Here is a 288,358-nt window from a genome sequence, read left to right on the forward strand (position 1 = left end):
TGTACTATAATCCTAGATTAATCACTTAACACTGAGACTGTAAGTGGGATTTCGTGGAATAGTTTGCGTCTATTTTCAAACATACACCAGTTCTCAGTGATGCTCTTCCATCGCTCAAAAACCCCACGTGCCCTTCTCTGTAGACATTAAATATTCCCCATTTATACTATTTGGCATGGTTCCCAAAAACCTGGGCAATATTAGTAGTGGAACAATGGCGGTGCGGCCCCACTCTTTATTGTTGCCAAATTTACTCAAGATGGTGGATCCAAGATGGCGGCCATAGATGTGGCAACATCACAGTGACATCATGGTGGGAAGTTCAAATTTTGGTGAGAAAATAGATCAGTTGGGCTACCTCCACTAACCTAAGCCCCCCTACTCTCCCCCTCCTTCCCCCTCCCCTCCCCACCCCTCCCCACCGCTACACCATCTGGAAATTTACAGGAAAAGGACTCAGTCTGTGCTGGGCTGCTGGATATGGTGGCTGTAAGTCTTTATTTTACATACACTGTTTATTTAAGCAAGTTGAATTGACATAGACAGTAGCGCCATCCAGTGTGTTCACCATGAGGTCTGAAGTCCAACTGACCTTCAAATCTCATTGCAAGGCCTGACAGAGATTTCAGAGCTGCTTGGCTGTCTGAATATGTAGCCCCTGCTCAAATTCTCCTCCGTGCACAAGCTAATAGCTGATATGTCCACTTGGAATACCATGGCCAGCTTCCCTTGAGAGACTGCGCTCTCTAGCCTGTGCTGTATCCCAAATACCACGGCCTCGCGCCCTCGGCTGTTTTCGACCCGTCAGTATACTACCGGACTATGTCTCCTGCACGGTGTTGTGGTTCGTTCTTCCACTGCTTTCTACTTGCAATTGTTTCATTGGAAGGTTTACTGAAGCTGCTGTAAGCTATTGCATAGTCACCAAGCATTTCCACGACCATTACTATATTTGCCACATTCCCTAAATTGGTGTGGGATTTGTGATATCTTAAGGGCATCCAGGTATTTTCAATTTTTAGCCTGTATGCTGCTGCCTCCATTTTAACCTACAGGTAATGGGAGTATGCTTAAAGTGACCTTTTTCTTTTGTCAGAGCAGGACGCTTTCAGAATTCAGGGGGAAAAACTTATTTGTAATTTATTCAACAAGGACATGAAGCAATGTGTTCATTATAACTAATTTTAATTAATCAACCTTAGATGCAGAAGCATTTGTTTTACATTTGTCGAAGGAGGAAATCAGTTTCAAAATGTCGGGTCTAGTTTTCAAGTAGGAATGAAGCTTATCACATGATTTTTTGATGTTATTTGTGGTAATCAAAATGACTTTCAAAATTGGGACAAATTTTGTTTTGTCACTTGTCCATATCTTGTTCAATAGAGAAAAAAAAAACCTTTCGACGGATGCGCTACTTCCAAGCAAACATAAAACGTATTCAATAATTATACGAACGTAGAGTTCAAATTGTTACAATTAATAAAATGTTCCGGGCTGTTTTGCCGTAGTTGAATGGATTTCACCGTAAAACCCATCGTTTCGTCCCCACCTGCGGAGAACATAGTCAAGGGCGACTGTAGCTACTTTGAATGTCCGATTCGTACTCTGACTCGCTACTGACCACAGCGATATTCCGCTTACGCGCAGTGACGTGCTGAAGAAGATGTGTACTGGTCTTCTACCACGGGGTGATAGCAGTAGCGGACGACGGCAGTCGACAACGGCCAACTGCGCTGGTGCATTCAAAACATGTGACGTCACGACACTGCGCGGAAGCGGAATTTTGCTGTAGTCAGTAACGAGTCATTCATAGTAGCTACGATCCCCCTTGAAAATGCCCCCCGCAGATGGGGACGAAACGTTGGGTTTTAAGGTGAAATACATTCGGCCACGGCATAACAGCGCGGAACGTTTTGTTAATGGTGATATTTCCGGCCGTGAAGGTTTATATTTTACAGTTCAGATTGTTGTCACGGAAATGTGTGAACAACTCCATTCAACGGTCTCCAGTAACAACATTTTTAGCATTCCAGCTTGATACTTTTTCATCTGTGACGTGGTTGGAAATAAGGGAAAACTCATCGAATACGTCCGTATCTTGGTTGCTGCTAAGAAATCCTTGTGTAATCAGCAAATCCTCATATTCTGTATTTCTTCCCACACAGGTACGTCTGTCAGAGTTGCCCAGTCAAACACTTCTAAGTCTGTATTGAAATGACACCACTGATCCAAGTATTCGTTGTTAGTCCTACAAAATTCTGCCGCCGCAGTTTCTACACCCAGAGGAACAGCGTCAGTATCTTATAATTTTGTTATTAGATTACGGGCGGTGTGAGGAGGAAAAAGCGAACACTCTATGCGTGCCAAGTTATCTCGAAGACATTTAATTTCCTTCGTAGATTCTACAGTAGACACTCATTGTACTTCAGTTTTTAACACCGTCTGATGTAAGTCGCTGCTTGTGCATTCAAAAAATATAACCATAATTCAGAGATAGGACTTTCGAAAAATGTTTTTAAAATATTTAGCCATTTCTCGATGCTCAGAAAATAGCCTTTTAAGGGCTCAAATATTTTTAAAATTCTTTCAAGCGCCAGCATTAGTGCGAGCCGCCTGGTTTTGCTGTAGCCCAGCAGTTTCTTATACTCTGTGTCGTTGGAATCACAGACCTCTTTGAGAGCTTCCACTCGAAAAACGAGTAAATTTTCATAATCATAGATTCGAAGTCCAATGGGAGACGGTCTGAAGCTGTTTTGATCGCGTTGTGAACTATATGGACTCCGCATCCAATTCCAAAGAGTTGTCTTCCGAGTGATAGGGTCCATTTTTCGTAAATATTATTACCCACTTCTCTATTCTTTCCTCCAAAATTGCAGTTAGTATTCTTTCCATAAAATGCCATAGTGTCCTTATTTAAATCACTGCACGGTAATACATCCTTCGGCCGGCCGGAGTGGCCGAGCGGTTAAAGGCGCTACTGTCTGGAACCGCACGACCGGTACGGTCGCAGGTTCGAATCCTGCCTCGGGCATGGATGTGTGTGATGTCCTTAGGTTAGATAGGTTTAAGTAGTTCTAAGTTCTAGGGGACTTATGACCACAGCAGTTGAGTCCCATAGTGCTCAGAGCCATTTGAATTTTGAATACATCCTTCAAATAGTCGACAACAATATCCGGTGTTTCACCAGGCTGCTCTCGAACTCATATATAACCTTAACAAGATGTGAAAGTGAAGATTTTATATATTCAAAACTGGGAATAATTTTACAGAGCCATGATTTGAAGCATCCGTTAATCAAGATATGACCTGGGCTTCACAACAATGTTCTTTCAATTCATTCATCACCAAAGGTGCCAGTACACTTACAACAATAGCCTGGGATTTTGTACGAGCACATCTAAATTTTTTCTCAAAACATATTTGAATTAAACATTTGAGCGAAAGCTGTGGTTTTCTTGAACCGTGTGATATGCCCATGCCGCTTCCGTTACATCCAAATCCATGGAAGTCGACAAATCAGTTCTTTTGAGAAAATCAAGCAGTGACGAGCTGGAAGCAGCAGTATGATCGGAAAGTCTGTGTTTTTCCGATTTTAAATGTTTCTCAATATCGCTGACACCACCATCACTAACATTAAAATCAGTACGACACTTTTTACAAATAACTTCTGATGCACCACTCCGTTGTTTTATAAACCGATATTTTTTGCAAAGTAATATTAAAGGTACACTTGCTTTTAAGCATTTTTCTTATGTTACAAAGACACAAACTCGGAAACATTGAATGAGTTGTTTGATTGTGCACTTACGCTAGAACATTCCAATACAAACTAAAACTAAACAATGTTGCCGCACGTCAAGTTCGCACTCGCGCGATGTGATTGTCGGCTGAGTTGAGCAGCAGCATCTGTCTCGCTCTCGCATTGCTCTCTCTTCGTGCCGCCCGCGCTGACACCGTCATCCACGAGTTTCGAATGTAATGAGTATAGGCGGGTAGGGGGTACGCCTGTCTGTTTGCAAAAGCGGGGCATTTTGGTCTGGCTGGGGACAACGGGACAAACAGCCTGAAAGCGGGACTGTCCCGCCCAAAGCGGGACGTATGGTCAAGTTAGGTATGCTCCGTATCATACTGCACGGTCCGCGTCTTGAAGTCTAGTGGTCAGTTCAGCATTACCTACCTATTCGGCGGAATATTTTTGATCAGATAGCATGTCCGACAATATCCAGCTCATCTGATGAGATGCCGGCCGGAGTGGGCGAGCGGTTCTAGGCGCTACAGTCTGGAACCGCGCGACGGCTACGGTCGCAGGTTCGAATCCTGCCTTGGGCATGGATGTGTGTGATGTCCTTAGGTTAGTTAGGTTTAAGTAGTTCTAAGTTCTAGGGGACTGATGACCCCAGAAGTTAGGTCCCATAGTGCTCAGAGCCATTTGAACCATCTGATGATATCACAGAACGAGAGATAATATGGAAAAGACAGTGCAAAACCAGGGAGAAAGGTCTTTGTAAAGAACAAGCAAGATGAGACCATTAAAATGGTAATGAAAAAATTACAGCTGCAGACGGTCCAAATGTACAAGAGATAAAAAGGCGAATTATGTGTGAACAGCCAATAACATGTTCATTGTCGATGTGGCAATTCGTGAACACCATGAAAAACTGTTAAATAAATGGAAAAATTTTGGAAATTTGTGGTAAGGTCTTATGGGACCAAACTGCTGAGGCCATCGGTCCCTAAGCCTATACACTACTTAATCTAACTTAAACTAACTTACGATATGGACAACACACACACTCATGCCCGAGGGAGCACTCGAACTTTGGACGGGGTGAGCCGCACGGACCGTGCAAGGCGCCTGAGACCGCGCGGCGATCCCGCGTGGCGTTAAATAATGAACAAACGACTAACTTCTGCTCTGTACGACGATGTTTCACTATACAGGGCGGTGATGATGTAGTAAACTGCAACTACGGACACAATTTTAAGGATTAAGACAAAGCTTCACAGAGAAATTCAGTTTAAAATTCAAAATGTTCATTGGGTCTCACGGAAAACCGAGGAAAGAAATCATTGCCACGAAGGGCGTGTAGTCAAGTTTGTCGCCGGCGATAAACCGGTATAAATGTACTGCAGTGTAATCAAGGATACAAAGATAGACCGAAGTTAACGCAACGCTGTAACGAACATGTAACTGTAATTGACTATGCATTTATTGATTAAGCTGGTACCGAGTAAACGTATACTAGAGAACAGTCGCGATATAGAGCAGTATTTCAATTAGATTTCAAGGATTATGTGCACATTATCAGGGTAATGTAGAACCACAACAAAGAACGTAAAAGTTATGCCTTTTACAAGGGTTGCCAAAAAAGTAATGCACTGCTTTTTTTCCCTTCCTCCAGCGCGAAACAAGGACGTGTATGCCCTGTCTTTACCAATCTTTGTCCTGGTGGCGGAACCAGTGCTTCACTGTGTGAATCACCTCCTCATCGTTCTCAAAATGTCTTCCACGAATGGCATCCTTTAATGGCCCAAACAAGTGGAAGTCCGAGGGGGCTACGTCAGGGCTGTCAGGTGTGACAGCCGTGGATGGTCTCTCCGACCGCTGCAAATCGTGGAGTTGGCCGAACCGCCTTCTGATGATCTCAACCTACTTGCTCAGCGACTGACTGTACTTCTGTCGACAGCAGATGCTCCATAGACTTTGCACAAGCGTTTGTGTATATTCCTCAATTTCTTTCTCTGCAGTGAGAAATTCAAAGACTTGCTTGTAACGTATATCACCTAAAGACGCCATTTCTAAACTGTCCTCCAGTTACGCTATCTGTCGGAAGTGACGGAAACTTGGCGCTCTCACTTCAAATAATACATACATAATATTTCACATTCGTAGCATTGTTTTCAGCCGAGAAAAAAATGCGGTGCATTACTTTCTGGGCAAACCTCGTATATGATACAACAATACACAGGAGGAAGGAGGCGCTGCACTGGAAAACATGGCTATTGAGCTGCATGTCCGTGTAGTAAGCCTACTGGTCATACGCCCACATTTTTTAACCGTTGCAGGTGTTACGTATTGATGTTACCCTTTCTTAACGCGCGTAACTGATTGGAAAGCTGAAGACAGGCGTCTATCCGTGGGGTGGGGGGTCATTTTACTAAAAGCTTTTATATTTGCACATAAGTCAATTTCCAAATTTCTCGGCTACCTTTCGGAGAATAAAGTATCATGAGAACAAAATAGTATCGAAAATGATAAGAAATTCTGGAAAATTACAAACTGTGTTTAACAGAGAATATTTTTCAGTTGCTTGTCTGGAGACTAGCCCACGTGGATGGGGCTACAGCAGATGGGGCTGACAGCAGAAAACATTTCGGAAAGGAAAAGGCGCCATCAAAGGCTGACCGTACCTGTAGTCAACAACGAACTCCACACGGTTCTTTGAGTCCATAGGTAGAACTGGGAAACCACAGAAAGTTGAGTAAAGCAAGATAGAAAGGGTAAGGCCATCTAATAAGTGAAATCCTGAGGAAATCGATTTCGAAACCAGAAAAAAATTCTGTTTAGCTGCATCACGACTTGCCTAGGAGCTCTGCGTTCCACTCCAACAAATGTATTGTTAGAGGAAGCAGCGGAAGTGTATTACGATGGAAATTAATGACAGACATATTCCTCCTGAAAAGACTGTCTGCAAGTGACCTCCCACTTATGGAGAAACTCGACAGGTTTTCTGAAGAAGAAATTAATGGGCAGGAAATAAAATTGTAATTATGTATGAGCTTCGTAGCTTTAAAGGAAATTTTACTTAATGCCTAAGGAACGCCAACACATCCTGATTCCGATTACCAGTATAATTAAATAACTTCAACAGTCGACATTTTCAACTTTTCCGCTGGCCAGTGCGACCGTAGCAGTCGCGCGGTTCCGAACTGTGCGCCTAGAACCGCTAGACCACCGCGGGCGGCCTAGTTGTTAGAGCTTATTGCTATTACAGCTCTCAAATCACATTACAGCTCTCAAGTCGACATTTTCAACTTTTCCGCTGGCCAGTGCGACCGTAGCAGTCGCGCGGTTCCGGACTGTGCGCCTAGAACCGCTAGACCACCGCGGGCGGCCAAGTTGTTAGAGCTTATTGCTATTACAGCTCTCAAATCAGTTTCATGAAACATGTACTTCTCAAATGTTCAGACTAATACTTTTCAAATGATTGATCTCCCTGTACTGAAATTTTCTGGCAATTATCCTAGAGTGATGTGGTAAGCACTGACATAAACAATTTATTACTCTTATATTAAACCATTTTATACATTATATTATTATCATTATTAGAGTTCCAGACGTCTGTGTCACATCAAAATTAGGGGTGACGGCAGATTATATTTGGGCAGGGGGAGACATTAACAAACTGTTAAATGAACGGAAACTCAAAAAGGTTTTTTCCATATATTTTCATAGGTGTTCAATATTTCCCCCTTGAGTTGCACGTCAAATGTCAATGCGGTATTCAAATTGTTCCCAGACTGCAGCGAAGCATGTCTTGAGTTACAGTTTCCACTGCTACTGTTTGCGATGTCCCAGTTCAGTCATTGTTGTTGGTAACGGAGGTACATAAACAGAGTCTTTTATAAACCCCTACAAGAAATAATCACATACAGTCAGGTCCGGTGACCCTGGAGGTCAGTAATGTAAGGCTGAATCATTTGGTCCAACCGACCCACTGTTCAATAATCCTTTGATTTAAAAATTCCCGCACTTCCAGATGCCAGTGTGGCAGGAACCATGTAAAACTCGAGAGTTTGCTCTTTTCAACAGTACGTTGTTCACATACATATCTCATATAACATAATAGCTATAATTTTTTTCCATCTGATGATTCTTTTTGGCCGCGCTGGATTAGCCGAGCAGTCTAGGGCGATGTAGTCATGGACTGTGCGGCTGGTCCTGGCGGAGGTTCGAGTCCTCCTTCGGGCATGGGTGTGTGTGTTTCTCCTTAGGATAATTTAGGTTAAGTTGTGTGTAAGCTTAGGGACTGATGACCTAGGCAGTTAAGTCCCTTAAGATTTCACACACATTTGAACATTTTTTTTTAAAATTCTTTTTGATACACCCCGTATACCAAAACCCCACAACCCAGTATCATACACAATCAGATTAAGCAGTAAAACACAAACATGTAGTTTTCAGATGCATACTTCACAGATTAAGCAGAATACTCAGACAGAAAAATGAACGACACACAGGAATTAAACTCACAAAAACAGACAGCCTTAGAGAATGTGTATGGTGGGAAAACTCACTCATAAAGTTTGTGAAATAGGTGATGGAAAACCACACCATTCACACATCACACACGTAGGACACCAACACGCATTCAATAGACAAACAGTAATCCACGCTGTCCCTTCCCCCCCCCCCCCCCCCGGGCCAAAAAAAAGAAAAATTGTTGTATTCACTTACAATAATACAATTACTACTGAGTAACCAACATATAGAGGAAACAGTGACTCTAGAAAAGATACAGAATAACCTTAATACACACGATACAGCCAGGCTCGACGATCGGGTGGAAGGGGGGGGGGGGGGGGGGCAAAATCGCTAGGGCTCAAGCCTCATGGAGGGCCCAAGTGTCTCAAGGGTTCAGATCCCTCAGGGTACCAAGTTGGCAAATATCAGACTGCTACTGTAAAATAAATTTTGTATTATTTAATAAAAAAGAGAACTTTACCCCATACCAGCATAACCAATCTAGCTCTTCCTTTCCATTTTGGTTGTTCAGTTTTGTGAGTCATACCGACCAGTTGTATGCAGTTATATTTCGTGTTTAATCTTGAATGTAATCTTGAATGTATGTAGCGCACTAAAACCACCTTCCGACGGAGTCGTAAATGCGCTTTCTTTCAATGTCGTTGGTAATCCTACCAAAACATTTCCCCAAAAAATGTACACCGCAACAGCTGCGAAACGTCACTATAATTTGGTAAGTTTGCGAACAACATTCAAAGATAAGGCACTTCTGATTCTATCACAAGGTGACTTCACACGAAAAACGAGTATACGGAAAATATTTTGGATTCAAGGATACAAAAAAACATCATAAAATATTTCCATTTCTCTACAGTCGTCTTGGAAGAATCGTCGAAGTGAAGAACTCAAATGGCATGAAAGGGTGCATTTGCTATGCACTTGCGTGTTGTAAAGAGGTTATGTTCCTCTTTTGTTGGTGTTAAGAATATCCAGCTTACATGGGTACTGTCACCTGAGTTGATGTGACATTATTTCTTGATCAAAGAGGCTTGGGCTTCAGAGGTTCAGAAACTTGGAGATACAAATAATGTAAATTTCCTCGGCTTGTTAGAACTGTTGAGTCAGTATGATCCAGCTCTTGCAAAGTACATCAGCGGGGCCAGAGACCGACAAGAAGTTGGAAAGCGTTTACAATCGCATTCGTTTACAGTCGCATTATCTGTCAAGTGATACATCATGTCACGTATGCCATCTTGGGACCGAGATAAAATGAAAAATATTATTCAGTTACTGTTGGTGCAACCCCTGATTCAAATCAAACTAAACAAACAACATTTATTCTGCGTAATATTTGCTTCAAGAAGGAAATTGATAAATATGAAATACCTATAAATAGTCTTCACGGGTTTGCCGCCGGATAGTGATCCGGCGGTAAACCCGTGAAGACTATTTACAACACATCCGCTGCGAAAGTTTGAAGAGTCACATGAAATACCTACATTGTAATAAGATAACAAGAGTGCTATAACACATTTAATTTCATCAGCACTTGTGAACGACTCAGTTCCTATCGGTAGATGCTGTGGACAAGGTTATGGTAAAGGAAAAAGTATTAGAGGGTGTTATAAACGAGCTCAGACACTTCTTCTTCAGTGAAATCCTTTTGAAAAATTTCTTTGTCTGCTTATTATAGCATTATGTGGAGTACATGCAGCTGAGAGTTGTCATGAAGCAGATACACTACTGGCCATTAAAATTGCTACACCACGAAGATGACGTGCTACAGACGCGAAATTTAACCGACAGGAAGAAGATGCTGTGATATGCAAATGATTAGCTTTTCAGAGCATTCACACAAAGTTGGCGCTGGTGGCGACACTTCCAACGTGATGACATGCGGAAAGTTTTCAACCGATTTCTCATATACAAACAGCAGTTGACCGGCGTTGCTTGGCGAAATGTTATTGTGATGCCTCGTGTAAGGAGAAGAAATGCGTACCATCACGTTTCCAACTTTGATAAAGGTCGGATTGTAGCCTATCGCGGTTGCGGTTTATCGTATTGCGACATTACTGATCGCGTTGGTCGAGATCCAATGACTGTTAGCAGAATATGGAATCGGTGGGTTCAGGAGGGTAATACGGAACGCCGTGCTGGATCCCAACGGCCTCGTATCACTAGCAGTCGAGACGACAGGCATCTTATCTGCATGACTGTAACGGATCGCGCAGCCACGTCTCGATCCCTGAGTCAACAGATGGGGTCGTTTGCCAGACAAAAACCATCTGCGCGAACAGTTCGACGACGTTTGCAGCAGCATGGACTTTCAGCTCGGAGACCATGACTGCGGTTACCCTTGACGCTGCATCACAGACAGGAGCACCTGCGATGGTGTACTCAACGACGAACCTAGGTGCACGAATGGCTAAACGTCATTTTTTCGGATGAATCCAGGTTCTGTTTGCAGCATCATGATTGTCGCATCCGTGTTTGGCGACATCGCGGTGAATGCACGTTGGAAGCGTGTATTCGTCATCGCCATACTGGCGTATCACCCGGCGTGATCGTATGGCGTTCCATTGGTTACACGTCTCGGTCACCTCTTGTTCGCATTGACGACACTTTGAACAGTGGACTTTAAGTTTCAGATGTGTTACGACCCGTGGCTCTACCCTTCATTCGATCCCTGCGAAACCCTACACTTCAGCAGGATAATGCTCGACTGCATGTTGCAGGTCCTGTACGGGCCTTTCTTTATACAGAAAATGTTCGACTGCTGCCCTGGCCAGCACATTCTCCAGATCTCTCGCCAATTGAAAACTTCTGGTCAATGGTGGCCGAGCAACTGGCTCGTCACAATACGCTAGTCACTACTCTTGATGAACTTGGTTCAAATGGCTCTGAGCACTGTGGGACTTAACTTCTAAGGTCATCAATCCCCTAGAACTTAGAACTACTTAAACCTAACTAACCTAAGGACATCATACACATCCATGCCCGAGGCAGATTGGAACCTGCGACCGTAGCGGTCGCGCGGTTCCAGACTGTAGTGCCTAGAACCGCTCGGCCACCACGGCCGGTCTTGATGAACTGTGGTATCGTGTTGAAGCTGCATGGGCAGCTGTACCTGTACACGCCATCCAAGCTTTGTTTGACTCAATGCCCAGGCGTATCAAGGCCGTTATTACGGCCAGAGGTGGTTATTCTGGGTACTGATTTCTCAGGATCTATGCACCAAAATTGCGTGAAAATGTAATCACATGTCAGTTCTAGTATAATATATTTGTCCAATGAATACCCGTTTATCACCTGCATTTCTTTTTGGTGTGACAATTTTAATGGCCAGTGGTGCACTTTTTTCGGAGTGATTGAGCTTCTTTACAACCTGTTCAGTAGAAGTCCACAATGGTGGGTAACTCTAACAGAGCACGGGAAGTTCTTTAAATTCCATGTCTGACACCCGTTGAAGTGCTAAACTCGCACTGCAATACCAATTGCAGCTCACTTGGATAAGACTGTCATTGCTACTGAAACTCTCAGTGACTAAATTTGTCAGCTGACACACTTTCTGTGAAATGGGGTGTTTTGGATTATGTGAGATCGTTTAAGTGTTTAATCATGGCATCAGTTTAGCTAAAGTTGTTGGCAGCAATTGACAACAGAAGCAAATCACTACAAGCTCGAAATACTACCTCTGATGTTGAAACAAGACACTTTGAGAACTTATTACATGCTGGCGTTGGTGACCGAGCGGCTCTAGGCGCTTCAGTCTGGAACCGCGCGACCGCTACGGTCGCAGGTTCGAATCCTGCGTCGCGCATGGATGTGTGTGATGTCCTTAGGTTATTTAGGTTTAAGTAGTTCTAAGTTATAGGGGACTGATGACCTCAGCTGTTGAGTTCCATAGTGCTCAGAGCCATTTGAGCCAAAATATCATCATGAAAGCTGGGACGCCATTCTCCCTGATCTGAAGTTGTTCCCAGTGCAATTAATATCGATCGTGAATTTCCGAAGGTGCGCACTAAGAAGAGGGAATCATTTCATTATGAAACCAAGGATGAAGTCAAAGATTTGAATTAAGAAATTTTATTCGAGGAAATGTACTTTTTCCAACTTGAAGAACCGATATGAAACAGTGAAGGTTCTAGATGAAACACTAAGGTTTTATGGAAGTACTCAAAGCTCAGGTAGCTGAGGCATGCACGTTACTTATCAAGGAATACAATAATGATGTCACAACGGATTTAGAAGAACAAATTAAATATTTGATGTGAATTCATACTTGTAACTTTGAATACGTTACTTTGGAACCATTGGAACTCTTGAATACGATACACGAGCTTAAAATTTTGAGCTTGTTTCCGATTGTATGTCTTGCTATGTGCATCTTTTACTCTCTTCCAGTGACTGCAACTGAAACATAAAGGTCATTCAGCACTCTGGCTCGTGTTAAAAGTTGTCTCAGATGAACTATATATCATCATTATCTCACAGATTTGAAAACCTAGGAAACTGAATATAAATGGCAAGGCAACTAGACTCTGATGCTGTGATCCGAACATTTCCCGAACAAAAGGCTCGAAAAGCGCCTTTGACAGTGCTCTAGGCAATTAAGTTATAATACGCTACCCATTGAACAATTCATGGCGGTTTACATGCGAGTGCGCTGATATCTATTTACTGAAGTGTGTTAGCACGCCAGGGAACGAGTGGGGACAGAACACTTCATAACGCAGCATTACTAGCACCAGACATTTCGTCAATGTACATATCATTGTAATACTTAGCCTCCTATTTTAAAGTGAAGTGAAAGAAAATTAAACCAATTTAAAAAATAAAATTAAATGGAGCTTACATACATTTGACAGTATTTCATTACTGAGTAACATCTCGTGCCGAACTTGTAAGTTTGTCAGTTGTATCAGTTTTCCCCCTTGCCGTGTAGGTCATGGCTGAGCTATCATCTAGTTTCCTAGCTGTGGTGGTTTGGGCTCCTGATAACTGTCTTCGTCACTACTTTTCAAACAAGTTTATTACTGTTCTTTCAGTCTGCTACTCTTTAAATATAATCAAAATTGCAAATATATTTATAAATATTATTTAAATTTGATGCTACCACAATCTACTCTAATTATGATTGAAAATATGTGTGGAAATCAGAAATGTGGCTTCAGAAAATGTACTAGGAATAATTACATACTGGAGATAGCAAATTTAACTCTCAATGTCTCTTCTGTAATTAGAAAGCCTGTCTTTCCCTACTTCGTAGAAAAATAATGTTACGTATTTTAATACCCGAAACCAACGAAATAAATTTCATAGAAAAAATTGTGACTAATAGTAACGACCTAACTTCAATAGTTCATTTTTTCATTGATAAAAATAACATATGAAGCAAAAGCATCTAAACTCGTGAGTTATGAGCACTGACTTTTTTTTATAGAAAACGAAGCAGTTGTAGACACTGTATTGTTGTTGTTGTTTGTTGTCTTCAGCCCAGAGACTGGTTTGATGCAACTCTCCATGCTACTCTATCCTGTGCCAGCCTCTTCATCTCCGAATAACTACTGCAACCTACATCCTTCTGAATCTGCTTAATGTATTCATCTCTTGGCCTCCCTCTACGATTTTTACCCTCCGCGCTTTTCTCTAATACTAAATTGGTGATCTCTTGATGCCTCAGAAAGTGTCCTACCAACAGATCCCTTCTTCTAGTCAAGTTGTGCCACAAATTCCTCTTCCGCTCAATTCTGTTAAGTATCTCCTCATTAGTTACATGAGCCACTCATCTAATTTTCAGCATTCTCCTGTAGCACCACATTTCGAAAGCTTCTACTCTCTTCTTGTCTAAGCTATTTATCGTCCATGTTTCACTTCCATACATGGCTACACTCCATACATATACTTTCAGGAAAGACATACTGACACTTTAATATATGTTCGACGTCAACAAATTTCTCTTCTTCAGAAACGCTTTCCTTGCCATAACCAGTCTACATATTTTATCCTCTCTACTTCGACCGTCATCAGTTATTTTGCTCTCCGAATAGCAAAACTCATCTACTACTTTAAGTGTCTCACTGTATTATACATAAGTAATGTTTTCATTCTCGTCCCCTACAACATGAGAAAATTAGGAACAATTACTCTGGTACATCTGCGTAGAAACCTGGTGCTCTGCATCGGAACACTTCGCACTATTTCTTCGAAGGCGTCGACTTTCAGTGCAATGACATGTCTCATTCTGCATAATTTTTTCGAGAGTGTACTTACTGGCTCTGTAGTATAGGATAACACTGCATTCAACAAAGTGGGGAAACAGCTACCTCAACCTTCATTCCGCCTTCTCAGAATTTTTTTTTGTATGCAAACACATTCACGTTCTTTTAACACAGAACATTCTAAATCCTTTTATTTAGTCTCTCTTTGTGGTGAAGCCTTCAGACAACAGCATCTCCCTCGCATTACTACTGCCTGAGTCTCTCTCCGACCGTCTCATTTTTCTCCCATTGATTTACGGTACATTCCACACTCTCCTCTGCCACTCATTTTGTTTTTCTTTATGTCTCTACCATACTTTGGCAGCACAAAAATTGGGGGGGGAGGGGGAAACTTATTTTTTCCCCTATACCCACGGGTTTAAAATTTCGGTCCAAATGCACGCTGTCCTATACCTACATGTTAAAGTTCGCCAGTCTGAGAGGCTCCAGACCCGCCCCCCCCCCCCCCCCCCCCCGCTCACTCCCCGCCCCAATACCTATGTATGGTGCCCACTTATCTGGTTTTCATTTCCGCTGTCTCCTCCCTCTTTTCCTCCCACTGCTTCTGTCTATATACATCTCTCTTTCTCTTTTACTTCCACTGTCTTTCACTAATAAATAATCAGTATCTCCTCTGTCTTTGGCTGCCACTGCTATTGTCTTCGTCCATCTCTCTTTCTCTTTCGCTGACACTTTCTCTCTCTCGCCATCACTGTTTCCTCTCCCCTCCCCCCCCCCCCCCCCCTCGCTCACCGGCAGTGTCTAATCTCTTCTAATCTCTTTCCAACCGTCACTGTTCCTCTGCTATTCTCTTTCAGGACAAAAAGAGCGGGTATGTCCGCATGCTAAAATTTTAGCGAGGAAGGCGGAATGAAGATCGTGGCAGCTGGTTTCTGTCAAGAGTGTTTTCCTTAGGAACATATTCGCCTCTTTGTGCTCCGACACGAGCGTTTTGCCAACGGTTCCCTTCTTTTCCCTGCTAGAGCAGCATATGCAGCTTATACAAGGGTGTTTCACTTCTAGAGGCTGTAGAGGGGACTTAATAGATCAAGTTTTACATAGGAACTCACGGCCAGAAACGTCATCCAATGACGCTACACAGCGTCAAAGTTATAGATGCCGGCGCCTGTAAATGTATCTATATAGAGGGTTGTTCCGTGATGAAGATGCAAACTTTCTTGGATGATGCAGGACAAATGTATCAATCTGAAGTGAGGGTCCCTGTAACGGAAACGTACGAGTCAAAAGTTATAAACGAAAACCGTTCTGAGACCAAAATAATGAAAAAATGTCGAGTAAGCATGTGCTCTAAAATGCAGACCTGAGGAGCTATGAGCAGTTGTTCATCTTCGCTACTGTGAAACACATCTCCTCTACTGAACGAGTGTTTATAGCTCTTAAGGTATGCATTTTAGAGCCCATGTTTATTAGGCATTTTTTCTTGTTTTGGTCCATACTCCTACCTCTGAAAGTTTCCTACCCTACAATCTGTTCAACAACAGTAGCGGTACGAGTATTCCACTGTCAGAGGCATCAGAACGTTTTTCGCTTATAATTTTTGACTCTTTCGTTTCCAGTACTGGGACCCATATCTCAAATTGACATTTATCCTTCTCCATCACGCTAAAAAGTTTGTAATATCATCATGGAATCACCCTGTATATAACTTTGACGTAGTGTAGAGTCTTTGGATGCTGGTTCAGGACATGGGTTCTTATGTAAAACTTGATCTATTAAGTCCTCTCTACAACCCCTAGAAGTGTGTAACATGAATTGTGAAACATCCTATTTAATTCGAATTCTATAGGTCACTAAAGTTTTGACAGTTTATTTATCTAGTTTGACACATTTATATACTTTGGTTCATAAGATAAACAACAAATAAGCCCGCATAATTTAAGGTTAACACGAAATCGTTTGCTTTACATTTTTGCGTTGCTCATAGATCGCTATTCGCCGGAAACGCCCGACTTACGATTTGAATCAGAAAAGAGTAAAAATCATATTAGAAGTGTTTTACTGAATTTGTAGTCTTTCCAGTCTTACAAAATTTTTTGTAGTCATTGTAAGTTCTTTTGAATTATGTGAAGACCCTTTCTAGCCCATTTTTTGTTACTGCAGTAGCACTTTTGGCATGAAGTGCCTGCCAAACAGTGACACATGCTGACTATACACATAGTTTGGTGACTTCATAACCCTTTCGATGGCCCTCGAACCCTTTCCTTGTGTCCGCAACGTCAGTTAATTCACCATTTACACCTCAGACAAAATTTTACGTCCATATTTTACATCATAAGTACCACTTTCAACCTCTGGGACTTGGTAACGGATAACAATATCGAAAAAAGTTTCGAAATTCCCCGACAAAATCATCTTAAGAACATATGGTAACATTTTCGACAATCTGTCGGGAACAGAAAGTATAGAAGTGACCATCTCCACTTTTCGTACCGAAGACTCGTGGTTTTTTGAATTTTTTCAGGAACCACCATGAAGAGATGGTGCTTTTGTAAGACTCTAAGGTCGATTCTAGACCACATCTAATGCAAACCAACCAACTGAATTGCTTAATTTGCCTAGGCTGGAGGAAATTTGTAATGTTTAAATTTTAACCCTATATTATAGGACAGCTGCAGTATGCCAGCTCTTCCGATAGGTATACAAATAGTCGGTATGCCTAGGGCTATCCAAAACAATTGATCCCTTATCTCTGTGATCAATAGAATCAGAGATATGACCTCCTGAAAAACCGCATTTTCGTCCGCTGATGTTTGGGACAAATTGGTAACGTGCACTGTCGTGCGTTATGTTTAAATCATGTCAAACCTTCTTTAAAATAACAATAAAATGTGGTTGCTATGTTTGGAAATGAGGCTCAATCGCACATCTTTCCCCGGGCTCACCCCTGGTTCTCAGCTACTCAACTACTGAAAGGCTCAACAAACCAAAAATTTATCGATTATTATGCAACTCTTTTGTGTCTGTTTTTGTAGTTCACACGTGCAGAAACTTTAAAACAAGATATTCTGATTACCAAAGAGTCCTAAAAAGCAAAAGCTTATATTCCAAATATGCCGAATTATTAATGGACCACAACCATTACCCAGCAAATAAAGATAGAGAATTCCAAGAGGTTTGTGGATTGCCCCCGAAAGATGTTGATTTATTGCATTGATATTTCGACTGATAACCAAGCCGACCACCTACAGGTGAAAAATTCAGCGGAGGAAGCCTGCCTAGTTACTATCTGAAGTATCGAGACAGGGAAGTGAATATCTTCCTTCTGAAATCGCTAAATCTTTTGAAATACTCATTAATACGAAATCTTAAAGATACACGATACATAAATAGTGACATACTTCTACAATATTTGTGACATATGCATTCTCTAAGACTGTTTGTTTTATAGAGTTTAATTCCTGGTTGTAACTGTGTTGCTACCTGAGTGTTTGCTTTAATCTTTGAAGTATGATTTTTAAATCCACCGAGAACTTGTACCAAAAATTCAGCAAAGAAGAGAGTTCCCTTGTATGTAAGGCAGTAGTGGAAGGAAACTACCTTTAAAAGAAAAAGAATCTCTATGGAAAAGCAGAATATTCAACGAAGTAAACTAAATAACTATGCAGAAAGGAAGCACAGACAGGCGAAACAGAGAATAAGGGTGGAAGAAAATACACACACACACACACACACACACACACACACACACACTCAGAGTTAGATAATTAGACAGCTAGAGCAAGAGAGAGACAGTCATACTCGTAAGTCGCTCGAAGCACAGGGTGAAACCAGTTGAACAGAGGAAGTAGCCTCATATATAGTACGAACACATACATTGTGTTATATAAAAACAGTGGTTAGTGAATTAGTGTTCAGTTGATAAATCATATGTACAATGTGTTCATGATCTTTTTTTTTTTTTAATTAACTAACAAGCAAATGAAGAGGATAACATTAATAAAACTTTGAGTTCCTACGCAGAAAATAAAATTTACACAAGACATACAGTTTGTGGTTTTCGTTAGCTTCGCCCAAATTTCAGAAGAGACATGGTACAGACGTTAGCCTGCGCAGCGCAAATGAATTACTGTAGTACCGTATGTGTCGGAAAGCAGTGGGGAATCTGGGCTGCAGGACTTTTATTCGTAACAGATTTCTCACACATTAATTGACATGATTGTACTAAAACGCAGATCTATTGACAGTAAACACTGTCGGTAAATGTAAATGCCGTGTGGCTGGGGCCTCCCGTCGGGTAGACCGACTGGTGCAAGTCTTTCGAGTTGACGCCACTTCGGCGACTTGCGCGTCAATGGGGATGAAATGATGATGATAAGGACAACACAACACCCAGTCCCTGAGCGGAGAAAATCTCCGACCCAGTCGGAAATCGAACCCGGGTCGTTAGGCATGACATTCCGCCGCGCTGACCACTCAGCTACATCTACATCTACATCTATACTCCGCGAGCCATCTTACGGTGTGTGGCGGAGGGTACTTATTGTACCACTATCTGATCCCCCCTTCCCTGTTCCATTCACGTATTGTGCGTGGGAAGAACGACTGCTTGTAAGTCTCCGTATTTGCTCTAATTTCTCGGATCTTTTCGTTGTGATCATTACGCGAGATATATGTGGGCGGTAGTAATATGTTGCCCATCTCTTCCCGGAATGTGCTCTCTCGTAATTTCGATAATAAACCTCTCCGTATTGCGTAACGCCTTTCTTGAAGTGTCCGCCACTGGAGCTTGTTCAGCATCTCCGTAACGCTCTCGCGCTGACTAAATGTCCCCATGACGAATCGCGCTGCTTTTCGCTGGATCATGTCTATCTCTTCTATTAATCCAACCTGATAAGGGTCCCATACTGATGAGCAATACTCAAGAATCGGACGAACAAGCGTTTTGTAAGCTACTTCTTTCGTCGATGAGTCACATTTTCTTAGAATTCTTCCTATGAATCTCAACCTGGCGCCTGCTTTTCCCACTATTTGTTTTATGTGATCATTCCACTTCAGATCGCTCCGGATAGTAACTCCTAAGTATTTTACGGTCGTTACCGCTTCCAATGATTTACCACCTATGCCATAATCGTACTGGAATGGATTTCTGCCCCTATGTATGCGCATTATATTACATTTATCTACGTTTAGGGAAAGCTGCCAGCTGTCGCACCATGCATTAATCCTCTGCAGGTCCTCCTGGAGTACGTACGAGTCTTCTGATGTTGCTACTTTCTTGTAGACAACCGTGTCATCTGCAAATAGCCTCACGGAGCTACCGATGTTGTCAACTAAGTCATTTATGTATATTGTAAACAATAAAGGTCCTATCACGCTTCCCTGCGGTACTCCCGAAATTACCTCTACATCTGCAGATTTTGAACCGTTAAGAATGACATGTTGTGTTCTTTCTTCTAGGAAATCCTGAATCCAATCACAAACCTGGTCCGATATTCCGTAAGCTCGTATTTTTTTCACTAAACGTAAGTGCGGAACCGTATCAAATGCCTTCCTGAAGTCCAGGAATACGGCATCAATCTGCTCGCCAGTGTCTACGGCACTGTGAATTTCTTGGGCAAATAGGGCGAGCTGAGTTTCACATGATCTCTGTTTGCGGAATCCATGTTGGTTATGATGAAGGAGATTTGTATTATCTAAGAACGTCATAATACGAGAACACAAAACATGTTCCATTATTCTACAACAGATTGATGTAAGCGAAATAGGCCTATAATTATTCGCATCTGATTTATGACCCTTCTTGAAAATGGGAACGACCTGCGCTTTCTTCCAGTCGCTAGGTACTTAACGTTCTTCCAGCGATCTACGATAAATTGCTGATAGAAAGGGGGCAAGTTCTTTAGCATAATCACTGTAGAATCTTAAGGGTATCTCGTCTGGTCCGGATGCTTTTCCGCTACTAAGTGATAGCAGTTGTTTTTCAATTCCGATATCGTTTATTTCAATATTTTCCATTTTGGCGTCCGTGCGACGGCTGAAGTCAGGGACCGTGTTACGATTTTCCGCAGTGAAACACTTTCGGAACACTGAATTCAGTATTTCTGCCTTTCTTCGGTCGTCCTCTGTTTCGGTGCCATCGTGGTCAACGAGTGACTGAATAGGGGATTTAGATCCGCTTACCGATTTTACATATGACCAAAACTTTTTAGGGTTCTTGTTTAGATTGTTTGCCAATGTTTTATGTTCGAATTGGTTGAATGCTTCTCTCATTGCTCTCTTTACGCCCTTTTTCGCTTCGTTCAGCTTTTCCTTATCAGCTATGATTCGACTACTCTTAAACCTATGATGAAGCTTTCTTTGTTTCCGTAGTACCTTTCGTACATGATTGTTATACCACGGTGGATCTTTCCCCTCGCTTTGGACCTTAGTCGGTACGAACTTATCTAAGGCGTACTGGACGATGTTTCTGAATTTTTTCCATTTTTGTTCCACATCCTCTTCCTCAGAAATGAACGTTTGATGGTGGTCACTCAGATATTCTGCGATTTGTGCCCTATCACTCTTGTTAAGCAAATATATTTTCCTTCCTTTCTTGGCATTTCTTATTACACTTGTAGTCATTGATGCAACCACTGACTTATGATCACTGATACCCTCTTCTACATTCACGGAGTCGAAAAGTTCCGGTCTATTTGTTGCTATGAGGTCTAAAACGTTAGCTTCACGAGTTGGTTCTCTAACTATCTGCTCGAAGTAATTCTCGGACAAGGCAGTCAGGATAATGTCACAAGAGTCTCTGTCCCTGGCTCCAGTTCTGATTGTGTGACTATCCCATTCTATACCTGGTAGATTGAAGTCTCCCCCTATTACAATAGTATGATCACGAAACTTCTTCACGACGTTCTGCAGGTTCTCTCTGAGGCGCTCAACTACTACGGTTGGGGAGGACGGCAGTGTCGGTTAAGCAATCATTATATAATTTGAGTTTCTTTCGTTACCAAGTTTTTCACGAGAAATTGTGACTTCTCCTTGGTATGGCGGTGGTTCCAGCGCTGTCCTGCAGTCAAGATTTACAAAACATTGCCAAGATAGAGTGCACATTCTCTTCTGTCCCTTCCTCTTCAGTCCTTATGAAGTTGCAGGAAAGGGCTGTTCAGACACGCCGGGTTGTGAATTCCTGATGCCTATTTCCACACAAAAATAAACATGGCTACAAAAACCCAATTACCACAAGAACACACGCTCCTGCTGCTGCACAGTTTCATCTCGCCTTAGAATGTGTGACATGTGACTAGTGACAACTATGCCAGCATTAGTCAGCGGGACACACGAGCTCTGAAGACAAGCAAAACATTTATTTGGGGAATCTTACGTAAACAACAATTTGCACCTTTATCAACCGCAGAAGTTGCAGTTCTTGCAGTCAGCGTACTTCCCATATCAGGTGGAGTTTGCAGATTGCTTGATACCACAGTTTTCTGCAAACACTTAGTTTCTTGAATATTTTAGTTGTTATAATCCCTACATAAACATTATGACAAATTATCCTTTCTCATAAAGATACATAGAGCATACTATAAGCATTTGCGCTGGGAGGCATCGTCCGTGAGCTGCAATGCTCTTGTTTCATGACCATGCCAAGAAAAAATAAACATAAAACTCAAAACAGCATTTTCTACCAAGGAATAAGTCTGTAAAATAAATTACCAGAAGAGATAAAAGAAATTCCAAAAATACACTTATTTAAAAAGATAGCTAAAAAGTACCTGTTATGTAATACATTTCGTACATTGAAGGATTACTTGGCTAAAACAGAGTAGGGGTTATACAAATAAATAATAATAATGATCATAAAATATCAAACATTCCACATAACACTTTCACACTATGATTTTTCCCTTCTTTTTTCCTTTTCTCGAAAAATTTACCCTCAAGCTATGCATTGCTCAATACACACCTCTTCCTCTTTCTGAGCTCAACATCTCACTCATTGTAAAGGGTTGCTGACTCAGTTTTTCAGGATAGCAAATGGGAAGTTGTGGTACAGAAAATGGCCCAGAGATCACCAGTGTGTATGTGTGTTTGTGTGTGTAGTGAGTGAAGTGCTGTGAATCAATGTGTTTATAGTGTGTCCAGTGAATGACAGTGAGATATGAGTGAACAGCGTAGTATTACATTATTCAATAAGTTATTTCTAAAGAAAAGTATTGTATACCAGGAGTAAATCTAATGATTGTCTCTAACCAGAAGTCTGTAAATGTATGTGTATACGAATTAGCTTATTTTAAATTGGTCTAAACTTGTACATACTTTGGCATGTCCTATATCCTTGTAAAAATAGATCTACGGATGAATAAAGCTACTACTACTACTATGAGACGAAATAATGTGGTGCGTGGTTTCTGTGGTGACTAAGATTGTCACGCGGCAAACCAACCAGTGAAAGTACATATCCCGTTTGAAAGCGCCTCGCGTGGCGCCGAGCGGTGTCACGTGATCGCACAGTAGCATCCACAGTGGGGCATCCACTGTGCGCACACGACCCCCAGTAGGCGACCGTGGCACGCTGTTATCGACCGCAGAGCCTGCTTTCTCGACTTTGTGCAACTGGACACGTGTAGACTCCCGTGACTGAAAGAGTTTTGGAATATAGTCTTGTGCGTCTGTAATAATACATCGCAAAGTTATTGGAAAATTTCTACGGTTTGAAGGATGACTTACTTGAATTGATCGCATACATTGTGAATGTGCATTTTTACATCAGTTTTCATTTCAGCATGTAATAATGAAAGATAACCATATATGTGTTATAAATACCAGATATGGACATTATACTCTACAAACGGCTAGAAAAACCATACGGCATTATCACTACAAATATGATCGTTTTCTTAGCAATTATCGATAGTGTTTTATCGATATCTTGCACAGAACGAGAGTAGTGATAAGAAAGAGGCATATCTTTAAGCCACAGTGTGACCAAACAGTTGAAATTATACGGTGGAACGCTAGTGAAAACAACCGGAAGGTATTCGTGTTGTGTATTAGAAGTGGTGTCGGGGGCGTGTGTTATTGTTTTTGTAGTACTACAGACGCCAAAGAAACGTCTGTCTCCCGCCGGTATTCTCGGCGGCGAAGGTATAGTATTCCTTTCAATATTTTCCGTGTGCAAACTGTTGGGCTCTGTTGTGCTTGTAGGGGAGGATAAGCAAAATTATCAGTGTAACAAACAGATATAGAAGCTTAATGGAAACACTCAATTGCAATAAGAAATACATCGCCACCGACCAAGTACACCCTGTTCGTAGCACGTATAATAGCCATGAGGGTGCGTAGGAAATACTGTGCTGCACGGTTTCGTCGTTATCTATTTAGTCCTGCGTGAAACTTCCACAGGAATTAGAAGGCCGATCTACTAATTCATAGCATTGTAGTGTGAGTAATTTTCCAATGATAGCTCCGGAAGACCACCTATGAAGTATTATGTTCTTCCACATTACTCAGAAGCATTTGCAACTTATGATTTCTCTGGGGAATATCTATCATCAGGGGTAATATTCTTGAGTAAGCAAGAAAGAAAATACCTGTAGCAGCACATTCATCTCCACTGCAAGAGTTTTTTTGCGGCGGTTAAATCATGTTCCAGGTCACGGAGCCACATTATGAATTTCAAAACTGCAAGCAAAAGCTATATAAAAAAAAGAATTGCAAAATTACGTTTTGCGGTAGCCGCCTTTAGTCGGTATGTTTAATCTGTTGTCAGCTGACGATGTCATGTGGAACATATGTAGGTTTCGGTTTCCGCCAGAGGGTGAGATCTGTCTATAATTAGTAACGTAGTTAAGTCTGCATAGAGCGCGCGAAACCGCGGATACGGAGTGGTGAAACTCTCGTGGGCTGTTTAACCAAATCCCCGCATTTGGTAGTGAAGATACTATCGTGAAAACCTGCACTGTGAAGTGCATTTAGTTAAAACTGCAAATGCATATCGCGTTTTTGCATCTATTTTTGTTGTTGGATACACCTTAACCTTGAGCTCATGCTGATAGCATAGTTGTATTTTACTACAGCAGAGCGTATTTTTGAGCCCATGTAGTGAATTGAATGTGTACTTTTGTGTAGCTTAAGGCTGCACATATCGATGAATTGTGCTTGTAACTGCCTACTGGGTGTTTGCCTTTGGTTAGTAGGAGATTACACTGAACACTGCATTGGTAATGTCAGTTTATTTATGAAGTTATTTCTTAGGTGGTACTCGGGTTTTGGATACTAGAAACCAGTATTTTGATTTTCTAACTTGACTTTCCCCGTTATGCGTACATCTGAAATCATTTGATGCTAAACTCAGTCTTATAACTGGGATTATTCTAACCAAATTCGATAGCTGTTCAGAGAAAAGTGTAAGTAAAAAGTAATAAATAATTCCTGTTGGTTAGCGTACTATAATCAACAGCACAGCAAAAAAATTGCTGGTATTGCTCATATCTAAAATGTAGAGTTGCCATAGATTTTGATTAATATATACTGCTGTGCCACTTCATTTTAGTATACTATAAAGTAGAGCGTCAGTTCTTTTTTCACACAGTAAAAGATTCCAGATGTTAGTGTGCCCCTTACTTGTAAATATTTTGACGCATTTAAATTGTGTTAGCTGTATTACACACATTTTTTCAGCATCATATAAAGGCTCGCTCTGTGAAACCATTACAATGAATTTTGGACACTAGTCCGGCCTTGCGGAATATGTGGATCTGATATTTGAGGATATATTTCAGAGACAAGATCGCATTTAAATACTAATTTTGAGTTGATGACCAGTTTAACAGTACTTTGCTTTAATCTTCGAATCTGCAGTACGACCTAGACACACATTTCATTTGTAAACAGTAGTAATGAAATACACAACTATATTGTTTCATATATACAGGTAACATACCTCATCATTTAGAAATACAGTGTGTGTGTCGTACTGCAGATCCGAAGATGACAGCGAAGTACTGTTGAAACCGGTCGGCGATTCAAAATAAATGTTTAAATGGAATCTTGTCTATTAAGTATGTCTTCAAGTACCACAATCTGCAGATCGCCTCTGATCGGAATGTCTCCAATGTAGAAGTAGGTGTATGTATTGATATTATATATCAAGCTTTTCTGTTAGCACTGTGTACAGAAGACACATTTGAAAAGCTGTGTGCTAGGTTTTTTTAATATTTTTTTTAAAAATAGATATCGTACAGATTTAGCTGTTACTCCTCTTGTGTTTTGGGCTGTGTGGAAAACAGTGTGAATTGTCTGTTGCCTAATTTTTCCCTATTTCGTGTTGTCTGCTCCTGATTTCAGTATAACGTCCTGCAGTTGTGCTGCTGATTACTGTGAAATGAAATTCATAAATTATTCATTTCACGTCTGGAACATAACAGAGAAGAGTGTAGTGTAGCGAATGCCTTGTTTACATTGTTATCAGGTTGAGAGATTAAAATTGTGCTGGTACTCGGACCCGAAACTGGAACTCTGAGTTGGGTCGTAGTGTGCGAGAAAGTATATCTCGGCAGATTTTATTTTTGTCACTGAAGGCAAATATGAGTCTCGGAATGCAATTTGTTAGAAAAGGCCCAGTTAACGTGCGTTCCACGGCATAGTAAAAGTTTTATTCCATCATCAGATCTTTTCAGTTTATGCGCGCAAGACGCATTAAAATTGTCTCAGTGTTTCTGTACCGGTGCAATTATTGTGTTTCCTAAATTACCTCATCAATTTTCAGAGACCGTAGAATGTGGTCACATTCACCGTTACGGATTCTAGGTATTCTCAAAGGAAAAAAAATCATGGAGTCTGATGTGTTTCCATGTGCAGTTAAAAACAGTAGCAATCGTCTAGCAGTATGCAAATGCTTTCCCACTGTGGGTTCACTAATATTTGCGTGTATATTATAAGTAAATGTCGCACTGAACATCTTAAGAAATCGTCATCTCTGTGCCATAGACCAAATTAGGATACTAAAACATGTTCAAGTGTAAGAGTAATCAAATTATTTAATTTTAATCCAAAACTGAAATTTCGATAAAACTGACTTTTTACAAGCTCAGATTACGTACTATGAGCTAGTTTAATCAAGTGTGCTAATATGTGTGTGGATTGTATACCCTTTGTACCCATGGAATATGGACCAAAGTGTTCGCAGCTCTGTCGGTAATACCATCCGGTTGAAGGAATTTGTTAAATATCGAGGCTCCTGCACACGCTTCAGTACTGCATATTAAAGGGTGCCCACACAATAGTTTGTAGTTGGGGGGGGGGGGGGGGGGCTTTGTGGCTGGACCTGGGGATACGGTATGTTTTTTATATTTTGGAAGACGAATGCCGACTTGTCAGTAGCCAAAGAAATGTTTGAGATCCGGCCATGTTAAACATCAATGTAATACTGATGTTTAAATCGTTTTCTTGAAATAAAAACACCTGAATGTGTTATATTTTATTTCTTTTCCTGAGAGATATGAGGGGGGGGGGGGCGCAGCCCTTGTGCGTTTTGTTCTGTTAGCATATAGGGTGACTTTTGCACAAGCATTATAAGCTATTTTCCCTTTAAAATATATTTACTAACTAAACTCTGTCTATACCACATTTTTAGTACTGCAATAGTCAGTTTCGCCGAATTAGACCACAGTAAGATCTAACGCAGAGAAGAGAGGGGGTGAGTCTGACGGTAGCTATCACCAACTACGCGTCCCGTGCGCACCAGCTGTTGCCAATGGCATAGCTACCATTGTCTGCTGCATTTTTTATCTGAAAGTGGCCTAATTAGGCTGAAACTGATAATTGTACTATAAACAGCATAATCTATGTACAGTGTTTTGTTCATCGAGTTATAAAAATAATTAATCATCGAGTCGCCTCTTGGTGACACAGTACAGTCTTTCAGTTTTTATCGTCATTTTCTACTGCCGTTTGCTTAAAATATATCGCCCATTAAATAATAGTATTAAACTCTCACGAAGAATAACTGCCCTTCTTTAATTTTAGTACTTGTTATTATCTAATTTCGAACATAAGAGCGACACGTTTTCTTAAAAATTGCGTCGTGTAACATGGTGTTATTTCTCTTTCATCTTCCTCTTGTTAACTGAATCACAGTGTGCAGAGCTTTCGATATTTTGCAGTCTAATGTTAGAATGTAGGATCGAAGTTTATTAAGGCAGTGCGTGTGAGTTTTAGTATTTAAGGCAGACATGTACTCTGTGTGAATCAAGAAGCCAGCCTGTACATGTATCGTTCGGAATTAGTCATTTAGAAGAGACGGTAAGAACTTCCCTTCACCGATTTGATTTAGATTGACCGTTAGAAAATAATACGATTGTTTGCGTGACCATCTTCCGCAGTAGCTGTTAAAATCTGTTGCTATTGGTTATCCGTCTTGACTGACTGCAGTGTAATTAAAAAGAATTATACCAGATGCGTTTTGATTTTATTTATAAAGCAACATCCGTGGTTATTCTACAAATTGGATACATACGTTTGTACATTTTTGGTTGTTTTAGGTTTAAAGCAGCGTTTTGTTTATAAAGTTGGTGTGGAAATTACTTACGGCGTTTGTTTCCATTATTCAGAACTCTCGTAATATTAAGGTGTGCTTGCTTGCCGGCCGGTGTGGCCGAGCGGTTCTAGGCGCTTCAGTCTGGAACCGCGCGACCGCTACGGTCGCAGGTTCGAATCCTGCCTCGGGCATGGATGTGTGTGATGTCCTTAGGTTAGTTAGGTTTAAGTAGTTCTAAGTTCTAGGGGACTAATGACCTCAGATGTTAAGTCCTATAGTGCTCTGAGCCATTTGAACCATTAAGACGTACTTTATATCGCTCCCAATTTAGGATTTGCTTTTTAAAGAGAGTTGATTTCGTTGTTAGCCAAATTTTATTGTCTGTACTGTCGCTAGTATACAAGAATTCCGTCGCCGAGCTAGTAAGCGCCTAGTTTCATGAACTGAGGTATCTGCCTCGAAACTAGTTTTTAGTCATTTTTTCTTCATTCCTCCTTGATTTTAGCAACAGATATACGTGATACACAAAACTGTGATGAGCGAGATCTGTTTATGAACATAACGAAGTTTGTTTTGCAATAAACACACTGAAAAAAAAACCATTCACATGGGAAAATGAGCGTTCATTATATTTCCTTTATGGAGCAATAATTATTGTTTTCCATGTTTCTACGATCATCATCATCATCATCATTCGTGCAGTCCACCATAGGTTTCATATTATAGTTGTCCCATATGTAGTTACAATAATATAGATAAAATGACTATTGATTAGCTTGAACGTTATCGTGTATCCTTATTTCCAATCTCTTTACGAAATTTTTTCGCTATTTCTTGGGATAAAGATTATGAAAATACTAAATGAGCTATTAAATATTGAAGATTTCCACAGTCATAATAAATAAGACGTTAGTATTACGTGGGAATGAAAAAAAGTATAGGCAGGGAGATTCGATCCAGAGACAGAGTTTATGAAACCAAGCACTTACTCCCTCGGTGACGGACTCCTCGAATACTAGCGCACATACAAACCATATAAGCACGCCTAAAATTTTTAAACTCGATGTTCTCGAAAACAGCTGAGAGCTGCGCCTTTCAGTTCTCACATGTTGAGGTCCTAGTCGTGCCCTACACACCCTTCCAATATGAATCAAATCGGTGAGGCGAAGTTCTTGCGGTTCCCTAGTTGGCGTAATAACTGGTAGTCAAGCTCTCAAGCGAGGAAGCACGTGGCCCACCACATGCGAGCAAGGCCGACTGAAGCGTTCCCCGTGCGGCGGGATGTGCAGTGGGGAAGCGTTGATGGTTACGGCAACACCGGATGTTGCTATGGAAACGGCCTCGGCACGCGGCCGGTGTCAGGTATAATCGTCGAGCACCCACAGCTGCCCCTCTGAGTCCCAGCTTTACTAATACTGCAGCCAAACGAGAATGTATTATTGCAAGGAAGAAACGCGCACTCGCTTCAGTCACTTGATGCAGCATAATTCATCTCATTTAATAATAACAAAACTCGTAATTACAACCAACATGTAATGTGCTCAAGCTAAATAGAAAACCTAAAATCATTTAGGGAACTTATTAGTTTATCCATGTTTGGATGATTGTGATTCCGCAACTGTCGTTCGATTAATGAAATGCAGCTTCAGATGCGGAGCGACTTTTTGTTACTTTATGGAGCTTTTTGACAGATCAAACTGACTCGCACAAGCTTTAAAGGACTCGTAAGTAAGGCAACGTCCAGTTCAAAGTTGTGCACACACAAAGTGATGGTTGAAATTAACGTCGACGAAAGGTACAGTAGCTTGTCATTGAAATTTATACTCCGCCTGCGTAGCTGGGTGGTAACGTGCTTGCGTCCCATGCACTGGGCCTGGGTTCGATTTCCGGCCGGGTTCAAATGGCTCTGAGCACTATGGGACTTAACATCTGTGGTCATCAGTCCCCTAGAACTTAGAACTACTTAAACCTAACTAACCTAAGGACATCACACACATCCATGCCCGAGGCAGGATTCGAACCTGCGACCGTAGCAGTCGCGCGGTTCCGGACTGAGCGCCTAGAACCGCGAGACTACCGCGGCCGGCCGTTACACGTGGTGAATGTTCGCAAAGTGACATAGGGAGATAAGCATTGTCAAGCAAAATTCTAAATAACAGTTAACTGATGCTAGACGTTTATGACGTGACAGCACTCGTCTTGTAAGAATATTGTATTACTCCGTGTAACTGGGGCTTTAACGGAACGGTCTGTGTATTTCTCTGTTCCCCTTTGGTGTGAACACGACGTTACTGCTGTATGTCTTTTCGGCTAATGCAGATAAACATCCTCTGTTACTCTGCAGAAGTATTCAGCTGGGAATAAAAACTTATATAACCTAATCTGTCTTTGTAAGTTGTAACAAATTTCTCAAATTCAGTCGTCAAGAGTATGGCACAAATACGTACTTAAACGATAGATGAATTTAAATGCAATATTCCCAGGTCAATTTCTGTTGTTACATTATACTTTGGTTTCGGTTACGTGGTTAACATATTTTCAAAATTCGGTAACTGGGGTGGAGAAAAAAGGAAATTACTAGTGCATTGTAATGCTGAAGGACGGTGATGTGTATCACACGTCGGAACATCCTATTTAAAGTTTACCACGTTTTTAATTATGCTTTGGACAATATTATGTACCTTCTTTAAGGGCAGTTTTCTCCACATTTTTCAAACTAATTGAAGCAAATAATGACTGGCTGGACATCAAACGTTCAAATAGTCAACAAAACCCTTTGTGCCCTAGTCACGGCAGCTACTGACAGTGACCTGAAAATAGAACAGGGAGCCGAATGTTTAGTGATGAACATGCATAAACAATCAATCTTCCTAGGTTTACGGTGCTACTGAAAGCAACGCCCAGGACAAAATATCAGGACGATACCTTGCGCAAAAAAAAAAAAAAAATAAAATAAAATAAAAAATAAAAATAAAAAAAAGATTCGAGGTGGAGTTTGCTGGAATGAAAGAAATAAAAAACAAATATATACAACCCATTAAACTGGCAAACACATCGTATCGTCCGTCGTAGTCCTAAAGTTAGTTTTGTTACTTTTCTGCGCGACATTGGCTGGAACAATGTAGCGGAGAGATCACAGAGTTCACGAGACTTGCACAATGGTGTATAATTAAGAAAGAAAGAAAGAAAGAAAGAAATACTTTCTGTAGATTGAAAAAAAGTAGTTGTATGTCGACATTAAAACAAACTATATCAGTCACACACGTACAATGTACAAAAACATCACAGAATAGCATAATGAATTTTGAACACCTAGCTTAGTGTGGGCCGGTTTGAAACTTCCTGGCAGATTTAATACTATGTCTCGGACGGAGGCTCGCACCCGGAATCTTACCTTTCGCGTTTCGGCTTAGGCACGACTCACAACCCATCCTCCCAGTTTCACATCTGTCAGTAACTCACTCGTTTTTAATCTCCATGGAAGTTTGAAAACAGCGCATACTCGGCTGCAGATAGAAACATTAATTCTGGAAACAGTCCACTCTGTTGTGGATAAACCATTTCTCCGCAATATCCTTTCTTCCAGCATTGCTAGTCCCGCAAGTTTCGCAGTGAAGCTTCAGTGAAGTTTGGGCGGTGGAAGAGCGTTTCTGGCAGAGGTGAAGCTGTGAAGGCGAGTCGTGAGTAGTGCCTGGATAGCTGTCAGAAAGAGCATTGCCCGTGAGGGCAAAGTTCCAGGTTCGAATCCCATTCCGGATCATTATTTTAATCTGCCATGAGATTTAATCACAAGACATGCTTGACATGTAGTATCATGATATGCATATGAAACCGAAAGTGTATACTTTGGTGAAAGCATTTTATAGTCAGTTACACTTGTTTTCTGCACAAACAAATTAGAACTGTTTAGCCGGAGATTAAAACACTACTTTCGCTACGTCCATGAATCCTTGCATTCTACGCCAGAGCAGTCTTGTGCATCTGGCTGTTACAATCGCATCTGTGAGTTCACAGTGATTCGAGGTGGAGTTTGCTGCCGGACGGAGTGGCCGAGCGGTTCTAGGCGCTACAGTCTGGAACTGCGCGGCCGCTACGGTCGCAGGTTCGAATCCTGCCTCGGGCATGGATGTGTGTGGTGTCCTTAGGTTAGTTAGGTTTAAGTAGTTCTAAGTTCTAGGGGACTGATGACCTTAGATGTTAAGGCCCATAGTGCTCAGAGCCATTTGAACCATTTTTTTGGAGTTTGCTGGAATGAAAGAACTAAAAAACAAATATATACAACCGATTAAACTGGCAAACACATCGTATTCGTCCGCCGTAGTCCTAAAGTTAGTTTTGTTACTTTTCTGCGCGACATTGGATGGAACAATATAGCGGAGAGATTACAGAGTTCACGAGACTTGCACAATGGTGTATGTCCTGAGGTGACAAAAATCTTGGGGTAGTGATATGCACATAATATACTGATGGCGGTAGTATTGCGCACACAAAGTATAAAAGAGCAGTGCATTGGCAGGTTGCCGGGTGATTATGGCCACACGACGGGAATTAACAGATTTAAAGCGCGGAATGCTAAATGGATGTAGACGCATGGGACACTTCATTTCAGAAATCGTTAGCGAATTTAATGTTCTGAGATCCATAGCGTCAAGAGTGTGCTGAGAATACCAGATTTCATGCATTACCTCTCACGACAGTGTAGAGTTGTCAATGGTAATACACAGGCAACACTGCCTGAAATAACCGTAGAAATCAACGTGGGACGTACCACGAACGTATCAGTTAGAACAGTGCGGTTAAATTCGGTGTGAATAGACTATGGTAGCAGACGACTGACGCGAGTGCCTTAGCTAACAGCACGCCATCGTCTACAGCGGTTCTCTTGGGCTCGTAACCATATCGGTTGGACCCTAGACAACTAGAAATCCGTGACCTGGTCAGATGAGTCCCGATTTCAGTTGGTGAGAGGTGATGGTAGGGTTCGAGTGTGGCGCAGACACCACGAAGCCATGGACCCAAATTGTCACCAAGGCACTGTGCAAGCTGGTGATGGCTGCATAATGCTGTGGACTGTGTTTACGCGGCGTGGAATGGGTCCACTGGTCCAACTAAACCGATCATTGCTTGAAAATGGTTATGTTCGGCTGCTTGGAGACCATTTGCAGCCATTCAACGATGGAATTTGTATGGGTGACAATGCGCCATGAAACAGGGCGATTGGTTTGAAGAACATTCTGGGCAATTCGAGCGAATGATTTGGCTACCAAGATCGCCCGACATGAATCGTATCGAATATTTATGGGACTTATCGAGAGGTCAGTCGTGCACAAAACCCTGCATTTTCAACACTTTCGCAATTGCGGACGGTTGTAGAGGCAACATGGCTCAATATTTCATCAGGGGACTTCCAACGAACTTGTTGAGTCCATGCCACGTTGAGTTTCTGCACTACGCCGGGCAAAAGGAGGCTTCAAATGTCCAAATGGCTCTAAGTACTATGGGACTTAACGTCTGAGGTCATCAGTCCCCTAGAACTTAGAACTACTTGAACCTAACTAACCTAAGGACATCACACACATCCATGCCCGAGGCAGGATTCGAACGTGCGACAGTAGCGGCAGCGCGATTCCGGACTGAAGCGCCTAGAACCGCTCGGTCACAGAGGTCGGCTGGCAAAAGGAGGTCCGGCACGATATTAGGCGGTATCCCATGACTTTTGTCACCTCAGTGTGAATATCTGTGGAAATACACTACCGTTATTCAGAACGGATGCATGTTCTACACTTCATTCGTTTTTTGAACTTCAAAAAACTATCAGTACCATTTTATAGACTGTTGTATTGGTACAAATCTCTTTACCAAACGTTTAATTTAATTTTAATTTTTGTCTGATGGATGGGAAAGGGTTTAACGAAGTACGGTATGCAGTTTTATGCAGTTCTCATCACCTGGTATTTAACATAACTAAACAGTACAATTCACGTACTTACAATGCACGTATTCATTTAACCTATCATTCCCAATGTATTTGTTGGGTACGTCCAGTAATTTATAGTATCATTTGCTTAACTAGATCTTAATGAATGAATCAAACCACCAGACTTGCAAAGTTATATTCCTCAGATAACGTGTCTTTTAGGCACGTTTTTCTCAGAATCACCACCACCAAACTACATAATCCTGCCATATTCATTTTTCGCTACACGTTTAGTACCTTACTCTTCCTTGGTATTTTAAACGTTGTACTAGTACCGAAAAAAAGATGCAATAGTGTATATAGCTCGTATCACTGCCATATCATTCACCGTTTGACAACGGTCATAACTCCGGAGTATTGATGTAAAGTTACTTCTCTTAGTGTCTTTTCCGTAAGCTTACTGATTTTCCAGGCCATCTCTGATACAGTTTGGTTCACTGTAAGTTCATGAGAGGAAAGTATGTTTTGACCACGGCCCCTGTTATGTCTGTACGATCACAAGGTAAACTGCCTCCCGTCTTTTATACAATAGCAAGTGGCTCATTGGGTCGGTGCCAGACTATAAATCCAGAGATTCCGCCTTCAAGCCCCAGTCAGACGAAGATTTTTTCTGTATGTATAACCTATTTCACCTGTAGCAGTGAATTAATATTGTGAAAAATGTCATGCCACACCGTATTTGAAGTACACTTTGAGCTGTAGGTAGCACTATATCAGGCAAAATAAGTAAGTTCAGAGGACAGAGGAAAGCAAGGCATACCACTTCCAACAGGACCATGCGTAGTAAAGTAATGTGATTTTCAAACCAACCTGCGTGTCAATGACAATGCTTCTATCAGCACAGTCAGTGCAACGAATCACTGAAAACACACATTGACTAAAATTTAAAGACGCTTTGTTGATTCTCATGTGAAGCGAATAAATGTCAAACAATTGCAATTTATTAACAATCGTCCACATCTGATGGAAAAGAAATGATGTGAACGTGACGATTTATGGTTGTGAATGTTGCCTAGGGAAACTGGGCTGACATGAGCGGAATGCGTTCGCTTACTTACAATGTATTGACACACAGCCATTATAAACTGGACAGTTGTGTAATGACGCCAACGCATCCTTACAGAAAAGGTGACAAGTATACTGTCAGGTGATTCCGAGGTACCAGGTACCGACCCATCATGAAACACCCATATTAGTACGTGGCGTAGCCTCCACGGGCGGAAAATCGCACGAGTCACTTCTCATTCCGTCGTTTTCCACACGTCCAGGATCGAAGACAAGTCCGGAGATCGTGCTGGCCAGGGAAGTTGTTGCACTTCTTGCAGAGCACGTTGAGTTTCACGGGCGGTGTGTGTGAGAGTATTATCCTGTTGAAAAAACACACCACTTTCCTGTTGTAACAATGGCAAAAGAACGGGGCTAGCAACATTCTGCATGTACCAAGGGTTGGTTAGCGTTCCCTCCTCCAAAAACACCAAAGGCGAATGAGAGTTGTACGTAGCTTATCGTACCCCAGACCATAAGCCTGGGTTGGGGCCAGTGTGTCTTGGACGAATGCAAACGACGAGACAGCGCTCACTAGGTCTACGTTACACGCGCAAATGACGCTCACTTGCGTGCGGGCAGAATCTGCTTTCATCGCTGAAGACCGAGGCACGCCATTGCATCTTCCAAATGATCCTCTGAAGGCACCAGTCGAGCCATGGACATCGATGCCGTGGCGTGAGCAGAAGACGGGCTAGAGGTGCGTAGTGCCACTGCTAATAACGGTACCGCAACAGTTTGTGTTGACACATCTGGGCTCACAAGCCCTCTTATCTGTGCTGCCCTTACAATACGTCGATCCTTCCGTGCTGCATCTTCGTCCAGAGCCTCATCCACAGTTATGAGAATGTTCGCGTGACGACTGATACCAGCATCATTGCGCAACTGACGCAGAACGTCCATCTTGGGTAGCAGATTTCCGAAAGGACCACCATGCCACTCGGAAGGCCACAATTTGATCCCCTTCAAACTCGCCTCGGTGGCTGTAGGAAGCACAAGTGCGGCTCCATGGCGTGGCTGCCTGCTTGCTACACGTTTGCACCACTCGGAGCCATCTGGCTATGAACATTCCCTGTTACAGGGTAGACACAGGTAGAGCTCTGGTAGCTATGCTATCTGGTGGCGGACGACGTTCAAACCATTATCAGAGCATCTGCTATCCCCCAGGTGGCATATGCCGTCATCGAATTAAAATCAACGTCTTACCAGCTGAGCTAACCTTTTTTCCGGCAATGTAGTTACACGCTTACTGTATGTGGCTGTTAACAAAGCGATTGCCAAGTTAATAAACAGGACGGCGTAGCTGTAACTTAGCCCGCACTATTTACATTATGTAGTCTACCTGTTGCTGACACACAGTCTGTCGTCCTAGAGCTAAAGGCTCCGTCTGCTGCATTCCAAAGAAATATTAGAGAGACAACTATCAAATAAGTCGCAATTGAAGGACAACTCAAGTGAAGTGTAAAGATATTGGGCTTCAGTGCGGGGTAGCTGCGGGGTCTAGGGCGTCTTGCAAGGTCTGGGCGGCTCCCTTGTCGGAGGTTCGAGTCCTCCCTCGGGCGTGGGTGTGTATGTTGTCCTTAGCGTATGTTAGTTTAAGTTAGGTTAAGTAGTGTGTAGGCTTAGGGACCGATGACCTCAGCAGTTTGGTCCCTTAACAATTCACACACATTTTTATTGGGCTTTACACTGAATTAATATCCACAGTGAGACCGGAGATGATCAGTAGACGTTAGTTAATTGTACAGGGGGCCCAAAATTCGCGCTCTCAAAGTACCGCACCGCGATTCCTTGCAAAGTAATAGTACAAAAATGTCTCTACCAAAATTCCATCCCGTGCATATTTTCGTTAGAAAAGAAAGCCATTTGGCAACACTGTAGTCAATGTACGACAAGTAGTTTTATTCAAGACTACACTGAAGTAACAAAAGACGTGGGATACCTCTTAATATCGTGACGGGCCGCCTCCTGCCTGGCGTAGTGCAGCAATGCGACGTGGCGTGGACTCAACAAGCCGTCGGAAGACCCCAGCAGAAATACTGAGCCATGCTGCCATTACAGCCATCTAAAATTGCGAAAGTGTTGCCGGTGCTCGATTTTGTGCACAAACTGACCTCCCAATTACGTCACAGGAATGTTCGGTGTGATTCATGTTTGGCGATATGGGCGGCCAAATCATTCACTAGAAATGTCCAGTGTTCTTCAAACCAATCGCGGACAATTGTGGCCCGGTGAAGTGGCGCATTTTCACCCATGAAAATTCCAACGTCGTTTGAGAACATAAAGTCCATGAATGGCTGCAAATGTTTTCCAAGTAGCCGAATATAACCATTTCCAGTCAATGACCGATTCAATGGGACTAGAGGACTCAGTCCATCCGTACCATGTAAACACAGCCCATACCGTTACGGCGCTATCACCAGCTTGCGCAGTGCATTGTTGACAATCTGAAGCCATGACTTCGTTAGGTATGCGCCACACTCGAACCCTACCATCAGCTCTTACCAACTCAAATCGGGAACGCTGCTATTCTCTGTCGTCATGTGAAGGTCGTCGGTCACTGCCTTGTCCGTAGTAAGAGGTAATGCTTGAAATTTATTTTCGGCACACTCGTGACCCTGTGGCTCTCGGAGTACTGAATTGCCTGACGATTCCCGAAATGCAATGTCCGAAGCTTCTAGTTCCAACTACCATTCCGCGTTCAAAGTCCGTTAATTCACGTCCCGTGGCCACCATAACGTCACAAAAACCTTTTCGCATGAATCACATAAGTACAAATGACAGCTTCACCAGTGCACTACCCTTTTATACCCTTTTGTGTACGCGATACTACCCCCATCTGTATATGTGGATATCGCTATCAAAATGACTCTGAGCACTATGGGACTTAACTTCTGAGGTCATCAGTCCCCTAGAACTTAGAACTACTTAAACCTAACTAACCTAAGGACATCACACACATTCATGCCCGAGGCAGGATTCGAACCTGCGACCGTAGTGGTCGCACGGTTCCAGACTGTAGCGCCTTGAACCGTTCGGCCACTCCGGCCGGGATATCGCTATCCCATGACTTTTGTCACCTCAGTGCATGTCACTGTGAAGCCCAGTTAGTACCGTGGATACAGTCGTGTGTTAGAATGCGCGAGTTCGATCGAACTTTAACTTCCGTGTCTAATTACTTTACGAATGAGTTAATGTGCTAAATATTTGACGCTAAGCGCGTAGCGAGAATAAATTTTGAAAATGTTTGAAGTTTTATTTGAAATTTGTTGGTTTGTTGGAAGTCGCTAAGTGCTCTCATTATGAAACACCGAATAAATATGATCTGGGTAATCTGCGCTCTATTTTAAGTGAAAGCTAGTTCTTCACACATCTCAGTGTTTACGACTTCATGTTTTCTAAACAACGTGTCGTAGAATGACATAATTTTGCAGGTACATTCAATGACATATTTGGATACTGACTGCAAACTGTATTACGAATAAAGTCAATAGTAAAGTAGTAATACATTTAAACTTCATGCTAGATGTTACCGTTGTATAGCATAAACAGCAAAATTGTATTAAGCGATAAACTTTTTTCGTTTTATCATTTTGTGTGTGTGAAGGGGGCGTGAGAAAAAGTTTCTAAAGTTGTGAAATTATGTGCAAGGTTGGTTGGAAGTCGCTAAGTGCTCCCATTCTCAAATAATCAATAAATGTATGAAGTCCGGGTATTTTCACGCCGTCAGTTACGATGCCTCAAGATACGCACACAGTTTCTAACAGTAATATTTGTTTTATTGTGTTAAACTTTTAACATAAGATTATACTTCTTAATGAGAAGATAATGACAGCGTTTCAAATTTTTAAATTCGGTCGGTAATGACGGAGTTTATTGAAAATCAAATTTTTGTTCCCCCTGGGAGCTTTTAGATAGGCAACGTACAGCTGGTACCGGGTTTCGGGATAGTCGCTTAGTAATGTAGATGCGTAGCCTACAACTACATATTTTTAACGCTGAACAGACCAATAATTGGTCAGATATCTCAGAAATAGTCATGAAGGGTAATAATCGGTTAAAAACAAATGACCAGACATAGCACAGAAATAACAACAAAACGTATCAATGTGCAGATGTTAAACATCCATTCTGTATTCAGTAAGTAATATTTTAAATACGCCAACGTTGACAGCATGTCTGTCACAAAACATACAAGACGTGTCCCCCCCCCTTTTTTTTTAAGGGAGTACCGTTTTGAAATAAAAGTAAAACTAGTAGACCTTAGCAATTTCACTTTTACGTGAACACATGTACCTGAATATACGAGTACTTTTCTACATAATTCCCACCAGTATTAAGGCACTTATCGTGTCATACAACCAGCTTTTGAATAACGTCCTCGTAGAAACCTGCTGCTCGATTGAGCAACAACTGCATAAAACACACTTCTTGACACTTGAGGAGACTCGTCATACAACATCGAAATCCTAAAGCGTCCGTTCTGTCTCACTTTTCATCAATTTAGTGCACGGAATCGTTACTAATGACTGAAGGTCGCCCACTTCGTTCTCCGTCATGCACATTCGTACGGCTATCTTTAAAAGCTCTCACCCATTTCCGTACCATTCCGTCTCTCGTAATGTTTTCTCCACACACTTCACTGATCTCTCAACGAATTATAGCCGCTTTCGCGCCTTTAGGACTAAGAAAAGCCGGCCGCGGTGGTCTAGCGGTTTTAGGCGCTCAGTCCGGAACCGCGCGACTGCTACGGTCGCAGGTTCGAATCCTGCCTCGGGCATAGATGTGTGTGGTGTCCTTAGGTTAGTTAGGTTTAAGTAGTTCTAAGTTCTAGGGGACCAATGACCACAGATGTTAAGTCCCATAGTGCTCAGAGCCATTTGAACCATTTGACTAAGAAAACAAATCACAGCACATACTTCACTATCGGCGGTATTCTCAATCGGAGGAGGTTTTTCATATGCAAACAAACTTAAAAACGTCGAATATTGGTGAAAATTGTGCAGAAAAGTAGATAAAAGTACAGGCTTTCATGTGAAAATAAAACTGCCAAGCAGAGTTTCCCTTTTTTATTTTTATTCCAAAACGGTACTTACTTAAAAACACGGCTCGTACATATTCTTCAGAGCAGATGCTCAAAGCGACGTCTTGCATCTCCAAACATTTTGTGACTCGCTAGATCTTGCTTCGCTGAATTCACCAGAACATTGCTGCATCCACGGTTAAAAGAGCATCATGGAAATGTACAGCCAGTTTTTCCACATTCCCTATCAGTGGAAAAGCACATGTGGACACTTCATTCATCAAAGTGGGTCGTTGACCTCTTATACTTCCTCTTTATGTATGCATACGGTGCTATGGAGATCAACTTGATTTCTTTAAACAAGTTCACGTAGCAGCGCATTCCCTGACGAAGTCAAGCCCGGTGTGTGTGTGTGTGTGTGTGTGTGTGTGTGTGTGTGTGTGTGTGTGTGCGAGAGAGCGAGTGAGAGTGAGTGAGTTACAAACACAGCTTTTATTCTGCACTATTCAATTAAACTTAGCTACCCGTGAACGGAGTAAGATTCCAATTAGTGGTAGTAGCCGAGATTTTTCCAGGTATCCATTGAGGTAGCTAGTAATAATAACAGTAGTAGACTAAAAGCTAAAAGACCTATCTGGTCGTTAAATGATGACAGTTGCATTAGTAACAGAATTTGGTAATAACCTTGTATCGGGCTGGACGCCCTACTAGTGGCAATGTGTCCTGAAGAAATTGAGTGGACACTAAAGCACTAAGCATGAGAGTCGGTACTAATCGGTAGAACCGGTGGCAGCGCTTACACTGGGAAATAGCTTCGGATGTAGTAGGGCGAACAATACCCTTACACATTGTGTCTGTGTGATTTACAGGGTAACGGCTTACGTTAAAAGGAGCAGGGATAGACCAGGAAGAAGGTGGATGGAGTCGCTTCCTTCACCTTGGGAGAGGGAATATGACTGAAGAAAAGAGAAACAGTGCTGATAGTGGACGGTGACTTAGGAGGGGCGAATTGCGTGGAAGAGAACAGAATAAACGTTGAAAGCGAAAATATGTCATTAAAACTGCAATAACGAAAAGGATTGTACGCTCATTGCTGTATTATAATAAATAAGTGCTCGTGTTTTGTGTAAGACATGCTCTATAACGATTAAGAAGCCAGATACCTTGTAACGAAGCCTAAAATAAGGAAATTTTAACAAAAAGCTACACCTGGAATTGAATTCGGGAACTCGAGAATTCTAACGCAAAACTCTGCTCGCTGCACTAACGGCGACACAGTCATGAACTACAGTACTTGTCGTTCATGTGGTTACTATATTGGCAAATTGCTTTTCTTTGACGCCCATTTTCTACCAAAAATATCCACAGGACAAAATTTTTGTACTGTTAGTAGGCAAGGAACTGCATTGTGACATCCGAGTGAGCGAAGTTTGGTTCACACAACATATCGCTTTGCGGCCAGTATGCCTAAAATATTATGCTGGAAGTTAAGAAACGACATATCCAACGCCTACGACAAAGAGTTTAGTGACTGACTGTTCAAACAAGAGACCAAAGTGAGTACATCAAGAAAATCAGCCAAGCTGTCGACACTTACAGGTAATTAAGTTTATACATGCGGCCAAGTATGTGTGTAGAGCAGAAGGGTTGTAAGGGGGCGATTCTTCTAATTATATTTCTCCGATTTTGGCCGTCTAGGGACCGCTTTAAACAACTATTTTTCAATGTACATTTCTCCTATTGCGCTCCTCTTCTTTTCTCTTCTGCCAATATGTCTTCATCCTCTCTCTGTGCTGCTCCCTTCGGTCTTCTGTCCACACTGTTCCTCCAGTTCTTCTCTTCTTCACTTCAAATCCTTCAAAATGTTGAATTTTGTCTCTCATGAAGTCTCTGTTGGTTATATCATCTTCTCCTATACCCATCTCCTCTAAGTCTGCTTTGACTTCTTTGAACCAGGTAATTTGGGTTCTGGGGTTTTTGTCAAAAAACATGAATATTTTCTTTGTCAGCCTTTCATCATTCATTCTTTTCAAATGGGCGTAAAAGCTTACTCTTCTCTTCCTCATAGTATTTCCCACTTTCTCAATTTTGTCATACACTTCTCTATTACTTCTAAGCTTCCAAGTCCCATTCTCAAACCTCGGCCCAAGTACTCTTCTAATGATCTTTCGCTCCTTTTTTGCTATAGCTTCCATTTCCTTGTTAGTGTTCATTGCTAAACATTCAGATGCATACAGACACTCTGACTTAATCACAGTGTTGTAGTGCCTTATTTTTGCGTTAATTGATACTGACTTCTTGTTGTACACATTCTTTGTTAGCTGGAATGCCATTTCCATTTTTCTTGTTCTTGTTTTATTTTCTTCTTTATCTGAAGCATTGGGCTGGATGATTTCCCCTAAATATTTGAAATTAGAAACCTTCTTTATCTGGCCATACTTTGTAATCATATTGTTCGGTGCCTCTTTTACATTGGTTAGGTACTCTGTCTTTTCAAAGGAGATTTTCAGTCCCGCTTTTTCTGCTGTTTCATTCAGAATATTGATCTGTTTGACTGCTTCTTCCAAACTTCCTGCCAGAATCGCTAAGTCATCAGCAAAAGCGAGGCAATCTACTTCTAATCCATCCTTTATTCTTCCTAATCTGATTTTTTGTATTCCCTCTTCACTCGTTTTCTTCCTCCACTCTCTAATAACTTTTTCTAACACACATTTGAATAGGGTAGGTGACAACCCATCTCCTTGTCTTAATCCTGTTCTGATTTTGAATGGTCTGGATACCTCACCACGGAACTTTACTTTTGAATAGGTATCCGTAAGTGTTTCTTTGACGATTGCGACTGTTTTCTTGTCTGCTCCAAACTCACTAAGGATGTTAACCAAGGTTGTTCTCTCAACGGAGTCGTACGCCTTCTTGAAGTCAACAAACGTGATAAAGATGTCTTTTCCTCTTAATCGTCTATATTTAATAATTAACTTCAAGTTAAAAATTTGCTCCACACAAGATCTTCCCTTCCTAAAGCCTGCTTGGTATTCACCAATTTCTTGATCAAGTTGTTTCTCCAATCTGTTTTGTAGGGCCTTAGATAGAATTTTATACGTTACCGGAAGTAAAGATATCCCTCTGTAGTTATTTGCATCGGTTTTATCCCCATTCTTGAAGATGGGGTGGATTAATGCAGTTTTCCATTCTTCCGGTATACGTTCCGTTCTCCAAATCTCATTGATTATTCCCAGTAGTTTTTCTTGAGTTGTATTATCCACTTTTCCACATTTCTGCAATTATCATGTCTTCCCCTGGTGCTTTATTGTTCTTAAGGTTTTTAATGATTTCTCTGGTTTCTATGAGGCATGGGGGTTCAGAATTATTGTTTACTGTGTTTGGGGTGTTGGCTGGTAATTTTTCAATAGGTTCCTGACAGTTGAGGAGTTGTTCAAAATATTTTGCTAATATTTCACAATTTTCTTCATTATTCATTGCCAGTTTTCCACTGGTATCTTTAAAACACAGATTTGGTGCTACATATTTTTGTAGTTTCTGTCTGAATGTGCTGTAAAAGGATCTGTTATTGTTTCTCTTAAAATCTTTATCCATTTGTGTAAGTTGGTTCTTTTCAAATAGTCTTTTTACTGATCTAATGAGTTTTGCTGTAGAAGATCTTTGCTGTTTGAACTCCAGGTAGTCCTTATCACTTTTGGTTGAGTGCTATTTCTTCCACGCCTTCACCCTTTGTTCTATTGCTTCCTCACATGTCTCATCCCACCATTCGTGTTTCTTTCTCTTTTTCATTTTTGCGACTTCTTGAGCAGCTCTTATCATTCCTTGTTTTATATCTTCCCATTTATCCGAACATATAACTATGTTTTGACAGAATTCTTCTCTTTTCTCTTTCAAGATGTTTGCGTCTATCTTTTGAGTTTTCCTGTTTTGTATTTGTTTCTTTCTTTGTGGTATGAAATTTAATTTGATTGTCGATAAGTAGTGGTCAGTTACAATGTTTGCCCCTTTCCGACCTCTCACATTCGTTATTTCTTTTTGATTATAGTGTGTGATGGCTATGTGATCTATCTGGAACTCTCCAATACTTGTGTTTGGTGATTTCCATGTTTTCTGTTTCTTATGAGGTTTTTTGAAATTTGTAGACATTAATTTTAAGTTATGACCCTTGCATAGTTCTATTAATCTTTCTCCATTTCTGTTTGTCCTTTTGTGAGCCGGTAGTTTCCTACTGTTTTTTTGTATTTTTTTTCTTGGCCTATTTGTGCATTGAAGTCCCCAAACAGTATTTTCACATTTGATGTTGGGATTTTAGAAAGTTCGTGGTCTAGAGATTCCCAATATGTATCTACTTTCTGAAGGTTTTTCTTATTGTCATTGTTGATGGGTGCGTGGCAATTAATAAGTGTATAGGTTTTATTTAGGGCGCGGAATGTGAGAAAAGACAAGCGTTCATTAGGTGACTGGAAGTCGGTTATTGAGTTTACCCAGTTAGATTTCACGATGAAGCCTGTTCCAAGGTGGGGAAGGCCTCTTCCACATGGGTTCCAGCCTTTCTTTCCTTTAAATATCCTGTATCCTTCATAATCCATTAAATCTTCATCTGTAAATCTGGTTTCCTGCAGCGCACATACTGTATTTGGATTGTATATACCTTCAAGACTTTGGTGAGCTGCTTCAGTTTTCCCGGCTTCAAGAGCGAGTTAATATTTAGGGTTCCAAAGAAATGTACGTTGTTTTTCTTCAGTTTAGAGGATTTTGAATTCCTTGAACGACATGGTGCTTCAGGCTCTCCAGAATCCTTAGGCCTGATTGCGCTGCTGTTAGCGGCGGAGGATTGGTTACCTCCTGGAGTAGTTCTATCTAGAGAAATTGACATCATGCATAGTTGTTTGAAATTCAGGGGAGAGATGGCTTTTTGGGCCATTCCGAGGTTAAAACTGGGATTGTAAGTTCCAGAGTGTGTGTTCAGCCGCTCCTAACATGGAGAACAGACGCTGTTTGTAGCAGCTCCTCTAGGAGTTTAGACGCTACATTTCGTTAGTTTTTGGTCCGCCCTGGGTATTTGATTTCCCCAGTACCACCTATATCTAGGAGGCATTCCCCTCTCCGCCACCTGGGGAGGCGCCCGATGGGAGTACTAACAACCGCACACGGGGTTCAGTTTCAGTCTCTCTGCTATTAGCGACATGATGCATAATTCATTGTATTTTATTCGACTTCATCACGTTCAGTGCGCACATCTGGAATTGTTAGACATGAGGAAGCTGTTAGTGGATTAATCACTTCTGAAGATGGCTATCAACGGCAAACTGGTATTGTGAACTTCGTCATTATTAAGCAATATTGACGTAAGAAATTATTGTATAAATATTTAAACGGTCGCATACTTCCGTTTGGCAATATATCAATTTTTAACGTCGTTTACTGCCTGTTCGGGAACTTTGTTTCCCACTATTCCTGCACGCGAGCGGTTTCACTGACTCTTGTAAACACATCATCACATAGGCAATAGGTTTCTTCCGCTGTTGTCTACCGGTCTACTTGGTCTCATGAATTTGACCTTTGCATCCAGTGTTCTTCAGTAATCTCCATGATTTTTTCCAAGCCACCAGTGGTTATTGTTGATAGCTGCGATGAACATTTTTCTTCCTTGATAGTTATGAGAAACCTTATTTGAAGCTCAAGATGTACGAATTTAGTACATGACAAAACACACTTTATTAGCAATCTCTTTTCATTCAGTGGTTTGAAAAAATGTTTTTTCTTGTCCCATGAATGGTAGAACCAGTTTAATACAGTTTTGTTACATATTTTTGAATTCTTTAGCTCCTCTGTCGTAATGCAAAATATTTGTATTATTGGAAAATGAGTTTTGACAAATATAAACAGGTCTTTTTGACTTATAATGTGATTATCACGAAGATACTGTAACCTTGTTCTTGTGGTTAAATTTTTAATAGTACCACCCCCAAAATCACATCTATTTTTGCAGTGGCTAGTGCAAAAAAATCCCGTTCTGCGGTTATCCCATGATTTCGCTTGTGAAGGCACAAATTTACAAAGTTCTTTAAGTTTTTTACATTACACGGAACTGCCATTACTGAAGGAAATGACGTGTGGTATTTGTTACCATATAAAAGAGATCGGTTTTCTACAAAAGATAGAATGTGTTTATATCATTCTGCAGTCAATCATTTATACAACGATAGCGCCTTAATGGAACCCTCAGTTTTATAGAACACAACTAAAGGATGAAGGGTAACTTGAATGTTCTGCCTGTGCAATCCTTGCGCAACATCGTGAAGCAAACATATGTAGTTAACAGCAAAATCCGCTGTAATGGTGCATGAATTATTAGACAGTGCGTGTCCTTGCTAGATTTTAAGTAGCGATTCTGAGACTTCGATATATAATGATGTTGCCACGTTTTTGAAGTTTTTGGGCGAAATACGTAGCGAATTCATCGGCTGTATTCATTAATATGCCCAGTGTAGGTTGATAACTTTGGATTCATTGTCTGAGCCGCGCGGGATTAGTCGAGCGGTCTGGGGCGCTACATTCATGGACTGTGCGGCTGGTCCTGGCGGAGGTTCGAGTCCTCCCTTGGGCATGGGTGTGTGTGTTTGTCCTTAGGATAATTTAGGTTAAGTAGTGTGTAAGCTTAGGGACTGATGACCTTAGCAGTTAAGTCCCATAAGATTTCACACACATTTGAACATTTTGATTTGATTCATTGTCTGAAAATAACATTTTCTGAAACTCCTAGGGATTGCAGCACCAGTAAAAATTTATGCAGCTCATTTCCTGCGGGTCAGAGAGAACTGCTATGCAGCATGCACTCCTCATTTTCCAGATTGCAAACAAGTTTCTGCAAACGTTCAGTGTGTCGTTCTTTTATAAGCGGCAGTCAAATGAAAATGAAACATGGAAAAAAAGGAAATAACCTGTTTGTCATTTCAAAAGTAATGGCCTTAACTGTTAATACATTTATCCCACTGTGAGACAAGATAGTCAGTGCAATCATGCAAAAATGTTTGCTGTTGCCTACGGAACCATTATTGTATACAGGTGTGCTTCACGTCTTCCTCTGAAGCATATCGACGGCCACGAATGTCTTTCTTCAGGGCTCCAAAAATATGGAAGTCGCATAGGGAGAGATCGAGACTATATGGGACGTGTACTAGGCTTTACGTACACGAGCAACAGCCGCGCGTGGTCGCAGCGAAATCGCGGCGCCAGAAGAAAGCGGGGCTGTGTTTGCTTCTTCCTTTTATAAATTCATTAAGAAATGCAACAGGACGTTTTGGACTCGCCCAATGATTAGTTCACGGCTGCTGAAAGAAGCAGTTGTGACACTGTTTATAGATTCAAGAGGAAGTGAAAGTAAATTCTTTAGTTTTCGAATGAATGCAGAGTCATTTGTTGTGTTAACAGTTAAAAAAAAGGCCGTAACGCCAGCTGTTCGTTTTTTCCAGATACACTAGGTAGTGGTGCACTCTAATTCATCTGCTAATCAATACATAATGGGCCACACAGCACTGTGTAAAGTAGACTCATGTTCATAAAAAACAGAACATCTTGAATGACTAGAGGTAGGACGTTAATATTCACAGGAAATGTACATTTGTATTTTCTGCAGAATTGATTAGCATTTGAACAATGTCCCCCGGTAGGTTCCAGATCATCATCGACATTGTGGCGCAACACCACCTATCTGCAAAATGTGGCTGCTTCTCTCGTCGTCGCTATAAACCGAACGTAATGGATCGGTGCGACTCGAGCAGACGTGCACAATGCCTCGCAGACATACTATGTGCGAACATTACCTTCAAATCAGTGAGTTTGAAAGAGGGCTCATTATTGACATGAGAGAATGTGATGCGTCCCTCCGGGAAATTACTGTTCGTGTGGGACGAAGTGTTTCGCCAGTGCAATGAGTGTGTGTAGAAAGCTTCACGGAAAGCCGTAGAACACGACGAGATGGGTCAGGTCGCACCACCTCGAAGAAAACGATTTACTGACAAACAGTCAACATGGATTTAGAAAACATCGTTATTGTGAAACACAAGTAGCTCTTTACTCGCATGAAGTGTTGAGTGCTATTAGCAACGGATTTCAGATTGATTCCTAGCTCTGGACTTCCGGAAGGCTTTGCACTGTACCACACAAGCGGCTTGTAGTGAAATTGCGTGCTTTTGGAATGTCTTCTCAATTGTGTGACTGGATTCGTGATTTCCTGTCAGGGAGGTCGCAGTTCTTAGTAATTGACGGGAAGTCATCGAGTAAAACGGAAGTTACTTCTGGCGTTTATCAAGGTAGTGTTATAGGCCCTTTGCTGTTCCTTATCTACATAAACGATTTGGGAGACAATCTGAGCAGTCTTCTTCGGTTGTTTCCAGATGACGCTCTCGTTTATTGATTAATAAAGTCATCAGAAGATCAAAACAAATGAAAAGATATCTGCGTGGTGCGAAAATTGGCAATTGACCCTAAATAACGAAAAGTGTGAGGTCATCCACATTAGTGCTAAAAGGAATCTGTTAAACTTCGGTTACACGATAAATCAATCAAATCTAAAGGCCGTAAATTCAACTGAATACCAAGGAATTACAATTACGAAAACTTAAATTGGAAGGAACACACAGAAAATGTTGTGGGGAAGGCTGACCAAAGACTGCGTTTTATTGGCAGGACAAGGAAATGTAACACATCTTCTAAGGAGACTGCTTACAGTATGCCGGCACGGTAGCTCAGCGTGTTCGGTCAGAGAGTTACGTGCTCTCTGTAATAAAAAAAAACTGAGTCAATCGACCAACAACGAACATAAATTGATGTCTTAGACGTCCGCCCCGAACGGATGCAACGAACAATAGCGAACAAAATGAGATTTAAAAAAAAAAAAAAAAAAAAAAGGAAACAGTACGCTTGTCCGTTCTCTTTTGGAATACTGCTGCGCGGTGTGGGGTCCTTACCAGATACGATTGACGGAGTACATCGAAAAAGTTCAAATAAGCGTAGCACGTTTTGTATTATCGCGAAATAGGGGAGAGTGTGTCACTGAAGTTATACAGGATTTGCGATGTACATCGTTAAAACAAAGGCGTCTTTCATTGCATCGGAGTCTTCTCACGAAATTCCAGTCACAAACTTTGACCTACATAGGGAGAAAAGATCACCATTATAAAATAAGGTAAATCAGAGCTCGTACGGAAAAATGTAGGTGTTCATTCTGTTGTGGATTGGCAGGAGAGCCAACCCGGTGTTATTAGAGGAAGCCGAAAGGCACGCGTTTTAGCTCACGCAGGCTGGCGTGAGGTCTGGAACAGGTCAAGGAAATTAGACCAGCAAAAAAGGACGTAGCTGTGGAATACTTAACTTTAATCCATAAATGGTGAACATCGCTCTTGACGGTACATGTTTTACAGCATCAATTGTAACTGGTAATGGCGCCTTGCTAGGTCGTAGCAAATGACGTAGCTGAAGGCTATGCTAACTATCGTCTCGGCAAATGAGAGCGTATTTTGTCAGTGAACCATCGCTAGCAAAGTCGGCTGTACAACTGGGGCGAGTGCTAGGAAGTCTTCCTAGACCTGCCGTGTGGCGGCGCTCGGTCTGCAATCACTGATAGTGGCGACACGCGGGTCCGACGTATACTAACGGTCCGCGGCCGAGTTAAAAGGCTACCACCTACCAAGTGTGGTGTCTGGCGGTGACACCACACATTCTTTCCGCGCACTATACGAGATTGAAATAATATAGAATTGTGCCAGGCATTTAAATGTGATTTTCAGAGTATCCATGTAGATGTAGAGATCGACACCTCATCCGAATTGCATTGCAGGACAGATGTGCGTCCTCCTCGGCTCTGGCGCAACAGCGGAACAATGTTACACATCGTACACATCAAGGGTGACAGTCCGTCGCCGTTTATTACTGCATGGGTTACGTGCACATTATCCACTTCTCCGCCTACCTTTGACGAATGTGCAGAAACCTGTCAGACGGCAACTGTGTATGGAACGGTGTCACTGGAGATAGGAATGGCATCAAATACTGTTTTCGGGCGAATCCAGGTTCAGTTTGTTTGAAAATGATAGCCGCATTTTGGTTCGCCGCTGACAGAGGGAGCGTCCTCCCATATGCTCCATTCGATACCGTGCGTATGGGCAGTGGTCGCCTTGACTTTCCGAAAAGTGTTGCCTTTGTACTGAACTTTGTCATCATTGAGTATTGTTCCGTTTTCCTCCATTTAAGCTGTCGATTTTTTTCATTGGTGCATTATATTTTTCAGTGTTTTATATCTTTATAGTTTTGCTATTTTGTTTAGTTATTGTTTTTATTTTGTTAATAGCAATGCGCAGTTCAGTTATTGGTGGGCCATTAGCCACTGGGATTATATCCTCTGCCACCAACAATGTCGTTAGATCGCAAGAAGGGGCAGACAGTTCATCGTGCGGGCAGTGAAATAGTAAGAAAGATTATAAAATCATGTAATCAAGAAGCTTGAAGCTCACACTTGTCATTACTTTCATATTTCTCAGATGAAGAATAGGGCGAAAATCGTTTGGTAAGTATCAGTTCTAGACGTTCATTATTAAAATACCACGCGAATACACGAGCGATCTTAGGCGATACCGTACACGCACAGCCCAGCCGAGAAAAATGAGTTTTCCGATTTTATTGCTGTAAAAAATACTGTATGTTAACGAAGCAAAGTTATGTCCACTCCTGGAGTTAGTATTTCAGCAGAGAATTAATTTTTCCTTTAACAAATTAAAAGCCACTTATTTCAGTTTTGCACGTTTCCTTCACTATATAATACTTATTCGATTGTGAGAAAACTCATTGGCACACACGACCGATGTTTTCTGCCAAAATTGCAACAGAATTGGCTATTTATTTTATGAGTTGTTTACTTTTTCTCATTTGAAGAAGCCTCATCCTTTTTGAGTAGCGGCTACATTTCCCCTGTTGTTAGGGACAGGTTTAATTGGGCTCTCATTTGCCACAACACGGTATAATTTGCATCAACTACCTTTCAGTAGCTTTTGCGACTGTATCCTTAAACAGTGTGTCTGATTAAAGAAGCAATTGAGACCAGAGAGGTCAATAGCTTACGTAAAACCTCATTGTGTCGGTTTACGGTAATGTAAGGGAAGAAATTTCATCTTTATTTTCGTGCTAGGAAATTCTCTTTTCGCTAGCTGCCTTAAAATATACAGCACTACATTGGAAAATTGAAATAAAAACTATAGCTTTTAATATATCGCTACCGGTAAGATATTTTTGTGTGTTAACCATTCGACAAAATACTCTCTTCCTTGCATGCTATCTTTTGCTAAATCTCGTTTCGATATGATGACCGATTTGAGAGAAATGAGGGATGCTACGAATATTTCAGTCTCGCGCGTGTGTGATCGGAAGTAAATGTGCCACATAAAATCCTTTTTCTCGAGATTGGAGGCAGATAGAGATCTCGTCCCAAGTTTAAAAACAATATATTAGCTGGATTTCGTATGCAGCAATATGTGTTGTAATATGCACCAAACGCAAGATCGTAGCGACCCCTATTTTTCATAGTAAACTTTTCGAATTTCACGCAGTGTCTTCCTTCCATGCAAATATCACAGTAAGTATGACCATTAGCGACATGACGGGCACTTACCCATGAAGCTGACGTATAAAGCTACAATTAACGTAAAAATAAACTTTTTCGCCAAGTTATTTCTGGAAAATAGTTTGAGAAAGGTTAAGAGCGCGCGCGCGCTTCGATTTTGTCAGCGCTGCGCAGTGCATCGCCAACCGGCGCAAGCTGACAATGTCTGTGCGTCCCAATATGCGCAGGACCTACACGGCGCGTGTTGAACATTAAAAGGCCGGTTCCCACTAGAGCGCGGCAGCGCGGCGTGCGGCAACGGCAGCGGCAAGCGTTTTCCGCATTGACGCGGCGGCTCGCGGAATTGGCGTTCCCACCTGGAAGCGGCAGACGCTAGCGGTAGCCAATGACGGACAGTCACTGAGGTACGGGCTGGGACCCACCGAAACGACCGGTGTGTTTGAATAACTATATCTTACACCTGCATGAAGGAAAGACGAAGCTGGGTGAAGACATACCAATTTTTCATTTTCTGTACAATGTACTCTTTCACATATTTCATTATTCATGTTTTCTCATTTCACCATAAACACATTTCGTGACTACCGTTCATGATTGTTCACTATCTCCTAACTCATTGAAACAATGTACGACAAAAGAGATTATTCAGATGGTTAAGGGGGACAAAAATTTAAAATGTGATACGGTAGCATGTACAGGAAAACAGTAAGAACACAAAGGCTTGGGGAAGGGATGAAAGTGGAAGCCACCTGATAGAATTTCGCACGGAGCATAATGTAATCATCGCCAGCACCTTGCATAAGAATCATGAAAGAATAAAATATTTTTGGAACAAAGTTTTCGAAACCAGATTTTAAATTATAAGACATTTCCTGGTGCTGCCGCAAACCTACAATAATTTATTGGTTACGAGCTGCGGTTTACAACTAAAGAGACAGTAAACGATAGCAAATTAAGGAAATGGAACTTGAATAAGTCAAGACCCACAGTTTTTCGATAACCTTAAAGTTGCCGTAATGCAACGACTGACAGAAACAGAGGAAGGAATCCGCTAGAATACGAATGAATATCTTTGAGAGAAGAAGTGGTGAATGCAGCAGAGTACGTGAACGGGAAGAAGGTACAGTAGAAATCGTTAGATAAAACGTGATATATTAAATTTGACGCGAGGGGAAAATATAAAAATGTAGCAAATAAAGTAGGCCATCGGAAATAGAAATGTCTATATATGACGTTAACAGAAAGTCCAAAATTGCAATGCGATTTTGCTCTTGGAAAACATATGGGGATGAAATATGAGAAAGAACAAAGAAAACTTTGCTCAAAGGAGAAGCAACTGTCAATAACTCATTTGGCAAAGCCAGAACTAAGAAAATGAGAGAAGGCTAGAAAGTGGAAGGAATATGTAGAGAGGAGAGGGGGAGGGGTTGTACAAACTAACATAAGCACAATGTTAGATTCCTGTGAGATGTCTGAACACGCAAGGCAATACTGATCCTACCACTTAGCTAAGTAGACACACTGAAGAACTGCAAAACTGTGTTTATAGCATTTGCATGTTTAGAGAAAGATTTTGACAATCTCAATTAAAACATTCTTTGAAACTCTGGAGATGTCATCGATAAAACACAGGGCCACAAGATTATCTACAACTTGTACAGAAACCAAACTGCATTTCTAAGACTTCAATGACTTGAAAGGGAAGCAGTAATTGAGAAGGCAGAAGTAGAGAGGATATAAAATGAAGACTGTGAATAACAACAAAAGCATTCTGAAAAAGAAAATTTGTTCACATCGAATATAAATTCTAATGACTGGGTACTATTTTACAAAGGTATTTGTGTGGAGTACGGTATTTGTGTGGAGTGCTGCCTTGTATGTAAGTGAAACGTGGGCGATGAACAGTTCTGTCAAGAAAACAATGGACGCTTTCAAAACGTGGTGATCAATAAGAATGCTGAAGATTAGATATGAGGATCGTGTAACTAAAGAAGAGGTACGGAATTAAATAGAGGAGGAAGAGGAAATTATGGCACAACTTTGACTACAAGAGGGGTAAGTTGACAGGACATATTATGAGGCGTCAAAGAGCGAGGACAAAGGGGTTGGGTGATAGTATTCTGATAATAATCATCTGTTGAAATGCTATTCTACTATTTTATCTATTAATGTAAGCAGTGAATTTACTCTTCCATGCACTCCTCCACAAAACATTTAAACCAAAACTGAAATCAGCTGAACACCAAATCTTTCAACCACTGTCTGACAACTACTGCATTCACTTTCAACTTTCTATAACTATCACTGGATAGCCACACACACATACAGATATAAGGAGAACAGAAATAAACAAACATTAGTTTTCAGCACATAATTCTTTAGGTTGGCAACATGTACATAAACAAACCAAACAGGAAGGGACATGAGGTGAACACACTGTAGTTACGACTTCAAATCAGTGTTTTCGGTAAAATATCTACAGCTAGTGACAGAAGAAAAAAAATAACATGAAAATGTGCTTATATCCATAATCTAAGTTTTATTTCAACCTTCAGCATGTGACCAGGTGAGGGGAAACGCAGATTTCCGCCAATAACTCGATTCACTGTAAGTAATCAGTTATTCACGTAAAAAAAAAATGTGAACTGTTTTATAATCTGCAAGTATCACAAATCAAAACAAAACTGAATCATTCTAGATTCCACCGAAGATGCCTTAAAGTAAAAGGCGAAACGCGTGTTGAACCAATAAAGTACACTGGATAAAGAAAAAAACGTTTGTTACTTCCAAAGGAAATAATCAATAGCTGTAGATACTTAGCAAATTACATGTTATGACATACCAGTAAATTAGTCTCGGTTTAACTTCTCATGTTATTAAAAGCCGTTTAAAAAAATTCATCTATCCCATCCGAAAAACTGTAGTTTCTTTCATATCTCGGTAGATAAACAGATTTAGGATATTTATCATGTGACGAAATACCTGACTTTTTACAAGTTATCGTTTGCGAAAAAACACGTTTCGATTTCTTGAACCGTTAACGAAATTTGCGGTTGATACAACCACATGGTTTACGACGAGCAGGACGAAGTACCGGTCGCGTCGAGAGCGACCTGCGCGCGGTCACTGCACAGCCCATCCGCCGACGTATCATTCAATATCTCGAGAACGGCGATAGCTATCGTTCTGCTCTCAGCTTTAAAAACAATTTCGATATGTTGGCCAAATTTCGTACGCAATAATGTAGTACCTAAAATGAACTGTACGCAAAGTCCACGCAATGCGTTTTTACCTCTGCACACTCATTAAAATTTCGTGTAAAGGTTTACGTAAATGCGATACAGCAAGTAACCACGACGAATAACGAAAAGAAGTTAGGTCCTTTATCGAGAGAAGATATCAGGCTGTAACATGCCCAAGAATCAAATTTTTCTACCGAATCGTTTCCTTGGAATCGGATGATAAGTATTTCATGGCTGCCGCCGCGTCCGCGCCAGCGGATCGGCGAAAGTTCGTGTGGCCCGGGGTTCCGTACCTGACGTCACGCTCAGCGCGTTCTGTGATTGGCGGCGCGCACCTGGAGCGCGGCATGCGGCAGCGGAAGCGGTTCGACATGGTCAAACCGCGACGCAGAGCCCGCCGCGCCGTGCCGCTGACGCCGTTTCCATGGCTACTACGTCGCTGACGCGCGGTTTTGACGCGCGGCAGCCCTAGTGGGAACCGGCCTATACGCGTCGCGCGTCGTGTCGCTTCACACGTGCTATACACGTCTCCGTCTGCGCGTAGTCAACTGTCAGTGGAAGTAAACGCGTTATCCCGCCGTCAGCACACCTGCCCAGTCAGCACAGTACATGCATCATGGATAGACGAAAGACATTTTTAATGGAAAATTCGTATCTTAAATATCAAATACAGAAGAAATATTGTTCACGACGAACGAGTGAAATTTTGTGTCTTTTGAAAGGCATGTTGAGGAGAGTTTCATTATTTGTATGAAGAATTGAAATGGCAACCATTGCTATTCAATGAGTATGCTTTGAATGTTACCTACGACGTTTGATTATACCGTAGACACAATGAAACCAGTTCTGAAGTTGAATTCAACCAATACAGTTCTGACAAGACTTTTTCTTTCAGAATTTCAAAAAAGACTATTTCCACAATCGTTGTAGAAGTTTATAAAGGTATGTGGACAACGTTGTTAAGAAAGCACATGCTCGGGCCAACAGAAAATGATTTAAAAAAGAAAGAAAGAAAAAGGCAGCACTATGTTTTTCGCACAGGTAGCAATTCCGTAACTCTCTTGAAAATAATGACGGGAAAAACATTTGCATTAAAAAGAAAAACTATTAATCTAGTTCCACGTATAGTTCCTACAAATCCTTCTTTTCTATTGGTTGATTAGCTGTCACTGTTGCAAATTATAAGTTTGTTGCGGTGAATGTAGGCTCTTATGGCAATGAGAACGGAGCAGATGTTTTTGGTGACTTCTTATTCCGACATGCAATAAAAATGGGTAGCTGAAGAATACGTCAAGAAGAATTTTTTTGCAGGGATACACTGTGTCCATATGTTTTCCTAAGGGATGCAGCATTTCCTCTAAAGGAATATTTAATAAGGCCATTTCCAGAAAGAACAATGAATGTAAGTGACTAAAGATGGATACAGCAACCCATTATCTTGGCCAAGGATGGTGATATAATGTACGTTTGGGTGTGCAAATTGATTTCATGATGATGTTACAAACTTTAAAGGATGATGGGGAAAGGTAAGTGTATCAATTTGAGGTAAGGGACCTTCGACCGGAAACGACCGAGTCAAAAGTTGTAAGCAGAAAATCTTTCTGAGACCTCTGGTAGTGGATCTCTTCTACTGCAGGCTCTTTGCCTTCCATATTATGGGAGGAAGTAATACGGACAATAATAAGAAAACAAAATTGTGCAGTAAACATAGGGCTCTAAAATGCGTACCGTAAGAGATGTGGACCTTGCCGTTGGTGGGGAGGCTTGCGTGCCTCAGCGATACAGATAGCCGTACCGTAGGTACAACCACAACGGAGGGGTATCTGTTGAGAGGTCAGACAAACGTGTGGTTCCTGAAGAGGGGCAGCAGCCTTGTCTGTAGTTGCAGGGCAACAGTCTGGATGATTGACTGATCTGGCCTTGTAACAATAACCAAAACGGCCTTGCTGTGCTGTTACTGCGAACGGCTGAAAGCAAGGGGAAACTACAGCCGTAATTTTTCCCGAGGGCATGCAGCTTTACTGTATGATTAAATGATGATGGCGTCCTCTTGGGTAAAATATTCCGGAGGTAAAATAGTCTCCCATTCGGATCTCCGGGCGGGGACTACTCGAGGATGTCGTTATCAGGAGAAAGAAAACTGGCGTTCTACGGATCGGAGCGTGGAACGTCAGATCCCTTAATCGGGCAGGTAGGTTAGAAAATTTAAAAAGGGAAATGGATAGGTTAAAGTTAGATATGGTGGGAATTAGTGAAGTTCGGTGGCAGGAGGAACAAGACTTCTGGTCAGGTGACTACAGGGTTATAAATACAAAATCAAATAGGGGTAATGCAGGAGTAGGTTTAATAATGAATAGGAAAATAGGAATGCGGGTAAGCTACTACAAACAGCACAGCAAACGCATTGTTGTGGCCAAGATAGATACGAAGCCGACACCTACTACAGTAGTACAAGTTTCTATGCCAACTAGCTCTGCAGATGACGAAGAAATTGAAGAAATGTATGATGAAATAAAAGAAATTCTCAGATAGTGAAGGGAGACGAAAATTTAATAGTCATGGGTGACTGGAATTCGAGTGTAGGAAAAGGGAGAGAAGGAAACGTAGTAGGTGAATATGGATTGGGGCTAAGAAATCAAAGAGGAAGCCGCCTGGTAGAATTTTGCACAGAGCGCAACATAATCATAGCTAACACTTGGTTTAAAAATCATGAAAGAAGGTTGTATACATGGAAGAACCCTGGAGATACTAAAAGGTATCAGATAGATTATATAATGGTAAGACAGAGATTTAGGAACCAGGTTTTAAATTGTAAGACATTTCCAGGGGCAGATGTGGACTCTGACCACAATCTATTGATTGTGACCTGTAGATTAAAACTGAAGAAACTGCAAAACGGTGGGAATTTAAGGAGATGGGACCTGGATAAACTGAAAGAACCAGAGGTTGTACAGAGTTTCAGGGAGAGCATAAGAGAACAATTGACAGGAATGGGGGAAAGAAATACAGTAGGGGAAGAATGGGTAGCTTTGAGGGATGAAGTAGTGAAGGCAGCAGAGGATCAAGTAGGTAAAAAGACGAGGGCTAGTAGAAATCCTTGGGTAACAGAAGAAATATTGAATTTGATTGATGAAAGGAGAAAATATAAAAATGCAGTAAATGAAGCAGGCAAAAAGGAATACAAACGTCTCAAAAATGAGATCGACAGGAAGTGCAAAATGGCTAAGCAGGGATGGCTAGAGGACAAATGTAAGGATGTAGAGGCTTATCTCACTAGGGGTAAGATAGATACTGCCTACAGGAAAATTAAAGAGACCTTTGGAGAAAAGAGAACCACTTGTATGAACATCAAGAGCTCAGATGGAAACCCAGTTCTTAGCAAAGAAGGGAAAGCAGAAAGGTGGAAGGAGTATATAGAGGGTCTATACAAGGGTGATGTACTTGAGGACAATATTATGGAAATGGGAGAGGATGTAGATGAAGATGAAATGGGAGATATGATACTGCGTGAAGAGTTTGACAGAGCACTTAAAGACCTGAGTCGGAACAAGGGCCCCGGAGTAGACAGCATTCCATTGGAACTACTGACGGCCTTGGGAGAGCCAGTCCTGTCAAAACTCTACCATCTGGTGAGCAAGATGTATGAAACAGGCGAAATACCCTCAGACTTCAAGAAGAATATAATAATTCCAATCCCAAAGAAAGCAGGTGTTGACAGATGTGAAAATTACCGAACTATCAGTTTAATAAGCCACAGCTGCAAAATACTAACACTAATTCTTTAGAGACGAATGGAGAAACTAGTAGAAGCCTACCTCGGGGAAGGTCAGTTTGGATTCCGTAGAAACACTGGAACACGTGAGGAAATACTGACCTTACGACTTATCTTAGAAGAAAGATTAAGGAAAGGCAAACCTACGTTTCTAGCATTTGTAGACATAGAGAGAGCTTTTGACAATGTTGACTGGAATACCCTCTTTCAAATTCTAAAGGTGGCAGGGGTAAAACACAGGGAGCGCGATAGGCTATTTACAATTTGTACAGAAACCATATGGCAGTTGTAAGAGTCGAGGGACATGAAAGGGAAGCAGTGGTTGGGAAGGGAGTAAGACAGGGTTGTAGCCTCTCCCCGATGTTATTCAATCTGTATATTGAGCAAGCAGTAAAGGAAACAAAAGAAAAATTCGGAGTAGGTATTAAAATCCATGGAGAAGAAATAAAAACTTTGAGGTTCACCGATGACATTGTAATTCTGTCAGAGACAGCAAAGGACTTGGAAGAGCAGTTGAATGGAATGGACAGTGTCTTGAAAGGAGGATATAAGATGAACATCAACAAAAGCAAAATGAGGATAAAGGAATGTAGTCGAATTAAGTCGGGTGATGCTGAGGGAATTAGATTAGGCAATGAGACACTTAAAGTAGTAAAGGAGTTTTGCTATTTGGGGAGCAAAATAACTGATGATGGTCGAGGATATAAAATGTAGACTGGCAATGGCAAGGAAGGCGTTTCTGAAGAAGAGAAATTTGTTAACATCGAGTATAGATTTAAGTGTCAGGAAGTCATTTCTGAAAGTATTCGTATGGAGTGTAGCCATGTATGGAAGTGAAACATGGACGATAAATAGTTTGGACAAGAAGAGAATAGAAGCTTTCGAAATGTGGTGCTACAGAAGAATGCTGAAGATTAGATGGGTAGATCACATAACTAATGAGGAAGTATTGAATAGGATTGGGGAGAAGAGAAGTTTGTGGCACAACTTGACCAGAAGAAGGGATCAGTTGGTAGGACATGTTCTGAGGCATCAAGGGATCACCAATTTAGTATTGGAGGGCAGCGTGGAGGGTAAAAATCTTAGAGGGAGACCAAGAGATGAATACACTAAGCAGATTCAGAAGGATGTAGGTTGCAGTAGTTACTGGGAGATGAAGAAGCTTGCACAGGATAGAGTAGTATGCAGAGCTGCATCAAACCGGTCTCAGGACTGAAGACCACAACAACAACAACAACAACAACAACAACAACAACAACAACAACAAGAGTTGTGGGCACAAGAGATGTGTTTCACAGTAACAAAGATGAACAAGTGCTTATACCTCTTAAAGTAAGTACTTTAGGACCCATATTTAATGGACATATGTGTCTTGTTTTGGTCCATACCGTCTCCTCCTAAAATATGGAAAGCAAAGAGCTTGCGGTAGAAGAGGTGCACTGTCAGGGTTATCAGAGCGCTTTTCGCTAATAACTTTCCACTCTATCGTTTACGGACCAGGGTCCCTTACCTCAGATTGATACATTTAACCGTCTCCACTATCCCTTGAAAGTTTGTAACATCCTCAAAGTATCGCCCCGTATAACTTTTAAAATTAGAATTTTGCATAAACCTGGTGAAACCAGTGTAGAAAATCCACTACATGTTGTGAAAGCTATAACATTATTACACATCATCACCTATTACCTAGAATCAATAAATGAGATTGAGGTTGCATTTTTCCAGGATGTATACTGAAATCCACCAAAAACAGCACGACAGTTTACAAAAGAGATATAATGCTTCATCACGAGCAGCCGCGCAATTAAGGGAAAAGTTTAAATTGTATTTTGAACAAAGTTCTATACAAATAATGTAAAATGCGATGCTTAATAAATGTGTTATATGTACTTAAGTGTAGTACCAGTTACTTTGACAACTTCGTCGCACTCACGTTACAATATTAAAAGGTTGTTATAATTTTTCTTTTCTTTTGTCTTTACTTGAAAGATACGCGCTTCCAGCTATGAGGTAGGCGAACATACTGAATTGCACTCAGTGAATCGTGGAAAGTCTTGGTCGCAATTTAATTTAGCGACATGTTTCGATGCACCGTCACCTGAACATAGCTGTGTCAAAACGAAAAGGAAGAATTATGATATGAAATGCCACAGAAAAATTACATGCACAATGATCAGCTGTTGCATCACACAGAAATGCAAGAATGAGCCACACAGCAGTGAACACACAAGGTATTGAAAACAGTTCATAAATGTACGAACTTTAATGCCAAACTGTACACGGAGACCGGTAGTGGTAAGGAGAACAACTGCCCATCACCAGATGGCGTTGGCAACTAATAAGACACACAAATTACTATCTAGAAATGTAACCAATAGGAAATCATACTCTGAACATCGATTATGTACTATACATGAATCTTCCTGGCAGATTAAAACTTTGTGCCGTCCAATCCTCGAACTCGGGACCTTGCCTTTCGCGGGCAAGTGCTCTACAGACTGAGCTACCCATGCACGACTCGCGAACCATCCTCACAGCTTTAATTTCCAGTACCTGGTCTCCTACCTTCCGGACTTCACGGCAGCTCTCCTGTGAACTTTGCAGAACTAGCACTCCTGGCAGAAAGCATATTGCGGAGACATGGCTTAGCCACAGATTGGGGGATGATTCCAGAATGAAATTTTCACTCTTCAACAGTGTGCACTTATATGAAGGCCACGAGTTGGAGTCTCGGTCCAGCACACAGTTTTAATGGCAGGAGGTTTCATTATCAGAGCACACTCTGGTGCATAGCGAAAATTTCATTATGTGCTATACAGTTCGAAAACCACAGAGGGACCAATCATGCATAGTATTAAAAAAATATGAAATGCACAGAATAACGATAAATAATATAACAAAATATACAGATTTCATGTGGAATGTTAACCGCTACAGTTACTAAACATACAGAAGACCTTAAACATACAGAAGACCTTAATTATAACAACGTGCAAGATATAAAATACAGAAATAATATGACTTACGTTCGTAAATGATTACAGTGTGAGCGTAGAATGGGATATAGCTTCATACAAATTATCTTATTGATGCCTACTCTGTGTTTAGTACTTGTAGCATCTAACTTTCCACATGATATCTATATATTTCGTTACATTGTTTATTGCTGTTCTGTCCAGTACATGTTTTTTGGAATACTATGCGTGCATAGTACATAATTGATATTAAATGTATGATCTCCTGTTCGTTACATTCTTCGATAATCTTTTATGCGCTGTATTCGGTGCCAGAGCCAACTAGTGACAGCAGTTGTTCACCTCACCACTAATGGTGTCTATGTGCATTTTGACACTAGGTTTCATATATGTATGAGCCATTTTCAATGTCTTATGTGCTCACAGCTGTGTTGCTCGTTCTTGATATTTCTTTGTAATTATTGATGTATCGGCTGCCCATTGTGCGTGTAATTTTTCTGTGGCATTTCATATTGTAAATGTAGCTTTTCCTTTTTAACATGGTTTTGTTCCGATGACGATGTATTGAAACATGTCAGTAAATAAAATTGCGATCAATACTTTCCACAATGAAGTGACAATTTTATTTCTCTAGTTCCACAATACAGATGTTCTACAGGGTGTTCCAAAAGTCCCATTGCCTCCCCTCTAGATTGCTTGTATCCGTGCGATATGTTCTTGTAATATGGATCTGATTGGAAGAGGGTGTACCATCAGATTACCACCGTTTGCTGCACGTGATCTGTGTGCAACCCGGCATTTACATGGCGCAAAATTATTCGCCTCCAGTACCGTAACCGCGCACATGAGTCGCGTCAATTCTCCGAGTCTTGATCACTCAATTCATTCCCAAACTAGAGTCTGAACGGTTGTAGGTTTAGGTCTGTTCGCAAATGGCGCAGTGAAGTCATTAATGGGCTGAGAAGACATTCCAAAAGCACGCAATTTCACTACAAGCCGCTTGTGTGGTACAGTGCAAAGCCTGCCGGAAGTCTAGAGCTAGGAATCAATCTGAAATCCGTTGCTAATAGCACTCAACACTTCATGCGAGTAAAGAGCTACTTGTGTTTCACAATAACGATGTTTTCTAAATCCATGTTGACTGTTTGTCAGTAAATCGTTTTCTTCGAGGTGGTGCGACCTGACCCATCTCGTCGTGTTCTACGGCTTTCCGTGAAGCTTTCTACACACACTCATTGCACTGGCGAAACACTTCGTCCCACACGAGCAGTAATTTCCCGGAGCGACGCATCACATTCTCTCATGTCAATAATGAGCCCTCTTTCAAACTCACTGATTTGAAGGTAATGTTCGCGCATATGTCTGCGAGGCATTGTGCACGTCTGCTCGAGTCGCACTGATCCATTACGTTCGGTTTATAGCGACGACGAGAGAAGCAGCCACATTTTGCAGATTGGTGGTGTTGCGCCACAATGTCGATGATGACCTGGAACCTACGGGGGGACATTGTTCAAATGCTAATCAATTCTGCAGAACATACAAATGTACATTTCCTGTGAATATTAACGTCCTACCTCTAGTCATTCAAGATGTTCTGTTTTTTATGAACATGAGTCTACTTTACACAGTGCTGTGTGGCCCATTATGTATTGATTAGCAGATGAATTAGAGTGCACCACTACCTACGTATCTGGAAAAAACGAACAGCTGGCGTTACGGCCTTTTTTTTAACTGTTAATACAACAAATGACTCTGCATTCATTCAAAAACCAAAGAATTTACTTTCACTTCCTCTTGAATCTATAAACAGTGTCACAACTGCTTCTTTCAGCAGCCGTCTTAGGTTGTTTCCAGATGACGCTCTCGTTTTTTGATTAATAAAGTCATCAGAAGATCAAAACAAATGAAAAGATATCTGCGTGGTGCGAAAATTGGCAATTGACCCTAAATAACGAAAAGTGTGAGGTCATCCACATTAATGCTAAAAGGAATCTGTTAAACTTCGGTTACACGATAAATCAATCAAATCTAAAGGCCGTAAAGTCAACTGAATACCAAGGAATTACAATTACGAAAACTTAAATTGGAAGGAACACATAGAAAATGTTGTGGGGGAAGGCTGACCAAAGACTGCGTTTTATTGGCAGGACAAGGAAATGTAACAGATCTTCTAAGGAGACTGTCTACAATATGCCGGCACGGTAGCTCAGCGTGTTCGGTCAGAGAGTTACGTGTTCTCTGTAATAAAAAAAAACTGAGTCAATCGACCAACAACGAACATAAATGGATGTCTTAGACGTCCGTCCCGAGCAGATGCAACGAACAATAGCGAACAAAATGAGATTAAAAAAAAAAGTACGCTTGTCCGTCCTCTTTTAGAATACTCCTGCGCGGTGTGGGATCCTTACCAGATACGATTGACGGAGTACATCGAAAAAGTTCAAATAAGTGCAGCACGTTTTGTATTATCGCGAAATAGGGGAGAGAGTGTCACTGAAGTTATACAGGATTTGCGATGTACATCATTAAAACAAAGGCGTCTTTCATTGCATCGGAGTCTTCTCACGAAATTCCAGTCACAAACGGCGAACGCTCCACTGATGCTGCAACTTCCACACGTGTGTCTGCTGTTCTTGGTTTACCAAATCGTGATCTATCTCTTGTGGAACCAGTTCCAAACAGTTTATTCTCCCAACGTAATATAGTTGGTTTCGGTGCTGCAGCCATGTTAATTCTAATGGTAAACTCATTTCGAATCTCTCTGTGTTTTCCCAGGGTTCATGAACACAGGTACTCAAGACGATTCGTTGTTCCAGGGTGTAATTCGATTCATCAGCCATTCTTCTCACAAATCAGTATTACCTGCAACAAGAAAAAGCAATTACCCTGAAGCGCCAAAAAAACTGGTATAGGCAAGCGTATTCAAATGCGACCGGCAACGCCTGTATAAGACGACAAGTGTCAGGTACCGCTCTTAGATCGGTTACTGTTGCTACAATGGTAGGTTATCAAGATCTAAGTGAGTTTGAAGGTGGTGTTATAGTCGGCGCACGAGCGATGGGACGCAGCATCTCCGAGGTAGCGATGAATTGGGGATTTTCCCGTACGGTCATTTCACGAGTGTACCGTGAATATCAGGAATACGGTCAAACATCAGATCTCCGACATCGCTGCGGCCGTAAAAACATCCTGCAAGAACTGGACGAACGACGACTGAAGAGAATCATTCAACGCGACAGAAGTGCAACCGTAACGCAAATTGCTGCAAATTTCAGTGCTCGGCCATCATAAAATGTCAGCATGTGAACCATTCAACGAAAGATCATCGATATGGGTTTTCGGAGCCGCAGGTCCACTCGTATACCCTTGATGACTGCACAAAACAAAGATATCCGCCTCGCCTGGACTCGTCAACACCGACAGAAGAGTGTTAATGACTGGAAACATGTTGTCTGGTCGGACGAGTCTCGTTTCAAATTATATCGAGCGGATGGACGCGTACGGGTGTGGAGACAACCTCATTAATCCATCTACATCTACATGGTTACTCTGCATTTCACACTTAAGTGCCTGGCAGAGGGTTCATCGAACCATTTTCTTGTTACTTCTCTACCATTCCTCTCCCGAATGGCGCGTGGGAAAAAGGAACATCTAAATCTTTCCGTTCGAGCTCTGATTTATTTTATTATGATGATCATTTCTCCCTGCGTAGGTGGGTGTCAACAAAATATTTTCGCATTCGGAAGAGAAAGTTGCTGATTGAAATTTCGTAAATAGATCTCGCCGCATATAAAACCGCTTTTGTTTCAGTGACTGCCACCCCAAGTTGCTCGTAATTGTAATTCCTATGTATCTAGTCGAATTGACAGCCCTTAGATTTGTGCGATTTATTGTATACCCAAAATTTATCGGATTTCTTTTAGTACCCATGTGGATAACCTCGTACTTTTCTTTGTTTAGTGCTAATTGCCACTTTTCGCATTATACAGAAATTCTCTCTAGATCATTTTGTAATTGGAGTTGATCATCTGATGATTTTACTAGACGGTAAATAACAGCGTCATCTGCAAACAGTCTAAGGGGGCTGCTCAGATTATTACCTAGATCATTTATATAAATCAGCCGGCCGGTGTGGCCGAGCTGTTCTTGGCGTTTGTCTGGAACCGCGCGACCGCCACAGTCTCAGGTTCGAATCCTGCCTCGGGCATGGATATGTGTGATGTCCTTAGGTTAGTTAGGTTTAAGTAGTTTTAAGTTCTAGGGGACCGCAGATGTTAAGTCCCATAGTGATCAGAGCCATTTGATCCATTTATATAAATCAGGAACAGCAGAGGGCCTATGACACTACCTTGCGGAACGCCAGATATCACTTGTGTTCTTGGTTCAAATGGCTCTGAGCACTATGGGACTCAACTGCTGAGGTCATTAGTCCCCTAGAACTTAGAACTAGTTAAACCTAACTAACCTAAGGACATCACAAACATCCATGCCCGAGGCAGGATTCGAACCTGCGACCGTAGCGGTCTTGCGGTTCCAGACTGCAGCGCCTTTAACCGCACGGCCACTTCGGCCGGCTACTTGTGTTCTACTCGATGATTTACTGTCTATCACTACGAACTGTGATCTCTCTGAGAGGAAATCACGAATCCAGTCACACAACTGAGACGATACTCCATATGCACGCAATTTGATTAACAGTCGCTTCTGAGGAACGGTATCAAAAGCTTTCTGGAAATCTAGGAATATGGAATCGATCTGAGATCCCTTGTCGACAATACTCATTACTTCATGGGAATAAAGAGCTAGCTGTGTTGCACAATAACGATATTTTCTGAATCAGTGTTGGTTATGTATCAATAAGTACCTTTCTTAAAGGTGATTCATAATGTTCGAGGACAGTATATGCTCCGAAATCCTACTATAAATTTAGGTCAGTGATGGGGGTCTTTAATTCAATGGGTTACTCATATTTCCTTTCTTGAATATTGGTGTGACCTGTGCTACTGTCCAGTCTTTAGGAACAGGCTTTTCGTCAAGTGAGCGGTTGTATATGATTTCTAAGAAATGTGCTGTTGTGTCTGCATTCTCTGAGAGGAACCTGATTGGTATACCATCTGGACCGGAAGACTTGCCTTTCTTAAGTGATTTGAGTTGTTCCGCAACACCTAAGATATCTACTTTTATGTCACTCATGCTAACAGCTGTTCTGGATTCGAATTTTGGAATATTTACTTCGTCTTCTTTTGTGAATGACTTACGGAAAGCTGTATTTAGTAACTCCGCTTTATTGGCACCATCAGCGCCAACTTTTCCATCGCTATCGCGCGGTGACGGTATTGACTGTTTTTTGCCGTTGGTGTACTTTACATACGACCAGAATCTCTTCGGGTTTTCTACAATATTTTGAGACAATATTTCATTGTGGAAACTATTAAATGCATCTCGCATTGACGTCCGCACTAAATTTCGAGCTTCCGTGAAACTTAACCAGTCTTGGAGATTTTGCGTTCTTCTGAATTTGGCAAGCCTTTTTTCGTTGCTTCTGCAACAGTGTTCTGACGTGTTTTGTGTACCATGGTGGATCAGTCCCGTCTCTTATTAACTTATGCGGTATGAATCTATCTATTGCAGTCCATACTGTATCTTTGAATCTGAACCATATCTGATCTACACTTACATAATTAGCTTGGAAGGAATGGAGACACTCTTTTAGGAAGGCATCAAGCGAATTTTTATCTGCTGTTTTAAATAGATATATTTTGCGTTTATTTTTAGTGGTTTTTGTTGATGTGGTTTTGAGCCTCGCTATAATGACCTTGTGTTCATTAATCCCTGTATCCGTCATGACGCTCTCTATTAGATCGGGATTATTTGTAGCTAAGAGGTCAAGTGTGGACCCGGCATGTCGGCAGAGGACTGTTCAAGCTGGTGGAGGCTCTGTAATGGTGTGGGGCATGTGCAGTTGGAGTGATGTGGGACCTCTGATACGTCTAGATACGACTCTGACAGGTGACACGTACGTAAGCACCCTGTCTGGTCACATGCATCCATTCATGTCCATTCCAGCAAGACGGTGCGACATCCCACACGTCCAGAATTGTTACAGACTGGCTCCAGGAACACTCTTCTGAGTTTAAAGACTCCTGCTGGCCACCAAACTCCCCAGACATGAATATTATTGAGCATATCTGGGCTGCCTTGCAACGTGCTTAATGTTTAATGTGTGTGAAATCTTATGGGACTTAACTGCTAAGGTCATCAGTCCCTAAGCTCACACACTACTTAACCTAAATTATCCTAATGACAAACACACACACACCCATGCCCGAGGGAGGACTCGAACCTCCGCCGGGACCAGCCGCAGAGTCCCTGACTGCAGCGCCTAAGACCGCACGGCTAATCCCGCGCGGCCGTGCAACGTGCTGTTCAGAGAGATCACACCCCCTCGTACTCTTATGGATTTATGGACGGCCCTGCAGGATTCTATGGACGGCCCTGCAGGATTCATGGTATCAATTGCCCCCGGCATTACTTCAGACATTAGTCGAGTCCATGCCACGTCGTGTTGCGGCACCTCTGCGTGCTCGCGGGGGCCCTACACGATACTAGGCAGGTGTACCAGTTCCTTTGGCTCTTTAAGTGTAGTACATTGTTAGATGAGGTAGGGGGGGGGTAATGGTATTTGTGGTACAGCCTGTAAAACAGATTTTATAAAAATTTAAGAGATTTTAAGTTGAACCACAAACCACAAGCCGGGTCCAATTCGGATGATACTATCAAACCAACTGATCGCGTTCGTTTCGCCGCATCGCGCGTCGCACAGTGCCACGCGCATGTGCACTCGCGTAGGACAATTTAACTGCTGGCGACTGTTTGGTATTTTCGCGCAGTCGCCGTACCGCGCTGCGTTCGAAACAGTTTGCTCACGTAGGACGCCCACCGCCCACCCCACCCCACCTTATCATCATACTCTTTGCGAGATTTGTCTTGTATTTTCTCACCCCTTCAGTGAATAATTTCACGCACAAACCGGAAGCGTTAGTGGCAGGCTGACGGCAGCTGTTGCTGCGGTTGCGAACACTCGTGCACTTCTCTACTCAGCAACAAGCCTGCTCCTTCGCGGTGATCGGCAGCAGCTGGCAGGAACGCGACGATTTCGCAACGTCACTGCCGTAGTGTGCGAGCCTCAATTGTTTCACATACACTGCTGAAACGCGTGAGATGATGACGATGCGAATTCGCGATAATAAATTCGTCCAATGCATCGAGCCTCAGGGCTTCTCAGCGAAACTCAGTGTAGTCGAAATAACCTGCCAACAAAATGCCCACCTACATGTTTTCAAGGTTGTTTAGAGTACGCAGCAGAAGTTTCGGTGGGAAAGCAAAAAAAAGTTCAAATGTGTGTGAAATGTTATGGGACTTAACTGCTAAGGTCATCAGTCCCTAAGCTTACACACTACCTAACCTAAATTGTCCTAAGGACACACACACACACACACACACACACACACACACATGCCCGAGGGAGGACTCGAACCTCCGCCGGGACCAGCCGCACAGTCCATGACTGCAGCGCCTGAGACCCGCTCGGCTAATCCCGCGCGGCCGATGGGAAACCCTTGCACATCGTCGGTACGTCCGGCTCTCGCCCCTTAGCGATTTCCATGTTTTTGAAGCCCTGAAGAAAGCCATTTGTGGCCGTTGACTTGCTTCGGACAAAGAGGTGCACACCTGTGTACAATCGTGGTTCCAGAAGCAACTGCAAACAGAAGCAGCTCTCCCCAGTCTAGAACTTTCAGAGCATTATGGGCAGAGGCCTCAGCAGCCCACACACAACGGAAGTGTCTTAGACCTTCTAGCTACAAACACATCCGACCGTATCGACAATGTCAGTATAGAAATGGGGAGTAGCAATCATGATGTCATTATAGCAGCTATGACTACGAAAGTTAATAAATCAGTCAACAAGGCTCGGAGAATGTTTCTGCTAGATAGAGGAGATAAGCAGTTATTAGTATCTTGCTTAGACAGTTGGAAATGCCGTGTGGTTAGGGCCTCCCGTCAGGTAGACCGTTCACCTGGTGCAAGTCTTTCGAGTTGACGCCATTTTGGCGACTTGTGTGTCGATGGAGATGAAATGATGATGAGAAGGACAACACAACACCCACTCCCTGAGCAGAGAAAATCTGTGACCCAGCCGAGAATCGAACCCGGGCCCATAGGATTGACATTCTGTCGCGCTGACCACTCAGCTACCGGGGGCGGACGCTTAGACAGTGAATTGATATCACATAGTTCCAGTAAGGTGGATGTTGAGGAATTATGGGCAAAGTTTAAGCAGATTGTAAACCCTAGTCTGGAGAGTTACATGCCTAGTAAGTGAATGAAGCATGTAAAAGACCCACCATGTTTTAATAACGAAATTCGGCAGATGCTGAGGAAGCAGAGGCTGTTGCACTTTCAGTTCAAAAGGGAACACGTAAATGACAACAAGCGAAGGTTAGTAGGGATTAAGCTATGCACAAAGCACACAACTACTACCACCATCACACCTTAGCAAAAGATCTGGCAGAGAACCCAAGAAAATTCTGGTTGTATGTAAAATTGCTATGTGGGTCTGAGGCTTCCATTCGGTCCCTTGTCGACCAGTCTGGTGTGGCAGTTGAAGATAGCAAAACGAAAGCCGATGTTTTAAATTTCACATTCAAGAAATCGTTCACGCATGAGAACTGTACAAACATACCGTCATTTGACCATCGGACAGACTCCCGTATGGACGATATAGTAATAAGCGTGTCTGACAGAGAGAGATTTGAAGCAAATAAATCACCAGTTCTGGATGGAATCCCAGTTCGATTTTACAAAGAGTACTCTATGGCATTGTCCCTTACCTAACTAGCATTTATTGTGAATCTCTCACCCAGCACCAAGTCCGAAGCGCCGGGAAAAAATCACAGTTGACTGCGGTATATAAAAAAACGTAAAAGAACATACCCACAAAATTACAGACCAATATCCCTAACTTCTGCTTGCTGCAGTATCGTTGAACATATTCTCAATTCAAATATAATAAACTTTCTTGAGACTGAGAGGCTTACATCCACGAATCAGAATCGTTTCAGAAGGCATTACTTGTGCAAAACTCAGCTTGCCCTTTCCTCACATGATATACTGAGAACTATGGATGAAGGGCAACAGGCAAATTCCATATTTCGAGACTTCCAGAAAGCATTTGACACAGTGCCCGATTCCAGGCTGTTAACGAAGGTACGAGCATGTGGAATAAGTTCACAGATATATGAGTGGTGTGAAGACTTCTTAAATACTAGAACTCAGTATGTTGTCCTCAACAGCGAGTGTTCATCAGAGACAAGGGTATCATCAGGAGTGCCCCAGGGAAGTGTGATAGGATCTCAGTTGTTCTCTGTATACATAAACGATTTGACGGACAGGGTGTGCAGCAATTTGTGGTTATTTGCTGATGATGCTGTGTAGTGTATGATAAGATGTCAAAATTGAGTGACAGCAGGAAGATAGGAGACGACATAGACAAAATTTCCAGTTGGTGTGATGAATGGCAGTTAGCCCTTGATGAATGGCAGCTAGTCCTAAATCTGGAAAAATGTAAGTTAATGCGGATGAGAAGCAAGATCAAACCTGTAATGTTTAGATCAGTATTACTTGTGTCCTGCTTGACACAGTCATGTCGTTTAAATATATGGGCGTAACGTTCCAAAGCAATATGAAATGGAACGAGCATGTGAGAACTGTGGTAGGGAAGGCAAGTGGTAGCCTTTGGTGTATTGAGAAAATTGGAGGAAAGAGTGGTTCCCTGTAAAGGAGACTGCATATAAGATGTCAATGCGACCCATTCTTGGGTACTGCTTGAGTCTTTGGGATTCATACCAGGTCAGATTGAAGGAAGACATCGAAGCAATTCAGTGGCAGGCTACTAGCCTTGTTATTGGCAGGCTCAAATAACACATGTTACGGAGATACTTCAGTAACACAGATGGGAATCCCTGGAGGGAAGGCAACATTCTTTTTGAGAAACACTATTGAAAAAATTTAGAGAACCAGCATTTGAAGCTGACTGCCAAATGATTCTACTGCCGCCAACATACATTGCACGTAAGGACCATGAAGATAAGATACGAGAAATTAGGGCTCATATGGAGGTGTATAGACAGTTGTTTTTTCCATGCTTTGTTTGTGACTGGAACAGGAGGGGAAATGACAAGTAGTGATACAGGGTACCCTCCGCCACACACCGTAAAGTGACTTGCAGAGTATCTATGTAGGTGTAGATGCATAGAAAAGAATAAAGAAGTGTTTGTGGCCATTATAGATCTTGAAAAGGCCTTCGACAGAGTGCAGAGGGATAAGCTGATGTATATGTTGAAGAGGAAGGGAGTAAAGTGTAAGGAGAGAAGACTGTTTGCAAATCTGTACTTGAACCAAAAGGCAAGGGTACATATTACAATGATACCAAGGAACAACTAGACTGGGATAGAGGGCAGACAGGGCTGTTACATCTTGCTGCTCCTATTTAACACTTATTTGGAGGAAATACTGAAGAGGTATTTGGATAGGAAAAGAGGCATCAGGAAAGGTGGACTGAAAATATATGATAGATTTGCAGATGACATGGTGATCATTGCAGAAAATGAAGAGATCCAATGCTAAATGATCTTAATGAGCATGTGTAGCATATGGTATGAAAATAAACAAAAAAAACAAAAACAAAGAAAAGATGAGCAAAGTATTAAATAAAGTCATAAACCATAAAGCAGATGAGATTAGACAAGCTTTCGTGAAGTTGAATTCGGGAAGATACACATTGTCAACAGGACATCCAAGTCAGAATGGCGCTGGTAAAAGAGACATTTCAAAAGCAGAAAAGACTCTTAGGTAGTGGGTTGAACACAGAATTAGAAAGCAACAAGCGAAATCCATGATAAAGAGTGCGGCCTTGTACAAAGCAGAAACATGAACATTGAGAAAGCAGGACAAGAGAAGAATTGAAGATTGTGAAATGGGGATATGGTGCAAGATGGAGAAGAGCAACTGGACTGATAAAGTCAGGAATGAGTATGTACTGAGAAGAGTTGTAGATCAGAGGGTGTTGCTGACAGTGAAGAAAAGGGGATAAACTGGATAGGACATAATTTGAGACGAGTGCTTTGGAGTAGATTTAATTGCAGAATTTATTCTGGGGAAAAGAGGGGATGGCGGAAGAAAATACCAGATGTTAGACGATGTCAGTAGACCACAAGGAGGATATCAAAGAATGAAAAGGAAAGCAGAGAAAAGAGAAGCATGGAGTGCTATGGAGTCTAAACTTGCTGCAAGGCAAATGACCAAGTATTTTAAGTTTTTCTTCTCATTAAGATTGTATTTTCTGTTGCACTAATATGTGGTAGGGTCCTATGTTGTATCTGTCCATGTCTCTTTTCCAGAATGCCATGGAACATCCTGTCTTCTAGGAGTAATAAATTCTGTTTTACTTTTAGAATAAGACCGAGTGAGGTGGCGCCATGGTTACCACAATAAACTCACATTAGGCAGGTGAGGGATTCAAAACCCTATATGTCCACCTAGCTGTAGGTTTTCCACAGTTTCCCTAAAGAAAGTAAGATGAAGATCAGAGTGTTTCCTTTGAAAAGACAGTGCACAATTTCACCCCATTACTGGTCCAACCAAAGCTTATACTCTGTCTCTTCATACTTCATCATCGACTTCCTATTTTGAGTAGAGTACCCCTCGTAAAATGTAAGAAGTCTTTTTTTTACAGGTAATGATTTTGCGTGGCTCAATGGTCTGCTTCAAGTCTTTCAATTGGACGCCATTTTGGCGATTTGCATGTCCCTAACCTACCCCACGCATCATTCCTGATGATTTTCACGTCATTTTGAGGTGAAGGTTAGGTTAAAGGATGACAAAAACATTCTGTGGCTTCCAGGCATGAGCTTTCCCAGCAGATCACCAGTCCCTTCATTTGTCACAGTTCAACAAGATGCCCAGATCTAAGAAAAACCAAGATACACTTATGTCTTCCTGTTGTTCACATGGTCAGCTGTAAAACTGACTTGATGCAACTCTTTATGCTAGTCTGTCTTGTGCAAGCCTCTTCATCTCGGCATAACTGCTGCGACCCACATCTACTTGAGCCAACTTACTGTAGCAAACCCTTTCCCCTAAAATCCCCCTCCCTCCTTGTCACACATCTCTCCTTACAAAATTAATTATTTCTTGATGCCTTAGGATGTGCATGTGCCCACGAAAATCAGAAGGCAGATGCCTTTTGTATTTTGCGCTCTTCATCTAAGTGATCGGTGCCATTCACCATCTCAAGCTTCAGCCTGCTACTACCTATCTGAAACAGTAGAATAGAACATGAGAAACTTTTCTAGGGTCTTGCTAGACTCTCTTGAGAATGTGCCAGCTCACTAAGTAGTCCTCATTAAGGCTTCTATAGAGCTGCACAGAATGCCTCATCATATGTATAATGCTGATATGACAAAATTAAAAGTCTAGTTTTGCGGATGCAAAATTTGAAAATAATGAAGGCATTCATGAAGATATTACACAGCAGATTTTTGGCAAAACCAAGTATTGTTTCACTTTATGAGAAATATTTTCCAATGAAAGGACTGTACACTGACAGTTAACAGTTTCATACTTAAATTTGTTCTCATTCAGGTCAAGGATGCCCTGCCCTCATTTTTGTAGTTACAACAGTTCCCAAATACAGCATTGTAGCAAACCAGCTGCAGCGGCTTCCCTTTTTTTTTTCTTCATACATGTGTGCCAAAAAGAATTGTATCCTTTAATGTAACACCGAGACACTTAAAAAAACCACAAATTCTGGTTTATGAATCATGTTATCGTTTCTAGTAGGACAAGATTTTGGATGTTCTATGTCTTTTAATGTAGTCTTCCCAAATCACAGTGCACTCGGTGGTGTTATTCCAATACACCCACAAAATTATCACAGTCAACTTTTTACAAATCTTTAGAATATCAGTAGAACATTTTCACTTCTTCGTTACTTGAGGTCAAAATTTTATCAACTGGGAATGTTCTTCAGCTGTGGGACCTAATGGAAATTCCGTTCACTGAGCAAACATTTGAGCTAATCTTTCCACTATTCATGTAACAGAATATGATAATGGTAGTATTTTATTTGAAAACAATAAAAAAAACTTGTGTACTTCTAGTTTTAACTGATAGTCTAATCACTGTCAGAGGTTTTTGCATATTAAAATGGTGTAATATAGACAATATGAGTAAAAACAGTGAATATAACATATACATTTCCAGGTAAAGTATGTCTGAGGACTATTATTGTTTGCACTGTGTATAGATGATTCAGTAGAAAGCATCGGATGCTCTTTAAGACTGTTCGCAGATGATGCGGTTGTCTGTAAAGAAGTAGCAATGCCAGGACAGTACTGATGTGCAGAGTGACCTGCAGAGGATTGATGAATGGTGCAGGCTCTGGCTGTTGACCCTTAATGTAAATAAATGTAATATATTGCATATACAAAGGAAAAGAAAGTCAATACTTAACTACACTGTCGATGAGAAACTACTGGAAACTGTATCTACAGTAAAATTTCTAGGAGTAACTATACACAGTGACTTTAATTGGAATCACACAAAACAAATAGTAGAAAAACAGATGCCAGATTGAGACTCATAGGAAGAATCTTCAGGAAATGTAAATCATCAATTTGGGGGGGGGGGGGGGGGTAGAGAGAGAGAGAGAGAGAGAGAGAGAGAGAGAGAGAGAGAGAGAGAGAGAGAGAGAGAGAACACGTTTCATCACAGACTCATTTAGTTGGCACAAGAGCGTTACGATGTTCAACAAACTGAGTTTTCAGTCATTACAAGAGAGGTGTTGTATGTCATAAAGAGGTTTACTATTCAATCTTTGAGAGAGCACTTTCCTGGAAGAGTCAGACAGGATATTACTTTTTCCCACATACATCTTGTGTGATGACCAGAACGAGAAAATTCAAGAAATTAGAGCCAATAACAGAAGCTTATCGATGATCATTCTTACCACACACTATTTATGACTGGAACAGAGTAGGGGGATCAGTTAGTGGTACCAGAAGTACCCTCCACCATACACCATTGGGTGGCTTGAAGAGTATGATGTAGATATAGATGGCTTCACAAAACCAAAACTGGTTGTGTATCCACAAGGATTAGTTATGTGGACTGTTTTCCAATGATACTGGTGCTCCATTACCGCACATTGCTGCATATCCCACTATGTCTCAAATGTGGTAAGCAGTCCAACTTCGTTACAGCGTTTGGCCATGCACAATACCCCTTCCATCGTCTTCATTATTTAGACAGCTTTTATATGGTGGATACATGCCTGTATACAGAAATTTCACATAGAATTTTAGTTTTCTAGATAAAACACTTATGTTCCACTTTAGAAAAACAACCACATCAACCACATAATTTTACAATAATTCCCATTTCTCAGAATTTATGTATTGGCAGTTTTTTCCTTACCCTTATCTTTTAACCATTGGTAATTGCGTTTAAATATACAATAGAGCATCAATTATGTAAATACCAATCATCCTAAATATTGGTACAGTGTAAACATTCCAGCTGGCAAATTTTAATTTTTGTTTGCGCCATTTAGAAGTTCTGCTGGCACTTGGCTGGCCAATTTGGCAATTTCCCCCTGCCTGCCCAACAGCACACACGTTTCCAGAATGAGATTTTCACTCTGCAGCGGAGTGTGCACTGATATGAAACTTCCTGGCAGATTAAAACTGTGTGCCCGACCGAAACTCGAAGTCGGGACCTTTGCCTTTCGCGGGCAGGCGCTCTACCATCTGAGCTACCAAAGCACGACTCACGCCCGGTACTCACAGCTTTACTTCTGCCAGTATCTCGTCTCCTACCTTCCAAACTTTAGTTTCAGCACACACATTGTTGTTGTTGTTGTTGTTGTTGTTGTTATGCATTGATGACTGAACCTGGTCAGGCTACTGTTGTTGAAATGGTGACTAAACGTAAATGCATTGCTCTCGGTATTTCCAGTAAACTTAATGTAATAGACAGTGACAAAAGGTGCTTGTGGATCAAGCTTTGCTTGGGAATATAGAGATGTAAATGCAACAATATGAGACATTAGAAAGAACAGTGATATTATTATAAAACTGGTGAGTGTATTTGACAGTGAAGGTGTAGGCTTGCACCAAAGAAGGAATGAAAATGACAGAAAACCAGGATTTAGACATCACACTTTACACATGGTTCATGTGAATATATACCCAAGAACAAGCTATAAATGGCCCTTTGATTTGTGAAACACACTTGGAATTAACGAGATAGAAGGAAGTAATACTGGTTTTAATACAACTACTGGCTGTATTGTGCATTTCCAGCCTAGGCATGGAATTGAGGAATTGGACATCTATGGTGAAAAACTTGACTAATATTCAACAACTGAACATTTCTTGAAGGATGCTGTGATATGGCAGCTGAAGTTTTAGTTACTATCAAGGACATTACGGCAGCAAAAGGTTTGAATAAGCTCCTTCCTTCACACGAGTCCATCATTGCACCTGAAGAGCCACGAAATAGCAGTTTGTTTTTAAACTGGTTTGGTTGATTAAAGACTCTTCAGGACTTGAAGAAAGTGATCAGGAAAATATTCAGGATTGGTCCACATGTGATGCTGACATTGGCCTTCAAGTATTAACTCATGATGCAATAATTGCCAGTGTTAGGAGCAACCAAGACGCTTGCGGCAATGAGAAAGAGCCTAGTAATAATGATAATGCTGAAAACAGACTATCCAAAGAGGGAGGTTGTCACTATCATGTGATGATTATAAAGTAGTTACAAGAATGAGAAGACTGTGAGTCTATCTTTAAAATGTTAGCGAAATTTAGTGGGAAAAAGTTAGCCTGGACTCTGAATGAAAAACAAATTGTGGATTTATTTCCACAACAGTAGGCATGATGTAGTGGCCATGGAAACTAGGCTACATTGTTAGTTTGCTGTGTTATTTGTGGGTTGTGATACAAAATATACACTGTGTGTAAAAACATGTCACAGACTTGAGGGATTACTCTTGACACTGAAACAGTACAAAATGTTCATATAAACATGGGTCCAAAAATCCTTTGTAGGGGAGGTATGAAGTATGTATTATTCATGGCACAAAGATTATGCTTTTTCCAAACACATTTACATTTACAAAAATTGCCCAGTTACCAGCTCCTGATTCTTTGCATCTCTGGAGCCTGTGTTGCATACTTTGCTGTATGCTGTGATGAAACTCTTGGTAAGTTCAATTTCTGCTTGGATCCATTTTGGATATGCTCTCTCAGAACATTAGCATTGGATGTAGGAATTGAATATGCTAAGGATTTTAAGGCAGGCCATGCTATGGATCACCCTCGATCAATCCGCTGGTTATTGAGATACTGTCAAACTACCTGTGTAACCTCAGGTGAAGTGCCATCATGCATAAACCACATTCATTGGATGATTTCTAGAGGTACATCATCAAGAAAATGAATCAACTCGTGTCTGACAAGCTAGATATGTTTGTCCAGTACGATGGTGTGAAAATGAGATAATCATGAATGATTTCATCCCACATGTTGGGGCTGAACCTCTGTTGTTTTCTGCCTTGCCACACTTCCTGAGGTTTTTTACGAGCCCAGATGTGATTGTTGTGATGTAAACGTAAATGTCATGTGACTAGGGCCTCCTGTTGGGTAGACCGTTCGCCAGGTGCAAGTCTTTCGATTTGACACCACTTCAGCAACTTGCGCATTGATGGGGATGAAATGATGATTAGGACAACACAACACCCAGTCCCTGAGCGGAGAAAATCTCCGACCCAGCCGGGAATCAAACCCGGGCCCTTAGGATTGACATTCTGTCATGCTGACCACTCTGCTACCAAGGGTAGACTATTGTTGTGATGATTGAAGATCATATCATGTGAAAAGCCAGCCTCATGAGTGAATAAGATACATGCTAAGGAATTGCATGAACGTAGCACACACTTGGTGGAAAGCCTGCCTCATTTAATCCTTGCACATGTTGAAGGTGATACGGTTGCAGAAGATTTTCATGCATAATATTTCAGATCATCATGCACGTGATTGATGCCTACCCTTCTCACATTTCTCGTTGTACTAGTTGATAGTGTTTCATCCACAGTACAAAGAACCCATTCTTCAAACTCAAGCGTTCAAACATCATGTGGTCTTCCATCATCTGCAAGTGAGCCTGTTTCTTGCAAGCATTGGTAGAATCGTACAAACATTCTTATGTAAAGTAACTACCTCCCAAAATAATATTCAGCATAAATTTGATGTGCTTCATCCACATTCCCATCTCCTAGGCCATACATGTTGTGTGTATCCTGTAATTTCAGACACTGACTATATTGTGATGATGTTTTGTTGTGGAAGTTACTGTAAAATAGAACAAATGACAATCAGACAAAACGAAAGAGATGCCATGAGCAACTGTAAACAAGAATGTGAGTGAAAGTGCACATTTGAGGTAAATTATATGATCAGGAGTCATTACAGGGAATTCCTTTCATAACTCCATAACAAAGGATTTTGGGACCCATATTCGTATGTACTTTTTGTAAAGTTTTAGTATTGTTGTGTCGGTAGCTGGGCCGACACCGTGAAGTTGAGATGGCTGAAAAGGCAAGCTAGACTAACGCTGTAGCCGATAGGGCACGCAAGGCTAACGCAGACGGGCGTGAAGTCTGGAACATGAGAACTTATAAATGAATAAGAAGAAAAGTATGTAGATGCTTATTACTTATCTTTTTATTAGTCCTTGGAATACATCTCTCTTGAATACTCGTAAGCTATAGGCACTGATACAAATTGCGCCTTGCTAGTTCGTAGCCATTAACTTAGCTGATGGCTATTCTGTCTCTCGGCTAATGAGAGAAAGGCTTCGTACAACTGGGCGGTAGCTAGGTTCTCGTACAACTGGGGCGAGTCCACTCTCGTATCACGAGACCTGCCTTGGTGGTGGCGCTAGGTCTGCGATCACAGTGGCGACACGCGGGTCCGACATGTACTACATGGACCGCGGCCGATTTAAGCTACCACCTAGCAAGTGTGGTGTCTGGCGGTGACACCACATTCCTCCCCCGCAAATCGGCGAACGGTCGTGAGATAAGGCTTCCGCCCGCCGTGGGGAGGACCACATGTTGACGTATGCGATGAGGTGGGGAGCCTAACAACAGGCGAGGCTGTGCCACCCGCACCCGGCCATTCGGTCCGAGGGGAGCTAGGAAACGCCTGCAAAACTAGTCCAGGGTGCACGTCAACATGCGGTGTATGCGCCCGTAAAGAGACAGGAGTGACCGAAGGATCAACCTCCATTGCGTCGGGGTAGCCGACGCGCGATGACGTCATGTGGTCCGGAGCGGTCGGGAGTTCCATGGCGGAGGACAGCTGGTCACGGGAAGCGATCGGCGGCGCGTGACCCTGGGAGGCGCTTGGCGGCTGCAACGAAGCGTCGAATGCGGGCGGCGCCGGCGGGAGAACAAGCGGCGGCGGCTGCTGCTGCTGCGGCGGCGGCGGCGCGCCGCCATGGGGCAAAATGGAAGGCATCGTCGGTAACACCTGGGGATGAGGCGAGCCAGTAGATGGGTCCCCAGGGCGCTGACCGGACGGCACCGTCGCTGAAAGCAGACGGGGAGCGGCAGAACCCGAGCGACGACAGAGGCGCAGCTGATTGAGATGCCGACGCACCTCACCAGAGGCCCCCAAAACCAAATACATCGCGCGGCCGAGGCAGCGAAGAATGCGCCCTGCGAGCCAACGCCGTGAACCTCGATAGTTGCGATAAAATACAACGTCGCCTGGAGCAAAAGCAGGAGTCTGCCGCTGCACAGGAACCTGATGCGGCGGATGCAGCAAAGACATCAAGGTGCGATGAGGACGACCGTGGAGCAACTCAGCCGGCGAGCGACCATCTCGGGGCTGAGAGCGATACGAAGACAAAAAGAGCAACAATGCGTCCTCCCGAGAATGCGACTCTTTCAATTTCAACATCTGTGACTTGAAAGTCCGGACCAATCGTTCAGCGGCACCGTTGGACTGAGGCGAAAACGGCGCGGATGTGAGATGTTGAATACCATTGGCCTGGCAGAATGACTGAAATTCTGCGGACATGAATTGTGGGCCATTGTCGGAAACAATAGTCTGCGGAAGACCTTCAATGCAAAAGATAGCAGACAACGCTTGGATGGTGGCGGAGGACGTCTTGGAAGACATCCGGACAACAAAAGGAAAATTACTGAAGGCATCGACCAGAACCAACCATCGAGCATTCCAGAATGGACCAGCAAAATCAATGTGCAAGCGTTGCCAAGGGGAAGTGGCTTTTGGCCATGCAAAGACTTTCCGCGGCGGTGCGGACTGTTGTTCGGCACACGCCGGGCACGAAGAACACATATTCGTAATCGCAGCATCGATTCCGAACCAAGTACAGTGCTGACGAGCAAGTTGTTTCGTTCGCACTATACCCCAATGCCCTTGGTGAAGAAGCCGTAAAACAGAGGACTGTAACGAACGTGGGACCACGACTCTGGACTGATCATTATCAGAACGCAACAACAAAACACCACGTCGAACAAAAAGTCTCTCCTTGTGAGCAAAAAATCGGCGAACCAACGGATCCTCGATCCGAGACTTTGACAAAGGCCATTGCGTAGCAACAAAACGCAAAACAGTAGCAAGGACAGGGTCAGCAGCTGTGGCTGTAGCGACACGACGAAAATCAGTCGGAAACGATTCGACCACTTCCTCGGTTTCCGAATCAATGAACATGCAAGCAAGTTCAGAAGAATCGAATGCTTTATCCTCAGCAACAGGCAAACGGGACAACGCATCGGCGTTTCCGTGCTTAGCAGTGGACCGATACAAGATATCGTAGCGGTACTGCGAGAGGAAAATAGACCAGCGAATGAATTTCTGCGCTGTACGTGGAGGTACAGGCTTGGTCGGATGAAAAAGCAATGTCAAAGGTTTGTGGTCTGTGATGATGGTAAAGTGACGACCATACAAGAAATCATGGAACTTAGTAACACCAAACACGAGAGCCAAAGCTTCTTTCTCTATCTGTGAATAATTTCGTTGCGCAGACGAGAGCAATTTGGACGCAAAGGCAATAGGGCGATCATGGGAGCCAACTTTGTGCGCAAGCACTGCACCGATCCCGAAATCCCATCCTCGTCGCCAATGTTGTGTCGGTAGCTGGGCCGACACCGTGAAGTTGAGATGGCTGAAAAGGCAAGCTAGACTAACGCTGTAGCCGATAGGGCATGCAAGGCTAACGCAGACGGGCGTGAAGTCTGGAACATGAGAACTTATAAATGAATAAGAAGAAAAGTATGTAGATGCTTATTACTTATCTTTTTATTAGTCCTTGGAATACATCTCTCTTGAATACTCGTAAGCTATAGGCACTGATACAAATTGCGCCTTGCTAGTTCGTAGCCATTAACTTAGCTGATGGCTATTCTGTCTCTCGGCTAATGAGAGAAAGGCTTCATACAACTGGGCGGTAGCTAGGTTCTCGTACAACTGGGCGGTAGCTAGGTTCTCGTACAACTGGGGCGAGTCCACTCTCGTATCACGAGACCTGCCTTGGTGGTGGCGCTAGGTCTGCGATCACAGTGGCGACACGCGGGTCCGACATGTACTACATGGACCGCGGCCGATTTAAGCTACCACCTAGCAAGTGTGGTGTCTGGCGGTGACACCACAAGTATCAAGACTAAATAAGTTTTTGATACTTTATGAATCCTGTATATGTACAGCTTTGTGTGTAATTGAGTGTTTCATTCTACATTTTCATAAATGATTGGTGTCCAAAAAATCAGTTATCCTAGCTTCCCTGACTCCCACCTTTGCCCCTGTCCACAGTTGTTTAGGATAACTGATACCCTGCTGCAGTGGTCTGTGCTCACACACTGCTGTATGCTATCAAAGAGTTACACGGGATTATCCAGAAAACAAAAGTGCAAGCCTAATAATAATGAAAGGAAAGGTATACTCTTAGATTCATAATTGATACCACTGCCATAATCTCTATTGTCAACAGGATGTGCACAAAATAACCACCATTGTGGAAAACATGCTTAGGAAGCATATTTTGAATTTTGTGTAGATTCTAAGTCCCATTAAACTGAAGACTCATCTTTTGATATGAAAGGTATCTTATTTTCTGGACAGTATTGCAATGAGCTATGGAACATGGTCAGCTCACAACAGATCTGAGAGTTAGTCAATAGAAAAATGCAAGGCACACTCACCATCAAAGCTATTGTCCCGTTATTGCTTCTTTGAAACATCGCTGATTCTTGTGTCTTCTATGAAACATTACAAAAACTGGCTCACATTGTTAGAAAAACATCATGGAATATCATAACTGGGCATGACCGTATTACACACCGCCTGCCCTTACGCCACACATAACAAGGGAATGGCTTGCAATCCAGGTTGGAAAGTTATTTTACATCCTTCATGTTGTGCAGATTTCACATCAGATGCTTCTGAAGTTGAAGAAATACTTCGAGTTACCTCCTTCTCTTTGCAAAATCATTGAACGAATGTCCAATACTGGTGTCTACATTATACAGGCAATGTGCTGTAATCAGTGTGGAAACATTAATTGGCAGACACAGATCATCTTCCTCCACACCTATGCTTCTATGATGGTTTTTAAAAGGGTCACCAGCCATGCAATTCTGTGGAAGTGATGTGAACAGTCTCATAATCTGATTGGTCACATATAGGTCACAAGATCCAACCATTGGATTGGAAACAATATACTGTGAATAGTCTCCACCTTAATTCCAAACTGGGCATTTTCGTAATCTCAGAAACAGCAAATTTCAAGATGTTAGTTTATAAGTATGAGTGTCAAATAATCACACAGAATGAAATGCTTTAGCTTCATAGAAAAAAATCATGTTTATTTTCACATTAACAGACTTCGCCAAGTTCATATCTTTTGATGAAGGTCACACCATCTTGCTACTGGGTTCATAATAATAATAATAATAACTGTATCTCTCATTTGACAGCAAAATCTAGCCATCTACTTGCAAATAAAGTTGATAACCAACTCCCCAAAACTGGCTTTTGTCTCAGAAAGTAATAATTCAATAGACATACACTCTCCCCCTCCCCTTTACCATCAATTGGACTATGCAGTAATGTCCTGCCTCCTGACTGAACTCTAGTAACATATCAAGAAGTCTACAATACAGACAGCTTAAACAGCAAATGTAATTCAAACCTTTACTTCTTTCTTTGATAACTCTTTTTGCCATTAAAAAAATGTAGGCAGATATGCACTGCTAATAAGTAACCAATTTGGATAACTAATAGCATTAGAATATTATTTAGGAGCTGTATCATAATATGGAGGACAGTCAGGCACCACTTTCAGAATTTCACTGCAGACATTACTGCAAAGTGCTGAAAAATGTCATCAAACATGCATTACACCAAGAAAATAGAAAGCTCTCGGGCCAAAATTAAAACTATATGATCGGTTATGACAGATATCAGAGCAAAATGTGGGTGCTTGACATATTACACCCCTCTTGTGAAAAACTGAAGTTTTTGGTGATCCACCAGAGCTGTGTGAATTATTTAGTAATCACTTTCTGTTAACAGTCTGCAAGTTAAATAAAAATTTTATTGGTGCAGTTCAATATACAGAACTCTTGAAAGCTTGTGTTCAGAGACAAATACACGGTCCAGTCGCAGTAATGTGTCCACCTCTCAGAAACCTAAATAACCATCTTTTGCAGTGCGGATGTGCAGGAAGAGAGTCGATGAGGTAATGGAAGGTACTGATAGGGATGTGGAGCCATGCTGACTCCAGTGCCATGGCAGCTGCACTATGTTTCTCAGTTGGGTTTAAATCCAGGAATTTGGTGGCCAGGGGAGTACAGTAAACTCATTCTGGTGCTCTTTGAACCATGCACATACAATACGAGTTGTGTGACTTTTGCATTGTCATGCTGGTAGATGCCATCATGCCAAGGTGAAAAAAAACTGCGTTTAAGGATAAAAACATACTTGCATTGATCCATTGTGCCTACCCAGAGAATGCCCTCAAAACATTCACCAGATCATAACATTACCTTCTCCGACCTGGTCCCTTCCAGCGATTGTTGCAGAACTGTACACTAGAGATCAAAAATGAGCTCCATATACGCACTTTAAAGTCACCAGCAAGTCCTGTGCTGTCATCCCCAAACTCGCCACCTCCATGTTCCCATAGGCTTGACCCGTGAGTCTCTGCAACAGCGCACTCATCACCTGAGTCTGTTGTTGTGTACATGTCGATTTAATTTGCTCAGAAAGGAAAGTGAGTACATGAGTTCACAAGTACATATCACTGTGGACTCACACCACTCCCACAATGTACATAACCATTTTGAAAGAAAGTTCTTCCATTAAGCTGTATATTATTACTTGTTTATTTCACACAATCATGATTTTGGCTTTATAGCCGTTCCCAAGTGCAATTTGAAATGTCACAAAGTGTCTGATCTGCCTAAATGACAGAAGCCTGTTATACCACTATAACTACAGAGCAGTTAGCAATGAAATTTTTCTTTTATACATATATTTATATAGGTAAAACTTTTTTTGAAAACTGCTATAAATTTATTTTAATATTTAATATCTATTCAGAGAATCTCCAACAATTACGTTGCCATATAAACACTTTTGAGGTGTTGCTGAATTTTTAATGGCAGTACCAGAAAACATGACATGAGGGTGAAGTTAAATTTCTAAATGGTGATTAATTATTAAAATAAATTACAAAAATGAACTCAGTGTTGTCCCGTAAACACATGTTACCATGACCAAATGAATACAGAAACAGTGAACTTTTTTGTCACGGGGATATAACAGTGATGTTGCTCTGAGCCCAGTTTTCATTTGACGCAGCAGGAGCATTTTCTCATGATGAAGGTGGAATAAACAAGAATACAACCATTTTGTTTGCATTGGATGAAATTTGCACATTTCTAATTTGAAGTATTGGTCATAGCATGGAACTTATTCCAGATATCATTCCTCCTCGAATGGAACATATTTGCAATTGGGTACTTTGCAGCAATTAACTTTTGGCTTACACCCTGCACAGTCTCACAAAACACAGGTTCGTTAAAAGGCAATCTGATCCCGACAACCTATCATTTCATCTTGGCAGTGCTACTTTACAGCAGCAATATCTTGTACTAATCGTTCATTCTAACAAGAAGTCACGCGTACCCTTACACTTCTGTATGGTTCAGTTCATCTATGGCCCATGGTGCAGCACAGTTTTCTTGGTGCCAGTTTTGGACAGAGCCATTTTGCCATGCACAGGATACTAACCACAGGGGCACACAAACAGTTTTATGAATTAGCCGTTTTGAAAATGCTTCCACATTTTGCCTGAAAGCCAAAGATCATGCCTTATTGGACGTCAGATAAATCACTCCCATTTACACGTTATGACAAAGACTTCACTGACGCATTTTATGTACCCTCCACTGCTAGTGTTACCATCTGCTGTCTGTGAGTGATTATGGCATGTTGATGTCGAACATAGGCTGTGGTCTCATTAATGTGAGTGGACTGTGTACATCACATGCAGCTGCAGGAAACAAGAAAAGATGAAACTGAATGAATTATTAAATCATGTAAGACCAGAGGCACCCATATGAGAAGTTTTGAGTGGATTCATGGAGATTAGTGCACCATATATTAGTTGTACTCAGTTGTCTGTGCAATATATTTTTGGGTACGGTCAGTTTCCTGTCAGTTTGAAACATTTAGGGAAATCACTTCATGAAAGGGTTGAAAAGGGAACCTAGACACTAAACAGTCAATCTCTGAGATACCGATGTTTTCACAAAGTTTTTGAGAAAGCAGTGTGTTGTAAGATGGTAATGGCATGTCTCAGTACACATAATTTGTTGTCACACTCTCAGATTGTTATCGGGAAAGGAGTATCCTCAAAAAACTGAACTTATTCTTTTGAGTGTGATGCACAAACAAAGCTAAATAATAGGTTGAGAACAGAAGGTATTTTCTCGATTTTTGTTTTCATGGGAAACAATAAAGAATTTGATGGTGTGGACCATCCAGTACGTATACAGAAGTTGGAACATTATGGGATTACAGAAAATGCTCAACAGTGATGCACTTCCAGAAAAACTAAATAAAAAAAGTAATGGTTAAACTCCAAGTATACAAATCCAAGTTGAAAGGTTTCCTTGTGGCATACATATTCTTTTCTGAACAAGAGTTGCTCAGAGTAGTTCAGAACTTTTCCCTGTGACGTGTTGTTTGTATATAAGGGGCATTAAAAAAGAAACGAGCTGGAGTCTGTAATGCGCAAACCAGAGACAGGAGGGTAATATTGTGGCGTGTGTAACGAGGTGTGGTTCTGATCAGAGCATGGAACTTGACATTGTGTTGCTAGATGGCATGTGTGCATCTCAAGTGACTATACAGAGCTAGCAGCAGCATGCATCGGTCGTCCAACACTGCCAGTCGCATTGCAAACAGTGACATGGAGGCATCAAAACAAGAGCAAAGAGGTGTTGGTCGTTTTCTGACAGTGGAAGGAGTAGGAGGAATGGACATTCATTGACAAATGTCAAAAGTGTACGGTGAACACATTGTATCCCATGCAAGGGTCAAGGTGTGGCACAAGCACTTCAGTGAAGAACGGGTGTCATTAACCGATGATGCATGGTCTAGAGCACCACAGTGCATTACCGATGACATCGTCCAGCTGGTGGATGCACTCATTAGCCAGGACTGCCGAGTGACAGTGAAAGCCATAGCCACCGTGGTCGGATTTACTGTCAGAAGTGTTCACACCATCATGAAGGAATGACTGGACATGCGCAAAGTGTGTGCCCTATGGGTGCCCCACAGTCTTCAACCACACTAGAAAGCATGTCGAGTGGCCCACTGTCTTGCTAATCTTCAGCACTGTGCTTGGGAAGGGAATGCGTTCCTGACACGAGTGGTGGCCGGAGATGAGTCATGGTGTCATCACTTCAAGCCAGAATCAAAATGACAAAGTATCCAGTGGAAACATCCAGGGTCACCTCCACCAAAAAAAGCCAAGGCCATCCACACGAGTGCTGAAAAGGTTATGCTGACATTCTTCTATGACCAAGATGGGCCCCTTCTGAGTCACTTCCTGCAGCATAGGACAGCAGTGAATGCTCAGTGTTACTCACAAACCTTGACCACCATTCGCCAAGCAATCAAATCAAAATGTCCAGGCAGCCTCATCCATGGAGTCATTCTGCTCCATGACAATGCAAAGCTTCATACGGCCAACACAGTCGCAGCGCTCCTTCAGAAATTCAAATAGGAGGTTCTAGGCCACTCTCCATACAGTCCAGACCTCTCTCTCTCTCTCTCTCTCTCTCTCTCTCTCTCTCTGTGATTGCCCCATTTTTGGTCCCCTTAAAAAGGCTCTGAGGGGCAAATGATTGACCTCGGATCACGTGTTCAGCTGTACATGCAGAACTGGATAACATCACAGCTCCGGGAATTTTGTGAGATGGCTGTTCACCACCTTGTGTCACAGTGGGACAAGTGTCTCAACAGCCAGGGTCAATACTTCTAACATACAGGTACTGGTTTCTGTAATTATGCCTCCGGCTTGTTTCTTTTTGAACGTCCCATGAACTGTCTAATTTTTCTTGTTTTATCAATTCTTTAATTCTTTGTATATACAAGTTCTAATATGCATTCCGTAAATTATGTGCTGACTCATACCATAGCCAAAGAGCCTTGATTCACACGGTCCCACCAAAATTGACAAATAAATAAATTTGCGTACTAAAGACCAGCAAAATTTCATGTAATGTCACAGGAAGATCATACAACACGTCAGTCAATCCACAAGCTCTTACTGAGGTACTCGGTAAATGTTGGGTACTCTGGCAACCTTCTAGAGAGCCATCCGGGAAAACTGATCTTTTCACCAATGTTTCGACAATGTGTTTTCCAACCATAATGAGCAAATATGCTAATGATGCAGGGGTCGTAGTCACAAATCACACTGTGGTTAAGAATTAGGCCTAGAAGCTACATTTCTTTGCATGTTCATCCTCACAAAGTTTAGAAAGTTATACCTAAAATTTTATAGAAAGACAGGCAAAAAGTTATTAATTAATTTTATGAAACTTGCAGTATTTAAAATGTTTTCAAGAAGACTAGACTATCTGCCAAAGTGTCTTGACCATTGATGTACTAGAAGGGCTTCTCTCCAGCTTTTGTACAGATATTAACTGGATACAAATGGCTTGAATGTTAAGTTTTGTTATTTTATTCACAGTTTTGCACTTTGGTTGAGCGATAGTGTTGGACAATAATCCTTTTGAAAACTTGTACTTATAAATAATACCAGTGGAAGTGTGTCATTGCTTTTTCTGTCATTGACTAATGTGTATAAGCTTGTCATATCATTGTTGTACTAGTACTTAGGAATATTTTGAGGACAGAGCCTGGGACATGAGTCCTTTGGAAAATGCATCTACTTCTGGCGTTTGACAGTGTGGCATCGAAGTGTTCAAGGCTTTTGCTGACTATATGAATCACATCTATTTTGGTATTAAATTTATTAAGGAAATGGTGATGGGTGACATGCCTGCATCCATGACTTTCTACTGTTATAACCATATGATGGTTGAGCTAATTGTTTTATGAGATGCACCCACATTGAACTATAACACAGCGGAACACTGATCTCTCCGTAGTTTTGATCACTCTTGTGCAAAGAGTGAATCAACTTGAACGCAAAAAATCTATTGTCCAAGCTGAAGTTCATACATGAGATTAGAAAAAATGCTGTTTTGAGTTAGGCCTATTGAAATTCACTCGTCTAGCTAATTAGGACTGAAACCTGTAGAGTGACAGTAGAGAAAGATCTTCCTATTTATTTATTTTCTATAGTTTTCTTGGTGCGATGTCCAGCAAGACTGAATAGGTGCGATGGAAACACACAATGAGACTTCTTATCTGTCTGTGTCCCAAAATTAAGGATCAGTTATGTCTGTCTGGAGATGTCAGCTCCAAATCCTAGATGTGTATAACATTCCATTTGAATGTGGGCCTGATTGTGTGTATCAAAGGACAATATGCAGAATACTTCTGCACTAAGATGATATAGGCAGTGTAAGAAATTAAACACTACAGAACATAGATTCTTGCGATGCAACTTTCTAATGTAAAATGTGATGTAATACAATTTGATAACATGAAGTTCTTATACACAGTTCAAGTTATTGAAAATCTTTGATTAAAGGAACAGTTGTCATTTGTGTTTGGCAGCTTTTGCCTTTTATAACAGATGTAAATGGTATTAGCAGTGGACAATCCCATATATTTCTAAAGCCATTTTAGTTGGCTTTAGTAACATCTAAAATATCAGTACCTAATTTATTTATTGCTATGAAATACATTTAAACAGTCAGACTTCGTGCCCTCATTGATGTTGATGGAAGTCTCTACTGAAACTTTGGCATGGGCAATCTGCTGTGAATAATGCTGTTACAATAAAAAGAACATTGGTGTGGTATTTCAATTTGTCACTTTCAAAAATGAGTTCATGTGGTCCTTTTTGTACAGCTGTAATTAAGTCAAAATTGTTTACTATACTTTGTCTTGCATATTACTTGATTTTTGGTATGATTGTTTACATTTTAATGGAACTGTTGTAGATCATTACTGTTATATTGCAATATCAGATAGAATTTTCATGGTTCAGTGTGGATTTCATTATGTGCTCTTAAATTCTGAAAATAAATGAGTCTGATGCTTCTGAGCAGGTTTTACAAACAATTTCGTGAATATTCAGCTTCAGGGTGAAGTTATTGTTCATGCAATCCTGGAGTGACTGCTGCTGATATGATGTGACTGACAAGACTAATTTACTTATCTGATCTGATTTCCAAAGTGTCATTGTGACTATTTGGTAAATGTTTTCATTAGACAAAATATGCATTACACGCATACACACACACGTCCATTATTTAATGAGACTGATTTGCTGTTGACTTACGCTGCTAACAGCATGTCTTGTTGTTTTCTTGCAGCTGTTACCCATTTACTAACAGATGAATTAGCATGAGAACCACCTGCTTACTGCTATTAAACATGTACATATCGATGCAATTTAACTTTCAATAGTTTTCCTATCAGAACAGACACCTAAGATCTCTGATATGCCTTGTACTTGCCACTCCAAGATTCATGTTTTACTTCAATTTCAATATACACACAGGAATTTAGCTACAAATGAATCATCATATTCTCCATGCCATGTATATCCATGCCTTCTCTGTCTTGGGCTTTGATACAGCCTTGCAATAACAAATAGCTACTTCCTCTTCACTTGAAATCTTGAAGTAACTGATTACCAGAACCTTATATTCATTTGAATATCTGTGTTCTATTAGGATGCTTATTACTCACCAACATTTTTGGTACAATAATGCAGTGGCAAGTTAAAATTGTTTACTTAAAAAACATTACCATGATTACAGTAATTGTAATTAAATGTCTGAGTATTGAACCATAGTATTTGATACATTAAGAACACATAGTTTGTTCTACTGGAATTATCCTTGATTTGTTATCTGCTTGCTTGTAAATACATCATTACTGTGCTCCACAGTATTGTATATGAACTGAAGGTGGATAATTTCACAATACTTAATGCTAAGATTGCATTAATATTAACAAAATAACAGTGCCCTACACCTGAAGGTTGTGGTGGGAATAAAACACAGTGATTTACAATGATTGATCATGTAGGATGTTGTACACGCTTGCCTATCTCTAAGCTGGGAACAACTTCATCCAGTATGCTGAAAGGAGGCATGCAGTTAATTGTGTAATCCAAAACAAGGCACCACTTAACACTTTTACATGCTGTAAACATTTGCAGAGGGAAATGTTATCTTAATTGTCAGAAAAACAGGACCAACCTGTAGAGCCACTAAGGCAAATTAATAACAGTACCACATAAATAAACAAATCTAATTTTGTATAAAATTGTATTAATCCATTCATTTTTCAAATTTGTTAACTCTGTTGCATACTCAGTCATATATTTTGAAAAATTTCAGGTTCATTTGATTAAGTGGAAATAAACAGCTTTGAACTGGCGGAAAACGTGGAATTGCTGCCTGAGTCGGAAGAAGCGACTCAGCCAGATGTTCAGATTCAGATGGAGCCGGAAATAAGTAATTATTTATTCTATCTTTCCTGAGACTTTTTCTAAAATATGTCTTGTTCAATTCTGGATAAGGAAATGGGAAAAAATATCCAAGCAATTAAGATAAACAAGAAGTACTTAGTTACTGTTTTAAAGAATCACGAGCTGTCAAGATCATTGTGTGATTCATCTTATAGTTCCTGTGTCATTCATTAGAAGGGTAGTTGAGCAAGAGCCAGTGGCATGATACATTCAAATTCTTTGATTCTGCTCATAAAATAATCTTAATAATTATTACATATTTGTACAATCCACGATTTTTCTTTGCACGAAAGCAAAAATGGAAACAGATCGAAACTTTTTCTGAATCCTGTAGAATATTGTTCTTCAGAAGAGTACCAGCAGTTTTTTGGTGGGAAAACGCCACCATCAATTCGTGGAATAGGTGTGGCCAACTTCTGTAAGAAGGAGCAGGTAACAGCTACCAGATCACAAACTTCAAGTCAGATGCATGTCTTAATCATGTAATAGAGAACATAGTTTCTTTGTGTAACGATTTTAAAAAGAGAGATAAGGTTCTGTCAGTATGTGGGGCAGTGGTTAGTATTCAGGGATATGACAGGAACAATCATTTGAAGCAAAAAAGTCTAGTAAGCATGGGCTCTAAAGTGCGTACCTTAAGAACTATGAGCACTTGTTCATCTTCACTGCTGTGGTACATGACTCTTCTACTGAACAAGTACCCATAGCTTGTAAGGTGTACATTTTAGAGCCCATGTTTACTAGACAATTTTTTTCTTGTTTTGGTCCAAATTAACTCCTCCCAAAATATGGAAACCAAAGAGCTTGCAGTAGAAGAGATTTGTTTCACATTACCGAAGATGAAGTAGTTCTCACAGCTCTTAAGGTCTGCAGCGTATGTTTACTAGACTTTTTCATTTCAAATGATTGTTCCTGTCATATCCATGAATATTGACTATTCCGTGTGGGACACCCTGTGTTAGCAGGGTCAGGGGTTTAGTATTGAGAGTGACGTGGTAAAGGTAACTAGAGCAATGATCTGTGTATACATTTGTTCTTGTTTCGACGCATTATTATCAGCCCCATTGGGACAGCTTTGTGAGACAGGACAACATGGAGTAAGATCAGCTCTTCTCGTTGTTGTGTGGCCAATCACAGATTCGGTTGTTGTTGATGGGGTTTTTTGAAGTCGTGACCTAGATCTCAACAGGGAAGTGAAGGAAAAATTGACCAAGTTGATACTATCCTAATCTTTAATGGGACACTATGAAGTGTAATATTGCTGCAGTCTGTGGTGTGAGGGCAGCAAGATTTTAAGAGAAAATTCAGATCTAAAGTTATCTGTCTTTAAGGAAGTTAAGGTAACTGAAAATTTTGTGCCTGGAATATGTGAAGATAAAATAGAGGTTAAAGTTAACTTATTGCAGCAAAATGTTAGGTGGTTAAAAATAATGTCAGTAAAGTTGTGATTTGTTTAGATAAACTGCATCATATAAATCATCCTGTGTAGTATGTATTTCTGGACATAATTTGACCACTGAAATGGAAATGCTGAATATACATTGATAATAACTTAACATCTAGGTATTGCTAGTCAAGTATGGAAAAAGTAGAAGTTACCACAAATTTTGAAAAGGTATAAGCATACAAAAACATATATATCCTTACATTTTACAGTGTTCAGCATTAATCACAATATACAGGGCTCCATTGGGTAGTTTTGTGTTATTCATAATAGGACTTGATGCATTATTAAACATTTTAACTTGAAATTGAATGAGGTAATACTACGTGGTTATTTAAACTTAAATTTTTTAGACCATATTTATTCCAGAAAATTTTTTCATTTCATATGCTGTAACATAGTCAGAAGGCAGTTAGAAAATAGTTGTAGTAATGGAAGTTTTAGAAATCAAAAAGTAAGTGAAATTGAAGAAGGGCAACCATGTACCCACAGCTGATTGGTGTGCGGTGCATGGACACATCTAAAAGTACAGAGACTGAAATTGCTTTTGAACTGCCACCCAGATGTGCACATATTTTCCTGATCTTAGAAGCTAGTGAAGTGTCTATGCAACTGTGTCTGACTGTATTACACACATCAATCTATAGTAGGTAAGTGATTGCCTTTCTTCATTTTTGTTTATTAAAATTAATAGATGATTTAACTTAACATCAAGGGACAATGATGATAAGAGGATTAAGTCACATTACAAGTAGTATTATAAAACTCTTAAGTGAACTCACCAGTGTGTCAAAATGTTAGTGATTTCATGAAAGGGAGCATAGTAAAAAAATTGAGCTAGAAAGACCGATTAGGAATATTAGGATTTCTGTGTAGGCAAACAATGAGCTGATCAAATACAGCCCCCCAAATTGGCAACACTCTTAACTCATTCCAGTCAAGCCACAGTGACTGCACCAATCCCCCAGAAGGCACATGCTTTTTCAACTCCTTTGTAAGGGTCCATCTTGTCTTATGAAGAAGAAATGCAAAACTTTTTTATTGAAATGTATACCATCATCCTTTATCTCAACATTTATTTAACTAATTTTGAAATTCACCACATATTTATAGAATAGTTATAGTTTGAAAATTAGAAAATACCAGAGTAGAAAAATGTTTGTAAATGCAGTACATAAGAATTTATTATAAAAGAAATACGCAAAACTAGTTTATTGAATTCACATACCTGTTTCCACTGAGCGAAATTTGCCTTTATGTGACATTGCTTGAAACAGTCAGGTAGACACAATCCTACTTCACATTCGTCACACTCTTCTCACTCGTTTGCCAATACTAGGTGCACCTTTCTCAGAACAAACAATACAGTATCTTGAAGCATACTTTTAGCTTGTTCTCATTGGGACATGAGTGAGGAAATGTTTCCTTTTCAATAAAATCTTCATCTACTTTCTTGAGAATTTGTTTTCCCAGGTTCGCCGTGAAGGTAAATAAGATTGTTTGTTTCTGAGACACAGGCCCAAGTTCCTGGTAGAGAATACAGGAATTGACTGCACTCATCATAAGCACACAAAAAAGTACCTTCTTCAGCAATTTCATTGTTCATCGTTGAAGATAATAGTAGGTCACCAACTAATCTCTGTGTTCAACACTAGTTTTATTTCTTTTATGTAATCAAGTATAAGATCAGTCTTCAGCTTTTCTACCAATCTGACTGTGGATTTTGTGTTTGTGGCACTAATTGTCATGCTCTGTTTTGTAGATAGGGCAAAAGATCCGTAGCATCCTTCCGGTGCAGTGTTAGCATTGAATTTTTTTCTCTTGAGTACCATTTGACATCTTCTTACTTTATTCTGTTGGAATCCCTCTTCTGTTCTTCATTACTGCACCGACAGCACATACGCGCAAGCATCAAACAACAAAACTGGTCCATGTACAATATACAGTCCTTATGTAGATAATTGTTGCATGAACAAAGGGCTAATGAATATTTTTCTCCTGCAGCAGTATATATTCACAATACAAAATGTAGGCTGTTGTAGAATCACCAAGAATGACAAACTTAATACCATACCTGTTTGGCTTGTTCTTGATGTATGTACTCTAAATTAAATTCCTCCTATAAAAGGACATAAATGTTCATCAGCTGTCAGAGTGTCGTCAAAATGAAGCTTCCCTTGTTTTCATCATAAAGTTGTCATAAAGGCGTCGAATTTTGTGTAAAGGATCATGGGTTTGTTGGCCCCAGCGTATGTAATTGTCATTTATTATTCACACAAAGCATAAAGTAAATTGACCTAAATCTGTCTCTCTTTATGATTTTCCTGGTAAACATTAGCTTATTGCTCCAGTAGTCCCTAATATTTGATTTGTGCACAAGGCACATGCGAGTAATTATAGCAAACAACTGACACATCTCGTATACCTTCACAGCAGACAGATCGGCGCAAACAGACCTGGGAGCTATTTATTTTACCTCTGCAATTTAGAAACAGTTGATCCTGCATAGCGATTTGCTTCAGTTTCTTATTTTATTTTTATTTTTTATATCATCATACTCCCATCAGTAAACAGCCTCCAAACTCAAATTCCGTGCTTTCAGCATCAAGAGGTGCCAAAAAATTACTTCCACCTTCAAAGACATGTAATTGATGTTGAACATTATCATTTATCCAGGCAATGAAATTGCTTTGAAACTCCTGCCATTGTGGTCTGCCTCATTGAATGAGAGCTTCGCATACTTCTGATTCATCTGATGACTCATTTCCATTTTCATATCACTCATTGTTACCTTCAAACTATAGGATGCAAGTCAGTCTACTGTGAATGGAATTGTGATAACTATTTTTACTGTCTGATATTTATGAAATTACAATGAAATCCAGACCTTTGTAGCTGGTTTCAGGTGTTGATAAATATCAATGGAGACAGTCGAAAATGTGTGCCCCGACCTGGACTCAAACCCGGGATCTCCTGCGTACATGGCAGACACTCTATCTGACTGAGCCATTGATGACACAGAAGATAGTGTGACTGCAGGGACTTATCTCTGGCACGCTCCCTGTGAGACCCACATTTCCAACTTATTGTCCACACACTATGTTTGTAGTGCTTTTGCCCACTGTACTCATTACTCGTGGCAGTCAATCTACCGAATCCTGTAAGAGTTTGAGCAATGTGAGTGCATCCGCACTGCAGGTGATCATTCGCCGGTAAGCCTCATATACGAGGTATGTCCCCAAAGTAAGTTCTATTTGGTTATATTAAACAAACGTGTACAGATACAGAAAAAATATTTATTGTACAAAAATCTACAACTGTTAAACTACTTCTCTACAAAGTTTCTGAAATTTTGTAGGTACTTGTCATAGCGTGGCACAAGTTTTTGTATGCTTTCTTCATAGAAGGTTGCTGCCTGTGTATTCAACTATATGGTAACATGTTCTTTCAGCTTGACATCATCGTTGAAGTGTTGACCACCAAGGACAGACTACCGAGTGAGGTGGCGCAGTGGCTAGCACCCTGGACTCGCATTCGGGAGGACGACGATTCAATCCCGCGTCCGGCCATCCTGATTTAGGTTTTCCATGATTTCCCTAAATCACTCCAGGCAAATGCCGGGATGGTTCCTTTGAAAGGGCACGGCCGACTTCCTTCTCCATCCTTCCCTAACTCGATGAGACCGATGACCTCGCTGTTTGGTTTCTTCCCCCAAACCAACCAACCAACCACAGACTTTAGGTGTAAGAAGAGATGGAAGTCGCTAGGAGTGAGGCCCGGGCTGTACAGAGGATGATCAAACGTGTCCCAGTGAAATTCCCGTAAGAGTTGTTTGGTCACATTTGCCATGTGAGATCGGGCATTATCGTGGAAAGAAACACCATCTTGTGACAGTAATCCTCGGTGCTTGTTCTGTATTGAGCGGTGCAATTTCTTAATGGTCTCGCAGTAACCATGTGCATTGATTGTGTGGCCTCATCGTAAGAAATCAATCAGCAAAATGCCTTTTCTGTCCCAAAAAAATGGTGCACATGACTTTTTGAGGTGTCAAGATTTGCTTAGGCTTAACCTTTGTTGGGGATGAAGTGTGCCTCCATTCCATAGATTGCCATTTTGTTTCAGGGGTGTCGTACGATACCCCAAGTTTCATCCCTCATGACTATCCGAGAAAGAAAACCATCGCCTTCTTCATTGCAGTGTGTCAAAAACTGAAGTCCACTGCCCATCTGTTGTTTTTTGTGTTGATCAGTAAAAATTTTGGGTACCCAACATGAGCAAAGTTTTCGAAATTTCAGTTTTTCAGAAACAATTTCGTGAATCAGTAATCGTGAGATTTGTGGAAATTCCATAGCAAGGGCACTAAGTGTTAACTTACGATTGTGCTTAATCTTCTCTTCAATTGTGTGAACCAGTTCATCAGTATCCATAGATGGGCGACCACTTTGTTCTTCGTCATGCACTTGATCATGTCCTTCATTGAACAGTCTGACCCATCTTCTAACCACTGAATCACTCATAGCATTTTGTCCATAAACCTTGCAGATTTTCCAATACATTTCCTTTGGTTTAACTTTCTTTGCATTTAGAAAACGAATCACAGATCTGATTTCACACACGGTGGCATTTTCAATTACGGCTGACGTTATAAAGAAGCACTACAAAGCACACGTCAGCAGCAGCGATCTGAAAATGGTGTACGTGTCTTCTCCTTGAGTCAGAGTAACTGACACGCATGCTTGAAACTGTGATCGTAGTGCTGCTGCGGATAGAAATTGAAATGGAACTTACTTTGTGGACAACCCTCGTATATGAATATGCTGTCCGAAAGAACAGACTTGCAGCTCTCGAAGAATGAAATTGCAGTGAAATCCAGACCTTTTTAGCTGCTTACAGGCATTGATTTCTGCTCCAGATTCTTTGAGAATCCTCAGAATTTCATCATCGGCGAAAAACTCCCCCCCCCCCCCCCCCCCACATTTCTCGACAAACTTTTGTGATCCAGGCAACCACAGGTATACACTGCAACAGTGAAAGCATGGGAAAAAATCATGCCTGTAATATGTTTTTCAAGTCATGTTGCATTTTGTGGAAGCAGGAACATCCACCTAATAGTTCTCTGAAGTACTAAAAGAGTTAACAACTTTTTTAAAGCCATCACTCCTCAGAAATAATTTGCTGCATCGTGAAGTAACAATCAGGAAAGCCATGCTTGGAGATTCTCTGAGCACTGATTGTTAGGGAAATCACAACATGCCCATAGTCACTACAAGCAGGGGCTAGACTGTGTTAAGAGTTATTTTAGAAGATAATTTAGGTTTGAGCACTAACTGTAAGAAAAATGTTCCAAAAAATGAACACTTGGTGTAACAGAACAGTCTGTGGCATGCAGACTGATTTCCAAAAAAGACTCTCAACTTCACAGGGTTCATTTATCACAGCAGATGATACACTGGAATCACTAAATAAGAAATTATTACCATTGGGAAGATTTTAACTATGTGAATCATGGTATACATGTGCAAAAGTTAAAATACAGTGAAATTATTATATTAACTGCATGACAAAAAGTGTTGTGAATCGGTTCCATGTTCTTACTAATTTATCATATGGATATACATACACAATTCACAGCAGTATTTACACAAAGTACAAGTACATGCTGAAAAGTAATACCTCCCAATTTTTATGTGAAAACTTGGAAAGCTTTTTAAATAAAGTAAATGTTATTAACATTCTACATCTTTATTCTTCATGTGTACATATCTATTTCTCAACATAGTCACCCTGGAGATGATTGCATTTCTCGCAATGAGAGATCAATTTGTTGATACCAACACTGAAGGAGGTCAGCATTCCATCTCATGGGGACGTCATGCTGCTCATACAGAATGACATTCATAGTCAACGCATCTACATGTCTACCCATCTTCAAGCTGTTGCAGTTCGCCTTTTCCTTCCTCACCTGACTTTTTCCCTCTGTACCATTTATGTCCCTCCGTCATTTGATGTCACCAGGGCAGACTTCCTTCAGCTTACTGGGTAGCTACCTCCCCCATTTCTGCTACTTGATTACTTTAGTGTGCATCATCCTCATTGGGGTTCTTGCAGAACATGTCAGGAATGGATGACCTCAGCAGTTTGGTCCCATAGTCCTTACCACAAACTTCCAATTTCCAGAACTGGTGAGAGAGGTGTGCTCTTTGCTGACCTTCTTAATCAACAGATGTCTGCTGCCTTAACACTGGAGCCCCACGTTCCTTTCTGACTCCTCGCACACCTATTCCCATTTGGACATATCCTTCTGCAATGTCCAGCTTGCCCATCGTCTTGAGTGGTCCCTTCTTTGTCAGACCTATACGAGTGACCATTTCCCATGTGCTGCCCATTTGCTGACACCTACCCCACTTCTGTGCACACCCAAATGGCAGCATACTATGGCTTACTGGCAGCTTTACTCATCCCTGGCAATCTTCAAAGAACAAGATTTCCTCAGTTGTGATGACCTGATGGACTATCTCACAAATGTTATCCTTACTGCTGGAGAACGTTCCATTCCCTGCACTTCCTCTTTACCACATTGTGTCCCAGTCCCTTGGTGGACTGAGGCATATCGCAATACAATTCACGTGTGGAGATGTGCTCTCCGCATTCTTAACCGCCATCCTACAATGGTAAACAGATGCGCACAAAGTGTCGTCGCATTCTTTGGGATAGCAAAAAAAGCTAGCTGGATTTCATTCACTAGTTCTTTCAATGGTTCCACCCCTTCCTCTGGTGTGTGGACCAACCTCCAACAGCTCTCTGGGACCAAGATCCTTTCACCAATTTCCAGCCTGATAGTAGCAGACGATGTTGTTGTGGACCCTATTGCTATCTCCAACACCTTGGGCCGCTATTCTGCAGAAATTTTGAGCTCGTTCCACTATCACCCTGCCTTCATCCAACAGAAATGAGTGTAGGAGACTCAGGCAATATCCTTCTCTTCTCAGAATCATTAGTGCTATAATGCCGCCTTTACTATGAGGAAGCTAGATCATGCTTGCAGTTCATCCAGATCCTCTGCCCTAGGGCCAGACGCTGTCCACATCCAGATGTTGCAGAACCTCTCTCTTGCGGGCAAGCGTTTTCTGCTTAATACATTCAACTGCATCTGGACAGAGGGCACATTTCCTGGACGTTGGCTTGAAGCCTCCGTCATACCCATACCTCAACCCGGTGAGGACAGCAACCTTCCTTCTAGCTACCGATCCATCTCTTTCATCAGCTGTGTTTGCAAGGTGATGGAACATATGATTCATGCCCAGCTGGTATGGTGGCTTGAGTCTCACAATTTACTAACAGCTGCCTTTCTGCAGTTGACCATCTCATTACTTTGTCCACCCATGTTATGAATGGCTTTCTGCGGAAATACCAGACTGTGGCCGTGTTTTTCAATTTGGAGAAGGCCTGCAACACGTGCTGGAGAACTAGTATCCTTCGTACTCTTTACATGTGGTTCTGCCTTGTTGGACACTATTATCCAGGAAAACGGTGTGCCACAGGCTTCCTTCCTGACCGTCATCCTCTTTGCTATTGCCTTTAACCCTATAATGGCCTATCTCCCACTAGGCATCTCTTTCTCCCTTTTTGTTGACAATTTTGCCATCTGTTGCAGTTCTCCACTGACCTGTCTCATTGAGCGGCGTCTTCAGCAATGTCTTGATTGTCGTCACTCCTGCAGCATCAACAGTGGCTTTCATTTCTCCACTGACAAAACCGTCTGTATGAATTTCAGGCACTGCAATTGGTTTCTCCCACCATCAGTACATCTTGGGCTTGTTGCTATTCCATTCGTTTAAACTACGAAATATCTGCAGCTCATGTTCAATAGGAAACTGTCTTGGTCTTCCCATGTGTCTTACCTGGTAGCTCACTGTATGTGATCACTCAGTGTCTTGCGTGTCCTCAATGGTACTTCCCAGGGCGCAGATCGAACAACCCTCCTCTGTTTCTACTGGTCCCTTGTCCGTTCAAAGCTAGCCTATGGGTGCTTTGTTTATGAGTCTGCACATCCGCCCCTCTTATGCCATCTCAACACTATTCTCCATTGTGGCATCCGTTTGGTCACTGGCACCTTTTACTCTAGCCCGGTTGAGAGTCTGTATGTTGAAGTTGCTGAACTACTACTGTCCTACCGCTGTGACTTTCTCCTCAGCAGGTATGCATGCCGTTTGTCTGCCATGCGTGGCCACCCATCCTATGCCTCCTTCTTCGATGATTCCTATGATCGCCAGTATGGGGCACATCCCTCCTCTCTGTTACCTCCTGGAGTCTGCTTTCAGCACTTGCTCCGTCAACTTAACTTCGCACTACCTGCAACTTTCCTGGTGTGTGTACCCTTCACCACCTTGGCTTCGTGAAGTGACCCATGTTAACCTCGGCCTTCATTCGCTTCGTAAGGACACTACTCCAGCCTTGCTCAGTCGCCTTCAATTTCATGACCTTTACATGGATCTTCGTGATATTACCTTGGTGTACACTGGTGGCTCTCAGACTGATCGTGGTGTCGGGTGTGCCTTCGTCATTGGCACCCACATCCTTTGATATTGGCTTCTGGCACACTGTTCCCTATTTACAGCTAAGCTCTTTGCCCTGCATCGGACCACAGAGTACATCTGGCGACACAGACTTTTCAATTGTGTTCTCTGCTCAGACACTCAGCGCCCTTCAAAGGCTATGTGCGCTGTACCTGCCCATCCCTTAGTGGAATGGGTCCAGGAAAACTGTCACTTGCTCACTCTTGGTGGAGCCGCTCTGATGTTTACATGGATTCCTGGTCATCTCGGTGTGCCAGGAAATGAGGCTGCTGACACTGCTGCCAAGGCTGCAGTCCTCATACCTCAGCCCATTAGTTCCTATATTCCTTCCAATGATCTCTGTGTTGCCGCCTGTCAGGAGTTGGTGTCCCTTTGGCATCGTCATTGGTTCTCCCTTCATGTGAATAAGCTCTGGATTATTAAGCCTCTCCCAGTGGCTTGAACGACCTCCTCTCCGCCCTCCCACCAGGAGGAAGTCATTTTAACTCATTTGCCTAATGGGCACTGCCTTTTTAGCCATTGTCTTTTTGTAAGTGGTGGTCCCCCACCGCTTTGTATGCATCTCACCCAAATTTTAAATGTCCGCCACATCCTGACGGAATGCCCATTTTTTAACCATTAATTGTTCCTGCTTGGGTTTACCGGCTGTTTTAGCAAATGACGCACGGGCTGTCGACCGCGTTTCACTTTATAGCCGTCAAAGCAGTATGGCGAAGATCATTTAATTTTTAGTTTTGGACTCCTGTTTCTGTATTATGTCTTTTGTAACCCTTTTTCCACATCCCTGTTTTTAACTGTCTTCTCTTATATCAGTTGGGATTTACGTATAGTCATTTTTTAAGTCCTCTCTGTCTTCGTGTTCTGTTGTTTTGACTTGGGTGCATATGACTCCAGTTGTTTTTTCACCCTAAAACAAAACACAACACAACATCACCTCTGCTTTTTTCACTTCATCAAAGTGAAGTTCATGGAGGTATCTTTTAAGTTTTGTAAACAAATGAAAATTGGCTGGGACCAACTGGAACTTCATGGAGGAGGATGGATGACATTGAAGCCAAGGCGTCAGATTGTTGCAGATATTGCAGCACTTGTGTGTTGCCCGACATTGTTATGCTGATGGAGAGGGTGCTCCATGTGTGGATGAACTCTTTGAATTCATGCTTTCAGTTTTGTAAGGGTCTCATGGTACCTTCCAGAGTTTATGGTGGTGCTTTTAGGCATTAATTCCAAATGCACCACACCTTGAACATCCCAGAACTCTGTGAGTGTTGTTTTGCATGCTGATGGCATGGTCTTGAACTCATTTGGCAACAATGATCCTTTGTGGTAGAACTCTGTTTGCAGCGGGGTGGGGTTGGTCGTCTTTGTTCTTTCTGTCATTATCGAAAGTCCACCTACCTCGATATTCCTTCCTTCTGATGTCCCTTCACTCTGTAGTAGCAGATACGTGCTGGACAGTGTAAAGCAGCGTTGATGAAACCACTACCTAATACCTACCGTGCAGAGCTGAAAGTCAGTTCCTGAAAGTTCATAGGCCTGTTTAAAAAATCGGGTGTTCGGAGGATGCAGTCTACTTGCAGAAAGCAGTAAAAAATTATATTGAATCTGATTTTTATTCATATGGAAACACATGAAATGGCTATCATGTCCGTATTTAATATGGTAAACTTTATCCTTCAAAATTCACTGTCTGTACAACAACTTTTCACTGAAAAAGCAACCAGAATTTTTGCAAGTATGACCCGACTAATTTTCATGATCTAACAGTCACAGACCCACCACTCTTCACGAGTTTGGTCATTTCAGTGTTTTTCTTCAAAAGAAGTGGTCGCCAAAGTATTTTGTACAGAGCACAAAATATGCCATGCAGAACTATTATTATGAGCAGAAAGTTCACACGCTCATAACTCTCAAAGTATTTAATTTTGAAACACCAAACATTTCACTAAAATGTTCGTAACACCAGTCTCTTCAGTCATGATGCGTTCTAAATGAAATTAACTCACTAGTTCTTCATCTTACATATTATTTTTACAGAGCTATCTAACATGGGGTTATCCGTAGGCCAGTTAGCAAGTGACTATCTCGAACTATATCTGCTCACTGCCCACCTCACTATATTGGTGCAGGAACAGCATAATTCTGATTGGCTGTTGATCTAAATGAACAATCAGAATGTTCCTTCCAGATCATTCTCGTGGCAAAACTTGCCTTATCCAATCACTAATCTGATAGTAATCAATGTTGTTAAAACTTCAATTTCTAGTATATTGTTTAATCAAAATAAGCAAAGTTCAAAATATTCTCCAAATTGATAAATAAACTTATTCCTCCTCTAACTTTCATTCTGGCTGCTTTTGTACAAAAGCAAGCTCACACCGACATACGTCATCTGAATTGAAGTTGCACCATAACTTTCCCACTGTGCGTTTGTATAAGGTCTTACATAAAATGACATATTAAGTTTTAATGTATGTCCCACATACATTCTCTCAGTCATCTCATGCACTCACACAGCAAAATTATAAGCAAATATTAATTTTGAGCGATTTTTGCATTATGTAATGTAAAGTAACTAAAGTTTTAAAAAGAAAATTCTAATTAATTGATTTTATGCACTGATAACTTTGTAACGGCTTCAAATGATAATGAAAGTCAATTTGTTAATTGACATAAACATTGGTTTTAAGACTTTTAAGTAATTTTCATTATCCCTGGAACTATAATAAATATAATCTGAGATTTTGACAGCATCATTCCATTAATAACAAAAGGCTGTGTGCTACATTTGAACAAAATCGAATAGTAACTAATATGGATTATTTAGATTCATAGAGGGTATGAATTTTCATACCGACTGAATGTTACTCTACCCAGTTCCCATTGCCGGCAGCGTCAGCTGTGCTGTGACAAAAAAAAGGGGGGGGGGGGGTAGCCATCCTGCATCCACCTTACCAAATGGCTGCATGCCTTACTGCAACGATGGATAATGTTGTTCCTCATCTTTAACTTTTCTGCATGTGGCGTGAGGGGAATCCTGAATGATAGTGAACAATCCAGTGCAATTCCGAGATACCTACGATGAGGATTGTTCTTAACTGTTTTGTTACAGAAGATGACTTTTAGCATGTATTTTGCTAAGCGGTTATTGAGGTGGAAAGTGTTGCTTCAGTTTTTGTAGGGTTTGGGCACGATATACAATTTCTGTAATAATTGCCAAGTACTCTCACATCTTGTGTGAGCATATTTTCTGCATCCTCTAGATGCTTTCTTTGAAATGAAGTGGCAGTATCATGTACATAAAACAAGTTCCTGTAACAGTTTCTGGTGTGCCATTTATATACAGGTTGAATGACAGCGTGGCCAGAACAGACCCATGTGGTAGACTGTTCTTAATTCTATACGACTTATTGTTTTGCCATGAAGGCAGATTCAAAAATACTACTTTTTAAACATGCTAGATAATGGTATTGTTAGTCTTAAACAAGGTACAGTTTGCTTTAGCTTTACCAATAGTCCATCCAGTTCAATATTCATTATATAGCAATAGGCACATGGAATGGTGAATTCCATTTTTAGCCCTTTGTTGTTTCTGATGTAAGTAAATGATCAAATGCTTCCAATTTTAGTAGATGTAGGTATTCTTCTTTTTGCTGGAGATACAACTAAAGGAATAAAAAAATATTTGAAAACATCAACAGATGGTGCAAACAAATGAATTACCATTAAATTTTACTAAATCTACGTACATACTGTTCAGTGCTTCTCATAAAATTCCTCAAATTGTATCAGTAATCTGTATAACAATGAAATACAAGAGGGAGATGGTGTCTAGTTTTTGGTCTTACAGAGAGATCTCATTTAATTATGAACTGAGGTGCCACTATGGAAAGACACTGGACTTGTATTCCAGATAAAGATTTTTCATGATTTCCCTAAATCCCTTAAGCAAATGCTGGGATGGTTCCGTGAAAAGGACATGGCCAGTTTTTCTTCCCATCCCTCCCTGATCAGAGTATGTGCTCCGCCAGTAACAACCTCATCATTGCTGGGACAGTAAAACCCAATCATCTGTCCTTCCTCCACAACCGTAATTGGGAAACCTTACCATACAATTAATCAACAATCTTAGTTCACCTTACAGTGCAAGATGCTATAATGATTTCAAAAATGAAAAAAATTGGTTTCAGCATATTAATACACTACTGGCCATTAAAATTGCTTCACCAAGAAGAAATGCAGATGATAAATGAGTATTCATTGGACAAATATATTATACTAGAACTGACATGTGATTACATTTTCACTCAATTTGGGTGCATGGATCCTGAGAAATCAGTACCCAGAACAACCACCTCTGGCCATAATAACGGCATTGATATGCATGGGCATTGAGTGAAACAGAGCTTGGATGGTGTGTACAGGTACAGCTGCCCATGCAGCTTCAACACGATACCACGGTTCATCAAGAGTAGTGACTGGCGTATTGTGACGAGCCAATTGCTCGGCCACCATTGACCAGACATTTTCAGTTGGTGAGAGATCTGGAGAATGTGCTGGCCAGGGCAGCAGTCGAACATTTTCTGTATTCAGAAAGGTCTGTACAGGACCTGCAACATGCGGTCGTGCATTATCCTGCTGAAATGCAGGTTTTCGCAGGCATCGAATGAAGGGTAGAGCCACGGGTCGTAACACATCTGAAAGGTAACGTCCACTGTTCAAAGTGCCATCAATGCGAACAAGAGGTGACCAAGACATGTAACCAATAGCACCCCACACCATCACGCTGGGTGATACGCCAGTATGGCGATGACGATTACACACTTCCAATGTGCGTTCACCGCGATGTCGCCAAACACGCAGGCGCTCCTGTCTGTGATGCAGCGTCAAGGGTAACCGCAGCCATGGTCTCCGAGCTGATAGTCCATGCTGCTGCAAACGTCGTCGAACTGTTCGTGCAGATGGTTGTTGTCTTGCGAACATCCCCATCTGTTGACTCAGGTATCGAGACGTGGCTGCACGATCCGTTCCAGCCGAGCGGATAAGATGCCTGTCATCTCGACTGCTAGTGATACGAGGCCATTGGGATTCAGCACGGCGTTCCATATTACCCTCCTGAAACCACCGATTCTTTATTCTGCTCACAGTCATTGGATCTCGACCAATGCGAGCAGCATTGTCGCAATACGATAAACCACAATCGCGATAGGCTGCAATCCGACCTTTATCAAAGTCGGAAACGTGATGGTACGCACTTCTCCTTCTTACACAAGGCATCACAACAACGTTTCACCAGGCAACGCCGGTCAACTGCTGTTTGTTTATGAGAAATCGGTTGGAAACTTCCTTATGTCAACACGTTGTAGGTGTCGCCACCGTCGCCGACCTTGTGTAAATGCTCTGAAAAGCTAATCATTTGCATATCACAGCATCTTCTTCCTGTCGGTTAAATTTCGCGTCTGTAGCACGTTATCTTCGTGGTGTAGCAATTTTAATGGCCAGTAGTGTATTCACTAATGAATTATGGACTCCGTTTTTGAGGAAGCCTCACTTGTTGGGACATTATTTTGAGAACTGAAAAGTATTTAATAAGGATTATATCATGTGTTAATTCTAGAATGTTCTTTAGAGATCACTTCCAAGTACTTGGTATTTTGGCAACTGTCTCTCTGCCTGTATGTTCATAATATCCTTTGTCATTATTAAAAGCATCAGCATAATACTATTACCACAAACGTCTGCAAAGACTAAAATTAAATGTTAGTTCAGAAAGGAGCCATGTTCGTAGGTATAATTTATTCAACAGCCTGCCAGACCATATTAAATGTCTTGGAGTGAATGTGGAGTTAAATACCGAATCAGAGAATTTTCTCTTGGGAACCTCTTCCTATTTCAATGACTAGTATCTTCACAGAAACTCTCAAACATAAAATGTATTGAGTTATGATTAATATTATCACTGTGACATATTATTATGTTTCATAAAGTTGACAGCTAAATTATTTAATTGCATTGCACATAAATCAAATATGTGTTAAAATCTCGTTGGGATTCACAGAATACAATTCATGTAACCTAACAGAGTAAAAAAATTCACTCACACACTCTTGAAATTTTGCTAATGTTTTGTTACTTATGGAAACCTTTTTTAATTTGTCCATGCAATGTGTGAAGTAACTAATACTTGTTTGTCAATACGATCTCTTAAGGGTGCAATCATATTAACAATATTAAAATTGGTGACTTTAGTTTCCTGTTGACTTTCCATCTTGTACTAATGTTCATCTTTAATATTAGTGAGTTTTGTTTGCTGATGACTGAAGTAAAAGAAATTTGACAGTGAAACCAAGTGCTGTCACATAGCCCACTACTCTGGAAAAATACAAAGGGACTGTCATTATTAACATATACCACCAACAGAATCTGTGTATATGTTACCACATGCAGCACATACTAACAGACTGAGGTTTTTTTGCTATAAAACATATAGAACAATGTTTTTAGATGTGATTATGTTCTTTATTGACTTCGCTCCTTAGTTTTGCACGTAGTCCAATTTTTCTCATGTGAAAATAATTTTATTCATATAAACATCAGTAACAGCAAATAATTTCCTCTCTGCATCCCCCGCCACCTCCATAGTATCATAGAAAGTTGATTTCACATATGTGATACTAATGCATGTTTATTGTATTTTGTTTCTTCCAGCAAAACAATCTCTGTCACTAGAGCAAGATGACTACGCTCCAGCAGAAGCTGGACCAGATCCCTCTGCTCCTGTTACACGGAGAGGGGTGTTCACTTCATTTCTTACTGGGAAGCCAATGGACATCCCAGAACAGGATGTGGTGTGTATTAAACAATTCTGTCTACATTTTGCTCTGCTACTGAGTAATCATCAAATGGAGCTGTAAAATTGTGAGAAAAGTATTTATGGCAATTTAAACTTTTTTTTTTATTATTTAAGATCACTGTAAAATATGTCCTATGCAACATAAACACTTCTATTCAGGATCAGGCAAATGACTGATTTCACAAGTGTAGTTCATCAGCTTGGAATTCGTAATTAATTTTTGTGTTTGATCTTAATAAAAGCAAACAGAGGAACAGAAGAGTATTAAAAACAGCTTGCCTCATGCAAGCATGCCTACACCGATTAACTTTCATATCTGTACAATGTCTCTCTCTCCCTCCCTCCCTCCCTCCCTCCCTTCCTCCCTCCCTCCCTTCCTCCCTCCCCCCCTCCCCCCCCCAATCTCTCTCTGTTTCAGGTCAGAATCACCACAACCTTTAGTAACTTACCACACACAAGAAAACGTGAGTCCCTCAGTGGCTTATATTGGGTTTATATTGATTGTAACTCTTTTCACAGTAGCAATTAATGATACTATCCTGTACATGTCAGCTAAAGACCAGTTGTATTACAATACCATCAATTTCATGTACAACACCTACCAGGAAGTGAACCACACCATTCTCTTATTTCTACAGCATGCTACTTTTGCCCAGTCTGAACTAGGGATGATCAGTGTAATATGCCACCCACTCTAAGTTTCTTGGACTGTGTACAGCATAGTGAATTAAACCCACAGCTGTACCATTCTGATCAAGTCCACTTGACAGCCTCATTACGGAAACCTGTATGCCTTTGCTGTGGATCAGATGCCAACAGCTCTCATAAAATATGTGATAACAATCAATAATGTATCTGAACACCCGAATTACCTGATCCTGTTTAATAAAAACCAACTGGGATATGACTGGAGAACGCTACAGTACCCTCCGTTGGACTATATCCATATAACTCCTTCATGAGGTCCCCCATGGTGTATAACCTCCCGTTCGGAGAAGCAAACAAAAATGCAGACTTCTCCATTATCCAGTGTTTATTATTGTAGTTCTATATGTGTGTGCTAACCAGAGAGCCATTCAAACAGTTGGGTTCAAAATTAATGAAAGCGTAGGTTATGCTCTCCTGCACATAAAGATTCACACACAACACTCGTTACAACATGCAAGTAGCGTATTCATGGCTGAGTTGATAGCCATCACCAAAACCTTATAATACAAAAGTACACAAAAAAACAGCTTGGTGTTCAGTAGTTCAATGAAGAATCAGCAAGTGGGAGACAAATATTATTCCAGTTCACTAGTCTCAACTATTCTTGATCTACATTCTGACATTCACCACACTGGATTCAAAGTTACACAGAAACACCAAGAAACAAAATTTGGTAATCAATTAGCCATGGAGGCCACCACGAAGGAAATGCTAGAGATCAGAATATTGAGTAATGATCTATGATTAGGATAGTGACATAATTTTGAAAGAGTCGAGTAGAAAATGACAAGCCAGTGTGACCCCCATTATATTATGACTAATCAATGGCACGTGGTTGGTTTGCGTATGTATCTGCTACACTAAGCACTCCTGTGCTTCATCCTATGAGAGGAGGTATCGTGATGTTGTTGTATTGCCCTCTTTCTTTTTCATTGGTCTTCTGACTGGTTTGATGTGGCCCACCACTAATTCCTCTACTGTGTCAACCTTTTCATCTCAGAGTAGCACTTACAACCTATGTCCTTAATTATTTGCTGGATGTGTGGTATCATTAATGCCTGCATCATGGTGCTGACCACCACACAACTGCAGGGCTTATGTCAGATGGCCCAGGGCCGGCAATTTTTGGTTCAAGCGCAGTGCTGCTGAGTTGGACAGCGCATGTATGGTTCATATACATAGCTTTCTTCACAATAACATAGCAATGCCCGGCCAGCTACCCACATCAAATAGCTGCTACATGACAGTACTGTGCCAATCGTTCTATGCCATGGCGCAGTAAACTCGTTGACGGTGGGTATATTCCTCCGTTGCCCAGGCTTTATAAGCTCATGCAGGCCCTCACTTGAGCAGTCTCGTCTTGGACTTTGCTACCATTGGTACCACAACACCACACCATTCGGATCACCATCATCAGCATTCAGACTGCGCTCTTGAACTGGGATTCTGCTTCACAGCACTCCAACTTCAATGTCATCCACAGACTCTGCTGATAGCTGTCCTAGTGGCTACTCTAGATCATTCAATGGTGTATAGTATTATTCTGGTTTTGCTTTTCCCTTTTTGTGGAACAAACTTGTTGTCTATTCATGCCTGCTGTTATTTGTTGTTCCCCAATCATGGACACAACAGTATGTACCCCAACCCAATCTCTGTCCTCCTCCTACAGTTTTTACCCTCTACAGCTCTCTCTGGTTCCATGGAAGTTATTTCCTGATGTCTTAACAGATGCCCTATCATTCTGCCCCTGCTTCTTGTCAGTGTTTCCACATATTCCTTTCCTTGCCAATTCTGTGGAGAACCACCTCATTCCTTACCTTATCAGTTCATCTAATTTTCTAAAGGTCTTCTGTAGCACCACATCTCAGATGCTTCTGTTCTCTTCTGTTCCAGTTTTCCCACAGTCCATGTCTCACTGCAACAAAATGCTGTGATCCAAATGTACATTCTCAGAAATTTCTTCCTCAAGTTAAGACTTAAGTTTGATACTAGTAAACTTCACTTGGCCAGAAATGCTCTTTTTGGCAGTGCTTCGTATGCCCCTGTGCTCTGTCCGCCATGGGTTATTTTGCTGTCTAGGTAGCGGAATTCCTTAACTTCATCTACTTTGTGACCACCTATTATGATGTTGAGTTTCTTGCTGTTCTCATTTCTGCTACTTCTCGTTACTTTTGTCTTTCTTCAATTTACTCTTGACCTACATTCTGTACTCGTTAGGAGACTGTTCATTCTATTTAACAGATCCCATAATTTTTCTTCACTTTCACTGAGAACAGCAATATCAGCAGCAAATCTTAACGTTGATATCCTTTCACCTTGCATTTTAATCCTTATCTTGAATCTTTGTTTTTTTTCTGTCATTACCTCTTTGATGTACAGATAGAACAGCAGGGGAGAAAGAGTACACCTTTTTAATCTGTACTTTCTTCTTTACCTTCCACTCTTATTGTTCCCTCTTGGTTCTTGTACACATTTATATTACCCATCTTTCCTATAGCTTACCTCAGTTTTTCTCAGGATTTCGAACATCTTGCATCTGAACGCTTTTTGCCGGTCAACAAATCCTATGAACATATCTTGATTTTTCTTCCTCTTGCTTCCATTATCAACCACTGCAATGTCAGGACTGTGAATCTGGTGCCTTTACCTTTGTCCTCCTAGTTGTGGCTTATATTATTCTTAAGTACCGTTTTAAAACAAAGCTAAAGTGGGAACTATAGTTAAATGACTCACTATTGTTCATTCTAGCAGATGACAAGAAGCCATCGATCAAGTTATATCATTTGTAAGAGAGAGCAATTTATTACAATGAAGTGGAACATTCTTATAAATGTATCTTGTCAGTGGTATGAGCATAGAGGGAGCACCTGTCACTGCCCTGTGGACCCGAAAGACCTTCAACTGTGATCAGTCCTCATGCTGACATGATTTATCAATATTTTTAGACCCTTTTACGCAGTCCCCCAGCTGTAGATCTTATGAACTTTAAATCTTAAACTTTTTGATCATGATAAAAGCTAATTTTTAGATAACATGATGTACTTGAATTTGATAATGGCCTTTTTGGCCTTAAGTGGGTGTCAACAACCCATTGGCCAGTTATCCATAGTATACTTAAAATACTACAGAGAGATACTGCGTCCCTGTAGCATTTGTGGTGCAGTGGTTAGACACTGGACCCGCATACGGGAGGACGACGGTTCAATCCCGCGTCCGGCCATCCTGATTTATGTTTTCCGTGATATCCCTAAATCACTCCAGGCAAATGCCGGGATGGTTCCTTTGAAAGGGCACGGCCGACTTCCTTCCCCGTCCTCCCCTAATCTGATGAGACCGATGACCTCGATGTCTGGTCTTCTTCCCCAAAGAACCCAACCCAACCCTGTAGCATTTTGTACTGCAGAACATCCAATGCTTAACTGTCCTGTGTATTTAAGTCTCAGACCCTCTTATTAATGCAATTATAAAGAAACCTGAACTATAGACATATCTTATGAAAGTAAATTACATATGTATTACGCCCAGAACTCCATAAATATGATTCACAATGACTGTACTATGAGGTTTGAGGAGCACTGATTATTGAAAGTGAAATGTATGGCAATGAAACTGGTATAGTATACGTTAATGACTATATGTTAATGAGTAATGTTGTTTAAATGAGTGGAAATGCAAAGCCAAAACTTGACATCTCATGGGAGAAGGAAAACCTATTTATCATGTTGTAACAAAAAGGTGAAAGTGTTGGATGCTTCATTATTATGTGATAGTAATAAACCTTTTTCAAAAATCATTGTTTCAGCTTGGAAGGTGTCGATTTGTGTCAGAATTTGAAAAACTGAACAGAATCGGAGAAGGAACGTATGGCATTGTTTGTAAGTAAAGTTTGTTTTATTACAAAGTAAGCATGCCAAACATGTGTTGCCTGTATGAACTACTGATCTGTGATTAGTAGTTGATAAAACTAAGTTACCAAGTACTTGTAGTAGTAGTAGTAGTAGTAGTAGTAGTAGTAATTATCAGAACTTTTAATTGCATTGTGTATGTTAAAGGGCATTACTTTATAAGCCCTTTGCATCACTTTTGAATGTTAGAATCTTATGTGAAAGAAGTTATCTTTCTAAGAACACTTTTTCTTTCCAGGTGTCAGATTGTTTATTCTTTTTTTTACGTAAATAGAAATGTCTATAATGCTGAGTTAGAAAAGAAATGAGCTTTTTTGTTGTGAGTAAAATGCAATTTTTAAATGATATTCACAAAATCAAGTAAAAGTATTTTTTGCTCTCTTCATTACTTCCAACTTCATAAGAAGCATAACCGATCTCCACTAGTAAAAATGAGGTTTCATTGAATTGTTGGAAATATGAAGGAATCTGTGACTGAAAGGTGCACTGTGTAGGGGATGGAGAAATGGAACAACAAATATTATTCTATTAGGGTAGAACTCATGTGGTGTATATTGAGACTGACATTCTTTGGTCAAAAGGGTTCTGAAAATTTCGTTTTTCATATTCATAGTATGAACTGAGCAGCTGATCTGGATGTACACAGTTCTAATAAAGACTCTTAAGAGCCAGGCAATGAAAACTGTAAAGTGTGTCGTAGAGACAAGATAGAGTTCTCTGTAATATTGGACATGAAAGGCCCTTGCTCAAAGTGACTGATTAAAGATGTTTTGGACACTATATTTATGTAGATGCCATATTGTGTTGCTAGTTTTACTTAATCTTAAGTCTGGAAATATATTTTATCATTTGTTGTCCATATAACTTTTATAATGTTACCTGGAAATGCTATAAAGACCTGAAGTAATATAAAGTTAAATTTGTTTGACGTTATGTATCTTGCTGCAAGACTTGAGATTAGTGTTTCTTTAGTGGCCTTTATTATCCATTCCTAGTTTGATACTTAAGTTATATTTTCCGCATTTAGTCATGTTAGTGTAATTTTATGCATTACTGTTCCTGACACTGACATTTCTGAAACAGTCTGCAAAGTTTTGTTTCTTTGCATTTTTGATACAGCCTGCACACATCACAAAAATTACTCTCATTGTAATGGTCATGGCACAGTCAACAGCCACAGAAAATAGTGACCAATGGATCTCAGATGTGAATCAAATGTTCTTCAGTATACAGAGAAACAGCATGGAAAAGATGAAGATTTAAAAATGTGGCCAAGATGGCAGTAGGAATGGTAAGTTATTTAAGAATGTTGGGAGCAAGGGAGTTACACAAGATGCAAGAAAGGAACTAAATATAAAAATGTCAAAGAAATTAGTAATGCAAATGCATATAACTAAATGGATAAACAAACTAAATTTATAAAGAAGTAGGTTCGAAGTTAGATGAATAAGTTGAAAAGGGTGGGCATTAAATGATAAGAAACACAAAATAAAAACAAAGGAAGAAAAATTAGAACAGCAGGACAAGCCACAAAGATGGAAACTTGGAGGAAAAAGTACAGGAAATTGACAATAGAAAGAGATTAGCTCAAGTTAAGGTCACATGGGCGTAAAGTACATGGTAGGTGTCGGAGAGAGTGCACGGATGAAGACAGCCCTGGGAGTTGAGATCCGAAGGTTCAGTATCAGGACTGACTTGTTTCTTAGACACAATATGCACTAATTTAGTGGCTGACTCTTTTAAAGACATGGTGAAGTAGTTCAAAGTAATAAGCTTTGCTGTTGCATGAGAGTAGAAACTGAAGCCATTTAAACAGCCCCAAAAGAAATAGAAAAGTGGGTCATTTCAAAGCATTTGAAAAAGATGCTTTTGTTTGCTTATTGTGCAAATTGACATTTTTTCATTGAAACCAAAAATAAATATATAAAAAATATCACCATAAATAAATGAAGAAAGTGAATATCTGAAAGGTTCAGTCATTTATTGAGATTTTAAAATTTTATTTTGATTTTAAAATTTTATTTTTTGTGAAGATCCATACTGTCATTGTTTTTTGAGAATTAAAACCTGGGGTCCAAGCAGATTGTTTTCTTTTTATGATCCATGCAATTGACAAGTTTCAAATGACACCCCTCCCCCTGATTTCATGCCCCAAGCTATTGCAGTCCATTCTTCCTTCCCTGGTTACATTTCCTCCACCCTGCCCCCACCCTCTCCTCACCCTTACACCTTCTCTGCTCCCCCCTCGTTCCCCCCTCTTGGTGTTCTGTTTTATGTTGACATGGCTGTCCACCAGGTTCCCTGTATTGCTTGCAATTTTGTTCCTCTTGCCTGTGCTCCTTAATCCTTTTTGGCATTTACGTCCCCACTTGAGATTTGACCTCCATCTCTAAATTTTCTGTTTTTAGTGTGAGCCATTTGGGGGAAAACTCCCACCCTAGCGTCTACGGTGTGGATACCTCTCTCCCCTTCCTTCCTCTCTTCATTCCCCACCATAGACCCGTCCACCCTGTTAGGTCACCAGCTTGTGTAGCCAGGCCGTGTGGTGTGGCTGTTATGTACCCATCTGGCTGAGCCCCCTGACAACACAGGTATCACACTACTGATACCTGGTCTGTTCCCTCCCCATGTATGCCAAGGAGTGGTTGCTTGTCTTTCTGGAGCATTGGAACTCCCAGCAATGGCCGCCATGCTAGGCGGCCCTTGCTGTGGCTGGATGGTGCCCATGGGGAGAGCCCCTGATTGGAGTGGGTGGTATCAGGGCGGATGCTTGGCACATGAAGCATATAAAGCTGCAAAAATATGGCCGTTCTCAAATGGCCATCTCTTTGAATGGTGAAGGATCATTGAGTGCTGCTTCGTATGACCCGACAGCCTCCCCTTTCATGCCTACACCATGGAAGGAGGGCCAGGCTCACCGTCCTGGGATAAAACACTTCCCCCTACTCGATCTGTACTAGGACGGATTCACTATCACTAAGCCATTGTTTTTTGTGGAGAATATCGAGAACACGTTCGCAAACACAACCGCACCGATACCGTGCCTTCATTCTGACCCTCCCAGAGAAGGCCAAGGTTATGTGCTACAGATGTGATGTGAAGCTGTATGCCCCATTACGCATGAGGTTTTTGCACTTTGGGCATGTCTTCCCGCTGTATGGTAGACCCTCTGTGTGGTGACTGTAGACACCCAATCCATGAGCAAAGCCCGTGTTCCACCACCTTTGTATGTCAATTGTCATGACCACCATTCCCCTCGCTCATCAGATTGCTTAGCTTTCAAGAGAGAAAAGAAGATCCAAGAGTACAAGTCCCTGGATTGCCTGTCTTAGGCTTGGGATCGCCAAAAATATGAGAGACTTAATCTGGTTCCACTTCCTGCAACTTTTGCCTCTGTTACATCCTTTCCCCTCTTATCTGTTCCTTAACCCAGCCCTGTCCCCCCTCTTTCCTCTCCCTCCCCTGTCGTTCCACTCCACGAGCCGCTCCCCCTCCCCGACCGAAGAAGTGTGTCCCTTCTTCGGCACTTGGCAGTGATGGGCTCCTCCCCTCCGCCCCCCTCCGGGACCCCTCTGCCCGGCATCTCTCATGTCACAAGCCAACTACCACAACTCGCCCGTGAGACACACTACCTGTGCGCCCCAAGGTCGCCCACTCTCTCTCAGTTCTGGATCTTGCAGAATCCAGTGGAACTGCATCAGATACTATTGTCACCTGCCAGAAATATGTCGTCTTATTTCCTCCTGTTCTGCATTCTGTCTTGCTCTTCAAGAAACGCACTTCCGTGACAACCACTCTCCGATGCTTCATGATTATTGGGTGTTCTGTCTGAACCATGCCGGCCCCCAGATAGCATCTGGAGGGGTCTGCACTTCGGTACTTTGGTTCGCTCCGGTGTCATTAGTGACTGGATCCCTCTTTGTACCAATCTGGAAGCAATAGTGTTTAGAATGCAAACAATTCCAGCAAACACCGTTTGCAATGTCTATCTCCTTCCAGGTAGGCCAGTTCCCTATGTTGAACTGGCTACCTTAATACAGCAACTCCTGCCCTCGTTTCTCCTCCTCGGGGACTTCAGTGCACACTGCCCTCTGTAGGGGAATGCCATTTCAGTGGGTAGGGGTCTTCTAATTGACCAACTTATTACAGACTTTGATTTGTGTCTCCTCAATGACGGTTCCCCTACACACTTCAGTGCCGCTCATGGCACCTTTACTCCTATCGATCTCACTATCTCCTCATTGGTCACCCCTTGATGATCTTTGTGACAGTGACCACTTTCTGGTGATTCTAACGTTCCCCTGCCTCCGCCTGGCAGACATGTCCCCATGTTGGGCATTCTGCTGGACCAGTTGGCCTATATATATGTCTGCTGTGCACTTTTGACACCTCTCTTTCAAATTGCACTTATGCTGGCACTGCTGTCCCCCTTGTCATAGACTGGTACCGTGGTGGACCAAGGACATAGCAGTCGCTGTCCAGGACTGCCGATGGGTGCTGCAGCAATTTAAATGACACTCTTCACAGACCAGCCTCTTTGCTTTTAAGTGCCTCCATGCTAAGGCTCGGTGCCTTATTAAGCAGAGTAAAAAGGAGTGCTGGGAATGCTATGTTTCGTCACTGGGGACGTATGCCTCTTCCTCCCAGGTTTGGTCCAAGCTCCATAGCCTTCTGGGCTGCCAGCGACAGTCAGCTGTCCAGGGTCTTATTCTGTTAGGTGCTCTGTTTACTAATGCATTGGTCCTTGCAGAACACCTCGTGACACACTTTGCGGTGGCATCAGCATCCTCTTCCTATCCTGCTACCTTTCTCCATCAGAAACGCTGAGTTAAACAGACCCCCCTCTGTTTCAACCCCCACTATGCTGAACTCTTTAATGAACCCTTCACTGAATGGGAATTCTTGCAGGCTCTTACCTCTTCACATGACACAGCCCCAAGCCCGGATTCCATCCACAACCAAATGATCCAACCTTTTGACATTACCCAGAGGCAACATCTACTGAAGGTCTTCAACCACATTCGGGAGGACGACGGTTCAATCCTGCGTCCAGCATCCTGATTTAGGTTTTCCGTGATTTCCCTAAATTGCTCCAGGCAAATGCCGGGTTGGTTCCTTTGAAAGGGCACGGCCGACTTCCTTCCCCGTCCCTCCCTAATCCGATGAGACCGATGACCTCGCTCTCTGGTCTCCTCCCTCCCCCTCCCCCCCCCCCTCCCAAAAAATCCAATCTTCAACCACATTTGGCTCACAGGTGCTTTCCTGTCACAATGGTGAGACAGTATAGTTATTCCCATCCTTAAGCCCAGGAAGAACCCAACATCTCTCGACAGCTACCACACAATTAGCCTGATGAATGTACTTCGTAAACTGTTTGAGAGGATGGTTAGCTTCTGATTATGTTGGGTACTCGAATCTTGGGGCCTTTTGTCCCCGTATCAGTGTGGCTTCCGGGAAGGACAATCTCCAACTGACTGTTTACTCAGATTGGAAACAACAATCTGATAGGCTTTTACTAATAGCTGGCACTTTGTCATGGTCTTCTTTGACCTGCAAAAGGCATACAACATGGCTTGGCACCATCAAATTTAATTACCCTTCATGACTGGGGCTTTTGCGGCCCCCTTCCAATTTTGTCTGCAAGTTTTTATCCCACTGGCTCTTCCGGTTTTGAGTTGGCACTTCACTCAGCACCTTTCGGATTCAGGAGAATGCTACCCCACAGGGGTCTGTGTTAAGTGTCACACTCTTCCTCATAGCCATCAATGGGATTGTAACCTCTGTTAGGTCTGTGGTTACCCCAGTTTTGTATGTTGACAATTTTTGCATCTGGTGTAGCTCCCACTCGGTAGCATCTGCTGAGCGCCGAACCCCAGGCGCCATCCGATGGGTCTCTGCATTGGCCGTCTCCCATGCTTCTGGTTTTCTTCCTGTAACGTTATTTAGGCAACCGGCTCATAGATGTTGTAACAGAGTCCCATTTCTTGGGACTTATTTTTGATAAGATGCTGACATGGATGCCCCATATTCGCCACCTGAAGACTGCATGCATGTGGAAACTTACTGCTCTTCACCTCTTGGCCCACACATCTTGGGATGCAGACTGTGCTGCTCTTCTCCATCTTTATCATGTCCTGGCCTTGTACAGACTAGATTATGTTAGTCAGGTTTATGGCTCAGCAGCTACTCCCACTCTGAAAATACTTGACTCTGTTCACCATTGTGGGGTGCATCTAGCTATTGGTGCCTTTCACACTCGTCCCGTTGACAGTCTTCTCACAGAAGTGGAGATGTCCCTTCTACAGATATGATGGACCCAACTTCTGGTTTCTTAAGCAATCGCTATTCGTCGTTTTCCTGACCATCCCGTGTGCCCTGTTTTCTTTGCAAAACGAGGAATGTCTCTCTGCTGGTAACCACCCACGGGTCGGATTGACAGTTGGAATGTGTCTCACTTCCCTCTGTTGGGATCTCCATCTTCTCCACTCGCTGGAATGCACCCATTGTATTCCCCCACCCCCCACCCCCAGGATGGTGCCTAGACCAGAGCTTCTAGCTATTAACAAGGCCCTCCATTTTGTTTGCTCATGCCACCCTCCACAGTGTTTTAAAATGTACCAACTCAATGAGCAGCCTGCAGGTTATTGATTAATGCTACTCTTGTCACCCTTTGGTCTCCACTATCTGTGGCCTTGTCTCTGCCCTTGGCCATGCTGTCTGTTCAGTTGTCTTTCTGGGTCCCAAGTCACATGGGCATCACAGGGAATGAATTGACTGACCATTTGGCTAGAGAAGCAGATACTTACCCCCTTCCCTTTTATGATTCCAAATGCAGACATGGGGATCTACGTCAGATCTCTCTTTGCCCAAAAGCAGAATCACATCTGGTGCACTACTGCTCTCAGTAACAAACTCCGCACAATCAAGGAGTCTACTGCAGTTTGGCACTCTTCCTTCCGCACCTCTTGGAAAGAGTCCACTATCTTATGCCATCTACGCATTGGTCACACCAGGCTCACTCATTGTTTCCTCTTGCGTAACGAACCACTCCCAAAATGTGGTTGTAGAACCAGACTGACGGTATGCCATATATTGGTGGAATGTCCCCTTCTTTTGGCCCTTTGTACTAAGTATAGTCTTCCATATTCCTCAAATATAGTATTAGCTGATGATTCACAGATGGTTGAACGGATCCTCAGTTTCCTCTCTGAAGGTGGTTTTTATTTTCAAATATAAGGTTTTGCTTTAGTCCTGGAACAGAGACAGGGTAGTTATGGTTGGGGCCTCTCTTCATGTTTTTTCAGTCTGGGACCCATGACACTCCTTCTTGCAAAGACAGCTCTTCTATCCCTCTGTTTCCCCAGTTTTTAGATTTGGGCTACACTTTTATAACCTTCTACTGTGTGTGCTTCAACTTCCTTGTTTTATAGTTTTACTCATCTGATTGGATCCATCCACTTTTAGTGGACCCTCTCTCTTTTTTGGGATAACTTCAGAATTGCCAGACTAATGACCTCACCGTTTGGTCCGATAACCCCCATCAATTAATTCATAAGTCAGTTTCAAGCATTTATCTTAAGCTTCCATCTTCTTTCCACAATGTAATACATCACTGTACTTGTGAACAGGTATACAATATTGTACATGAGTATGTCCATTAGCCGACACAAACAGAAAACTCCAGGAAGCACAGGGTCACACAGATGTAAAGTACATAGTAGGCGTCACAGAGAGTGCACAAATGAAGACAGCCCAGGGAGCTGAGGGGGCTGAGAGAAAACTCCAGAAAGCTTCCTGTTTGTGTCAGCTAATAAACTTTATCATGTAGACTGTTGTATTGATTTTGTTCCACATATACACAGAAATAAGGTGTATACCTGTCCACATGTGCCAGTGATGTATTACAATGTGAAATGAAACTGGAGGCATTAGATATGTGCTTGCAAATGACCCATGTTTAAAACTGGTGGGTTGTGTGGATGATAAAAAGAACACAGCCTATTTGGACCAGATTTTCATTCACAAAATTTATTGAGATCTTAAGAACTAATCTTGAAACAGTAAAAGCTACTTTTTTTGTTTATTCTTGGTGCCCAGTTTTGTTTAAAGTAATTAAGTGACTGGCGTGCAGTTAAGGTACTACTTCATTAATGTTGTCAACACTCTCACCTCATGGACATTTTCTTCTAAAGATGGCTTAATTGAAATACATGACCAAGACAAATAAAAAGTGACTTGTAGTGTTTCACAATTAGTTTTTAATTATTAGTTACTGAGGTTATAGGGATGTCTAACATTACTGAAATTTTCATTTTTACTGTTTTGTCACATTGTATGACTTCATAAACCACTTTTTATCCAATGGTCATTTTTTATCCCCTGCTTGTTAACTATCTCTTCCAGACTTCTCTTATTTTAATGTGCAAGTTTATGCTTTTTAAGTGGTTTCCCAATTAAATGTCCATCCTTGTCTGCTCAGGGCCATTTTAAGGTCCAAATAACACAAGTGGCTGGTTGGAATGCCAAACTGAGAGGGGTGCCAGAGGCACTCAAGTGCCATATTTGTAGACATTTGTATGCATTCTTCATCGGAGGTACCACAGCCACAAATTTATTAAATGAATGTAATAGTTTATTTTTCCATTTAGGCAGTATTTATTTGAACTTATTCTTCATTCCACAACTAGTTAACTTTGTAAACACAAACAAATGGAAGTACATAATGTGAATATGCTGATATTTTTATACATATGACACCTTTATCAAGCTAAATCAAGGCTTAAAAAGTCTAAACTAGTTTTGGAACAAAAAAGAAGTTCAAATAAATTGAGTGTAAGTAGAAAAACACTACATTCATGTTTACAGGGTGTTCTCGAACTGGCTATGTGCCTGCCATAGGTTAGAACTGGCAGTATCAACTGGTTGTTGATAATCCGTTTCATAAAAATTTACAAAGTACTTCTGAATATACCATGAGTAGTATTTCTTCTCCTGTCTTTGTTTCCCCATGCTTGTTGTTTTCAGCTGCCATATGTAAATGAAATCTTAAAAATTTAATAACACTGTATGTATATACTGATTATGCGTCAATATGGTCTCTGTTTTGTTTTCAGACTTAATCTTATTCGTGTGCAGTTCAAGCTAACAGAAATATTTCATCCCAAAATCAAAAAAGCGACAAATCGGTCGTATTTATGTGTGTTCCTTTTTCTGCTAAGTCCATTAACTTTTAAAAATCTCTGTCTGAGGTGCTGAAAATTGTGGGTTAGATTGATGAAGTCACCTTCCATATATACTTTCAAAATTATGAAATTTCTATACTCTTCATGCATTTGAATTGAAACTGAAGCTTTACTTTAAGTATTTCGTAATGAATTGGTCTTGTTTCATCCATTAGTTTTCTCTACAATTGATACATCCTTTCTGTCTCCAATTCTTGATATTTGTTACTTTCTTTTTCATTTCACTGCATATACACAAGTTTCCTTTAGATCATCAACGAGCTGAATCTTTCTGCCCTCTTGACTTTCTCTTCCCAGCTACGTATTCTTCAGGAACGGTTTTTGTGACACCATTTCCCCATAGCATATACTTGCTTCAATTTTTCCTGTTTTTATTACTGCCAGTAAGTGGCTGTCTTCTCCAGTATTTATTAACAGTTAATTTCTCACATCAACCCATCTTGTCTTTTACGTTTTTAATCACAACAAAATGTCAGAAAAATCCAGCCTTTTTCAATCATCAGTCCTCTGGGATCAAGTTTCTGCACAGGATCACAGAACACTAAATGAGAAATGTTTTATTTGTTGTTTCCTCAGGCTAATGCAGAACTTCGATATGAAGATTTAATTCCTTATGTTTGAACTCCCACTACAGATCTAAAAGCTTTCTAAAAACTTATCAATCTCTAAGTGATTACTCATGCACATTGCTTCTTACAACCATGTTTATTATTTGCAGCTGATCCATCAAACTATATCTATCCCCTGAAACAGTTTCTTCTCCTTATTAAAAAATTTTTTTTTTTTTCTTTTTATCCCAGTAGTGACAACTTTTCTTTGTTCCCATTATTGTGGTTTAATATACTATGGCATCGTTCTAAGTATTGGGTATAATCTGACAAGGACATTTTGTCAATGATCCTCAGGTTTCATATTTGCTACATATAGCTTGCTTTTTTTCATTTGCATTATTCGGAGATATTTCTCTATGTGTTAAATGGCTGAATGCAATTATTGTAGCAATATTTCAGAAACAAAAATATTTTAACTATTTTAGCAACAACAAATATATAAAAATAATGTACTTTGTAAAAGAGATTTATCATTGCAATCTGTAATCAGAGTTGATTTCAGTGGGTTAAATAGGAAGTACTTTTTATCAGTAAACTTTTTTTAATGACTAAGAATCAAGTCCCCCTCTAGCTGTCCAGACCAGTGTGCAGAGATTTACATAGATTCTGTCCATGCCAACTAGTGTTGATGCACATTGTGGAAAATAATCATCCCGAGGTATGTCTATGATCTGTGCCACCAGTGATTCGTAAGGTTCACTGTGGAGGATCTGTATAACTGTGAAACGCCCTGTAGTTGCTTCTTGTGATGTAGTGGGGAAGATAGAGTGGGAATCACCTTCTCACTCTTCAGTTTGCAGACCTACCAAGGTGGGAAGTGCGTGACCAGTCTGGCAATCTAACTTCCCTCGCCACATGGGATTAGCCGCGCGGTCTAAGGCGCTGCAGTCATGGACTGTGTAGCTGGTCCCGGCGGAGGTTCGAGTCCACCCTCAGGCATGGGTGTGTGTGTTTGTCCTTAGGATAATTTAGGTTAAATAGTGTGTAAGCTTAGGGACTGATGACCTTAGCAATTAAGTCCCATAAGATTTCACACACATTTCAACATTTAACTTCCCTTGTGCTTCTACCATCTACATCAGCTGCACACACACCACTGCCTACAACCTGTTACACCTATAGAACACAATTTATCCCTTAATATGGCTCTGCTGCATGTAGCTGTTGTATACACATTTGATATTTCTTCATAACCCAATTAATTTAAAAATAAACATTAATTTTATACCATTAAAACACTGTTTTCAATAATTTGCTGTTTTTTCATACTCTGCAATGCAGAAACTATCGGTTTTAGAGAAAAAAGGAATAGAACATTTTTAGGAAATTTAATGTAGTATAATTTTGTACAGGGAAAAATTTTCACTAGAAACGGAGATTTTCGAGTTATTCTAGAAAAACATAAAAAGTCATATTTAAACAGCCACAATACACCTCCCTAACTCTCACACCATACCTGTCAGGATTTTTAGTATGTAATTTGTAGCACTCCTTCCTACCACTGTAAAAAAGTTTGTAACTACATGAATTTTTTCCCCTATTCAACCATTTTTGGTCCTTGTTGATTCGGCTACTGCACATATTTGAGAAATTGTGTCATCACAGGAGACTGAAATGCTTGAAATGCAGTTGATCTGACTTCTTTCAATTACCTTTTCCAACAAAGACAGACTAAACAGACACATTAAACATTTTACAATCTGGGTTGCTGTGCATATGTGAACCATGAACACCCTTTCAAGTACTATGTGATCTGACAGATTTATAGAGAAATGACCATTGGAGGAACTCAGTTCTGGATCACATTGTGTGGTAACATACCCATTTTACTTCCCTGTTTTGCTAAATTATTCTTAGCAGACATGTTGACTAAATTAAAGGCAAACATAATCAGTTGCTAGGAAAGTATTGTTTTCTAATGGGGAATGGATGTGTACATTCTGGTAGGGTGAACATAATCCAATAGGTTTGTTTATGCATTAAAGTTGATGATTATTGTGATTTGTGAAGGTTCAAAAATGGTTCAAATGGCTCTGAGCACTATGGGACTTAACATCTATGGTCATCAGTCCCCTAGAACTTAGCTACTTAAACCTAACTGACCTAAGGACATCACACAACACCCAGTCATCACGAGGCAGAGAAAATCCCTGACCCCGCCGGATTTGTGAAGGCTTTCTTGGAGAAGTTATAGTAAATATTCATTGTTGGGAAAAGTTAAATTAACAAATAACTTCGATATTGTATTTGTGTCTAGCTAGCACCAGATAAATTCTGCAGATATTCTGCCAATTGCTGTTCCTTGCCTAGTTCTCTAATTCCTGTATGTGTAATGACTTATGTTCAATGGTAAATGATGTATCAATGTTCTTTATTGACAATGTTTAGAATTATGAAATACTTTCTGCTGCAGATCGTGCAAGAGATACAAAATCAGATAAAGTGGTTGCACTGAAGAAAGTTCGAATGGAACATGAAAAGGATGGTTTGCCTGTTAGCGGCCTTCGTGAAATTTCAGTGTTGCTGAGTTGTCGCCATGAGAATATAGTTCACCTGAAAGAAGTTGTTGTTGGAAGGAGCCTGGAAAGGTGTGTTCTGGTTAACCACTTTCTTAATTGGTATTTATATGCCAATACAAAAGAATAGGGGAAGAATAAATAAGCTGCCTTGATCATGATACTTTTAAAACACAGTACTGCCTGAAGTTAGTCATTGTGATAAACTGAACTGCGACTTGGATTGGTCACTGCAGTTGGTCTGTTTTGTATCTAAACCTGCCTTTCGTTAAGTGAGACATGGTGCATTCTTCACTCGGTGACTGATATAGATTTGCAAGAATTGAACTCTATTTCAGAAGTGATCACAAATTAATTTTTGCTTAATAACTTGCCCTAGACAATTAATAACTGTAATCATGTCTCTCTCTCATGTGCACATTGTGTTCCGTAGATTCCATCATGAAGGAGAACCATTGGAAATATGGAAAGAGCCAAGGTATACATCTGTAGTGTGTTGTTACAAACTATTTTGAGATCTGTAGAAAGGATACTAATAAAGTTTTGCTTTACATCCATGATTGTCTTGCTTTCTTGTAGCATTTTCCTCTGCTCATTGCAGGTCTTCAGAATTTGAAACCAATTACCAGAGGGTTACCTTGTTGTTTTAGCAGTGGAGCATGGTCATTCCACCATGTATGTGGAAGCTCATGATTTGTAGAAAACTCCCAGGCTTTAAAGCAAGTCTTCACTTTTGGAAGCACAGCAAAGTCACATTGAGCAAAATAAAGGTTGCACTGAGTCTATGACATATAATACAACTAAATAACCCTTTCAAATTTTTGAACAATATTCTATATCATGAGTGGGCAACTGGTGACCTTTAGACCGCATCCAGCACGCAATCTGTTTCAGTCCGGCCCTTGGAAGAAATTCCGCGTGAACACAAAACGAATGTTCTCTCAAAAATTTATGTATTGAGGCATAATTTGCTGGCATGGCATGTCAGGAAAGGGGTGCCATTCCTGTCGGTGCATTACCACATAAACATTAATCTCACAGGCTCTATAGTTTTGACTTTATGCTCTAGGAGCAGTGCTTTTGCATGACGAGGTGGCCCATGAGCTTAAGTAAGTGTGTGAATCAGGTCTGTGGTTCACCAAAGGTTGTCCATGCCTGTTCTAGATCATTGTTTTAGTGAAGAAACACTTAATGAATCTGAATTTTGGCACACGACTTTTAAATGACTTTGCGGTTTGTGTCCAACATTGTTCTGTACCCTACATAATAGTGAAGTTTTCTTTGTTTAAAAATGTTGAGACTCACATGTTTAAACATTCCCTGTTGTAAGTATGGTTGAAGCTAAACACACACAGAACCAAATTGTTAGCTATCCGTGTGTGGTCTCACACTGCAAAACTTTCCTAGTATCCAATGTCTCTTTATATTGTTCAAAATATGTTATTTTTAAATTTCTTTCAAAGTTTTGTTGTTGTTGTTATTTAAACATGCTGTTGTCAAAAGTGCCGTTAGTTTTCTTTGAGAGTGTAATATCAAACAAGCAATATTTATGTCTTAAATTTTCTTGACCATTGTCCTGTGTAAATGTGACTCGTAAAATATTAACATTATCATCTCAACTAATATCATTTTCTTCTTACATTTGGATATAATTTTTACATGTGAATTTTTATTGTTTCAGCATTTTCCTTGCAATGGAGTACTGTGAACAGGACCTGGCTAGTCTACTTGATAACATGCAGGCCCCTTTTTCTGAATCGCAAGTAAAGTGTATCATGTTGCAAGTTTTACGAGGCCTGCAGTACCTACATCGTAATTTTGTGGTACATCGTGACCTTAAAGTTTCAAACTTGCTGATGACAGACAAAGGATGTGTAAAAATAGGTAACTTTATTAATACTTATACTTCTGGATTGTCTTTCAAATGTTACTTCCTTTAATAGTTGTTGTTGATGCATAAAGACATTGGTTTCTTGAAATAGTATGAAGCTGTAATTCCATCAGTTCACCTCCAGACCTCCCATTCCACCTAACCTTCCACTTTTTGACCATCTATGCATCGTTTCCTGCCATCTGAGAATCTTCGTACATCCTCACTCTCTTTCTGTTCCACTATCTATGACACACTTTCCTCTCCCACCATCATGTGCAGACCCAGTGTTCAGTTCTGGGGAGGGGGTCACAGTTTGTTAAAAGTAACTTGTAATTTCTAGAACTCCTTATCTTCAAGACTCAAGTTCTCACGCTACTATATTCTCCAAAAGCTAGCTCTGAAATGTGGAATTTAAAAACATAAATGCTTATACTAAAATGTTTTTTGGACCGGAGAAGGGCATGACCCAGGTGACATTTCCCCTCCCCCTCTCCCCCCTCCACAGGATCTGCACTTGTCTACAAACCTAAAACCTCTGTACCCACTCACCAACCCTATTCATCCATATTCATATCTCTGCCCACCCAGTTCCTTGCCATCACAGAAATTACCTTGCTATCACACCGTTTTCCCCATATTTCAAGTCCATGAGACAACCCACATCACCTCCCTCCCCGCCATGTTATTCAGTGAGTCTAATCTTCACCACCTTCCACTCACCAAAATATCTTTCAGTGCTCAGACATCTTTGTTATTCTGTGCTAAGTTTATCATGAGAAATACTTTATTTGTTCCGTTTTTGTATAATTATGGTAGTTTTTACAGTATCATTGTACATGATTAAAGTTATTTATGGTTCACATTTCCTTTTACCTAAACATTCATAGTTGACTGACAGAGCATACTGCCTGCTTCTGGGGAATATTGAAATATAACTACAATGTGAAAAGTACACTGATTTATTCAGTGTATATGAATGTTCGACGTCGTCGTTTACTTTTTAAACCATTACTAAAAACATAAAACTATAAATGTTCATAATTTTTAGGTTTCTTAAATGGATTATATAAACTGTATCAGCTAATGTGATGATATGGTGTTTCATTAATAATATATCCTTTCATGACAGTGTTTCTCTCTCTGTCTCTTTTTAGCTGATTTTGGACTAGCACGATGGTTTGGATTACCTTTGCGACCAATGACCCCTCGTGTGGTAACACTGTGGTATCGTGCACCAGAGTTGTTGCTACAGGCCCGCACACAAACTACTTCTGTGGATATGTGGGCAGCAGGCTGTATATTAGGTGAACTATTGGGCCATCGGCCATTACTGCCTGGGCGTTCAGAACTTGGCCAGCTTGAGCTTATTGTGGATCTTTTGGGAACACCTTCTGATGCCATTTGGCCAGAGTTCTCCTCTCTTCCAGCTCTACAGAGCTTTACTTTGAAGCAGCAGCCCTATAATAATTTAAAGCAGAGGTTTCCATGGCTTTCTGCTGCCGGGCTAAGGTTACTAAACTTCCTTTTCATGTATGATCCCAAAAAAAGAGCTACAGCTGAAGAGTGTCTACAGAGCTCTTACTTCAAGGAAGCACCACTTCGTAAGTATTTGTTTTTTAATTTGCTTTATGGGGCATTAAACATCCTTAATTCATACAAGTAAATATTGACAGCTTTTTAATCAAAATGACTCAGTGTTTTATTTTTAATTTCAAATGCATTAATTTTGGTTTCACTACAACAAAGAAATATATGTAACAGAATATTTTATAATTTTTCATGTTTATGAAGCAAATGGCTTTCTCTTTTAAAAACATGAGCTTTGTCTTCAGATATTTTACTTTTTGGCTTTATGTCTGCCAAATACTGCTCTCTATAGATAATGCTTCTTTGCATATCTGCATGTAGCACAAGGAAAGTGAAAGAGAGTAACATAACCACTGTGAGTAAGAGTTTTGTTGTCCAACATGAGGAGTGACTACACTACTTTACCAGCAGACTGAGTAATATATGTTCACAGACCATGGTATCAATTAGTTTACAAGAGCAGAACTAGACATAAATTACATAAGACTTGCAAAAATAATAATGAACTAAAATAAAGTTGTAGGAATAATACATTATGCAAAGTTTATCACATTGCAAAAGCCTATTTGTCACAGTAAGTATATGGTTACAAATAGGAACAAAAAGAACATAAACAAACAACAGTAAATATAAATACATACAAAGACTACTTTTCTCTGTTGAAGTATTCATCAAGTGAGTAAAACGTTTTCTCGATTAAATATGTCTTTAGATTGTTTTTGAATGATGCACTGTTACTATGTAGACTTTTTATATAGCTCGGTATTAAGTTAAATATTTTGACACTGGAGTAATGCACTCCTTTCTGTACCCGAGTTAAACTTTTTTAGTTCAAAGTGGAGGTCAGCCTTCTTTCTTGTATTATGATAATGAAAGCTTTCATTGGTTTCATAGTGGGCAGGATTGTCAACCAAGAAACTCATTAGGGAAAAAATATACTGGCAGGTTGTGGAAAGTATTCCAAGTTTTTTAAAGAGCGTACGGCAGGAGGTTCTCAGGGGTACTCTGCACATTATATGGACTACTTTTTTCTGCATGAGGAAGATTTTTTTAGATGAGGGTGAATTGCCCCAGAAGATGATGCCATAACACATAATGGAGTGGAAGTATGCAAAGTATGTGGACTTCGTGACATTTATGTCTCCAAATTGTGAGATTGTCCTAATGGTAAAAATTGCTGAGGACAGCCTTTTTACAGTCTCGAGGACATGGTGGTCCCAGTTGAGCCTACTGTCTATGTGGAGGCCTAAGAATTTGGTGCAGTGTACCCTTTCTATCTGATTATTGTTATTTAAAACAGTAATCTCCTGGGGGAGTTTGTGGTCAAGGCTGAAATGGATATAATTTGTTTTGCTCAGGTTTACTGTGAGCGAGTTCACTTGGAACCACGTTAATAGTACTGTAAGTAATTTGTTGGCATCAACCTCTATATCAGTGAGCTGTTTGTTACTAATCAAAATGCTGGTGTCGTCAGCAAACATGACGAACTTGCATGTATTGCATGAAAAAGGTAGGTCATTTACGTATATCAGAAACAGCAACAGACCAAGGACAGATCCCTGGGGTACTCCATGAAGTACAGTGCTCCAGTCTGACTCTACTACCTCTCCCTCTTTATTGCTCCCATTGAGAATTACCTTCTGCTTCCTGTTTTGGAGGTAGGATTTTAGCCAGCTTCCCAGTGCCCCAGTGATCCCATAGTGGCGTGCTTTGTTGAGGAGTATTTTGTGGTCCACACAGTCGAAGGCTTTGGACAGATCACAATATATTCCAACTGCCTTCATTTTATTATTTAGGGATTCCAGTATATCATTTGTGAAAGAAAATATGGCCTCAGTTGTGGACATACTTTTCTGGAAACCGAACTGTCTATCACTTATGATGCCAAAGTTTTCTAGGTGCCTTACAATTCTGGAGTGCAGTAGTTTCTCAAGGACTTTAGCGAAAGTGGACAGGAGGGAGATTGGTCAATAATTTGAGACTTGCGTTGTGTCTCTCCTTTTGTGGAGAGGCTTCACTATAGCAAGTTTCATGCCCTCTGGGAAAACACCCTGGCACATAGAGGCTTTAAATATATGGGCTAATACTTTACTTAATTGGTCAGAGCAGGTTTTTAGCAGTGTACTGGAGATATTATCTACACCAAATGGTCCCTTACATTTTAATGAGGCAATGGTTTTTTAATTTCATATCTGGTTATGGGGGATGTCCTTATCTCGCTCACTGGAATGGGAAAACTGTGCTTCAGCAGATCCATGGCACTTTCTAAGGATCCACTGCAACCTGTTTGCTCTGCATCACTTATGAAGTAGTCATTGAATGCATTCGCAATAGTCTCTTGGTTGCTTACAGTATTGTCATCAATGTTTAGTACAATGTCTACTGGTTTACTGGCACTGTTCCTACCAGTCTCGCTCCTTATTATGTCCCAGATTGCTTTAATTTTATTACTGGATTGGTTGATTTTGGATCTAAAATATATGCTTTTTGAAAGTTTGATTACCTTATTCAAAGTTTTACAATACTTTTTATAATGATTTATTTGACTGGGGTTTCCTGATTCTTTTGCTGTTATGTACAAAATTCTTTTTTCCTTGCAAGATGTCGTAATCCCATTTGTTATCCATGTTTTTTTGTGTTTTCTTTTGGTACATACCTATAAACTTTTTTTGGGAAGGATGTTTCAAATATTGATGCAATTTCTTTACTAAACGGGTTATACTTGGAATTTACATCTGTTTCGGAATATATGTGACTCCAATTTACATTATGAAGGCATGATTTGAATGTTTTGATTGTTAGTACATTTATGGGCCTGAATACATTCCACGTTGGCTCAGTTTTATTCTGACAAACATTTATATTTTTGATGATAAGTCTTTGACCATCATGGTCAGAAAGACCATTTATTATTTTACTAACACTGATACTGCCCGATTTCTCTTGGTCTACAAAAATGTTGTCAATTAGTGTGCTTGAATATGAAGTTACTCTGGTGGGAAAATTGACCACTGGCAGAAGGTTGTAGGTGTACATCAGATTTTCTAGGTCTGTCTTCCCACTACTATGTGTAAGAAAGTTTATGTTGAAATCTCCAAGTAGTACAACATCTCTTTTATAGTTGAATAAGTGCAGTAAAAGCAAATCGAGCTGCTTCAAAAAGATGTCAAGATTTCCTGAAGGTGCTCTATAAATTGCCACAATTAATAGGGTGGAATTACTTACAGAAATTTCGATGGCACATGATTCCAAATGTTGCTCAAAACAAAAATTTTGAACATACATTTCTTTGCAATTGATACTGTTCTTAACAAAAATTGCAACACCACCACTTTTCCTTTCGTTTCTGCAGTATGAAGACGTCAGGTTGTAGTCAGGTATTACCAGCCTTTCCATCCCTGAGCAGGCGTGATGCTCAGTGAAGCATAGTACATGGGCGTGATCTATGCTTCCATTGTCTTGCACATTGACTGAGAGTTCGTTTAGCTTATTAAACAGGCCTCTAATATTTTGGTGCAAGATTGCAAGTTGATACGTTACAGAGGCTGTTACAGGGTTTTGCCTAAAAAATTATTCTTAACTGTCGAGTTCACGAATGCACTCTTGTCCTGTTTTTTTGAAATCCATTTGTCTATTGTAGTTTGTTTATACGAAGTGCATCTCGTAGAGTTGAGTTGGTCTGTCATTGCTGCTTTTAGGAGAATACCTAATGCTCTCTTTCCTGCCCGGTTTAGGTGCATACCATGTTTTGTAAACAACTCTCTTCTAAAAGTGCTTACATCGACAACACAACTGTGTCGGTTGGTCACAGTCAGTGTGCTCCCTGCCGCCGTTGGATAAGCAGCTGCAGCAGCAAGTCGTATACTCCTAGCTCACTCATTTGTTACATAGTTTAATTCTTAATTTCTTTGCGTGTTTTTGGTACTTGCATTGTTTAATTCATAAATTTCGGACGTATTATAGTATTTGAGAGTTGTAGCATCGCGTTTTAGTACCTGAATAGTGTAAATTCGCGTAGTCTCCTTCCGCCGCCGAGCAGTGTCAGCAGTGCGCAAGTAGCAGCATTACTGCATTTACTAGGCAATCTTGTATTTTAATAACAGTTTAAATTTTGTCGATTTGTTTGCGCTCTCTGTAGATTAGTTCAGACGTTCTTTGCAAAACAGTTTTTTTAGCATGGATAGGGACTGCAACTGCTGTGTTCGGATGCAGGCCGAGTTGGCATCCCTTCGCTCCCAGCTTCAGGCAGTGTTGGCTTCGGTCACACAGCTTGAGGCTGTTGCCAATGGGCATCACTGTGGGGGTCCGTATGGGGGTTTGTCGGGGACGGTCAGCTCGTCCCACGCATCCCCCGATTGGACTACGACTGTGGTTGCCCGGGATACTGCCCGCATTGAGGCTGATCCCTCACCTGTGGTAGAGTGGGAGGTCGTCTCAAGGTATGGCAGGGGGCGAAAGACATTCCGGAGGGCTGAACGGAAGGCCTCTCCAGTTTGTCTGACGAACCGGTTTCAGGCTCTGTCTCAGGCTGATACTGATCTTCGGCCTGACATGGCTGCATGTCCTGTTCCAGAGGTTGCCCCTCAGTCTGCAAGATCCAGGCGGTCGCAGAGGGTGGGCTTACTGATAGTTGGGAGCTCCAACGTCAGGCGCGTAGTGGGGCCCCTTAGGGAAATGGCAGCAAGAGAGGGGAAGAAAACCAATGTGCACTCAGTGTGCATACTGGGGGGAGTCATTCCAGATGTGGAAAGGGTCCTTCCGGATGCCATGAAGGGTACAGGGTGCACCCATCTGCAGGTGGTCGCTCATGTCGGCACCAATGATTTGTGTCGCTATGGATCAGAGGAAATCCTCTCTGGGTTCCGGCGGCTATCTGATTTGGTGAAGACTGCCAGTCTCGCTAGCGGGATGAAAGCAGAGCTCACCATCTGCAGCATCGTCGACAGGACTGACTGTGGACCTTTGGTACAGAGCCGAGTGGAGGGTCTGAATCAGAGGCTGAGACGGTTCTGCGACCGTGTGGGCTGCAGATTCCTCGACTTGCGCCATAGGGTGGTGGGGTTTCGGGTTCCGCTGGATAGGTCAGGAGTCCACTACATGCAACAAAAAAAATGGCTCTGAGCACTATGGGACTCAACTGCTGAGGTCATTAGTCCCCTAGAACTTAGAACTAGTTAAACCTAACTAACCTAAGGACATCACAAACATCCATGCCCGAGGCAGGATTCGAACCTGCGACCGTAGCGGTCTTGCGGTTCCAGACTGCAGCGCCTTTAACCGCACGGCCACTTCGGCCGGCACTACTACATGCAACAAGCGGCTATACTGGTAGCAGGGGTTGTGTGGTGTGGGCTGGGCGGTTTTTTTAGGTTAGATGGCCTTGGGCAAGTACAGAAAGGGCAACAGCCTCAACGGGTGCGGGGCAAAGTCAGGACATGCGGGGACCAAGCAGCAATCGGTATTGTAATTGTCAACTGTCGAAGCTGCGTTGGTAAAGTACCAGAACTTCAAGCGCTGATAGAAAGCACCGAAGCTGAAATCGTTATAGGTACAGAAAGCTGGCTTAAGCCAGAGATAAATTCTGCTGAAATTTTTACAAAGGTACAGACGGTGTTTAGAAAGGATAGATTGCATGCAACCAGTGGTGGAGTGTTCGTCACTGTTAGTAGTAGTTTATCCTGTAGTGAAGTAGAAGTGGATAGTTCCTGTGAATTATTATGGGTGGAGGTTACACTCAACAACCGAGCTAGGTTAATAATTGGCTCCTTTTACCGACCTCCCAACTCAGCAGCATTAGTGGCAGAACAACTGAGAGAAAATTTGCAATACATTTCACATAAATTTCCTCAGCATGTTATAGTCTTACGTGGAGATTTAAATTTACCAGATATAGATTGGGACACTCAGATGTTTAGGACGGGTGGTAGGGACAGAGCATCGAGTGACATTATACTGAGTGCACTATCCGAAAATTACCTCGAGCAATTAAACAGAGAACCGACTCGTGGAGATAACATCTTGGACCTACTGATAACAAACAGACCCGAACTTTTCGACTCTTTAAGTGCAGAACAGGGAATCAGTGATCATAAGGCCGTTGCAGCATCCCTGAATATGGATGTTAATAGGAATATAAAAATAGGGAGGAAGGTTTATCTGTTTAGCAAGAGTAATAGAAGGCAGATTTCAGACTACCTAACAGATCAAAACGAAAATTTCTGTTCCGACACTGACATGTTGAGTGTTCATGGAAAAAGTTCAAGGCAATCGTAAAATGCATTCTAGACAGGTACGTGCCGAGTAAAACTGTGAGGGACGGGAAAACCCACCGTGGTACAACAACAAAGTTAGGAAACTACTGCGAAAGCAAAGAGAGCTTCACTCCAAGTTTAAACGCAGCCAAAACCTCTCAGACAAACAGATGCTAAACGATGTCAAAGTTAGCGTAAGGAGGGCTATGCTTGAAGCGTTCAGTGAATTTGAAAGTAAAATTCTATGTACCGACTTGACAGAAAATCCTAGGAAGTTCTGGCCTTACGATAAATCAGTAAGTGGCTCGAAACAGCATATCCAGACACTCCGGATGATGATGGCATTGAAACAGAGGATGACACACGTAAAGCTGAAATACTAAACACATTTTTCCAAAGCTGTTTCACAGAGGAAGACCGCACTGCAGTTCCTTCTCTAAATCCTCGCACAAACGAAAAAATGGCTGACATCGAAATAAGTGTCCAAGGAATAGAAAAGCAACTGGAATCACTCAATAGAGGAAAGTCCACTGGACCTGACGGGATACCAATTCGATTCTACACAGAGTACGCGAAAGAACTTACCCCCCTTCTAACAGCCGTGTACCGCAAGTCTCTAGAGGAACGGAGGGTTCCAAATGATTGGAAAAGAGCACAGGTAGTCCCAGTCTTCAAGAAGGGTCGTCGAGCAGATGCGCAAAACTATAGACCTATATCTCTGACGTCGATCTGTTGTAGAATTTTAGAACATGTTTTTTGCTCGAGTATCATGTCGTTTTTGGAAACCCAGAATCTACGATGTAGGAATCAACATGGATTCCGGAAACGGCGATCGTGTGAGACCCAACTCGCTTTATTTGTTCATGAGACCCAGAAAATATTAGATACAGGCTCCCAGGTAGATGCTATTTTTCTTGACTTCCGGAAGGCGTTCGATACAGTTCCACACTGTCGCCTGATAAACAAAGTAAGAGCCTACGGAATATCAGACCAGCTGTGTGGCTGGATTGAAGAGTTTTTAGCAAACAGAACACAGCATGTTGTTATCAATGGAGAGACGTCTACAGACATTAAAGTAACCTCTGGCATGCCACAGGGGAGTGTTATGGGACCATTGCTTTTCACAATATATATAAATGACCTAGTAGATAGTGTCGGAAGTTCCATGCGGCTTTTCGTGGATGATGCTGTAGTATACAGAGAAGTTGCAGCATTAGAAAATTGTAGCGAAATGCAGGAAGATCTGCAGCGGATAGGCACTTGGTGCAGGGAGTGGCAACTGTCCCTTAACATAGACAAATGTAATGTATTGCGAATACATAGAAAGAAGGATCCTTTATTGTATGATTATATGATAGCGGAACAAACACTGGTAGCAGTTACTTCTGTAAAATATCTGGGAGTATGCGTGCGGAACGATTTGAAGTGGAATGATCATATAAAATTAATTGTTGGTAAGGCGGGTACCAGGTTGAGATTCATTGGGAGAGTGCTTAGAAAATGTAGTCCATCAACAAAGGAGGTGGCTTACAAAACACTCGTTCGACCTATACTTGAGTATTGCTCATCAGTGTGGGATCCATACCAGATCGGTTTGACGGAGGAGATAGAGAAGATCCAAAGAAGAGCGGCGTGTTTCGTCACAGGGTTATTTGGTAACTGTGATAGCGTTACGGAGATGTTTAATAAACTCAAGTGGCAGACTCTGCAAGAGAGGCGCTCTGCATCGCGGTGTAGATTGCTCGCCAGGTTTCGAGAGGGTGCGTTTCTGGATGAGGTATCGAATATATTGCTTCCCCCTACTTATACCTCCCGAGGAGATCACGAATGTAAAATTAGAGAGATTAGAGCGCGCACAGAGGCTTTCAGACAGTCGTTCTTCCCGCGAACCATACGCGACTGGAACAGGAAAGGGAGGTAATGACAGTGGCACGTAAAGTGCCCTCCGCCACACACCGTTGGGTGGCTTGCGGAGTATAAATGTAGATGAAGATGTAGATGTTATTAAAGCGATTGCAAGTCTTTGTCAATTTATAGTTTGTTTGCGAGATAGCTTCGTTGACACATGACTGTGGTTCCAAGTCGTGTCTTTTCGGGGTGTTTACAACAAATAACTTGAAGCAATTTAGTGCTGAGAAATTCTTTTCCAGTGTTTGTATCACATCGTGGCCTTCATTACAGGCTACATTGTTTGCACCACCGATTATTATCACATAGTCGTTTTTAACGTTCTCAGGATCGCAACCCGATAATACTTCCTCGATTTTTGCACCAGGTTTCACTATTCCACACACTTCAGCATTGCTAAGATTGCTTTTTACGATATCTGCTAAGCCTCTACCATGGCTGTCCGCAAAAATGTGTACGCGTTTGATAGATTTATTTGGAGCAGAAAGTTTTATAGTTGTCAGAACTCGAACGTTCATTTGTTGAAGATATAGGCTTTGGCTTATCAAATGAAACTTCCTTGTGATAACTTTCGCTTTTAGGGACTTTAACACACGATTTTAGTTTTGATTCTGCGCCAGTCACTGATACACTGTTACTAGGAGCAAATTTATTTACATCCACCAAGTTTGTGTCACTTACTGTTTGTGAAGTATTAGTGCCCGGTGATCTGCGTTTGTTGTTGACTTTCCTCCATTCCGTCGATTTATCCATTTTATCTTGTTGGAGTAGAAGCATGTTTACCTTTGTTCTTAGTTGTGCATTTTCGAGCTTCAGGCTGTGGTTTTCTCTTCTTAGACCATCAATAACGAAATGTAAACTTGAAATGCGTTCACTAAATTTCGAGAATTCACTTTTATACTTTACACACGCTTCTTTTTTGATTGCATTACTATAATTCATTTGAGTGATAAAGTCAGGTACACCTGGACCTGCCGCCGCCTGGTGCTATTGATAATTTATCTGGTCGGAAATTTAGCTTTTGATGATACTTTATTAAAAGATTTGACTGACAAAATTGTAATCCATTCTCTTAGAGGATACTTCTAAAAGTTCCGTGAATCAAATTGATGTACCATTGGTATTCTGTACCAGACAATCTGAATATTGTGTTTAGGTGGTTTTTCATATCTTTTAAAATAGATCCAAAAATGATTCTCCATATCTATATATCATAAATGTAATGCACAGACAGTTATCACATGGAACACACATGCCATTCATAGAAATACTGTGCATGTTGCATTCCGCCCCGTACATTAGTAGAATATGATTTCATGAATGGTTTATTACCACATAACAAAGCATATGATCCATAATGCAGTGCAACTGTAACAGCAGCAAGAAATAGGGGAAAAGAATCTCTGAGTGGACCTGTGTTGCCCATGATGTAGGAAAATACAGGTAGGGGACAGGATAAAATGGGTAGAGTTTTAACATCGATACATCATTTGGTTGGCCTGTGGTGATGCCATTTGGTGCTATGCATAAATATCCTATTGCAGGAGAGAGTGATACAGTGAAACCCCGCTTTTACACTTTTCAGGGGACTTAAAAAAAAAAAAAAATGTGCAAAATGCGGGAAAATGTAAAATGTGGAAAATAATGTTTTAAGCTGTAAGAGTTACATATAGGATACCCCCTTGCAATTTATTTATGATGTATGTACATAACAGACATCAAAAGACTTGTCAGGGACTTCTTTATTATCTGATCAAGGTTTACTATCTAACAAAAACCGCTGATGTAACTGGAATTGATAATGTTTGACTTAATGTCAAACATCATAATTGATGTTTTTGAAAAGCCTGCAGCTGTTATTCATTATTTAAATAATGAAATACTGCACTAGTTACGTATTTTTTCAAGCTTAGCACGACGTGTTTCGAGAATTTTTTCTCGTTGTCAAGTGCAAATATATAACTAAGTATTTTGTACAGTGTTTGAATAGGTGTTATTCTGCGTCTCGTGCACTGTGTATATGAATGTTCGACGTCATCATTTACTTTTAAACCATTACTAAAAAACCACACACACACACACACACACACACACACACACACACACACACACACACACACATGAAAACTCTCACTCACATTGTTTGTGTAACAATTCAAAAAATATGTACGTAAATACTGCATTTGGCAATGAGAATAAATTCTCGGAACACATTTTGCTCAGCATGAATACAATAAATAACCAATGCTGTGTTTGCATTAAAAACATTTGAGCAACACAAAGTTAATGATGGTGCCAACTAGCAATCCACGTGGCCATACGCCGAAACACGCTAAATATGGTTTGACAAAGGTGTCATGATGATCACAACAATCACGAAACTGCATTTGCGCAGTAGAGACAGTTTGAAAATGGTTGTGATTGGTCATGATATCTTCATTTGAACGAACCTAGTTACTCCCATCAGCCACGATGCCACGTAGAGCTAGGCAGCGGAGGGAGATATAGCACAAATTGTTACAACTTTTACTGATTTACCCATTCAAATCCGCTGAATAGTGTGCCCTGGTGTCAAGAAACTTAACCACTTAATATTTGTAAACACTACTGGACGCCCAACATTATGCTAGCATCATACTTTCACCAGAAACATATTTTCGAATTGCGTAAATCACAGGAAAATTATAAATATTTTGACGCAAAATCAGGTGCAAATTAACATTGTGGGCATAGGAAATTTGACGGGACCGATAAAAAATGTCATAAACTGCAGGAAAACGTTAATTCTGGGAACGTGGGGATGTACTGTACGTTTAAAACAAATAATTTCTCACATGTCTAAGCTGATAGGGGGAAGTGGTACCTTAGTCATGCAATGAAAGTGCAGTTCTCTGCTGTTCTCTGTGTGTCATTCGATATAAATTTTTATTTATGTGGTTAATTTTGCAATGTTGACACACAAATATGGATACATCCACCTTGTCATCTGCATGATACTGCTTGCTTGTCAACTGAAGGAGAAATGTGAAAGCAGTTGATACTTTTAAAGTAAAGGTGATAGGTGCAAAAAGTTACATGTTACAGAAAAAAATTTATAGGCGATGCTCCACAGCTGTAAGTTACTTTATGAAGTTGTGCTGGAAGAGAGAGAGAGAGAGAGAGAGAGAGAGAGAGAGAGAGAGAGAGTCCGATGGCTGCTAAGCGAATCTCTTTATTGTACTACCAGTCGTGACCTACAGTGTCTTGTAGACCACAACTGATAGCTCAATAAGAGAGTCACTTAGCACTGTTTTTTCCAAACTGCCTTTCATTAATCTGTATGTCAGTCATGAGTGTAAAAAAAATTGAAAAGAGAGGAAGTTTTGGTAACTTGAGATATTGAGGAAAAATTAAATACAAGATACACCTACTTTACCAGGAAGCAGCAAACATGGTGGCTGAAGGTGCAAGTGTAGAGGGTACCCCATCCACCTTTCCTGTGCACTTCCTACACTCTTGTTCTCACCATATGCTTCAGTCACCACAAGCCAGAGGCCTGTGGCCCACTCATCTTGAGCTGAACCCAGCAAACTGTGCCATCAGACAATGCTGTCTGCCACATGTATGCTCAGTGTGTTCACTTGAAAATCATGTGATATCTGACATGGCAGATAGTACATAGCAATAAAGGTTTTATAATCAGAAGCAGACAGTTGCCTATTTTAAACAATTTATCATGGCTTTGAAACCATATGCCAAGCAAATGTTCAGAAAATACTTCTAAACAGCAGCCTCTTCATTAATGTATTCTCATGTGCTCTAGAAGATGTGTTATAGCCAAATATGTTATTACTACTCATCTGTTAAGTTATAAAGCTATATGGTTATGTGAACATTTAAAGTATTATTAGCTTTGAATGCTAGTTGTGACGCTGGTGCAAAACAGAAAACGCTAGTCTTGTGTTCCCAACAAGTAATATCAACAAACATGCCAGGACAGGTGGTATACACATATTAGCTGCTCTGCCAAGGAAAGGGAAGACAAGAGCAAAGAGAACAGAGAGAGGGAACAGTGTCCTCAGCTTTGGGGAGGGTAAGGAACAAGAAAACAACATTTAATACAAGTTATTGCAGTTCTAAATGTCCTCTTCTGAAGCCTTTCTATCTGAGGAGTCATTTGAAGCAGTGACAATCCTTCCCCTACAATTTTCTTGTGTGCCTTCCTTCAGAAAATCATTTTCATGCAGATTTTCAGTGTGGTATGCACACTTAATCCAGCCTTCCACCATGACATCCTCAATTGCTTCCTCAAGTAAATTGTGCACTTCTTTCATTCTGAACTTACAGTTTTTGTATGTGGCTTTGCTTTCACCAGATCCCATACATTTTCTAACAGGCTGCATTGGAAATGGTACAGAGCTGTGAAGTTCATATTGATTATAAAAAGTGCTTGTGGCTCCAGAGTTCTTCTAACATCTCCACTTTTCTGTAGCAGGCTGAAATTGAAATACCTTTATCTTATAGCCAGTATGCAGTTTATTCCTTCTTTGTACTTGAATTAGGAATTTTCTTCTTGAATAATAATTGTCATTATCAGTGACAATTGCACAATCCTCTTCTGAACCACATGCTAAATCTAAAAACTTGCATTTAAATGCGTCACTGTTCATTTCTTCATGATAATCAGTGGATTTGAAGGATGTAAATATTATCTTCACACTTTGGATAATGCCATATTCAGATGATCCTGCATGACAGAGTTTGTTTCCTTTGCCACTCAATACTTTCAGTGCACCTCTGCCTTTCGAATCTTGACGTACGTGGTTTCTGGCATGAATCTGATTGAACCAGCTCTCATTGAGGGTAAATAATTGGGCTTTGATGATTTTCTTTCCTGGTGTGTGGTGCATTTCTCTCATTGTTCTGTACCTAAATCGCAAAGATTTCAGAATTCTTCCATTTGAACGACGGTCCTTCTTTGAAAGCATCTGCAAGCATTTTCCTTGCAGGATACTTGCTACTGTCATAATATTCCATTACATTATGATGAACAATATCTTTCTGGAAATCATCCAAATCATTGGCAGTTTTTCTTCCACCAATATCTTTTCTCAGAGGTTGAAACTTGATTTCTGGATCACAGGTTTGCATTGCCTATGCTTCTGTAAATATTCTCTGCACTGTTCCCAGTGAAAGACCACACACACACACACCTTTCTTGTTGCAGTCTATGGTGCCAATAAGATGTAATCTCTTCTGGCATTGTCTTTAAGGTTGCGAATAAATTTGTATACATTTTATATGACCCCTTTGTTTGTCTATGTGTGTCGTGAAACTCGGGCACCTTAACTGAAAAACAAAAATGGCAAACAATCCCTGCTGTCTTGACTCTCTCTCTCTCTCTCTCTCTCTCTCTCTCTCTCTCTCTCTCTCTCTCTCTCGCTCGCATTCATGCAGTGCACACATGAGCAAATTTTGGCTAGTGGTTAGCAACAAAATTGCAAAGCCGTGTCAGGAGCAGTATGAATGAAGTGCTGTATTGCCACACAAACTATGTTAATGACAGATGTTCATTTAGTAATTGTTGCTTCTTACTTTATCTGGGTGGTCCTCACAGTAGAAATGAGATTGTGGCAACAGTGTAAGCCCAGAGTCAAAGACCAAGTTGGACTAGGCAAAAGGCTTGTCATTAGGACTTAGAAATGGTGGAAAGTTGAGGGATTGGAGAACTGACCTACCATTCTCACTTTCCACTTTCACTACTCCCTAGTGTGTGATTAGTTACCATAATTGGATAATAAACATGAGATGCAGAAAATGTCTCTAGATTTAATCATATACACTTCCTAAGAACTGTTTACCTTTACGCAAGATAAGAGCACTAGTCCTTCTTTCCTGATTTGCACATATTATCCAACTGAAAGTGATTTTATATTTTTTCTTGTTTGTTGTAGCATGTGACCCAAAACTGATGCCAACATTCCCACAACACCGGAATCTTAAGCCTGGAAAGCCAGGTGAAAATCCATCTTCGGGTTCAGCAGCTGCTGGAAACAGTGCACAAGACCCAGCTGATCCATCAAAAGCAGCAGATTGCTCACTTCATTTGCCAGCAATTTCAGATCTGGTAAGTATCAGAAAGTGCTATTATTTCATTTGAGGTCTTTGTTAAATGAATTTGTGAAAGTATCTAAGTATTTAATATTTCTAAGGAAAGAAAAAAATGATTTTTCTCTATTAAATGTCAATATTTTATTCAAAATTTATCGTCTAGCAAAATAGTGTAATGGTTAAAGGCTGGATGCACATTTTGAAAGATTTTCATTTTACTGTCCATCTACACACATATATCAGTTTGTCAGCAATTTCATTGATTTAATTCAGGTAAAAGAAACATCTTGGAAACAGACCAAGTCTTCTCTTTTTGTAAATTGCAAACATGTTTGAGAACGTTCTCCATTTAGAGCAAAACTTGATTATTACAAATGCCAAAAATAATGCCCTATTATATAGTTGGTTTGTGTGTGTGTGTGTGTGTGTGTGTGTGTGTGTGTGTGTGTGTGTGTGTGTGTGTGTAGGAGGGGGAGGGCATGCATGTATGTGTGTGTGTTTTATTTTTAAAAAATATTTGCTCTAATGAACTGTGGAAAGGATAAATGCAGAAACAGCGTATTGTATTGTAGAAGATGCCAGATTCTCATTGGTTAGTTCTAATGAAGTAAAGTACACAGTTGGGTACTTTTGCATGTTGACTGCAACAGTATGAAGTAGGAGATTCCGTGTTGTGGTGAAGTACAGTGGGGACCTGTGGCCTGTGATCAACTGTAAAGGTCATACAGAAAACCTGAAAAGGGCAGGAAAAATCAGAATGAAACTGCAATAGGCCTAGCAAGCCAACAGAGGATATCCAAGGAGCTTTCAAAAATGTTACAAGCCTCAGAATCTAAAATGCATCCAAAGGTTAACTACATAGCAATAGATGTAGTTTATGATTTGGAAAATTAAATGTAAAAACTTTAAAAGGGAAAGTTGAAGACCTTGTTGAAATTATGGAAAGACAGAAACTAGATACCAGAAACAAGTTTGAGAGGTGAAGGAAGGTGTGAACTGAGAAATAGGTGTAGACTGTACATAATAGCCAATGAGGAGTACACCAACAATGAAGTGGATATGCTTATAGTTTGGAGAGATTGATTGAAAGAGGAAGAAATTTGAGAATGGTAAAGACCAAATTGGTTGAAGGTTGGAAACTCATTTGATAAGAGAGGTTATGTGGCATAGTAATGATGAGGCTAAAAAGCTAGTAGCTGATTATATGTTTGCAGGTGATGAATGTTGAGTAACATAGCAGATATCACTATAAAACCATTGCAGGTTTGGTGACTATTGGCTGTTAGTAATGAACATTAGAAAAATAAAGGAGTGAGAGTGAACAGATGGTCAAGAAAGGCATATAAAGGTATAGAAGTTAAAGAAGCAGAGCTGAAGGATATTATCATAGAAAAATGAGAAACAAAATCCCACTAGGTGGGATGTGGAAGAAGAATGGAGGAACTTTAAGAACACACTGGTAGAAACTGCAGAGGGAGTGTGTATAAGGAACAGTAATAGGAGATATAAGGAGATACCATGGTGCAATTTTGAAGAAGGGTAAGAATTCAGAAATAGGGAGGCACAAAAACTGATCACAGAGGATAGGGAGAGGAAAAAGAGACTATGATGATTGAATTAGTAAAGGAAAGAAGAAAACACTGTATGGAATGATCATAATAGCAGAAAGTGTAAAATTGATTGGTGAAGATGGGAATGAGAGAAAGACAGAGGATGATCTTAAAGAGCTGTGGAGGACATATTTTGATAATCTGCTGAATCCATGTGGAACAACAGACAAAGATAGATATATAGAGAGTGAACTGAAAAAAGATTTAAATTGCATAGAAAAACATGAAAAGAGGAAAGGTAGCAGGTTTAGATTAAGTGAATGTGCAGACAATCAGAGCAGCAGATGATTTGGGGATGCAATGTTGTATCAAGTTGTGAAGGCTCTGTGGAAGGAAATGATTACTCCAGAAGACAGTCTTTAAGAATAGAAACTAAAATGATTTCAAAAACTGTAGTGATGTTACCTTTTATGCCACTGTGCAAAAATTTTTGAGAAGATTCTGAAGAGGTGAATTTCGAGAGAAATGGAAAAGCAGCTGAAATAAGGAAAGTATAGCTTCTGGCCAGGAAGGTTCAAAGTAGATCTCCCATTTGCTGTGAGACAGCTGCAGAAACACCATTTCAGAGATCTGCTGTTGATCTTCCTGTACTTAGAGAAACATAGTACATAGTGTTCAGAAGTGATTTTTGGAGGCACTAAGAAGGAAAGGGATGTACAGGATGACTGTAAAAGCCGAAAGAAGCATGCCAGGCAGGTGTAAGTTGTGTGAGAGTGGGAAGATGGAGAAAAAGATGGCAAAGCAGAGAAGTTGTTTGAAACAAGAAAGTCCAATATCTTCGTTGATTTTCATAGTGTTGTTTTATGTTACAATGGCACAGATGGCAGGAGAGAGAAAAGACAGGATTACAGCAGTGTCATTTGTTGATGATTTGATGAAGGGGAGGAACAATGAGAAGGAGGAAGCACAGGAGTGAGTGGGTTTTTGGAAAAGGTTGTCCAAGTGTATGGCCTAAAATTTAATCCAAAGAAGTGTGAATGAGTTGCTACAGTTAGAAAAAAGGATATACCTATATGTAGAAAAAATGACATTATATGGGGAACAGTTAAAACCAGTTGGAGGTTTAAAATAGCTGTGGAGCATAAAACCAGGGATGTGAAAGAAATAACAAAGTGATACGTGAATGTGTAAGGGAAGCTGATGGGAGTGTGAGAGAAATGATACGGAACAAGACAGCCCCCCCCCCCCCACCACCACCACCCAAAAAAAAGAAGGGTGATATACAAAATGTATTATATACTAACAAAAAGAAAAAGATGAAAAATGAAAGTATAAGGGAGATTGCATATGTGAGTTTCTGTAAGATAAGATGAAGGAAAAATATAAAATAGTTTTGGCATGTGCAGGGAATGGATGAGGATTCCTGGAAAAATGCAAGAGATTAAAATGAAGGGAAAGGAATGATGATGATGATGATGATAATGATGATGATGATGATGATGATGATGACGACAGTGGTGGTGGTAGTGGTGGTGGTGGTGGTGGTGGTGGTCTGAAAGAGGGAAGGTTAGGTTTTAGCGTTCTGTTGGCTGTGAGGTCATTAGAAACGAAGCACAAGATCAGATCGTTTCATGGATGGGGAGGGAAATGGACTGTGCCATTGCAAAGCAACTTTTGCGGTATTTGCCTCGAGCAGTATAAGGAAACCATGGTACACTTAAATTTGGCCAGCCAGGGAAGGATTTGAATTGTCATACTCCCGAATGCAAGTCCAGTGTGCCGTCTCACTCTAGTAGGCAGGCAATGTGGCCTCAACATACCTAATTTCATGATGAGCACTGTAATTTCATTTAAATTGATGTTTCAGACATATTGTCATTTTTTACATTCCATAGACCATTAATATACTTTACCTGACCAGATTATTACATATGAGGGTATGCTACAAAGTTATGCCTCCGAATTTTTTATGTGAAAATGTTTAAAGCTGTTTAAATAAAACAAACGATGTTAACATTCTACACCTTTATTCTTCATTTCGGTACATTTATTTCTCAACACAGCTACTCTGAAAACAAATACATTTCTTCCAACAAGATACCAGTTTGTTGATACTGTCACTGTAGAATGTTTGACTTTGTTGATGGATTCACCAGCTCACCTCTATTTCTGCCATTTCATCACTATTGAAGTGAAGTCCTCAAAGGTGTTCTTTCAGTTTTGGAAACAGATGAAAATTGGATGGGGCCAAATCAAGACTGTATGGTGGATAATCAATGACAACCTAATGCATCAGGTTTTTGCAGATGTCACAGTCCTCCTGTATAGTCTGGAACTGTCATGGTGAACGAAAAGGCCGTCCGAGTGTAGATGAACTATTTGAATTTTTGCTCTCAGTCGACCAAGTGATACACATGACATGTGATACCTCAAACAGGGTTGAGAACAGAACAAAAAATTGGGAGACATTACTTTTCAGCATACCTTTGTAGTGAAAAGTTCCACTGTAGTAAATTACACAGAAAGGAATCTCATTTTTATGGAATTAATATTTGTTGTTTATGGATACCCCTTGTCAAGAGGATGTAGATTTGCCACAGTGGAACTAATTCCTGTTGCTACTCTGTAGATAATTTCTGGATAAACACTTCAATGTCATGTTGAACCATACTTGAAATTTAAGTTGCTTAATTTTTGTGGTATCTTCATGATAATCTCTTTGCAATTTTTAAGTGCTGCCCAAATGGCATAAAACTGTATCAAGTTATGTTGCTCTGTATTAGCTCACACAGCATATGGGAAACTTGTTTCTTTGTATCTTGTTTCGCTTAATGATAACATATCTTGAAATTGTTTGTTTATATGCTTTAATCACTTGCATTGTAATAACGTAGGTTTGTTATTCAGATTCACGAGCATGGTTGGTGACACAACCACTACATGTGTTGGTTGTTCTCTAATAGTAATTCATTCAGATGGCACCACAAAGTGTCTTTAGATAAAAATACATCTTATGATGACACAAAAACACAGTTGTATTTGTTTTGGGATGTGTCTTGGAATTATAGACATGAAAGCACTTGCGAGTAAATTAGGATTAATGTCAGTCATGTACAGTTTTCAAATAATTAATAATTTTCTCATTGCTGAACTTCTATTTCGCTATTAATTTTTTGTATATTGCTTGTGATACTACAGCATCATTTGCCCTTTTCAGTATAGTATTTGTCTAGAATAACAAAGAGTCATTCAACATTTTTACCAGAAGAAAACTGTCAAAACATATTATATTTACTCTCTGTTAGAAATTTTGGTATATTAACTTTGTTGTATTTGTGTTTTAAGCATTTTTAGTGTAAGAACATCTTTAATAACTTTTAGAGAGGGACAGGGAGGGGGGGGGGGGGGGGGAGAGAGAGAGAGAGAGAGAGAGAGAGAGAGAGGGGGGGGGGGGGGGGAGGTATTGTGTGTGTTTTGTTTCCTGTCTAAAGCAAAATTTTGTCATTTACACATAATATTTGTTCTGTTCCAGCTTGGTTCATTGGTGAAGAAGAGGCGAATTGAGTGATGTGTGACAATTGACTTTAATCAGAATGCATTTGAGTATTTTGTTAAATAAAATTCTTCCTTGCTCAGACTGAATAAAGCTATGTTTTAAAGAGTGGGCATACTATATTGTCATATTAATTTTGATACATACGAATGAATGGTATGGCTACATCTTTTTATTTGAAACTTATTTGAGTGTTTAAAATTTTCAAGGAGTATTTCTTAGTTACTTTATTGAAAGAGTTTGACCTAAGAAATTTTTAGTTTTATCTGCAGCCACTGCATATTACATTCTCTAGCAGCAGTTATCACACTTAACTTTCTTATTTCTCAGTGAACATAGTAAAGGATCCTTGTTTTCAGGTGTGCAAAAAAGAATGTGTTTTTTTGCTATAATTATAATCATCTGACTGATGTCTAGTGTTTCCATATCCAGTGTGTAACCTGTTAAAAAAGGTGTCATTTGAAAGTGATTAATATCAGCATCAAGCACCAAGTAATCTATACTATTTTATAAAGACAAGTCGCTACCGAAAATCTCGAAAAGTTGTTTACGAATTTACTTCAGATTTTTACACGAGACACTAATAAACATTCAGACAGTCATAGGCTGTATGTTTTTTAAAACAGAAATGTACAGGTTTTCTGTTAAAACCAGCTGCAAGGAACAAACTGAGCTGTGCTGTGAAAATATGTGGTTTCAGTTATTTTCTCACTGTCAATTTCAACTATGATAGGAGGTCGTGTAAACCATTAGACAAATTGTTCATTTGTAATTGCTATAAAGAAGGCTCAAGGTTAGAGAGAGGGTTGAGAAGACAGTTTTTTTTTTTTGGGGGGGGGGGGTATGACTTGAGAGAGGGGAGAAGATATGATGAGATGATGCACAGGTAGAGGAGGGGAGCAGGACGAAGTGGATAAAGGGGGTGAGAAGGAGATGGCCAGAGAAAGGGGGGAAGGATTTTAGAATGTATGTCAAATTTCCATATATATTTATCAGTTGTGAAGCATTTCCAGATTCATTACCATTTTACACAAGTAAGATGCAGTTCCAGTCCATTGTAAAAGTTACTTGCCATAAACGGTTCAGTTATTCTTTGTGCTTACGGGACAATGATCATAACTTCAATAATAAGTAATAATTTTGCAGTGCACAATTGATGAAGGTGATTGAGAATGGAATGCTGAGTAAATACTGCAAAACACTGGTCCAAGCTTCTTGTTGTAAACTTTTTCTTATTCTAAATTAATCCACGAGGATGCTGGGATTGTTCTTTTTGTGTCACTGATTGGCTGTGGAAACTTAAATGGCGGCCGCTGTGGCTGAGCAGTTGTAGCCGCTACAGTCCGGAACCACGCGACTGCTACGGTCGCAGGTTCGAATCCTGCCTCGGGCATGGATGTGTGTGATGTCCTAACATTAGTTAGGTTTAAGTAGTTCTAAGTTTTAGGGGACTGATGACCTCAGATGTTAAGTCCCATAGTGCTCAGAGCCATTTAAAAGTGAAATTATCTCGTATTAGGCTATAAGCTACACATGGAAGAGGAGTGAACAATAAAAGTACATTTGGAAAAAAAGATACAGAAAGTGGATACTAAAGATGTAACCTCACACTGACATATATAAGTCCAGTAGATCCTTTCATCTGGGAAAGGAAACACAAAAACATCAGAGGAAATGAAATGTTTAAGGGCTGAACATGAAAGCTGCATTGCATCATTTGCAGTTAACAATGAAAACACACCACATATGCAGTAATTCTTTTTTTCACAAGTACAGAAAGTTACAGTTAAAAAAATTAAATTCATTCTAGATACCGTAGGATTTTATAGAATTTTTAACATCAAGTTAAATGATTTACCAAAAAGGCGTTCTTGGACCACAGTTTAGCTATAATCATATTTTCAGAATTGTAGTGTTGACTGCTACTCAGAGAAACAGTGTTCTGCTGGCACAACTTGGCTCATGGCATGTCACTGGGCATCCAATCCTCACCATACCCTTACCTTAAATAAGAACTGATGTCAGAAGCCTCTGATGGGTTGTTCTGCTTTCCATCCCTGCCTTGTCTCTTCTCCCTCCCCTCCTTCATGTACTACCCCTCCCCCTCCTTCTTCCCCTCCTCCCTGCCATTTTCTCTCTTCAAATCTTCTGTATGAACAAAAGTCATACTTTTATTTGAAGTATGAGCATGCTGTATTCCAGTGGGGTGGATAGCAGGTTACTGCAGCGTACTTCATGCACACCTAGTGAAACTATCTTAAATTGGTACCTTGAAGAATGACAAGAAATCTTGAGTTTTTGTATATGTGGGTTAGCATGTATGGTAGTACTTGGTAACAGTTGAAGAAAAACAAAATCCTATGGACTGGACTCGGTATGTGTATCACTTACTTGGCCTTCTTATTGTAGAGCCAGAGTATGTAATTTTTATTGAGTGCATTCTGCCAGGTATTCTTTGAGCACTTGCCCAGACAAATTACAACATTTAACAGTTCGTAGAGTGGCTGGACTGAGAGACAAAAGATTATTAATTGATTGTATGTAGGTAAGAAAGCTCATTTTACTGATATCTTCCAGAATGGCAAAATCAATCACAGCTCATAGTGTTGTACATTGATGCTTTTTTTCCCACTCACTGCTTTCCCTATTACTCATTAAGAACTGTTTATTGCAACCAGAAAACCCCAGACCTTGCTCTCCAGTTATAAATGTATGTGGAATGGTTATGCAAAGCCTTGTTAAATATCTGACTGACATAACTTTTGGCAAAACTGCTACATTTATTGTGGACTGACATGGGCAGCTATGTCTTGATGATAACACTTGCCATTGACTACTGCAAATTGTATCATTGGATAGATGGGTCACGGTAGTAAATCACTCACCAATTCAGTGCTGGAGAACAGCAACCAGTGAATGATCGTACCATCCAGAACCAACTCCTCACTATCGGATTCAGAATTTATCACTCAGAGGTGAGCATGGGTGTAGCAATATGTCCATTGGGTGTTCAGAACCTGAAGAAAGGATGTCTGGATTGATGGCTCATGGTGCATATTGTGTGTGACACATACTGCTATCACATGAGGCAGTACATTCTATTTGCCAACAGAGCACCATTTAGATAGATAGTGGAAGTATTTTCATGTAAAGATTGTTAAATGGGATGAAATGGGGCCACCAATATCTGCCATCTTCTTTCTTTAGCTAATGATACAGGAACTGACTGAGTGTCCTACTTTCTCCATCCCCCCCCCCTCCCCTCCCAGCCCCTGGTCTTTTTTTTCCTACCCACAATCAATCATTCCTCTTTCATCCCAGAAGAAAGAAGAGAGCTGATGTTCTAAAACTAAAATGGACTGTCTTCTGTTTTAAGTGTATCTCTTGACAATATTGGAAGTTGCACTTCCTGAATGTAAGCACTGGTCAGCATATCTATTAACAATAATTGAGCTAAACACAGGGTTTGACTCTCCAGTGTACCAAAGCTTCAATTTAACACAGAGTGAGATGAGTTTTAAATAAGTGAAAAACTAACTCGTATTTCTCCAGATAATGTCTATTTCCATGATATATACCACGTGTTACATTTTGAGCTATTAAAATGTCAATACATAGACAATGCTTTCCCATATTTGTGATGGTGTAGAAACTTCAGAGCTCATCAGCACTATATTGTTATAACTTATGTAGCGTCTTTTAAGTAATTTTCATATGTAGTTTATGTAAATATAACAACATTTGAATGTTTTATTTCTTCATGACAAGTCAACTGAAGACAGTTACTCCTTCAGTTGAAGTGGGTGTAGATCTCCTCTGTGAGAAAAGTCACTATAAATGGTTTAGTAGTGGCATTTGACCACAGGGGTTAGTTGGTTTGAATTTTTGACATGGAAAATAACTTTGTCAGTGGCATTCAGATTGCATTATAGAGATGGTGAGATGCATTCCCTGATCCCAAATTGTTAATGAGTATTCTGTATAAATTCACAATGCCTCTCAGCAATGACTTTGAGATGAGCACATAGTGTATTGTTGGTTGTGATTATACAAGGCAAACATGATCTACAAACTCTACTCTTCTGAATAACTCCAATAAAAGTGAAGACTCTATTTGTGGTCACTTTTGTTGGTGCTGCTCATTAATACTGTGTATCTTGCTGGGCTTCAGATTGTGAAAAGAAAAGGAAAATGAGATTGGAATAAAGTTGATAATTTACCATTGCACTCTTTTATCCTAAATTGATTTATTTTTCAAAGTACCTTGAAAATCGAGAAACAAACTAAAAAATAATTTTAATCTGTTGACATTTTTTCAATTAAATCACATGTGCTGAATTTCCAATCAAATTTTTAACAATAAATAGTGTAGATATATGGGATATTTCAGAGTTATAATTGTGGGAACATTTACATAATATAAACATGAAAATTGGAACATTAATAAGTCTTCATCTACAGGTCTCTTAACAGGTGATATATAAGCCACTGGGTCATCTTGTAAGAGGCTTGTAGAAGAACTTTCTAGATTTGGATATATTATGCAATAGTCACGATTAGCAGCATTGGATTTGTCTTACGAGAAATAACTTATTAAATGATTTCACATGTTTTGGATTATGTTGTGTGGTTTTAAGTCACCAACACATGACAGAAAAAGCTAAACAAACATCAGATTATTTCAACTAGTTCATTCAAGTCATCAAATTGAGATGGTTTGTAACAGTTACTTTGAATATAGCATGTGGAATGATGATGGACCAAAAGAAAATTTGTATTGTATGAATTTCTCTATGTACAAAAAAGTAACAAAATTTGGTCATATCTGATTCAGTGCATGTGTCTACCTTACAACACTCACCAGATCAATATAGCTTCACTATGGTAGTTCAAATTACACTATTGTGAAACATTTTTCATTACTGAAATTTTAGTCAACAAGGGCAGATGATATGATGGAAGAAATCTTGAGCACCATATTGTCTGCCAACATCCTTAGATTAAAATTGAAAATATAACATACAGGGTAGTCCATAAGTGTGGCATCACTCTTCTGAAACAAAACAAGTCAAGTGGTATGAGATGGGAGAGACCCTCCTGATATCGGGAGAGAGGAGCACTTGTATTATCACATAGGATTTCAACCAGCACCATCCAGACAGACCAACCAATACCTGCAGTGATGAAATTTCATGGAAAATTCTGTGAAACAGGCTCTGTTACTGGAAAATTTAAAGCTGAAAAATGAAAAATGGTTATAGATGAAGCAACATCAACAGATGTTCTGGCATCATCCAGTAAAAGCTCTGAGCTCAGTACTCACCACATCTTGCAGCAAACTGTGCTGGCAGTACGTCAATAATGAGAATTTTGCCCAAACAGAAGTGGTATCCCTACAAAAGGCAAATGCTGCAGCTCATCAAAAATGTTTCAGGTCATCGGGTTCAGTTTACGGAATGGGTGACATACAAGTTGGATGAAAACCATCATTTCACGTATGCCATACTGTTTACGGATGAAGCTAATTTATATGGGAATGGATAGTAAAAAAAGAGAATCACAGTCACTGGTCAGATGTCGACCTTCAGTACATGGCTCCCCTTCATTCAGGTTACACTAACAGTAGCAAGTTATTTGCAGTTGTTGGAAAAAGATGTCCTGCTGTCACTGATGCCTGAAGATAGGCTAATTCCAGCTTCCTTTTAGCATTATGGTTCCTCTCCTCATTGCATTTCTTGGTGCACCGGGATATCCAGTTTCACCAGGGATGGATAGGCTACAGAAATCCAATGGAGTGAGTTTGTCTATTAGAGTTCTATCTTTGCGGGCAGGTGAAGACAGTTGCGTATGCAGTGAAGATCAGAAACCTTGCTCATCTGAGGGAGTGGATTGTGGATGCTCGTGCTGAAGTTCAGCTGGTATTGTTAGTATTTTATCACTAGCATTTTCCTTGTGCTAAACAAAATGTAACGTAATTCAAGAATGAATAAAGCTTTGCTCCAATGAAAGGCACCATTGTTTTTCATCTGAATTTCATTATCTGTTTGATATGTCACAAACCACCTTTCCATTTGCAAATCATGTTGCATCCAAGACAGTGGCTTCCAAAATTGTTGCCATATTGGTAACGTAGCCTTACAGGTTACCCCCCCTTCCCCATCTTGTTCTGTATTACTGTAACTTTCTGTTTATCCGTTTTTTTTTTTTTTTTTTTTTTTTTTTTTTTTTTTTTTTTTTTTAAGGGTGATTACACTCGTACAGACCACCCTGTCCTATTTTAATGAGTCAGGAAATAGGATGTTATCCCAGACATTGTACAGGGATGTCTATAATTTAAAAATGGCCCATGCAATTTTGGGAGAAATAGGCAATCTGCTTGCATGAGTTTTCAGATGTCTTCTAGTAGTTAGTGTTATGGGCTGTTGGCCTGACAGTCATGGCTTCAACTTCTGCAGATCACTACAGATTCTTCTGTGATAGAAATGTAATTAATGTGGTCAACACAGCCTTATGGGACCAATTGAGAAGCCACTTGAGTAAAGTAATCATGTAAATTACCACAAAATAATTAGTTCTGCCTTCTCACTTCCTTTCTGTTTGGACATTATCCAGAAAAACACAGGTGCAATACACAAGTAGTCATTATAGTCAATTAAACTGCAAGATAAAACCCTTAAGAGGTCAGAAAGTGAACACTTATAACCTCTCCAAAAGAACAATGTAATGTCACTCTTCTAACTGTCTGGGTAAATTGCTTTCATAAATATAGTTTCATTGTTTATTATTCATGTACCAAAATAACTTCCTTTACTTGGACTAACATCAGTTTAACAGAATAAACATTTAAGCTGTCTCTCTGTATATTCAGATATCCAAAAGTCAAAGGAAAAAAATCACAAAAATATTAATGAAGTTTCTTGTCAGCCATATACAATTAAACTTAATTAAATAAAGTGTAGATCCATGATAGTACATACACTGAACATGAAAACAGTTCTAAAGAAAAAAAAATTACAATTTTGATCATGTTTAAAATGAGCAAAATAATTGCATTAGTTCGCCATAGCTCAAGTTATGGCAATATTGTGATTACCTTGAGCAGCAATTCACCACCTGAGGTAGATGCTACACCTGCTCTTTGGAAAGAATCTCAAGAGACTGAGTTCTTTATTCCTTCCCCTGAACTGTTTGCTGCTGAAGGAATTCATTGATGAGACCAGTACTGTGTCATTGAGCATTGTCACCTTTAGGGAGAAAGTATTATGTATTGCACTGGAATAAGTAAATGCAATAACATGAAGAGTGTCATCTGCATTTACCCACAATTTCATAGTTCCATGTTCCAAGACATGGAATCTTGTACTTGCCACTGCTTTTTTGTGCACATGTACTTCTGTATAGTTTCATTGTAAATGAAATGTTGTGCACTATCTGACATTAGTCCAATGAGGTAGCAACAAAATTGTTTACAGAAATACACTGGAAAATTGACAGGCAACAACAGTTCCAAAATATTAGTCACTGTGTAATATATACTACCAGCAAACACCCCCCCCCCCCCCCCCCATCCTCAATTCTTTAAAAAATCAAACTTCCATATCCAAAACAACTTCAGGTGTCTCATTACTTTATAAATGAGTTAAATATGTGGTGTTAAGCATATAAAACCTTAATGGCTCAAGATGCAAAACTCTAATTGTGTTCAAAGTTTATTGGAAATTGCTAAATGCTCTCATTATGAAACACTGGATGATTATAGTCAGGGTAATGGGTACTCCATCTTAAACAAAAGCTGGTTTTTCACACATACCAATGTTTGACATCATAGGTCCTTAAATACGTGTCATACAATGATATAATTGTGCAGGTACGTTCAGTGGTACATGTGGACACACTACAAATTTTTTTCACTTTGAAAGAGTAGTAAAGAAGTAATAAATAAAGAGTCATGTCAGATGCTAAAGTAGAACTCAATAAACAATAAAAATGTAATAAGTGATGATCATTCTTCCTTCCATCATTTTGTGGAGTGTATCAGCAATAAAAAGTTTCATAAAGGTTGCAAATTGTGTATAAAATTGTTTGGAAATCACTAAATACTGTCATTCTCAAATACTGGATGAATATAGTCTGGGTAATTGGCATGCCACAAGTTAAGCTGCCAGTTTCTAGCTGTAATACTTGTCTAACTGTTAAACTTTTGACATGAGTTCATACTTCTTAACTGGTAGATTAAGACAGTATTTTAACTTTTTAAATTTGGTCAATAATTATATGAAATTCTGAAAGTCAAATCTTTGTTGTCCCCCTGGAAACTGTTAGTTAGGCAGCCTGCAACTGGGACTGTGAACCGGGTTCGCCATTTAGTGATATATATTGCTGCAGCTTTCCTAAGAAAATTTTACAGTTCTATAGTGGAAGTATACTTCCCACTATTATAAATTATCAAAACATTATTACAGATATGTTCCACTTGCAAACATTTTATAAAAGTGTACATATTCTGTGTGTGTGTGTGTGTGTGTGTGTGTGTGTGTGTGTGTGTGTGTGTGTGTGTGTGTGTGTATGTCTCTATATATAAATGTATGTATGTTCCACATCTCTTTGTAAAACACTGGATTGATTTCAATCAAACTTGGTATATATATCGCTTACTATCTGTTAACAGCCACTGTGGGGGTAGAACCACCTCCCTCTCAAAGGAGTAAGAGTGGGGGTGGGAGTGAAAAAGTATTGTAGCCCATGATGTGCAAATAGCCAGAATATATTCATCCAGTATTTGAGAATTAATAGCACTTAGTGGGTTGCTACAAACTTTACACATTATGTCAAACATTTTTTTGCCTACACTCCCTGCAAAATGATGAAAGGAAAAAAGTTTACTGCTTACAGTGAAACTTGTATCATGTGTGGCATTTTAATTTATTATTTCTGTACTTCTAAATCTATTCACAACACAATTAGAAAATGGTATCTACATATGCCACTGGATGTGCCAGCAAAATTGTATCATTGTACCGCATGTAATTCAGGATATATGGTATCATAAATATTTAGCTGGAACTGTGGGACAAAATTCGCTAGAGGTACAAAAATGAGTGACATATGTTAAATATATGTGACAAGTGCGTATGTGGGTGAAGCTATGGATAAAAGGTCCTCCTAAACCCCTGGATTGGTTTCAACCAAACTTGGTGCATACATTACTTACTATCTGGAAAGAAATACTGTGGGGGTATGAACTAGTGACCTCCTTTTGGGGTGGGGGTTATAATGTGGAGAGAAGTGGGAGGAGGAGAAGGTGGACGGAGAGAGGGGGTGGGAGAAATGGACAGGGAAAGGGTACAGCAGGAAATGGACAGAGGAAGGGAAGATGGACAGAGGGGGGAGAAGGAGGAGGAGGAGGAAGTGGACAAAGAGAGGAAAGAGTAGGAGAGGGACAGAGGGAAGGGGTGCAGGAGATAAGGAAGGGGGGGGGGAGGAGGAGGAGATTGTTAAAGAGCTGAGTGAGGGGGAGTTGGACTTACAAGGGGTGAGGAGGAGGAGATTTACAGAGGAGGAAGGGGGGGGGGGGGGAAGAGAGAGAGAGACAGGGGCAGAAAATGAACAGAGAGAAGGGGATGAAGGAGGTGGACAGAGACAGGGTGGAGGAGGATGTGGAAGAGAGTGGGGGCAGGAGGAGGTGGAGATAGAGGGGGGAGAAGGAGATGGACTAATAGAATACTGGAATAACTAAGTATCTGGACAATGCCGAGTACTCACCTTGTTGTGTGATAATGAGTGGAAAATAAAAGTCAATATCCATAAAACTGTTGACTTTTGTAACACTCTCATTTGTGTGGATTAAGGGTAAATGATATTTATGATATTTAGTGCAGAGTGGTTGAATTTTAAATGCAATTGATAGGCTTCTAACAAAAAATATAAAGTATTGCGCTCTTGCAGATAATTTTTTATGAAAATTGGTTATTTAAGACTATTGAGACAACAGTCAGTGTCTGTCATGTGCCAAGATTGTAACGGAGCTTGCAAAATATAATTTATCATCACACACAGTCTGAGTAATCTAAAAAAAAAAAAAAAAAAAAAAAAAAAAAAAAAATGGAGGGGACACATGTATAGAAACTAATTTTTATTTTAAATATGGTGGTGCTGTTGTAGGTTTCCATCTTTAGTGTATTATTTGAGTGTGATTGATACGCAAATTTTTCTAGTATTATGCAATCAAAGGAAAAATGTCTGAGGTCGATGATAGAAAGTCAGTTCATAATAAAAATATTTCTGTTACTGATAAAACAGATATATGTACAGTATTTAACAATCATTTTCTCAGCATTGCTGGTGAATTAAATAAAAAATTAGTTCCTACAGGGAATCATATAACTCTCTTGGAAAATGCCTTTTTGAGATTGATGTCTGAAATACTCCTCTGCGATACTGACAAGGGTGAGATTGAGTCAATAATTATATCATTGAAGACTAAGGACTCATGGATATGATGAAATACTTAGCAGAATATTAAAGTACTGTGCTGCACATGTTAGTCCTGTACTTAGCCATATTTGTAATTTTTCCTTTAGGAATGGTCAGTTTCCTGAACAATTAAAGTACTCAGTAGTAAAGCCACTTTATAAAAAGGGAGAAAGGAATAATGTAGACAATTTTAGACCTGTTTCTATGCCATCAGTGTTTGCTAAAGTTATTATTGAACATTGCTATCAAATGTACAGTTCGTCTTTAGAAGTAGTTAAACAAATTAAAATGCTATATACTCTTTTCTCTGTGAGGTACTGGATGAGCTAAACAAAAGGTTTCAAATGCTAGGCATATTTTTTGATTTAACTAAGGCATTTGATTGTGTTGATGACATATTACTCCAGAAGTTGGACCATTATGGAATACGGGAAAAACTCACAATTGGTTCACCTCTTACTTTAACAACAAACAGCAAAAGGTCATTATTCACAGTGTTGAGAATGGCTGTGATGTGGGGTCTGAGTTGGGGTATGGTCAAACGGAGGGAGGGGGGGGGGGTGCCCCAGGGATCAGTGTTGGGGCCACTCCTGTTCGTTATTTATATAAATGATATGCCCTCTAGTATTATGAGTAACTCTAAAATATTTCTGTTTGCTGATGACAATAGCTTAGCAGTAAAGGATGTTGTGTGCAACATTGGCTTGGTTTCAAAGAGTGCAGTTCATGACATAAGTTCATGGTGTGTAGAAAATAAACTAACACTAAATCACAGTAAGACTAAGCTTTTACAGTTTCTAACACTTAATTCAACAAAACCCGAAATTTTAATTTCACTGAACGGGCATATGATAGTGAAACTGAACAGTTCAGATTTCTAGGTGTTCAGGTAGATAGTACACTGCCATGGAAAGCCCACATTCAGGATCTTGTACAGAGACTTAATGCTGCCATTTTTACTATTCGAACTGTATCTGAAGTAAGTGATCATTTGACATGAAAATTAGTCTGCTTTTTATTCACTTATGTCATATGGTATTATATTTTGGGGTAACTCTTCCCACTCTAAAAGGATATTTTTGGCTCAGAAATGGGCAGTTCGGGCAATAATTGGCGTAAGTTTGTGAACCTCTTGTCGACCCCTGTTCACTAGTCGGGGTATTTTGACATTGGCCTCTCAATAAAGAAAAATATATGTATATATGTTCTTTAATGTCATTTCTTCTTAACAATATCAGCTTATATATTCTTTAGTGTCATTTCTTGTTAACGATATCAGCTTATTCCTAAGAGTTAATTCGGCAGAAATCCAACCTGCATTTGGATCAGACTTCCTCACCTCTTTTGCAGAAAGGTGTGCAGTATACTGCTGCATCCATTTTCAGTAAGCTACTACAAGAATTCAGTAATCTTAGCAGTAATCCAGGCGCTTTCAAATCGAAACTGAAGAGTTTCCTAATGGGTGACTCCTTCTATTCTGCTGAGAAGTTCCTTGAAAAATTAAGCTGATTCTTATGTCATATTGTTGACTGTGTTTACTTAAACTTATGGCTTGACTTTTTTTGGGTTCATAAACATTTTATTTTTATCTGTTATTACTTTTATGTTGTAATTTCATGTACTGATATGTTCCATGACCTTGGACATTTGCTCCTCAATTTGGTCCTACGGAACTTGAGGTGTAAATAAAATAAAACTAAAATAAGGTAAAGAGAAATTACAGTACTTTCAATAGACATGGTATATTGTAATTTTTTACTTTTGGACCATCTAATTACAACTGAAAGAAACACAATTTTTGTGCCATGAGCTTTTCTCATTTATTCTTCATAAGGCATCTCCAGTGGCCTGGAATAATCACATATTTTTGTTTATACAATTTAGTTTAAATTTTGGGATTATAATATATATATAAACAGTTCTAGTGGTTGGCTTTTCTATGACATAGTAGTAATTTGAAATTCTGCTACCAGATTGGTGGGTGGTTTTCTACATGTGTTTTTGTCCATTTTTGGCCCTGTCCTCCTCCTTATAATTGCCAATTGAAATTTTGTTTTGCAGACTTCACAGCACACTTGTTTTGGTCGTTGTTGCTGGCTGTCAAATGTTGTCAAAAATCAAATGGTAATGCGAACTATTGAGTGTAATTTTGAGACATCTGTGATCTGTGTGTGTGTGTGTGTGTGTGTGTGTGTGTGTGTGTGTGTTTTCTCAGAGAGAGAGAGGGAGAGAGATCACAGATATCTCAAAATTACACACAGTAGTTGGCGATAACATTCGACAGTTGCCAACACCAACCAAAACATAGCATCAAAACAAGTGTTCAGTTCCTAAAGCTGTGAAGTATGGAAAACAAATTTTTAAATGGCAAGGAGGAGGAAAGTGCCAGAAAATGGAACAAAAACGCAACATGTAGAAAAACATCCAAGCATCCTGTAAGCAGAATTTTAAGTTATTACTGCGTCATAGAGAAGCCAGTCACCAGAAGTGTTTATAGCCTATCTAAACATTGTCCCAAAATTTAAACTAAATTGTATAAGCAAAAATATGTGCATATTCCAGGCCACTCAAGGTGCCTTGTGAAGAATAAAGGCGAAATGCATATGGCTTGAAAATTGTGTTTCCATTCGATTGTAATTGGATGGTCCAAAAGTAAAAGTTACCAACATACCATAACATTACATACAACTGAGGACAACAGGACTACTAATGTTATGACGACGACAAATGAACCGTCTCCAATGTGAATGACTGGTGGCCAGTGCTAAATAGAAACATACAAATCTCTTCTTTGCATATACAGCAGGTTTGTCACTGAAGTCAATAAGGAGCTGGCTGCATGGTCTGGGTCTATGATGACTAAAATACTTAGAAGTCATTGGAAAAAAATAATATATTGTACTTAACTGGTGGTACAGGAGTCTTCATAGTCAGGAGGAATATAATTACAAACAGAGAGCTATAAAGGCATCACATAGGCAATACTTTAACTAAGCGCCTTGTTAGAGGTTGCTTCCTATCAGTTGAAGGCTATACTACTTTCCTACTTGATGCCCCAAGCAAGAGTGGCTGAGCGCACGCTAGAGACTTGTTGCAAGCCACGGTGCGGCGCTAGTGGTGCTAGTCTCGACTCGTGGGTCCAGTGATACTAGTGCGGAATGCGATCAATAGCTGCAACCCCTAACAAGTGTGGTATCGAACATTGATACCACAACTAAAGTTACAGATGTTTCAATAGAAACATTTATAAGTGAAAATACACTGAGGTGACAAAAGTTATGGAGTATCTTCTAATATCATGTTGGACCTCCTTTTGCCCAGCATAGTGCAGCATTTTGATGTGTCATGGACTCAACAAGTCCCTGAAAGTCCCCTGCAGAAGTATTGAGCCATGCTGCCTCTATAGCCATCCATAATTGTGAAATGTTGCCGGTGCAGGATTTTGTGCACAAACTGACCTCTCGGTTATGTCCCATAAATGTTCGAAGTTATTCAGATCATATGATCTGGGTGGCCAAATCATTCACTCAAATCATCCAGGACACCCTCCTTCCATTTTAACTCTGTTGCAATTTCTTTGCATTTGTTTGTCTTGGTGGTCGTCTTTTCCCTACATGTGTTCATCTCACCTTGTCTTTTTGGGGTGGACATTTAATATGTTGCATTGACTGGTTCGTCCTCTTTTGTTCTTGTGATCAGCCAGCCCAGACCATCTGCTCTATGGTCTTAATACCACCTCCTACTTTTCCTTGTGTTGGATGTTTTCACCATTTTTTTGTTCGTTCCCTTTTATTTTATTTTTTTTAAAATTTTTTATTTATTTTTTTTATTTTTTTTAGGTGAGGTTCCCTTTCCTTTTACTTTCTCAAATGTACTTCGGGTGTTTCCGTACCTTGCGCCTTGCTTGTGTCAGGAAAAAGGGACTGATGACTGTGGTTTGGTCCTGTTATGCCCCAAACAAACCAACCAACCAATCAAATCATCCAGAATGCTTTTCAATCCTATTGCGAACAACTGTGGCCTGGTGACATGTCATCATTGAGAACATGAAGCCCATGGATGGGTGCAAATGGTCTCCAAGTACCTGAACATGACTATTTCCATCGACAATTGGTTCAGTTGTACCAGAAGACCCAATCCATTCCATGTAAACACAGCCCAAATCATTATGAAGCTGCCACCAGCTTGCACAGTGGCTTATTGACATGGTTTTCCAGCTGTCTAGTTTCCAACCAATAGGACACAAGCTGAGGAGAGGCACTGCAGGCATTGTTGTGCTCTTAGCTAAGGCACTTATGGTGGTCGTCTGTTGCTGTAGGCTGTTAATGCCAAATTTTGCTCCACAGTCATAATGGATACATTCATCATATGTCCCTCATTGATTTCTGTGGTTATTTCATATGGTGTGTTAGCACTAACTACTCAACACAAATACCACTTCTCACAATTTTTAAGAGAAAGCCGTCTGTCACTGTGTTGTCCATGGTGAGAAGTTAAGCCTGAGGTGTGGTGTTCTCAGCACACTCTTGATGCTGTGGATCTTGGAGTACTGAATTCTCTAACAACTTCTGAAATGGAATGCCCCACGTGTCTAGCTCCAACTACCATTCCATGTTCAAAGTCTGTTAATTCCCATCACGTGGCCATAATCGTGTCAGAAACTTTTCACGTGAATCATCTGAGTAGAAATTACAGCTCCATCAATGCATTGCCCTTATATACCTTGTGTATTATGTGATACTACCACCATCTGTATATGTTTATATTACTATCCCATGACTTTTGTCACCTCAGTGTATGAATCTTAGCTTTTGGAAATACTAGTTCCTTCCTCAGGGAGAAAGTGGGTATGCTGAGGAAGTTAAAAAAAGGGTGCAATTTACTCAGACCCCAGTGTGAAAGGGACCCACTTGTTGTGAGGGTGAGGGGAAAACAGCTCCTCTCTATCTTCCACTGTGCTCACTGGATTACTGTCAAGGTTCTCCAGATCTCGAAGACACTTTTCCATTTATCTTTGCCTTCTTTTCTCACATATCTGAGATCTGAATGGCCAGATTCTCCCCCAATTTTTTCCCTTTTCTACACTTCCAACTCTTTCGTCCATTCTCCCTTTAGGAAGTAACCTGTGCTTCTGAAACTAAGGTTACTGTTTCTTTTTCTATCAGCTTTATTGGGAATTGTGCCTCCTGAAGGCATGTATCTTGTTGTGAATTAAAATGCAATTTTCCTTGTTATGAAAAGCTTCATAAGAATTATTCTTGCGTTATTAATTATGGATTAATATAATGTTCAAAGCTCATCCAATTATAGAAAAGTCAGGACTATGATTTATGACAATCTTTTTCCTCGCTTACCCCTCACCTTTATAAATTATTGTAACATTTAAACGAATTTCATTTTAGATAAAGTCAAACTTTTCATCAATAAAAGTGACTCATACTGAGGGGCAAAATAGAATAGAGTGACTGCTTCACATTGAGCAGAAACTGTGTGTGGAAGATTTACAACTTTGTTTGCAAGTTTACAAACAGGAAATCATGGGGTGATGAGTGGCAGCATGCTCTAATTGCAGAAAAATGTAATTTGATGTAAATGGGTATGGAAAACAATTCCATAATGTTCAAATACAGCATTAGTGGTGTGCTTCTTGACATTGCAAAGCAATACCAGATGGAACGTGCACATAAAGGTGATAGTAGGGAAGGTGAATGGTCAGATTTGGTTAATGGGGAGAACATTAGGAAAATGTAGCTCACGTATAAAGGAGAGAAAATATGGAACACTAGGGTGGCCTATTCTTGAGTACTGCTCATGTGTGTGAAATATCCACCAAGTCAGACAATGAAGACTAAGCAGCTGAAAGGCATGCTGCTAGATTTGCTACCAGTAGTTTCAATGAGCACACAGTTATTATGGAGGTATCCTGTGAACTCAAATATGAATCCCTGGAGGGAAGACGATTTTCTTTTTACAAAACACTATTGAGAAAATTTAGAGAACTACATTTACAGCTGACTGCAGACTAATTGTACTGCCACTGACATACATTTTACTTAAGGACTGTGAAGACAAGATAAGAAAAATTGGAGCTTGTACAGAGGCATATAGACAGTCATGGAACAGGAAAGGAAATGGCTAGTAGTGGTACAAGGTACATCCATCATGCGCTGTATGATGGCTTGTGGAGTATGTATGTAGATGTAGGTTCCAGTGAATCCACCCTGTAGATTTGTAGGAGGAACATTAGAGTATTCAGAAATTGGCGACTGTTGCTACTATTTAATACGTAAACTGATCAGGTTTTGTGTTAAACCCATTGAGAGATTACAGTTGTGTGTTAAATTGCTATCCAAACCTTGCCCATTGCCTTTCACTGTCATCCCTATCAAATCAAGCCCTCTCAACATGAAATGCCCATGACACACATAAAAAAAAAAGATGGGAACAATATGATGATCATTGTAAATGCTCTTTTGTAGCAACATCTCATTTTTCTCACACTAATAGTGTAAAATGTTGTTCAAGCTTTTCAATAACTAAGCAGTGTTCATCCTTGTAGTTTCTTTGAGGTCAACATTTGGGCTGCCTTTTTTATTGTGCTGTTGATGATGAATTTGCTGACTGAGGAAAATATATTGCAGATACATTACCCCCAATAATTAATTTTTTGGGACATTGTATTATATGTTCAGCAAGTGAGACTGAAATTTTGTAGTAACTGTTCCATTCTTAATACTAATTGTTTTTGTTTTCGTACCTTTTTACTTTGAATTTTCTTGAGATACAGGAAATAGAGAGCGGTTATCAATATCGTATAAAGATTTTAACAGTATGTAACTGACTGCAAGCAGTTCAAATTTGCTTCATTTACGGTCAACCAATTTCAGTATTTGTTGTTGATCCATCAGTGGAGCAGTAACAGTAGTGTGGAATATATACAGGGTGAGTCACGAGGTTTTCCCCCGGTTGCTGGATGTTATTCCTTACGAGGGAACCTCCCCATCACACCCCCCCTCAGATTTAGTTATAAGTTGGCACAATGGATAGGCCTAGAAAAACTGAACACAGATCAATCAAGAAAGCAGGAAGAAGTTGTGTGGAACTATGAAAAAAATAAGCAAAATATACAAACTGAGTAGTCCATGTGGAAATAGGTAACATCAAGGATAGTGTGAGCTCAGGAGTGCCGTGGTCCTATGGTTGGTGTGAGCAGCTGCGGAATGAGAGGTCCTTGGTTCAAGTCTTCCCTTGAGTGAAAAGTTTAATTTTTTATTTTCAGGCAATTATTATCTGTCCGTTCGATGCGAGGTAACTGCGCCGTAGTATGGGGACGCTACGCCTAAACAAACATCGAAACACACAACGCACATGCCGTCACCAGTGTCATATAGAATATATCAGACGTGTTTTCCTGTGGAGGAATCGGTTGACCTATGACCTTGCTATCAAATGTTTTCGGTTGCCATTGGAGAGGCACATCCTTTCGTCTACTAATCGCATGGTTTTGCGGTGCGGTCGCAAAACACAGACACTAAACATATTACAGTGAACAGAGATGTCAATGAACAGACAGACAGATCATAACTTTGCAAAAATAAAGAAAGTAAACTTTTCACTCGAGGGAAGACTTGAACCAAGTACCTCTCGTTCCACAGCTGCTCATGCTAACCACGGGACCATGGCGCTCCTGAGCTCACACTATCCTTGATGTTGCCTATCTTGCGCATGGACTACTCAGTTTGTATATTTTTGCTTATTTTTTTCATAGTTTCACACAACTTCTTCCTGTTTTCTCGATTCATCTGTGTTCAGTTTTTCAAGGCCTATCCACTGTGCCAACTTATAACTAAATCTGAGGGGGGTGTGATGGGGAGGTTCCCTTGTTAGGTTATTTGGAACAAAAAATGTAAATACAGTAATGTGATCTGATCCATAATTAAGAAGCTACAACAGAGTTCTGAAACATGCCACGATGTATGGAGTGCTACACTTGCGTTCACAGGACACATGATCAGTCTTACGTAGAAAAGTGCAGCGAGTGGTACGTTTGCATAACAATCACATTGTTGATACTGCAGTCACTGTTTACTGTTATTGTCTCCTGTGTACAGTACACTTTGTGATGCTGTACAAGTTTTCATCACAGGAGTATGGAGAGATGGTGTACATTTTGGGCTTCTGTGACGGTAATGTGAAACTGGTTAAATGGAAATCAGCAGCTCTATCGCTTCATAATGTTCAGTGATGAGGCAACCTTTACAAGAAATGGCATGAACAACATACATAACATGCATATCTGGGCAGATGAAAATCCCCATGCCACACTAGTTATCTCAATTTCAACACAGGTTCAGTGTCAATATCTGGTGTGGTGTTGCGTGTGATCAGTTATTGGGGCCGTTTATTCTCCCAGAAAATTTAAATGGTCAGATGTATGGTAACTTTTTACGAGAAGACTTATTGCAGCTTCTTGAAGATGTTCCTCTGGAAACAAGACGCCACATGTATGTTCAACATGATGGGGCACCTGCACACTTCCATCATGTGGTAACAGCTTATCTTAATCAGCAATTCCCACATCGATGGATAGGTCACAGGGGCCCTATCAACTGGCCTGCCAGATTGCCAGATTTAACTCCGCTAGATTACTGCATCTGGGGGTGGATGAAAGACATCATGTACAAAGTTAAGATGGAAACATGAGAAGAATTGATACAACACATTTTCGATGCTGCAACATCAATAAGGAACGAGCATGTGAAATTATGAATTGCAATTCATTCCCATGCGAATCTTTGCCTTCAAATGCAGGGAGGAAATTTTGAACACTTGCTTTAAATCCACTCTGAATGCAAGAGACTGCTACAAAATTGTTTAAATTAATTATTATGTGCATTTTTGAAAGTGAAATCCTACAATAAAAGTTTTTTCTGCCATTTCCTGAGTTTTTCAATTACTGTGGCTCCTTAATTATGGATCTGATCCCATTACTGTATTTACATTTTTTGTTCCAAATAACCTTAGGAATACCCTCCAGAAACCAGGGGAAAACCTCGTGACTCACCCATATACTGTAACATTGTTTTAATGTTAATGGGTTTGTTTATATTGTATTTGATGGAACCATTACATCTCAGACAGTCATAGACTTCCTACATACTAAAATTATTGTTATTATTAGATGTGTGTGTGACAGAATACAAATTACAGCGAAAACATGAGTGACCGATCGGACTTTAAAAACAACATTTCAAGTGTTCCCGTTGATGTCTCGGTAAACTCAGTAAGCCAAAAACTGGAAGATAAATGTAAATGGAAGGTGGTGACATACAACAAAAGGAAAAACAACGCAAGAGATACGCAACAAAAGGAAAATTACTTTTTAATAATTGGCGATTCGCTGCTGAAGAATATCGCTGTCCCCAATTGCAAGATCGACGTACGACCTGGAATTAGAACACAACAACTCGGTAAACATTTTAAAAATATGGCAAATGCAAGACAAGATACTACAGAAGCTGATTCTGAAACCAGACATAACTATAAAAGGGTGTTTATACTTGTTGGAACGAATTCGTTAAGGAGCAGCAGTGAGGAAGAAATGGCAAACGAAACAAGAAACATGATTCGTTCTGCAAGAAATATGCATGCAGGATCTCATCTGATACTTAGCTGAATCATAAACAGAAGGTCGGTGAGTGAAAAATATATCGCCAAAATAAACTGTGCTCTTAAAGAACAATGTGATTGTCGTGGGGCAATTTTTATAGACCCAAACAAATTCCTATGAGAAAACTCACTAGCGAAGGATGGCTTGCATTTAAATAGACTGGGGTCTGTAACGTTCAGCAGAATGTTTGCAGGTGTCTGCAAAATCATTAGATGCAAGGGAAACTAATATGGCCTGAAGGGGGTGAAAAATCATACACTCCAGCTGGAAAAGAAAAATACAAAAAAAGACGATACTAAAGAATTTGCCCCAGAATGCAGCTCACAACATGTAAACCAACAAAAGAAAAATTACATAAAATTACTTCATCAAAATATTCAATACTTTGGTAACAAAAAATTAGAAGCAGAAGTACTCCTGAGTGAAGTAAGACCAGACACATTATGCATAAGTGAACATGGACTAACTGAAAGTAAAATACGTAATGTTGCAATAAAGGACTACAAACTAGCGAGTTACTTCTGCAGATCTAAGTATAAGGGTGGTGGCGTTTGTATATATATTAAAACAGGTACTCTATCAAAGAATGTAAACAGTGAAGCTGCTACATTTCCCATAGCTAGAGAAAAAGACTTTGAAGTTACTGGTATAGTGGCAGAGGATTTTAGAGTCTTTTGTGTGTACAGGTCACTATGTGGCAATATTAGCATCTTTCTAAAAAAAATTGCTAGCTTATTGAGAATGAATATTAAGAGAAATCTTATTATATGTGGAGACTTCAACATTGACATGGGAAAAGACACAAAAATAACACAGGATTTTGAAGAATTGTTAATACAGCATAACATGAAAGTTACAATAGCTGCACCAACAAGTGTGACTTCACAAAGTGAGACAGTTATTGACAACATAATTACTAATATGTGTAACTATAAGTAATATGTAGTTCAGACAGAAATATATGATCATCATGGACAACTAATCAGCTTTTGCAGAAGTAATGACACAGTATCAGAACCAAAACAAACAACCAAAGAAATTAGGATCATCAGTGAACAAAATATCAACATCTTTAGACCAATGTTGATTAACCTTGAATGAAACCCTACAGGCCCAGAGTGTAAATGAAAAATATGATGCATTTATTTCAACAATTAAGTACAATTTTAATGTAGCATTTCCCAAAGTAAAGAGATAAGAAAGGCAGCAAGATCAAACACAGTGGATTACCAGTGAAATACTAGAACAGCGAAGGAAGCTTCAGGATGTGAGACGGATGGGCAAAGCTGAAAACTATAAAATGTTAAAAAAGAAGTATAGAAAAACAATAAGAGAAGCCAAAGCAAGAGCAATTGACACCACTATAGCAAACTCAAAAAACAAGGCAAAGGCAGCTTGGAATGCAATCAATGCTGAAAGAAAGGAAAAAGATGGGTCAAACAAAGAAGAAGGTATTAGGTCAATTAAAATAGGCAACACAGTGGTCACAGATGGTATGGAAATAGCAAACATACTGAACAATAACTATATCAGTGTAGTAGAAAACTTAAAATTGGAAAGAAATAGTTTAAAAACAGAAGGGTATTAAGGTATCAAAAAGATCATGCAGTACTATGTTCTTAAGACCAGTCACGGAAGATGAATTGCGGAAAACTATACAGAAACTGAAGTCCAAGAAATGAAATATCAAATCATGTAATAAAGCTGGTATGTGAGGAGATAATAACACCACTGCTGAACATAGCAAACTGTTCTTTCAGAGATGCAATTTTTCCAGAAAAACTGAAGATAACGAAGGTAGTGCCAGTGTACAAGAAAGGGTATAAGGATGATCCCAATAACTACAGACCAGTTTCATTGATATCAGGTTTCTCAAAAATCCTAGAAATGCGTATGTATACCAGATTAGTTAACTATTTGGACAAACATAACATTCTCATACCCTCACAACATGGTTTAAGAAAGGGTAAATCTACAGAATCAGCAATTGCCAGTCTAACAGAATACATTTTACGGCCCTTAGATGAGAAAAAGGTTGTCTGTGCAATGTTTCTGGATCTTTCAAAGGCATTTGACACCATTGACCATGAAATACTGATACAAAAATTAAGCAACTATGGCATTCGGGGGCAACCAGATGAATGGATAAAATCATACTTGTGCAACCGCAAGCAGTATGTATCATTAGGAAACTCGTACCAATCAGAAACCAAATCCATCAAATATGGAGTGCCGCAGGGTTCAGTAATGGGGCCATTGTTATTTAATGTGTTTGTTAATGATATAGGTGTTGAGGAGGAAGAAAGAAAAATATTGTATGCTGATGACATGACAATTCTAAATAGTGACCAAAATATGGAACAGCTTGAGAGAAGAGCATACATATCTGCAAATGTCACAGCTCAATGGCTGTTGGAAAATGAACTGGTTATAAATCTAAAAAAGACTATGTATGCAGTGTTTAAAAACAAGGAAAAGGCTGTAGACATGGATTTAGAGGTTGATGGAACAAGGCTGGAAGAAGTAGAATCTGCTAGATTCTTAGGTATTCTTGTGGATAATGAACTGAAATGGAAAAAACATATTAATAATGTCTGTAAGAAACTGAGCTCTGTCATATTCTTAATGATGCAGCTATCACAGTATTCAGACAAGAACCTTCTGTGTACAGTGTATCATGGACTTTTCGAACCATGCTTACAGTATTGAGTGACTGTGTGGGGAAACTCAAACAGACAAGAGATGAAACGAGTGTTCACATTACAAAAAAAAAAAAAAAAAAAAAAAAAAAAAAAAAAAAAAAAAAAAGGGCAATTAGAACCATTTTAAGAAGAAAGACCTCTGAAACGTGCAGAAACTGTTTCAAGAATTTAGGTATCTTAACTTTTTCATTGTTGTATATATACAAAACAATAATGTACATCACAAAAGGTAGTGAGGACTGAATTACAAATGCTAGTGTACACACCCACAATACAAGAAGGAAGAATGAAGTACGGAGCATACCCCACCGACTGGCAATGCTAGAAAAAGGACCCCAGTATTCTGGTATCAGACTACTAAGAAGTCCGCCCAAAAACCTGCAAGATAGTGTACTTCACAATGACTTTCCAAAGAAACTTAAAGACTATCTCATTGGAAAAGAGTTTTACAGTGTTGCAGAATACTTATGCCATTAAATTTGTACATATTGTTACTCATTATCGGTGATGTAAAAATGTAAGCTAAAGGTGTAGAAAAATAAGTGATAAGTGATAAAGAATGTTAATACTTTGACATGTCCTATATTACACGTACATTTACTGTACACAATGTAATCTTACAGGATCAAATAAAATTCAATTCAATTCAAGTTGCAGTGCCATGACCCTGGGATATGGGAGAATATTGAACACTGAATGCCATGCTTTCTAGAGCTGAAACTCTCACTAGTTTGTAATACCCAAAGGAGACTTCACTGAAATAACAATAATGCAGTTGTCTATTGAATGTGATAAAAAATACTAAAGTGTACAACACACACCCCTGTCGCAGTATAAATAAAAAATAAGTGCAACCAAAGAATTAATACTTGAATTGTCAAAATAAATGTATTAGCTCAGTATTATACAAATAACATTATTGTAGTATGGGTATTTCAAGTATCAATACAGTAGATAGTGATATGAGATGCTGTTGATGATAATGGTACCTGTGAGGTCCATACTTTTTGCAAAGATGCTCATAGTGCAAGAGAATAGTACAGCAAACTACAACACAACTCCTGAGAGCATCATAAACATGGTCTATGAAACTGAGGTTTGCATATTATGTTCAACACTACACACACATTACCTTAGTGAAGGCATCCCATGTACAAATGTCTGATGGTATAAATGTCTCATGGATAATAACACAGTCCTCTTCCTAGTAAAATCAAAACATATTTGTTGTCACATTGTAAGCAAAACTGGGACTCATGTATGAAGTTTTCTCATTTATAAGCAGTCTGGTATACATTCTTGTGAGCCTACTGCAACACTTGTGTTCTATGAAGAGCAGAGAATGGCATGCACATGGCTAATTGCCTCAGTTATCTACAGTAACATCTGCTTGAAGGCTTCTTCCCATAGTAATTTCAGATTTCAGTATCTGTAGCAGATGTTGATGGGATGAAGTTAACGTCCTTTTTTTTTTGGAGGGAGGGGAGGGGGGGAAGGGGAGTTAGTACATAACAGCAAATATCAGCAATAAGAAGGTTTCGTAGCTGTTGGCTGTCCATGGTTTAATCTTTGTCACTATCTGTAAAAACAGGAGGATGCAATTTAACCACCCGTTTGTGTCAGAGTTAACCTGCCTCCAACTTCCAAATCAAAGTTTATATGATAAACAACACTTCTATTCTGTTGACCAGCTTCTCATTCCAACCTATCTTCTTTCACTCTCATTGCATCAGCTGCACTACTACATTCACACAGGTAAAATTTCCTGCTGTGAATCTATGACACAAATGGATTGCACCACTATGCAGAAACTACACACTAACTCCCATGGCAATTTTTTATGTATCTTCAGGGTATTGCTTGTTGTGTGTTTTACACTAATTTATGGCAAGAATTGTGTGACATCCAGTTTACATTTTTAAACAATACTGTAATTTTCTGCAAATGTAACACTTATTTGCTTTGTTCCTGCAGGAAGAGTATTAAGGAAATAAATTGCTCAAAAGTATTTTGGACCATTTACATATCTGCAAATGTTTGTGGAGTTAGATTCAAGGGGTGCAGGGAATGAAAGAATAAACCTTGTGAAATAAAAAAAAGAAACCTGTACTATGAAATAAAAACAAAACAATAAATAACAGAAAGGCAGTCTGTTCTTAAGTGCACGAATCGGTCTTGCAGTTATGCATAATTTCATAGACGGAACCACGGGTAATCTGCAAATGGTTTGCCGTATCATAATAGTCACTCGTCTGTTATTCAGAATCAGGCCATAGACTTGTTCAGTATTGGCATCAGGTGTGGCTGTAGCTGAATGCCCGACTCTTACCTCGTCCATCACACTCTTTCATCTATTTTTGAATTGTCCAATCCATTAATAAACAGTTCACTATCACAAAATGTTGTCCCTGTATTCTTGTATGAATTGCCACGCCTGACCACAAAAAATGGATTATGGACCACTGTTCTCCTGTGGTGCAAACAGAGTGGCTTGGCCATCTTTACATTTAACAATGCAAAGTGGACTGATATGATAATGCTGCAACCTACCATAGGTGAATACAACGGTGCCATCTAGCAGCTGATGAGTGTACAAGCATTACTGGAAACAATGGGGCACATTTTTTAGGTTAGAATCAGGTTACAGTCAAAGAGTGCTGAAAGAGAGTAGACCAGTACAAGACCATAATTCGTGTAACAGTTTCCATAAAAATGAAATAAATTTGGTTCATCAGAACATTAGAAGCTGAAAAACAAGATAGATGATCTTATTGTATTACTAGAAGGTATGGAGAGTTATGAAGTGATAGATGTTTTGTGCATTTCATAACACCAGGTAACAACAGTGATGGAGATGTTAAGTATCAGGGATTACAGACATTTTCATGTAGAGTTAACACTGAAAAAGGAGGAGCTGCAACATATATAAAAGTTGGACACAAAGTCAAAATTGTAGGAACAAATAGTTTTTGTGTTGATCAGCACCTTGAAGCATTTGCTTGCGAGTTGTTACTGTAGAATACTTCTCTTATAATTGTAACGATTAGTATCTTGGTGTTTCAATCTAATTTCCGTAGTAAATTGTCCAACTAATGCAAAAAGTTGGACACTGCTTGTTAACATTGTTATAGGCGGTGCACGTGCTGAAACAGTGTGTGCCCAGTTCCTAATGGACTATATGATCATGGTGCACAGTTAATGTGAATAAATAGTATGGCACCTTACAATCCTGAGGCTGGTTCATACAAAGCAGTGAGGCTTATTGATGTTCTAAGAGAAAGCTAAAAGAGGTCGTATGAGATGAGGTATATGTAGAAAGAGATGCTAATGACAAATTCTGTTTATTAAATAGTAAATTTTTAGCAATATTTGAAAGTTGCTTTCCTTAAAAAATTATCCAGAAGATTCATAAAAAAAATATGCATTGGCTAACCAAGAGAAATAAAACCATATGTAGAGGAAGAGGGAAATGTGTGTAAAGCCCAGAGCAAGTGAAAATTTGACATTACTTGTATACTACAAAAAATACTGTAATATTTTAAGGAAAATCATTAAAATGTCCAGAAATATGCTTGTCCATACAGAAATAAATAATGCACATAATAAGATTAAAACTCTATGTGGGACACTGTCAAACGGGAGGCAGTACAGTGAGTCAGTGTACAAGATCCAATAACAATGAAATTAAATGACAATAGCCGGCCGAAGTGGCCGTGCGGTTAAAGGCGCTGCAGTCTGGAACCACAAGACCGCTACGGTCGCAGGTTCGAATCCTGCCTCGGGCATGGATGTTTGTGATGTCCTTAGGTTAGTTAGGTTTAACTAGTTCTAAGTTCTAGGGGACTGATGACCTCAGCAGTTGAGTCCCATAGTGCTCAGAGCCATTTTTTTTTAAATGACAATATTCTGACTGATAATTTACAAGTTGCAAGTACTTTTAACTATCACTTTCTAAACAAAGCAGCGAATATACAATTAAATGGTTCAGGTGAAGAAGCAAGAGAATATATTCAAAAATGTCATTCCACTAAACTTTAAGCAACCGGAAGGAGCATGCGTGCAGCTCGTGGTCTAGTCATTAATGTTGCTGCGTCTGAGTCCCAGGTTCAATTCCCAGCTGGGTCGCAGATTTTCTCTGCCTGGGGACTGGGTGTTTGTGTCATCATTGTCATTTCATCATCATTTGGGAAAATGCCGAGACTGGACAAAGTAAAGATTGGGAATTTGTACAGGTGCTGATAACAGCATCGTTGAGTGCCTCACAAACCAATCATCATCATCATCATCATCATCATCATCATCATCATCATCAGAAGCAGCACAGTAGCCTTCACCGAAAATAATACAATTATAAAAATTCTTAAAAATACAAATCACATGTGGGATTGATGGAATTTCAAACAGAATTCTCAAAAGTTGTTCCAACTAAATAAGTAATGTCTTCAGTGATATATGTAATGCATCACTGGCACAGGGGATTTTGCCAGACGGGTTAAAATATGCAATTGTTTAGCCATTTCATAAGAAAGATGACAAAACAGATTTAAACATTTATCACCCAATTTCCTTACCAACATATTTTTCCAAAATATTTGAAAATGTAGTGTACTGAAAAGTTGTCACATACGTAAGTGGAGAAAATTTAACTAGGGTATCACAGCCTGGATTCCAGAAGGGTTGCTTGACTGAAAATGCTAATTATACATGCACTCATCAAATATTACAAACATTAAATAATGATATATTGCCAGCAGGTATCATTTGTGAGCTTTCCAAGGCATTTGATTGTGTAAATCATGTTACTCTCTTAGAAAAACTCAAGTTTGAAGGAACTGATGGCTTTACACACAGCTGGTCTGAATCACACATAATGAAAGATTGTGAAAGGTTGTGCTGAATAATTCAGACAATGTCAGAAAGGTAGAAAACTTTAGTGACTTGGGGAAAAAGCTCAAAAGTTTTCCCACGGGGTTCACTTTGCATCCAATCCTGTTCTTTATATATGTGAATGACCTTCCACTTGACATTCAACAAGCAAAATATGTACTTTTTGCAGACAATAATAGTGTTAATAAATACCATTAGAGAGAAAGCAACAGAAGGATTGGTAAATGATATTTTCCAAATAATTATTAAGTGATTCTCTGAAAACGGACACTCTGTAAATTTTGAAGGAGGAGCGGTTGGGGGGGAGGGGGGGGGGGGGGGAAGCAACCTACATTAAATTCTGACAAATAGTCATACCAATAACTGATGTTGCACATGTGCAGGAGTCAGTAAATAGACTAGAATGATCTAAAATTTTGGATGTATGTACTGATGAAAGCTTGAACTGGAAGAAGCATGTTAATGAGTTTCTGAAACAATTAAGTTTAGCTACTTTTGCTCTCCATATAATTGCTAATCTTGGAAACAAGTGTATCATCCTCCTGACATATTTTGCGTATTTCCACTCATTAATGTCTTGAGGAATAATTTTCTGTGGTAACACATCACTTAGAAAGTATTGACTGCACAAAAGAGAGCATTAACAGTAATGTGTTGTGTTCACCCACAGACATCATGTATGTATCTCATCAAGGAGCTAGGCATGTTAACTGCATCATCACAAACATTGTATTTGCTAATGAAATTCATCACAGTTTGAGAAGAACAGTGATGTCTATACCTACAACACCAGAGGGAAAAATAGCCATTATTACCTACTACAATAGCTGTCAGTAGCTCAGAAAGGAGTTCAATATACAGCAACAAAATTTTTTGATCATTTTCCCAATAGCATAAAATGTCTGACAGGTAATGAAACAAATTTTAAATCTACTTTAAAATCTTTTGTCGTGCAAAACTTCTCCTATTCCACTGATGAGTGAATTTATTCATTAAAATGGTAGCCAGTATTAAAAAAAGGTGTAGTCGCATAAGTAGGAATAAAAATAATGTGTTCATTAATGTTGACACTAGTCATGTATACATATCCTGTAAACCAACTCATTCCACATCATTTTGATAAAAGAATTGTTCAAATGATCTATGGGATGTGTAAATAACTAATTAACACAAAGCTGCAGACACAATTTAAGCGCAATTAGAGCAAAATTTCAGAAGGCTAAATTGGTTGTGTGTAGATGGTTGTGTACTGTCTGGGTCAACACAGCTCTCCTAATTACCTATACAAAGGAAACACACAGTTCTGTTTCATTTTCCTGGGGGAATGTATGAGTAATAATTTGTAGATGGTGGTCATCAGTTGGTGTTGTTGGCTGCAAGTGATCTCTAAGAGGTAGAATTCCAGAGATGTGATGTATACCACTTCAGACAGCAACTTCTGACAACTATCTTGCCATAAAATGACAATTTATGCCCAGTCTAAGTTTGAAATTGCCATTTCAGGCATGTTGACACTCTGAGCAGTGTACACAAGTTACACTGTCCCATTCACAACTCTACTGAACTGTACCAATAATGCACATTTATGTTTACCTCTGTGATTTCCTCTGGCCAAAAGAGTACTGACAAAGAGATGACTAATACACACAAAAAGACAACTTCTGAAATTGTGTGAATGTGTGGTGTCTGTTCTTTCGGACATGTCTGAAAGAATAGACACCACACATACCTGCAGCTGTCATACATTATATGTAAACTGAAGGTGGAGAGGGCAAGAAAGGAAAGGAAAGGAAAGGGAAGGGAAGGGGAGGGATCACTGCTATCATGTGCATTGGAACATTACGCAGAATTGGCAGCGATGAGTGAAAATATGTACTGGACCAGGATTCGAACCCAGGATCTCCTGCTTAATAGGCAGGTGACATAACCGCTGCGCTATCCAGGACACAGTGTTATCGCAACTGCATGGACTGTTTCAGCTAGTTCATGGCCGATCCACACTTCATTGAGTGCCACCTATCCGAAGTCCCTGTCCATTTCCCCCATATTTGCTCTTCCAAGATTCCCACTGGAGGTCAGACATATTTGTGCATCTGCACTGAAGAATGTGAATTCATTGCCTAGCTGGGCCTATCAAACTACATGAATGTGTGGTGTCCGTTCTTTCGAACACTTTTCACCACCAAGTTTGCACAATGTCACAATACAGCTCACAGCAGTGATCTCTCCCCATTCCTTTCCTTTCTTCCTCTCTCCACCTTCAATTTATGTATAATGTATAACAGCTGCAGATTTGATAGGCCTAGCTAGGCAATGAGTCCACCTTATTCAATGTGAATGCACAAATACTTACAATCTCCTTTGGGAATCTTAGAAGAGTGAATATGGAGGAAATGGGATGGGATAGGATAGGTGGCGCTCGATGGGAGTGTGGATCGACGATGAGGTGAGCTATGTTTGCATTTACATACAAACTATGAAAGTAACGAGGATTGTAAAAATTGCTTTTGAGACATGTATGTGGTTATATAGGACACCAAGGATGCTGTATTGCAATTGTAATGTTTTATCTGGTTCCCGAATGGTTTAGAAATAGTCTAACTTTCTCACAACCATGAATGAATAAGTAATGGATTCAATTAGATATAGTTGTTGTGTTGGAAAGAGAGCTCACTATGATGGCAGAATATTTGGTGCATCACATGGCTGGGATGTCATTGAGCCTTGTACTGATCACTGGCAAGACAACTATGCACAGGAGGGACAAGATATGTGACATCCGCCAGATCATCTGTGCTTTGCCCATAGATCACACTATCTCAGAGATCATGCAGGTATTGAGCTCTTCATGTGTTATCACGCCTAAAGTATGATGTGAGGAAGCCTACCTCAATTTGGAAAATCCCACTACCACTAGGATCAACTGTCACTGGCATCAGCTTGTTGCTAAGAATTGCTATTGACTATCACTTATTGTAATACCAGATAAACAGACCACAGAGCATGAAACCATTCACCATTTCAGTGGTGGATAGCAACAACCAGTGAGCAGCCGTGCGGTCCATAACTACTTTGTCTCTGTTTGATATGGAAGCCACTACCTTACATCTGTACCTCACCTCGCTACACATCACAGGGCACAGAAATTAGCTTAGGAACAGGAACTTTCCCCTAGAGTGCTCACTGCATGGGAAAAGATATCATGGACCAGTAAGCTGTGTTACACCTTGGAACCCACCAATGGCAGGGTACAAATATGTCAAAACTATGCATCCTGCTTACCAATAAGACATAATTTAAGATAACGGCAGAGGTATTCTCATATGTATGTATGTATGTAAGTATGTATGTATGTGTGTGGGGGAGGGGGCGGGAGTTAACATTTGATTAAATGTGATACCTGATAGCCTATCATTGTGTCAGTAGTGAACAATACAATAATCTACTGTCCAATGATATGCATACATTTGTTTGTCTACGTCACCCCACAAGAAACCTGTACCTTCAGCTATACAACACATATTGTATCATCGAACTAGGTCAGATCAGTTCAAATGAATTCCACTAGATTTAGGATGTCACTGAATAGGATATGTGTGTTAATGGAAACCAACTGCGCATGGAGTTTTACGTAACAGCATTAAATGAAGAGCTGAGTGAGCTTGAAACTGTTACCACTCATTATGAAGAACAATATAAGTTAATGATTAGACCTGCTGATCAATGGGAAAAAATCACAACCACACATCATTATGTTATGAAGTTACTGTGGGCAAATCAGAGAGAGAATTCACTTAGTTTTGGCATATTGTTCTGATGCTGCATTGAACCAAACTACATTTTTATTGTCGCTAATCTAGTTGATGAGATGATTAAGCCAGTGGACTTCACTTGAGAGAAGACCTCTGCTCGGGTACCCAGATACAGGTATTCTATTTTTTTCCCTTAATCGATTAAGGCAAGTTGCAATTTATGATCTTTTTCAGATGATGCAGTCCTGTATAAAGAAGTTTTATTGTTACTGTTATAACCAGTCAGATCTTGACACAATATCAGCTTGATACAAACATTGGCAGTAAGCTATCAGTCAGAAGAAATTTCAAATCTCATGAAAACCTAAAAATGTGTTGAACTGTAATTATTCAGTTAATAAGTCACAGGTAAGACAGGATTAGCTTTATGGATAGGAGATTGAGAACCAGCAATTTATATGCAGAAGAGATTGTTTATGATGGTTACTAATAAATTAATCTGCAATAGGCTATTCAAAATAAACAGAGGCTTGTGGCTACATAGATCTTTAGTGTTTGCAAAAGGAGAATTTGAAGGTCATATTGTGTTTGTCAGCTCTCTGTCGAGTGTGTCGCTGTGTAAGCAGCAAACAATTGCAATGGCCAGTGTTATATGTCCCATCAGTTGTGAGGTACATTCTGTCATGGGTTTCCTGCAAACAAAGATGCTACTGAGCTTCATCATTGATTGTGTCTTGTGTGTAGGGACAGAGTTACGAGTGATGGTGTTGTGACAAAGCGATGCATAAAATTCAAGGCTCGTCACACAGATGTGCATGAGAGTGGTCAGGAAGACATTCAAATGTGACTGATGAACTTTTGCAACATATTAACAAAATGGTGCTTGGGAGACATCAGTTCGCAAGTTCATGCACAGTGGGACCAAAATATCCAACCGATGTTCACAAAACTGAATGAATGGCTTCAGTCTGTGAAGAGTCTGCTGTAGGCAGCACAAAAAATGTCACAGATTCTTTAAAAATTATTTACAAAAATAAGAAACACTGATTGTCTACTCTGATGAATAATAATGCGAGATTTACAAGTTGAAAGTCACTGACTGAAGGCTGTAGTTAAGAAAACAAGTTTGTCCCAGATATGAAAATGTTAAGTCTCACTGAGACCATCTTGAAGCAAAGTTCAACAAAGAGTTTAAGTGTTTCTGTCTTGTCATGGTGTTAAAATCCAACAAAAAAGTTAAGGTCTTCTGTCGACCACACGGATTTAAGGTTCCCTTGAATGCACTACTTCAATGTACTACAAGAATAATTTAAGCAAGGTTTTACAACACCCACAACGTTGAGGACAGGTTGGCGGCCGCATCGCAGGACTCAGGGCCTTGCCTGTACTGGCGGTGCTAGGTCAACAGCGGAGATGGTGGTATTGGCATGGAGCTAGGTGTCCGAACTGGAGTCCTGGCTTGGAAGGAACTGCAGATGGACAGCTTTGCACCAGCCTAAATACCGTCAAGTGGCAGGATATCTTGGTATCTATTTTCAGTCACGTGGATCACGGAACCAAGGAGGTTCCCATGACCTCTGGCAGAGCTTTTTCGGCTGCCTAGTGGAACACCAGGAAACCTGACTTTTGGCGAGAAATGGTGGCCTGGTAAGGGGGCAGCCCTCGACTCTGGAGTGTATTATGTTTTGTCGACCTTGCAGGTGCGATGTCACAACATATCAGTCTCAGTATTCCTTCAGTGCTATCATGAAGGGGGAGGACTCCTTATGACTAGGTCATCTGCAGAGTGTCTGGCCACCAGTGGAGGATAACTACGACTTCTTCTGCCTCATTATCTAAGTGGAAACATACTACTGGTAATCAGGACAGAAGATCGATGTTAGCATGTTCCATGGAGGAACAGAATTGGATGTCATAATCATCTGCAGATACAAGTAGTGCTCACCACTGTAGGCAGTGAGCTGTCTTTGTGGAAATGGATGCTGAAGCTTTGAAAAGGGATGAAAATGTTTTTCTCAGTTTGACTGTAGTTTCTTTGAGCTGTTGACAGAGTGCAATGGTCAACTCCACCTTGTTTATAATGTGATATAAGACTTCTCCCACTACATAGCAGGGAGCATCTGCACCTAAAACAAACGGTTTGGATGGATCACAGGCAGTAAGACCTGTAGGACTTGCTTAAGTTCTCCAAAAAAACCTGTCAGATGCTGGTGTCCAATTCCACCTTCCCCCAGGGGCTCGTGGTTCTTTCATGAGGTCATGCATGGCGCACACAGGGCCCAGAGCTATTGCAACAAATTCTTCCTTCCCTGGCTGCTTTTCCTTCACCCTGCCCTCATTGCCTATCCTCGCTTTTTCCCCATTGCCACCTCCTTCGTCAGCCGCTGTGGCCGAGTGGTGCTAGCTAGGCACTTCAGTCTGGAACCGTGCAACCGCTACGGTCGCAGGTCCAAACCCTGCCTTGGGCATGGCTGTGTGTGATGTCCTTAGGTTGGTTAGGTTTAAGTAGTTCTAAGTTCTAGGGGACTGATGACCTCAGATGTTAAGTCCCATTGTGCTCAGAGTCATTTGAACCATTTTTGAAGCCACCTCCTTCCCCTCTCTCGGTGTTATGATTTATGTCAACCTGGCTATCCACCTGGTTTCCTTTACTGTTTGCAATTTTGTTCCTTTTGTCTGTTCTTTCATACTTTTTGTTGTTTAGTTCCCCACTTGAGGTTTGACCTCTGCTTCAAAATTTCCTGTTTTTAGTGTGATCCATATGGGGAAGAACTCTCTCCCTAGCATCTATGGTGTGGATTCCTCTCCCCCCTTCCTTCCCCTCTCCCTTCCCCACTGTTGCCCCCTTCCACCCTGCTAGGTCAACAGCACATGTAGCCAGTCCGTGTGGTGGGACTGTTATGTACCCATATGACTGAGCCCCCTGACAACACAGGGATCACATTACTGATACCTGAGCTGTTTCCTCCCTATGTATGCCAGGGAGTGGTTGCTTACTTTCTTGGAGCATCAGAACTCCTGGTAACAGTCGCCATGCAAGACGGCCCTTGCTGTGGCTGGGTAGCGCCCATGGCGAGAGGCCCTGGTCAGATTGGGTGGTATCAGGGCGGATGCTTGGCACATGAAGCATATCATATATATGAAGACAGTAACTGTTCTTGAAAGAACAGATACTGTTGATGACCATGCAGCTTTTCCCTGAAATAAATGATGACTAACTTAAACCCTCAGCTGCCGACAGGTGTTGTTGAAATAACTCGATGTGGACAGCTGAAAATGTGTGCCCCGACCGGGACTCGAACTCGGGATCTCCTGCTTACATGGCAGATGCTCTATCCATCTGAGCCACCGAGGACACAGATGAACACCGCGACTGCAGGGACTTATCCCTTGCACGCTTCCCGTGAGACTCACATTCCCAACTGTCCACAATTCCACATATGTAATGTACCTTATAGACATTTGCCCATCCACTCATTACTTGCGCACTCTTTGGCGATTCCCGTAAGAGTTTGGGCAACCTGTGTGCATTCGCACAGACGAAGGCAATGGTTGGGTAGCCTTTCTTTTTAACTATATATATGAAGACAGTAACTGTTCTTGAAAGAACAGATACTGTTGATGACTGTGCAGCTTTTCCCTGAAATAAATGATGACTAACCTAAACCCTCAGCTGCCGACAGGTGTTGTTGAAATACCTCGATGTGGACAGCTGAAAATGTGTGCCCTGACCGGGACTCGAACCCGGAATCTTCTGCTGAGGTATTTCAACAACACCTGTCGGCAGCTGAGGGTTTAAGTTAGTCATCATTTATTGAAGCATATCAAGCTGCAAAAATCTGGCCGTTCTCAAATGGCCGTCTCTTCAAATGGTGAAGGATCATTGAATGCTGCTTCATATGACCCGACAACCTACCCTTCCCTGACTACATCATGGTAGGAGGACCAGACTCGCCATCTTGGGATGAAACCCTGCCCTTGTTACCTCGACTGTACTAGGACGTATGTGGACACATTCACCGCCACAAAGCCATTGTTTTTCGTGGAAAATATTGAGGAAAAGTTTGGTGAAGTGGAGTCCCTTAGTAAGATGTGGTCGGGCTCCATGCTGATCAAAGCTTCTTCTGCCACTCAATCTGCAGCTCTTCGTGCCTGTGATTGTCTCTGCAATGTCCCAGTATCTATCACTCATCACCAATCTCTGAATATGGTCCAGGGAGTAATTTATCATAGGGATCTCATCCTGCAAACTGATGAGGAAGTCTGCGCTAATCTGGAGCTATGTGGCGTTCATTTTGTTCGATGTGTGCAGAGGGGTCGCAAAGACAACCGCACTGATACTGGCGCCTTCAGTCTGGCTTTTGACGGGGATATCATCCCAGAGGTCAATGTTATGTGCTACAGATGCGACGTCAAGCCGTACGTCCCTCCATCTATGCAGTGCTTTCAGTGCTTGCATTTTTGGCATACGTCTTCCCGCTGTGTGGCTGACCTTTTGTGTGGTGACTGTGGCCACCCGCTCCATGAGGGAAGGCCATATGTTCCGCCACTTGCGTGCGTCAATTGTGCTGACCACTACTCCCCTCGCTCGCCATATTTCCTGGCCTACAAGTGAGAAAAGAAGATCGAATAATACAAGTCCCTGGATCGCCTGTCTTATGCTGAGGCTCGCCAAAAGTATGAGAGACACCATCCAGTGTCAGTATCTTCAACTTTTGCCTCTGTTACTTCATTTCCTCCTCTTCCTTCGTCCTTACCCCAGATCGGGCTCCCTCTCAGGACCCCTCTCCCCAGCGTCTTCCCGGCCAGAAGACACTTACCACCACTCGGCCACAAGGCACACCATCTGTGTGCCCCAAGGTCGCCCACTCTCTTTTGGTTCCAGATCTTGCAGAAGCCTGTACTCCCCATGTGCCCTGCCCTCCTACACTTCAGAAAGAGAAGAAGAAGAAATATAAATCCTACAACAAGGTGCCCCCAGTGCCCCTGGATGTGCCATCTCCCCCCTCGCAATGTGAGTCTGACATTTACGGATGTCAGGCCATCCATGTCGGTGACGACTACTGACCGAGTGACCTGACCTCCACCTCAGCTTCTTCATGTCCACCTTGGACCCTCGCCATACGATCATCCAGTGGAACTGCAATGGATAATATCGCCACCTAATGGAAATGCAATGTCTTTTCTCCTCCTATTCTGCATTCTGTCTTGTTCTTCAAGAATTGCACTTCCGTGATGACCACTCTCCAACATTTCGTGGTTATCGGGCATTCTGTTGGAACCGTGCTGGCCCCAGGTAGCATTTGGTGGGGACTGCACTTTGGTTCGCTCCGATGTCGTTAGTGACTGGATCCCCCTATGTACCAACTTTGAAGCGATAGTGGTTTGGGTGCAAACAATTCTGGTAATCATCATTTGCAATATCTACCTCCCTCCAGGTAGGCAACTTCCTTACGTTGCACTGTCTACCTTCATCCAGCAACTCCCACCCCCATTTCTCCTCCTTAGGGACTTCAATGCCCACCATCCACTGTGGGTGAGTGTCACTCAAACAGGTAGAGGTCTTCTAATTGACCAACTTATCAAGGACGTCGATTTGTGTCTCCTCAGTAATGGTTCCTCTACTCACTTCTGTGCCGCTCATGGCACCTTCTCTGCTATCGAGCTCACGATCTCCTCCTCCGTCCTTGTGGCTTCCCTCCATTGGTCATCATAGGATGACCTTCTTGACAGTGCCATTTTCCGGTAATTCTATTCTTCTTCTTCTGCCGCCAGGCAGACAGGCCCCCAAGTTGGGCATTCTGCAGGGCTTACTGTGGTGGACCAAGGATGTCGCAGTCGCTGTCCAGGACTGCAGACGGGTGCTGCAGCGATTTAAGCGACACCCTTCTCAGACCAACCTCCTCACTTTTATATATGAAGACTGGCGATCTACCAGCTCTCGAAGAATGAAATTGCAATGAAATCCAGACGATTAGCTGCTTACATCCGTTGATAAATTTCAACAGGGACGGTTGAAGATGTGTGCCCCAACCTGCACTTGAACCCGGGATCTCCTGCTTACATGGCAGACGCTCGATTCGACTGAGCCACCGAGGACACAGAGGATAGTGCGACTGCAGGGACTTATCTCTGGCACGCTCCCCGTGAGACTCACACTTCCAACTTACTGTCCACTCACTATATTTGTAGTGCTTTTGCCCACTATACTCATTACTCGCAGCAGTCACTCTACCAATTCCCGTTAGAGTTTGAGCAATGTGAGTGCATCTGCACTGAAGAAAATCATTCGCCAGTAAGCCTATGAAGTTGGTATCTGTTGTTTTGGACATCTCTGAAAGAAAAGATAACATCTTCATATAGATAATGCTTACCGGTCAATGATCTTCTTCAGAGCAGATGCCCTCACATTGCTCAAACTCTTAGGGGAATCGGTAGATTGACTGCCGCGAGTAATGAGTATAGTTGGTAGGGACACTACAAATGTAGTGTGTGGAGAGTAGGTTAGAAGTGTGGGTCTCACGGATAGCGTGCCAGAGATAAATCCGTGCAGTCGCACTATCCTCTGTGTCCTTAGTGGCTCAGTCGGATAGAGCATCTGCCATGTAAGCAGGAGATCCTGGGTTCGAATCCCGGTTAGTTCACACATTTTCAACTGTCCCCGTTGATATTTATCAGCGCCTGTAAGCAGCTAATGGTTACTTTTTAGCATCTCTGTGCTAAGGCTCATTATCTTATTAAGAGAAGTGAAAAGGAATGCTGAGAGCAATATGTTTCCTCCCTGGGGACATATGCCTCTTGATTGCATGTTTGATCCAAGCACCATAGACTTCTGGGTCGCCAGCGAGAGTAAACTGTTCAGGGTCTGAACCTCCAAGGCGCTCTGTGCACTGATCCATTGGTCCTCGCAGAACACCCCGCAACACACTTTGTGACAGCATTATCATCCTCTTCCTACCCTACTACCTTTCTCTGGCAGAAATGCAGATTTGAACAGACCCCCCTTTGTTTCATCCCACGCCATGTTCATCCCTATAATGCACCCTTCACTAAATGGGAATTGTTGCAGGCTCTTAGCTGTTTATGAGACACAGCCCCAGGCCTGGATTCCATCCACAACTAGATGATCCAACACTTGGATATTACCCAGAGGCAACAGCTCCTCAGTTTCTTCAACCAGATTTGGCTCATGGCGAGACAGTATAGTTATTCCCGTCCTTAAAAGCCTGGGAAAAACCCCACGTCTCTATACAGCTACTGCCTAATTAGCCTGATGAATTTACTTTGTAAACTGCTGGAAAGGATGGTCAGCTTCAGATTATGTTGGGTACTCGAATCTCGGGACCCTTTATCTTTGTCTCAGTGTGGCTTCCAGGCAGGGCGATCTCCAACTGACCATTTACTCCAATTGTAATCAGCCATCTGACAGGCATTTACTCACTGCCAGCACCTTATCACAGTCGTCTTTGACCTATGTAAGGCGTATGAAGTGGCTTGGCGCCATCGTATTTTAATTACCCTCCATGACTTGGGCTTCTGTGCTCCTCTTCTGATTTTTATCCGGAAGTTTTTATCACATTGGCTCTTCTGGGTTCGCCGGCCGGGGTGGCCGAGCGGTTCTAGGCGCTACAGTCTGTAACCGTGCGACCGCTATGGTCGGAGGTTGGAGTCCTGCCTCGGGCATGGATGTGTGTGATCACCTCAGAAGTTAAGTCCCATAGTGCTCAGAGCCATTTGAACCATTTTTTCTTCCGGGTTTGAGTTGGCACTTCACTCAGCGCCCCTCAGATTCAGGAGAATGGTACCCCACAGGGTTCTGTGCTAAGTGTCACACTCTTCCCCATAGCGATCAATGGGCTTGTGACCTCTGTTGGGCTTCTGGTTACCCTGGCATTGTACGTCGGCGATTTTTGCATCTGGTGCAGCTTCCACTTGGTAGTATCTGCTGAGATCCATCTCCAAGGCGCCATCCGACAGGCTTCTGCGTGGGCTACCGCCCATGGTTTCCAGTTTTCTCCCTCCAAAACGCGGGTTATGCATTTTTGTCATCGACCTACATTACACCCCAACCCAGAACTTTATTTAGGCAACCAGCTCCTTGATGTTGTAGCACAGTCCCATTTCTTGGGCCTTATTTTTGATGACAAGCTGACATGGCTGCCCCACATTCGTCACCTCAAGGCTACCTACATGTATGCGGAAGCTTAATGCTCTCTGCCTCATGGCCCACATATCTTGGGGCGCAGTCTGTTCCACTCTTCTCCATCTTTAGTGTGCTCTGGTCTTGTCCAGATTAGATTACTGTAGTCAGGTTTATGGCTCAGCAGCTCCTTCCAGTTTGCAACTCTTTGACCCTGTTCACTATTGTGGGATGCTTTTGGCTCTTCATGCCTTTCACGCTCGTCCCATTGACAGTCTTCTCGCAGAAGTGGAGATTCCGCCTTTACACATCCGACAGAGCCAACTCCTTCTTTCTTACGCAATCGCCATTCGCCAGTTCCCTGACCATCCTGTGTACCCAGTGCTTTTCGCCAGTGAGGGATGTCTCCCTTCTAACACCCACCCATGGGTTGGATTGATGGTTGGCATGCGTCCCACTTCCCTCTGTTGGGATCTCTATCTCTACTCACTGGACTGCACCCTTTGTCTTTTCTCCTATACCCCCCTTGGATGGTGCTTAGACCAATCTATTCCAGGGTCACTCCCATGGTTTACTGGCGTCTTGTATGTGCCATCCTTGCAGAGTTCCAGGGTGCCACCATCTATTACACTGATGGTTCTAAGACAATCGATGAGGTGGGATACGCTTTCACGTTTCCTACTGGCTTCCAACACCATTTATTGCTGCGATCATTTAGTGAGTTCACAGCAGAGCTTCAAACCATTCACAGGGCCCTCTTTTTTGTTTCTCAGGTCTCCCTCCACAGTGTGTTAATTTATTCAACTCCATGAGCAGCCTGCAGGCTGTCGACTGATGCTACTCTCGTCACCCTTGGTCTCTGCTATCCACGATCTTCTCTCTGCCCTTGAGCATGTCACCTGTTTAGTCGTCTTTCTCTGGGTCCCAAGTCATGTGGGCATCCCAGGGAATGAAATGGTTGACCGTTTGACTAGAGAAGCAAATACTTACTCCCGTATCCTTTCATGATTCCAGCAGCAGATATGTGGATCTACATGAAATCTCTCTTTGCCCAAAAGTGGAATGTCATCTGGAGTGCTAATAAACTCAGCACACTCAAGGAGTCTCCTGCAGTTTGACGCTCTTCCTTTCACTCCTCTCTAAAGGAGTCCACTGTTTTATGCCGTTTACGCATCGGTCGTACCCGGCTCACCTATTGTTTCCTCCTATGTAACAACCCATCCCCACAATGTGTTCGTGGAGCCAGACTGACGATATCTCACTTTCGGCCCTTCATGTTAAGTATAGTCTTCCTAATTCCTTACATTTAATATTGGCAAACGATCCACGGATGGTCAAACTGGTCCTCAGTTTCCTCCATGAAAGTGGTTTTTATTTCCAGATATAAGGTTCTACTTTAGTTGGTTGTTGTTAGGTCTTCTTTTACAGTCTTCTCGGTCTGTGACCCTATGGCCGCCTCCCTTTTTTCCAGTTTTTAGATTTGTTTTCACCTTGTATGCTTTTACCGTGTGTGTTTACTGATCGTTATTTTACAATTTGACTCCCCTGACTGGATACGTCCACTTTTAGCAGACCCCCCTCCTTCTGTGACTCACTTTTGAATCACGGGGCTGGTGACCTCGCCTTTTGGTCCCATAACTCCTCTCAATTAATCAATCAATCAATCCATTTCCACTTCACGTTTTTCCGGAGGAGGTTATGAAAAGGTTCTGCGATTGCTGCAGCATGTTGTATGAATTTCTAGTAGTAGTTCAATTGCCCTAGTACTGACTTGAGTTGGTCAGTATCTTCTACTGTGGGAAATTGTTTGACCGCCTCCACATTTGCAGTGAGAGATGAATATCTATAGCACTATGGACGTGCCCCAAGTACTCGGCTTGTTCTATAAAGAAGCTACACTTTTTTTTCCTTATTGCACTTCAGATTTGCTTTCTGAAGTACAGAAAACAATGTCTCTAAGGTGTTTGCTAGATCCTCAGCATTTTTGCTCATGAGGAAGATGTCATATAGGTCGTTTGCTGTATTTGGCACTTCATGAGTGAGATTTTTGAGATATCTTTGAAAGATGGCTGGGGCGCTAGCCACTCCATATGGTAGGCGGTTGTACTGATAAAGTAAGAATGGAGTATTGATTACTAGCTTCTGCTGCAATTTTGCATGCAGGGAGAGCTGAAGGTGTGCATCTTGGAGGTCAATTTTAGCGCAAATTCTTACAGCAGCTAAGCGGCCAAAGATGTTCTCCACCATTAGAATTGGGTATGAGTCCACCATGGACTGGGAGTTTATTGTGTTTTTGAAATCACCATATATGCATAGAGTGCTGTTCTGTTTTTCTGCTATGACTATAGGTGTGGTCCACTGACTGTTTGAGATAGGAGTAAGGATTTCCTCATCCTATAGTCGTTTTAATTCGGGTTGCAGCTTGTGTCATAAGGCAAAAGGCACATTATGTGCTTTAAAGAATTATGGGGTGTCGTTTGGGAGTAGGGCTATATGTGCTTCAACTCTCTGATACCTGGTCCCGGTTAAGAAAAAACTGAAGTGAATTTTGAAAACAATTTGTCAAGCGATGTGGAAACGTTGAGGCAGTGGGCAGTGCGTGTAGAGTCATGTATCCCTACTCCTAATGTGTAGAAAGATCCATTTCCTATGCACCCATCTGCTGTTAGGATTGCCAGCCAATGATGGTGGCCGAGGAACCGGTGTCTATCTGCAGCCTGAGTGGCACATGATCATTGTAGATCGTCAAGGAGATTCTGTTTGTGGTGGTTGGGAACACTTATCTGGTATGTGCTACTTCTGGATAAGGTTTGCCTCCAGTCTCTGTTATCCCTCCAGCGGATTGACCACGTTGTGGCCCACTGACATTTTATGTGATGGTTGTCATGCTTCCACCTGGTGTCCCGAATTCCCTCATGTTGTACATTTTACGCTGCAACAATGATATTGATGGTGGGCGTGTGATATAAAACACTGGCTACACGATCGCAGTTTTTGGGGTCGGAGCCTCTGTGCCCGGTCTTTTTGTGCTATCTGAAAATCTGTTCTGACTGGTGGTGGTGGTCTACAGGTTAACCTGGTTGCAAAAGTATGGGACGGGTCTTGCAGAGCTGACGACCGAGGTGGCACAGTGGTTAGCACATGGACTGGCATTCGGGAGGACAACGGTTCAATCCCGCATCCGGCCATCCTGATTTAGGTTTTCCATGACTTCCCTAAATCACTTCTAGCAAATGCCGTGATGGTTCCTTTGAAAAGGGTACGGCTGACTTCTCATCCTTCCCTAATCCGATGAGACCAATGACCTCGCTGTTTGGTCTCTCTCTCTCTCTCCCCCCCCCCCCCCTGCCCCCTCCCCCAAAACAAAAACAACCCAACCCAACTCTTGCAGAGTTTCTGCTGAACTCAATGATTGTTCAAAAGCCCTAACGAGGGGCAAACATGTTTCTAATGGAGGGTCTTTCAAATTCAACAAATCTGTCCAGATTGTGTTATCTGTAGCATGTACTAATATCATGCGTCTGATTATTACACACAAATCTACAGAGCCTGGACAGCCCTTGTAAGGGTGCAATATATTCTCTGTGCGATTGTCCACTGAGCTTGTGACAGCTCAAGAACGTATATCTAACTGCAGCCACATGAACTTGAGAATGAAAATATTCAAGCAAACTTGATTTGGCTCAGTCATGTGGGAGAGCGTGGGGCTCTGCCTCAGAGTTACGATGTTTTATGAGACGATATATCTCTGGTCATGCATAAGCCAACTAAAAAGCTCGTTGCTGCTCATTATCGGAGATGCCTTGGGCGTACTGCTCTGTCCTTACGAGGTCGTTACCCATGGCTCGAGATTGTGGTCGAATGGCTGGGGTGAAGAGGCTGCCATGTGGAACGCCTTGCCCATGGTGTTGATTCTGCAGAGACGATTGGCTACCTCCAGCATTGAGACTGAAACTGCTGTTATTCTGTCTGCCATGGCTTGAAGAGCTTGTCGCACGTGCTGCAGCGTCAGCAAAATCTATGCAGTAAAAAAAAAAAGAAAACCTTGGCACAGTCTGATGAGAGCACACGCAACTCACTAAATGTTGCTGTTGGTGCACACCTGACTCTTGCAATAATCTTCCTCACTACTGAAGAACCCACCGTATGTGGCATAATAAATGTCACAGATTCTTCAAAAAATTTATTTACCAAAATAATAAACACTATTCATCTACTCCGATGAATAATATAACAAGACTTACAAGTTGACAGCTGAAGGCCGTAATTTAGAAAACAATTTTGTCACACCAATGAAAATGCTTAGTCTTGCCGAGACCGTCTTGAAGCAAAGTTCCACTAAGAGCTTCAGTTCTTCTGCCGTGGCATGGTGTGAAAAGTCATCAAGTAAATTAAGTTCTGTCGTCTATGCATGGAGTCAAAAATTCCCGTGGAACAGCCTGCAGTCAATCTACTACAAGAATAATTTAAGCAAAGTTTTACAACATCCAGAACTACGAAGACAGATCTGTCGGCGGCGTCGCAGCTGTCAGGACATTGTCCGTAGCGGCGGGGGCTGGCTGGCGGTAGAGACAGTGGCGTCAGCATGGAGCTAGATGTCCGAACTGGAGTCCTGGCTCCGAGTTACCTGCCGACGGGCGGTCGTGCGGCCTGGGAGCAGGATATAATGGTATCTATTTTCGGTCATGTGGATCGCGAAAGCAAGTACGTTCCCATGACTTCTGGCGGCGCTGCTGAGGTCGCCTAGTGGAACACCTGGAAATCTGTTTTTAGCGAGAAGTATTTACCTGGTAAGCGGGCAATTCTCCCCTCGGGGACCAATGATGTGTTGTCGAGCTTGTAGGAGTAACGTCGCGACATGTCAGTTTCAGCATTCCTTCAGTACTACCATGAAGAGGAGGGAATTTCTGAACAGAAACGTGACTGGAGCAAGACGTGAGTGCAGTACGTGAATTCTTAAACTAAGGAACAGTTCAAACATTGGATGCACACTCATTCTTCCAGTAAGCTCAAAAAAAAAAAAAACAAAAAAAAACGCAAAATTATGTTACAGTGTTTTGATGTAGTAAAGGAAGTTTGGCAACAGAATTCACGAGATTAATGTATCAGGATACCGTGACATTTAAGGTTTATTGCGAGACTTTTGCAAAACTCCGAAGTTCAATTCAATACGAAGTGCGTGGGATGATTGCTGGATGAACCGTACTACGAACGGAACGAAGGGAAGGTTTTCAGTATCCTCCCTATAGTCCGGACTTAACACCAAGGGACTTTCATCTCTTCCCCAACATGAGGGGATAAAGAAGCTTAGGTCGTGGTGCAGCAAGTACCTGCATAAGGCTGGCGACTGTCTGGAAAAGTAATGTCAATATGTAAGTACGAATTATACATAAAAATTATCAATGTTTTCTTTTTTTAATATCCAGTCGGAGGTTAATTTATGAAAAGCTCTAGTGAAAACCACTTGTACGGACCAGTGTGGAATATGGCTCAAATGTGTGGGGCAATAACAGGTTGGATTAATAGTTAATATCGAACGTATGCCAAGAAGGATGACGCAAATAGTTCGAAGTTAAGGTGGGGAGACACTGTAACGGAAACGCTGCAAATCAAACTAAAAATTGGAAGAGAGAATCTGCTTGTAAAGTACAAACATTCTTCAGACCTCCATGTTCCAATCCCAAACAGATTCCGAAAACTAGTTTCAACTTAAAACAGTCCGCACATAGGCGAACAAGCAATCAGACAGTCCATGTTCCACCCGTTGAAATGAACGCAAAGAAATCTTAAATAATTTATAGTTAAGAACTTTATAGTTGTTTGCAGAGTGTAAATGAAAATGCAAGCGTGATCTCAAATCCCAGTTGAAGGCACCCTAAGCCATTAGTTGGGGATGTATGGAGTTCATAATTCAGTAATGAATTGTTGCTGGTTTCAGTCTTGATATGGGAGAAGATCATGTATCGCATCCCTTGCATGTATTTGCGACTTCCATAGCATCCTGCGAAACTTCCAACCTCTCTGGAATGTTTAACGCCCAGTAGCCCAGGTGACACCATGCCTTTGGTTTACGCTCACGTAAAGTTATACCACTTCTTGATGCCAGCGGGGAAAGACTATAGAATCTTGCTGAATGTGTCGTCACTGTCTGGCGCTGCATGTCAGTACATAGTAGCAAATACAGTCGCTCTAGTGCATACGCGTAGCTGCCTCCATCTGAGTACTACATACAAGGTATTTTCATTTATGGTACTCCGATTTCTTCCATTTTCTATGCATACTTTTGTTGACTTTACTAAAAGAACAGCGTTTCTTTAAGATACAAGTATAATTTGCTCGAATTAATAGGGGACTAACTTCGAATGCGTGCAAACTCGAATCCTTCAAAACATCTCTAAGACTCGTAAGTGAGGAAATTGTAATCATATGTGCAAGTTTGAGCAGACATCCCTTCTTTGCTATTATCTCAATCCAATATGCATCCAGTACTCACTAATGCTATACGGTCTCCATAAAGTCCTGCTATCATTTCAAAACTCATAACTTAGAAACTGTTAGAGACAAAGCATCATGGTTTGTTGTAAAACGTTTAGCAGCTCTCAGATTTTTTTTTTCTGTTATTTCAGAATTTCGTTAGTCGGCCGTAGAACATCAAGGCGATATTTGAGTTCCTGCCCATGTATGGGTCAGCATTGCGACATCAACGGTTCTGATTGCTTCACTGATTCGTGCACGAAAGGCTGCAGTATCAGTGATTGGTATTGTGTACACGCTATCCTTCAGAGTGCGGGGGCCATGCGATGGGACCATCACGACCGTCCACTTCTCAGGAAATGTACCATTCAGCACATCTCACACATTAAGACTACTATGTGGGAGTGCACTATCATAGGGGAAGATGATGGGGGACTGCAGCTTTTCGATCTATGGTAGAAGGAACTGTTCGAACGTGTCCGGGTAAATTTTTCCCATTATGGTTTTCACTGCGAAGAAAAATGGTCCTTCCACCCACAATGCATTTGGCCACACTAAACGTTAAGTTTCGGACCATCTTAGATGTGTTCTATGGTTTTCCCAAATCTTAATGTTGAGGAGATTCATTTGCTCAGAAATGTGGAACATTGTGTCATCAGGAAACATGCGCTTTTCAGGCAGTCATTATCAGCATCTATGGAGGCAAGCATGAAATGCGCAAATGTATTTCACAGAGGACAATCATTCTGCAATGCTGGGACCATTTGTACTTTGTATGCAAACGGCGTAACTGCTAATTTAACACTTTATGGAAGTTGATCTTCCTTCTATAATTCGCGCGATGCACGACGAACTGACTTCTGGGGGCTGCGTTGTAATGCAGCTTGCACTCTGTCAACATGTGCTTCAGACACAGGGGGATATCCAATTCGATGAAGATCTTTGACACTGCCTATTTCTTTAAAGTTTTTGAACCACCTCATTATGCTTGTTTTTGCCAGTGGTGGCCGGCCATATTGAGGTCGATAATTCCGCAATACCGCTGTCACAGATCTGCATTGTACGAGGGTTGTTCGGAAAGTAAGGAGCGATCGGTCTCTAAATGGAAACCAAAGTGAAAATCAAAACTGTTTTCTTTACACATTTAGCTACACCTTCCAGGTACTTCTCTACATAGTCGCCACTCCGACTTAGACATTTGTTGGAGCGTTATATCAAATTTCCAACACCACAGTCATAGAAGGCAGCTCTCTGTGCTTGCTGATAATACTTTACGCTGGTCTATAGCGCATAGCCTGCGCCCAAGTGTTGTCTTCGTATCCAGCGTTTCATGTGAACAGAGATGATACTCGGGACGAGCCAATTAGGGCTGTGTTGTGGGTGATCGAACACTTCCCTATCTTCACTGCCCCTGCAGAGTGTGGCTGAGAATTGCCATGAAAAAGGAATTGCGTGGCAGTTGAGCTAAGTGGGCTGCATTCGTTAAGGCGAAGCCTCTCAGCAGGCCCTCCTACTTGGCGGGAGACATTGTTGTTACAGACACCTTTACTCGCTCACAGTGCACTCACAACTGAAAAGAGCGTCTTGATGCAATCGACGGGCATACTAGAGACACTGCCCAAAACGTCTGTGAAAAGCCTCGTCGGATTTTCACAGTGCTTTCCATTTCGCGACCGATCGTTCCTCACTTTCCGAATATCCCTCGTACACACCAAATGACACATTGCTCCTTCTCCTGGTCTGTCACCATTTTGATGCACTCCAAGTCAAATCTGCAAAAAAAGAAAGTAATTAAAAGCTTTGAGACCCGCTAAACGTTTTATAATAAACCATGATTCTCTAATAGTTTCCAAGTTATGATTTTTTTAAATGATAGCGCGACTTTGTGGACATGCTGTATTACAAAATACTACATATGAAGACTTAATAAAAGGCGTGGTTCAAAGAGAAACTGTGATGCTTTGTTTGTTACAAAGTTGCATTACCAACAAGTAACTTCATTCATCCTTCTGTTTCGTAACCATTTGCATTGTTACTCCCTAATACAAGTATGTATATGGCTTGTGAAGTTTCCGTAGTGACATGTTAATTCTAAACTGGAAAGCTAACTAGTTCCTACAGCTACGGAAGGAAACGCTAATATAAATTGCAGTCCGTCGTAGGAAGATGTAATTCCTGCGGTCGGCTGATATCAGCGTGCAACTGTATGCTACTGCTACTAACTTTTGATAACAGTTTGGTGTAGTACGTCCCGCTTTTGTTTCTGTACTGGTCATCCAGATTTAGAGTTTCCGTTATTTCCATGAATCGTTTAAAGTGAATGCTGTTTTCGTCCTTTACCTTTGTCAGTTCGAATTTATGATCATTCTCTAATGAACTCGTCGGCGACGGGATGTGAAATCCCTAGCTTTCTTCCTCCACTTCACGTAGTGCGTCAGATTGGGCCATTCTTTACAGAACTCTACTCTTGATCTTATCACGCCATACTACACTGGAGAGCCAAAGAAACTGGTACACGTGCCTAATATCGTGTAGGGCCGCTGCAAGTATGAATCCTGCAGGGTTGCTCCTAAATCCGTAAGAGTACGAGGGGGTGGAGATCTTTTCTGAACAACACGTTGCAAGGCATCCCAGATATGCTCAATTATGTTCACGTCTGGGGAGTTTGGTGACCAGCGGAAGTGTTTGAACTCAGAAGAGTGTTCCTGGAGCCACTCTGTAGCAACTCTGGACGTGTGGGTTGTCGCATTGTCCTGCTGGAATTGCTCAAGTTCGCCGGAATGCGCAATGGACATGAATGGATGCAGGTGATCAACAGCATGCTCATGTATGTGTCACCTGTCAGACTCGTATCTAGACGTATCATGGGTTCCATATCACTCAAACTGCACACGTCCCACACCATCACAGAGCCTCCACCTGCGTGAACAGTCCCTTACTGACATGCAAGGTACATGGATTCATGAGGTTGTCTCCGTACCCGTACATGTCCATCCGCTCGATACAATTTGAAATGAGACTTGTCCGACCAGGCAACATGTTTCTAGTCATCAATAGTCCAATGTCGGTGTTGACGGGTCCAGGCGAGGCGTAAAGCTTTGTGTCGTGCAATCATCGAGGATACACGAGTGGGTCTTCGGCTCCGAAAGCCCATATCGATGATTTTTCGTTGACTGGTTTGCACGCTGACACTTGTTGATGACCCAGCATTGAAATCTGCAGCAATTTGCTGAGGGGTTGCACTTCTGTCACGTTGAACGATTCTCTTCAATTATCGTTGGTCCCGTTCTTGCAGGACCTTTTTTGGGCAGTAGCGACGTCGGAGATTTGATGTTTTACCGGGTTCCTGATATTCACGGTATATTGTGAAATGGTCGTAGGGAAAATTACCACTGCATTGCTAACCGGAGATGCTGTGTCTCATCGCTCGTGCGCCGACTATAACACCAAGTTCAAACTCACTTAAACCTTGATAACCTGTCTTTGTAGCAGCAGTAACCGAGCTAACAACTGCGCCAGATACTAGTTGTCTTGTATAGGCGTTGCCGACCGCTGCGTCGTATTCTGCCTGTTTACATATCTCTGTATTTGAATATGCATGCCCATACCAGTTTCTTTGGCGCTTCGGTGTATATCCTTTCGATCAGGTTATGGGATGGGTGGAGACCCACTCAGCAAGCTTCGTCCATTCCGAAAAAATATCTACTGAAATGTATCCAAGTGCATTATTTGTACAACACATCAACGTGTTTATCTCCTTTACACGCACAGCTATCGCTTCTCGTTTGTTGAATGAAGTAATCATCCACTGGGCAGAGTAACAACTAAGTAACAAGACATGGTGAATTCGCTGCAACGCAATCTTGAAAATTTCACTATAGAGAATTTTTGAGGCTTTTTTGTCATAGGAGATATCCTTATTTGGGTCGCAGCTATTATTTGCTACAAGGAATTCGTGATCTGCTTTAGTGTAGACCTATTTAATGCACTGATTTCCATAAACTTGAGAGCCATAAAACTCCACAACAACTGACACGAAGGAAATGCAAAGCAAACTATGGCTATCGTCTGGTCGACAGTGACATTACTGGAGACAGAGCATATAGTCCGGTCGACAGACAAGAATGCAAAAGAAAATCGGCAGTGTTATTTTTAAAGGATTCATCCTGGTATTCGCGGTAAGTGGTGTAGGGCAGCTATGGGAAACCTGTATTTGGATGGCCGGTAGGGCATTGGAGGAACACTCCTCCTGAAAGCGAGTTCAGTAGCAGCTGATACGAAAGTTGCGTTTGTTATCACAGTAGTGCTGTGCAAAAATTCCACTTTGAAATTAGCTACGCTGCAGCCTGTTTACGTCATGTGTACTTGGCAGACTGCCAAATGTTTGAGAAGAAGATGACAGTTGAACTTGTGTGTGCGAGACAGAGCAGACAGCTGAGATAGCCAACTTGGTCCAGGGACACGGAGGCGTGATTTACAGCATGGAAGGCCATTGGACGATTGGAGCCAGGTCAAACTATCGCTAAGGTGGTTCGTCCTTCCGTTATTCATACACAGTGGCAATTATGTATAAGCACCGATGCAGCATTCAGATGTTAGTAAAGACCACCAAACGCTATGATCCAGGCACATGATCGGCATTAGCTGCTCTTCACTCGAAAAGATAGCCTCGACACCAAAACGATGGTTACCTTTGCTGCAGAGATTGGAAGGATGACGTAGGGTTATGTGGGGGACGTTGTTTTCGTGACTGAGGGTCGGTTTAGCTGGGGAAATAATGGCAGCCGTCTGTTGGTTTTGCCAGAAGCTGAAACATAGATCTTAACCTGATATTAAGCTTTCAGATTATCCATTGGAATCGATTATATACCACGTGCAGAGTGCCTCGTGGTAAAATAGACGGCGTCACCATACGCCCAGAGTAATTCAGCCGATTACTACTGAAGAAATTTAAGAGTGTTCGTAAAAAGTTCTTGACGCTTCCAACACTCACAGGCATCAACATCAAGAAGGTCTTCTGGGACTGATACCGGGAACCACCGCTCAGACTCTGTTGACTGCTGCAGCCGCAGCAATGCATTTTTCATAAAATTTCTCGCTAGACGTGTTCGCAGCCAGAGAACAGAAAAATCGTGTCTGTAGTGAGTGGCAGGCCACGAGGAATCTGGCTACTAAGTGCCTTCTGAATAGGATGCGGTGCGAAATGAAGGCAGCAGTTGATTAATGGCAGCGGGGAATGGGCTGATAGGATTGTTTTTCTCCAGCTTACTGATGGATATGCTGTGCGCGCCACATATATTTTCATTTTGGGTGAGAACTGACTTCATAAGCGTGCCGGACGCCAAGGCAATAATTTTACAGACATTTTCGCCGAAAATTTCAACACTCTAAATACCCAATCTGAGCTCGTCCACATTGAACTGATGGCCGACCGATTGCCTAGATTTGAGATCGTGTTGTGTACTACTTCGTACACAACGGTATGGAGAGGTGGGCTACAGAGTGATGTGGCAACTGTCGTCGTAGGGAAGCTGGACAGGAGCTGAAATGATTAACGAGCATTTAAATTCACTAATCAGAAGTTTTACTTAATTACAACTTTCTCAAAGCGTTGCAAAGAAACTTTATAAAAGAACAAACAGAAGTAAAGTCCAGCTATTACAGGAAGCAAACTAAAGAGCGTCATGCAATGTGAGGCTCCCACTACTAGTGCTCGAGCGAACTGTCGAAGGCTAAATAAAACTGAATACTTTCGAAGACTGCAACTGAGACTGGGCGTGTAACTGCTGCCAGCCATCCTTTATCGCAGCAACAGAGGGCACTCGTAGCAGGAGCTGCTGAAGGCGTGGCTCAGCACGCATGCATCATTGGATCCACCGGATCCCCACGTAACCATTTCGGCGTCTGCCGGAAACGTGAGTTTCAGTTGACAACTGTGAGACGCCGGTGAGGGTGGTATCGATGTATCATATCGCAAGTGTCACGCCTAAGGAAATGATAATGCAGTGTCTGAACTATAGAAATTCCTGAGGCTCCGACCACAACAGAAACAGATCAATCAGACAGATGCCTCATCTGCGTCCTACTATATGGCGGCAGTTTTCAACTCTATGGTACGAACTTGTCAGTACCAAGCAGCATGACAACATGCCAAAGTGGTTGTAATTCCTAAAACTGGAAAAGACCTCCAGCTGCTGCACAGCTACAGATCTGTTTGGCTGTTCCTCTCTTTGTCCGAAATACTCGAGCTCATCTACCGAAGCCGTCTACTGCAGCGTGTGAAAGCAGAATGCTGGATGCTCGATGGGCAGTTTGGATTCCATCTAAGCTGCTCTCAGCAACATGAGACGACAGTCTGCTTACAACGATGCTGCCCACTCCATTCATCTCTCATACTCCCTTAACGTGTCTGGTTTTCCTTTACTCACAAACAGGTTCGACACTCACTCCTAGTAGCCAAACCATTTGAACTCTGGGTTTGATGAGAAGGTGTCTAGAATGCTATTTCTCAGAGATATCTGCGAGCTATGTGGTTTGATGTCACGGGTGGAGCTCTTACCAAAGAATGTGGCGGCATCACTGTATTAATTTCTTTGAAGACAACGTCCTGACAGTCTATGAGCAATTCCCTATGTTCTACGTGGCAGCTTTCTTGTAAAGCATTCCAGTTGAGTTTAGTGAAAAGGAATACACTCATATTGAAAAAGTCCAGTAACACATCACTCAGCTCTTCATTTCATTTTCTTAAACTTTCAGTCAATATAACCTGATGTGTACCGCCGAAACTATCAGTTCTCGGTGGTGAGTCATGTACCTTAAAAGCTGATCCTGTAGCAGAGAAGCTAAATATCATCAAAATCTTCCCTGGGGATTGCTGTCAGATCGTTGAATTCCCCACTACAAAATCCACTGGTCATTCCACTTTGCCTCTCTGAACACTTACAATGAATTTTTTCAGTAATGTCACTTAATTTGCCCCATATTCTCCTGAAATCAGCCAAGTTTTGACGAAAAATCTGATCTTGTACAAACAGCCACTGATGCTTTGAATTAAGTAATTTGTGAGTATAGTGAGAAACAGTCATCCATATAGTGTTCACTTTGCATGGGACTCCTTCCAGAACACCTTTTTGACCCATAAAATGTGTCTTCAGTCCAATCGCAGATATCAGAAGATATTTCATATGATCAAACATTTGCAATTAACTCTTTTATACATATCATGAGTGGCAGCTACAGTAATATATTTCCTTAAGCATGTCCATGTGGAGGTTCGAATCCTCCCTCGGGCATGGGTGTGCGTGTTTGTCCTTAGGATAATTTAGGTTAAGTAGTGTGTAAGCTTAGGGACTGATGACTTTAGAAGTTAAGTCCCATAAGGTTTAACACACATTTGAACATGTCCATGTGATTTTCATTTCCTATGCATCTTCTTTCCGAACTGCATACATACGTGGCGTGTTTTTTAAGTAAGTACCGTTTTCAAATTAAAATCTACATAATTTCCGTCAATATTGAGTCACTTGTCATAACGTTGTACCAGTTTCTGAATACCCTCCTCGTAGAAGTCTGCCGCCTGACTTGTTAACCACTGCATCACCACTGTTTTGACTTCGTCATTGTCTTAAAGACGCTGACCGCCCAGGTGTTTCTTCAAGTGCAGGAACAGATGGTAGTCACTGGGCGCAAGATCGGGGCTGTACGAAGGATGATCTAGAGTGTCCCATCGAAAAGATGTGATGAGATCTTTGGTCTGATTCGCCACATGCGGACGGGCATTGTCTTGCAGCAAAACGATGCCCTTGCTCAACTTGCCACGTCTTTTGTTCTGAATTGAACGGTGCAGATTGTGCAATGTCTTACAGTAAGCTGCTGCATTAATTGTCTCATTACGAGGCAGAAATTCTGTCTCAAAAAACTGTGCACATAATTTTCCAATCAGAAATTGTTTGCTTAAACTTCACTTTTCTGGGTGAATCTGAATGCCGCCATTTCATGGACTGTTGCTTTGATTCTGGTGTGACATAGGCCATCCATGCTTCATCGCCCATAACAATTTGGCTCAAGAAATCATCACAGTCGTTGTGGTACTGCTCAAGGAAAGTCAATGCTCTGACTAAACGTTTGGTTTTGTGCACATCCGTCAACATTTTTGGTACCCAACATGTGCACAATTTTCGGTAATTCAAGTACTCGGTCACAATGCCATACAAAACACTATGAGAACATTAGGAAAGTCATCCCGCAAGGAGGAAATCGTAAAGCATCTGTTTTCTCTCACCTTATTGTCCACTTCCTGCACCAAACTTTCATTAACGACCTAAGGACGCCCACTCCATTGTTCATCATGCACATTTATGCGGCTATCTTTAAATGCCCTCACCCACTTTCTTACCATTCCTTCACTCATAATGTTTTCTCCGTAAACTGCACAGATCTCACGATGAATATCGATCGCTTTTAGGCCTTTAGCACTAAGAAATCTTACAACAGCCCGTACTTCACAGTCGGCGGGACTCACGATTATCAGAGGCATCTTAAACACTCAGAACACAACGTAAACAAGGAAGAATCAGACTGTAATGGCGTCAGTGCGTAGACAACAGATGTAGGTACCCAGTGCGCATGCGCAAAACGCCGACCGCAGCGCTGCGGCCGCGGTGTGGCAAAACGGTATTTACTTAAAAACACGCCTCGTAATTTTTGCCTGACAAGAAGTCCTCGACCTAGTCATCCATCTCAAGAATTTTCCATATGAACTTACTTCCAAAAGCCAACAACCACAGAATTCACTTGTCCATCCTTATCTGCAGATTTCTTGACTGTGTTAATAAATCAAGGAAAGTGTGTTTTACATACTCGTCGTTTCCTTAATCTACTTTGACTGTGACGGAACAACTGATTCGAGTGATTGTAAAACACCATATTCGAACAGAATGTATTTACTATACGTCGTCATTGAAGTTGATCAGCAGTTCTGTGGATCTGCCTCATTGTCTTTCTTGAAAAGCAGGAATGACTTCAGCTATCTTCCAGTCTCGAGGAACGCTTCGGCGCTGGAGGAATTGCAGTAAATGATATGAGCAAAGCTAGTTCTGCTGGATATTCACTGTAGACTAATCATATCATTTAGGGTAAAAGTTATACATCCTAATACACCTTGGGGATAATATTTTGTCTCGGAGAGCTTTGAGTACAACCGCTCAATATTAGGCAGAAGGAGTGATAAGTGATATACATGAAAAAAAAAAAAAAAAAAAAAAAAATGAAAAAATCTCCATTAATCCAAGCTACACAACAGCGAATTTGTTGACGTTCGCTGTGTCGAACGTTTGGTTCAGTGATCTCCATATTACCAGAAAGTCGAACTCTAGCTGCCTGAGCGTGCCAGCCAAAGATGCTTAGACTCTGTCTCTCGCCTAATTACAACATGGCTGCCATGAAATGTCATAAGAACACAAAAATAAAATATTTTTCTAGTCTGCTCCCATGTCAGCTTATTACATCGCATGTTGACATAAGGTTCAAAACCAGAAATAAGTAAATAATTTTTATCATGCGCAAACCAGTCTAATTTTTGTGCCTAATTGCCGGCCGGGGTGGCCGAGCGGTTCTAGGCGCTACAGTCTGGAACCGCGCGACCGCTACGGTCGCAGGTTCGAATCCTGCCTCGGGCATGGATGTGTGTGATGTCCTTAGGTTAGTTAGGTTTAAGTAGTTCAAAGTTCTAGGGGACTGATAACCTCAGAAGTTAAACCCCATAGTGCTCAGAGCCATTTGAACCATTTGTGCCTAATTACAAGATGGCAAGAGTCTGCGGGCATGCCGAAGTTCCATGCTCATAAAACTAGAGTTCTACGTCCAGGTAATATAGGAACCACTGGTTCGATTGCTTCGCTTGAATTAAGATATTCCACACAGTTAAAATTTGTTCTCTCTACTCATGAGTCACATAAAGCAGAAACGTAGAGCAGCGAATTTACATCAGTATATTTAAATATTTTATGCTGTATCTGTAAGAACATGAACATCTGTGGAAACCGTAACACCAGAAGGCTGCACGTGAAAAAATGACATTTTTACAGCAGACTAGGTAGATTAAAATATGCAAATGATGAGACTTAAAAGACTACACATGGTCTATGGTACTGACGAACTAAATACGTGTGGAGCCTTACTTGATGCAGTCAAAGCCTGTAAACTTAGTGGGATGGCACCAAGAGGTCACGAATACGTTTCTGTGGAATCTCCCACCTTGTGATTTATATGCAGGTCCATAGAGAATCAATAATTACTGCTGAGGGGCTAGGACAAACAAGTTGCTGGGCAATAATATTCCAAGCATATTCGATGGGTGGCACGATAGGTGAACATGAAGACCAGGAAGTAGTGATACACGCCATTCTTCGAAGGAAGCTTTCATATTTATCAAATGCGGAGGTACATTGCCGTGCCGGATTGCATAACGGGCAGAAGTTCGTGTTTAAAGCCTACTTGATGTGGTATTTGCAGTGCAGATGCCCATTACGTAGGTGACGAGCTTGCATATTACACTGTGTGCTTCAATAAACTTATCACACACGCCGTTTGTCGACTACCCCGCTCCACAACGCAGGCCACCAATTCACTGTTACTACTGAAGCTCCCAATAAGTTTCCGCCTAAACTGTGAAGCGGGACTTAGCATAAAAAAACTACATATTGGGAAAGTATCCTATGTACTGGTAAGCTGTGGTAAGCTGACATCTTGGCGTGTCTCTATTGTCCTTATTTCGGTTGTTGTTATGGAAATTGAGGTCTCTTGCTATATCTGCCATTGTTCACTGCATCAATAGAATGTGTCACCTGGTCTGATGAACAGATAACACACTGAATTTTCTGGATCCCGCCATACAAAGAATAAACAATACACACTATTTCACAATACACAGGAATCCGCAACCATAAGCACCACCGTTCACAATCAACCAAATCATCCACTGACATACAAACAAGCAAGCTTCAAATTCGTGCTCCACAGATTTTTTAAAAAAAGGTTATGGTGCCTACATTATAGAGAAACTAAACCAAAAAATATGTACATAGACAAGAAGTAAACAGATCACATGCACTCGAGACCTCGCACAACAACACAGAAGAACCCAAGCCGCAGACAATAACCACATACACGACACAACAGAGCGACAACTTACACACAAAATAAAATCGCAATACTCAGCTACAATACTAAAATCGTTCACAGAACAGGCAACTTTTTAAGGAAACAGGGACTTCAAACAGGATACAGAATAGACAACATAGCACAGAAGAAACTCTGAATACAGCCAACATCCGCAGATAAATTTAAGAGATCAGACATACACGAACTTCTAGGCCAAACATCCAGGAGCTGTAAAATAAGATATTCGGAACATCTCAGAGCTCTAAAAAGTAACAGCTATCATAACACATTTGCTGAGTGCTTAATAGCCCACAACCATCACCAAATTAAAATAGAAATGGATTTAAAATAACAAAATCGAGCCACAGCCTATATAGAAAACTTACAATGGAAGCGAGACTTGCGCATACAGAATGTATTAGCAGAAAGAAAACAGATTACGAGATGGTTTAACTCATTAAAGGAGCTATATAAAAAAGACGACACACACACACACACACACACACACAGAGAGAGAGAGAGAGAGAGAGAGAGAGAGAGAGAGAGAGAGGAGAGAGAAGGAGGGTGGGAAGTAAGAGGAGAGGGAGGAGGACTGGACACACAGCAGCAACATTAACTGTGTTTCGAGAAGTGAAAAGGCGCAACTTGCGTCTAGCGGTCCGCAAAAACAGGTGTGTGTTTGTGCATCTTCGCAACAGATGGTAACAGATATTTCGAAACTAGCTGTAAGTAATTACACAACATAGTCGCAAAAATATTTTCGTACAACAAACTTATGTTTATAGATGAAGTAATTTGTCAAGTCGCCAACCAAACTCACACTAATATAATTTCAGTAGAGATGGCAAGTTACTAATAGACAGCAACGTAAGGAGGGCCCTACATAAACCAACAACATATAAAAATTAAGTTAGTAACAAGAACAGATAAAAACTGTTAAATCTCTTCTACTGCAAGCTCTATGCTTTCCATATTTTGAGAGGAGGCAGTATGGACCAAAACAAGAAAAGATTGTCTAGTAAACTTTTGTTTAGTAGAAGAGATCTGTTTCACAGTAGCGACGATTAACAAGTGCTCAAATCTCTTAAGCTATACATTTTAGAGTCCGTGTTTACTGGACTTTTTTTCTTGTTTTGGTCCAGACTAACACCTCTCAAAATATGGGAAGCAAAGAGCGAGCAATAGAAGAGATTTGCTTCACAGTGTCAAAGAGAATGAAATGCACATACTCTTAAGACATACATTTTAGAGCTCGTTTTTCCTCAACTTCTTGCTTCAAATGATCGTCCCTGTCATATTTCTGAATAGTGACCATTCCGCTTGGGACACCCTGTATAAAAAATAGTTGTTTGCGTAAAAGACGGACCTGAAATCTAATAAGGGTTGGAATAGTGTGCAAAGGCATTCAAGCACCAGTAGGATATATGATATTTCCGACACCATGCATTTCATCTAGGCACTATATTGTTTATGGCCAATTTACAATCGCATTATCTTCAGCTTATTCATTAAACTATCCGAAGAAGAATGAGCCACAGCAAGAAAATACGTAGTGGAAAAAGTTGTTTTTAAACAAACCTTCAGGTTGTGACCGTTTCCAGTTTTCTTTGTCCAATAGGCGTACGAGCTACAGAACCGACACTGAATACTGTGTTTAGGTATGTAGGAAGACGCTGAGATCCAACAATGTGCACGTAAGAAAGTTGCTGGAAATCCGTACTTAACCACACTGCATTTCCTTCATTGACCTCCCATAATAACTGCTATTGAACTACTCTGACAACTTTCATTTGTCGACAAGAGAAGGTTAACAATAACTTTTGCTCAATCAGTGACCGTAAGCACTGAAGAGCAGGTATATTCAGGGGTCTGTTTATCTCCAGAACTCATTCTGTCGATAAAGAAACTCGAACTACGTCTTGTAATCATCTGTTTAAAAGAATATTTGACACATTACCTGTGCTACTGAAAGGTAAGCTTTCCGATAACCCAGACGTACAAGAAAGTACACAGAAGTGTTCCGAATATATAATTATGCAAGGAGGACGAATAAGAAACAATAACCCTTTTATTGCAGGTGGAGAGGCAGTGGTAATGCGTTCTTCTGGCATTCACCTATGTTGCAAACTCTTTAGAAGCGGATAACCAACAGCACCCGTGTGGGACCCTCAACAAAGTGAGAGTACTTGTTCATTTAAATGTTGCTTCAAATGTTAGGAGAATTTTATTTCAGCAAAACTGTTTTGTTTTGACCAAAAGCTGCCTGGCACTCAACACTGTGCACCATGCAATTATTTTAGCACTTGAAAATAGTAACGCTGATTAACAGTCGAAAAAACAAAGAATATTAATCCTCACCTGTTTAGTTTTCTCCGTTCGCGGTGATGAACAGTCTTTCACGGGCTCGGTTGTTGCTCGGTTGCTGTAATACACCCGACACTCCCTATCTCGTCGCCTGTAATTACTTGAGACAAAAACTCGACAGCAGATCGTTTTTCTATCATGCTGTCAAATGAAAAATCGTGAAACGAAGCATTCCAGTCAACTGACGCTACTGCGCGGGTGACTTTTGGGCAATTGACTGAAAAATGTGTTTAGCAGAGGCACCAAGTAGGAAAACCAATCACTGCTGCCCGTCATATGAAAGGGATTGGAGTTACCATCTTCTTGCCTCCTTTCCCCACCTTTTCACTTATTCTATCGTAATCTGACAAACTGTCAATATAATGCACAAAAGAAATTAAAGACGTCCACTGAAATATTTTAGAAAATTAATATTAGTGTAAAACTGGTTTTAATGTAACAAAATTGAAACACAAGTCGATATTGGTAGGATTAATTGTTGGAACTAGTTTCAATCCACTTGCGCATGATCTAGTGTCATGGAAATAATGTTTAACCGTATATGAGCACATAGAAACCTCTTCCTCCAGCAACTGGGCCTGTCTGGACATGTCTCATGTGTTCCTACTCGATAAATTTCTAAAATTCTGTGATCTGAACTGCCTGTAAAAGATAAGTCCAGTAAAATTTAAGAACATATGAAGCCGAATGCTGAAGACAGAAAGTACTTTATAGATATTTGGAATCTGTAGATGAACTAACTGGATTCGAATAAAGAAAGAAATTCCAAAATTAAATACCTAAACTCTCATTGATAAGGTACTTGGCATATGCATGGATGTAGCCACCGTAAACACCATTTAATGAAAACAACTAAACGCTAACGTAATTTGAGTTCGGAAATGAAAGTACGCTATAGTCGCACTATTTACGTATGTCCACTTTTTAAGCAGCCAGAATCGGAATAATAGGTGAGAAGTAGTCTTGAGAGAGAACAGAATTCCAGATTCTTAAATTATCGACAAATTAATTAAACTGAGCTCGTAGTAACCGTTCTGATTCCTGGCTTTCTTTAAAGAGGCCATTTAGATGAAGCAGTAACTATGACAGTCATTTCTTCCAATATATGCTTTTTAAATCTACAGCTAATTCTTCCCTCATTCATGGCCTGATGCGATAGCAGTCTACCTTCAGTTACCTTGCTTTCTATTGGAAGTCAAAACGAAATCGTAAAAGAACAAGAAAGAAAAAAAAAGGTGCATAATTTTTTTCAGTCTAAAGTTTACTTCCAAGTGATCCATTAGAGTTTCGTTGCACGACAGAGAATGTGCGTTCTATCTGGATCCTGTCCCATATTTATTCTGGCAGGGAATCAAGCCTCAACTGCAGCACTCATGGCGGCTGCAGCCAGCGCCTTGTTCAAGTGGCCGAGGGATTTCCTCTATCGACAAGCTGTGGGGGAGGTTCCATGCCATGCAGAAGATGTTACTCTTAGAACGCGTACACCGGCGACGCAGATTGAACACAAGTGAACACCTAGGCAAAACTTTACGAACAAAGAGTCTATATTTTTTAAGTAGCATATAATGTTCTGAATTTACATATAGGTAACATTCTTTTACAGGTACTTTGAACATCCAAACTCAGCTACAAACCAAAATTACTTAAATTCCACAAGAACAAAATACATGTCGCTGCCGGCAACCTTTTTACATTACTGTACTTCCAAATTTGCAGTGGGAGAGATTGCTCATAGTATTGATTATACTACTTTGTCTCCCATACGATAGTAAGTGAGCAAGGTGCCTTGCTTGCATGTGGACCTATATTCACAAGAATTAATTGTAAAGAAGAACATTTGAGTCTTAATTGCATTTTTCACCGAGGGCGTGACTGAATTCGGCGACTACAATTTCCATATTATTTTCAATGCGATAGGGTCTGCAGCTGCGATGGATTTTTTGAATGATTTCGTAATGCCTTCAGCTGCCATAGGAGCAAGGACGTATGTGGCATAATGTATTACTAAAGAATCATCGATAAAGTAAGTTATAATGCGCCTATTATATCTACGGACATGATTTGTTCCTAAGTCAAAACAACCAGTGTCACTAACGTAACCCGTGTATAACGCTTCCGTTTTGGATACTTGAAAGTGGCCTAAGGCCGAAATTGTACAACTGCACATGAAATAAAGAAATGGCAGCTGAAGGCATCACGAAATCATTCATTACTTGGGTTCCGCAGGGGTTAGGATCAATACAAATACGTTAAATACACTATGTGATCAAAAGTATCCGGACACCCCCTAAAAACATACGTTTTTCACATTTGGTGCATTGTGCTGCCACCTACTGCCAGGTACTCCATATCAGCGACCTCAGTAGTCGTTAGACATCGTGAGAGAACAGAATGGGGCGCTCCGCGAAACTCACGGACTTCGAACGTGGTCAGGTGATGGGGTGTCACTTGTGTCATACGTCTGTACGCGAGATTACCACACTCCTAAACACCCCTAGATCCACAGTTTCCGATGTGATAGTGAAGTGGAAACGTGAAGGGGCACGTACAGCACAAAAGCTTACAGGCCGACCTCGTCTGTTGACTGACACAGACCGCCGACAGGTGAAGAGGGTCATAATGTGTAATAGGCAGACGTCTATCCAGACCATAACAAAGGAATTCAAAACTGCTTCAAGATCCACTGCAGGTACTATGATAGTTAGGGGGGACGTGAGAAAACTTGGAGTTCCTGGTCGAGCGGCTGCTCATAAGCCACACATCACGCCGCTAAATGCCAAACGACGCCTTGCTTGGTGTAAGAAGCCTAAACACTGGACGATCGAACAGTGGAAAAACGTGTGGAGTGGCGAATCACGGTACACAACGTGGCCATCCGATGGCAGGGTGTGAATATGGCGAATGCTCGGTGAACGTCATCTGCCAGCGTGCGTAGTACCAACAGTAAAATTCGAAAGCGGTGTTGTTATGGTGTGGTCATGTTTTTCATGGAAGGAGCTTGCACCCCTCGTTGTTTTGCGTGGCACTATCACAGCACAGGCCTACATTTCGAACCTGCGACCGTAGCAGCAGCGCGGTTCCGGACGGAAGCGCCTAGAACCGCTCGGTCACAGCGGCCGGCAAGTCATTTTCAGCCAGGTGTCCGGAGACATAGTGCATAGGATAATTTAGTTTTTGCTACTGAATAATTTCCTGTAAATAACACAATCAAATCACAATCGTCACAGATTTCAGAATTCAGTTCCTCGTCTACAATGTATAAATATTAATAAGAATTTTGCAACTTTTTTTTGACATTGGTCGGAAAATGAACGAAAAGTTTCAATAGTGAACCAAGTAAAAGTGTGTCGTAGCTTTCGAAACGGCCGGTCTGGCCGACAGCGCTGCTTGGGGCATATCTTCAATCGAATGAGGAATACTTTTCCTTGTACATATCTGCTACGATTGTCAATAACATCCAGGAAATCTCCAAGGTGACTGCATGTTCCGATATCTGCGCGCGGCTACAGTGTCAATGGTATAAACTGCCAATGTAATGCGCAAAAGAAAGTAAAAATATCCTCAATATTGGTAAGAATAATTATTAGAACTAGTTCCAATCCACTTGCGCATGAGTGAGAATCGTGGAAATGGAACTGAACCGTAGATAAGCACATACAGGCCGCTTTCTCTGGATATTATGTCATTTGCACAACATCACAGATTTCGAAATTCTGTGACATGAACTGAGTATAAAACATTAGTTCAGGAAAAGTTGAGAAAATATGAGACGATAAAGACAAGACAGGCGTGGCTGCATCTTTCGGTCACTGGCGGTTTCTGAAGGTCGTCCATATACACCAACATCTCACGTTAATTATTGATTAAACCGTTGTAAAAAATAAATAAAAGAAAACTTAAGAGGCATTCTCGTCTCCAAATTATTTTTACTTTCTGCAGCTGATGTATTCGCAAACATCGAAATAAGCCTGCACATCCCGTCAGTCCGTAAAGTTTCGAGACTGGATTAATAAAAGGTAGAGAAAAGTTTAAATGATAGTTTTAATGCTTCAGGTGTTGCATATAGTGAAGCATATAGTGAAGTACAGTACAATTTCAGTACAATGCAAAGAACGTTCATACAACATTGTGAAACTGTCGAAAAAATCCTTCTATAGGGTGTTGTTCAACTCGCGCTTCACATTGGCTTGAATGTCGGCTACGTCGTGAAGGAGTTGACCCTTCACAGGGATTTCTGCACTTAATCGTTTTGTCGTAGATTTATATTGATAAATCTCGTGACCCATGATGATTTTTTCTAGAAACTAATTGTCCGCATTTTACATTTCAATCAAGTCGCGGCAGACGTTCATACATCATTTAATTTGTTTGGGAGGTTCGGGACAAGGACAAACTTTGCACAAACTTTTCTTTTCTTCCAAGGTTCTGCAGAAGGTCTTGAAGACTTGATTTAGAGATGTTGCTCCATTGCGGTTTGTGACACCAAATTTGACTCGCTATGGCCGCACACTCATTACTGCATCCTCACAACTGATTCATAAAATGCACATCTGTTGTTTACATTCAAGCTGCCAGCATGGTTGCTGCGCTGACGTCGCTTGTACGCCAGGAATAAAATGAGTCTTGGAACTTCAAATGGCTCTGAGCACTATGGGACTTAACATCTATGGTCATCAGTCCCCTAGAACTTAGAACTACTTAAACCTAACTAACCTAAGGACATCACACACATCCATGCCCGAGGCAGGATTCGAGCCTGCGACCGTAGCAGTCGCGCGGTTCCAGACTGTAGCGCCTAGAACCGCTCGGCCACACCGGCCGGCTAGCCTTGGGACTTTTTGTACGGATGGTGTATAAGAGGCTATAGTTGATGTGTGACCTGCCACGACAGTCGTAGGTATTTGTGCTGTCAAGTAGGAGGGAGAATGCCTGATGACTGGAGACAAAGTAACCTAATTCCATTCTACAAAAGCAAAGGCGATATAGTTGATTGTGGATACTATCGTGCAATTAAACTAACATCACGAAAGTGAAATTGTTGGAAAAAGCGCTTGCAAACTGATTAATACGGTAAGAAAAACCATGTGCAACCAATGTGGTTTTATCAGCGGGTTATCCACTATAGATGCTATTCGTACCGTCAAAAGTCCTAATGGAAAAATAGAAAGGTCTCAAGAAAGACTTCCTTCTTGTGTTTATTCACTTCGAAACAGCTTTCGAATGAGCGGCAAGAAAGTTTATATGACAGGACCTTCGCATCCAATGTGTCCCGGAATACTACATTTATATTCTGAAGAACATGTATGAGAACATAAAGACAGAAGATATAGACCCCACACGTATCAGCAAAGAAATTGAGATAAAAATTTGGGTCCAACCAGTATCTGCTTTGAGTTCACAGCCGTTCAATCTGATCATGAACTATGTCACAGAACATCTATAGAAACTAACTCCATGGTCAATTTTATATGCTGATGACACAGTTCTAATGGCAGACTCTCTACAAGAAGCTGAAAAAAATCTTGGTGCTTGGTCCATGGTGCCATAACCTAGGGAACTTAGAGTAAGTAGTTATTTTTTTCATTTTCATTCATTCAACATGATCCATTACAGAACTAGAGTAAATAGTGTTACACGTTAGAAATTTATTATGGGTAAATGTAAAATTTTCTCAATGTTCTCTCCAGCCAGCACCAAGTCAAGGCAAACCAGCCCGATGCCCCGTGTCGCAATCAAAATAACAAACAGGCAGAAAGGTGACACTGCAGAAAGCAGAACAAACCCGGAAGATATTGCCTCACTTCATACGACCGAAAGGCCAGAATCGTAAACTCAGGTACATTACGTCAGCGACGAGAAGACATCACGTCACTCTAACAGCACAGCTTGATTTCGTAAGAGAGGGTAAAAGTTTCACGAGAAAACCTATCAGCCTGCTGGTATGGCAGAAAGGCAAAAAGTTTAAACCCTGAAAACCCTCATTCTAATAGCACAGCTTGATTTCGTAAGAGAGGGTAAGAGTTTCACGAGAAGACCTATCAACCTGCTGGTATGGCATAAAGGCAAGAAGCTTAAACCCTGTAAGCCCTACAGAGGGGTGGCGAGGGCCACTCATAAGCCTGGAAAACCAGGTCACATACGGTCACTGCCGGTCTGGCGTAATGTCATTGCTTCAGACAAGCAGTAATAAATACTCAGGGTTCCGAGCCTAGACATCTTTACGCTCCAGGCAACAACCTGCAGGGTCGATCCTATCATACATTGCTACCATTTTACAAGATAACTTCCGCCTTCGATACTGTTATCTGTCTGGTCTGCTGTACTCAATCGCTGTGAGCTGCCGACCTCGTAGCCACTGATGAGACCTGCAGCTTCTACTCCCGGCTTGTTAAGTCGAACTGATGGTGTTTGGCGCACCGTCCAGCTGTCGCAATATCTGGGAGGCACGCTAGACGCTGCTGCCACGGATATCACTGGCCCTCCTTGGTTGAAGGGTTATGCTATGTTCGTCTCCACACCGTGCGGAGCTCTGAGAGATTACTGGAATACATCCCTTCGATGTTTACGCGAGTGCTCTGGTAACACGCAGTCTCCGTCCTGGGCAACAACGCCAATGTAGTATGGCAACGCCCGCCACAAACGAGGCCTGCCGTCTGCCTGTCACAGTGATTACGTGAACAGGATGTCGCAGCGCGGCGTCTTCTGCAGATCGCTTAGGCAGTATCAACACGTGCCGCGCTGCACCGCTGCTGGCCTGCGCGCTAACACAGAGAAGGATTCACGATCGAACACTTTAATACAATAAATTCTTGTTTCGTTAATGTCGCAAAATTAGTGTCCAGTGCTCAGACCGGCTTGCTCCATCGCACTCCACGCTCCGTCAACTCGACAACAGTAGGTGTCTCAACCTAGACCCCTACAGTAGTACCAAAACGGAGTACATGTACGAGGGGCGTTTGAAAAGTCGGTGCAAAGTCCGAGATATGGCACCACCGGCGCGTATCGAGGTCATGTTTAGTAAGTAGCATCTTTGGAAAGATCGCACATCAAGTTTTAGCCATATTGGTCTATATCTTTGTGTTTGGCATTCGTGTGAATCAAGGAAGTCGGGTGTTGATCAAGAAACGGACGAAAAAGAATTTCGTGTGGTGATTAAACACTACTTTATGAAAGAGAAACCGCCTCAGGAGACTAAAAAGAAGCTTTATAAACATTGCGGTGACGCTGCACCTTCGATTAGAACAGTTTATAAGTGGTTTACAAATTTTCAGAGTGGCCATATAGGCACAAGTGATGCTGAACGTTCTGGACACCCTGTGGAGGTTACGACTCCAGAAATCATTAATAAAATTCATGATATGGTGATGGATGACAGAAGAGTTTAGGTGCATGAGATTGCTAGTGCTGTGGGCATCTCGAATAAACGGGTGCATAATATTTTGCATAAACAATTGGACATGAGAAAGCTATCCGCAAGATGGGGTCCGCGATTGCTCACGCTTGACCAAAAACGGAATCGTGTGAAGTGTTGCAAGGATTGTTTGCAGCTGTTCAGGAAGAATCCGCAGGACTTGAAGCGTCGTTTCGTCACTGTGGATGAAACATGGATACATTACTATACTCCTGAGGCCAAACAACAACCTAAACAATGGGTCACCAAGGGAGAATCTGCACCAAAAAAGGCGAAGACCATTCCTTCGGCCGGAAAGGTTATGGCGACTGTCTTTTGGGATAATCCTCATCGACTATCTGGAAAGGGGTAAAACTATTACAGATGCATATTATTCATCGTTATTGGACCGTTTGAAACCCGAGCTGCAAGAAAAACGCCGCCGATTGGACCGCAAAAAAGTCCTTTTCCATCACGACAATGCACCAGCACACATCTCAGCAGTTGCGATCGCAAAATTCATGGAAATAGGATTCCAACTCGTTTCACATCCCCCCCCCTCCCTCCCCTATTCTCTAGACTTGGCTCCCTCAGACTACTATTGTTCCCCAATTTGAAGAAATGGCTGGTAGGACAAAGATATTATTCAAACAAGGAGTTAATTGCAGCAACTAATAGCTATTTTGCAGACTTGGACAATTCCTATTATTCGGAAGGGATGAACAAATTAGAACAGCGTTGGACGAAGTGTATAAGTCTAAAACGAGACTATGTCGAAAAATAAAAAAAGGTTTACACCAAACACAAAAATAGATTTTATTTTTGCACGGACTTTTCAAATGCCCCTCGTATTGCAACTTCCCAAGAACGGCCATCAGTTCGCAAGATCAGCAACATCCAAGCAATGCCTTTATGAGTGCAACTGATCATTCAAGTACCTTGGATCAGTAATAACATCCACAACTTTCCTTGAAACCCATATAAAATCTGATTGGTTGAAGTGGTGTCACCAACAGTAGTCATCTACAATGCGGAAATGCCTGTAGAATTCAAAGGAAATTTATGCAGGGGGTGGACAAAGATATGGAAACATCGCGAGAAATGCATGCTTGAACATAAATGCAGATGGTAGCCTGCAGACTGCGTTGTTGTATTTGACCACGAACGGCACCCGTGCAACGTCCTCAATATGTTAAAGGTGTTAGTAGTGCTCAGAACAGTGTTCTGTGTAATTGTGACTGAATTATGTCGGAGCTAAGTCAAATCGAACGTGGGCAAATTGTTGGTGCTTGTGTGGTGGTGGTTGATTCAGTAAGTAGCTGAAGCGTTTGGTTTTTCAAGAAGCGACATATCGAAGGGTTATACCGCATACGGCCGCAGCAGAACAACATCATGCGCAAGTCACGACGCGGATGAGAGTGTGTGTTGTGTGATCCTGACAGACTGTCATTGAAGAAGATCGTGATGAAAATTAAGAGGACGACAGCTGCAAAAGTCACTGCAGAAATTATTGTTACACTTGCAAAACCCAGTCAGCACCAAAACAACACGAAGAGAGCTCCACAAACGGGGAACTGCAGGGCGTGTTGGCATTTCAAAACCACTCTTCAGTGCTACAAATAACCCATAAAAGGTAAACGTGGTGCCGAAGCAATAAAAACTGTACTGTGGAGTAATGGAAGAAAGTAATTTGGTCGGATGAGTCTTGTTTCACCCTGTTTCCAACTTCTGGCCGAGTTAACGTCCCAAGAGTGAGGGGCTTCGGTGATGATTTGAACAGCCATATCGTGGTATTCCATAGGCCTCGTGGTTACTCTGCAAGGTTGCATTACTGCCAAGGATTATATGGCCATTTAGACAGATAAGGTCAATCTCATGGTACAATGTTTGTTCCCCAAGGACGACAGTGTGTTCCCAGACCACAAGACTCCTGTTCACACAGTTCGCATCATCCACGACTGGCTCTGTGAGCACGAGGATGAATTTCCACATCTCCCCTGACCACCTCAGTCAGCACATTCAATATTGTCGAGCCTTTATGGTCTGTTTTGGAGAGAATAGTGCGTGATCGCTATCCACCTACTTCATCGTTAACTGAAGTTACCACTATTTTTCAAGGAAAATGGTCTGATTCCCTTGGAAAACAAACAGGACCTGTATTAATCCATGTCAACACTTTTGGAGAGGGAATTCAAAGATTCGCATATATAAAATCCTGATCATGCTTGTTCTGGCGTACGCTTGTGAGATACAGACAGCAACAAAATCAAAAGAAGCAAAATTAAGAATGTCTGAAAGAAAAATTTCGAACCAGATATTTGACGGGATTCAAGATAATAACATAATGGAATGGAGCATATTAACAAAGAAGCATCTGATCTGTATGGAGAACCCTAAATTCTATCCAAAATTAAAGCTAGGAGACTTCGTTGGAATGGACACGCACTTCGAGCTCCAGAAGGACGGAAAATCTATCAAGTGTGTACAAAACATCCCCAAGGAAGGAGACCAAGACTGCATGTTACTTCGACAACATCAGAAGGGATATAAAAGACATGTGATGAACTGGAAAATGAAATGCCAAGATAGAATTAGGTGGAAGAGCATTGTGACGTCAGCAACTAAGACGCTGCATAGCTTGTGAAGCTTGTTACTAATAAGAATAACCAATAGCCCAAAATGCTTCTTCCCCGATTGCTGCGTAAAAGAATGGCAGGTGTGAACGTATTCTATAGGACGGAACATATCCTCAAGGCTCCTACTACAAGAGTCCTCTAGAACGTGCATTGAGGATATGTTCACTCCTATAGCAGGAACCTTGAGGATATGATATGATCATTCCTACCATACTACGTGTGATGTCACCGCCAGACACCACACTTGCTAGGTGGTAGCCTTTAAATCGGCCGCGGTCCGTTAGTATACGTCGGACCCGCGTGTCGCCACTGTCAGTGATTGCAGACCGAGCGCCACCACACGGCAGGTCTAAAGAGTCGTCCTAGCACTCGCCCCAGTTGTACAGCCGACGTTGCTAGGAATGGTTCACTGACAATTACGCTCTCATTTGCCGAGACGATAGTTAGCATAGCCTTCAGCTACGTCATTTGCTACGACCTAGTAAGGCGCCATTACCAGTTAATATTGAAATTATAAAACATGTACCGTCAAGAGCGATGTTCTCCAATTATGGATTAAAGTTAAGTATTACATCAACTACGTACTTTATTTGCTACTATTAATTCCCTTAACTGTTCCAGACCTCGCGCCAGCCTGCGTGAGCTTAAGCGCGTGCCTTTCGGCTTCACCTCATAGTGACTTGGCTGTCTTGCCAAGTCACAACACTACGACAGAGCTATCGAGCAAGTGACATTATGGACTATTGAGAATCTCTGAGATGTCGAAATCGGCATAGCAGCCAAAAAATAAAATTTGTGTGAGCATTGGCTGCTGTGAAGTTTATAGCCAAAGTTGATAAGGTCATGGGTACCTACTATCAACAACATGGTAAATGTGAACAAATTCTGGAAAAGTACAACGCTTTTGTTAAGGAAACCCGACGCAAGAACTTTTCTCCGGTACTAGCTCAGTGTTTGAGCACCCTGTGAAATCACCCTAAAGGACGACATCGGAAGAACTGAAAGACGCTGTGCTAGGATTATAAAGATTATGAAGCGTCAGTATAGTCCACTTGTAAATGCAACAAATGTATTCAGAGAACTTAAATACGCTTGTTTAAGGAAGGTGACGTTGTTCCCAGCAAACCATTTTGGGTACATTTAGAGAACCATTATTCAAGGTGGATTGTGTCCTCACTATACAGGGTAATCCAACTGCCCTGCCTATGCGTTTTATGCACCGTGCAACGCCTTCAAAAAACCATGTTTGAGATTTCCATATTCTTTCGATCGCTATGCGCAAACTATTAGTCCTACAGAAAAAAGCGAACAGACCCTTTTTGTAGTAAATTTATTTAAAGTAGTAGAATTTTGTATGGGGACTCGTTTTTGCTGTAGGCCACGGTTTTCGAGTTAGTCAAGAAAAATTTATTTGAAGCTACGTTTTTCTGGAATAATTCGAAAACTACGACCTCTAGCGAAAACGTATTCCAGTACAAAATTTAACTTCACTAAATTTCCTACACTAAGGACCTGGTCACTTTTACTGTAGGACAAATAGTTTGTACATAGTGACGGAGAGAATATGAAAATTTCGCTAATTTTATTTGAAGGTAAGGGCATCTGAATTAGCCTGTATATCTCATAAAGATCATGAAAATCAGAAAGAGAAATTAGAGCGCGTATAAATAAATACAGACAGTAATTTTCCCTCACTCTATGTGCGAATGGAATAGGGCAAAGAAAGACACTTAATGGTTTGAAGCCCCCTCCTATACACACTTTACAGTGGCTTACGGAGTATACAGGATGAGTCAGCTAATACTTTCACCTCAAGTATTTCCAGAACAGTTTATGATATCGTAATTCTGTTTCAATCCACATGAAATAAGAGAATATTCTCACTTAACAATGTACAGTATGTTCTCATAGCTATATTAAGTGCAGAGATACTTGTGTCATTCTCCAAAATCCAGTTACTATTTGCGAAGTAATTACAATATTTATAACTTAGTCACTTATCAATGGATTGAACGTTAAGGCGTTATCAGTTGGCCTGCATGTTCGCCTAATTTGAGGTCAGTGGACTTTCTTCTCTGGGGTAAACTGAAATATGGAGGCTATGCATAAGTTCCGACGACTCAAGAGGTTTTAAAACATAGCACTGTTACAGCATGTACAATTATATTGACGGAATCTCTTCAGACATAACTCCAGATGAAATTCAAGGTGCAGTATTGTTTCACCAGAGTCACTTTATAGCGTGTAGCAATGCTCAAGGTCAACATTTTGACCACTTGGTATCACAGCCGTGATATATAAACTACAAACATACGAACCGTACCTGAGTTACGTGTTTGATTCTTTAAAATACCACAGAAAAAGTATATAGTTCCATTAGGAAAAAAACAACCGAAGTTGATGTCGAATTCCGGTGACGAAAAACGATAAAAATGACTTGCGAACGTCAGGAAATTAGCCATATTGTGCGCTATAACTTGGCAAAAAATCACCTCCATGTATTTAATCATTCTGGATATATTTAGCGTGGTCTGTCTTAGCTGCCTAACCCTGTATATTATACCAACCCATTAGGAGGTCCCACCGCTCCCCCCCCCCCCTACCACTGCCAGTGGCAAAACAATAAATTGCACACTGAATGATACTGACGCTAACTAATAAATTTTATATATACTAAGAATAATCTTTTGATGACGTTGCCTAGAATACAGTATTGAAATTCTGTAATTACCAGAGAGAAAAAACTGGGAGAAAAGGTAATCTACAACTTGTGTAGAAGCCAGATTGCAGGTATAAGAGTCGAAGAAGATGAAAGAAAGAGAGTAAGATAGGGTTGTAGCCTATCACGATAGTTTTCGATCCGTAGATTGCAGAAGCTGTGAAAAAAAACCAAGGAGAAATTTCGGGAAGGATTTAAAGTTCAAGGAAAATAAATGAAAATTTTGTTATCATTATCGGAGACACTGTAATTTTGTCAGAGACGTCAAAGGACTTGGAAAACCAGCTGAACGGAATTGATTGTTTCTTGAAAAGTGATTATAACATGAAAGCCAATAAAAGTAAAACAAGAAAATCGAGTGTAGTGTGGGAATTAGATTAGGAAATGAGAAAATAAAGGTGCGTACGAGTTTTGCTATTTAGGCAGCAAAATAACGGATGGCAGAAGTAAAGAGTATGTAAAATGTAGATTGGCAATAGCAAGAAAAACATTTCTAAAAAAGAAAACTATTGTAGCATCTAATATAAATTTAAGTGTTAGAAAGTCTTTTATGGAAATATTTGTCTGGATTGTAGCCTTGTACAGATGTGAAACGTGGGCAGTTGAGAGCACAGATAAGAGATCAGAAGATTTTGAGATGTACTCCAGAGGAATGCTGAAAAAGACATGACTAGCTCGGATAACTAATGAAGTGGTGCTCAACATAATCGGCGAGAAAAGAAATTTTGTGGCATAGCTTCAGCAAATGAAGGAAAAGTTAATAGGATGCATCCCGAGGCATGAAGAAATATTTAATTTCCTAAAGGGGGCAAATGTGGATCCTAAAAGTTGCAGAGGGAGATCAAGGCTTGGATACAATAATTTCGTTCATATGGATGTAGACTGCAGTAGTTGTGCAGAGATGAAGAGACTTGCACCTGATATTTAATCCTGAAAAACAAACAAACTGTTTTTTTTTGTTATAGTGGTATTTCTTTATTTCAAACCGGTTTTTGGCTTGTTAGAACGTAGTAAGAGCGCTCCTATTGCAGTTCTTTGTGGCACACAAGATACTACTGTTTTTATCCGGTACTTGTCGGATTCTTCGAGTTAAAAATTATGCACACCAATGACACTTTTGAGAAGATGTGTTGCAATATCGTGTTGCAATATACACAAATACTAGTAAAACAAAACATCAGTTTGTTTACTTTTCAACATTAAATGTGGAACTGCTCTACCAAGAAGTATCGGAAGAACCCATAAATATTTGTCTCTGAGCACTATGGGACTTAACATCTGAGGTCATCAGTCTCCTAGAACGTAGAACTACTTAAACCTAACTAACCTAAGGACGTAACACATATCCATGCCCGAAGCAGCATTCGAACCTGCGACCGTAGCGGTCGCGTGGTTCCAGACTGAAGCGCCTAGAACCGCTTGGCCACACCGGCCGGCCGTAAATATTTGATTAATGTTAACCGCTACAGTTGCTCTCTAGAACTTTATCTAGTCCGCTAACGGTTTCGACTTTTCTATTAAGCCATTTTCAAATGGTTCTGAAAAATTATGCTTAAGAGGAAACCGGAAACCGGTAGCGGACTAAATAAAGTTCTACAGAACAGCTGAAGCGGTTTAAATTAATTAAACAAAGAAACAGTTGCGGAGCATATGGGTAAAATGATAATCCATAAAAATGATTACAGATGGTATGCTAGCACAGAGAGCTGCAGTCTTCTGACTGAAGATAACTATACATATTAAAAGTAAGAGCGCTCCTATTGCAGTTCTTTGTGGCACACAAGATACTACTGTTTTTATCCGGTACTTGTCGGATTCTTCGAGTTAAAACTTATGCACACCAATGACACTTTTGAGAAGATGTGTTGCAATATCGTTTCTTTGTTGCCAGTCATTATTATGGTACGGAGTCGATGCCTTTCGGAAGTACAAGAAGATGGATTCCACCTGTTCGCCTGTTTCTTTAATTTTCAAAATGTCCGTCGCGGGGGAGCCTCGCGGAATGGGGCTGTGGCAGGATGGCTCTTGTGGACTACAGCCAAGTCTTCTGTGACGTCACTATGTTGGATGTCCGCGTGCGTCGATAGCAGCTGGCTGCTGGGGATTGGTAGACTGAGAGCTCCAGATATGTGGCTCGAGTAAGGTGGCGAGATTGGATTCGAAACGCGTCGGTTACTGGCATCGTAACTGAAGAGACAACTGCGAAGTTATTGCTGGAATAAGCTCTTTTAGCGCAGTAAACGAGCTAGCTCGTTGGGGCCTACTCACACGAGGTAAAGGCTGTGATTACGCAGAAGCATGTAGTGGATTCCTGAAACGAGAAAATTAGGAAGCAGTACAGTGTTTAAGATGCTGGGTACAGAGTACTGGCGCGTAATTTTTAACAAAATAGAACAGGAGGAAGAAACACCTACAGACTGGAACATGTCGTTCATTATTAACAGCTATAAGAAAAAGGGGCCAAAAGTCTTGTTCATATGAAGGGCTTATTTGCTTATTTCAATAGTGGTACAAGTCCATTACCTCCACTTTTATGTCTATAATGCTTCTGACATTAATGATCCAAACAAACAGAAAGAAACGTTTATCTCTAGCAAGAAGCCATATGCTTGAATATTTCTGGTATCTCAACTGCAGATTTTTCAGCGCTCATTTAACTAATAGGACTCTGTATCTCAGAATGAACAAAAATGGACTTGTACCACTATTGAAATAAGCCCTTCATATTACAGGTGAATTAGTGTAATACTTTAAGTAACAAAACTTTTCTCTAGTATCCTTAAGAAACAGATTGAATAGGATATTATGTATTTCTCAGAAGAACGAAGTGCCTTTAGGGCTGGTGCATCATGTTTGGAAAACATTTATTTAACTCAGTAAAAAAGAACAGAGCTAGTAACAGCGAAACGAACACGAACTTTGTGGATTTGGAAAAAACATATGACAGCAGGATAACATCTGAGATAGCACTTGTCATGAAGAGACTAAAATATACTTATGAGAAAGTATAAGGAGACAGAACCAAAAGCAAAGATTATCACCGTCATCATCATCATCGTCATCATCATCATCATCATCATCTTTCTTTCAAGGATTAGGCTATTGCCTGTTCCCAACTCACAAATAAAATCATTGCCATCTTTTCCGAGGTCTTCCAATATCTCTTTTTCCATTCGCGTGTAGTTCGGGATCTTCTGAGGAATTCTGTGACCTGCTATTCTCATAAGGTGTTGTCTCTGGTATTCGCGATACTTTTGAATTTTTTTATTCATGTTGAAAATATTTAATTCTGTTCTAATGTCTTCATTCCTAATCATGTCTCTTCCCGTGCAGCTCTTCTTCTTCCTTAGGAATCACATCTCTGACTGTCATTTTCTTGCCTTTTTGTGGTAAACCAGCTTTCGTTTCCATAGAAAAAACTTCCTGAGCAAAAAAATAAAGAAGGGAAACAGAATAACAGAAAGCTTTAAAACCACTAAAGACCTTAAACAAGGTTTCAATCTGTCCTCATTACTTTTTAACATATACATAAAGCAGTCGCTGGAGACACGGTACAAAATTGTTTGGGAATAGGTACATTAGTTGGACAGGACACTGGCGATTACAAAATAATTTTCACAAACAGCAGACAAGATATGGAACACACGCTGAATAAATTGTAGAAGGAATGCACAAAATGGGGTCTAAAAATTAATTTCGAAAAGACAGAATTTATCTGTATTGGTAAACAAGGAACAGAGTTAGTTCTCGAAGATCTACAATTTAAAAGACGTGAACATTTTAAATATTTAGGTTCTATTATATCCAGTAACGGCACCTGTGGCAAAGATATAGAGACCAAAGTAGCGATGGATAAATGGGCGACGAAGCCGCTACATGGGCTGATTTGGTTCAAATGGCTCTGAGCACTATGGGACTTAACATCTGAGGTCATCAGTCCCCTAGAACTTAGAACTACTTAAACCTAACTAACCTAAGGACATCACATACATCCATGCCCGAGGCAGGATTCGAACCTGCGACCGTAGCAGTCGCGCGGTTCCGGACTGAAGCGCCTAGAACCGCTCGGCCACCGCGGCCGGCGGCTGAATTGGAACAATAGTATTAGTCAACAGACCAAAAAAGAAAAAGGATATTCCGTAGTATCACTGAGAGTATAATTACATATGGTGCAGAAATGTGGCCACTTACGAATGAAAGAAGGGAGATCAGGACAGCGGAATTAGATTTTATGAGAGTTTGCCTGCAAGTCACCTAGATAAAATCAAAACATATGAAAGAGCGGTGAAATGGAAATTACACAGTCCATAAAGAGCAGACTGGTGAACAAAAGTCTTCAGTGGTTTGGACATGTTAAAAGAATAAGCAATGATATGTGGTCTAAGAAGGAATAGATATACATTGGGGACACTGGCGCACTTTTACAACTTGGGGCATTTTATATATACAAATAACCATAAAAATTCAAAAGCTCCATTTTTAGATAAAAAAGAAGGCAATTACACACACGTGAAACATATACATATACAGGGTGTTACAAAAAGGTACGGCCAAACTTTCAGGAAACATTCTTCCCACACAAATAAAGAAAAGATGTTATGTGGACATGTGTCCGGAAACGCTTAATTTCCATGTTAGGGCTCATTTTAGTTTCGTCAGTATGTACTGTACTTCATCGATTCACCGCCAGTTGGCCCAATTGAAGGCAGGTAATGTTGACTTCGGTGCTTGTGTTGACATGCAACTCATTGCTCTACAGTACTAGCATCAAGCACATCAGTACGCAGCATCAACAGGTTACTGTTCATCACGAACGTGGTTTTGCAGTCAGTGCAATGTTTACAAATAGGGAGTTGGCAGTTGGCATTTCCAGAACGAAGGTGCCCCGATAGGAAGACGTTCGAAGCAATTGATCGGCGTCTTAGGGAGCACGGAATATTCCAGCCTATGACTCGCGACTGGGGAAGTCCTTGAACGACGAGGACACCTGTAATGGGCGAGGCAATTCGTGCAGCTGACAATAACCCTAATGTCAGCGTCAGAGAAGTTGCTGCTGTACAAGGTAACGTTGACCACGTCACTGTATGGAGAGTGCTACGGGAGAACCAGTTGTTTCCGTACCATGTACAGCGTGTGCAGGCACTATCAGCAGCTGATTGACCTCCACGGGTACACTTCTACGAATGGTTCATCCAACAATGTGTCAATCCTCATTTCAGTGCAAATGTTCTCTTCACGGATGAGGCTTCATTCCAACATTATCAAATTGTAAATTTTCACAACCAACATGTGTTCGCTGACGATAATCCGCACGCAATTGTGCAATCACGTCATCAACACAGATTTTCTGTGAACGTTTGGGCAGGCATTGTTGGTGATGTCTTGATTGGGCCCCATGTTCTTCCACCTACGCTCAATGGAGCACGTTATCATGATTTCATACGGGATACTCTACCTGTGCTGCTAGAACATGTGCCTTTACAAGTACGGCACAACATGTGGTTCATGCACGATGGAGCTCCTGCACATTTCAGTCGAAGTGTTCGTATGCTTCTCAACAACAGATTCGGTGACCGATGGATTGGTAGAAGCGGACCAATTCCATTGCCTCCACGCTCTCCTGACCTCAAGCCTCTTAACTTTCATTTATGGGGGCATTTCAAAGCTCTTGTCTACGCAACCCCGGTACCAAATGTAGAGACTCTTTGTGGTCGTATTGTGGGCGGCTGTGATAGAATATGCCATTCTCCAGGGCTGCATCAGTGCATCAGGGATTCCATGCGACGGAGGGTGGATGCATGTATCCTCGCTAACGGAGGACATTTTGAACATTTCCTGTAACAAAGTGTTTGAAGTCACGCTGGTACGTTCTGTTGCTGTGTGTTTCCATTCCATGATTAATGTGATTTGAAGAGAAGTAATAAAATGAGCTCTAACATGGAAAATAAGTGTTTTCGGACACATGTCCACATAACATATTTTCTTTCTTTGTGTGTGAGGAATGTTTCCTGAAAGTTTGGCCGTACCTTTTTGTAACACCCTGTATATATGTCGCGGTAGCATTCTCACTTCTCGAGCACGGGGTCCCGGGTTCGATTCCCGGCGGGTCAGGGATTTTCACCTGCCTCGAGATGACTGGGGGTTGTTGTGTTGTCCTCATCATCATCATTCATCCCCATTACGGTCGGAGGAAAGCAATGGCAAACCACCTCCGCTAGGACCTTGCCTAGTACGGCGGTGCGGTTCTCCCGCATCGTCCCCGACGCTCTGTCATGGAGTATGGGACATCATACATATATATATATATATATATATATATATATATATATATATAGCTGCAACACCTACTACTTTACGCACTCATCCCACCCCATGCGCGCAAATTGACAGGTATAAATTCAATAAGGTAGTTGAAATTATACTTTCAACTGCTTTCGAAGTATAAAGAATATACACTGAAGAGCCACAGAAACGTGTACATTTACCTAATATCGTGCAAGGCCCCCGCAAGCACACAGAAGTGCCGGAACATGACGTGGCATAGACTCGACTAATGTCTGAAATAGTGCTGGAGGGAACTGACACCATGAATCCTGCAGGGCTGTCCGTAAATCCCTAAGAGTCCGAGGGGTGGGCATGTTTTCATAACAGCACGCTGCAAGGCATCCCAGATATACTCAATAACGCTCAATTCTGGGGAATTTGGTGGCTTGCGGAAGTGTTTAAACTCAGATGAGTGTTCCTGGAGTCACTCTTAGCAATTCTGGACGTTAGGCTGTCACATTGTCCTGCTGGAATTGCCAAAGTCCGTCTGAATGCACAATGGACATGAATGGATGTAGGTGATCAGACAGGATGCTTATGTACACGTCACCTGCCAGAACCGTATCTAGACGTATCAGGGATCCCATATCACTCAAACTGCACACACCCCACACCATTACAGAGCCTCCACCAGCTTGAACGGCCCCTTACTGGCATGCTGGGTCCATGGATTCATGAGGTTGTCTCTATACACATACACGTCCATCCACTCGATACAATTTGAAATGAGACTCATCCGACCAGGCAACATGTTTCCAGTCATCAACAGTCCAATATCTGTGTTGACGGGCCCAGGCGAGGTGTAACACTTTGTGTCATGCAGTCATCACGGGCATACGAGTGGGCCCTCGGCTCTAAAATGCTATAATGCTATAATGATGTTTTGTTGAAGGGTTTGCTCACTGACACTTGCTGGTGGCCCAGCATTCAAAGTTGCAGCAATTCGCGGAAGATTAACACTTCTGTCACGTTGATCGATTGTCTTCAGTCGTCGCTGGTCCTGTTCTTGTAGGATCTTTTCCTGGCAGCAGCGATGTCGGAGATTTACTGTTTTCCTGGATTCCTGATATTCACGGTACACTCGTGAAATGGTCGTACGGAAAAATGCCCAGTTCATCGCTACTTCGTTGATGCTGTTTCCCATCGCTTTTGCGCCGATTTTAACAAGGTCGCTTAAATCTTGTTAATCTGCCATTGTAGCAGCAGTACCCGATCTAACAACCACGCTAGACACTTGTTATCTTACATAGGCGTTGTCGACCGCAGCGCCGTATTCTGCCTGTTTACATATCTCTGTATTTGAATACGCATGCCTATATCAGTTTCTTTGGTGCTTCAGTGTAAATTACAAGTATAAATTTAATAAAGTAGGTGAAATTATACCTTCAACTAGTTTTGAAGAAAAGTAATGTGTAGTCAGATTGAGAGTAAAAATACTCAAGGAACTCACAGACTGAATTGTAGATGATGAAACTGATAATAATTATCTTTATTTTTCTTCATTGCCATATACCTCGGTTTAATATTGTCTTCTAAGAAAAACTGAAAATCCCAGGCAGTTATTATTTTATGATACCTGCCTAGCAACATAATTTTAAATATACTGCCAAGTTACATACATATTTTTTTCTCTACATCTAGTATTTAAATATATACAACCTGTAATGTAATATGATTCATTTACTTGTAGCTCATTAATCTTTTTACAGAATTAGAGCCGTTTGCATTACTGAGCTTCTTCAAAAACGTTTCCATTTATACAGATTAAACAGTGAATAAGATAATAAATTTTTAATCTTATAAATATGACTAATGTGTGGAATGGATTTAAATTTGACATTTTCGTTGAGAGAAATAATAAACTAAGAGAGAAACATGTTGAATGTAATATTTGCAAAGAATATTCAAACCATCTTTAATTGTAGAACATCTGAGAACCCAGTTCCATACTGACAGTATTGATGTATTAAAGCAAATTTATGGAGAAGACGAATACAAAATCAGATTTGGGAGTTATGAAGGAAGTGATATAGAAATATGAGAAAAAAATAGAAAACTCAGATTCCCTCCTTTTTATGACTGTAAAAAATAGCAAATTAGCAAATTATAATTTGTCAATACATTATTTACCAAAAATATTACAAAATTGCATTAAAGCCTATTCAATATTTTTAAACGTTTCTCACCCAATTATTAGAGATTTAGAAGGCAGAGAGTACAATACAAATCTACTAATAAATTTATTCCATTTGTATAATAAATGTGGTAACGATTTTCAATTTACATTAGAAGCGATAGAAGAACTTTTTCAATATCCATAAAGCACTGTATCACAATTTTCTGTTGTTGAGCTACTTCAGTAGTCTCCATTACAAAGAAAAAATTTATTTATATTTTATGTGGTTTTAATGTTTATATGTTGTAAATGTACTCAGAAAAGAACAACAAAAATTCTACGGAAGTTTATACTGTTGACGAGATAGCAGAAATGATACATAATAAAACTGAATTAAGATCTCAATTTTTTAAAGAAGATAATGATTATGAATGTGGAAACTATGCAGAAGATGACAGTAATGTATAATGTCCATATGGTAACGTATCTATCCTATTTTCGAAAACATAGCTATTATCATCATGAGGACTCAGTGCTTTCTTGTTTATCTCAACTGTGTAGATTTCATATTTTTCATTTCTAATGAAATTCATCATTCTGTATTGTTCTCTGTTGTTAAATAAACAATCTTTGTAGTCTTCTAAACTTGATTTATTTTTAGCAACACATTTCTTGACTCCTTTTGATATTTTTCTCCTCCATATCACCAAATTTATAAGTGTATATTTTTGCTCTTAAACCACAAAATTCTTTCATTAGTTTTCCATTAAATTCGTCTTTCATTTTTCCTAAAGCTTTCTTGGTTCCTTGTGGAATTCCATAGGTATTACCTGCTGGATAATCACTTATATCAAAGTAATTAATCATCGATTTGGTGTCTTCATAGAAATCTTCAGTTTGTATATTGTAGACATAAATGTCTGTGACTTGATAACACAACTCAATATTTTCTAGACATTTTGGTTTTGTAACTCTATAGTGGAAGTCATACATCAGTTCTTTAGATAAATCAAGTATACTCATACCAACATAGATGGGTTTATTGAATGTGATTTTTTTCTTATTCATATGGATGGCAGCAAGATTTCTATTTAACTTAGTTCTTCCTGTAAAGTTTGATTTTGCCTTAAGTTTATCTCATTTACCTCCATCTGACACTAATCTTATATACAGTCTATTTCTTATACTTTCCATTCTCTTACCAAATATTGAATTATTCATCAACTTGTAGAAATTTTTTCAAAATTGTGCTTCACTTTCATCCTCATTTCTGTATTTAAACCTATTTATTTCTTTGACCAATATGATTGATTAAATATTAAAAATTTTGTGAATTTTTGTTATTTTCATTCCTAGAGGCAAGTATTACTTAAGGCTTCTATAATGAACTACATAATTATGCTTGTCATTCAAACTAGTTGAGAACTTAATTTCCTTAGTTCCATCCACAATTTTATTTTCAGGAATGAGTGACAAATCTTTATGTAAATCATGTAATTATTTTGGTTATTCTAGATCTGCTTCGAAAATATCTCCAAATTTAGCAGTATCTGAAATCTCATTCATTTTTGTAACATCAAAAGAATCTGGATTATCGCATTGAAAGCCAGACTGTGATAAATACTCATACATAGCATAGCATAATCATACAGGCTCTTTGCATCTAAATATACTAAATAATTTGATTCTTTAACACCAAAATCTTTTGTATATTTATTGTTATGAGCGACTGTTACGGTCGCAGGTTCGAATCCTGCCTTGGGCATGGATGTGTGTGATGTCCTTAGGTTAGTTAGGTTTAAGTAGTTCTAAGTTCTAGGGAACTGATGACATCAGATGTTAAGTCCCATAGTGCTCAGAGCAATTTGAACCATTTTTAATATTTATTGTTTGCTTTAACATATCTTTTACAACATTGAGATATTCCTCCTCTTATTCCTTTTTCAATCATTAAAATCATATAGTAATCTTGTAATATTTGTAGTGATTGTTTAGTTAGTTTTAACTGTGCATCCCATGATAGACTAGGTGCAATAAAATACCAAGATGGATATAAAATTTTCAAAGACATCAGCCAATAACAATACATCAGTTTTAGGAAATAGACCATGTTATTACCAAGATTGCTGATATTAAACTTTTTCCACACCAATTGTGCATGATTGCAGTCTTTATCAGTTATATCACACTCGTTCAATTTACTGTGAAAATATTCTTTTGGTGGAATCTGCTCTTCCTCAAATTTTTTCCAAGAATCTATGTAAACATATAAATATACACCTTTCCTGATCACTAGATTGAGTAACTCTTCTGGGAAAAACTTTCTAATATTTTTCATTTAATCTCTTCTCAGATTTGATGTAAGTTTGTCAAGTTGAGAAGCCATGAATCTAAATGCGGCAATAAATCTCATTTTGAAATATTCTGTCCTGTTACCAAACCCGTTGTATCTATCTATACTGTTTGATGTAACCAAGTTCTTAAACAAACAAATGAGAATCATTTCCTGATAAATTATGTAAATGAATTGGTACAAAACTGGGATGTTTTCACAATAAATTACGGTTATTACATAATAGTTTGATATATTTTTCAGTTAAATGGTCAGGATGACGAACTTTTTTTTATTATTTCTAGCATAATGACATCTACACAATGTACAAATTTTAACTTTATTATTCCTTGATTGTTCTTTGGTAGTTAATGGTCTCATTTCTTTAAGTTACAGAATGAATTTGCCCCAGTTCTTTAACCTCTTTTTTAATGCATTCAACAAATTTTTATGTCGATTTGGCCCTCTATAAACAACAGGACACTTATAATGTGTATTAACATATTTAATATATGTAACAGAAACCACTTGCCTCGTGTTTTTCTTATTTTATTGTATACCGACCTTCTAGATTTGGTTGACTGTTGTCCATCTCTCTTAATATACTCTCAAAATCTGCATAAATAGCAAGTTGAACTACCCCTGTATCTCTACAATTTTCAGAACTTACATATGAGCATTTCTGTGGTAATTCTACTTTTAATGGTTTGTTAACCAATCAGTCTGCTGTGTTACTAATATTTCATTAGAACTGAAGTAGGGTAAACACAAATCACAAATAAATTTTGATTGTTTATGTTTTGAGATTTGAACTGAAAGAATTGAAGATAAATCTTTAATCCAATAATAATGTGAGTTTCAATTTTTTAAATATAATAAATTCACATTTTTCTAAGGTGCTGCAGTCATGGACTGTGCGGCTGATCCCAGCAGAGGTTCAAGTCCTCCCTCAGGCATGGGTGAGTGTGTTTGTCCTTAGGATAATTTAGGTTAAGTAGTGTGTAAGCTTAGGGACTGATGACCTTAGCAGTTAAATCCCATAAGATTTCACACACATTTTAACATTTTTGAAATTCACATTTTTTCTTTCTTACTTTCACAATTTTAATGGATACATTTGATATTTTCCTTCAAATGAATAAACGTTAATAGAGGGATTAATTTTACTCTCAATTTTTGGAATGTTATCAACCAACACAGGAAAGTCAAAATTTTCTGGTTTCTGATGAAAATCAAGACCAACAGTTTTGTATTTTGTAACCCTTTGTGGATCTCTATTTACAGGATATAATGTGCATTTTATAGACCACAGAAAGCATTTTTGATCATTACATTTTACATTATTACCAGCATGTTTTCTTTTAGTTTTTTGGTAATTTGATGTAAGATGATCCTCTTGGTGGTACAATCTTAATTCCTAACTGCAGTCTAATAATTCTATTGAATGTCTATCCTGACATGAAAATTATGTAATTTCGTTAAAATATCCCACTTTCGATGCTCGAATTTCTTAGTCAAATCCTTCTCCATAATGACACTATAAGTTTGTATTTGTTGTCCAAATTCGTGAACTTTACCATTTGTCTGCAGTCTAGAATAAATTCAAATTTATTTTCAAACCATTAAATAGTCTTAAATTTTCTTTAACTATTTTCATAATGTTTAGTTTTCCCACATTTAAGAAATCATTTAATATATAATAAATTTAAATTATTTTTAAAAGTTATAGTTTTCAATCTGTTTTTAAATGCTGTATCACCTTGATAATCTCTAATTGTTCCTGTCTCTTTGCTTGTGAAATACGTTATTATGAAACAGAAATACTTATTTCAGTGATTTAGGTTCTCTGTTTTGAAAAATTCCATCATGATTTCCAATGTTTTAAAATGGTAGTTGTTTCCAGAGATTGCCCTTAATAGCAGAGTCCACCTCCAGTGTGCGATTTTCATTAATAAATGTAATTAAATCATGTTTCCTTAATGTGTTATATCCCCTCAAATTATTCTTTCTGTAATAATCACAAAGTTGGAAGACTGTAAAATCCCCCAAAGTCTGAGCCATTTTGTGTTCTATTTACAGAGACAAAAAAATAGACTTCTGAAAAATTATATGTTTCTAACATTAGACTTTTTAATCCATCTTCATTTAAAACAGTCCTTAAGACTTACCTTACATGTACTAGAGATTATCCCTAGATGTAGGATTCAGATAACAACAACTTAAATCTTTAATTTCCTTTCAGCCAATACATTTTTTCGAGGAAGGTTCAGTTTATTGTTCATTTTTTTCGTTGACAGTAATATTTTCGAATATCCATCACTTGAAGGTTTCTTATAGTGAGTTATAAACTGTTCAAAAAGAACTTGCTTATTCTTATATATATTTCTTTTCAGAATTTTATCACATTCCTTATAAATATATGAATGGTTATCCTTGTGTACTTATGCAAATAAAACTTATCAACTGATTTCTCCACTTCTCAATTTTTTTCACTTCTTAGACACTTACATTTACTAAGACAATTTTTTAATTAATATTATTATTATTTTAATAAATGAATTCACTTTCTTGTTGCTGTGCACCAGATAGTTGTATAGATAAAATTTTTACACTCTTAATTTCTTACTGTCACTAGGATTATTAATCTGTGTTTTTTATTTCATTTACGAATTTTTGGTACAATACGCACTTTAAGAAAAAGATATTATGATCTATAATGACACACTATTAAATAAATTCTAAAACTGTATTTTACATGGAATTCAGAGTGAGGATATCTTCCTGCTGCAAAATCAAATGACTTCTTCACCTTACCAAATTTACATCCTCATATTGTTTTCATCAATGGAGGTGATTGATATTCTAAAAATGTAGTTATTCCAAGTACATCCCCTTATGTGGCTTGTAGTTCAAAAACATCTATGTAGGCAGTTGGTTTAAGAATATTTGGTTTCCTGCGTTTGAAGAAAAGGTCGTGTTAGTTACAAGTGATACTATAGATTATTGTACGATATTTTAATATTATTCCAGCTGGGAAAGATTTCCCACCATAAAAATTAACATAGTACAAAAGAGATTATGTTAAATTTCTAAAAAGCCAATAATATATTATTTATACAGGGTGTTACAATAAGGTATGGCCAAATTTTCAGGAAACATTCCTCACACACAAAGAAAGAAAATATGTCATGTGGACATGTGTCCAGAAACGCTTACTTTCCATGTTAGAGCTCATTTTATTACTTCTCTTCAAATCACATTAACCATGGAATGGAAACACACAGCAACAGAACATACCAGCGTGACTTCAAACACTTTGTTACAGGAAATGTTCAAAATGTCCTCCATTAGCGAGGATACATGCATCCACCCTCCGTCGCATGGAATCCCTGATGCACTGATGCAGCCCTGGAGAATGGCATTTTCTATCACAGCCGCCCACAATACGACCACAAAGAGTCTCTACATTTGGTACCGGGGTTGTGTAGACAAGAGCTTTCAAATGCCCCCATAAATGTAAGTCAAGAGGGTTGAGGTCAGGAGAGCGTGGAGGCCATGGAGTTGGTCCGCCTTCACCAATCCATCGGTCACCTAATCTGTTGTTGAGAAGCATACAAACACTTCAACTGAAATGTGCAGGAGCTCCATCGTGCATGAACCACATGTTGTGCCGTACGTGTAAAGGCACATGATCCAGCAGCACAGGTAGAGTATCCTGTATGAAATCATGATAATGTGCTCCATTGAGCGTAGGTGGAAGAACATGGGGCTCAATCAAGACATCACCAACAATGCCTGCCCAAACGTTCACAGAGAATCTGTGTTGATGACGTGATTGCACAATTGCGTGCGGATTCTCGTCAGCCCACACATGTTGATTGTGAAAATTTACAATCTGACAGAATCCGTAAAGAGAACATTTGCACTGAAATGAGGATTGACACATTGTTGGATGAACCATTCGCAGAAGTGCACCCGTGGAGGCCGATCAGCTGCTGATTGTCCCTGCACACGCTGTACGTGGTATGGAAACAACTGGTTCTCCCGTAGCACTCTCCATACAGTGACGTGGTCAACGTTACCTTGTACAGCAGCAACTTCTCTGACGCTGACATTAGGGTTATCGTCAACTGCACAAAGAATTGCCTCGTCCATTGCAGGTGTCCTCGTCGTTCTAGGTCTTCCCCAGTCGCGAGTCATAGGCTGGTATGTTCCATGCTCCCTAAGACGCCTATCAATTGCTTCGAACGTCTTCCTGTTGGGACACCTTCGCTCTGGAAATCTGTCTCGATACAAACGTACCGCGCCACGGCTATTGCCCCGTGCTAATCCATACATCCAATGGGCATCTGCAAACTCTGCATTTGTAAACATTGCACTGACTGCAAAACCACGTTCGTGATGAACACTAACCTGTTGATGCTACGTACTGATGTGCTTGATGCTAGTACTGTAGAGCAATGAGTTGCATGTCAACACAAGCACCGATGTCAACATTACCTTCCTTCAATTGGGCCAACTGGCGGTGACTCGTGGAAGTACAGTACATACTGACGAAACTAAAATGAGCTCTAACATGGAAATTAAGCATTTCCATACACATGTCCACATGACATCTTTTCTTTATTTGTGTGTGAGGAATGTTTCCTGAAAGTTTGGCCGTACCTTTTTTTAACACCCTGTATAAATAAAATACAATGATCCATTGATTTTATGTAATACATTTTTTGTTGTTGTTGCGGTCTTCAGTCCAGAGAGTGGTTTGATGCAACATTACATGCTATTCTATCCAGTGAAAGTACTTACTGCAGCCTACAACCTTCTGAATCAGGTTAGTGTATTCATCTCTTGGTCTCCCTCTATGATTTTTACCTTCCACACTAAATGTTAAATGCTGAATGCTAAATTCGTGATCCTCTGATGCCTCAGAATATGCCCCACCAACCGATCCCTTCTTCTAGCCTAGTTGTGCCACAAATTCCTCTTCTCCCCAATTCTATTCAGTACCTCTTCATTAGTTATGTGATCTATTCATCTAATCTTCAGAATTCTTCTGTAGCACCACATTTTGAGAGCCCCTATTCTACTCTTGTCTAAACTATTTATCGTCCACGTTTCACTTACATACATGCCTACACTCCATACAAATACTTTCAGAAACGACTTCCTGACATTTAAGTCTAAAATCGACGTTAACAAATTTCTCTTCTTTAGAAACGCTTTCCTTGCCATTGCCAGTCTACATTTATATCCTCTCTACTTTGGCCATCATCAGGTATTTTGCTCTGCAAATAGCGAAACCCAACTACTATTATAGGTGCCTCATTTCCTAATCTAATTCCCTCAACGTCACCTGATTTAATTCGACTACATTCCATTATCCTCATTTTGCTTTTGTTGATGTTTATATCCTCCTTTCAAGATACTGTCCATTCCATTCAGGTGCTCTTCCAGGTCCTTTGCTGTCTCTGACAGAATTACAATGACATTGGCGAACCTCAAAGTTTTTATTTCTTCTCCATGGTTTTAATTCCTACTCCAAATTTTTCTTTTGTTTCCTTTACTGCTCAATATACACATTGAACATCATCAGAGATAGGCTCCAACCCTGTCTCACTCCCTTCCCAACCACTGCTTCCCTTTCATGCCCCTCGACTCTTATAACTGCCATCTGGTTTCTGTACAAATTGTAAATAACATTTCATTCCCTGTATTTGACCCCTGCCACAGTCAGAATATGAAAGAGAATATTCCAGTCAACATTGTCAAAAGCTTTCTCTAAGTCTACTAATGCTAGAAACGTAGGTTTGCCTCTCATTAACCTATCTTCTAAGATAAGTCGTAGGATCCGTATTGCCTCACGTGTTCCAATAGTTCTATAGAATTCAAACTGGTCTTCCCCAAGGTCGGCATCTGCCAGTTTTCCATTTGTCTGCAAAGAATTCATGTTAGTATTTTGCATTTGTGACTTTTTAAACTGATAGTTCGGTAATTTTCACATCTGTCAGCTCCTGCTTTCTTTGGTTTTGGAATTATTATATTCTTCTTGGAGTCTGACGTTATTTCGTCTGTCTCATACATCTTACTGACCAGAACGTGGAGTTTCGTCAGGGCTGGCTCTCCCAAGGTTATCAGTAGTTCTAATGGAATGTTGTCTACTCCCGGAGGCTTGTTTCGACTCAGGTCTTTCAGTGCTCTGTCAGACTCGTGACGCAGTATCATATATCCCATTTCATCTTCATTTACGTCCTCTTCCATTTCTACAATGTTGCCCTTAAGTACATCGCCCTTGTATAGATCCTCTATATACTCCTTCCACCTTTTGTTTTCCCTTCTTTGCTTAGTACTGGTTTTCCATTTGAGCTCTTCATGCAAGTGGTTCTCTTTTTTCCAAAGGCCTCTTTAATTTTCCTGTAGGCATAAGCTATCTTACCCCTAGTGATATATGTATCTACATCCTTACATTAGTCCTGTAGTAGTCCCTGCTAAGCCATTTTGGACTTCCTGTCGATCTCATTTTTGAAATATTTGTATTTCTCTTTGACTGCTTCATTTACTGCATTTTTAGATTTTCTCCTTTCATCAATTAAATTGAATATCTCTTCTGTTACCCAAGGATTTCTATTAGCCCTCGTATTTTTACCTACTTGATCCTCTGCTGCCTTCACTATTTCATATCTCAAAGCTAGCCATTCTTCTTCTACTGTATTTCTTTCCCCTGTTCTTGTCAATCATTCCCTAATGCTCTCTCCGAAAATCTCAACAACCTCTGATAGTTTCAGTTTATCCAGGTCTCATCTCCTTAAAGTCTCCACTTTTTGTAGTTTCTTCAGTTTTAATCTACAGTTCATAACCAATAAATTGTGGTCAGAGTCCAAATCTGCCACTGGAAATGTCTTATGATTTAAAAACTGGTTCATAAATTTCTGTCTTACCATTATATAATCTATCTGAAACCTCCCAGTGTCTCCAGACTTCTTCCACATATACAGCCTTCTTTCACGATTCTTAAACTTAGTGCCAGCTATGATTAAGGTATTCTACCAGATGATTTCCTCTTTCATTCGTTACCCCCATTCCATATTCACCTGCTAGTTTCCCTTCTCTTCCTTTTCCTACTACTAATTCCAAACCTCCATGACTATTAGGTTTTCATCTCCCCGCACCATCTGAATGATTTCTTTTATCTCATCATGCATTTTTTCAATATCTTCGTCATATGTGTAGCTAGTTGGCATATAAACTTGTACTAATGTGGTAGGTGTGGGCTTCGTGTCTTATCTTCCCTACAATAATGCGTTCACTGTGGTGTTCATAGTAGCTTACACGTGGTCTTATTTTTTTAAATTCATTATTGAAACTACTCCTGAATTACCCCTATTTGATTTTGTATTTATAACTCTTTATTCACTTGACCAAAAGTCTTGTTCCTCCTGCCACCAAACTTCACTAATTCCCATTATATATAATTTTAACCTATCCATTTGCTTTTTTAAATTTTCTAACCAAACAGCCCGATTAAGGGATCTGAGATTCCACACTCCGTTCTGTAGAACGCCAGTTTTCTTTCTCCTGAGTAGTCTATGCCTAGAGATCCGAGTGGGGAAATATTTTACTTTCGGAATGTTTTACGCAAGAGGACATCGTCATTTAACCATACAGTAAAGTTGCATGCCGTCGGGAAAAAGTACGGCTGTAGTTTCCCCTTGCTTTCAGCCGTTCACAGTACCAGCACAGCAAGGCTGTTTTGGTTGATGTTACAAGGCCAGATCAGTCAATCATCAAGACTGTTGCGCCTGCAACTACTGCAAAGTCTGTTGCGCCATACATTTGTCTGTTGTCTGGCCTTTCAAAAGATACCCCTCCATTTTGGTTGCACCTAAAATACGGCTGTCTGTGTCACTGGGCACGCCCATCAGTGGTTCAGGAGGGGGATGATTTTTTTATTCTGTAAAATTGGTGTCCATCATAGACCTGGTTAATAACAAGCTTGCATATAATGGTAAGCAAGCATTTGTGATTATTGATGAAAAGAATAATCCTTGGTTTAAAGCTAAAGATGTTTCTAAAATATTAGAATAAAAAGACACTGACTTATACAATTAGGCAACATGTTGATAAAGAAGGTATAATTATATTTGAGAATTTAAGTCCTGAAGCCACCTTCGAATTAAGAGCTGATGGAAAATCATCAATATTTATCGATGGACCTGAAATATGTTCTTTAATTTTTAAATCGCAAAAGCAAGAACTAAAGCATTCAGACAATGGGTTACACATAAAGTTTTACCAGCAATTCGTGAACATGGAGAACACAGTCTTAGAAAAGAAATGACAGAGTCCTACAGAAATCAAATAGAACACATAAATTATTGTTTAGAACGACTACAAGGAATAAAGAAGTTGGAGGTAAAACGTATACAGAATATGGACTAAACAGTTAATACAGCTTTAGGTGTAGTAAACAGAAGAAACAAAGAAATAGATGCACCCTAACCTAATATTGTTCCTCAAACTGAGGACCAAGTTTAAGAGCAGGTTATGTCTTTTAAAGTTATTCAATGATGAATGTGATTATACTTACTATGTCATTAGAACACAAGGAAGAAATCTAGGAAAAAAATTGGACTATTATAGAGGTAACCATCCAAATTTTGAAGTAATTTTGGCTTCATTATAATCCTAATTCAGTAAATGTCTATCGAACAACGAAATAAATCCTATGCATTGTTTGTTGTCATAATTATTTTAATGTTTTGGATGACTACACCCAAGGAGAATTAATTATAGATGTAATAAAGCTGCAAATACACCCCTTCGTTTTGATGCCTCCACAGAAATTCAACTTTTTTTAATACTTGTGAAGTAGTTGGTTATTCACCACCCTCACATAAGTTAAACTTTTTTAATAAAATTTTTTAATATAAATCAGTAATAATTTAAGCAAATTATCTTATAGTTATAATAACTTCTCCAAACCATATAAAATATATGATATACAGAATAAAGAACTTTTATAGAAAGAACTTTTAGAATTGCGTCATACAGTAAAATATTTAAACATAAGATGTTATTGTAACAAGCATAAACAAAATTTAAGAGAATGCATGAATAAAGTACAACACAATCATGTCGATTTGAGGAAACCTGTAAATCCTATAGATTCAGAAACAGATTTCTTAAATATAAAACTACGGTGGGCTATTGCAAAGACTTTAAAGGTAGAAAAATTCTACAGCTACTGTAGAGAGTAACTAACACATTTAACAAAAAACAATAATCAGGTATTAGAAGAATTATTTCCAAAAGATTTAGAGAAGAAGAAAGTTGTCAAATTAAAACAAATACCAAAAGAATATAAAGTGGCTATTCTTTTGTTAATGGTAGTAACAGTATTCGAAAAACAGATTTAATATAATTAATGTTACGAGAAGAGAAAAGACTTAAAAATTACAGGACTTTAACTTCAATGGTGCAATATTTTTATAACTTTTCTATATGAAATTCCAAGGAATTTATTTTCATGAAAATTGTATTAATAAAACAGATTGTAGTAAAATACTTAATAATTATAAGATTGGTTTATTTCTCTTTAAAACTGCGGTGGATACGCTAAGATCTCCTAAATATTTCTCCTTTCAGTTGGAATTCAAGAGAATAAAAATTTAATCACTGTAGATCTTAAACAAAATAAGAAAAATGTGTTGATTCCAAATGATATATTGGTTTTTATTTATAATATTACAGATGGGAAAAAATCCTATGCCTATAATTTGCATCAATTAATACAGAACATGTTACATAATAGTTAACAAATATTTATATCCCTTATTTATTTTTGAAATTCCTTTCAAATTACCAATACATTTGGACTAAATCAGCTTGCCATAAATCATCAATACTGAGAGAAATGAGACGTCTTCTTTTAAAAATTTTTGTCGTAAGTTTAAAAAAAAATCATCAAATGTCAAATCTTTGTTTGGATTTTTATCAACAACAATAATTCTTTTAAGTCTGAAATCGTATTGGAAATTGAGTAGTTTTGTTCATTTCTAGTCATAAATGTAGATTAAAGAACTTGTTTATCATATACTTCATCTTTAAGATTGCTTAACTTGTATAAGTATGAAGTTAAATCTGTATTTTAAGAAACAATCTGAAAAGCTTTTTCAATTTCCTTTTTGTAAAATAATTTGTTAGATTAGTTTTATTAAGTAGATCACTCTTTTCTTCCAATCTGTTTCAGTAATGTAATTATTCAACTGCATTAAAATATTTGTGTGTTCAGGTTTTCTAACAACATTCAGTAACTCATTCTGAAAATATTGTTTGCTCACTACATCTTATGCATCAATAGGATCATTTATATTCACAATTCTTCTACCTTTAAAATCAATATAACCTCTAATTAATTTAAAAGTGATATGTATTTCTTTCTGAAATTGTTTACTTAGATTATCTATTTTTCAGTTTACTGATGATTGAATATCTTTACATTTTGTTTCTAAAAACTGTAATAATGGTTTTAGTTGTTTTTAATTCTGAATCTAGTTCTTTCTTAATTTTTGTATCTATATTTGTTTGAAAATCTTTGATTTTTAAATTGTCCACTTCCTTAGGGTATAACTTATGTCGAAAACTGTCCATTAATTAAAGTCAACAAAACGTTAAACTTATAATTGATTGTTTAAAGTTTTAAAACAAATATATGCAAATGACCACATATTACCTAATTAAAATTCTGTATTGTCTCTGTATTGTAGTATAGACAATTGTTTCCAAATAGTTAACTACTTGTTTTGGTATATTACCACCAAATAATCAAATACAATTTTTTTATCATTGTCCTTATAGTATTATATCCAATGAGTACCAGCATGATCAGATGTGTCTAAATTTACTAGTCGAGATCAAATTTTTTGGTTTATTAGGCAATTCATCAATAATATAAACACTATAAAAGTGCTTGATTTTCATTTGTTTTGCAAGTTTCTCTATATCAAAACCAGATAATGTTCTGTAATACTTTCTAATTATTTCTTCTAGTTTTTTTGCACTCCATTTCCTTTCTTCTCCATTGCTTGGTTATGTCTTTTTTGTTTTTTTAATTCTTTATCACCTTTCTGTCAATTATGACTGCATTTGCAACAGCTGCTGCTCCACTAGCAAGTAAACCGATAGTTATCGGATATGGTACTGCAGCCAGTAAAAATCCACTTTTATATTCTGTTGATCATGAATCTTCTTTCATTTTTGTTAGAAATTAAATAACTTTCTCCAAAACTGGAAAGCCAAATGTTATACATAAATTTCTACCAGTTTTCTTATCTCTCTTTCATTTTCGAACATCAGATAAATATGGATCAATACTATTTAATTGTTCATTATTCAGTTTAGTTTTAATTGATTTTGTTTTAGTCTTGCCATTAGGTAGCAAAGTATAATCAGTGCTGAAGTTATTCATTTATATAGATAAAAATTTATGTGGATTATTATTTTTATCCTCCTAGCCACTTTCATCCACATCTAAACCCATAAATAATTTTCGTTTTCCATAAATTATTCCTCTAACTGCAGTTGCAGCTAATTTGTCCCCTAATGGGGTAATGGAAGTGTGCATTCTATCTTCTACAGCCAATTGAAGTTACCAGCTTTGTGTCTCTTTTCTAAATCTTTATGATCTCTACATACAATATTGTCTCTTTAAGCAGCTTCATCTAATTGATTTATACCTCTATCACCTCTAGCTAACATTTTATCTATTTTAGTTCCAAGAGAAAGCCAATTTTAACCTGGTATGTGCTTCAAATGGAAGATTGTTAATAAGCCACTTTACTATTCCTTCACCTTGGTTTTCTGATTCCCAAAATGTATGTGATAAATTATTCAAAATTCATTTCAAATATGGAATTCCTCTAGGATTTTTGATGATAAAGTCACTGAACGTATTCATCAACATCTGCATTATTCCTATATTTTCACTGTGAGAATTTTTGTTTCCAGTTAATTCCGCTCCATGAATTCTGTTAGTCTGTCTATTAACTGACAGACATCATCCATCCAAACAAATTCGATGGGTTTCCCTGTATAATTCTCTATTAAGCCATCACCAGTTTCTTCATCTGCACTTGAATCTAAATCTACTGGTTTTTTAAAAGATAAAGTTTGACAAATTCATTTATCACATATTTATATTTATTATCTTTGCTTGATTTTAATGTTATTTGGATTATTATCAGAATAAAATGCTCCTGAATGAATCAATATATCTGAATAATTTGACAAATCAGAACCTGTAAATGGTGTATTCATACGTTCCATAGGAATTTGTTTCTAGTTAGAAGATTCATTAATTCATCTGTAGCTTCATATGTTCTATCACCAGGAGTTAATTTTTCTCCTTAAAATTTTGCTAGTAATCTACCAACAAGTTTCAATACAAAAGCTTTGTCTTCACTATGGTAAATTTATTCTAGCAGTCTTTCACTTATATTTATTTTTAGTGGATTGTTTCTCTCTATTTTTAACCTCTACTGTATATTTATTCAATAAATCATGTACTTCTGATTAGCTTAATATATAATCCTTATCAGAATGCTTAATTACTGGTATGTATTAAATTCTGCTAAATAATGTTGTTTATAAGGAACCTTTTTTTCAACTTCTCTATTTTCTTCAACAGCTTTTAACATATTATTACCTAATCCCTCAATTCCTTATTTTATTTGTTCTATTCCATCAGGAACAGGGTGATCTCTTTTATATTTTGCATATACTTTTACTTTTCTGTTTCGTTTAGCTTATTCAATAGCTTCCTTGTTGTATTTGAAAACACTTGTCCAAGGTGAAGAAACGTTAAGTAAAATTATTTTTATCGTTCAACAGTTATGATAAACGATTTTGAAAACGATTCCAATTAACAATTATGATCACCACATATGATCAATTATTACATTGATAAAAAACTTTTTATTTTATTTCTGTATCTGCCTCAAGCCAGTTTTCTAGTCATGTCTATCTTTAAAAAAATCCAAAGTAATCGTTCCAACATTTACTACACATTTCTTTAAAAGCCTCAAACTTTAAGTCACCATTGACAAACTCATTGTAAATACGATTTAAATTTGTGTCAGCCTGTCTAAGTATACTTAAAAAATTTTGATTGTCTCTTACTAATTGTTTTGGTATTTTTGAATCAGTTTTAGCTAAGTAAAAACAATCTATTCCTTTATGTCTGCCTCTAGTAAAATATCCTCTAACTATATTCTGATTTTCAAGAATAAAATCATTGAATAGTACTATCGAATTTTCCTGGTATTGTTCTAGTGGTGTAAATTCTTTACTATTTTCAATAAAGATTGTGATTTGTTTATTGTGTTTATCTCAATTTTTCACAACTTTTTATAAATTCTAAGTATTTTGGTTCATCTCAATAACTCATTTTATTCTCAATAATTCATTTTACTCCAGTTCAACCGTACTGGAGCTAGAATATAGTTGTCAATCATTAATGTCGTTTTTCCACTTCCATCTGGTCCCATGATTGCATACCATTAGAATTTGGTAAAAGTTTACCATGTTTATTTTTTGATCTCTTTTCTGGAATTCTTATTTTTGGTTGCCAATTGGGTTTCATTTCTTTAATAAAAATTTTTAATAGTAAATAAGTAAATTATTTCATTTAAGTGATAAGTCATCTGTTTTCAAAGAAGATTGACTGTACTTATATGAGACAGCTATAGTAATGTTGCTCTAGTTGGTTTTCATACAACTTTCCTAATTCCAAATATTACATCAAAAAGTAATAAACTGTATTGTGATGGAGAAATAATAGAGATAACTGTAGGTCAATATAGTTTAAAAAACTTAGAAATATTATTCATTCGAAAAAGGCTAATATAACCATTAAAGCAGATGAAATTTTAAACAGAATTACTATTGAAAGTGATGTTAAAAATATGTGGATATAAAAGATAATATTGTAAGTGTGCTTAGATTTAGTGCTCAAACTGTTGAAGCCAATAAAAGGACCATTGGTAATGATGTTTCTAAAATTATTCCACTTGAATTAGTTAATATAAATTTTAATCTAGCTGATGGAATGTTTGTAATACATGGTGAGAATTTTCACAGAAAAACTTATATTATTTCTTCATTCAAGTGTAATGGAGAATTTGGTGGGCCAATACATCATGAACCATATTATCCTGCATATATTCCTATTTTTGATCCTATACATTTATTTTAAAAGTGTCTCAATGAATTATATCTTTAATAAATTATGAACAAAGTCGAAAGTTAAGTTCTACTCATTCCAGATGAATGAGAAGACTTCCCAACAAGAACACAGAGATTAATATAAATGTTGGAGATGTTTGAGTACATCCTAATCATGCACAATGATAAATGAACTTCAGGATTATTATATCTCATCCTGAGGGATCAGAGTCATACTATCCAACTTATGATGGAAAATCCAATAAAAATTAATTGATAATTATGTAGCAAAACTGTTCGATGTTACCACCATAAAAAAGGAAACAATATTTTATCTAGAATAGAATATGCATTTATTTCTTCATCAGCCCTTATTCGATTGACTTCAACTCAAGACAATGAGTTAACCATTGTAGGTAATATATTTAATAACGGAAAAATTAAGAGTAAGAAAAATTAAGTACTTTATCCATTAGAATTATGTGGTGGATTTTTTTAAGATTATAAAGAACTCAATAAAAACAATACCAGTCGCCATTATATAGCTTTACTTCTAGGCAACCAGTTTCGACGTTGCACTACGTTATCTTCAGGCCAAAACTGCTCGAATCCAGTAACCTTCATGTTGCAAATATAGCAGTGCCTTTAACTGGTCTCGTAATAGCTATTACGGGCATATGTGCTCGTTGGACAACAGTCAGCAACTGACTGTTGTGCTGCTTTGCTTATTAAAAACGTGATTTTAAATTATATGGTTTTGCATGACTGTCTATATGGCGTCCTGCATTGACAGATTGTCATATTTTGTTGTGACTGATCCTTCTTCTTTTTCGTTCTTAGGGCACTGCACACACATATTAATATACTTTATGTAATTTTGTTTTCAGAAATGCCTTTTCACTTCGCAAAACGCAGTGACCACTATGTTTTTGTGTTTCCTAACACAACAACACAATGACATAGTGTTCACCGAGTTTTACGAAGTGAAAAGGCATTTGTAAAAACGAAATTACTCAAATTACGTTAATATTTGTGTGCAGTGCCCTCGGAATGCAAAGGAGAAGGACCAGTCACAACAAAACATGACATGCTGTCAGTGCAGGACACCATACAGATTATCACACAAAACCATATAGTGTGAAATCACGTTTTCAATAAACAAAACCCACTAATTATGGCACAAAGGTACCGAAATAAGTTTGAATAAGAAGAAAAAACAGTGTTCTTCCGTGAAAAGCGGAATGTATATCCAATAATTTAACTGCAAACACGGAAAGAAATACAAGAGCTGCAGATCCAAAACATAAGTATGTCATACTGCTTCTAAGCAAAAGACTGTTGGCATATTTGGGCATATTGAGTTAGTGTTGGATAACACTCCTTCGCTGTTCTCAACCAGACCTCTGGCACACATAATACACACCAGAAAGGAATGTCACACTTTTACACACGATTATTCGCATACTATATTACTGCCAGGTAACGTCACATTGCAAACGTTCGTTAGTCACATGTTTGTAACAATAAAAATATTATTCTGGAGTCACAGCATATTTGAGCTACTATCAGATACCCATCTGGGTGACACCATCTACATTTGAGCAACATAAAACTGAGTGGATTGGTTTTTAACACTCGACATTCCCTCCCCCCAGCATTTTTCGGTGACGTTTTCAATCATAGAATCAGAATTATTTTGTGTTTACTAGCGGGATGATGGTGCTCGTTGTATCTGTAACATTCCTGACCTACATGTCGCTCTAGGTTGTGTTAAATAGTGTGCACATGATGGACCCCGTCAGTGATTCTAGAGATTTTTCGGACTCTGGGTTGACGAGCTGGAAACTGATCAGTTATACAAATCTTCTACTACCGTAAACTATGGTCGTATTTTGACAAACACCGTTAAGAAAACTCGGCCTCATGGTGTTCTTTGAGCTGGCGGAGGTTTTGGTTGTTGAAACGAAACAGTCGACTGAGGGCGAAGTATGGAGACTAGACGCGCTTGTTATACTACTCTTACTGACATAAGGGTCTCTGTCTGTAAGAAATTAAGGTTGCCAGTTTCTCGTGTAGTATTCATGGGAACTAAAACGCGGCAACACTGTGCGTGAAGTGGGGACATGATGCCCTTTGCCTCAGGTCTGTGTAAACAGTTCTGGTAGCCACATAATGTGGATCCAATATTGTCTAGCGTTCACAGAATGTGTGAAGACTCAGAAGATAAAAATAACGAAATGGATACTATATTCTGTAGAAAAGAAAGCCTATCAGCCTCATAAACCTTCTGGTTTCGCTTTGTCACTCGCTTCTATGATCACAAACGCCATTAAAAATTTTGACTCTTCATTAAAAAGGCTGTTGAATTTCCTCTACTTGAAAGTAGCGGATGCGTAGTTAAAGCAGCCATATCAATATGGATTGCATCTAAGCTAACATACGTGATCTGCCGTTTAACCTTCCACGCCTTTACAGCAGGAAGACAAGGAGAGTTCTATCAATGCATCCACCATGTTAAAAGTTCCATCGTCATGACTAAAGTTCTAAGAAACAAACACCCAGGTTGCAAAGAAAACGGTCTCAAAGCCTTCAGACCACTTACGACTGGCATTAACTGATGACTCAGAAGACATTCCACTTACGCAAGTGATTAACGTTGGTGTCTTCTTGGAGAAATCGTCAAATCCTTCTGCAAATTCAGCCAAACCAGTTAAATGGGTTCCGAATAACATTGGAACATAAATGAGCGCAGAACACACGTGGAGGAACTGATACTTGCAGCTCTGATAGCCGAGCCAAATGTGGACACATGCCGCTCCACTCTTATCTCCCAAGAGCTACTCAAAGAGCTGCTTGGTGATGAATGGTTGTCATGTCAAAAATTAGGGAGACATCACGTATGCGTGGTCAACGATTCTGCCAAGGTAAAAGGCTGTTTTAAGTTCTTAGAGTGCAATCAGTTTCTGCACGAACGATTTTGTCAGTTCGTGTTGTGGTGAGGGAAATCTGTCGGATGTGCTGATGATTAACTATGAAGCTGCTAAACTTGGAAATGAGTGCACGAAGACTGGTTTGTACTGTGAAGGCGTGCTTTCTTTCAGTTTCGGTCCAAGTCATCTTGTCGGTGGACCAGCTACTTATGGTCCCCTGGGAGGAGCGGGGCTCAGAGGTTATCCTGAAGCTTACCACCGAAAGACACAACGCGAACGGCTCAGAGAAAGAGTAGGGAAGACGAGGCTGCACAGTTTCATCAGTTACCAACGGGTACAGCATGAGTGAAAATAGTGACACAACATAGCATATGAAGGTAATGAAATATCATTTTGCTGGGCTAGTGTCACTAGATGTTTCAATTATGTCACAAATAAATGCTAAATAAATCATATTTGAACCTAAAGAAAAGATATCACAGGATCAAGGGATCATCACAGAAGTAACTAAGCAGTTTAAAAAGATAATACTTCGTTAGGGAAGAAGCCACGACGGATAGGACGATCATACACCAGCATGATAATGTTTGTTATGAACTGCAGTGTCAAATTATTATCATTGTGCCAACACTATAATAGCTCTGCCTCCTCGAAGACAGATTTTCGTGTGTTGAAGAAAATCAAGTTCAATAATGACATCAGAACAAATGATGTCCAACACAAGAACTCTGCATATTTCGACAGAATTTCCAGGAACTAAAGACCAAACTTAACCAATTGTATATTTGCATTGCACTACGATTTACTGGACATCATAATTGAGATCTAATTGATTAGTTGCAGCTAGACGGCTACAAACTAACAGCAAATGTTCAAATGTGTGTGAAATCTTATGGGACTTAACTGCTAAGGTCATCAGTCCCTAAGCTTACACACTACTTAACCTAAAGTATCCTAAGGACAAACACACACACCCATGCCCGAGGGAGGACTCAAACCTCCGCCGGGATCAGCCGCACAGTCCATGACTGCAGCGCCTAAGACCGCTCGGCTAATCCATCGCGGCAACTAACAGCAAATGACACTAGAAGTACAATATAAAAAGATGGAATTTTACAAGAAGCCAACGACCTTGCCTAAGTGGTAGCACGGTTCTCGTCAGATCACCGTAGTTAAGCGCTGTCGGGCTTTGCTAGAACTTGGATGGTTGAACATCCAGGTCTGCCGAGCGCTATTGGCGAACGGAATGCCCGCAGCCTTTGTGAGGCCAATTGAGGATCTACTAGACAGAGAATTAGCGGCACTGGTCACGAAAACCGACAATGGCCGGGAGAGAGGTATGCTGACCACATGCTCCTGCATATCCACATCCAATGACGTCTATGTGCCTTTTCGGATGGAGTTTCAGAGTTGCAGATAGCCCTATGTATTAGATATGGGCAAACTCGTTCATCCTTGGGAACTAGTTCACTGCTGATCGTTCTTTTTTGGGAACCATTCATTTTTACTCGTTCATCGTTCACTTGTGCTTGGTATATGGTTCTTATGAAAAACTGGAAACTAGTAGTGTAGGTGACTGAAGGATGGAGGGCACCAAGAGCGGGCACTTGCCTCCCCCCTGGAGTATAGAGTTTTTATTCATTACAGAATTCTTACACACTTTTAGAAGTAATTTCTGTGATTCTGCAGAACCTCTCGTTTAGCCAACCGTAGCCTTGTGTGGCTGATCGCAGGGAAAGAATATAGGGTGGCGCACAGAAAACCGGCCCCGAGTACAAACTGCTCGCCAATTACGGACGATGTGTTGCCCATTACGAGCAGACATAACAAACAGACAAACGTAATAATTTGGCAGTGAAGAAATAACAAGCTAATGCAAGCAACAGTTGCGAAACAATGGATGACGATGTGTAGAGAGCTGGAGAAGAGAACATGAAAATCTCACACGACGCGCATGGGCTATAGCTCATGTAGTCTTGTAAACCTGTTGGTGGCTGTTTCCCAAATTAATAGACCACAAGTGTCTTGTATAAAATTCTTCATTTCGACTTCCACTACATAGCTATGCTACGTTGCAAACAATAATCGTTTACACCCTGTATATACTTCACGTTGTCTTTGAGTTCGTAGGCGAAGTAGAGACTTTATGGAAGCATCAAATAAAATGTGGTTTTCTCATACTTGCGTCACACGCTTAGTAAAAATTAGGTTTTTATGTTGCATTATTAAAGTTAAGGCAGCAATAATAATAATAATTAAGTTTGCAGTAATAAAGTTTTTGGTTTGAAAGCCCCTTCTGAACAAATGTTTTTGAGATAATAAGTAACGTTTTTCCTACTGAGCCAAAATGACCCACAAGCCACTTTTTGTTGTTTTTTTTTTCAAAGAAACCAAACTAGCAGGTAATGCAATTTGGAAACAACCAAACTTAAAAATAATTAGAGCCTTCCTAAATGTGATGTTTTGTATATGAAAGATAACGAAAATCGTTTTATATGAATTTTCTTACACTAAAAATTAAGCAAATTATTGAAAGTTAGCTGCTAAATCAAGTCGATGAAACCAAAAAATATATGAATTACAAAAAAAACTTGCCTTGTTATAAGTATGTCTTCTGCTGTTCATCGATATAATGAAGTGAGCTGATATGCCCTTTTGTTACCTGAAAAGACGTACCTGTTACATACAACGTAATTTTTATGTAATTTATGTAACTATAATATACTTTTTGATTACCGGTCGTGGACGCTGAATAGCCAGAACTAGGTGGAAGAACAGTTTGGAACACATGTAAAATAGGCGAGCGCAGTGAACGAAATGAGCAACTGGATACTGAACTAACTAGGAGCAGTCGGCAGTGGAACTGAGACATGTGGTCATGCGAAGAATGACGAGTGCGCCCGAGGGAGACCAAGACTGATGGCCGAGTGCAGCAATCTCGATTAACAGTTAACCGCAGTTAAGTCGATGTATAATCCTGTTCAGCGCAGTATCCTGGTGCACCAACATCGATCTAAGTTAAACGAGGGAATCGACCGAGGTTATATTTAACTGGGGCTCTTTCCCAGTTTTCTTGACATAACCACGGTTTTAGAAGCATACGCTATTAAGATGGCGGCGCGTTTTGATGTTATGGATGGCATTGAGGAAGATTTGTTATACCTTGACCATTTAAATCGTGACCGAAATCGTGTTGGAGTGATTGTGGAAAGGGGAAACCCTTTTGAAGATTATGGTGACAGGAAATTTGAAGAGAGATTTCGTCTGTCAAAAGAAACAGTGTGGTGGTTATTAAATCAAATTAATGATAGGTTAGAATTTCCTACTGATCGGAATAACCCTGTTTCTCCGATAAACAGACTTTTGATTACTTTAAGGGCATATGCAACAGGTGCATTCAACATTCTTATTGGGGACAACAGTAATATACATCGTACAACAGCACAACGAATCATCAGCGATGTATCAGACATCATAGCATCACTGTCTCCTCGCTTTATAAAATTTCCTGCAAGAGAAGAAGTACGCTCTGTGATGCATGGTTTTAGTCAATTGTACCGATTTCCTGGCGTTCTTGGTACCTTGGATTGTACCCATATAAGAATTCAGTCTCCTGGAGGACATAATGCTGAACTTTTCCGCAATAGGAAATCATATTTTTCCTTTAACTGTCAAACCATTAGTGATCATAATTTGTTAGTAAGAGATACTGTCGCTCGATGGCCGGGCTCTGTGCACAACCGTACCATATTTCTCAACTGCGCTCGCAGAGCTCAATTTGAAAACGGAGAAATACCACAAGGTCACTTATTGGGAGATAGTGGTTATGCATGTAAATCCTACTTGTTAACTCCACTTTTAAATCCGCAAAATGAAGCAGAGCATCGATATAACAGGTCTCAAAATACGGTATGTGGAAGAGAAGATTTCCCATATTATCTGTAGGAATAAGATGTAATCCACAGGAAGCAATGTCAATCATTGTGGTTACGGCTGTCTTGCATAATATTGCGAGGAGTACAAGCAGTGAAGAACCACCAGAAGATCCTGAAATTTCTCGACTTTTAAATCAGTTACGTGATGAGAGAGGCCCCAACATTGAAGACAACGAACCAGTGCTACCTGGACAGCAGATGTATCGTGATGATACATTACCTGGAAGAGCAGTTCGCCGTGCTATAATTAATGACCATTTCCGATAATCTAACATAAATTCAGACATTGTTCGTAATGAAAAATTATGATTATAGTTATGGGATTTCGCCGTATTTTCAATTTTTCAGATTATTTCAGCATGTAATCTATTTTGTTTCTGCTGTCTAGCGAACATAAAAGTACTCACTGAACTGGATGTGTGATGCAAAATATGAGGTTTTGTTGTGCCAGGGACAGGATGTGCTGCCTACAGACAATTACCCAGCTGCTGCTTTTCTGAGATATTTTTTTAGCGTGGAACTGTTGCTAATTCATTATTAAAGATATATTTCTTGCATCACATTGGTTGTGAAAGCAATGCAGTACTCTGTTATTTATATACATGTTCAGTTTCTGGGTATGTACTTAAATTTGAGAACAAATGACTCCATTACAGTTAGAGAGTGTGAGAGTAAAAGCGAGTGGAATAAAATATAATGGATATTTCTGTATTATGTTCACTATAGATCCTAAACATCTTTTAAATTTTCTACTGTAACAACAAATATGTGAATGTATAACAGTTTGGCAATATTAAAAGAGCACATTCTTTATTATTAGAACCTTTCAGTTTAGAGATTATTTTACTGCACTTCTGCTCAGTATTAATGCAGTCTTATCACCTAGATTAGCTTAAATTGTGAATATGCAGTACACACATGGGCACAAAATAAATAATCATTTGTGTAATAACATAAAATGTCAGATTGGGATTGTTTATTTGTTAAATTGTTTCCATATTAATCACTACTCTTTATTTAGAATATAATTTTCTTAAACATAAGTGTGTGTGGCCATAAGGTTGTGCAAAGAATGGAATTACGTTGTTAATTCTAGTCAGTCATGCGTGTAGCAGCACTTTACACAATATTATGTACAACTGTATGGTATTAAAAAATACATGAAATTGAAGACAAATTTGTGTTTAGTAATTGCCACCAAAAACAAGTTCTCATTGCTACAAAAGGCAATGGAATGTTGTCAGCAATGTCTAATACTTTGGGGATCAGTGCAAGAGCAATAATTAGTCAAGGAGTGTGCTACTTCGGAAGATATTAAAGCAGAACTGTAATGCTGTGGGTTGATGGTATGAAGTGTCATTCTTTAAGTCATTACTGAGGGAAACTCCCTCCCTCACTCTGTCACTGATATTGATGCAGTTTTTTCACATATTTAATGCTCACCTGTAGAGGACGGAATTCCTTGCCATTGCATAGTGCCACAGAAAAATGCCTCACTACAAATACAGTTGTGGCAGAAGTTATGGGTTGCCATTATAAACATTAGCAGGTGCATAGTATTGCTAAGAAAGCCACACATGCTATGATTACTATAGCAGAAAACAGTGACCCAACATAGGAATGCATTTCTGAAAATATCTTGCTACAAATTTTGTTGTGATAAAAGTTATGGGCTGACACTGTAAACATTAACAGGTGCAGAGTATTGCTAGAAAAGCCACACAGTGCTAATCTCACTACTGTCCATATTAGCAATGTATTATTCAATAATGCCTCCCTACAAAGACTGTTATGATAAATGTTACAGGTTTCCACCACACACATTACCAAGTGGTGTGGCTAAGAAAGCCACATATGCTATGCTTACTTTTGCAGAAAAGAGAACTCACCACAGCAATGTATTTCTCAACAAGCCTCACTTCAAACTGTATTGTCATAAAAGATACCCGGTGCAGAGTATTGCACGGAAAATGGCGCACACAAAATTATGATTTGGAGCACTTTCTCTCATAATTTAATATGTTAGGATATTCTGGTACAAACAATGCAAAACATGATAGCATTGGGCCTCATGTACATAACTGTTACAGCACATATGATCATTCCAAAGTTAGAGTAAAAAGGATGCTTTATTACTATTATTTTGTTTCATTAACAGTCTACCTCATTGTTAAGTCATTTAAGTAGAAATTGGCACCTGAAATTATGGCTGCAGGCTGCAACTGATATGTAGCTTACTTGTGTAAACTGCAGTGTTGCTAACCTGTTTTTATATATGAAGTAATTCTAATTTTAAGTGATTGGATGAAACTTAGTCCCGACCAAATAAACTGTAAGCAGATATTAGACAGACACCACCTAGGACAGTAGCAGTATCACTAACAGGACAAACACAGAGAAACAATTTGTACTGTGAGACAACTTTAATACATTAGACAAAATACAACATAGCACAAAAAATTAAAAAAATTCACTGTCACAGGAAAAAAAAGTCACGTGTCAATGGGATTTTTCTTCTTCCAGTACTTTAGTTTTTCTTTCAGGGCCAGAATCTTTAAATTTTTTATCCTCAGCTCCTTTGGTGCTCTGCCTTCATCATGAGTAATTGGGCCTCCAGTAGTTCCACTCTCTTCTTGCACACATTGTCAATCACTGTTCCCGAACCTGATGGCCTTGGTTTTGCAGGCATCCTGTGACGGTATTTTTCGACGTGCAAATGATTTCATTGGATTGATCAGGAGACTGTGAAACAGATTCCAGCTGGGGGACATCCACCAGAACATTATTTGGTGTCTCTTTACTTAGTATTACGACAGGTGTGTGGGAAGTGCTAGGTTGTGTGCACTCTGCTAACTCGACAACTGAAGCAGGTGGCGTGTTCTCACTGCACTGCACTGCACTGCTCTCCATGTTGACAACATCCACAATCATGCTAAACTGTGGATCGGAATCATATGCATTTGTTAACCGTTTTATTGAGGAACCAACAATTTCTAATAGTTTAGCCCGATCATGGATCGTGCTTTTTGGGTAGGCTTCCCCCGACCTGTTTTATACACTTCCACCTTTTCTTCTCCAAGGTCTTTACGAAGACTTCTTTTCATATTTTCATAACAGGTTTTCAGCCTGTCACAGGATCTTTTTGTCACACCTGAAATTAAATAAATTTAGTTTTTAGTACCATAAATTAATTCTTATATTATTTACATTCATAAGTCCATTTTGGATTCTGAGGCTCTTAACTTATAACTGCAATAAAAATCTAAGATATGTATATGGCTTTTGTTTACATATCAGTTCATTAAAAAGAAAGTGGTATAGGCATATATGAAGAATACGGCACAGGGCTAAGTGAGAAACGTATGTTCACAATTTTCAACATAAAAGCTTCCGTTAGTCACATAATATTTAGTTAACAGTAGCACGGCATTGGATTTTAAATTTAAAACTAACAAAACAATTCCAACCGTAAATGTACATAGTCCTATCACATATTTCAGTGGTACGCCAATAACAGTTTCAAATTTCAAACTAAAAGCCAGTGTGTGCCATATACTACGCTTACGATGAACCTAGAAAAGTTATTCATTTATGAGTAAACTTACCAGGAGTAGAATTAAATTGCGCCTCCACATGGGACCACATTGCCTGCTTTTCTTTTAAGCTGCAGCCGTCGGTCTTCTTACTTTCAAGAACGGATGCATTTGCACCCACCAGTTCAAGAAGTACATCTATCTCGTACTTCGAGAAATTCGGTGTTCTTCTTTTATTCTCCATTATTCTCCAAAAAAGAAACCAACAGATCAGAAATAGGTACCGAGGTACGTATACACACTTCTGCTTGTCGACGGAAAAAACAGCAAAGATAGAACGTGGCACCAGCGATTGTCTGTGCAATTTCATGTTTGCTAACATCTTTGCGTTGCCAGGGCACGTTCCATTGCAATGTAGAGAGTTTACCGCGGTCAAATGCACAGTTGGCTGACGACGGTTTGCTGACCAGCGATTAACGTTGGTGCACTGCAGAAACATTTTAAACGCGATTTACTTTTAACCATGATCGCGGGACCTTGATTATCATGCTTTTTGACCGGCATGAGACGAGCACGCGACCGAGGCTGGGTTGAGAACTGCCGAAGTGTCCACCGCGACCGAAGTGAACTATGAACCAATCGTTCCTCGTTCCCGGGAACGATAAATAGACCGCCGCGACCGAAGTGAACTAAGAACCGATCGTTCCTTGGAATTCGTTCCTCGGTCCTTTGGTTCATCTTGGTGAACCGTTCCTTTGCACCCGTTCGTTCGCGAACTACCCATCTCTACCATGTATACAAATAAACTACTGTATACATCGAAGATGAGGTTTGTAGAACATTCATTATGAGAACAAATTTATTGCTAGTTTTCTTGATAGATATAAGGCCCATGAGAAAAAAAAGAGTGTGAAATCTTACGGGTTCAAAACGGTTCAAATGGCTCTGAGCACTATGGGACTTAACATCTGTGGTCATCAGTCCCCTAGAACTTAGAACTACTTAAACCTAACTAACCTAAGGACATCACACACATCCATGCCCGAGGCAGGATTCGAACCTGCGACCGTAGCGGTCACGCGGTTCCAGACTGAAGCGCCTAGAACCGCACGGCCACACCGGCCGGCCGAAATCTTATGGGACTTAACTGCTAAGGTCATAAGGCCCATGAGGACAGCTGTGTATCCTCATGAAGCAAGTAGAATCACTTTTAACTCACTTGGTCGTAAAAATCAAGGAAATAGTCATTCAATCGATTTCAATGCTAATTTTCCAACTAGTTATGATACAAAAGATTTTGAGAATGCATTGAGCTCTTTCAATCTCATGAAAGTAGTCGACTTGATCTTAAAAGTGACGAACGAACTAAACGAACCTAAAAAAATTGTAACAGTAGGTAAAATTGTAATTGTCAGCACTCCAGTGAAAAAAATGTAAATGGTACTTTTGGCAATGACACTTTCGAGAGCATGCTAAAAAGTAGCGCCTCCGAATTTTTATGGGAAAATTCTTAACGCTTTTTAAATAAAACAAACGTTATTAACATTCTAAATCTTACTTCTACATGTTTACATATTTGCAGACCTCTGCCGCTAGCGAGCTTCGAATTGTAGCGTGTAACGTAACTATATCGATGCGTGAGAAACAGCGTGCTATAATCGAGTTTCGAATTCGAAGAGTTCTTCCGCACATGGAACTCCCTCTCCTTCATCGTGACAATGTCAGATCACGCACGAGCGCTGCGACATCTGGAGTATTCCGATGCCGTGGCTTCACTGTCATCGATCGTCCTCCATACAGTACCGACTTGACTCTATTCGATTTTCGTCTGTTTCCAGAACTTAAAGAATACCTTCGAGGACTTCACTTTGATAGTGATGAGGCGGTGCAAGCAGAGGTGAGGCTGTGGCTCCGTCTACAAAGTCAAACACTGTACAGTGACAGTATGAACAAACTGGTCTCTCATTGGGGAGAAATGTGTTCGTTGTCAGGGTGACTACGTTGAGAAATAAATGTATAGATATGAAGGATAAAGCCGTAGAATGTTATTAAGGTATGTTTTATTCAAAAAGCTTGAAGAGTTTTCACATGAAAAATTCGGAGACACCGCTTTTCAGCTCGCTCTCTATTTGTTAACAATCTGTGGTGCTACTTCATCTAATGATGGTAATTATGTCAACTAACCCTTTAGATCAATTAATTAGATACACGTGTCAATTTTTACCATTTATTGGCAGCAAAGAGAATTAATACAGTTTATCGGGTGAAAGATGATAGCCATAAGCTTAACTTTTTCTAGGATTCATTTATTACTTTGTTTGAAACAGTCTTTCCTGAGAAAAGTTCAAAACTGCCCAACAGAGTGATTGCAGAAGACCGCGATGTACAAAGTGAATCAAAGCATCTTGCAAAACGCAAGATAATCCTGTGCGATTCAATGAGAATATTCAATGAACCTTAAGCTTCTCTCAGTACAAATTATACTATAAAATTCTATGAATATGATGAAAAAGTTCAACAGTATTTGCATTCAACCAGAAACTGACAGGTCGAAAGGTACTTTGAAAACAATATGGAAGGCGGTAATTAGACAGAGAAGTAAAGGTAGAGAGACTGCCAATCATATAGATGTTTATCGTAAAAGGAGCGTAATAGATGAAGAGGAAACTGCTAGTATTTTTCATAATCATTTCCTTAACAGAAGCCGGAGTGGCCGAGCGGTTAAAGGCGCTACAGTCTGGAACCGCACGACCGCTACGGTCGCAGGTTCGAATCCTGCCTCGGGCATGGATGTGTGTGATGTCCTTAGGTTAGTTAGGTTTAGGTAGTTCTAAGTTCTAGGGGACTTATGACCACAGCAGTTGAGTCCCATAGTGCTCAGAGCCATTTGAACCATTTTTTCCTTAACAGCAGCTAATAAAATTATCGTTGACAACATAAGCAATTGTTTCCTTGCGGTAGATGCTTATAGAATCCCATAGCACATTGTCTGCCTGAAAGTCTCCTAAAAGTTGGAGGGTTATGTGGCTTGGCAGATAAGATCGCAGGTAGTTTGTTCATATGGAATTTCGTGTGGAGGCAAATTAATGTTAAACATTGTGACAGAGGAGGCACTTTAGTGTCTCTTGGCATCAGACAGTTCGGATCCGCCTACTGTCGCCATCACGGTAAGCCTGTAATTTTCAAACGAACACAGCGAATGAAATCCAACAGAGCTTTGTATGATTATCTCAGTACTTGTAGAAGTACCCTTTAGACTCAAGTGAAACCACCCCGTACATTATATGTCTACAATTATAACTTTGTTTTGAATATCAATTACGGAGTTTTGGGTTTCGTAAATGTATGTAACGCTTGTGTTCCCATATCAGAATTCCTACTTCCACCAATGTACAATTGGTAATATCTCGATTATAAATTTTGGTGACATGATATTATTTATTTCTGTGTAACCTATCACCAGCATCCTAGAGGTAACATACAGAAGGGGAGAGAGGTACAAATGCCTCTGAGCACTATAGGACTTAACATCTGAGGTCATCAGTCCCCTAGAACTTAGAACTACTTAAACCTAACTAACCTAAGGACATCACACACATCCATGCCTGAGGCAGGATTCGAACCTGCGACCGTAGCGGTCCCGCGGTTCCCGACTGAAGCGCCTAGAACCGCTCGGCCACACCGGCCGGCAGGGAGAGAGAGTTCAAAAGATTATTGAAGAACGTTATTTTAATTACGTCATGTTCAGTGTTAATTTGATTATTTTCTTTCAACCTGCAGTAATTACATAAATTTGGTAATAGGACATAATTAATCGTATTGTGATTGAATTGTATTTGCACTTGATTGTCTGTACCAGTTATTGCAGTATTCTTCCAGTGAATCTCTATCTAGCGTCAGCCTTTCACACAAATTGGTTAATGGGCGTCAGTTGCCAACGTTTGCTCTAAACAATTATCATCTGTATATCTTCATATATTTCGTAACAATTTTATATTGGAGCAACTCCCTAACCGAGTATTATTTAATTATCGGACGATGGGTGAATGTGCCGACAGTTGACTTCTGTTCACATACAGTCATTTATTCACTTCAGTATATCCCGTCAGTATTAATGGAAAATTCGGTGTGTGCATAGATGAACACAAAAGAGAGTCATCGAGGTACTTGTGAGTTCGACTATTGAACTACCCTGGATGTAAATAATTTTTTACTGTCTCACATATGTTAATTTCTCTAGAGGTAAACCTTGGATACAAATACCCAGTTTATCATAAGACACAACTGTCTCTATTTCTTTAGTATCAGGGGAACTTGAAAGTTTTTCCTGTGATAACGTAAATCCAGGGGTAACGAGTTAATTCTTTCCATAATGAGATCTGTCACAAGAACAGACAACTTTTCTATTGTTTCTCAACCATCACGAAAAATCAGACGTCAGTGGCAAACCGTTCCACTCATAGCTGAAGAGATTTTTAAGAAATTTCCTGATTCCCTCCTAAACATGAAGATAAGATGTGTAATACTAAAGAGGAAAAGAAAGGCTATATCTTACAGACATGTCGACGACGATTTATTAGAGATCTGTAACTCGGATTTAAGAAGAATTTTGAAGGAAATCGACCGTGACCTAGTTCGAGGAATGGTCCCAGTATTCGCGTGAAATGATTTAGGAACCTCTAAAAGGTATATCATAGTGGTCGAACAGGGATTTGACTGCCACTGTTTCCGAATACGATGTTTCACTCGAGAAGTTTCTTGTATCCTTGCCAGGTTTTAAAACGAGTGTGATTACCTGAATAGTTAATCCTCCTTAAGATCTTACTAATTTCTCTTTCGTTTTTCTAGTTGCCTTTATGTGCCTAGGCGTCTGCAAACTTTCTGGACTCACTTCACTTAGCACAGAAGACAACTGTGTATGTCCTTCCCCCCCGCTCACGAGCGAGTATTGCAGGCGCCGTGCGGTGTCCAGGTAACCGGGCCAGCTCGATAATGTCTCTCTGGGGAGCGTTGGTCACGGTAATCTCTTTGAGGGCAGTAGAGGGTGGCGAGTGTCCTCCAATCTGAACAAATCCATACGCTGCTCTGTCAGACTTGGCCTTCGCTTCTGCGTTTTATTCAGTAGCAGGTCATAAACGGAGGCTGCTATGGCTACGACTCATAATTTCAATTAAGTAGCACAGCTGCAGTCATCACTAGTGGCACCTATTTTCCCTGCTAATATACTGGCGATGGTCGAACCTCGACTGCCAACTCTTTAGGAGTCACTAAAATATAATTCAAGCTTTAACTCTAATTTTAGCTGGTACCAAATTGTCTGCCTCTGAAACACAGTCTGCCTCAATCTTTAGTCTGTTTCTTACCAGCGATACTGAAACACGGTCTGCCTCAATCTTAAGTCTGTTTCTTACCAGCGATACTTCGTGCCACTGTGTCAGAAACGTATGTACCACTCTACAAATACAGGGTGTTCCGAAACTATTGGTTGAAATTAATACAGTAGGTAGAGAACATCAAAACAAATACACTGACGGTAAAACCGCAACACCAAAAAATAAGTAATGTGGAATAATAAATTAATGTAGAGTAATGAATTAATGTAGAGTAATGAAATTTCGGGAATACATTTGTCTAGGTAATATATTTCAGTGGTTAACACTGCAAGATCACGGAATAATTTAAGCACGAGATAAGCCATTAAAACTGCGAAATACTTGTACGTTAATAACCAGAGTAACCGCCAGAATGTTGAATGCAAGAATGCAAACCTGTATGCATTGTGTTGCACAGGTGACGGATGTTAGTTTGTGGACTGGAGTTCCATGCCTGTTGCACTTGGTCAGTCAATACAGGGACGGTTAACGCTGCTAGTCGATGGTGGTGGAGTTGTCGTCAGACGATGTTCCATATGTGCTCCATTGGAGACATATCTCTGTTGAGCATGTTGGGTTACATCAGCGGTATGTGGGCGAGCGTTATCCTGTTGAAAAACATTCCCTGGAATGCTGTTCATGAATGGCAACACAATTGGTTGAATCACCAGACTGAAGTACAATTTTGCAGTCAGTGTGCGTGGGATAACCACGAGAATGCTCCTGTCGTCGTACGAAATCGCATTCCAGACCATAGCTCTAGGTGTAGGTCCAATGTGTCTAGAACGCAGACAGGTTGGTTATAGGCCCTCAATTGGCCTGCTTCTAACCAACACACGCCTATCACCGGCACCGAGGCACAACCAGCTTTCATCAGAAAACACAACAAACCTCCACTCTACCTTCCAATGAGCGCTCGCTTGACGCCATTGAAGTCGCAAATGGCGGTGATTTGGTGTCATTCGAATGCACGCTACAGCGCGCCTGGATCGGAACTTTCTTGAAGTAACCGATTTGTAACAGTTGGTTGTGTCACTGAGGAGTCAATTGCTCCTCAAATTGCCGCTGCAAATGCAGTACCATGCGCCAGAGCCATACGCCGAACATGATGGTCTTCCCTCTTGGTAGTACCACGTGGCGGTCTGGAGCCCAGTCTTTTTGTGACTGTACATTCTCGTGACCACCGCAACCAGCAATCATGTACAGTGGCTGCATTCCTGCCAAATCTTTCTTCAATATCGCGGAAGGAACATCCAGCGTCTCATAGCCTTTTTATATGACCTCGATCAAACGCAGCGAGGTTTGGATAGAGGCGTCTTTGTCATCAAGGCATTCTTGACACAACTCACTAACTCCAATCTCCAAGGTAACTAGCGCTCACGATCGTGTATGTAAAGGAAATCTGACTGGCATCCTCACAGTGGCGATACTACAGCTACTCCTTTGCGACTGGCGCGGAGCTTGAATAGACGACCATTCAGATGTATAAACACGCCTACCAACTTTCGTTTATGTCGCACAACCCGTTCTTGGCTTTGGTGCGATTTTTTTCCGTCAATGTATATTTCGATAAGGATCATATGGTCTCTGAAGTCAACTTGTAATGTTAGGGAACACTTTGTTAATGGTGCTGACGTAAGCCGTTGTGTCGGCGTCGCCGACTGGGCGTGTATACTGACATTCAGAATGGCACTATGTACGAATGGTTGGCTCTGAGTTGTGCTTGGAAACACAACGATTCGTTCACAAGCATCACCACCTTGTGACAGCAACGGTGACTTCCTTGTAAGCATACCGATTCAGTCGCAATTATTACCGCTTTGCGACAACAACAGTGAACATAGAGCGGTTTACGAACGCTTAAATGGCTGCATGCATTTCTGTGAACAGAAATGGACGAACTGCAGTGAAAGAGTATCGATAGCGCTTTCCCAAATGTTCAAATGTGTGTGAAATCTTATGGGACTTAACGGCTCAGGTCATGAGTCCCTAAGCTTACACACTAAGTAACCCAAATTATCCTAAAGACATCCATGCCCGAGGGAGGACTCGAACCTCCGCCGGGACCAGCCGCACCGGCGCTTTCCCAACCGACGGGTTCTACAACACCAAACAATCGGACGTCTACATCTCCTGCTATGTGGAACAAGCACTTTCTGAGCAAGTGTAGTGATGGAGATCGGAATCGAACAGTGCGAGCTCCCGCAATTGAAGACCAGATTCTGCAGCATGTTGAAGACACTCCATGTAAAAGTACATGACGTATCGCACACATCCTTGGCGTCAGACATAGACTCGTGTGGAATGTGTTATATGACCAGCAGCTTCATATTTTCCATCTTCAGCGCTTGGCAGCACCTGAAGATATTCCCCAACACGTGCAGTTCACACAGTGGTTTTTACAACAGACTGCCACCCCCTATTTAATCCGTCCGACACACCGACGAGTCTTTGTGTACTCGTGATGGCTGTTTGCATATCCACAGTTCATATGTTTGGGCACATATGAATCCACGAGGTACTTGACCTCGCATCCATCACAAGCGATTCGGTGTTAATGTGTGGGCAGACATTTTCGGCTATAGGTTGATTGGTCCATACATTCTTCCATTCCACCTCAACGGACGGAGATATTGCATCTTCGTAGAACATCTGTTGCCAGAACTGCTGGAGGATGTACCTCTGAATGTTAGACAAAGAATGTACTTTCATCACTATGTGTTGCCAGCCCATTTCAGCATTTTGAGAGAAATCATCTGAGAGCCACCTTCGGGGATCGATGAATCGGCCGAGGTGGTCCTATGGCCTGGCCATCTGTCACCCGACCTTGCATATCTGGATTTCTTCCTCTGGGGATATATGAAGCAGCTGCTGTATGAAAGACATTATCGCTGGAATTGCCGTCGCAGCTGGTACTATTGCGGGCATGCCAGGAACCTTCGAACGGGCACTACAGTCAATGGTCCGACTATGTACTGCGTGCATAGAGGTTAATGATTGCTTATTGGAGCAGTTCCTGACAATGTCACTGCTATAATTAGCATGCTGAACTACCTTCTGCGTAAATCACCCATATCATCAGAAACTACCACCAGGGACTATATGTACTGTAGTTAAATATACCCTGTATTTGTTTCGATGGTCTCCACCTTATGTGTTAATTAGATCGGATACTTTTGGAACACCATGTAAAGGCGCGAACACTCTAACCCAACGAAGGCCAAGGAACGACAGGCAGTGGATTCAGCCGACCGTTGGTCGCCACCGCATTGGCATTCGCCTTCACATCCTCACCAAACCAAGCGGTTGGAGCCAAGGGCTTTGGTCATGTGGAATCGCAGTTGGCTCTGATATCTTGTCGATGTAGCTTTAATTTTGCTCTAGTTCTAAAGTGGCGTTTAATTACGATTTCACAGACCGATATTATGAGAGGAGACAACGATTTAGCAGTTGTCACATTTGCAGTATTTATTTTATTGCAAGAAGCTGATAATCAGAAAAAAAGATGGAAGAAAGGACTCTGGTGGGAGACTTCTCTTTTAAAAAGTAGGCAGCAGAGTGGTGGAACAAAATTAATGTCTGACCTTAAAGCTGAATTGTAATATGGGCCATTTCGTAATTTTTCCGAATGGTCACTCTGAGATATTTAGCTACTGGGAATTCATATTCCAGCTTAATGTACATCTTTAAAATATCAAAACAGGTCATCTGGAAGATTGTACCTGAAGTTTGTTCAGTTGTAATTCAAATTAAGATAAGTAAAGAAATTTATTGTGATGTTTAGTACTACATTTATTCATGAAACGGAACACAACATAAGCAGTAATTGTATATGTTTGTACTAAAGAGTAAGGTATTCATTTAATAAACATTGAGTATCATCGAATATTTTTGTAGTATCTGCTTACTGTGGTGAGAAAGTCTGGACAAATGGTGCCAATTGTGAGAAATCCGTCTTTTCAGGAGGAACTGGTGCAACATGATGAATAAGACTGTGCAGGTGGTGTGTTGATTGTAGTCGTATAAGTATTTTGGAGTAGCTTAGCGTCATTGATTAGAGAAGCAGTAGATGGGGATGGCATGATATGCACTCTTGAGAAACCTAAATGAAAAAGGACTCAGCATAACTGTATATTTAAAATGTTCATTGAAAATTAAATGCATAGTGAATCGGTTGTTGCTTCGTAAAGTATTTGACTATGTTATTACAATAATTAAAAGTAATGTAATTTAAAATTTTCTGTGTTTTCTATTAATTTCAAAAACGCATTTTATGTTTAATAAAAGGATTTTTCATTACAATAATAATTATAACGCCTGAAATAGAATATAAAAAGTAAAATAAAACTTTTTCGCATACCTCTGTGTTCGCTGTTTTTTTTTACTGCGAATTTATCCTGCAGGAAGCCCTTACTGCTAAAAGCAACCCATTTCGATTTGTAGCCTTCTACAGCTGCCCTCGCAGTTTTGTTCATTTGTCTTTGTCATTTACAGCGAAAATGTATCAATTACGTATGCATTTTCTTTTTCACGTCGTATACATTACTTTGCAACAGCTAACTTATTTCTCTCCGAGCGTGTAATCCTTTCAATTTGTTTTTATATTCGCAGTTCGTAGGATCCCATAAACGTTCTGGTTCACGATAAATCCCTGGCAGCTTTAATGCTGCCTTCGTGTTCAGTCCATTCTTCAGCAGTTCCAAACAGTCAGTGCACAGCCGTTCAACAGAGACAGCAAATCGCAACTGAGCCAACGCACATTCTACCTGCCATCCACACTAGGAGAGGGGTTCTCACGACACGGCTACTGCCGACGATCTGATGTTACCGCGCGATGTACGAACCGCAAACAAGGCCACCTGATTCGTTGGTTCTGATTTGCCGATCGTATACACTAAGCTAATCTCGGTCAAAGAAGTAGTTGGCTGTCGTTCGTTGGCCTTCGTTGTACTGGTGCGTACCCGCCTCAACTTGGCAACAATTTCGTCTTTACTTTTCAAATGTACACAGAGAAGTCACAGACTACTTGTATTATTAGGTTTCTCCCTGTCACGTGGTCAACACCGTAGCAATCGTACGAATTGTGACTGGAGAGCAGAAGAAGCTACCTGAGCCTCGACTATGGAAAATAAGTTGCCACACGCTGTGATGGTGTTGCCAGAATTAGCACTAACAGGTGTATTATTTTATTCGTGGCTGTAGTCTACACTGAGGCAATCAAAAGTCACTGGATGATGATGTGCACATATAGGGGTGGCGGTAATCCCGCGTACAAAAGGCATAAGAGGGCAGTTCATGGGAGGAGCTACCATTTCCACTCAGGTGATTCGTGTGAATAGTCTCCGACGTGATTATGACCGCACGACAGGAATTAACAGACTTTTAAAGGGGAATGGTAGCTGGAGCAAGACGACTGGAACATTCCATTTAGGAAATTCAATATTCCGCGATCTATAGTGTCAACTGTGTGCCGAAAGTAGCGCATTTAAGGTAGTACCTCTCACCACGGACAATGCAGTAGCCGACGGCCTTCACTCAACGATCGAGAGCAGCGACTTTTGAATAGAGTTGTCAGTACTGACAGACAAGCAATATTGCGTGAAATAATCGAAGAAAGCAATGTGGGGTGCACAACGAAAATATCCATTAAGACAGTGTGACGAAATTTGTCGTTAATGGGCAGACGACCGACGCGAGTGCCTTTGCTAACAACACGAAATCGCCTGCAGCGCCTCTCCTGGGTTCGTGACCATATCAGTTGGACGATTGGAAAATCGTGACCAGGTCAGATGAGTCCCGATTTCAGTTGATACGAGCTGACCGTAGGGTTCGAGTATGGCGCAAACAGCACGAAGCTATTGACCCAAGTTGTCAACAAGGCGCTGTCCAATCTGGTGGCGGCTCCATAATGTTGTGAGCGGTGTTTATGCGGAACATTGACAGTATATGGTTATGTTCGGATACTTTGAGACAATTTGCAGCCGTTCATGAACTTCATGTTCCCAAACAGCTATGAAATTTTTATAGATGACAATGCGCCATGTCACCAGGCCACAACTGTTTGCGATTGGTTTGAAGAACATTCTGGACAATTGGAGAGAATGATTTGGCCACCCGCCAGACATGAAGCCCATCGAACATTTTGTCGAATATTATCGAGAGGCTATTTCGTGCAGAAAATCCTGCACCAGAAACTCTTTAACCGTTATCGACGGCTATAGAGGTAGTATGCCGAAATATTTGTGCAAGGGATTTCCAGCAACTTGTTGAATCCATGCCACGTCGAGCTTCTGCACTACGCCGGGCAAAAGGAGGTCCAGCACGATGTTAGGAAATATCCAAAGATTTTCGTCACCTGAGTGTACATTAGCTATTCCGTGTGGCTATCTATCGTTTTGTGGTTGTTCTGGCATAAGAACAAGATAAGTGATCCCGCAGAGTGTGAACTACGTGAACAGTGAAACAGAGTCCTGTTATTATCCCACGTGAAAACTGGCTAACTTGACACTCTTCTGTGGTTTGGCCAACACTGTTATTCGGGAGGTATGTTTCATGTACAGCGAACGACATCCTAACGCGACATTCCATCCGAGAAAAATGTTGAGCAGAATGTCAGCAACTTGTAGACACAGGAGCAATCTCGATGTCGACAAGGGGTTGAAGCAAACATAGAACTGTGTGCACACCCGGCATGGAGTACCGAGTGTTGTGATAAGTAGAGTCTGATGCCGGAACAAGTGAGCGAAGAACTGGAGCAGCTGTGGCCATAAGCCACGATAAATATTGGTCAGTTCTACACACGCAGTTAGTTTATACACAGCACTTAACAATGTTTGCAAGCTCCCAGACCACCAGATCGCAGTGCCATATTACAGTTATGCCAATGGCTTCTGAGACACAGTTCTGGAGATCCACAGTTCCCACCTTGCATTTTATTTCCGGTTGACGCGGAGTTCAAGCAGAGTGGGATAATAAATTACCACAATAACTACGAGTGGGCGGGAGTAAATCATCGAATGATCATAAAAGCTTGATGTCATGTTCTTTTATGCGGTATTCACCAAATACTCTTTGAGTTAAAGATAAACATGGGGCAGGAAGAGAATCCCCTGCCACAGAAAGTAGTTGCTGTTATGAGGTGACCTGTTTGTGTGCAGCGACTATGCAGCCTTGTCACAGGGTCAAATGGGGTTAGACAACATCTAAGGCCAATTGATGGCCACACAGATTAGCAACATTTACAATAATTTATTAAAAGAAACTTTCATTTACCTGACTGTATACGACGATGGTTCCCAGTAATGGATCAATGTACACTTGCACTGATATGTCTCTAACTCTGGTCTAGCCCTGAATCCAGTGAAAGATGATTACAATCACTTGTGGAATGTCCAGTTTGGCTCCTCGTGGCAGTTGCTATAGACACGGTCCTGATGCTGCGTGGAGGTATTGTTGATACAGCGCGATGCTCTTGCTGACACTGATGAAGAGAAGTCGTGTGTCCTCTTATATCCGTTTTTGGCAGGTGGATGTCCACTTGGGTACCTTTTGCGTGACGTAAGGGGAACATCTGTTGGAGGCCAGTCTCAACTAAGTTTCACCTGAGTACTAGGCAGGTCTGCACTCTTCTGTGTATGGCTATGTCCCGTATCTTCCAGAGTATACAGTGTTATTCACTGGTGCGCAAAACTTAAGGACGAAAGTAACATTCACATGATGTTTCACTGCAAAGTAACATAGCTAGATGAAATTTGGATCATGCGAGTACAAAGAAAGAACTGCATCAGTAAATTAAAGAAGGTATATGAAAGAAACACACAATGAGAACAACAGAAATGTCACTTATTAACAGACAATAATTACAGTTAAGTCACCATAATTAATGATTGTCCCCTGGACATTGCAAAGGGTGTAAATCACCACAGATGACAATACATGCACTGCAACGTGCTCCTTTCTTGCGGCGGGCGTTCCTTTGTTCTGCAAGTGTGATTGACAACTGCTGGACAGTTGTTGGAGGATGTGGACGTGCAGCAGTATATCATCGAAAGCATCCAACACATGCTCGATTGGACTGAAGATGGGGGAATGATAAGGCCAGTCCATTGCTGAATATCCTCATGTTTGAAGAGCTACTCCATGTGTGCAGTTAGATACATTCATGCACTGTGATCCATAACAATGAAGTAGGGGCCTAATGTACCACTACAAAGACACATGTTGGGAAGGAGTGCAGTGCAGAGGCCTAGGCTGAGACACCTGCTTTTGTTGGGATGGGATTTTTCTGCTTTAACACTGGTGTGAACTTTAGAATTATACGCCGAAATTATGAATGCTAGGTATGTGTTTCCAGTGATCATGCTGGCTGTTGACATAGTGGTTTCACAATTTGGACATCTTCCTGTGAACCTTTTCTGTTTGTCAATGTCTTTGTGGATGGAAATGGCTCTGAGCACTATGGGACTTAACTTCTGAGGTCATCATTCCCCTAGAACTTAGAACTACTGAAACCTAACTAACCTAAGGACATCACACATATCCATGCCCGAGGCAGGATTCGAACCTTGTGGTACTGTATTAGCTTACTGGTATGGTTGATACAGTTCCCATGTATTGGGAAAATTGGTCTATTATTGTTAGTATGTACTAATGCCCTGCAAGAGTTCTATCAAATGGTCTGAAGACATACAATCCAATCATTTCAAATGGTTTGCTTCTCTCTGACAATCTTTGCAACAGAACCTTTCGCTGGCTGTGATCAGCCCTTTGAGCATACAGTATACAATTTTTTACATACTCTTCCACATCACATTACCTACTTTTTGACCAGCTATTTTTGGCAATTCTCCTATTGTTATTTCTGGGACCCCCATGAATTGTTAACATGTGGATACGCATTTGTTGCAAAACGTTGACCCTGAATGCTGCTGGAAATACTTCATGTGGTCTGAAACTTGTCGATCTGCAGAGTAAATTGTCATACATCACAAACTCTATGTCACTTGCTTGTGCCATTCAGTTATACTTTCATGCTGGCCATGGTGGCCGATTGGTTCTAAGCGCCTCAGTCCGGAACCGCACGACTGCTATGGTTGCAGGTTCGAATCCTGCCTTGAGCATAGGTGTGTGTGATGTCCTTAGGTTAGTTAGGTTTAAGTAGTTCTAAGTTCTAGGGGACAGATGACCTCAGATGTTTAGTCCCATAGTGCTCAGAGCAATTATACTTTCACCTATTGTTTGCAATACTCAAATTTTTCTGTTCAATATGACCACATTTGTACGCTTCTTTCGTGGTTCATGAACCACTTCATAATTGAATTCATTCAGTTTGAGCGTCCACATCTTTAATCTACAGAAGGATCTTGTAATCCTAACAATCATTTTAGCAATGTGTGGTCTGTACTACTTTGACTTTTTACTATACACATAACACCAAGTATGTAACATCATAAATCACTGCTAGCATCTTCTGTTCTGTCGTGGAATAATTCCACCCTGCCTTGGTGAGTTGTCTAAGTGCATAAGCCATAGGATATCAGTATTTTTTGACAATGTCTCAAATGCTATTTGGCAGTCTGTTGTCCATACGTTTTTGCAACAACTGGTTCAATGGTTTGACAATTTTTACAAAACATTTGATGAATTTCTCTAATAATCGCTTAGACCTAGATGTGACTGAAGTTGTTTGTTGTTTGTGGTGTTGCAAAGTCACAGACTGGCAAAATTAATTGAGGATCAGTTTTTACACCTCCTTCACTAATTACATGGGCTAGGCATTTAACTTAATTATGCAAAATGACACTGATCCACGCTGAGCATCAGACGTGCTGTCCATGCCTTCTTCCAAATGCGTTGATGTATTCTTCCATACCTCTCTCGAATATACAATGATGTCTAAGTAAAACATAATCTTTTTTATTTCAATCTGTGAAGTATGCCATCCAACAGTCTCTGAAATGTAGCCATACATTTTAGGCCCAAATGGCACTCTGCAGTACTGGTAATGCCATGATGGAACTACTTAGATTCATTGTTGAAAAGTATTTTATTGACCTAGATTTTCTAATGTCTCGGTAATATTTGAAGCAAGATATGTGTCAGTGACAGTTTATGCATTCCGGTATCTGTAATCGGAACGGAATCTGTACGTCTTAGTATCATCTGGTAAGGATGATGATAATATTTACATTCCAAAGTCAATCGCGATTTTCCATTATTCCTTCTGTGAGCTCCTGGTCAATAAGTTTTCCCATTAATAGTTGTAAATGCTTGGTTACATGGTATGGTCTTCTATAGACTGAAGCATTATCACCTGTGGCTGTATGATCAAGAGTAACAGGCATCGCTGGTAAAGGACTATTTGTGTTAAACAAATCTAAAATTCGTAGTAACAAAGCTTCCATCATTTTTTGATTATTTCCTTTAAATGATTCACTTTTGGTCATCAAGCCCTTTGGTAGACTGACCTATGCCAAAATTGTCTGGGCTGACATGAACCACAAATTCTTCAATTATGTTATTAATATGTGCTACACTTCTGTGTACAAAGCAATGGTTTTATCTAGCTCTTCATTATTTTGTGGTGGTTCTACCACAAACAACACTCCTTGTGGTACATCGACGTTTGCAATTACTCAAACCCGCTTTCCTGTACCTGATGGCACATTATCACGGAAAGCAATCTTAGCATACATGCTTGTAGTTCAGTTGCTAACACCTTCTTGATTGCTGCATCTTTGCAACATTGCCTCGCTTCCATTTGTTGTTCACAGTGGAAACAAAGTTCCATTGAGTTCAGTTGTATCCTGTAAAAGATTTTGGCATGCTGCTTACCGAGAAAGTTTAGTCTGTGAATCGCAAATAACCTTCACGAATATTTGACAACAATTCCATGTATTCTCGATAACTCTTAGCTGCAATTCCAAAGTCAAGTAGTGTTGTCCATAAAGACCTCAGATCATTATCACCTACTCCACGTAACCTATATCGTGGAGAACCTAAGCCTCTTCTTGCCTATGACGTCCAGACTAACGACTGACATGTGTGGCCCCCTGTCTACTAAAGACTTATGATCCTTGCCCTTACCTTCCTAACAAGCAACATTCCGTCTCTGCAAACATATATGCAATGTTCGGTTCTACTGGGAACGCCTTCCGACGGGTGATGCGTTGCTGTTTGTGTTAACGGGCGTTTTTTCCTGGTGATGGTTCCCTGTTTCTTATTTCTGCGCTCTTGCCCCTTATAACCGACTCGACCACTTTCATAACAATCTGGCTGCCGAAATTGCTTCTTCGGGTAACCCTTACGTCCACGTCTCTAACACTTGACTTCAAAGGCGAAGACTCGGTGATCGTTATGCCCTTTCATAGCAATATCAATTCCCTCCATATGGTGATCTTTTATAGCCTTGGCCAGGTCAGATGGATTCTCTATCTTGAATCTGTGTGACATGTTGGCGGGGATACCCCATAAGAAAACATCGAGAGCCCTATTTTCAGCTTCCCTTAAGGTAACTGCATCAGCTTCTGCACTTAGTATCAGTTCCTGTATTTGTACATTTATCTTCCATATTCTATCTGAAAAAGATTCCACTGTCTCATCACCCTTCTGCATTAAACTACTCAAATTCCCTATGAAAAATTTCGGGCTGTTTTGCTTCCGGCAATGCTGGTGCATACCATGAGCCAGCTCCTGGAACGTTCCTGCCTTGCGAAGTACCTTATGATACGTAGGCTTCAGCTTCGCCCATTTAACGTAAGTGAGCCATATGCAAACATGTTTCATTCGTTCAAAATTGCACAATTCAGCGACAGCTAACACATCTCTAATGAACTCAGTGACATCCTCCATTGCTTTTACGGAAAAAGGCGTTATTAAATTTGCTGCTGACGGATCGAGAGGTGTGGAGGACGCAGCTAACATTATCTTAGGTTCCCCTGATCCTGGCTGAAACTGCTGTACCGCAACTTGCTTACGCAGGTCTTCGTTTTCCTGCTCATACGTTTCTACTAGTTTTGTTAAAGTGGTGACAGTTTCACCCGTTGCAGCATGTGTTCCCACCATTTTGCGAATTTTACTATGGCCATTAGATAAGAAAGATATTGGAAAACTATGCTTATATTATACGCAAAATTGCAAGAAATTAGTCCCTACACCTAATAATGTCCCAACGTGGCTCTTAATAGTCCTGCGCAAAGTGCCCAAACCTTCTACAAATGTCACATGTAGCTGGTACTGACTTTGTGCATGGCAACATATGGCTTGATAAATTACAAAATTTGCACCTCACTGGCGTTTAGTACATTTCCTTGGTACATTCTCTAAACATTTACGTGTCTACAGATTCCTGTGGTTTCACAAAGAACACTCTGATAGTGGAATTAATGACCTTACACTTTGACTTGGCCACAGACAATAACACAATTAGGAAGGCCAACAGGAAACTGCTTACTCACCACACTGCATTTCTTCGAGATGGAAGTCCAGATGGTGACTACGATGATGCTGCTGATGTGGTTATGCTACGGTTTGTCTCTCCGCTGAAAACCCTCCTGACGCCAATTTTATAGGGGGCTGGGTCAGGATGCCTGCTGTTGCCGGGATGATGGAGTTTGGAATGCAATGGAGAAAGGCTCGTCGGCATACTGGGCGCTAATGATACAACATTAGCGGAACAAGAATTTATTACATTAAAGTTCACAATTAGGTATCCTTCTCTGTGTCAGCACCAAGGCTAGAAGCAATGCAGTGCACAGTCTTGGAAAGTGCTGACGTTGTCTCTCAATTTTTGGAGGACGTCGCCATGTGGTGCCCAGCTCAGGTAATCGTGTTATCGGGCGGGCGGCAGGAATCTTTGGTGGCTGGTGTAGCCTGTATACCAAGTGTTACTGCCCAGAATGGAGACTGTGTACTACCAGAGCACTATCGTAGACATCCAACGGGTGTGCTCAGGTAATACACGTATCTCAGCAGTTCTGCATGGTGGGGAAATGAACAATAGCATAGTTATTCCACAAAGAAAAACCGGGGATGTCGATGACTTATTACAGATGCAAGTCAGTGTTTGCAGCCTTTATGTGCATCCTGGATACATCAATAGATGGACGGTGCATCTAACACCATCAACTGCACCAAACACCATCAGTTTGGCTCAGGAAGATGGAGGCAGAAGTCTCCAAGTCTTCTCATTAGTGGTTGCAAGCTCGACAGCTCAAGCGATCGAGTACAGCAGATCAGACAGGTAGCAGTCTCGAAGGTAGAAGTCATCTAAGCGAACAGTAGCAGCACATCACAGGCTCAGCCTCATAGCAGCAGTACTGCAATGCAAAGATGGCTGGAAAACCTAAGTATTTATTACCGCTTGCCCGAAGCAATGGTGTTAAGCCTGGCCAGCGATGACTGAATATGGCCTATTTCTCCAGGATCATCAGAGGTTATCACCACCCCTCTATTTGGCAAGAATGGCTTTCAGAGCTTCAGTTCGTTGCCTCTCCGCCAAATCGGCAGGCTGATAGGTGTTCTTGTGAAACTGTTACTCTCTGTTGCAAAGTCAAACTGTGCTGTTAGGATGACATGACGCCTCCTCCTCGCTGAAGTCATATTGCTGAGTTTATGATTGCGGCCTCTCGCTCATGGTGTCGACCTGGCTTGCCTTGGCTTGGTGTTGGCTGGAGAGGATTTCGAGAAAATTTTGGATTTTCGTGCACTAAATTTCTGCTGTGTAACAACAGTATCACAATAACATTGATTGGTGTCCATGTTCCAAAATTTTGTAATAGGATGACCAGAGTGGGTGACGTGGTCGGGGTTGTAGGGCGTGGCTGGGTAGAAGAAGGTGGCTGTTTTTAGCAATCTTCCTCTTTATTGTTGGTTCCTCCAATACATTTTCTAGTAGCTCAGCCCCACCGCTCGTATTGTGGTGGAGACGTGCTGATGCGCGCAGCCCGGGGAACGCGATGCCGTGCTCGGTCAGTGGCTGCACAGGCGGTAGGAGGATAGCAGCACAAGGCCCAGCCTAGATTGCCTCCTGAAGACACTGCGGCTCGTGACGACGCCGGGAGTCGCCGGTGCAGCAGCGGGCAACGCCCTCCGCCGGCCGGTCCTCGGGGACAGCGTCACTGATGACAACGACGTAACAGCGACCGAACGCCCAATCGGTCGAACCGATGGCGACGCCCACCTCTGATGCCCTTAAATAGTGCAGACCACTGCCGAATCCGCCAGTTACGCGGCGCCGTGTTTATTAGAATGTTCTCGATGAGTTGGCTAACGCAACTGCGCCACACATGGCCCGCACTTGCGTAATTCTGCTAATGCTGCGTTCTGGCTGTTGGTGGCTGCCGCGTACGTACACACATACCGACGCTCATTGCAGAACTGTGTCACCTGCATTAGCGCGCCGGCCAGCCTTCGTCCGCCATCTGCCGTGAGGCTGGCGCATCATGCACTGAAACACACTAAATCACATTTTCGCACCATATTTCCTAAAAATAACCCCTTGCCCTCTACAATTTGGAGGTCAGAAAGCCCAGGCAAAATTATGTCATACTGTAACACCCGGACCGCCAAAACATCGTGTTTGACAATGTTCCTATGTGAATTTCGTGTTCGTTTCACTCGAAATGTGAGGGTATGTCCAGCCATGTCGAACATGATCGTTCTGGTGTTCCATGTCTTATGGTGTTGGGAGACTGACCTGCAATCCAGAAGAAATGACAGCAGAACGGGCTGTGTGGTTCTAGGTGCTACAGTCTGGAATCGAGCGACCACTACGGTCGCAGGTTCGAATCCTGCCTCGGTCATGGATGTGAGTGATGTCCTTAGGTTAGTTAGGTTTAACTAGTTCTAAGTTCTAGGCGACTGATGACCTCAGAAGTTAAGTCGCATGGTACTCAGAGCCATTTGAACCATTTGAACAGCAAAACAGGTCCGTCAGGAGAGCTTCGTGACTTCGAAAGTGGACTAGTTATGGGATGTCACCTTAATAACAAACGTTAAAGGAACATTTAAACCATTCTAAAGCTGCAGAAGTCGACTGCTGGTGATGTTATTTTGAAGTGGGGACGCGAGAAACAACCAGGGCTAAACCAAGAGCAAGCAGACCCCATGCACTGACGGACAGGGGTCATCGAGCAGTGCAGAGGGTGATTGTAAATAACTGCATAAAACCATCGGAAGGAATCATTCGTGAGTTGCAGAATACCACCAACGATCCACCTAGCACAATGATTATGCGTAGGGAGCTAAAAACAATGAGGTACAATGGTCGAGAAACTCCTTATGAACCACACACTTACATAGTCAATGCTATGAGATCTTTTAGTGAGTGTAAAGAACGACGCCACTGGACAGTGGTTAATTGGAAAGAAGTGATTTAGAGTGGTTAATCCCGCGGTACCCTGTGGCAATCCGATGGAACGGTTTGTGTTTGACGATTGTCTGGAGAACGTTACCTGCCATTATGTGTAGAGGCAACAGTGAAATTTAGAGGAGGTGATTTTACGGTATGGGAGTGTTTTTCATGGCTAGGGTGTGGTTGTCTTAATGCTAAGTGAAGAAAGATATGAACATATTTTACAGCGTTGTGTACTGCTTAGTGTAGAGGAACAGTTGAGAGACGAAGATTGTATCAGCACGACAATGAGCCCTATCATAAAATAGCATCTGTAAGGCAAAGTCAGTGGACAGTAACTTTCCTGAAATGGAGTTGCGTGCCCAGAGTCCCGACCTGAACAGAATGGAACATCTTTGGGATGACTTAGAACGTCGACTTTGCTCCAGACCCCTGTTTCCAATATCACTGCATTCATTGGTTTCGTCTCTTGAGGAAGAACGGGCTGACGTTCCTCCACAGACATTCTAATGGCTCTTTGAAAGCGTCTGCAACAGAGTTCAAGCTATCATGTTGGAGAATGGTGGACACACTCCAATTTAACATCCACTATCCATGTCCGGATACTTCTGATCAAATAGTGTACGAATAAGCGCCCACTGAATCCATGTGAGATTCATGAAAGTGACTCTTTTAAAGTACTTGTGAAGATCCTACGCGAAAACTTTGGTAGGGTACATCTGACGGCACTGGACGAAAAAAATCAGGTCACACAGCAGTAAGACAGCAAACCATACGCTGAATGTTTCATCATCCAAGAGAAATAAGGGCCGGCTGGAGTGGCCGAGCGGTTCTAGGCGTTACAGTTTGGAACCGCGCGACCGCTACAGTCATAGGTTCGAATCCTGCCCTGGGCATGGATGTATGTGATGTCTTTAGGTTAGTTAGGTTTAAGTAGTTCTAAGTTCTAGGGGACTGATGACCTCAGAAGTTAAGTCCCATAGTGCTCAGAGCCATTTGAACCATTTGAGAAAAAGGTTAAAACGGAAAGTATAAGATCTGCAAATGCAGACGCCCTAATTACTAGAGAAGTAAGATTTCTGAAAAAGCTCCAGGCCTGCGTACCCAGGTGCCTAGCAACAACACAAAATATATTGCACGATGTGGAGACTTCTGTCAGACGAGGAGATCTACCAATAATTGAATGTGAAGCGCCGTTAGTGTCAGTTAGACGATAGTATAAGAGGGTCATGCAAGGTGATGCAGACAGAACACAACTACCAGTATGTGTGGTCACATTCAAAGCACAGCAAAGATCACGTTACGCAAAAATACATGGAGTACGGTGCCTAGTAGCACCGTACATCTCCCCAGTACTGCAGTGCTACAACTATTTGCGTCATGGGTAAGGTAGCAAACCAATGCAGTATCCAAACAAGATGCAACCACTTGGCTGTTGAATACAGCATTTACGAGGTGCATTCAAGTTCTAAGGCCTCCAATTTTTTTTCTCCAGACTGGAAAGAGATAGAAACATGCACATTGTTTTAAAATGAGGCCGCGTTCATTGTCAATACGTCCCAGAGATGGCAGCACCGTACGGCAGATGGAATTTTACCGCCAGCGGCGAGAATGATAACTGTTTTTAATACTTAAAATGGCGACGTTTTCCTTACTTAAACAGCGTGCAATCATTCGTTTTCTGAATTTGCGTGGTGTGAAACCAATTGAAATTCATCGACAGTTGAAGGAGACATGTGGTGATGGAGTTACGGATGTGTCGAAAGTGCGTTCGTGGGTGCGACAGTTTAATGAAGGCAGAACATCGTGTGACAACAAACCGAAACAAGCTCGGGCTCGCACAAGCCGGTCTGACGACACGATCGAGAAAGTGGAGAGAATTGTTTTGGGGGATCGCCGAATGACTGTTGAACAGATCGCCTCCAGAGTTGGCATTTCTGTGGGATCTGTGCACACAATCCTGCATGACGACCTGAAAATGCGAAAAGTGACATCCAGGTGGGTGCCACGAATGCTGACGGACGACCACACGGCTGCCCGTGTGGCATGTTGCCAAGCAATGTTGACGCGCAACGATAGCACGATTGGGACTTTCTTTTCGTCGGTTGTGACAATGGATGAGACGTGGATGCCATTTTTCAATCCAGAAACAAAGCGCCAGCCAGCTCAATGGAAGCACACAGATTCACTGCCACCAAAAAAATTTCGGGTAACCGCCAGTGCTGAAAAAATGATGGTGTCCATGTTCTGGGACAGCGAGGGCGTAATCCTTACCCATTGCATTCCAAAGGGCACTACGGTAACAGGTGCATCCTACAAAAATGTTTTAAAGAACAAATTCCTTCCTGCACTGCAACAAAAACGTCCGGGAAGGGCTGCGCGTGTGCTGTTTCACCGAGACAACGCACCCACACATCGAGCTAACGTTACGCAACAGTTTCTTCGTGATAACAACTTTGAAGTGATTCCTCATGCTCCCTACTCACCTGACCTGGCTCCTAGTGACTTTTGGCTTTTTCCAATAATGAAAGACACTCTCCGTGGCCGCACATTCACCAGCCGTGCTGCTATTGCCTCAGCGATTTTCCAGTGGTCAAAACAGACTCCTAAAGAAGCCTTCGCCGCTGCCATGGAATCATGGCGTCAGCGTTGTGAAAAATGTGTACGTCTGCAGGGCGATTACGTCGAGAAGTAACGCCAGTTTCATCGATTTCGGGTGAGTAGTTAATTAGAAAAAAAAATCGGAGGCCTTAGAACTAGAATGCACCTCGTACTAAAGTCGTAAGGACGCCCTTCCTATATAACCACTGCCAAGGAGCTCACACCTCCACGCACAGATCATGCCCCGAGTATTTGATACTAAATAGAATTCAGATTAAGAATGGATTACAACAACATCAGCTATCAAGAAACTCGAAATGATATGAAAGCAGTCAGTACAAAAAGACGACGATAATGCAACCGACCGACGTACAAGACTCCTGCATGGCAAGTGTTGCAGGCTGCTCCACCGCGCCACGAGTTCGGCAAGAGCAACTCTATTCTCCCGCCCCCTCCCACCCCTCTCGCCAACCCCTAAAGCATTTCGGCTGCCCATGTTTACACTGACAATGACACTGAGGCATACAATGCGCCCGCCAGCCGCACTATCACATCAACGGATAGCAATACAGAGTCGGCCGGCGACACGCCTGCAGGACGTACAACCTCCCTGCGTGCACGTCGATAAGCTACAGGAAGCGCAACAGTTGCTGTGGCGGGCTGATCAATACCCAGCGACGCCAATACGAAGAAATCCACATCCTCCACCACACTAGCGGACGAATACGACAGAACGATTTGTCGCACATGTGGATGCACATGCAGTAGCAGGGAGTATTAGTGTTACTTATCTGCCGTCATCAGTCCTTTTAAATGATGATGAAAGTTGTCAAGTCCATTCTACAGTGGAATGCTAGAACATTTAAAACACCGAAACACCTCAGTCTGTGCCACACCTGGAACATGGCTGAAGACCACGGAATACCTTCCCTGAACACGACGTTATTAGAAGCGACAGAAAGGACGTGTACGGTTGTGTAGCTACACTTGTAAAAGAAAATATGTCTTAGGATATTCTTAAACTAAACTCCGACAGCCCTCACATAGCCTACATTCGGACTTCAGAAAGTAAGTAATAATGTCATCATACGCTAAGACCAATGCGCGACAAGAACGGCGCATTGTCAAAAGAGCGTACATGTTCCGGATTTCGTGCAGCCACAGTTTCGCTATGGTACGGAAAACAGGTGCACCACAGGGAGCGAGTGAAATGACGCGGGAGCTGGAAACACACTCCACAGTTGAAGTACATGGGACAGTACGATTCTCGTAGGCCAAACGCTTAAACTGCACACAGATGCAATGTGAAATTCAGGTGGTATGTGGATCAGATGCCGTAGTGAAATGATGCCAATAATTTGACAAAGTCTGCTGGTCGGGAAGGAAAGACATCGACATGGACCACAGACCACAATATCCGAGCAATCTTTTCAGCAAAACATCTGGGAGAAGAGGTTTTCCAACGACGAGGATGTTAAAGTAGCGGTTCTCCAAGGGTTCCGTGACCAACAGCAGATTTCTATCGTCGGAGAACTGAACGGTTGGTAGAACGTTCCTACAGTTGTTTATGGAGACTTGGTAACTATGTTGAACATATGCACGGTAGCATTCAGTAGAAGTTACTTGGCCTGCTATAATACTCGTAATGTGTAACTCATTTTTATAAGTCCCCTCTTACAGACCATAGTAATATTCACACGTACTTCAAAATCTAACATCAGTATGTTGGCTATTTGCAAGCCACTTACCATGCCTCTGTCAAGCGTTGATATCGCATCTCTAATAAAACAAGTTAAAACTTTAACGCCTATCGCTCAATATGGGGATCCGAGGACGACGGCCACAGTTGTAAATTATTAATGGTAATCCTGATAGACGAAAAGTGCTGCTGAATGGCCCCAACGTTATAGATAAGATGAACTACAGACCCCAGTTTTGCATCGCCATATGTGGCACTAGCAGTCAAATGGAAGTAAAACCAGATCCTTTGAGTTCCGATCAGCTGCCAACTGTTCGGACTTTCTCTGGTGCAGTGAAAGAAACATGCTGGGTCTACAATGCTCAGAGATGCCACCCTGGAAAAGAGGATTGTAATACGAATTTCGGCAGTTTAAAAGTGAGTGACAATTACAGATATCCGAAGCTTTAGTCTCCCACTATTCCAAACTAACACAGTGCGCTGCTGAGGCCACCGTTTGGCAATTCCTGTTCAGAAGCCATTTCGCATTACAAACAGGACCAGTCCTGCACGGTGGGATAGCGAATGCCAGAGAGCCAGCAGCGAACATAAGGATGCACTATGGAAGTATTAGAAATAGAGTACCCAACACGACTGTATCAGCCTGCAGAAAGTACAAACGGAAACCAAGAATGTTTTGAAAAACAAGAAGACGAGTTGAAGAAAACCTATGCAACTCGATGACCAGGGACACTAGAATGTTAAGTATTTGCAAGGAGGTGAAGAACTTTAACAAATCTTCGGTATCTCGCCACTAATATTAATTGCCTGCGGATCGTGTTATGAAACAGATATTACAAAAGGAGACTGACGTCCCAATGACAGTAACCAGAGGGATTTTTCATCTGGTTAAAATACTGCCCCTGACCAAGGTAATATCCATTGCAACATCCTATCATTTCTACTGTATGAAGGACAACAGTACCTACTCCGTATTTATAATGAAATGTGGACAGAACGTCACAATATTAAGTCTCTGAAGACAGGCAAAATAGTGGCTGTGCTCAAACCACGGAAGAATCCGGATTCGGTGAAATCGTACCGGTGAATAACTTTACTCCCATGTTCCTATAAGTTGTTGCAAAGAATGATCAAATTCCAGGTGGAGTGGTGAGTTGCATAATATGACCTATTCCCTAGTTATGAGGATGGTTTCTTAAAGGGGAAGCCACTGAAGATGTTCAGCGACATACAGCTCTGTTTCAGCAGAAATGCACGCGTAATGCGCTCCAGATGAAGCAATGAATTCTTGGCTCAAGCACATGAACCTCCAATCAAAGGTACCTCTACATTAAATTTCTACTTAAAATGACCTACTACGAGTCCAAAAATATGCAATCGATTGCCTCCAACGTAAAGATAAAGTGCAGAACTGAACGCTTCTGGATCATTTGAACTCTTCCTCGCTTAGTCCAAGTGTACTTATATGGGGGCCATATTGCAGTCGAATTTTTGTATTGTTGAATATTAATGGTACCTGAAGTTCAGAACACAAATATCAGTCATCAAAAGTTTTTCGATGCAACTCTCAAAAATTCTCGAGGAAATCGAGTTTGAAGTTTTCTGGACCACTTTAATAAAGGTTAATATGGTGTCACCGCCAGACACCACACTTGCTAGGTGGTAGCCTTTAAATCGGCCGCGGTCCGTTAGTATACGTCGGACCCGCGTGTCGCCACAATCAGTGATTGCAGACCGAGCGCCGCCACACGGCATGTCTAGTCTAGGGAGACTCCCTAGCACTCGCCCCAGTTGTACAGCCGACTTTGCTAGCGATGGTTCACTGTCTACTTACGCTCTCATTTGCTGAGACGACGGTTTAGCATAGCCTTCAGCTACGTCATTTGCTACGACCTGGCAAGGCGCCATATTCAGTTACTATTCTGAACAGATAAAATTGTGAATCATGTACCGTCAAGAGCGACGTTCATCATTAATGGATTAAAGTTAAGTATGAAACTAATTACGTCCGATTTCTGAATTCTAATTCCTTGTCATGTTCCAGACATCACGTCAGTAGAGTCCTTCCCTCCTCACGCCAGCCTGCGTGAGCTAAAACGCGTGCATTTCGGCCCCCACTAGTAACACGGTGTTGGCTCTTCTGCCAACACAACAGTTAAGCCTCCTCGATTGGTATTGTGGGTATGTTGTAGAATGCTCACCTAGCACTGTGTGGCATGGGTTGGATTCCCAGAGCTTCCAAAATTTTAAACAAAGGCGTATGTTCCGTGAACATTTCCAAGAATCGTAAAATGCTGAGGATGAAAAGGAATTTTAGTTGTGATATTTTTTATTTAAACAACCTTTTGTAAAATAACAGAATTAAGAATTAATATTGCAGTGAGAATCGGATTATTGTGAGCGATATGTAATTAGAAATAAGAAAACGAGGATTTTTCACAAAATATCAATTAGATATCTGTTAATTAACATATATTTGATGAAACTTGTATTTAAATGATGTAGGTATTCGAACTGAACAGAAAAGAATGATGACAAAAATGACACTCGAACCAGCGATTATGTCTACAACTCTACTGATTTTTTTTCCATCTTTATGTATTTTAAACTTCGCGGAATTGCTATTAAAACATGCACCTCTGTTTAAAAACTTGCATCAGACAGGAAACTCCATACGTGAAAGGCGATAGTTCTATCACACGGACAGACGGTGTATCGAAAAATAGAAACGTTTCTTTAGCATATTAAAACCGGTTGAAAATCTTCAAAGATGATTTTACTCGAGAATTTTTGCAGCGAACTAGTTTGAAGGAGAAATAATTGAGTTCCGAACTTCACGTACTATACGCATAAAAAATTACAAAAATCTTGTTAGGTGTTCAGGAGATTTCCACGAGGATTATTAGTCTACCTAGACTAAACAGTTTTCTAGAATGCAATCCCAAGTGCTGATTACCGATATTTACTACTTAGAGGCGTACTAGAAGACGAATGGGAATAGGAGGAGGCAACGGGACTAAAATGCAAGAAGTACGCAATAACGCATCCATCAAACCCTGTCCCATGAAATCCCGTACATATTCGGTGTTTAGGGACCTCATTTCTCTAATAGCCAGACTCATATTTAACCACAGATATTCACATAAACATCTTCACAGGCTGCATGCCGTGCGGGTTAGCTGCGCGGTCTGGGGGCCTTGCCACGGTTCGCACGGCTGCCCCCGTCGGAGGTTCGAATCTCCCTCGGGCATGGGCGTGTGTGTTGTCCTTAGCGTAAGTTAGTTTAAGTTAAATTTAATAGTGTGTAAGCCTATGGACCGATGACCTCAACAATTGCGTCCCATAGGAACTTACCACGAATTACCAAACAGGCTGTACAACGTAGAAACACCTTTCTACTCTGATTGAAAAGAAGAGAGGAACTATTGAAATACTTCTAAGTGAACTTGTTGACTTGGATCATCCGTTCCAACCTCTGTGACACGTTTGTTAGCAACAAACGATCACATACCTTTCAATGCCATGCACAGATTTACTGCTTCCGTCGGAATCCGCATCTAACACCAACATGTTTCCGACAATGAACTATACAAAAGTATCCTAGACTGAAGAGCCAAAGAAACTGGTACACCTGCCTAATACCGTGTAGGGCACCCGCGAGCACGAGGAACTGCCGCATCATGACGTAGCATGGGCTCGACTAATGTCTGAAGTAGTGCTGGAGAGAATTGCAACCATGAATCTTGCAGGGCCGTCCATAAATCAGTAAGTGTACGAGGTGTGGAGATCTCTTCTGAACAGCGCTTTGAAAGGCACCCCAGATATGCTCACCAATGTTCATGTCTGGGGAGTTTGGTGGCCAGCGAAAGTGTTTAAATTCAGGAGAGTGTTTATGGAGTCCCTCTGTAGCAATTCTGGACGAGTGGGGTGTCGCCTTGTCCTGATGGATTTGCCCAAGTCCGTCGGGACGCACAGTGGACATGAATGGGTGCAGGTGATCACCTGCCACATGTCAGAGTCGTATCTAGACGTATCAGGGGTCCCATATCACTCCAACTGCACACGCCCCACACCATTACAGAGCCTCAGAGAGGATCTTCTTCCGGCCTCAGCGATGTCGGAGATTTGATGCTTTACCGGTTTCTGATATTCACGGTACACTCATGAAGTGGTCGAACGGGAAAATTCCCACTTCATCGCTACCTCGTAGATGCTGTGTCCCATTGCTCGTGCGCCGACTATAACACCGCATTCAAACTCACTTGATAAACTGCCACTGTAGCAGCAGTAACCGATCTAACAACTGTGCCAGACACTTGTTGTCTTATATAGGCGTTGCCGACCGCAGCGTCATATTCTGCCTGTTTACATATCTCTGTATTTGAATACGCATGCCCATACCAGTTTCTTTGGCGCTTCGGTGTATTACATTTGAATTTACAGTGATTATTTTGTATTGACCTTTCTGTAACTATATATTCTCCGTCTTCCGAGTGTGTATCTGTCTGTGTGTGTGTGTGTGTGTGTGTGTGTGTGTGTGTGTGTGTGTGTGTGAGCAAACAAAAAAAATATTGTAATAGCAATGGTCTATAAAAATTTGTACATTTTATGCACTGTTCAGTCACATTAATGTGGCCACCTGTAAAATGCCTAAAAAAATCGCCTTTTGTTATATGGACCGCGGCGAGACGTGCAGGAAGTGAGTCAGTGAGGTTCTAGAAGGTGTACGTGGTCCCCAAGGATAGATGCATACTTGAGTTGATCCATTCTGCCTTCCACAATGACGAGATCATCCAGGGACTGCCATGAAAATATATCCCAGACCACAACGCTCCCTCCTCTGGCCCGTACCCTTCCGACAATTGTTGCAGGGTGTTTGCTTTCAGACTTTACGCAGTACACGTCAACGGACATCTTTCCAACGGAGCATTAAACGTGATTCATCTGAAAAGGCACCTATCACTATTCAGCGGGCGTCCAGTTGCAGTACTGTCATGTAAATTCCAGCCTTCGTCGCCAATGAACAGCAGTCATCATGGGCGCTTGAACCAGGCGCCTTCTGCGGTGGCTCACATGCAGCAACGTTCGCTGAACAGTCGCGGTGTATTTTAACCACGGCCGCTCGCGAACAGTTTACAAACTTCGCCGTTTCGGAAAGTCTTCCACCATTGGCCCGAAAGCCACAGAACATGCCCTTTTGCACGACACATAAATCGCTCCGTTTCCGCATTACAACATTTTTGACTGTTTAAACGTCCCCGCGACACACTTTGTATACCCTCCACTGCAAGTGCTGCCACCTACCGTGTGTGAATGGCTATTGCACCTTGAAGTCGAACATAGGCGGTGGTCACATTAATGCGATTTGACCGTATATACACTGAAATGACAAAAGTCATGGGATTGCACCTAATATCTTGTCGGACTTCCTTTTGCCCAGCGTAGTGCAGCATCTCGACATGGCATCTCAACAAGTCGTTGGAAACCCCTGCGGAAATACTGAGTCAAGCAACCTCCATAACCGTCCATAATTGAGAAGGTGTCGACAGTGCAGAATTCTGTGCACGAATGACCTCTCGATTACGTCTCATAAATGTTTGATTGGATTCATGTCGGGCGATCTGTGTGGCCAAATCATTCGCTCGAATCGTTCAGAATGTTCTTCAAACCAATCTCAAGAAAACTGTGGCCCAGCGACGTGGCGTATTGACATCCATAAAAATTCCATCGTTGTTTGGGAACATGAAGCCCATGAATGGCGGCAAATGGTCTCCAAGGAATCAATGATCGGTTCAGGTGGACCAGGAGACCCAGTCCATTCCATTTGAACATAGCCTGCAATATTATAGGGCCACAACCAGCTTGCACAGTGACTTGTTGACAACTGGGGTCTGTGTTGTGGCGTAGCAAGACAGCCACGCCACGGAAGTAGCCGAAAGGCACGCGTTTAGTTCACGCAGGCAAGAGATAGGTCTGTAACAGGATACGTAATGAATGCTATAAAGAAAAGTACGTAGCTTCTGGAATACTTAACTTCAATCCATCCTTGGTACATCGCTATTGACGATATAAGTGAGACTCCATAGATACATGCAATGTTACTAATGGCGCCTTGCTAGGTCGTAGCCATTGACTTAGCTGAAGGCTATTCTAACTATCTGCTCTGCAAATGAGCGAGGCTTCGTCAGTGTGCATCGCTAGCTACGTCGTCCGTACAACTGGGGCGAGTGCTAGTCCGTATCTCGAGACCTGCCTTATGGTGGCGCTCGGTCTGCGATCACACAGTGGCGACACGCGGGTCCGACATGTACTAATGGACCGCGGCCGATTTAAAACTACCACCTAGCAAGTGTGGTGTCTGGCGGTGACACCACAGTCTGCACCATACTCTAATCCTATCAGCAGTTCTTACTTACTGAAATCGGGACTCATCTGACCAGGCCACAGTCTTCCAATCATCTAGGCTCCAACCGATATCGTCATGAGCCCAGGAGAGGCGCCGTAGGCGACGTCGTGGTGTTAGCAAATGCTCTCGCGTTGGTCATCTGCTGCCATAGTTCATTAACGCCAAATTTCGCCCCAATGTCCGAACGGATACGTTCGTCTTACGTTCCGCATTGATTTCTGCGGTTATTTCACGCAGTGTTGCTTGTCTGTCAGCACTGACAACTCTACAGAAACGCCACTGCTCTCGGTCGCTAAGTGAAGGCCGTCGGACACTGTTTTACCTGCAGTGAGAGGTAATAGCAGAGATTTGGTATTCTTGGCACCCTCTTTACACTGTCAATCTCGGAATATTGAATTCCCTAACGATTTCGGAAATGGAATGGCCCTGCATCTAGCTCCAACTACCCTTATGCGTTCATAGTATGTTAATACCCATCGTGCAGCCATAATCACTTCGGAAACTTTTCACATGAA

General features: G+C 40.7%; 1 protein-coding gene across 1 annotated transcript; it reads left to right on the top strand.

Annotated features, from left to right (window-relative positions):
* The first annotated feature begins 23,431 nt into the window (after window positions 1-23,431).
* Window positions 23,432-148,779, top strand: LOC126470318 (cyclin-dependent kinase 10). The gene is made up of 9 exons (XM_050098095.1): window positions 23,432-23,604; window positions 91,862-91,978; window positions 108,721-108,860; window positions 113,376-113,448; window positions 125,745-125,919; window positions 127,529-127,731; window positions 128,875-129,321; window positions 143,400-143,572; window positions 148,639-148,779. Exons 2-9 carry the CDS (start codon window positions 91,963-91,965, stop codon window positions 148,672-148,674), a joined length of 1,263 nt encoding a protein of 420 aa, XP_049954052.1. The 5' UTR covers window positions 23,432-23,604; window positions 91,862-91,962; the 3' UTR covers window positions 148,675-148,779.
* Window positions 148,780-288,358: the final 139,579 nt, after the last annotated feature.

The sequence above is a fragment of the Schistocerca serialis genome, chromosome 3, assembly GCF_023864345.2.
Source record: "Schistocerca serialis cubense isolate TAMUIC-IGC-003099 chromosome 3, iqSchSeri2.2, whole genome shotgun sequence".
Classification (NCBI taxonomy): Eukaryota; Metazoa; Arthropoda; class Insecta; order Orthoptera; family Acrididae; genus Schistocerca; species Schistocerca serialis.

Excerpts from the sequence above, each read along its gene's own strand:
- LOC126470318 (XM_050098095.1), top strand. Across the intron at positions 129,322-143,399 it reads CTTCAAGGAAGCACCACTTC|CATGTGACCCAAAACTGATG; the intron begins GTAAGTATTTGT and ends TGTTTGTTGTAG. Across the intron at positions 143,573-148,638 it reads TGCCAGCAATTTCAGATCTG|CTTGGTTCATTGGTGAAGAA; the intron begins GTAAGTATCAGA and ends GTTCTGTTCCAG.